This window comes from Notolepis coatsorum, assembly GCF_963971535.1.
Source record: "Notolepis coatsorum genome assembly, chromosome: 14".
NCBI classification, from domain to species: domain Eukaryota; kingdom Metazoa; phylum Chordata; class Actinopteri; order Aulopiformes; family Paralepididae; genus Notolepis; species Notolepis coatsorum.
Window position 1 is genome coordinate 28,659,825 of NC_140178.1, and position 250,000 is coordinate 28,909,824.

Sequence of the window (250,000 nt, forward strand, 5' to 3'; positions counted from 1 at the left end):
TCAAGGGGTACTTAAAACATTGCAGACCCTTTGAACACACTTTAACTTCAGTCAGGGGGTAAACGATTTAATCAGTAATGCCAGGGTAAATTAAGGAGTTCACTTTTTAACCTCTTAAAACTGCAGCCATATTTTCAGAAAATCTGCCTAAAAGTACTACATGCCCAAGTAAATGGAAGATTGCTCCACTTCTACTACAGATAAATGTTCATGTTCTTGGTATCTAGGAACATCTATGGACCTCAGGGAATGTATTCCCAGTGTCCGAAATATTGTCTGTTATTATGCTTGAGTAAATTGTAATGAAACAAAGGAGAATATAAATTATAATTTTTCTTTGACGGTGAATAACACCATGCTAACATTGAGCTTTGAGGAATTTCGTTCACTGAGCTCATTCAGCACCTTATTGAGATCAAGTGTACAGGAGATCTAAGCAAATTAATAAAGGGAGATGATTTATTGTAGATTTTGTAGATAAGGTACAACATTTTGCCATCCGGACACATTTGAAATATAATGCAAGTTGCATAATGTATTATGTAATATAGAATATCAGGCCTATAAATGACAAGTCATACATCTATGGATAGGGCCAAATCTCCTCTTTCCAAGGGCAGTGTTAAATCTGGATTTAGTAATTTCCTCGCGTGACTACTCGCCTTTTCCCGATGCAATTCCGAACGAATTCACATTATTCAGAGAAATAACACTTAAAATCATTGGTAAACAAAGGTAGTGCTGAAAATATACACTTTGACTGCTGTTTTGATAGGGTTAGGGTTAGGGATGCTCGATATTGGCTTTTTTACCGATACCGATATACCGATATTGTCCAACTCTTAATTTCCGATACCGATATCAAACGATACCGATATATGCAGGGTCCCCCCCCCCCCCCCCCCCCCCCAAAAAAAACGGAATAATTTCAGGTAATTAACATTACTTATTACATGGCATTTTAACATTCGCCGAAATGCTTGATTGTGATTGGTCAATAGCGTCAATTACTCGATAACGGACCTCTGCCGAGCAATAATGACCGCTGTTCGCAGCTGTAGCAATCAAGCCCACTGACACACACTGCATCAGTGCAGCCAATCAGACACACCTGCCGGCTGCCGGCGAAGCTGCCGGCGATGACAGCGCGGAGCGACAGAACAGAACTGCGTCTGCATTTGATCTCGTCTTGTCGATGGTGTAAAATGAATTAGGTATATTGTTAGTAAATTAGCCATGTAATAAGCGGGATAATGTATAGCCTATACTCTGTCATTGTCTCAAAATAATTGACCTTCACTGACGTTTAGAACACCTCTGCGAGGCGCCTCTGTATTCTAAAAAATTATTTTGTCGTGTAATTAACACAACATTATGCATACTTTGACAATAAATAAAATAATAATTTGTTCTTACTTGCTTGCCTGGGTAAATAAAGGTTAAATAAATGTAAAAAAAAAAATTGAAACCGATAACCATATTTTCCGATATCACATTTTTATGCCAATATCGGCCGATAATATCGGTAGGCCGATAATATCGGACATCCCTAGTTAGGGTCTTTACTATTGGCTACATTTGAAAAAGAAACAACATTAATTAATACGGTCTGTATTGATTGATTTATGATGAGGATGGCAGGTTAAGGGTAAATTCAGGTTTTTTTGTCCCTTAAATAATAATAATAATAATAATAATAATAATAATAATAATAATAATAATAATAATAATAATAATAATAATATAATAATAATAATAATAATAATAATAATAATAATAATAATAATAATAATAATAATAATAATAATAATAATAATAATAATATAATAATAATAATAATAATAATAATAATAATAATAATAATACATCTATTTTATATAGCGCTTTTCCAGGTGCTCAAAGACGCTTTACATGGGCAGGAGAGACAAACTATGGCAAAACAAAAAACAGAACAAAACAGAACAAAAATAATACATGACAAAAATAAAATAAAACCGACAGAATTAGAGGTCAAAAGCAAGATTGAAAAGGTGAGTTTTGAGGGCTGATTTAAAAGATGTCAGGGTGTTTGCATCACGGATATGGCTGGGGAGGGCATTCCAGAGGGAGGGGGCAGCAGCAGCAAAGGCCCTGTACTTACAGTAGTCCATGCACAATTCCACTTAATTTCTTTCTAATTTACATTCAATCTTACATATTGAATAAGGTTATTTTAAGGGTTTATTAAGGTGTAAAATTAAGGGACTGTTCCTTAGTGTGTGCGCAGTACATTGCCTTCACTTTGAATAACTTGCTTCACGGATGCTTACGGACAGTGTATGTAGAACAATAATAAACAAATCCTGCTACCTGTAAAAGAGCACTTGCTTGACGCGAAGGAGTGAAAGAGGAGCCGAGACATTTAATTCTCCAAGCACTTTGGCAAAGACTGAGAGTATAAGCACTGATTAACCACCACCTGATTGTACTTTCCCACAGAGATCCTGCCCTTATCACTCTTCCTTCTCCTGACACAGCTCTCACTCATTGTTCAGATCAATGACATCACCCGGTAAGCACACAAACACACACACACACACACACACAGACAACACACACACACAACACACACACACACACACACACACACACACACACACACACACAGCACGCACGCACGCACGCACGCACACACACACACACACACACACACCATTAGAGAATGACCTCAGATACACTGAAAAGACCATAAAAACCTGCCTGTGTTAAATCACAACCATCCCTGCATTCCTTACGCAACAGGTCACTTGATAGATTACAGACAGGCAGGCCCAGTGGATCCACAGGTGTTTTTGCCATTAATCAGGGAGATTGGGGCGTGTGTAGATGGAGCTGAGGTATTAAAAAAAAATAAAAAATAGCAATATATGATAACAATATTACACTGTCTTCGTAAATAGTTTGTGTATTTTTCAGCTAACAGAGAAAAGAGTCGATCGACTCCTGTCTTTCTGGTGAGCGTCTCTCTAGATGACAGCTTCTCTTCCTCTCATCCTCCGCAGGAAGGACATGGCCGACTACACATGCTTCCCTCAGCACTCTTACCAGCCCCTACCCACGCACACGCACACTAACAACCCACTGAGCTGCACCGTTGGCTCTCTGTGAGCTCTATATAATAGGCTGTTGAGCATAGCACAGGGATCGTGACCTTATTCTGGCATAAGTACAAATTAAACGAGAGTCAGGTTCAATGTTACTGGTGCGAACAGAGCAGGCTCAGCGGGTTAAAGGGATATTTCACTTTGGTAGAACTTAAGAAATCAGCAGCCTTACTGCTATCTAAGGTCATCTATTCTACAGGCAAGCTAGTGACCGCTGCTGACCCTGTTGTCTGCTGTCAACGCCACCGGTCCTCTCAGGTGTCAGGCCCCTCATTCACGTCCATTCATTTTGAGGACCATATCTAAATATCATACTTCTGAAGTATAAACAAACTATACAGCAATATTAGTATGTGTAATATATATTTCTGTGTCAAAGGTACTAGGTTTTTTTTTTTTTTTTAAGCTAATGTTGCCATTTTGTAAATGATCAGTATAGGAACTATTTCTCACTCGAGGTGTAGTTTGACCAGCTGTCAACGTTTAACAGAATGTTTACAATCTTTCTTCCAGCAAGGCAGCACGTAACCATGGGTGACCACTCCCCAAACATTCCATGCGAGGCAAAGATACAGACACAGCCACATGCTTTTATTTTTCAAAGGTCATCGAATGCCAAGGAAAACACATACCTTTGACTCGGAATTGTCTGTTTTATTGAAATCTGCACCGCAGTAGTTTGTTTATACTTCAGAAGTATGACATTTTAGACTGTCTCCAAAATGAATGGAAGTGAATGAGGAGCCTGAGAGGAGTGGTGGTGTTGATAGAGGTCGACAGGGACATCTGTGGTCGCTAGATTACTGGTAGAGGACTTTAGATAGAGGTAAGACTGCTGCTTTTTGACACTTTCTACTGAAGTGTAACATCACTTTAAAGAACAAACCATGTCCACGCAACATTAAATTCATCTCTCGACCTGCTGCCACTTGTCATCTCCTCTATCCACCGATGTAACAGGAATTTCTAGGAGATTAAAGGAACACGCCAACATTTTGGGAAATTAGCTTACCGTCTTCTCCAGAGAGAGACAAGAAGATAGATACCCTGCCCCCACACGTCCGACAGTCTGACTCACTATCATCATTCAAATTACAACTGAAAACCCATCTCTTCAAACTCGCATATTCACTATAACCTGTGTCATTGTCCTATACCTAGGGATGGGTACCGAATTAGGTACTTTTAAAGGTACCTACCGAATCACGTCGGTACTACCGAGTACCAATTCATGTGAGATCCGTCGGTGCCAGATTTCGGTACTGTAAAAAAAAATCTTTTTTTTAATAGTTTTCTTTATTTTTAACTTTTTTTTCTTCACATCAACGTTCACACGCACAATATACGCTTACCTAGGATTTGACTTGATTCAACAACAAAGCAGTCGGGGCAATGGCAAGCCGAAAACGGTCGAAAGTGTGGTTATTTGAAGTTTGGATTTTTTTTTTTACAACTGATGTAGGTAGATTACATTTTTAGAGACTAAAGTACCGAAAAAAGGTACCAACGGTACCCATCCCTACCTATACCCCCTGCTGTTTGTTTGTTTTGTTATTTTAACTTTCACTGTTTTATACTTCCTGTTGTTTATTTTGATTTTAACCTCGACTTTTAACTGCCATGCTGTGTTTTTTTCTTTATGATCTGTAAGGTGACCTTGGGTGTCATGAAAGGCGCCACCAAATAAAATGTATTATTATTATTAGTTTCTTCTCTGTGCGTTCAGTAGAAAAGGAAGCGGACATGGCCGGTTAGCCTTCGGGAGAGGAGCCTTTGGATTACAACGGGCCGGCTAGCTTATTAGCTGTCCGAGTGTCAAATAAGCCTCGCTCACGGCGGACCGTGAGAAAGCCGCGTAAAGGAAGTGCCATTAGTTATCGGTTCGTAGGTTGAGAGAGAGAAAGAGAGCCATATGTAATCATCCCTTTTATCATGACGGCTACTCGGTCGCACAAGGGACAGGGAAACTGGTTATCCAACAGCACAGAATGTCCACCAACCCCCCCCCCCCCCCCCTCCCTCCCTCCCTCCCTCCCTCCCTCCTTGAACAGTCTTTGCCAGGCATTGTTGGTATAATGCCTGCCGGTTTCTCCCGGGGCCCCCTGTTATTGGTTGTCTGGTCTGGTCTGGTCTGGTGTGACATTGATGTTGCTCTGTTTAAGCCGTACACAGTCTGTAATGAGAGCCACCGCGGGAAACTCCCATAAAGCTTAGGTTGGGAGTGTCTTCCTCTGCCTTAATGCTAAACAGGACTTGTTTGTGCATCATTTCTCCGCGGCCTCTAAAGGCCCTCGTTGCCCCGCGGTTCAGAAAGCAGCTCTGGATATAATCGCCCTGCGACGTTCCGCACACGAATCTGAACTCCTGCTCCTTGTTATTCGGATGTAAGGGCTGTGTAACCTTGGGAGACGAGATCAACTTTGTTTATTGTTATTTCAGTGGGGAGTACAAGTGTTCTCGCTATCTCTCGGGGTCTCTTCCTGACGGAGAGAGCCAGAGAAAACCTCTGCTACCACTGGTCCATTGTGGAGTTTGTCTGGAGTGTTTACACAGACCCTGTGTCCTGTTCCACCTGTTGCCCCGAGCTGAGAATTGTATTTCTATTCCTTGTAATTGTACACAAGGCCGGTTGGGAATAATGGACGTGAAACATCAGGATGTTATTTAGTACACTGCATGTGTATGTGTAAGTGCGGTAGGTGATGTGTGTGTGTGTGTGTGTGTGTGTGTGTGTGTGTGTGTGTGTGTGTGTGTGTGTGTGTGTGTGTGTGTGTGGTGTGTGTGTGTGTGTGGTGTGTGTGTGTGTGTTGTGTGTGTGAGAGAGAGAGTTGTGATGTCTACAGTATTCACGTGTGCACGTTCGCAAGGGGTGCAAATCAGGTCACGATAGAATTTTCTAGTTTTTATTAATTGAAATGTATCCATGCTACAGAGCTCTGATTATAGATGATTACAGATTATAGATAGATACATATTATTCTACACGGCTCGGTTTTGCTCAGAAAAACACAAAGACTATTACTAGACATAAACAATGAAAATAAACATTCTGCTAATATCGGTAGAGTAGCGCTACCACCGGTTGAACTGAGAAAAGACAATTGAAACCTAGAAAAGGAGAACCGCCAACACAGTTTCGAACACATGCAAATCCACACGCAAATCCACATGCGAGTCCACACACGATCCACACATAAATCCACACACAAATCCACACGCAAATCCACATGCGAGTCCACACACGATCCACACATAAATCCACACACAAATCCACACACAAGTCCACACACAAGTCCACACACAAATCCACACAAATCCACACGCAAGTCCACACACGAACACACACAAATCCACACACAAATCCACGCACAAATCCACACACAAATCCACACACGAGTCCACACGCAAATCCACACGCGAGTCCACACGCAAGTCCACACACGATCCACACACAAATCCACACACAATCCACACACAAATTCACACACGAGTCCACACACAAATCCACGTAAAAATCCATGCACGGTATCGACACGATGTCTTAGTGAGGTCGTTCCACCCCTGGTGCGCGAGGCGGAGGCTGAGCAGGCTCACCTTGGTCAGATAGTAGACAGACTGCTGGAAGGTGAACATGATGACCTCCTCCAGGACCGTCATGGCTTCCTCGCTGGCCGCCCGTGTGGACGACATCTCAGAGTCCATCAGGCCTACAGTAGCAACAGAGGCAACGCAGGCTTGAGTTGAAGACATGAAGGGCGGACTCACAACATTATTAAAAGATTTGCACCACCTCTCTATCTCATTTTTGCATGTTGTTGCATTTTGTACTTTAGTTTAGAGAGAGAGAGAGGAGAGAAAATACAAAGTACTGTTCAGTGTGAAAACATAGTCTGTCTCACTGGAGCAGAAGCTGAGTTTAGATTAGGGGCGACAGTGGCTCAGGAGGTAGAGCGGTCATCTGGAAAATCAGAAGGTTCCCGGTTTGATTCCGGCTCCTCCTCACGGCAGTGTTTCAAAGTGTCCTTGAGCAAGACACTTAACCCCTAACTGCTCCCAATGAGCAGACTGGCACCTTGCATGGTTGCCTGAATGTGTGAGTGAATGGGTGAATGTGAGGCGCAAGTTGTAAAGTGCTTTGGATTAAAGCGTTATATAAACGCAGTCCATTATACAGGAATCTAACTGGGATCAGCAAGTGACCTTGCCACGGCGGGGTGAAGATAAGACATCGGAGAGTGAACAACAGCAAACACGTGACAGAGATTGGAGCTACTGCTTGTCGTACTTTATTGACCCTTTCACTGCCACACGACAAAGGGTTAACCCTTTCACAAACACGCTACAGAAGGTTGACCCTTTCACTACCACACTACAGACGGTTAACCTTCTGTAGTGTGGTAGTGAAAGGGTGAAGGGTCACAAAGAATTTGGCTGAAGACGCACGTTCCAACAATACAACATTATTAGCATACCTCCACAAATGATGCAATACAACATATGATCATACCTCCACAAACTATGCAATACAACAGGTTATCCAACAGTTATAATGACAAACTATGAATGTACTATGAAAATCACGCCAAAATGAAACCTTCAGCTCCCTGTCTGTCTGTTGTCTGTCTGTCTGTCTGTCTGTCTGTCTGTCTGTCTGCCTGCCTGCCTGCCTGCCTGTCTGTCTGTCTGTCTGTCTGTCTGTCTGTCTGTCTGTCTGTCTGTCTGTCTGTCTGTCTGTCTGTCTGTCTGTCTGTCTGTCTGTCTGTCTGTCTGTCTGTCTGTCTGTCTGTCTGTCTGTCTGTCTGTCTGTCTATCTGTCTATCCATCTATCTAAACGCCACATACATTGTATTGTGTTAGGACCCCCTCGAAAACGAGATGCTACATCTCAAGGGGTTATTCCGAATAAAGAATTTCAATATACATTACATGTAATCCATAAGCGTGACAGCCTTGCTCCCGGTGCCTACCTTCCTCTTCCTCCTCCTGCCTCCAGGGCAGCAGCTGAGGGACCTCATGGTGAATGAAGTGCAGCAGCTCTATGGAGTTGGACATCCACAGCACCAGGGGCTGCAGACCTGGGATCAGCTCTTCCATGCTCAGAAGCTGCAGCTCCTCAGGCTCACGCTGCCCCTGCAGCTCCTCAGGCTCACGCTGCCCGTCACTGGAGCACCTGAAGGAGAGGCATGTAAATCAATTACCGTTTCACAGAGTCAGGTACGTATGAAAAGGTTATCATGACTGACAACAACATGGTGATTATAGGTGCGGGACGTTTTTTCTTTTATTCGATTTTAATATCCTAGTCAATGTCACAGAGCTGTATTTTGGCTGGAAAAGGCATATTGGGACTCGGAAAGTGCAGTACCGGCCAGATCCTGGTATTGGCGCTGTCTCGAGAATGCAGTTTCCCCTGTTGCACACTTGGTGTCACATTTGTTTCGCTCCGGGGCGGACTTTTTCTGTTAGTCTGAAGCGAGGGCTTCACCCGATCGCCTGGAATACTTTTTGCGATGCAGAATTCATTATGCTGTAAAGGAATATGGCATCAGCCAATGGACTATATGATCTAGCAGATGGCGATCACATAACTGGGAAATTCTTTTTGGAATCCAACCGGCCACAGGTAAGAGCGTCAATTTCAGCCTGATTGGGCCTTGTTCTCATAGCCATTCCCCTGATCAGCGTATGTTGTTGTAATAACGAATGCCGTTATTATCAATAATCAGAAATTACTCCCCCCCCCCCCCCCTTTCATGCATTCATGGTACCGATCATATGCATTTGGATTTTTAACTCTAGCTTGTGTAGGGCCGAAACACCAATCGATTTAACGTTATTAGCTTAGTGCCTTATAACTATCCTTGCAGGAATTATCCCAGACCATTCCGATATAACGCTCATATTCATCACGGTATAAAACTGTAACGTATTGATGAAAAAATAATTTCTTTATGGCATATTGAACGGAAGGTTCATACTGTCAATTGACAATGACAATGGATACATAGCTATAATATAAAATATAGATTTAGCTCTACAAACAACGTGACGCACAGTGAAAGGGTGTAATGAAAAGCTGGCGTCCTAGAGTGGGGCCTGTCTAATCTAATGGCCGGGAATGTGTGTTTTTTTTTTGTATCCACTTTTTCTCCCCATTTAAAAATTTTCTCCCATCCCAATTTCGTATATCCAATTCTTCCCTCCCCTGTCTTGAACGTTGCTAGACTATGCCTCCCACAGGTCGGTTGTAGTGAGAACAGAAGCCTTGCATCACGTGTCCCCTCCGGTACACGAGGAGGCAGCCTGTCGCATCTTTTCACCGCAGTAGCTCGAACTCTCAGTGGCGAGGAGTAACGCGTGGGAGGCTCACGCTGCCCCCGCTATTTCCTGCTTCCGCCGCACCGGCGTCACCAAACCGACCTGTAGGAGTCGCTGTCCACAACGTCAAATCCCCACCCACCGGCTTTCCCACCCTCTAACACTTGCCAATTGTGTTAGTATGAACGACCGGCCAGCCGGTAGCAACGCTGAGAGCTGGGCTCGAACCCAGCGTCTCCTGCGTTAGAGGCAAGCGCCTTGCCCACTGCGCCAATCAGCCGCCCAGGCCGGGAATGTGTTAAAGGCCCCATGAAATCAAAATAGATCTTTCAATTATTTTATCACATAATGTCTTGCACTGATTGTCATCTACAGTATACTGTCCCATTAATGACCAAAAGGTTGCTTTTTTTAGAGTTTCCTGGAAAACAATCAAAGAAAATGGCTTTTTGTACTATTAATTTAATACCACTCTGAAGGCTTGCTAGTTCCCGGCTGTATACTGTATGTACAGTATGCTACACTTTGCTAGCCTCATATCACATATCACAGCCAATTAACATAGACAGAAACAAACTTTTGATCTCCCGGGCGACGGTACGTCATGTAATTGTATTTTACTTACTCATTTTATATTGCCATATATTATTATAAACCAGCAGGGTTTATAACATCATGACCATAGAATATCACAAAGCTAAATGAAACCATGTGACGGCAGCCGTGACTTAACCCACTGGGTTTCACTTCCCTTCAAAGTTTTGCAAATCTTCACAAGCTCATGTCGATTTATACAGTTAAATGCAGTTTCTGACAGAACTGACATAGTTCATTAAATTTTATTTACCACAGTTTGCATGTGGATGAAAGGCCAAAACACATAGAAGAAATACCCACGTACGTGTGGACAATGCCTGAGAAACAGGAACTATGGTCATGAGTGACTGACTCACTCACTCACTCTTCCCATTCTATTCATATCTATGCTATACTATTAATATCCACTGAATGTGACTTGACCTACCTCAAACCCGCCCTCTTTTCTTGATCCTCCAATCACAACCGTTGAAAACGTTAAAGCTCAATATCTCCAAACTACCCTGAACGTAGATAGAGCCTTATAATTCCACGCTCACGCGGTGTCAAATATCATATGTCATAATGTCATCGCCAGCTGCAGCAGGTGCCACTGCTCCGCTCTCGGGTCACGCCAGAAGCGCTTGTGGCGGTCAGAGGGACTACTCACGTGTCTGGCTGGAGTGCTGCAAGTTCCTTTGTCTTCTCCTGAGAGGGAGGACAGAGAAAACATCCATTTCAAACCAGCGGCGGCGGCAAACGGTGGCCTATCTACAGTATGTGAGAAGTAGTATCGTTTACATTTTACATTTAGTCATTTAGCGGAAGTTCTGTACGACAAGTGAGCAGGAAGGGTACGACGCTTTCAGCCGAGTAACAATCTTCATCAAACAGTGCTGAAACTTGGGTGCTACGGTGTTGAGTGCATACTAGTAAAGACATATTAGTGTAGTAGGTAGGTAGTATATATTCTTTTAACTTTTTTACTGTATGAAGCACAATCTCAGGAGGCTCATACAGAACCAAGCATTTCACTGTAATGTACATGTACCTTATGTGACAAATAAAACAAAACTTGAACTTGAACTTGAACTATAGGCAAGGAAGATTATTTAGTGGAAAAGTGCATGATAGTAAAAGACAGTACAAAGGGTTTTTTGGGGACGTATCGACCTTCCAATAAACAGTTTCCAGGGTCAAGCTTGCTGCGTTAATTGGCCGAGGCTCTCGTCTTTTCAACCTGCCTCGGTGCTGTGTGCCTTGTTGTTTTAATAGATCCGAGTCATAAAGAAACTGTTTGGGGTATGTGTGCTCCTAGTATCTCTCACTGTCTAAAGCGGAACGTTTGGCCCTGGACATGAATACACATCACACGTGGCGTCAGACTTAACAAACAAATAGTGTTGAATACTTAAGAGTTAAGGCTTGTTTTATTTGTGAGCACAAAAAGGTGAACTGCTTGACCGGAGAGAGACAGAGAGCAAAGGTTTCACACTTACCCACATCACAAGTTGGATCTGGCTGGCTATTCGAAGCAGCAACTTTCTAAAGTGTGTCAGCTCGAACGTGGCAGCCGAGTGCTGGATGCAGAGGCTGAGCAGGAAGGCGGGGGTCAGCTTGGGTTCGTTCCCGTCGGGGTCCCCCATGCCCAGGATCTCCTGCAGCACTGTGTCCTCCTGCTCCAGCTCGTAGCACAGGGTGGCCTCCAAACCCTCCAGGTCCCTCCACCGGGCCGGCGTGGGTTTTCTGGGGGCCCTTTTTGTCGTCAGGGATAAACCGCATGATATACAAGAAGGTGACACCTTGGCGTCATAGTTTGGGCAGAGCCTGGTCATCCAGGGAGGGGCTTGGGGGGATCCAGAGGTGCTGGTGGGGTCCTTAAACATGAACAAGTAATGTTTCCCCAAGCCCACCAGGTCCCCGGGACTCAGCTCGACTTCCTCCTTCAAGAGGGAACCGTTCCTGGTGACGGGGGCACCGTGGAGGGGCTTCAGCATGGTCAGTGTCTGTTTGCCCTCCCCCGCGGAAGAGGAGGAGGTGGTAGAGTCCAAGCGTCGAACGCAGCAGTGTTGGGGCAAAACGTCGGGGGCATACAAGAGGATGTCAACCTTCAGTCTCTCCTCATCCTCCCCGTTACAGTGAGCACTGCAGCAGCCAAAGATAGTGGTGGTCCCACTCATCAGGTAGATGACGAAGTCCTGCGAGGAAGGAAAGGTAGAGCGGGAAGGGAGGGGCGGGGACAGGAAGGGGCGGGACAGGAAGGGGCGGGACAGGAAGGGGCGGGGAGAGGCATACCGTCACTGTCAGAATACAAGTACATATTGTAATGTGATGAGAAATCCTGGACATTTTGAAAGATATATCTCCAGGATTTAGTAATTGAGCCCAAATTTATAGGAAAAATGCTCTATTTATGTATCTTCTTGCTGAGTTTGGTTCCGCACACCCGTTTCAAATGACCAGTGGTGGAAAGTAACAAATTATTTTTACTACAATTTTGAGCTACTTGTACTTTATGTGAGTATTTTTATTTTAGGGATACTTTTACTCCACTACATTTCAAAGGAAATAATGTACTTTTTACTCCACTACATTTATCTGAACCCATCAGTTACTAGACTTACTTTGAAGAAAATGATTTTGCATAGAAAACGTGGCAAAGATGTATGAAGATTATATACTTTCACATTTGAAGCCTGTCAACTTCAAGGGGACGTAATCAGAGCAGCATAACTGGACCACACACACACCACTTTAACATAACCTTTAATCAGAGCAGCATAACTGGACCACATACTGTACCACTTTAACATAACCTTTAATCAGAGCAGCATAACTGGACCACATACTATACCACTTTAACATAACCTTTAATCAGAGCAGCATAACTGGACCACATACTACTTTAACATGTCCTTTAGAGGTCAATGGATCAAGGAAACTAGTTTGCTACTATTCAGTTAATTTTAGTGGTTCAAGACAGGGGCGAAGGCAGTATTGGGCCTAGGCAGCACTGGCTCGTCCAATCAGAAGGCTTCCTTTTTAATTAATATGTGGAGTCAAAGCAGGATCGTCCAATGAATAGCAGTCAATTAATACTGCTTCAATTATGTATCATTGACTATGTGACCAGTAAAAATAAAACAATTCTTGTTTCTTGCTTCTTGTTTACCATATGATGATGATAGGTCTGGTTTTTTGAGTGGCAGTGGCAGTGCATTCCAGATATGGAGCTGCCCCTCCCCTTTCATTCAACCTAACGTTACAAAAGCCTACAGTACCTCCCGCTAGCTAGCTGCTTTTAACTGTTTTAATCAAAACAAAGCAGTTTGCTTCTTCACAAAAATATATTGTGAGGAGCAAGAGGAAGTGAAGTTCAGGCTTCAGCCATTGGCACCAGTGGATAAAGGTAGGAGACCTACATGTTCATGGTATCCTCTCCAGTAGAGACTGACTGAGCCCTGTCATCCCCTGCTGTACCCATCAACGGTAAACTTGTCTAGATATCTTGCAAACTTGTCAAGTATGTAACTGTTATCAGTGTAGTATTATTATATTTTTTTACTGGAATGTTAGATTTTATAATGTGAATTTGTATATTTGTATACATTTTTTATTTATGTCTTTTGTTTTATTTTAATTCGTATTTTTTGTTGTATTTGTATTGTATTTGTTTTGTCCAGGACCCCAGGCAGACTAGAGGCTCTTTCATGTGTCTCTAATGGGGATCCTTTAATAAACGTAAACATAAACATAAACATAAACGTAATGTATCCATATGACAGATTATGTATGAGCGTGTGTGTGTGTGTGTGTGTGTGTGTGTGTGTGTGTGTGTGTGTGTGTGTGTGTGTGTGTGTGTGTGTGTGTGTAGTTATTGCTGTGCCAGGCTATGTGATGCTGTTGTGTCCAGCACTGGGCTGCACCAGCTATGCATATTCTCTCCTGAGTTAGGGTAATAATACGATGCACTCTTTAACTCAGGGGTGCCTAACCTTTTTTGAACCAAGATCTACTTTTTAATTTACCACCTAGCCGAGAGCTACCAGCCAAAATTGTATAATTGTAAGCCGTCATTTGAGACTTTATAAAAGCAGCATAATGAACACAAATCTGTCAGTGCCGAGTCCGACCTCATCTTAAATAACAAACAGCATTGCTTGTTGTAGTTAACAAGGAGAGGCAGAGTTGATTTAGCAAAAAAAAAAAAAAAAAAACATGTTTTTTTTTTTTTTTAATAATCAAATTTTATTAATCAAGATCTACTTGAAATCAGCCCGCGATCTACCTGTCGATCGCGATCGACTGGTTGGGCACCACTGCTTTAACTCATTCAGCGCCAGTCACGATGATAGTCGGGTTAACTCGCCATCAATTGAGCACCAGACCTGAGTATAGTCGGGTTTTAATCGTTATTTCTTTTATTAGCGATATCCATTCATTTTCATCCATCCAGCCTGATGTTATCGTTGGGAATGGGTCTGAGCTCGCAAAAGGGCAAATACCGCCGCCTACGCCTTCCAGCAGGTATTGCAGACCACTGGCAATGCTGTAGTTTCTTTTCTGGGATGATCCAAGCCATGCGGGCGGGGTTTAAATACTCAGGCGAGGTGGGCAGATACAACGATGCATTGGAACAGTAACCCCGCCCGCCCGTCATTGTGAAACGGTCGGTAATGTGGTACGGACCTCCACGAGCAGTATTTGGAATGGCGATCAGATAATTGGACTATTTCTTTTGCATTACATCAGATACAAGGTAAGAACACTATTATATAAATTTGATCGTTGATCTGATATTTATTTCTACCCCGATCGACACTGTCTCTGTGTGTGTATGTGTGGCTGTGTGCCGTTGGTGGCAGCAAATCTAGCGTTGATTTCAGGAAGATTCGATAATCAGGTGAAAAATTCCAATGTGTTTAGTGTATTCCACTAAAACGCTATTATCGCGTCTTTCTCTGGAATTACTCAGAAGTACCCAAACTATACTCGTATTCAAAACGGTATAAAACGGAAATGTACAGATGAAAAAACAATCCGTTTTGTACATGTCTCTTTCTCCGATTTTTCTGTTTTTCTCCCCGTCCCAATTTAGTCGTTGTGCCAATTCCCCTCCCCCTCCCCTACCTGGTTGTTGTGCGCATGTTCTCATACTGGTCAGTACAAGGGAACCCTGAAGTATCCGCACGCTTCCTCCGACACGTGCGGCGACAGCCAGTGGCTCTCTTCTCACCTGGCAGCGAGGGCTCTCATTGGTGAAGTGTAACGCGTGGGAGGTCACGCTGCCTTCCTCAAGTCCTGCCTCCGCTGAGCAGGCGCCCAGACCTGACCTGTAGGCGTCGCTGTCCACAACGCCAGTTTCCCACCCACGGCTTCCCTCCCCCTAACCCAGCCAAACGAGTTAGTATAGCGATCAGCCCAAGCCAAGGCAATGCTGACTCCGGGAGTCGAGACCGCAGCCTCTTGCATTGGTGATGAGCGCAATCTCCGCTACGCCACCTGACCGCCCATAGCTATAATTTAAGATATATTTTAAGCACTCGCAAATCTCGCAGTCCTCCCATTGACTTACAGCGGTGGCGCACTAGCGCCATCTCGCGGATTAAGCTCCGGCGCTGATTAATGTGTTATAAAAGGGGGCTGTTCGTTTTCTCTTTTGAGATATTATTTATATTAAAAAGGGGCATTTGTTTGGTCCACATTTGTCCTTTCTTGTAAGCCTAATGAAAGCATCATATACCTTTCCGTTCTAATGTGTACCGTAAGCCAATATTTGCTGGGTGAAAATTGGCCCGCCCACATTTATTTAACTCTGCCCCAAAATCCACAGCAACCGTGGCAATTTATGTATCATCTGGTAGCACGGGTTAAGCCAGTATTGAGGTGGTGATAAGCTGCCAACGCTGGACGAGCAGAAGTCTCATCATCTTTGTACTCGTTGCACGGCCACATCCTGTTGCCCAGAAACATTATATTGTATGTGTTTCCCCTCTGTTTCACTTTACTTCCTGTTGGCAAGCACATTGCCCAATCACGATGCCCAAAAAGCTGCCCTGTGTATTGCCACCCTTGTGTTAATGGTAAATGGTGCATTTATATAGCGTTTTTATCCAAATCGCTTTATAATTTTGTTCCTCACATTCACTCATTCACTCACACACAGACGGCGGAGGCAACCGTGCAAGGTGCCAACGGGAGCAATTAGGGGTCAAGTGTCTTGCTCAAGGACACTTCAACACGCTGCCCTGGGAGAAGCGGGAATCGAACCGGGAGCGAAAGCTTCCTATATTATGATGGTAACTTGACAAAGTGCTTCCAGGGATCAATCTCCAGGCAACACCCATTGCTGGCAGTGATGTGGCCAGGTAAGAATGGAAGGGCTTAAGCGTAAGACTTTGGTGAAGCCTGTGACCTTATGAACACCATTCTAAGACCATTACTGTGCACATGATACACTGTACTCGTCCCAGCTGGTGTGACAGCTGGTCAGAGGGGAGAAGAAGAGGCCTGGCAGGAGAGGTTACGTAAAGGGAGGCAGAGGCGCTGCTGGTGATAGCCCATACCAGTGGAGCGGCAACCAGGCAGGAATGACTGAGTACAGTAGCCAAAGGGTTGCTGGTTATATCCCTTGGACCCTTCAATGTAGGGCTGGGCGATAAAACGATAACGATAACTATCGCGATAAATTATTTCCTCGAAATAAACATGAAACGTGGTCGCAAAGTTTCGATATATAGATTTTCCAAGCTTGGATATGAGCACATGCACTAACAACCAATCAGTGAAGGAGATGGCCGATAGCGGAAGGAGACCCGGAAGGAGACGCGGAGGTAGGACTCAGTAAACAAGGCTGGCTAGGGCTAATTAGCTTGCACAGCGCTATTTTACAGTTTACCTGCCGAGTTGGTGTGTGTTTTGAATTCTGAGGGTAACTGTTATAGTAGTGTGGGGTATACGGTTTGATTGATTGATTGATTGAAAACTTTATTAACAGATTGCAGAATGGGTACAATACAGTACAGCTCAATACACACAATTGTTAAGGGGATGCAGACCAGAGAAAGACTTTCGTCTTGTTTACATCAGGGTCCCCCATTTTCAATTCATCAGGACATATATGACATACATGACATACAGATAGTCAGTACTGCTACATCTATACATTTATGACATACCAGATTTGCAAATACAGTACTGTTTGTGATACAGAAGGAGTCAAGAAAAGGGAGTATATACATTTGACGTAGAAACTGTACATTGGAGGAGGTAGGGTGGGGGGGGTTGGGTACACTGGGATATTGACAACCATACTGGGTAATCTACATTGGAGGTGGTTGGGGGGGGGGGGGGGGGGGGCACACTGTATAAACAAGCAAAACTGTACATTGAGGGGGGGGGGGGGGAGACACTGTACAAACAAACAAAATTGTACATTGGACTATTGACAAAACCATACTAGGTAAATGACTGTACATTGGAGGGGGTTGGGTTAGGATATTTACAGGGGCCAGTGTTGAATTGCAGTCTCCCGTAGGTGTCCCTTGAGAGAGGTTTTGAAAGTGGGTAGTGATCCACATTCCTTTACAGCTTTGGGTAGGGCGTTCCACATTGATGTGGCATAATTGCGAAACGTGTTTAGTCCCTTATTTGAGCCGAATCTGGGTTTAACATGATTTGTGGAGCTCCCTCTGGTGTTGTGATCGTGCATGGTATTCACTGACCTTTGGGAAGTATTTTGACATGTACATGGGTACCTTGGTCGTGTAGTGTATCTTGTAGACCAGGCCCATTGCAAGTTGCTGTACTCTGTCGTCTACTCTAAGCCATCCTAGGTTGTCAAAGTGGGCAGGGGTGAGGTGGGTTCTAGGAGTAAGGTCAAGCAGTAGTCTGACCAGTTTGTTTTGAGATGTTTGTAATTTTGTTTTTAGCGCCTTTGAGGTGCTTTGGTACCATGAGGTGCAAGCATAGTCGTAGTACCCCTGAATGGACGCCGTTGCAATGAATTGGGCGGAACAGAGTATTTTAGGGTCATTTTTAGTACATTGTCATGAGATACTCCGCTCGGAAACGAGGCTGGCTAGGGCTAATTAGCTTGCACGGCGCTATTTTACAGGTTACCTGCCTAGTTGGTGTGTGTTTTGAATTCTGAGGGTAACTGTTATAGTAGTGTGGGGTATACGGTGGACGTCGTTGCAATGAATTGGGCGGAACAGAGTATTTTAGGGTCATTTTTAGTACATTGTCATGAGATACTCCGCTTGCTTTGGCTAACTGCTAACGTGCGCGGACTGATGACGACATCAACTCAACTCTCGAGACATTCACAGAAGCAAAACAAGTCTATTAATAGCCCGTCCATCGGCGCCGGGCATAATAAGTTAATTAAACTTGACAGACATTATATCGACGATAATTATCGATATCGAGTTATATGAAAATAATTTTATAATTTTATCGCGATAACGTTTTTGGCCATATCGCCCAGCCCTACTTCAATGCCCAACGACACTGGGGGAATGCACATGAGCGACAGCCTCTAAGTGCCATGAGCTTTCCATGGATACCGGTATATGCTCTATAAGGAGGGGTTCTGAAAGTGACCTGATAACTAAATGCTATGAGACAATGCAAGGGGAAATTGGCTTATGTGTGTGTGTGTGTGTGTGTGTGTGTGTGTGTGTGTGTCTGTGTGCATGTGTGTAAATATAATATATATATATATATTCCATGAGAAGTATACAATACAATACAATTAAAATAACAGATACATTCTTGTTTAAAAAAAAAAGTTCACCCCTTTTCTAATCGTTAAAGGTACAACATTTTGTCATCTTATCATGTCATGTTATTCAAACTTGTCTTATTACTTTTCTGAAAATGGCTTTAATTCTGTCTGACACTGGGCACCTGTATCTGAATGAGATTTCATGTTGTATCTCAGACTCCAGCTCATTGTGTAATACTGTAATTTCAAGGCTCACAATCATGTTTCACCCCCAAGAAATTACTCTCCAATTAGGGCCTATAGACGATGTCACTGGAATTATGTTGCTATAGGCAACAGTTTCGACCCAAGTGTATTTCCTGTCAACGATGGCTCCTTTTAGAATGTTTGTGGTGTTTGTGTTTGTGGTGTTGAAATTGTCTATGTGTGAAAATGCAATTGGTGCACTTCCAGGTAAGATTCTCTTGCTTAACCCTTTCACTGACACTCTACTGTACCAAAGGGTTAGCCCTTTCACTGCCACATGACAAAGGGTTAACCCTTTCACTACCACACTACAGAAGGTTAACCCTTTCACTACCACACTACAGATGGTTAACCGTCTGTAGTGTGGTAGTGAAAGGGCTAACCTTCTGTAGTGTGGTAGTGAAAGCGTTAACCTTCTGTAGTGTGGTAGTGAAAGCGTTAATTATACTTAGTAAGGAGAGACTCACTGAGATAAGATTTCCGTGTGTAAATAAAACCAGAGGCTTCCATACTTTTCTTTAATTTTTTTTCCTTCTAATTTGACTTTCATACCTTCCCACACATTTATGGAATTTCCTGTTCAGTTTAAGACAAACAGATTTATAATCTCAGAAATAAATAAATAAGTACACAAATAAATACATTTTAAAATAATGTTTGCAGCACAATAAAATATGGAAAATGTGAAGGTATTGATAATGCTGTTCTTAACAGTGCTGTTGGCCGATTCTTTATCAATCTCTTTTTAGGAAGACGATTACTGCTAAAATAATATTCAAACAGTGACCTGTACTTGGGACTATAAACACCATTAGGTCCCAGCTTCTCCCCTGTGCAAACAGAATCAGCTACATCCAGGAAGAGCTGGTCTGGAAAGATACCGAAGGTAAACCTGTTAAGCCTTAATATCAAAAAGGCTCTCTGCTTGTGTTGCACGACCGTTTGTTATTCCAAATGGCCGCCTCCTTCCTCTTGACTCGGCTATCTGGGAGACACACTGTTGGACGGCGGAGTGGCTGAGGAAAGGCTGACCACAGGACTTAGCCTGCCATGGTGCTCCTGCATCCTGCCCACTCAGCAGAGCACAGAGAGGGAGAGAGAGAGAGAGAGAGAGAGAGAGAGAGAGAGAGAGAGAGAGAGAGAGAGAGAGAGAGAGAGAGAGAGAGAGAGGGAGATCAGAAAGAGAGCGAGAGATCAGTGGGAGAGAGGGAGATCAGAAAGAAGGAAAGAGAGACAGAGAGGTGAGAAAGGAAGAGAGGGAGAGAGTCTCTGGACTGATGGTGTTAGATGTATACAGTAGGAGACTCGTTCCATTCATCCGGACACACATCTTGTGCACAAAGAGATATGTAGGTGGTGTAGATTCCACCGGTGCGTCGTGTCTGTGCGAGCCTTCACTTGTTCACGCTCTAAAGAACAGTTTCTGTGTCGTTTCTCCTCCTCTGCCGTGTCTTTAATCAGGGGTTATCTCCCCTTTTCACCACAGGCCCCCGTGAGGTTCTCCGAGTGTGACTGTGAATAGTGAACAGATTGTTCCTTTATCCTTTCATTGGGGCCCGCTGACAGACGGCTTGTTCTCTCTCCGTGTAGGAACTCAGCCGCTGGCCAGTGGGTGAGTGACACCGGGTGTTCCGGGTGGCCCCTTCGGCCCGTGGAAGACACAGGGATCACCTGTCCCTATAACACAGCTCGGCGCTGCACTCCCAGCGGCCAGCCCTGGCTCTGAGCCCGTTCTAACTAGCCTCCCGCCTCCCTGGACTGTATAATAGCGCGCGGCGGCCAAAGCCCCACTCTGGGATTTTCTCCCCCTCTGGTTCTTGACTCAAGACGTTCACTCCAACACCCTCCTGTGCTGTGGAGTGCACTACAGTACTTGTTTACAACTTGGTGTCACACTGATTGTCACACTGTTTTTTTTTCTTCGTTTTTCTCCGCGCACCACATTGCCAAGACCTTGACTTCAAAGGACCGTACAGCCAAAGCAATTACAACTACTATCTGGCGAGAGATAAAGGCAGTGGGCGGTCGTGATATCTGGAACGAGGAGCAGCAGCGTTGCCTCTACCAGGCAAATCTTCCACTATACAAAATGACCATTTTACCTAACGTCCACCAAACTAGAACAGGAGAACTTCCAAAACAAACCCAGCTGTCTAAACACACAATCACGAACCATTCATTTAAAAGTCCCTCACCTTATCAGTTAATTAGTAATCCCACAGCAAACGAGTGCGTGGAATTCAATTCATCCTGGCCACCGTTAACCCTTTCACTACCACATACTACAGAAGGTTAACCCTTTACTATCACACTACAGACGGTTGGTTCCGTCTGTAGTGTGATAGTAAAGGGTAAACCTTCTGTAGTGTGGTAGTGAAAGAGCTAACCCTTTGTCGTGTGGCAGTGAAAGGGTGAACCTTCCGTATTGTCTCAGTGCAAGGGTTTAACCGTTTGGTAGTGCGGCAGTGAAAGGGTTAACGCCCCCCCGGCTCACCTGTCTGTGGCTGTAGCCCTGGAGCAGGAGGAAGTACGGGAAGTCAAAGGGCGGGTGGATGGAGTACTGGGTGGTGTGTCGTCACTGCTCTCCGTCTCCTCCTTCTCCATGCCCAGCCGGAGGACCTCCTTGTCGGCCTCGGCCTCCGGGTCCTCCCTGAGCGGGCCCTGCTGCGCCCCCCGGCCCCGGGTGGCCTCTTTCCCCATCGCCGACAGGTCCATCTCGCTCAGGCTCCTCCAGATGCCCAGCCCATCCACGTCCTCCCCGCTGCCGTCCACGAACAGCGAGGTCACTCTGGACCGGATCCTCTGGAGCTTCCTCGCCTGGGCATTCAGGCCTGGATGAAGAGGAGCGAGGAAGAGGGAGAGAGAGAGAGAGAGAGAGAGAGAGAGAGGGAGAGAGAGAGAGTGAGAGAGAGAGAGAGAGAGAGAGATAGAGAGAGATAAAGAGAGAGAGAGAGAGAGAGAGAGAGAGAGAGAGAGAGAGAGAGAGAGAGAGAGAGAGAGAGAGAGAAGAGAGAGAGAGAGAGAGAGTGACCGTGAGACATAATACTACAAAAATGTATTAACTAATTAATTGTTAGTGTTGTGCAGTAGTTCATGTGAAACTCGTTCAGCTAAACGCTAACCGCAAAGCAAACAATCACAAGGAAGTAAAACACTCCATCAGTGCATCACACGGACGGATCACATCATAACGGGGTCAGTGCGCTGGCACCTGTTCAAATCCAACATGGCCAGTGGAAAGAGAGGGAAACGTGGAAATGAGAGGCGGCCACCTCTATCCGACATCAACAGCCGCTCCGTCGCCCTGACGTAACATAAACACTATTCAGCTCATTTGGAGCCATTAAGCACCATGGAATGTCCAGAGAGCCCAGCTTCACACCCAGCTCTCCGCCACCCTTATCAGCTGTGGAAGTGGGGCGTTTCCCCCCCCCCCCCCCCCACATTGTTCAGCTACAGTGTGACAGGCCGGAGCTGCCTAAAGCCGCGGGTGCAAGGGGCAGTTCCCCAACGCCCCCCACCACACCCCCAGTCAGAGGGCAGCCAGAGGAGACAGAGGGGGGGGGGGGGGGGGGTGTGTGTGATAAAAACCCGGTGAGAGGACCATGAGAACCACAACAAACGTGTGCCAAAGTCAACAGGACCACACGGTTCTCCAGTGGTGCAGGAAGCGAGCTCTGGGAGAAAGAACAACAAAGCAGCCGGTGGACCCATCCTGGCAGCCACGGGGCCCGGTGGGAAGAGCTGACCGGTGGTCCACAGCAGGCTCCAGAGGGTCCTCCCGATGGGACCCTGTAATAAAACAAAGATAAGAGAGGGGGCCGCACTGACCTCTATCCCGCGCTGTAGCTTTTGTCTCCTCTTGACCTCTCACATGCCTGCCATCTCTCTCTCTCTCTCTCTCCTCTCTCTCTCTCTCTCTCTCTGGCTGGCGATAAGCTGGACAATGATGGCTATTACTCGGCCATAAGAGACAGGGGGGTAAAGGGGTCCCCATAGTCTGTGCGACCACTTCAGACACTGAGAGATTTCATATCCGGGTGTGAGGTCGTTGGGGTCGTTCTATCTTTCCGGGTTACATCACTTGAAATGGTTATTTTGTGACTATAGAACAGGCCGTGGGGTAAAAGCCTCGGTCCTCAAAGCCGGATGTGAAACGCACAGCGGAATGCACTGAGGTGCCGGTCAACAATCCAATGGTACCACAAGAAAGATACGGGGTGCGCATTCGTATCTCCCAAGGCCAAACTTTCATTAACCAGCATATTGCGTCTTTCTTAAAGCCTAGGTCTACCACGCGAGAAACCAAAACGTATATATCAGTCAGTCATATTACGACACGTGCGTACCTGCTGTGACCGTGTCTGTGTCCTTCGCACTTTGCTCTTCGATGCTCGACCTCTTCTGGATTTCAAAACGCCGGGCGAAGCCTTCTTTAGGTTTCCATAGCGACTGCAACATGAGGGGCTTCTCGCTGTCGCCCACCACCCGGAAGCACTCCCTCTTCCACTGGTTGTCCGCCCCCGTCTGGCCAATCACGTCGCACAGCACATACTCGTTTGCGTTTTCTTTTTCCAGGCAGTACCTATGCAAAAAAACAACAGAAATTCACTTAGGGCCAGATGGGCAGTACCTATGCAAAAAAACAACAGAAATTCACTTAGGGCCAGATGGTACAATCTCAGAGGGAAACAATGACATAACATGAATGAGGAACACATTAGTTTGAATCCAAAGGCCATCGATACATGACACACACACCAGAGTAAATAAATGGTACTATAAATGGTGCATTTATATAGCGCTTTACACTTTTTTATTCCTCACATTCACATCTGTGAGGATTTACCCTGCTAATGAACTGGGATCCACCAACATCTAACCGGCCCCCACTGCTTGCAGTAAAGAAAGTTTACCAGGCTTTTTATTTACCATTCAGGGATGTAGTGGAGGGTGTAGAGCCTCCAAAATTCTGTGTAAATGGTAAATTTATATAGCGCTTTTATCCAAAGCGGTTTACCTATTTATGCCTCACATTCACCCATTCACTCACGACATTCACACAACGGCGGAGGCGACCATGCAAGGTTGCCAACCCTGCTCATCAGGGAGCAATTAGGGTATCTTGCTCAAGGACACCTTCCAACACGATACCCGGAGGAGCGGGAATCGAACCGGGAATCTTCCGACTACCAAGGCGACCGCTCTACCTCCTGAGCCACTGTCCCCCAGGAGTGCCAGACTGGCTTTAGTTGAAGAAAGCTCTCACCTCTCCAGGGCCTCCTTGACCAGTTCCTTGGCGCTGGAGCGCGGTGGTTGGCCAGCACGCTCTTGTAGTTGGTCCCCTGACAGATATCGCTGCCGAAGATCTTCAGGATGCCAGGGGCTGACATCTGGCTGGACAGCTCGGCCGGGTCGTCCGGGCCTGGAGGGCCTCCCCGCATGGTGCTGTTGCCCGGGGCGGTGCCGTGTGCCGCCGTCCTGCAGGTTGGGGCTCCGGGTGAAGACCGTGGACAGCCGGTTGTTGTGTCGGCGGATCTCGGCTGCCGGACGCCCACGCTCTCTTCTGCCGAGCGGGTGGTGCTGTCCGAGTTGGTGGACCTGAGGGAGAGATAGGAGAGGGCAGCAGAGATGGAGGGAGAGAGAGAGAGAGAGAGAGAGAGAGAGAGAGAGAGAGAGAGAGAGAGAGAGAGAGAGAGAGAGAGAGAGAGAGAGAGAGAGAGAGAGAGAGAGAGAGGGAGACGTTATAACAGTCAAATGGACCATTTCTTCATTAAGAGTGGTGGAAGACAAGGCAGAATTATTTATGTAGCACATTTCATACGCCGATGCTATTTAAAGTGCTTTACACAAGGAATAAAACATACAAAATACAAGGAGATCATAAAGAGCATGTATGGCTGGCTACAGTTGATTGAGACATTTTGAGAGGTTTTTGCCATCCTGTTAGATCTGACTATGATCGATCAGACTTTTCATTACAGAATGTATGTATGGCGTACGTGGGGAATGAAATCACTTACTGTAAAGATCCATTGCTGGGTTTCCTCCCGAGTTTGGCAAGACGTTTCTTTGGAGAGCGGATCAGTAGCCCCACGGGAAAGTTTAGGGCTTGTTTAGGGCTGCTTCTCTCCTCCGAAATCATTTTGATTTAGGTTATTTGAACTCCAACAAAAACAATGAATAGTGTAGTAGATTTTTATGAAAAAGAATTTACGAAATTAAAAACACTACATGGTAATCCTATATAGCGACTAAAACGTGCTGTGGAAATTGTTTGGAGTTTTCAAAGCAAAAGTGATCGTCTCAAACCTGGACTAGCGGTATTCCACAAATTGGTTTTTGCCTGATGCAGCTGTCCATTTCCAATCCAACGCTGACTGTAGGACTATTGTGAATCAGGCTGTATGTGACGACTATCCGTGTAGATTACTGTGTAAGTGTGTATTCATCCATTGGACAAATATGTTTCAAAAAGTCGATTGGGCTACATTGTTTCCCAGTTTGAGAAAGCCAAATGAGCAGTGACGTTTCAAACGTTCATAAGTTGTCTTGCGCGAATAATATCCACATGTTCGGAAAAAACCCTTCAGATAGATCCATTTGAAATAGCACGTCTTTATCCGTTATTCGAAGCTCTTAGAAAACACCGCACTGACTGACCAATCCATTCTATGTCACTTGACCCGTTAGCTCTCGCTCGCATGATGAGCCGCACTTCAGCTGCCGAGACTATGAATGCAACCTGTTTGAAAAGTTGTGCTACTACTACACTGACGTCATTGCCCGTTGCGCGCTAGAGACTGCTGAGGGAGGAGGGATGGGGAGGTGCAACCATTTTCAGTTGAAATGAGGAGGCCTGTGCCATCATGTGATGTCTAATACTACTACTACTACTACTACTACTACTACTACTACTACTACTACTACTACTACTACTACTACTACTACTACTACTACTACTACTACTACTACTAGTACTACTACTACTACTACTACTACTACTACTACTACTACTACTACTACCAGGGCCGCCTGGGAGAAATGCGAGGCCCTGTGCGAGATTTAACGCGAGGCCCCCCCCCCCCCCCCAAGGTAAAAAAAAAAAAAAAAAAAAAAAAAAAATTATATATATATATATATATATTTTTTTTTTTTTTTTTTTTTTTTTATACAGTCAACATATTCTTAAATAATAGCGCTGCCCGAGGCGGGGCATGATACAGTCAACATATAGCAAAAGAGAGAGCGAGAGAGAGCTCCCGTTCTACAGTCAATATACAGTGTACAGAGAGAGAGAGAGAGAGACACATTGGAAAGAAATTGAAATGCTATTTGGCCCTAAACAGAGAGTACACAGTGGCAGAATACCCGAGCACTGTGACTGAAGATCCTTGAGCACAGCCTAGCCATCGAGAAAGGCCGCCATAGGCAGACTGTGTGTGTTAGAAAGAGAGAGAGAGAGAGAGAGAGAGAACATGTGTGTTTGTCATGTGTGTGTGTGTGTTAGAGAGAGACTATAGCATGTATGAGAGATTCAAAAGGACAAAGATCAACACTTAAATCCAACAAGAAGATGGTCAACAGAGAAACCAAAGCAGCAAGGAGCCAATGGCCGACATCAGCTAAATAGGCTAGCCAGGTACTGTGACACCAGGCCACGTGACACACACAACGTGGCTACACAAACGACCATTCACACACAGCACATGTCGTATCTCCAAATGTTGTGAAGTAGCATATGTTTTGCCTGGAAAAAAACATCGTTATTAACAAAACATTCGGGAGGGGAAGGAAGGAAGAGTGGGGTAATGTCATCATGACATTTTCATTAATCCAAGTTACCTGCACGATGAACGCTGGGCGAAAGGCCGCAAGGTCTCCACGTTGACGAAAGGCCTCTCGCTGGCGGGACAAAAAGAAGCTATGGCCACTGGCCAGAGCCTTGTCATGGTGCAGGCCCGACTACATCTTCTGTCAAAGGGCCTGCTATTCTCAAGGCTAACTGATAGCATCAAACGAACGTTCCCAGCTGACGCTAAACAGCTAACTGGCTAACAGTTAGCTCACACAGTTAGCTACTAGTAGTATTAGCTAGACCAGTTTGGCTCCAAGAGAGAAAGAGAGATAGGGTCAGGTGACTCAGATCCACGGCGGGTACATAATCATAAGTTGACTCACCATAACGCAGTATCAACGTGGAAGGATACTTTCTTGGCCCCACGGTGTAATTTCGGCGTATTGCTGCCTAACAGATTTATCTGCTCACAAGTTCTCTTCTCCTTCTTTTGAAAAGACATCCACTCGCCTCGCCTGGTTAGCTAACGCTAGTTAGCATTTAGCTAAGCTAGCTACTAGCCGACATGGCTATACCGAAAGGCTCCGGCCATTTGTCCCGCTAGCGAGAGGCCTTTCGTCAACGTTCCTTGGTTGGTGACCGACCGACTGATAATGACCGACCTCTTTCTTCGTCTTGGCTATTGGGCATAACTAAGCATAGTCAAAAGCTGCACGCGCGAAAATGTCAAACGCAGCCGACTCACGCTGCCACGCCGGCAACTACACTGTCTACACACGCTGTAAGTAAAACCACTCCCTTCGTTGAAACCAATGCTGCTGCAGAACCCCAGAGGCTGAGCTCCAATAGTGAGTATGTCTGCAGCTGCAGGACTGCAGACCCAGGAACAAGTCAGACACATTCTACAAACGTGTCTAATGTGAAATATATAAGCATATAAGCAAAACTAGATTTTAGGTCTGTGATGAAAAAGGGCCTCGCGGGAAGGGGGGCCTCGCAAAAAAAAAAAAAAAAAAAAAAAATAATAATAAAAAAAATTAATAAAAAATATTTTTTTTTTTTTTTTTTTTTTTTTTTTTTTTTTTGCGAGGCCCCCCTTCCCGCGAGGCCCTGTGCGACCGCACTGCTCGCACACCCCCTGAGGCGGCCCTGACTACTACTACTACTACTACATAGTAAATTTAGCAGAGTCAATTTTACTCAAACTGAGTCCATTTGAGCCCAAGTGAGTAAAATTGTACTCAGTTTGAGTAAAATTTACTCAGCGAAATGTACTGTGTACTACTACTACTACTACTACTACTACTACTACTACTACTACTACTACTACTACTACTACTACTACTACTACTACTACTACTAATAATAATAATATGTATTACTATTGTATTACATTATATTCTATTGTAATATAATATATGTATATCATATTAAATAATAATAAGATATGCATATAAAATATATTATATTAAATAATAATAGTTTCATCATAATCAAATTACAAAGTGTATACAATGCAAGGTGCCAACCTGCTCATTGTATGCGACATTTTACAAAAACATCTACATTGCAAACTGTGACCCCACTGCACAAACAGACACACATAGAATCTCTTTGTTCCACATTCACTCAACAAAGGTTAAGTAAGGTGGGCAAAATAAATCCAAAACATGAAAAAATTATATATATGTAGGGTTGTCACATTCATTATATTTCACCACCAGAGGGTCCTGTCTCCCATATTTTGGTATTTAAATGTCCAGAATTGGGGTCAGAGTTCACCTACATTGTCATCTTTGGAGTCAAACAGCTGAACTTGAGGTGAGAGGACTTTTTGTGTTTTTCATGTCCATTTGTAAATATTCCGCTCCTCAGTATTTTTCTTCTATGCTTTTACATAATTGGTTTATAATGAAACAATTATTACCCTTAAAAAGTGTGAAGGGATAGCTATAGTTTAGATTGTTGTTAGCTAGCTAACTAGTTGTTAGATGGCTGTTAGCCTTGATGCTATCAAGACATTCCAGTTGGGGTTGGTCGTCACATTTTCTTTGGGGTTGGTTGTCACGGAGTGCCCAGACCCTACATTTGGCATCACTGTAACAAGTGAATGAGTGTTCTTATATATATATATTTTTTTTTATATAGGATGGCCTAAAGATGTGTTCCTGTTTATGTTCATGTTAAGATGCATTAAGTTATGTATTTGTCAACTTGTCAATGCAATTAAACTTTCAAATTTAGTTCTGCCTTCTTGTCTTCTTTTTAAGATTTTTTTCCCATTAAAACACATGGTGACAACCAACCCCATCGTGTGTGACAACCATCCCCATGATGGAGTTGGTTGTCACAATGTGTCAGAGTGTTTTTGATAGGTGATTAACTCTTTGTTACAATACGTTGGAAAATGAGAGGGATACACATTTCAAGCCAACATCTTAAGCTTCAATTTAATGTAGGAATTACTATTGAAAGATGTTTTGATGATGAGTAATTCACACTAGAGTAAAAAGTGTGACAACGTCCCCCGGGTAGTGGTAGAAATGGGGTAGTGGCGGGGATTGAACCTGTTACCAGTGGTGGAAAGTACACATACCACTTTACAGTAACATAACCTTTAGAGGTCAATGGATCGAGGTTTGAATGCTCCCAAGCACTGAAATACACAAACGTCATATAGAATGTGTGTACTTTTACTTTAGATACTTAAGTACATTCAATAGCAAATACTTCTCTACTTTTTCTCAAGTAGAATTTGAATGGAGGACTTTTACTTTTACCAGAGTACTATTTGATCTGGGTATTTCTACTTTTACTATAAAGGAACGGACCGGTATATATAATAAAATATATTATGGGGAAAACATTTGATAAACATCACACATATCTAGGGGTCATGTGCAATCTGCTGTGCAATGCATTTGTACTGTTTCTGTATGAAATATGATAATATAGACCGACTAAGTGACAAGCCCGCCTCACTAACACTGAATATAAGAATCTATGTATCAAGCGCCCCATCTGGTGGCCAGAAAGTGGAAGGTCACACACATGGATGGCCGCACATACAGTTGTACACATACTGTAACAGTTACAGTACCCACTTTAGAATATTCAATAATCAAATTACACACTGTTTTATTTGTATAGATATATATCCATCTGAGATACATACAATTTCAAATGATTTATTTAAAGATAGGGACAATGCACATTAATATGTAAACATGGGGGACCCTGATGTAAACAAGACGAAAGTCTTTCTCTGGTCTGCATCCCCTTAACAATTGTATGTATTGAGCTGTACTGTACTGTACCCATTCTGCAATCTGTTAATAAAGTTTTTAATCAATCAATCAATCAATCAATGCCAGATTGTAGCTATAAACTAATTTCCATCTGTAGTCCCTTTGCAGGTTGATGTGAACACAAAACATGCAATACAAAGACAATGAACAATAAAGACAATAACCATGTACATAATCATGCAGTACAAAGACCACATGCTGGACAAAATAAACAACAAAAAAATAAACAAATGTACATAACCTTATTACAACAAAACTCTGACATGACAATACACATGAGGACTAATTGACTCACAAACAATTAACACTGTATGGTGACTGCTCTTAAAAATCTATGTGTATGTTATGTACAGTAGGCAATATTGCGTGTATGTATGTCTGTATGTATGTGTGTGTGTGTGTGTGTGTGTGTGTGTGTGTGTGTGTGTGTGCGTGCGTGCGTGAGAGGGTGTGTGCCTGCAAGTGTGTGTGTGTGTGTGTGTGTGTGTGTGTGTGTGTGTGTGTGTGTGTGTGTGTGTGTGTGTGTGTGTGTGTGTGTGTGTGTGTGTGTGTGTGTGTGTGTGTGTGTGTGTGTGTGTGTGTGTGTGTGTGTGTGTGTGTGTGTGTGTGTGTGTGTGTGTGTGTGTGTGTGTGTGTGTGTGTGTGTGTGTGTGTGTGTGTGTGTGTGTGTGTGTGTGTGTGTGTGTGTGTGTGTGTGTGTGCGTGCGTGCGTGCGTGCGTGCGTGCGTGCGTGCGTGCGTGCGTGCGTGCGTGCGTGCGTGCGTGCGTGCGTGCGTGCGTGCGTGCGTGCGTGCGTGCGTGCGTGCGTGTGTGTGTGTGTGGATACATATTTCAGCAGAGGGGTTCGAGTGCAGGGGCCAGCTCCTGGATTAGGTATAGGCTATATAGGGGGGTTCATGGTCTTGCTCAAGGATACTTCAGGGATATACATGTTTGGTTTTTTTTTAATGTTTTTTTTTCCGTGTCTTACATACAGGTGTATGCCCAGTCCATATGGGCTTACAAGACACATAAACAATAAGTATAATAGTATAATATAATATATAGTATAGTATAGTATAATAGTAGTGGCGGGGATTTAACCTGTTACCAGTGGTGGAATGTATTTTCACTGTTCTTAAGTATAATTTCGAGCTACTTATGTGAGTATTTTTTATTTTAGGGGACTTTATACTTTTACTCCACTACATTTAAAAGGAAATATTGTAATTTTTACTCCACTACATCTATTCTGAACCCATCAGTTACTAGTTACTTTGAAGAAAAAGATTTTGCATAGAAAACATGGCAAAAATTTATGAAGAGTATACTTTCACATTTGAAGCCTGTCAACTTCAAGATGACGTAATAAGCATCATAACTAGACCACATACCACTCGAACATAACCTTTACTGTAATCAGAGCAGCATAACTGGACCATTTACCACTTTAACATACCTTTTAAACAGAGCAGCATAACTGGACCATGTGCACTTTAACATAACGTTTAGTCAAAGCCGCATAACTGGAATCAAATCAAATCAAATCAAATCAAATGTATTTATAAGGCCCAACAACACACGTTAATGTCCCCATGGGCCGTACAGGTCTTCTTTAAACAAGTCAAGAAGAAAACATAACAATAAGTCAAGAACAGAACAAGGACACCATAAGGTCCAACAAATTTAAAATAAATGGAAATAAATGAAAGAATGCAAGCACTCCCAGACATACCCCACGCGAAGGTAAGGAAAAACTCACTAAAACATAACAATAGGTAAAAATGCTCCACAGGCAGTGTGGAGGAGAGAAACCTTAGAAGGGCCATTCAAGGGGGGATCTCCCTTCTTAGATGTCGGTGATAGTAGTGTTGCAGACTAACAGTTGGTAAGCATGCACTCAAGTGTGTAGTGAAACACAGATGAGTGCATGCAATAGCAACTGAACATTTTGAAAGATTTAAAGATAGAGCTGATAGCGATAGCAACACATACCACTTTATTAACATGATCTTTAGAGGTCAATTGATCGAGGTTTGAATGCTCCCAAGCTCTACAAACGTCATGTAGAATGTGTACTTTTCCTTTAGATACTTACGTACAATCAATAGCAAATACTTCTCAACTTTTTCTCAAGTAGAATTTGAATGGAGGACTTTTACTTTTACCAGAGTATACTATTTTATCTGGGTATTTCTACTTTTACTTAAGTAAAGGAACGGTGTACTTCTTCCACCACTGCCTTTTACCATGTGGTTACAGGGTGGTAATTCTACCCACTAGGCCTGTCTGCCCTACATTTCTTTTAATAAAACATGGGATTATAAAGGCAATCATATAAGGGTGCCATATGTTTGTCTCTCTGTCTCTCTGTCTCTCTCTCTCCTCTCTCTCTCTCTCGCACACACGCACGCACACATGTGCAATTGGATGACCTGGTTGCATCATTTGAAGCTAAGGTGTAGTGCTGGTATCTGTCTGCAGCAACGGATGTGAGTGAAGCACCACCTGCCGATGTGTGGTTTCCCCGAGGTGTCGGCGGAGATAAACATAAGACTCGCGAACCACGTACTGTATCTGCAGCAATCTGTCTGTAAGCGTGCACTTCATATGTGTCCCTTCGCAAGGCTGAGTGTTGTTATGAGTTCCAAAGCATTGGTGTAATACTCTGTGTTTGTTTTGTTATCTCATCTACTGTATATCATTTGTTAATCAATTAAGTTGAAATCAGTTATTTTCTCCAGAGTCAGACAAGATGATAATAATAATAATAATAATAATAATAATAATAATAATAATAATAATAATAATAATAATAATAATAATAATAATAATAATAATAATAATAATAATAATAATAATAATAATAATAATAATAATAATAATAATTTCTTAAATTTATATAGCACCTTTCAAGGAAGGTAGATACTATGTTTCCTCTCTGTGCGTTCAGTAGAAGGCTAGCCAGTTTAGCACAAATGAATGGAAGCGGATGCGGACCAGCTAGCTTTTCAGCGGGATAGCTTTCTCTATACTGAACCCACAGAGAGGAAGTTGGTATTTATCTTCTTGTCTGACTCTGGAGAAGACAGTAAGCGCATGTCCCATAATGTTGGCGTGTTCCTTTAAATGCCACAGGCTTAATGAAAAAGCCTCAGTAGCGCTCTTATCAAGCAAAAACAGTCGTTATAAGGAGTTTATACAGTTGTGTCTTCACTGTCTTCGCATTTAATCAAAGATTAATCTGCTTCCATCCGGCTCTGTTCCGGTCGTGATAAAGTATATCTCTTTAAGTTCATATAGCAGCAGCACTGACATTACTGCTAAACCTTTTACGAGTATCCTTCAGTAAAGCTATGGACAAACACCAGTCCTACACATTCTGCATCAGAACACAGAGTTTTCCAGGATTTTAGCAGCTTGGTGAATTGTCAGTTCTTGACTAATTCTTCAGATGAAGAACCATTGATCATTTTGAGTTTTGAAATGTACATATATCTTTTCTAACCTACTTAGCTAAAGACTTTTCTTATGTAATTCTGGGCCCCAGAAACATATTTATATGGTTCTTTGTGACAGTGAGCAAATGGTTTATATCTGTATTAGGTTTAAAGGGGACATACGATGGAAATGTATTTATGTTATGTATTGTCATAATTCATGCTTGCTTGCAGATCACCCTTGAAAAAGAGACCTCGGTCTCAATGGGTTTTTATTTCTGGTTAAATAAATGTTTGATTAAATGGGTTTTGCTTAGTCTTTGTACAGATTTGTCAATCTGAAATGTTTTTAAGGCACTAAAAGGTTGCATGTACTCCTTACCATTTGGCAAGGGTTTACAGTCTTCATATTAACAAACCTAAACAAGCTGTTCAGAAGTATTGCCCTTGGTGATATCATAAAGGGCATGCAAGCAATACATTTACTTTGATTAATACATTATGTGCTTTTTGGAGCCAGGAACATTTGTTTGTATCACATACAGTACTGTATTTGTAAATCTGGTATGTCATAAATGTATAGATGTAGCAGTACTGTCTATCTGTATGTCATGTATGTCATATATGTTGGTATATATGGTATGGTATGGTATGGTATATGTGTTATGGTTTGACACCGACCCCAAACGCAACGACACAAGAGAGTAGGATTCAGAGTTGCCAAAAACAGGGGCTTGTTTATTGAGACTAATTAAACAGCATAGAATAGGAAGAGTCTAAACAAGACAGGAATTCAAGCAAGGAGGAAATGTTCTGCTGCTCTGCAGCTTCTCCCGAGGTGGTAGTAGGGGGTAGCAGATGCTGACGTCTGAGCCGCTCTGCAGACTTCTCTCGGCAGAATCTCCGAGGTGATGCGGGACCGAGAGAGAGAGAGAGGGAGCGAGTCAACACAGGGTGCAGTGTTGTGGAAAATGTGTATACGAGGGTGGAGGTAGGAAAGGGGTTAGTCTTGACTAGTTTAATATAGGTCAACTAGCAGGGCTCAAAGACACTAGGGCGACAGTCTGGCTGATGTTCTTAAAACAGCCTCACGATATGATGGCGTATCCTGACCTTAAATTTACCCGCTCGCGATAGCAGAACTCTCACTTTTTGTGGATGGGTCCTGCTATCGGGAGGGGGAAAATTTAAGGTCAGGATACGCCGTCGTACAGTGCAAACCTAACGGAGAAACACTAACAAGAAAGGCCGGACAATGCATGCAACCATGTTCGGCCCAGCTTGCAGAACTAATAGCACTAACAGAAGCATGCATAATAGCTAAAGATCGCACGGTTAACATCTTTACAGACTCTGCGTATGCGCATGGCGTATGCCACCTATTCGCGGCCATTTGGAAGGCAAGAGGCTTTAAGAAATCGGACGGCTCACCGATCCTTCACCACAAGCAGGTTGTGGCGCTTATTCAGGCTGTAAAGTTGCCCAAAAGCATTGCTATCGTAAAGTGCCAGGCACACAGAAAAGACCTGTCCTTTGTGACGACGGGAAACAACGCGGCGGACGAGGCCGCGAAGGCGGCGGCTGCGGTGCCGTCCACGGCTGTTCTGATGTTTGCGGCCGAACTGACGACTGAGGTAACTGAGGATAATTTGAGTGATCTTCAGGACTCAGCCACGCAGGCCGAGAAACAGTCGTGGACGGAGAGGGGGGCTGTAAGGGGGGCAGATGGTCTGTGGAGGAGTCATAACGGTTTGATAGTCGCCTCCATCGATCTTCTGTCCTTAGTGATACCTGAGGCTCATGGTGTTGATCACTGTGGAAGAGCAGAGACCCTGAAACGAATCACGAAAATGGGATTTTGGTCCCCAAAGCTTCAGGCACAAATTGACGTTACACTAGCCAGGTGTTTAACATGCTTACAGGGCAATGTGCGCAAAGGAGTACCGACAGTGGCGGCTTACACACCCCTCCCTGAGGGACCATTCAGACATCTGATTATGGACTATACAGACATGATAACGTCAGTGCAGGGCAAACGATACCTCCTGGTAGTAGAGGACTGCTTTAGTCGCTGGATTGAGGCCATTCCATCTAAACACAAGAACGCGGACACAGTGATCAAGTTCCTGTGTCGCGAGGTCATTCCGAGATTTGGAATTCCCACGATATTACAAAGCGATAATGGCCGCGAGTTCATCGACAAGGTGGTTAAAGGGCTGATGCAGAAATTAGGTATAAGACAGCGCCTTTCCTGTGTCTATAGTCCCGGGTCGCAGGGGAAGGTGGAAAGGGCCAATCTGGTCATTAAAAACAAACTGTTGAAAATCTGTATGCAAACTAAGCTTAACTGGATTGATGCTTTGCCACTTGCTCTGATGGCTATTAGAAGCAGCGTAAACCGCCAAACACAGCTAACACCGCATGAAATGCTTACAGGCCGCAGCATGCCAGCACCGCCATTTAGACACCTGGCTAGGGGCCCGGCATTAGATATTTTTGAGCAAGATCTGGAAAAATATCTTCAGCAAGTGACTAAAATACATGAAGCTGTGTTTCGACAGGAGCAGAGAAAGGAGAGAAAGGGGGAGAAGGAGGCGGAGAAGGAAGCCACCAAACCGAGACTGATCCCTGGGGACTTGGTCTTCGTAAAGGTCCACAAGAGAAAGTGGTCATCACCCCGGAGAGAGGGCCCGTACGAGGTGATCCGATCGACTGGAACGGCAGTCCAAGTCAAGGGATCAGCGACCTGGTTCCACTTCAATCACTGCATAAAGGCCAGCGGCGATCTCTTGGGGGATACAATCGATCGCAGTTATGCAGAACCCGACATGGAGGGTCCGAGACGGCAACTGGAAGGTGCAGTGCCTGCTGATGCTCCCGCAGATGTTGGCAGCAGTGTGCGGACGGTCGGCCGGGCACAACGACGTCATTAAGAACCGTCACGGTCGACCCGTCCTTGAGGAGGACGGGTTTGAGTGGGTAGGAGTCCCACGGGGTCCCGCTCAGGCTCAAGTACCAGCAGACTTTCATGACCAGGCTCAGAATCAGGCGCCCCCTTTTCCCTCCATCGAGGAAGGGGGGGAGAAGATAAGACTACAACCAAACGGGGTGTTTCCCGTAGGACCGCAAGGGCATGTTTTTGATTTTGACCATTCCCCCGTTACAGGCGGGGATACTTACCATTATACTAACGAGCATCGGGTAGTGGGGGTAGATAGGAGAGTTGAGCCTGTCCCGAACCAATCACAGGGGACAGGGGTGAGGGGAAAAAGGGAGGTCAAGGACACTGAGTCGGAAGAGGTGGGGGGACAGGATATGTTCCAGAGGACAGCCGGAACGTTGAGGGACTCAGTGGGCTCACTCTGGGCCAGGTTGAGGGGTTTGCTTCCTTCCGGGGAACAAGATGGGGGCGACTATGACTATGACGAGGAAGACCCGGAGGCTGACCCGATGTATAGGGCGGCTTTAGGGAATGAGTGGTTTAAGTGGGTCCAGTACACGAGCGCGCAGAATCAGATAGAGGATTGTTATGTCTGCTCCAAGGCACGTCCGGATAGGCTGCTGGTGAAGGGCACGAAGTTCAGTTGGGCTCAGTGTGACAGGGACGCAGAGGCATGGGAGGGGCCCCATAATAGTCGCCCTTGGTGCGAGGCAGAGTGTTTGGGGTTTCTCGGCTCTAGTCGTTTTAAGGCGGCAGGAAACGTCACGGATTTCAAGGATGTCACTATGCGGGAACGGTGTAGGAAATTGGATGTACGTGTGCAGGGGGTAGCGACGGGGTTGCCAATACCCAGAGGTGTCAAACTATGGCTGACCAAGGATTTCGAGTGCTTGCAAAAGGAGGGGACCCGGGATGTAGGGGAGGTGGCAGAGGGGCGGTGCACTACTATTTGGAGCATCACGACTAACTGTACGAAAGAAGGAAAGTGTGGACACGGGGTCGTGTTAAAGGGAGTGGATACCAACCCACGGCCTGTAGCTTGCCCTTTTCATGTCCAGGATATGGCACTGGCGGACCAATACTGGCTCTGCGGCGGTAGGAGGTTGAGGAATACACTTCCTTTAGATTGGTCAGGTAGATGTGCCCGGGTTCAGGCGATCATGCCAATGGTGGTCCTACCATTATCAGTGACGGAAGGACCTTCTGAGTCTCCTATCTCTCGAACGAAGCGTAGCTACAAGGCAGACCCAAGGGTGTATCTGGACAGCATAGGACAGCCAAGGGGCATTCCAGCCGAGTTCATGGCTAAGAATGAGATTGCGGCAGGGTTTGAGTCTATTCTGCCATGGATATCGGTCAATAAGAACACCGGGTGGATCAACTATTTGTTTTACAATCAGCAGCGGTATCTCAATTACACAGAGGAGGCGTTGGATGCAATGGGGGACCAGATGCACGCGACCAGTACGGTGGCGTGGCAGAATAGACAGGCTCTGAACTGGTTAATGGCGGAGAAGGGTGGAGTCTGTTCCATGTTTGGACAGTACTGCTGCACATTCATTCCGACGAATGTGGGGCCAGGGGGAAAGTTCTCCGAGGCCATGGCTAAGCTGAAGGATTTGAGGGAGGAGTTGAGGGGGAATTCTGGCCGGAATGAAGAATGGTGGGGGAGTGGGGTGTTGGAAAGATTGGGACAGTGGGGAAGCATAGTGATGCAGACGGGGATATCCATCGGGGTGGCAGGGTTGATATTGGTTCTCCTTTTCTGTTGTGGTATGCCTCTCTTGGGTAGGCTGGTAACTTCACACGTAACGAGCCAAATGCTGATGGTGGGACAGAAAGAGATTGAGCCACAAATCGGGCCATATCCTCAGCTTTATGCTGCCTTAGAGGGAGACGAGGGGATAGAGGATTAGGGGTATGGTGAGGTAGGGACATTTTCTTTTTGTTGGTTCTTTCCTTTAAGAGTGACGGGGGATGGTCTGAGTGGTTTATTCCTTTAACTAGGAATTTTAGTCTGATTTTCTAATGATCCTTCGGCATAGAGATTGCAACCATTGGAAATCATTGCATTGTTTTTTATTTTTTTATTATTTTTTGTTTATTTTACTTGTGGTCCTGGTCAAACCGGAATGGGAAGGGGCATCGGCAGAGTGTCGGTTCTGAGCCTGAGGAAGCATTGAGAAGAAGTGGTCTGGGGATCGGTTCTGGGGACTGGAGGGACAAATGGGGGGCTAACGCAGTGGGCAAGATGGGCACCTCCCGTCGAAGATGGGGGGACACGTGGTGAGGTCGGTACCAGTGCCTCCCGTCCAGGCATGGGGACATGCTTCTACGGGGACTGGAGGTGTGGCGTGGTGGTTGCTGTATTGGCAAAATGTGACTTTTGGCAATACGGTGAGGAGACTATGGCGTGGGCATGGAAGGGGGGCTGAGCGATGGACACTGGGGCTCAATGTTATGGAAGAGACAATGTCATTTTTTTTTGGGGAGGGATGTTCTATGTTTAGTTCTGACGGTCAACTTCTCCTTTCCCTGATGAGAGTCGCGGTTTCCGGCCGGAACTGTGGCTCATTTGGTAAGCGGTGGAGGTTGGGGGGATTTGTCTGTCAGGTTAGGATTATAAATTGGGGTATTTTGTTGATGTTTTATTATTACTCTTGTTTGGAACGGTTTTGTGTTTTGGTAAGAACGGTAGTCGGCCTTTGTTGGTCCGTTAGGGGTCCAGTGAATGAAGTAAGGTTTCTGGTTTAGATTAGGCATTTAAACTTTTATTATATAATTGTGGTTTCTCGTTTAGTTAGACGTTCACATTTTCTTGGTTATATGATTTGGGTGGGACTAGGGATAGCCCCAAATGGGGGAATGTTGTGGAAAATGTGTATACGAGGGTGGAGGTAGGAATGTTGTGGAAAATGTGTATACGAGGGTGGAGGTAGGAAAGGGGTTAGTCTTGACTAGTTTAATATAGGTCAACTAGCAGGGCTCAAAGACACTAGGGCGACAGTCTGGCTGATGTTCTTAAAACAGCCTCAAGATAGCAGATGGACATTTCAGTACATCATATCGTGTGCTCTAATCTTGTGTCTTTTCTCTCTTACACACATACACAGCACACACACAGACACAGCACACACACACAGACACACACAGTCACACAGACACACACACACACACACACAGACACACACAGTCGCACAGACATACACACCGACACACACACACATTCCCTGTGTCACAATACACACATACAATACACACACGTCTGTACACAGACGCACACACACAGACACACACACACAATACACACATACAATACACACGTCTGTACACAGACGCACACACACACAGACACACACACACATACACACACACACACACAAACACACACACACACACACACATCTCACTCTCTCTTCGATGTTCTTAATGTTTTACATCATATCGTGTGTGGATATCATATCTTGCTTATCTCTCTTCATGTTCTCTCTCTCTCCGATGTTAAATCTACGTATCATCTTAATGTACGTCATGTCAGATCTGACATGATGTGATACGTCATGATATCTGTCATGGGGGGGCAGGACTGAGAGGGGATTTAGGGACAGGCAAAGGGATCCAGGACAGAGTGTTTTTGTTCAAGCTGTGGCGATCCTCTTTGACCCATAGCTCTTGCTGTTAAAGAACTTCTTTTCTTAAATAAATTACCTATTTGTTACAATTGGAAATATCGTCTCCTGCTGTGTTAAACAACCTTTCCACAACAGCAGGTAGAACGAGCAGGAGAACAGGAGAGGTGACTTGTACCCAAAAACAAAAGTTATCCAAGTGAACTAATCTTCGTGTAAACACACACAGTGAGCAATGTTCCAAAACACAATCCCAAGTGAAAAATATCTTCGGTGCAAAAATAGACACTGAGAGCGAAGTCCAAAATACAATCCAATGTGATAATATCTTCGGTGTGATAAACACACAGTGGGAGATGTTAGGTCAAAATATTATCCCAGTGAAACAATCAAAAAGGCAACCGCTGGGTGAGTGACTGTCTGATAAAAAGGTGGTAATCTTCAGTGTTATAAAAACACACGAAAACGGAATTGATCAAAGACAGTCATTAAAAACTCACCCAGGCGTTGTGCGTAAAGAGCGCTGGAACAGCAGCGGAGCGAGCGCGTCGCCACGGGAAAAAGGTGTCCAAGAGGAAGGCTTCTTGGATATCCTGGAGGTAAAGCACAGGGAACAACAGCAGCAGCAGGAACGGCGAATGCAAACAGAAAATATCAAAACGATCCAACAAAACTTGAGTGGGGAAACGGGGTATAAATAATACGGGATTGATTGATTGACAAGCAGTGACAGCTGGGGGATGTGATTGAAAAGCGTGTGGACGGGAGAGAACCAATCAACGACGTCTCTGGGAAGAAGCGTGTGAATGGGGGAATGAAATGATTAACAGAAACAAATGGAAAACAGAGCGAGGTGGTTTAAAGGAACAGAGCGAGTAGGTGAGCAAGGACAGAAACCTCACAGTACCCCCTCCTCCACGGGAGCCACCCGGCGACCAGGCCGACCCGGCTCGTCAGGATGGGCACGATGGAAGTCAGTGATCAAGCTGGGATCCACGATGAGCTGCCGGGAGACCCAGCTACGCTCCTCAGGACCGTACCCCTCCCAGTCCACCAGGTATTGGAACCCCCGGCCCCGCCGACGAACGCCCATCAACCGGCGGACCTGCCACTGGGGGTGACCATCCACCAACACGGGAGGCGGAGGATCAGGAGCTGGAGGCATAAGGGGACTGAGGGAGACGGGCTTAACCCGGGAGACATGGAACACGGGGTGGATGTGCATGGACGCAGGAAGTTTCAGGCGCAGGGCCGCCGGACTGAGTACCTTCAGGACCTCGAAAGGTCCGACGAAACGGGGGTTGAGTTTCTTGGCCGAGGACCGTAGCGGCAGGTCCTTTGCGGAGAGCCACACCCTCTGCCCAGGACGGTAAGTCGGCGCAGGAACCCGGCGCCGGTCGGCACCACGACAGGCGCGCTCAGATGTCCGGAGCAGCGCGGTCCTGGTGATCTCCCAAACTCGTCGGCAGCGGTCGAGGTGGACCTGCACGGAGGGAACTGCCACTTCCGCCTCCTGTGCGGGGAAAAGAGGGGGTTGGTAGCCCAGGGAAACCTCAAAGGGTGAGAGGCCGGTGGCGGAACTGACCATTGAATTGATGGAGTATTCAACCCAGGGAAGGAAACGGCTCCAGGATGCCGGTCTCTCGGCTGCCACACACCGAAGAGCAGACTCCACGCTCTGGTTCATCCTCTCCGTCTGCCCGTTAGTCTGGGGATGATAACCAGAGGAAAGACTGACCGTTGCCCCCAATCCCTTGCAAAAGGCCCGCCATACCTGGGAGGTGAACTGGGGCCCCCGGTCAGAGACGATGTCCTGGGGAAACCCATGAAGGCGGAACACGTGGTGAGTCAGGAGGTCCGCCGTCTTGGCCGCCGAGGGAAGCTTGGAAAGGGCCACGAGGTGAACCCCCTTGCTGAATCGATCCACCACGGTCAGAAGGCAGGTGTTCCCCTGGGAGGAGGGCAGACCTGTGACGAAGTCCAGCGCCACATGTGACCACGGACGGCTCGGAACGGGAAGTGGCTGCAAGAGCCCGGAGGGTGCCTGGTGAGAGGCCTTGCTGCGGGCACAGACCGCGCAGGCCAATACGAACTCCTTGACGTCGTTCCGCATGGTGGGCCACCAGAAACGACGAGCCAGGAAGGAGAACGTGCAATGGACGCCAGGGTGGCAGGCGAACCGGCTGGTGTGGCCCCAAAGCAGTACCCGGGACCGGGCAGAGTCGGGGACGAAGAGACGATGCATAGGGACGTTGCTAGGAGCACGCTGGAAGCGTAGGGCACGCCTAACCACACCCTCGATGCCCAAGGTGATGGCTCCAACCACTCGGGCCTCCGGGAGGATGGGAGTAGGGTCCTCAGAGGGTGGAGCCCCCTTGGAGTGTAACCGGGACAGGGAGTCGGCCTTCGTGTTGCGGGAACCGGGGCGGAAGGTCAGCGAGAAGTCGAACCGACTGAGGAAACTGGCCCATCTCGCCTGCCGACCGTTGAGGCGCCTGGAAGCGCGGATGAACGTCAGGTTCTTGTGGTCCGTCCAGATGGTAAAAGGCTCCTCGGCACCCTCTAGCCAATGATGCCACTCCTCCAACGCAGCCACGACCGCCAGCAGCTCCCGATTGCCGGTGTCGTAGTTCCTCTCGGCAGGGAGGAAGCGACGCGAGTAGAAGGCGCAAGGATGCACCTTCTGGTCCGAAAGAGAACGTTGGGATAGGACAGCGCCCAGGCCAGTATCCGAGGCATCCACCTCCACAATGAACTGTCTCTTGGGGTCAGGGTGGAGCAGGATAGGGGCGGAAGTGAACCTCTTCTTGAGGGAGCGGAACGCAGCGCATGCCGCTGGGGACCAGTCGAACGGCAGAGCGGGGGAGGTCAGCTTGGTAAGTGGCTCCGCCACTTGACTGTAGTTCCGGATGAACCTTCGGTAGAAGTTGGCGAACCCGAGGAAACTCTGTAACTCCTTCCGAGTGGTGGGTTCAGGCCAATCCTCCACAGCTTGGATCTTGCGAGGATCCGCTCGGGTCAAGCCCTTCTCAACGATGAAGCCCAGGTAGTCGACGGAGTCGGAGTGGAAACGGCACTTCTCCGCCTTGACGAAGAGCCGATTGTGGAGGAGGCGCTCCAGCACACGGCGGACATGCTGGATGTGTTCCTCGAGGGTCCTGGAGAAGATGAGAATGTCGTCCAGGTACACCACCACGAACACCTCCAGCATGTCACGAAGGACGTCGTTCATGAGTGCCTGGAATACCGCCCGGGGCGTTGGTGAGGCCGAACGGCATCACTAGGTACTCGTAGTGGCCCCTGGGGGTCTTGAAGGCGGTCTTCCATTCATCGCCCTCACGGATACGGACAAGATGGTAGGCACTCCGGAGGTCCAGCTTGGTGAAGAACGAGGCCTGGGTCAGTGGCTCGAAGGTGGAGCTCATGAGAGGTAGAGGGTACTTGTTCTTGATGGTGATCTCGTTGAGCTGACGATAGTCGATGCAGGGTCGCAGGTCCCCATCCTTCTTACCAACAAAGAAGAAACCGGCCGCCACCGGGGAGGAGGAAGGCCGAATGAGTCCTGCTTCCAATGACTCAGAGATGTAGAGATCCATCGCCTTCTTCTCCGGAACGGTCAGACTGTAGAGGCGGCTGCCGGGAAGGGGAGCCCCTTGGCGGAGGTCGATGGCGCAGTCATAGGGGCGGTGAGGTGGAAGGGCCTGAGCCCTGGATTTACTGAAAACCTCCAAGAGGTCGTGGTACTCGGGAGGTATGGACGAGAGGTCCGGAGGCAACTCACCAGCGGGCCTCCGGGGCGGGGGACAGGACGCCGCCTGCAGACACAGGGCGTGACAGGAGGAGCTCCAGCCCTTGATGGTACCGGAGGACCAGGCGATGTGGGGCTCGTGCAGCGCGAGCCAGGGCCTACCCAGGACCACCGGGACCAGGGGGGATTGGGTGATGAGGAACTGGATTCTCTCGACGTGGTTACCAGCGATGGTCAGCACGACTGGGCCGGTGCGTTGAGAGATGTCGGCCAGGCGGTGTTGGTCCAACGAGAAGATCTCCAAGGGCCTCACAAGGTCCTCAAGTGGAATGTTGGCTCGGGTAGCGAACTCGAAGTCGAGGAAATTCTCGTCTGCCCCAGAGTCGATGAGGGCCTCCACCGTGGCACGTTGGTCCCCCCAGGCCAGGGTGACGCTCATCAGATGGTCAGGTGGTGCGCGGCGCTGGGAATGGGAAAAACGGCTCACCAGGATCTCCCGGGGTCTCGGCGAGCCTGATCTTTTGGCCGGGTGGGGCAGTCGGCGATTCGGTGTCCCGCACCTCCGCAGTAGAGGCAGAGACCGGATCTGAGCCTTGCCTCACGCTCCGCCTGGCTCAGATGAGAGCGTCCCAGCTGCATGGGTTCCTCCTCGCGAACCGAACGGGGAGGCCTGCTACCACCAGTAGTGTTGAGGACAGGGCGTCCAGGAGTGACGTCATGCGTCCGGGGAATCCGGGGTACCTCAGGAGGTAACAGTCGGGTCCTCTCGCGCCTTCTCTCCAGGAGGCGTCCGTCGATGCGGATGACGAGGCTAAACAGGTCCTCGAGGGAGTCGGGCAACTCCCGGGTAGCGAGCTGGTCCCGGACTGCGTCACTGAGCTCCCTCAAGAAGGTTAGGCGAAGTGCAGGGTCGTTCCATCCACTCTCCACCGCCGCCAGTCGAAACTCCAGGACATAGTCCGTCACCCTGCCGCTCCCCTGTCGGAAAGTCCCCAACCGGGCTCCGGGGTCCAGACCTCGGGCTGGATGGTGGAACACTCTGCGGAGCTCCGCCACGAAGTCTGGATAGGAGAAAACAAAATCCGCATCCATTGCCCAGGAGGAAGTGACCCACTGGGCAGCATGGCCTGAAAGCAAGTTCGTCATATAAGCCACTTGGGACCCTCGAGCAGTAAAACGGCTTGGTTGATGACGGAAAACCAACTCACATTGCATGATGAATGTGGCACACTCCTCGGGATTGCCGTCGAACAGCCGTGGGACGGAGAGACGGGGTTCCCGAGGTGCGGGATCTGCTGGGGCTGCGGTGAATGCTCCTGAAGGATGTGAGGGAAGTAAAGCATTAACGGTGTCGCTCAGCGAGTGAAGCTGAGCGAGAATACCGGATTGTTGTCCCGCCAGAGCGGCCATTGACCCTTGAATAGGCAGGACCTGTTCCCTGAGATCCTGCACCGCAGCCGCAGCCCTCTCTAGTTGGTGACTGTGATCCCTGGTCAACTCGACTTGATTAGCAAGTGCGGTTCTGACCCTCTCTGTGTCGGCTGGAGTCGTCATTTTGGTTGGATCGTAATGTTATGGTTTGACACCGACCCCAAACGCAACGACACAAGAGAGTAGGATTCAGAGTTGCCAAAAACAGGGGCTTGTTTATTGAGACTAATTAAACAGCATAGAATAGGAAGAGTCTAAACAAGACAGGAATTCAAGCAAGGAGGAAATGTTCTGCTGCTCTGCAGCTTCTCCCGAGGTGGTAGTAGGGGGTAGCAGATGCTGACGTCTGAGCCGCTCTGCAGACTTCTCTCGGCAGAATCTCCGAGGTGATGCGGGACCGAGAGAGAGAGAGAGGGAGCGAGTCAACACAGGGTGCAGGTAGAACGAGCAGGAGAACAGGAGAGGTGACTTGTACCCAAAAACAAAAGTTATCCAAGTGAACTAATCTTCGTGTAAACACACACAGTGAGCAATGTTCCAAAACACAATCCCAAGTGAAAAATATCTTCGGTGCAAAAATAGACACTGAGAGCGAAGTCCAAAATACAATCCAATGTGATAATATCTTCGGTGTGATAAACACACAGTGGGAGATGTTAGGTCAAAATATTATCCCAGTGAAACAATCAAAAAGGCAACCGCTGGGTGAGTGACTGTCTGATAAAAAGGTGGTAATCTTCAGTGTTATAAAAACACACGAAAACGGAATTGATCAAAGACAGTCATTAAAAACTCACCCAGGCGTTGTGCGTAAAGAGCGCTGGAACAGCAGCGGAGCGAGCGCGTCGCCACGGGAAAAAGGTGTCCAAGAGGAAGGCTTCTTGGATATCCTGGAGGTAAAGCACAGGGAACAACAGCAGCAGCAGGAACGGCGAATGCAAACAGAAAATATCAAAACGATCCAACAAAACTTGAGTGGGGAAACGGGGTATAAATAATACGGGATTGATTGATTGACAAGCAGTGACAGCTGGGGGATGTGATTGAAAAGCGTGTGGACGGGAGAGAACCAATCAACGACGTCTCTGGGAAGAAGCGTGTGAATGGGGGAATGAAATGATTAACAGAAACAAATGGAAAACAGAGCGAGGTGGTTTAAAGGAACAGAGCGAGTAGGTGAGCAAGGACAGAAACCTCACAATATGTTATGATGAATTGAAAATGGGGGACCCTGATGTAAACAAGACGAAAGTCTTTCTCTGGTCTGCATCCCCTTAACAATTGTGTGTATTGAGCTGTACTGTATTGTACCCATTCTGCAATCTGTTAATACAAATTTCAATCAATCAATCAACACTGCCTCCCTTGTGTTCTATTGTGTTTTTACTATTGGGTGTGGGATAGCCAGGCAGGCAAGCAAATAATTATCAAAACATTTGGTGTGTTGCTTATTAAATACAAGGGAAGAGAGGGGCTGGAAAAGAAATGATTAAAAACAGATTTAGACTGGTTTCTTTGCAATAAATTAACAAACAAATTGAAGTTGTCAAATTTCCGAAAATATATATTATATGTCCCCTTTAAGGGAGCAGTGTAATAGACACACTTTTATGATAATTTACAAATGAATAAACCTGGACTTACTGTCTCAATATCTACAACAGGGTATGCTAAGTGCTGTTTAAACAATGTACTGTACATATACTTCAAAGCCCTAATCCAAACAGATTGATATGAATCAATATACATTATATAGATAAATAAATAAATATGATAACACAAGCCAACCCTTGTTAAAAGTCTGGGTTTAATAAGTTAGAGATGGATTGTAAATACTTGTTTTTATTCTCTCTAAATGCATAATAATTTACATGAGGTCCCCAGGAGGTCACATTGCCCCCTCATGAAAAAACATATTAATGAAGTAATAACAAAAAGAATGTTTTACTGTCAATCACAATACACACGACAAACACAATAATTAAAGCAAATCAGTGAATGAAATTGCAAGTCAGATTCCTAAGAGACACTAAATCAATTAAAATGTTAATTTAACTATGTGGGATTATCGTTCATTCATTCCTTCATTTATTTATATCACTCATATGATACCAAAATGTAGTGCTACCGCATATATTACTATAAGGCATGCAGGCATGGGGTTCTGGGTAATACATTCTATATATCTCAATCGACCTATATGGTCTTCAGTTGCTGTAACACCTTTGCAGCTTCCTACAATATTTATATCTGGACCTGTTATCTTCCATTTTATTTACACATGGTAATTCTCCTTTATGTCATCTTCTTTCTGAATGTGTTAGGCCTAACTTCAGTGAATAAATGGACAACAGGGTATAGCCTGGCTGCTAAAGCTACATACAGTATAAATAAACAACAAATATAGCCTACAAAAGCTGGAACTTAAAACACAAATTGAATGGAGTAACTATTGGAGCATCTTTTTCATTAAAAACAATAGATTTGAGGTCAAGCTAAATGTGTTAATGATGATGTTGATCGGTGGAGTCTTTTCTAAGCACAAGCCACGCTGTTCCTACTTGATGCAGCTAGTTAGTCAGAAAACCAAAGCAAAGTCAATGGGGACAAACCCCTGTCTGTATATAAGCTGACTGAAGCTCATTGCAATCTACTCCACAGTGCACACAAAGACAGGACTGGGAAAGGACTCTACCGATAAACATCATCATTGGTAAGTAATCAGAAGTATGCCTTTTAGGATATAGTTATTTATGTAGGACATTATGGTCAACGTGGGGTCCGGGGATCACCGTATAGAAATGGGGAATAGTGAGTTTTATTTCACAATTTATTTCAGTAAAAGTTTAGTCTAATGAGAGATTATACTGTATGTGTGACCCTTGTGATCATAGGTTTCACTCTCTCCAATGATACCTCCTCGACTATGGAATTCTGGACTTAATCAGTAACAACCAAAGGCTTCTCTTTTTTTTATCTACTTTTTCTCCCCATTTCTATTTTTCTCCTATCCCAATTTTGTATTATCCAATTCTACCCTCCCCTGTCTCAAACGTTGTTAGACCATGCCTCCCACTGGTCGGCTGCAATGTGGACGAAGCCTTGCATCACGTGTCCCCTCCGGTACACGAGGAGGCAGCCGTCGCATCTTTTCACCTGCACAGCGCGATCTCTCAGTGGCGAGGAGTAACGCGTGGGAGGCTCACGGCCTCACGCTGCCCCCGATACTTCCTGATTCTGCTGTACAGGCACACCAACCGACCTGTAGGAGTCGCCGTCCACAACGTCCGATCCCCACCCACCGGCTTTCCCACCCCCTAATACTGCCAATTGTATTAGTATGAACGACCAGCCAAGCCGGAAGCAACGCAGAGAGCTGGGCTCGAACCCAGCATCTCCTGCGTTAGTGGCGAGCGCCTTGCCCACTGCGCCACTTAGCCGCCCTTACCAAAGGCTTCTCTTGAAGTTCCCTCAGACATAATGGTATCAAATGGGGGCATAATGTGTATCAGTTCGGAAGAAGTCCTTAACCGATCGCCGTCGGTTGTGTGATAGTAAAGGGTTAACCTTCTGTCGCGTGGCAGTGAAAGGGTTAACCGGCTATTTAGGGACCTAGTGTTTCATTAGTAAAGCTTTGAACTTGTTTCGAATTTTGGAGCTGTTGATACACTTTTTTTTGGAGGGGTGTGTGTGTACAGTAAATGCTAAAAGAGTTCTAGTTTCACTGGAATTATGTTGCTAGGGAAGTTTGGTTTCAACCCATGTTTATTTCCTGTCAGTCATTGGTATTCATTAGCCAACATGGCAAAAGAAAGTAATCGTGTAATGTGTAAGTAAATGTTTAAATTGCATTTTATATTATATTTATGTATCCCTTCCCACTTTATCCAATCAGGAGAGAGAACCCTAGATTTTTTTTTTTTTTTTTTTTTTACTTATTTCAAGAAATCTTGCCAAGCCAAATTTACTTACTGCACTGCTTACATTTATTTCTTATTTTTGTCCTCTCTCCTGATTGGAACTGGATACCGAAGAAATATTGTATGTTTACTGCAGCGTGGTGGAGGGACTGGGAGACCCATTATGTTACTGACCAACTGACTGAACACTCTTATCAGTGATGATGCCTGTCTGTCAGAATGTAGAGCTACATGTGTGTAGACCACTGACCACTATCAGAGCTGCAGCCTGCGATAGAAAGTAAAAGAGGAAACTGGATCAGTTTGAAAGGGGGCGGGGTCTCGTGAGCTGCATCGTCAGCGTGCAGTAGAGCGAGGTTTACCAGCGTGTGTTCAGAATGATGCGAGATGATAAGCGCGGGTGCAGCGTCGGCACTTCTCCAGCGGTCCACCTGAAGTTCTCACAGTGACTCACGGCCGACCTGTTTCAAATATGATGCTGCAGTGCTGCTGACCGTGTCGAGGAAAGGGCCTGCCCTGGAATAGACTTGCCAGGAATTAGACATTTGTTTGGAAATTACAAGGTACGTTGTATAAAGTTGTATTGCCTAATACCGTTTAAACGTTAAGCCCGATGCAGTTTTATTCCATTTCAGAAAACGTCCACGACATTTTCTTTCCCTCTCTCTCACACGCGCGCGCACACACACACGCACACACACACTTGCAGGCACGCACCATCTCACGCACGCGCGCACACACACACGCGCGCGCACACACACACACACACACACACTTTCTGATCCCCTCTCTACCTTTCTTGTCACTTATATGAGCACACACTTCTGTGCCCAGTTGATATCAAGATTAGCCTACTACAAGTATTCAAGTCAAGAAAGATGTTAACATATCTGTAATACCAGTAGCCAGTTAGTTACATATATGTACTTCATGATACAAACGATGGATAATGTTGGAATCAGTCTCTGGCTAATATCCCTATGAGTTATGTAATTCAGAAATACTTTTGTCAGTCTGGTTTGTTCCTCATTGCTGCCAGTTTCAAGTTAAACTTTTCCAAAGTAGGAAGTGGTAAAAGGCTATTGCTGGAGATAGTGAGGATTCACAGCGGCAGTAATGTTCTTCATGAATCAATGAGTGGCTGTTAAAACAAACATCTGTATGGGTACAATGTTCAAAGCATATAGTGAAACATATGATCAGGTTCACTTGATGAGTTACAAAAAATCTGTTTTAATCATATTGGCTAGTATATTGGAACATTTACATTTAGTCATTTAGCTGATGCTTTTATCCAAAGCGACTTACAAGTTCTGTACAACAAGTCAGCAGGAAGGGCACAACTTTGGCATTAGGGTAAGTAACATTTTTCGTCAAACAGTGTCAAACTTGCGTGCTACAGACTTGAGTGCATACCAGTCGTTGATTTGGGATGTTGCTGGAGGAGACTCCATCAAAATTATTAGTTATATAAAATTCAGATATAGCCCTACAGGCTTTGGGATGTACATAATAGGCCTATAGGTGGCCCCATTGGGAATACCCCTAACCCTTAGTGTCTCTCAACCCATGGAATTTGGAATTTGACAATAACTCACAATCACAAATGGCACTAAATCACAAACCTATCACCGATTCTCATTTTTCTCTTCAGATCAGGTGATCAAAGTGTAGCATTGTTTCTCTCTGTGTGTACCACATTAACTAAGCCCAAAACAAATCTTCATTCTATACATTTTCTTTTCATTCGGTTGAATTTGGAATGATTGGAACACCAAGTAGTCAACAGTGTAGCCTCATTACAAATGTATTTTCTTGGCACATGGCTTCAGCAGGAAATCAGGGCCAGTCACTTGTGGTACCTGACGGATGCCCTTAGTGATTTTCCATTGGCTGTTATCTTCCATTTTATTTACACGTGGTAATTCTCTTCTATGTCTCTTGGGATAACTGGACACCATAGTGAGCTACCAACTACCAACCAAAACCCTTCCCTAGACCTTTGGAGTTGTTGATAAACCTTTTTTTGTATTTGTATTTTTTTTCATTAGGCCATTTGGAATGTTTGGAACACCAAGTAAGTAAGTAACAGTGTAGTCTCATTACAAATGTATTTTCTTGGCACATCGCTTCAGCAGGAAATCAGGGCCAGTCACTTGTACCCCAGCGGATGCCCTCCTATATTTTAGTAAATTCCCTACTTTTGAACGTGTCTATATAGACGGTTTCAAAGTGACAACAAGAACATTGTAAAAAGACCAAGGTTTATTTCCTGTTGCAATGTTTGCTAACGCAATAACGGACAGGAAATACACTTGGGTCTAAACTGTTCCCATAGCAACAACAGAATTCCAGTGGAACCGTTTATACATATGTCCTTATTTTTAACATTTTAGCTTCTGTAAAGGACGAGGAAAAAGTTAACATGCTTCTCTTATCTCTGCTGGTTCACCTGTCAAATAACTTCTACCTAACTACTCTGTTGACTTATGATCTAGTTCATGCTGTATAAAGATATTTTTTAAATGTTGCACAGCATCTGGGGAATTAATCTATTGCCACCATAAAAAAAGGGAACTTCTTGATCGAAAACAGAAAATCCCTTGCGTCATACCAACGTATACCGCCCTCTCTCTCTCACATTCAATTGTACTGTGTGATCCTCATGCCAAGACAGTTCATGGCATGTAAACACATCCCAGGTTTATTTTATTTATAGAGTTATAAGGGCTGTGTCCCCTCTCAGTCATTTAGTTGACTGATTGGTTGATGTGGTCTTAATCAATTGACGTTGGAGTGCCAATGCTTCGCAAAACTAAATACCACACCAACCGGCCTGATGGTGGTGCTATAATCAAAGCCATGACACATACACCTTTGACACGGACCTTTGTACCTCTACAGCTATCCTTGGTTCACAACTTTGCCAATAGGACCAGTGGGACCACCCATGTCTGTCATGTAGATTTTTCACCATTTTATTAGTATTCTTAAGCTTTTCACCCAGTCCTCACGAAACTCGTTTTGTGGTGTCGGAGACCGACGTTTTTAAAATGTGTACTTCAGAAAGCTGCTAGCTCAAACCATATAACCGGCCACACACACCCTATTGAGTTTTGCATCATAAACAAGAGGTGACATGTTACTTCTTGTGAACACTTTGTCTGATTTGCACCTGATACCTGAAACATGTGTTTGCTCTATGATCTTTATGTATTTATTTGTCAAAGGGACAATGCAAAAGTAAACATAGCAAGTTACAATAACAAGATAAAGATGGATTGCATGTAGGATTTCTAGCCAAGGCTAATTTGCAACCCCTGCCCCGGGTTAGGCTTTTCTACTTAAAAGTGGTCATTCATTACATATCATCATTACCAAAAGTACAGTAGTTAAAATGAGCACATAATTAATAGTGACATTCTTTACATGATCATCCAATTCTGAATGAATGAATGAATGAATGAAAACTTTATTTAACAGATTGCAGAATGGGTACAATACAGTACGGCTCAATACATACAATTGTTAAGGGGATGCAGACCTGAGAAAGACGTTTGTCTTGTTTCCATCAGGGTCCCCCATTTTCAATTCATATAGACATTTATGACATACACAACATACATGACATTTATGGCATAGGGACATATATGAAATTATGAAATTACGATAATTACATTGCATTACAGTCGTTTTTACATGTGTTGCGTATGTGTGCATGTGTGTGTGTTCCCTGATTCATGGCAATATATAATGTGTGTACATATTACATATCATGTCCATGTGTATGTATGAGTGCATGGTCAGTGGTCAGTGATCGCAGGTTTGGTTTTGTTTCAGCCAGACAGTGTTTCACCTTTTCATTGAATGTTTTCAGATTAGTCTGTGTTTTAATTTCAGTTGCTAGGGCATTCCAATGATATGATAGGGAGGAGATGTGCTACGTCATATTCTGCCACATGGTGCCACTAATCACAAATATCACATGATGGTAGAGACATGCAATGTTCCAAATGCAATCTTGAATCTGGCCACCAGTGAAGTCATCAGGGACATTGAATCCCTGTGTTAATTACAGATCAGTTAAATAATAAGGTAGCGGTCCATATAAAGATATTGCTATTTTTTCATCATTTCATGGAGCACACGTGGATTCAATGACTCAGTGATTCACAAGGATTCAATGTCCCCGATCACTAGTACCCATATTCAAACAGTAGGCCTACTCTGAATAACTGTCAAACTAAATTGATGTGTGGAAAACCGTTGTGGAGTTTTTGGATGTGTGTGTGAGACTATGTGAAAATGCTAAATGAATCAGCATTGTTTTTCAGTGAAGTGCCCCTTTTAAGTCCAATTGAGACTTTGTCACTGCATAATTATTCCGGTAGCCATTTCATATTGTTTGCAGCTCATCAAGAACTACAAGCTTGTATTTTCATACTGAAGGAGTTCTTTATAGTTAATATTTCGGGCATCACAATAATATGAACAAATACGCTCTAATTTTTAATGTGATGATCTCTCTCTTTGGATATCGCAGATGTTGACTAGTTCTATCTATCCTAAGTAATTCAACAAGTGTAGTGAAGTTTGTAAATCTTTATGGCGCCAGGGAGTCATTACAGTCCCTTGCACGCTTTATGATGGTACACTGACTAATATACTGATGTGGAATAATTTGAACAGATTATTCATGGAGGTGGACAACAGAGTCTCTGATTAAGGATAGAGTTCACTGACCGAATGACATTTTGCAACATGGAGAGACCTAGATTTCTATAGAATGGCAAGCTAACAAAGTATTTATACATGATCGTAGATAAAATAAGTAGATAATAATTATTGACGTACATAATACGAGTTATATATATATATATATATATATATATATATATATATATATATATATATATATATATATATATATATATATATATAATGTACAGAGAGATATGGTAAATGACCTAGATAGATATGATTGGGAATGAAGTAGAGATATGAGTGAAGGCTAATTGATTGATTGATTGAAAACTTTATTAACAGATTGCAGAATGGGTATAGTACAGTACAGCTCAATACATACAATTGTTAAGGGGATGCAGACCAGAGAAAGACTTTCATCTCGTTTACATCAGGGTCCCCCATTTTCAATTCATCATAACATATATGACATACATGACATACAGATAGACAGTACTTACATTTTATGACATACCAGATTTGCAAATACAGTACTGTTTGTGATACGAAAAGAGTCCAGAAAAGAGTGTATATACATTTGATGTAGAAACTGTACATTGGAGGAGGTTGGGTAGGTGGGGTGGGGTTGGGGGGACTGTACATTGGAGGTGGTTGGGTTTTACTTAAGTAAAAGTAAAGAAGTATTTATTTTGCCATTGAATGTACTTAAGTATCTAAAGTAAAAGTATGCATTCTACATGATGTTTGTGTATTCCAGTGCTTGGGAGCTCCATTGACCTCTAAATGATATGTGGTCCAGTTATGCTGCTCTGATTATGTCCTATTGAAGTTGACAGGCTTCAAATGTGAATAATCTTCATAAATCTTTGCCACGTTTTCTATGCAAAATATTTTTTCTTCAAAGTAACTAGTAGGCCTAACTGATTGGTTCAGATAAATGTGGAGTAAAAAGTACAATATTTCCTTTGAATTGTAGTGGAGTAAAAGTATAAAGTTCTCTAAAATAAAAATACTCACGTAAAGTACAAGTAGCTTGAAATTGTACTTACCGGTAAGTACAGTACTTGAGTAAAAATACTTACTACTACTTTGCACCACTGGTATATGATTGTGCATGTGTGTGTGATGGAAAGAGAGGGGTTGGGGGGGGGGGGGGGGGTAGTGTGTGAATGACGTAGATAGATATGAATGAAGGCTACAGTATGTGTGTCTGTTTGTGTGTGTGTTAGAGAGAGAGAGAGAGAGCGAGAGAAGCATGTTGGTAAATTTCATATACTGTGTGGAGTTTAATTGCAACATTCAAACCATTCAAATGCGCAGCACATCTGTGCAAACTTTGAGTAAACTTCATTCAACTGAAAAGGTCTTCTTCCGGCCTGTGCAACTTTGTCCAACACCGTCAGTGGAATGTATACAATGATGTCACAACCCTTCCTTGACCCTCTCCGTGCTCGTCCATTCAGTCTAGTCAAAGGGATCTCTTGTTGTTATCATGTGTTTTCTTAGTAAACTAATATGTGACCTATTACTGGAGGTCATGTTGACATTGAAAAGAGTGGATGTTTGCTTGTATGGACAAATGAACACTTCCTGCTTTTGGTCGAGATACAGTTGAAAAACAGACCTGGAGCTGAATGAAAGGACCTTGTGTCTGATATGAGGTCAACTTTGTGCTTGTAATTTAATTGGATTTCCTTTATTTGTGCATCATTCCGGCTGATCCCCTGATCAGTCATCGGTGAATTGCAATGTTATCTTATCGCTTCCCCCGCGTTCATATCTCCCTTGAATAAGAATGGCTCTGAGCGAGAAACTAGAAGGGCCCTCAGGGAGATGCCCACACACACACACGGCAAAACCTGCAAACGCTGCTGTCAGTTATGTACAACTACTATGAAAATATCTTATTAGCAGCGGTGGCCTGAAGTGGGTTTGTGACCAGAAGGTGGCCGGTTCGATCCCCCCGACCGGCAGGGAAGATCCTGGCGGGGAAGTGAATGCATAACTCTCTTCCGTCCCTCGATACAAACCCCTGCCCTTGAGCAAGGCACTTGCAAGGCAAAGTGTCAGACTGTGGTTGTACTGGGCAGCTCCCAGGTGTGAATGGAACTCTGTGAATGTGAAGCAGGGCACCGCTGAAAAAGAGCATCCGTGCTCAGAGAACCTACCCCCTGGGTAAATAAATAAATACATAATAATAATAATTGTTTTCATCATTGTCGGAAGCCAAAATCGTAATTGAAAATAAAATGTGATTATTTGCCCAGTCCTAGTCTCATCCCTAAAAGATCACATATGCTGTTATTAGCTCTCTAGTCTGCTGCAATGTGGTTTGCAACTGATTGAGGGTGAGTGTGTGAAATCGTGGGACAGCCTCTCCTACTGAACAGCACTTCATCACTATGGTGAGAAGGGTTCATTGATGAATCTGAAACATCAAAGATAATTGAATCATAAGGTTCAACTTCAGATGCTATTAAGAAATGTAATTCTAGGGTTTCATGTGTTTGACTTGCTCTCTTGATTGGGAAATGTGCCCCTAATGATGTGTTGCCTTCCAGGTTTGTATTTCATTTCAGATGACTTATTACCTGTTAACAACAATTGTCATTAGTCATGTAATTGATTGAATTACTCCCAACACAGTTGTAACTGAGGGGTACAATTCCCTGACTGTATTGTTAGATATGATATTTAATACCACTACCTCTTGTACTTTAACTTCTGGCCATCCAGTACATGATATAAGTATGATGAACACTTTCCCACCTGATGAAACGAATCCACACAAATGTACCAAATCGAAGGTTTAATATAGCAAAAGGTATATACAATGTTCACTTAATTACATTTATGATTTGAAATATGAAATATGCACTTTTATGGCAAATGAGTATTCGTAGGTAAATCAACATTGAATGTCCAATCTCTGGTTACGCAGGGAGTAAGTATACAACCTGGAATATTTAGGAAACGATAGCGATGGTACTTAAATGATTATAGCTGGATACACTAAGGGGGGGGGGGGGGGGTCCCGCTGGTTGTAAGACAGTAGGAGGGGGGGGGTTAGAGAATACAGCTGGACCCTCTGTGGACGGTAGCTGCCGGTCCACAACGGAGAGACGTGAGGCGACCTCACTGGTGTAGAGCGCCGTCTCACCTGGAGTCCTCTCCGGGGGGTAGTTCCAACACTCCGCAGTGTTGGCCTTTATCCATGGAATAATCAAAGCACCCAAAGCATAATCCAAGCCGTGGAAGGCTCGCCGTCGTCCGGGTAGAGTAATCCAATATACAGGTCCGGTCGCCCTGGCCCGGAGCTCCTCGGATGCAAGCACCACTAGGGGTCTGCCCAGCCTGGTTAAGCGTCCAGATAACGTCAGGAACGATGGGGGTACTGATAACTTTAGAACTCTAACCGAACGATGCACCATACATAAATAGACTATTATTAGCTTAATAGAATACGTCCAACTCGACGGTATAGTGCCAAACTATGACTATTCAACTATTAATCTACACAATATCTCAATGCCTATTCTGGGGCCAAGTAGGCCTTACTACACCACACGTGCGTCGTGGGGAGGCTTTGCGTCTGTCACTCTGTTGGAGGGTAAAGAACTGGACTAAAAGAAAGTTCTACTTTACTTGCGCCATATATATATGCGCTATGAACAAATAGTACCATTCGTATTTCGCCCGACATATTCCTGCGCGGAACCGGGGCTTGCCACGACATGTTGGGCGGCACGATTGAACTTGGACCTAGGGGTATGGCAACCTGGCGCCAGGTTCTCGTCCAATGGTAGAATGAAACTATTATGGGCTGTTTAGTAGACTAAAGGGATATTCAGTGCATATTGTACAAGGAATATACAGGGGATATCAAACGATATACAAATACAATTAAATATATATATATAAATAAATATATATATTCGGTTTAATCTGATCCTTCACAACAGCCGCCCCCTAATTAGTCCCACCTAATTAGCTAAGCAGAGACAGATTAACCGCACTGTCTACCACTCAAGGTCCGCTGTAAGGGTCAGTCAACTCACAAAGTCATGGGGTCATGGTCATCATCGATAGTATCTGGGAGTCGGGGCAGTTCTATGAGCCTCGCCACGGGACGTGTGTAAGTGCGCCCTTGGACGAGTACTTCAGCTGCTCGGCACCGGTGATCACTTTGCTTACGCGGCCAGCCGGCCACATAGCTCTGGGTAGTGACTGGTCAATAATCATGACGACTGTTCCTTCTGTCAAATTGTCTCTCTCTTTTACCCACTTCTGGCGGGTCTGTAGAGACGGTAGGTAGTGAAGTAGGAAGCTGCTCCAAAACTTGTCAGCTAGTACTTGGCTGTACCTCCACATTCTTCGGCCGTTCGCTTCTTCAGGCCTGTACATTGTCTGGGGTAGCGCGGGGTCCAGCCGCCCCATTAGGAGTGTGTTGGGGGTGACTGGGTCGACATCTGCTACATCACTGGAGACGTATTTCTTTATGATCAGCTCTGTGACCTTGTGTCGGCTGTTCAAGACGATCGGGTACTTAATGTCATCTGGTAGATCGGGGGCTCTCCGCAGGCGACCACCCACTCTGATGAGATTATGGGCGTCACTCTCTGGTGCCAGGTGAATCAGTCTGCTGTCTGATGGGACGGGGTTTCCTCCCTGTAGACAGTCTAGCTCATCGGGGAACGAGTCTCTCTGGGCTCGTTGTAGTAGAAGAAGTTCTGCTTCTTCGTAGTCAGCTGCTGACATGTCACTGGGGGACTGAATCTCTGGGTGGTGCCGCAGGAATGTTCTTTGCTGCGCACTCTCTAGGGTAATGCAGTCATCTATGTTGGGGTCTGTGGAGGCGACTGTGCTCAGTCCACAGAACATAGGTTTCTTGTTCTCAGCCTCCTCGTTACTTGCTTCCCGCGGGGTGGGCGTAGGCCAATCTCCTTCCGGGAGCTTGAGGAATGTTGCAACGGGTTAGGTCATCCAGAGACATTCCCCGGGTGATGACGTCAGCTGGGTTGTGTTTGGTGTCCACATACCGCCAGCTCGCTTCTTCTGTTAACTCTTGAATCTCGGTGACTCTGACTCCCACGAAGACTTTGTATCTGCATGAATCAGACTTGATCCATGTGAGTACTGTCGTGGAATCTGACCACAAGATTGTTCTGTGCACCGGAATGGTGAGTTCACGTTGGATTAACGTGGCTAGATGCGCTCCTGCGAGGGCTGCGCAGAGCTCTAGACGTGGGATAGATTGTTGCTTACGTGGGGCTATTCTTGAGCGGGCCAGGATGAAAGCAGTGTGTATCTTTCCTCCCTTCTCTTGGGCACGCAGGTAGGCCACCGATCCGTAGGCTACTTCGGAGGCGTCGCTGAAGACGTGTAGATCAATCTCGCATGTCTCTGGCCTCACTGTGGATGGGAAGTAGCTGCGGCGTATATTGACGCCTGGGAGTGAGCGGATTTCCGTCTCCCACTCTCTCCATGCTGAGGCAAGGTGCGCGGGCATTGGGCCGTCCCAGCCCTGGTCCTTGTCCCATAGTGCTCGTACAATCATCTTTGCCCTGGTGGTGTAAGGTAGAATACATCCCAACGGGTCATATTGTCTGGCGAGTGTTCTGTACACACTCCGTCTGGTGGTCGGTATCGCCGTCGACCTTCCCTGCTCTGGAGCCAAGGGTTCGTGTCTATAGTGGAGCGAGTCTGTTTTGAAGCGCCAGACTAGTCCTAGTGTCATTTCTTGGGCTTCTCCTGGGATTGTCGCCATCCAGGTCTCGCTGCTGGCAGCCTTGTCCGCGGAGGAGAGGCTGCGCAATACGTGCGGGTCACTGCTGGCCCACTGCCTGAGATCAAAGCCGCCTTTGATCAGGGAGGCGCGTAACTTGATTAGGAGAGCCTCGGCTTCTTCTTGAGTCGAAACGCTTTGTAAACAGTTGTCCACGTAGAAACTGTTCTTCACACTGTGTTGGACCTCTTCATCTGCTGCTGGGTCCTCTGTGACGTGTTTCTGTAGTGCAAATGTAGCACAGCACGGGCTGCATGTGGTTCCGAAGGGGAGTACTTCCCACTGGTAGATGGCTGGGTTCTCATCTCCGATCCTCTCTCTCCATAGGAACCGCAGCAGAGGCTTGTCCTCCTCTACTAGTCTCACCTGCAAGAACATCCCTTTGATATCCCCGCTGATAGCCACCTTGTCCTGGCGGAAGCGCAGTAACACGCCTAGTAGGGAGGGGCCGAGTGTGGGGCCGGGCAAGAGCTCTTTATTCAGATTTTGGGATCCGATCTGGTAGCTGCAGTTAAACACAATGCGATCCTTGCCGTTGTGATGGACCTTGTGATGCGGCACGTACCATGATTCGGTCGTCTGATCGGCCTCTTTAATGTCAATCTTTGTTACGTGTCCCGCTGTGATTAGCTTCTCAATCTCAGCGCGGTACACACTCTCTTGAGCGGGGTCTTTGGCTAGGCGCCGCTCCGTGTTCAATAGATAGCGCTCCGTGGCGTCTTTCTTTGCGTGAAAGGTGGGCATTCCCTCTCGCCTCAGGAGTGGAGTTGCGTATCTCATCACTCCGCCGACTGTGACTCTCTTTGTCCCCTGCTCGAGTAGGTTGATGGCGTAAATGTCTTCTTTAGAGCGAATATCTTTCTTTTCGTTCTTAAAGGGCATTGTCTCTAGGGTCCATAGCCTCTCGACATGCTGCAGGAGAGTGGTGTCTTCTTCTGTCGTTCTGGAGTGGAGGCAGCTAGTGGCTGCTGTTCGGTTGAGAGATTTAGCGAGGGGGCCTTGTAGGGTCCACCCTAGGCGGGTCTCGACTGCTGCAGGACAGCCTCGGGGGCCTGTATGGACCCGGTCAATCGGGACTATGAGTTCTGCATGGTCGGAGCCTATCAGCAGGGTCGGGGTAGCGCCGTCTATGAGCGGGATAGGTAATTGGCGCAGGTGCACATATTTATCCATCAACTTGGTGACAGGGTAGGTGTACTGCGATAGTCCTATTTCTTGGCTGGTGAAAGCATTTGTAATCTTGTACCGTCGCTCTGGCTGCCCGTTTGCTGCGATGGTGAAGGAGACATTCTTGCCCTTTATCGTCTTTAAATCTCTTCTTATTGTCCGAATCGCCATTTCGTTCTTGCTCCCCCGCAGTCCCAACTGGGCCGCAGCGGACGCGAGCAGAAGGGTCTTCTCTGACCCGTCATCAAGGACGGCGTAAGTGTCCATGACTTTATCTTGGTAGCTCAATGTCACACGGACTACCTTTAAGAGCACTTGGGCGCCGCTGCTGCTGGCGGGGTCAATGTACATGACACTTGCCTTGGTGCCGCTCCGTGGTGCAGGTGGAGGCTGTCTTCTGTTACTATCGTGTAGTATATCTAGATGGGCTCCATCGCACCGGCTGCACATTTTCTTTAGGCGGCATTCGGCTGCCATGTGGGGCCGCGCACATCGATAACAGCGCCGGTTGGACTTTATCCATTGACTCACTTCTTCTGCATTCATCTTTGTGAATAGGTCACATTGTGACAGCCAGTGTTCTTTCTCACAGTAGGGACACGCTATCTTCCACTTCTCTTTTCTCGAGGGGGTGCTGTGACTCTTACTGCTCGGTACTGACTCTGATTGGTGCATGACAGTCACCGATCTTCTTCCATCATTTATTCTCCTGGGTCCCTCTCTGGAGCTTGGCGTGCTCCGCCCAAATGTATCTAGTCGTAAGCTGCTGACTTCTCTCGCCAGGAAGTCGGCTAGATCAAGGAGGGATGGCTCGGGGCCGTTGGGATCCCGGTAATCTCTCTGCCGCCTAAAGCGCTCCTGTCTTGCGGGTGGCAGCTTCTCCAAAATCCTCTCGACGTTAGAGTTGGCGTATAGCTCATGCATGCCCTTCTCCCGTTGCGCTCCCAGCATCCCTACCAGGGACTGCACTTTGATTGACAGGTCGTCTAGTGAGCGATTGTCTGTGGCTGGGGGTAGGCGATCAATATGCCTTATCTCTTGGATTACGTAATCCCATATACGTCCATATCTCTGGTCCAGCGCCGCTAGGGCCGCTGTGTATGGTGTCGAAGAGGTGGCATAGGCTAGCGCTATATTGTGCGCTTGCGGTACTTTCAGGTGCTTCAGTAATATTGCATACTTGTGGTGTTCATCAGCGACATCCACCATCATTGTCTCTAAGCACATCCGGAGCTCCGTGTACTGTGCTCGACTCTCATAGGCGAAGTCTGGGAATGACGGCGGGGCAATGTATGACGCCGTGGATGGCTGATACATCGGCGAGCGTTGGGGGAGAGACCTCCTGGGCGAGTCCCCTCTTGCGCCTCGCTGTGGGCTGGTACTGACAGGGTACCATGGCCCGCTGGTCCAGGTGCTATTCCTCGGGGCTGGTCGTGCGTCGTGCTTACCCGTGAATAGAGTCGGGGGTCTGTAGCGCAGCGCCGCGGGGGTATAGCCTGGACTGTATGGGACCTCCTGGTCCGGTGGAGTACTGTGCTGTCGTCGGGCTTGGTTCTCCTCCTCTCCCTCTTCTTCCTCTATCAGATCTTCCAGATCCTGTAATCGTTTATTTAGCTTCTCCGCAGTGTATGCCGCTCCTTCCTTGTAGCTGGGTCTCGCTTGGACCGGTCTGTGAAGGGGGTCTGCGGGGGGTATAGGCTCGGTCTGTTGGTCAAGTTCAGGGTCGCTTGCTCGTTGAGGAGACGCTGCCCTTGACTGTTGTCTCGACGAGTTCCTTGAACCCCTGGCGGAGGGGGAGGGTGTTGCCTTGCGGATCAGCTGCTCCATTAGCTGCGCTTGTAACTTGTCGCGCTCGACTTCGCGCTTGGTGAGATCTGCTTCTCTTTGGGCACCGGCAGCGGCGCGCTGGGCGTCGGCCCGGTCTCTTGCCATATTCTCTTCTGTCTGGAGGCGTCTCATCTCCAGGCGTGTGCGCTGGTCTTCGCTCCGTTGTTGTGCTTGGAGTTGTTCGCGCTCGCTAAGCGCCTGTGCTTGGAGTCGATCGCGTTCGGTAGAGGCTGTCAGGCTGACGAGGAACGCCTGTTGTAGCATCCTCTCCGCTTCGCTGGGGGAAGGCGGTTGTGGAGGTGAGCCGCTCCTGCGTGAGCCGCTCCTGGGGGTACTCGTTGGGGAGTCCTGGAGCTCTATTTCCTCGGCGCTCTCCTCCTCTTCTTCCGTGCAGAGTTCTCTCTCTGTAGGGTTGTCTTCCTCCCGGGGCTGGTCGGGGACTACTTCTTGGGTAGTGGCGGGGGGTAAAGGCATGTCAGCTCCTTCCTGGTCCCCACCGTGAGCTTGGTCAGTTACATTAGGACCTACTAGGGCCTCTGTGGTCGGGGAAACCTGGTCGTTAAGGTCAGACATAATTTTACTTTCTACTTTTACCGCGTTTACCGTTTGTCGAAGGCTAGGTAGTTGACTGACAGTGTAAGCCTCTAAGTACTGAGGTGTCTGTCGTCTGCGCCGCGGGCGTTCTAGGTTAGGAGGATCGTTTCGTGGAGTGTTCATCATAGGCCATTTCAATATTAATAACACTATATTAATATTACACTAGTTACCCTCCGGCTCGAAGGACCAATTGTAACTGAGGGGTACAATTCCCTGACTGTATTGTTAGATATGATATTTAATACCACTACCTCTTGTACTTTAACTTCTGGCCATCCAGTACATGATATAAGTATGATGAACACTTTCCCACCTGATGAAACGAATCCACACAAATGTACCAAATCGAAGGTTTAATATAGCAAAAGGTATATACAACGTTCACTTAATTACATTTATGATTTGAAATATGAAATATGCACTTTTATGGCAAATGAGTATTCGTAGGTAAATCAACATTGAATGTCCAATCTCTGGTTACGCAGGGAGTAAGTATACAACCTGGAATATTTAGGAAACGATAGCGATGGTACTTAAATGATTATAGCTGGATACACTAAGGGGGGGGGGGGGGGTCCCGCTGGTTGTAAGACAGTAGGAGGGGGGGGGTTAGAGAAGCCGCTGGCGGTATCCCATCTGGCCGACGGTGTCTTGGGAGAATTCAAAGTCTTGAACACGGTGCCCACAGAACCTCGGTCCGCAGACGAATACAGCTGGACCCTCTGTGGACGGTAGCTGCCGGTCCACAACGGAGAGACGTGAGGCGACCTCACTGGTGTAGAGCGCCGTCTCACCTGGAGTCCTCTCCGGGGGGTAGTTCCAACACTCCGCAGTGTTGGCCTTTATCCATGGAATAATCAAAGCACCCAAAGCATAATCCAAGCCGTGGAAGGCTCGCCGTCGTCCGGGTAGAGTAATCCAATATACAGGTCCGGTCGCCCTGGCCCGGAGCTCCTCGGATGCAAGCACCACTAGGGGTCTGCCCAGCCTGGTTAAGCGTCCAGATAACGTCAGGAACGATGGGGGTACTGATAACTTTAGAACTCTAACCGAACGATGCACCATACATAAATAGACTATTATTAGCTTAATAGAATACGTCCAACTCGACGGTATAGTGCCAAACTATGACTATTCAACTATTAATCTACACGATATCTCAATGCCTATTCTGGGGCCAAGTAGGCCTTACTACACCACACGTGCGTCGTGGGGAGGCTTTGCGTCTGTCACTCTGTTGGAGGGTAAAGAACTGGACTAAAAGAAAGTTCTACTTTACTTGCGCCATATATATATGCGCTATGAACAAATAGTACCATTCGTATTTCGCCCGACATATTCCTGCGCGGAACCGGGGCTTGCCACGACATGTTGGGCGGCACGATTGAACTTGGACCTAGGGGTATGGCAACCTGGCGCCAGGTTCTCGTCCAATGGTAGAATGAAACTATTATGGGCTGTTTAGTAGACTAAAGGGATATTCAGTGCATATTGTACAAGGAATATACAGGGGATATCAAACGATATACAAATACAATTAAATATATATATATAAATAAATATATATATTCGGTTTAATCTGATCCTTCACAACACAGTAATGTAATGGGATATGCTAAGATTGTTGACAAACGAAAGAAACAATCATAATTTCTACTTCTCATCTCCATATCTTTTCTCCCATCCCCCAATTGTGTCGTTATGCCAATTCCCTCTTGGTCATTGCGTTACTCTACAGTCAGTGAGTCTACACGTCTCCTCCAATACACGTGGAGTGGCCAACAATGTACGCAGAGGTTCACGCTATCTCCCCCAAATCCCTTCCCTGCTGAACAGGCGCCCTGACCGACCAGTAGGAGTCACTGTTGTAATGACCAGGACTCATATAACACCCACCCACGAACACTGACAACTGTGTTCGTAGGGACAACTGACCAAGCCGGAGGTACCACTGCCACGACTTGAACCCTGGGCTCTGCGGTGGTAGCCAAGTGCTTAGACCTCGATGCCCCCGAGTCGATCTGTTTTTTTTTCTCCAAAAGTCAAGTTTGGAACGTCGATTTGGGGAGGAGGATGTTGTGTGGGGCGATGGGAGGGGCTTACACCTAAGCTTTAAAAGATTTAAACATTTGTCAATCATCCATATAAAAAAATATATATGTTGTTGTTATTATCATAATGTATATAATGGCATTCCTTGGGAAACATGTAATTGCATGACTTCACACATGGGTAAACATTAGCCTAGAGCCATATGAAATCCGTTTTATTATTTTCCAAATTCCATTTTATTTTTTCCCAAATTCCGTTTTTTCCGTTTTAATATTTCAGAATTCTGTATTTTGCTTTTTATGCTCATTTTACCATCAGAAATAGTGTCTAATAAGTGGGAATGAATAAATGTCTACAATTGAATATGATATAACAGTCCATTTAATGTTTTTAAGTGCTGCAACTCAGAAATACAGTTACATTTTACACAATACTTTTCAAATAATATTGTGACAAAATAAAAATACACATTTCAAGTGTAAACAATAGATACAGCTAGCTACTACTGACATTATCACAATGTCAGTAGCCTAGCTATATCTATTTTATTGTGATGAAATATAGTAATGCATAATTTAGGCACCTTTAGTTTAGTTTATTTCGTTTATAAAGGACAGTGTATAATGACAATCGTTTGCATTAAACAAATGGATTGCACCAGATTTAGCAAGAAGCTATCATTTCCATCTATAGTCCTATGTACTGTAAAACGTTTCATAGCTATTTAAGTTTATTTCGATTATAAAGGGCAGTGTATAATGACTCGTTTGCATTAAACAAATGGATGGGTGCACTAGATTTAGCAAGAAGCGATCATGTCCTAACGCTATTTAATCACAAATTGTGTCGCAAGTGTTTTTGTGGCTCCAGTCCACGGAACGTTGACAGAATTAGCAAAACACCTTATCGCCGGAGGCATAAAAGTCATTAGGATACTGCTCTGCTCTGAATTGGGGGCTTATTGGGGAATTTATTAGCTTCTTGACGATGTAAACACCAAAGCAGCGAGACGCTTGGGAGACTGCCTGTGTTGTGTGTAACCCGCTCTAGCGTCCGCCTCCCCGGTCGCGTGTGCACCAAGCGTTCCACCCAAAAACGGAATTTCAGTCCAGATTAGGCCAAATTCTGCAATATTCCACGTTTTGCAGTTGATTCCATTTTTATTGGTCAATTCCGCGATTCCGTCCGCGATTCCGTGAACGCGGATTTCATATGGCTCTACATTAGCCAATAATCTTCTTTGCCTAATGAAAGGTGGAAAAGCGTGTCGCTTGTCTCTCTCACACTCAATGTGTTAATGTTCCGCTTGACTACTTCTCATCGAGAAGTGTTTTAACACAGATTATACAACGGCATGCAAATATCTCGATTCTGATTGGCTGAAACAGTCAATTTACACGTATGTATCTGTCACAATTCCACGCTCTTGGTCCCAGGACCCGCCCACAACAACATACATCTGTGCTAATGAGGTGCCATCTGATGGACCCAGACTCTAAATATGAGCATACTGCACAGTCGTAGCTATTTATTGAGATGTAACAAACTCCACAACTTATCTCTCTCTCTTTCTCTTTCTCTTTCTCTTTCTCTTTCTCTTTCTCTTTCTCTTTCTCTTTCTCTTTCTCTTTCTCTTCTCTTCTCTCTCTCTCTCTCTCTCTCTCTCTCTCTCTCTCTCTCTCTCTCTCTCTCTCTCTCTCTCTCTCTCTCTCTCTCTCTCTCTCTCTCTCTTTTATTCTCATTGCATATGCTTGGGGTGGACCATCAGCTTCTCTTCTTCTACTAAACCTTTTCGCCGCATTGACCTGTCATCATGGAGGCCAGAGGAACGTACGATTTTACTGCAACATCAGATGCTGAGCTCAGCTTCAGAAGGGGTGACACTCTAAAGGTGAGTGTGTTCAATACAAAGGTTAAACAGGGGTGGAAAGTAACTTTTACACAAGTACTCTACACTCTTAACATTGTATATTGGAATTCACATTCATTTCACGACAAAATATATGCCGGAAATACACTGTACAATTTTTGAATTTACTGTAAATATGGTTCACAGAAAATGTATGTTGCAAATAGTTTATTCTGTAAATGTAGCATACAGTATAGTATGCAGATGTCATTACAATTAAATTAGCTGTTTTGGTTTGCAGTTAGATGCTTTATTTATCTTGTGCTGAATGTTGTGATACTAAATTAAGTAGGCCTAAACCATTTTATATCTTCATTGTGTACACAACTTCCTCATTACCTTTCACTATCACACTATAGAAGTTTTTTTTTTAATACTTTATTTCTCAGTTTACTAGACAAGAACAGACAAACAAAAAGGAGGAGACAGAACAAAAATAAACAGACATAACAAAACGAGAAGAAAAAAACTAAAAAGACTGCCAGACAGGAAAATAAAATAACAGTGTGACTTAACTCAAAGCATTAAAGTGTGTTGTATAGCCAGGTGTTACAAGGTGCAGGTCAAACATGATATACAGGGGTGAGTCTCTGCAGAATGCAGTTATTTGTCCTTCAGATAGTCAATGAATGGGCTCCATATGTCCAAAAACCTGTTGTGCTCTTTGGATCTGTAATAGCGGATCCTCTCCATCTGTATGATTGTGATAATTTCATTGAGCCATTTCTGGAAACACGGGGGTGTAGGTGATTTCCAATCGGTTAGAATAATTTTTTTTGCAGCTACCATGCCAAGCATTAGTGTCTGTTGTTCCTCCCTCGTGTACCTTAAGGCAGTCTCTGAACACCCAAAGAGTGCCAACTCTGGATCAGGGGGAATGTCCTTTCCATAGACCCTGGAAAACCACAGGAATATTTCACCCCAGAATTTTTGTAAATGAGGACAGAGCCAAAAGAGATGTGTTAAAGAGCCCTCTGCAACTTTACACCTGTCACATAATGGAGAAAGAGATGGATAAATTCTGTGTAGTTTGGTCTTTGAATAGTGGAGTCTATGGATGACTTTAAATTGAATCAATTTGTACCTAGCATTGATCGAGCAAGTTTGGATTCTAGTCAAACCTTCATTCCATATGTTCTCAGACACCTCTAGATTCAACTCAGTGGACCAGGCATCTCTCAGATGGTCAGTGGACACAGAGGTGGAAAACAGGGACATAAAGCGAGATATCAGGTGTCTGGAGTCTGGAGGGAGCTTCAGGAGATCATAGAATGGGCAATTCTCTGCATGGCATGGTTTCAAAATGTGGAATTTTTTCTTTGACATAGTGTCTGATTTGGAGATATCGAAAAAAGTGGGAGTTAGGGATGTTAAATTTTGTTTTCAGACTGTAGTGTGGTAGTGAAAGGGTTAAACTTCTGTAGTGTGGTAGTGAAAGGGTTAAACTTCTGTAGTGTGGTAGTGAAAGCGTTAACCCTTTGTAGTGTGGTAGTGAAAGGGGTTAACCTTCTGTAGTGTGGTAGTGAAAGGGTTAACCTTCTGTAGTGTGGTAGTGAAAGCGTTAACCCTTTGTAGTGTGGTAGTGAAAGGGGTTAACCTTCTGTAGTGTGGTAGTGAAAGGGTTAACCTTCTGTAGTGTGGTAGTGAAAGCGTTAACCCTTTGTAGTGTGGTAGTGAAAGGGGTTAACCTTCTGTAGTGTGGTAGTGAAAGGGTTAACCTTCTGTAGTGTGGTAGTGAAAGTGTTAACCCTTTGTAGTGTGGTAGTGAAAGGGGTTAACCTTCTGTAGTGTGGTAGTGAAAGGATTAACCTTCTGTAGTGTGGTAGTGAAAGTGTTAACCCTTTGTAGTGTGGTAGTGAACGTGTTAACCATTTGTAGTGTGGTAGTGAAAGGATTAACCTACTGTAATGTGGTAGTGAAAGGGTTATACACAAGCAATGACTTAAAACGTTTATTTCACTCTGAACGTTTTCAAAACTAAATTAAATTACAGTAATAGCAATCAAGATATCAATCCTGGAATGAAGCCATGATGAAGAATACTGGACAGTGAAATTAGTATTCATACATAAGGAAAACAATCCACAAAGAATTTATTGCATCGCCATGGAGCAAGTTGCACCCTTACTTACAATGCATTATGAATTGAAAATGGGGGACCCTCAAGACGAGAGACTTTCTCTGGTCTGCACCACCTTAACAATTGTGTGTATTGAGCCGTACTGTATTGTACCCATTCTGCAATAATCTGTTAATAAAACGTTCATTCAATCAATCAATCTGCACGGTGATTGATTGAATGAAAATTGTATTAACAGATTGCAGAATGGGTACAATACAGTACGGCTCAATACACACAATTGTTAAGGGGATGCAGACCAGAGAAAGACTTTCGTCTTGTTTACATCAGGGTCCCCCATTTTCAATTCATAATGCATTGTAAGTAAGGGTGCAACTTGCTCCGTGCAATCCATTCTTTGTGGATTTAGCCCCTTAAGGTGAGTCAAATCAAACAAACAAACAAATGAAAAGTTAACTTTCAACAGAAGGTTTCTGTAGCTGCAGCCTTGTCCTCGCTGTTTCCACAACTCTCTGGTAAACAGAAGGTTCCCGGTTCGATTCCAGCTCCTCCCAGCAGTGTGTCTTTGTGTCCTTGAGCAAGACACTGAACCCCTAACTGCTCTCGATGAGCAGGTTGGCACCTTGCATGGTTGCCTCCACCGTTGGTGTGTGAATGTGTGAATGAATGAGTGAATGTGAGGCATAACTTGTAAAGGGCTTTAGATAAAAGCGCTGTATAATTAAATACAGTCCATTTTCCATTTACCATTTTTTATTTTCCATTGTGCAACTGTGAGTGGAGACTTTCAACCCAATGGCGTTAAGATAATGGGCTACACAATTATAATTATTATTATTTAAACCCAGTTGTGATGCGGTGATCAGCTTGACTCTGCGGTGGGCGTGACGTGATTGCGTTACTGCGGTGATCGCGACAGCTCTGATGATCATTACCAAGTTTCCAGAAGCTTTTCAGTGCTACTGTCACAAGTGTATCATTGCTCGAGTAATGCACTACTTTGCTTGAAACATGAGAAAGCAAGTAAAGTATAGCTCAGTAGACTATAGTTCAAGTTTCAAGTTTTGTTTTATTTGTCACGTATAAAATACATTTACATTACAGTGAAATGCTTGGTTCTGTATGAGCCCCCTGATAATGTGCTTCATACAGTAAAAGAAAAAAGTTAAAAGAATAAAGTCCAAACACTATACAAAATATACAATATACAATATACAAACTAAAATACAACCTAAATAAGTACAAAATGCAAACAATGAGGTACAAAAATGCTAAATACAAAACGAGGTATGGATGTAGTGCAAATCTTTTTGTAATACATGGATAAAATATGGTGTAGTGTTAAAAGTGTTTAAAGTGTCTAAAGTGAATGTTAAGGGTGAGTGTTTGTTTGTTTGTTTGTTTGTTTAAGTGAATGTGTGCATGTGGATGTGTGTGCAATGAATGTAGATGGATGGTTAGTGTTACATTGAGTCCACATTGAGCATAGCTCAATTGAGCATAGTACATAGCTTTTCTATGCAAATGGCTCAGGTTTGAACCGTGACTATTGTCTCGTCAAATTCATAATAGAAAGAAAAAAACACTTTAATCAGAAATAAAATGCCACTTAATTAATGATGAGTAGCTACTTTCAAAATTTTTATCCAACTCACTTCCCAAATGAATTTGTGGCATGCCAAAACCAAAATTCCACTTATTTGGAATGTGTATTTGTTTATTTGTAGGTATTTTGGTTCACAACAATTTCTGTAGGCACAAAGCAAATGTAGGGCCCTATGAAATCCGTTTGATATTTTCCTGTTTTCGGATTCGAATTTTCCTGTTTTCGGATTTCTCTGTTTTTTATATTTTTTCCTTTTGGATTTAAGTTTAACTAAAAAAAACAATACAAAATTATTTTTATAACAGTACATCTGCCATACAACAGTGCCAGAGCAGTTCAATGCATTTTTGTATTCAGTTAAATGCAGTTCAACTGCCAGTGCAGTGCAATAACTAAATAATTATTAAATAATTATTAAATAATACAAAATAATAACTTGTTTAACTCAATGGACATCACAGCGTGTGTTACGATGGAGACAGGTAGGTTCCAGTTGTGGAGTAATAAGTAGAGGCAGATAAGGTTGTTTACTCGTTAACGGTGGTTCTCTTTATTGTAGAACGGTACACCTAGAGTAATAGCAACAGATAGTACACTGACGCAGGGCGTCTAGGAGAGAAGATAATAATGATAACAATAATGACCGCAACGTCCAGTGTCTGCAGTACCGCCGTGTACTCTGCGGGAGAATGTGAAGATCCGACAACTGGAAGTAGAGAGACAGGGGTTTAAGTACGACCACATTCCTGACATACTAAGCGTTCCAACGTGACAACCAATCAGGAGACCCAAACAATAAGTGACAGGGAGATAAGTGACAGAGAAGCCCAGTGACAGGTGTCAGAATGATGGGTGGTTCTCAGGCGTGCCAGAGAACCCAAGCGTTACAGTACCCTCCCCCGACGAACGGCACCTGACGTTTACCTAGGGGCCTCGGGATGCAGCCGCCGGAAATCATCGATCAGGCTGGGATCTAGGATATCCCTTTGAGGCACCCAAGAACGCTCTTCTACCCCGTACCCCTCCCAATCCACCAAGAACTGAAACCCCCTACCCCTCCGTCTACAACCCAGGATCCTCCGCACCGCGTAGACCGGTCGACCACCGATCAACCGAGGCGGAGGAACCGCGGGCAGAGGCGGGGACAAGGGCGATGAGAGGAATGGCTTCAACAGAGACACATGAAACGTCGGATGAATCCTCATCGAACTCGGAAGCCGCAACTTGTAAGCCACAGGGTTCACCCGACGAATCACTCTAAAGGGTCCTATGAAGCGAGGAGCCAGCTTCCTGGACTCCACCCGGAGAGGGAGATCACGGGCACCCGGCAACGTAACACCTCAAGACCCCCTCCAGATCCTGGTTGACGCGCTCCGTCTGCCCGTTCAACTGCGGGTGAAACCCAGACGAGAGGCTGACGGGAGGCGCAGAGGCTGGCGGAAAACGCCTTCCAGAACCTGGAGGCGAACTGAGGACCCCAGTCTGACACGATATCCACTGGGAGCCTGTGGACCCGAAAGACGTGCTGTACCACCAGATCAGCCGTCTCTCGGGCCGAGGGAAGCTTGGGAAGGGGAATGAAGTGAGCCGCCTTGGAGAAACGGTCCACCACCACCAAAATGGTAGTGAACCCATCTGACAAGGGCAGGCCCGAAATAAAATCCAGGGATATGTGCGACCAGGGACGTTTGGGAATAGAAAGCGGCCGGAGGAGACCCGCCGGCGCACGGCGAGAGGTCTTACTGCGCGCACACACCGGGCAGGCCGCCACAAAGGAACACGTATCCCCCTCCACTGTCGACCACCAGAACCTCCTACGGATAAACTCCAGGGTTCTAGTGACCCCAGGGTGGCCGGTGAGTGAAGAGGTATGTGCCCACTGCAGCAGGCGTGAGCGTCCAGCCTTGGGCACATACAGCCGTCCCGGAGGACCCCCACCAGGATCAGGCTCCCGTGCCAGAGCCGATCTTACCACCTTATCTATGCCCCAAGACACGGGTGCCAAAATCAAGGCCTGTGGAATAATGGGATGGGGGCTCTCCTCTCGACCCGGAGGATCAAATTGGCGCGACAACGCGTCAGGTTTAAAGTTTTTGGAACCGGGTCGATAGGAGATAGTAAATTGAAATCGAGTGAGGAATAACGCCCACCTGGCCTGGCGAGAATTAAGGCGTTTAGCCCCTTGGATGTAAGCCAAGTTCTTATGATCAGTCCAAACAATGAAGGGATGTGCTGCCCCCTCCAACCAATGTCTCCACTCCTCTAGTGCCAATTTGATTGCCAATAACTCCCGATTACCCACGTCGTAGTTACGCTCGGCCGAAGACAGTCGGCGAGAAAAAAAAGCACAAGGATGCACTTTACCGTCCTTTAAACATCTCTGAGAGATCACCCCCCCACCGCGATGTCAGAGGCATCCACCTCCACAATAAACGGAACCTCTGCATCGTGGCGGATCAGTACAGGGGCGGAGGTAAATCGACGTTTGAGGTCGCAGAAGGCCGACTCTGCCCTAGTCGACCATTCAAAGCCAGGGAGAGAGGACTTAGTGAGAGCTGTTAACGGATTGGCTAAGGTGCTAAAATTGCGGAAAAAAATGCCTGTAGAAATTTGCAAAGCCCAAACACCATTGTAACTCTTTGAGCGACGAAGGCCGTGGCCAGTCCAAGACTGCACTCACCTTGGCTGGATCCATGCGAAGATCGCCCTTCGTCAACACAAAGCCCAGGAAGGAAACAGTGTCAGTGTGAAATACACACTTCTCTGCCTTAACAAATAGTTGATGCTTGAGGAGACGGTCTAGCACCTCACGAACGTGCACTTGGTGATGCACCATATCGCGAGAAAAAATCAGGATGTCATCTAAGTAAACGAACACCGACACCCCAATTAAGTCCTGCAGCATGTCGTTGACCAGGGCTTGAAAGACTGCTGGAGCATTAGCTAAGCCAAAGGGCATGACTAAGTACTCATAATGCCCATTGGGCGTGTTAAATGCAGTCTTCCACTCGTCTCCTTCTCTAATCCTGACCAGATTGTATGCATTACGTAAGTCAAGTTTAGAGAAGACCTGTGCCCCCTGTAAGCACTCAAAGGCGGTGTCCATGAGAGGCAACGGGTAACGGTTCTTGATGGATACATCGTTCAACCCCCTATAATCAATGCACGGTCGCTGACCCCCATCCTTCTTTGCAACGAAAAAGAAGCCAGCGCCGGCAGGAGATGTGGAAGGACGTATATGCCCCGCGAGCAATGCCTCCTCAATGTAAGTGTTCATAGACACTGTCTCAGGGCGCGAGAGGGAGAACATACGCCCACGGGGCGGAGAGGTACCAGGTAGAAGATCAATGGGGCAGTCGTAAGATCTATGAGGCGGTAGTGCTTTAGCACGCGTTTTGCTAAAAACATCCGCCAGGTCCCAGTAGATCTCGGGTACACCCATTAAATCCGGATTAGTAGGGCTGTCAGCATCTGCAACGCTCCCCACCATCCTGGAGAGAAAAGAGGGAGAGAAAAGAGAAGAGGGGGGGGGGTGTGGGCAAACTCTCGCCGGGCCCCGACTCGATGTCGTTCCCCGTTGAGAGTTCGCCCGTAGACCAGTTAATCACGGGGTTGTGAAGAGCTAACCAGGGATGACCTAAGACCATGACGGAAATGGGAGAAACAAGCACGAAAAATTGCACCTCCTCCCACCCACCACCCTCCACCCGAATGTGCATAGGAGTAGTGCGGTAGGTGATGCTCCCACTGCCCAGCGGTCGGCCATCCAGGGCCTGGACAAGAACAGGTACCACCAGTTCCTCAAGAGGAATTCCCCATTCCTCCACCAGCCCCACATGGATAAAGTTACCCGCAGCCCCTGAGTCAATCAGAGCAACTGTGTTCTTGACGTCGTCGCTCCCCGTGTTGACAGTCACTGTAAAAATAGTGCGTGTATCAAGAAGATGTGAGGGTTTCTGCCCACCTGCCAGCGCCTCCTCAGGACATAGCGGGCTCCTCCTTTTCCCGAGAAGCCCCGACAGCTCCCGAAACGATGACCGGTGCGGCCGCACCGGAAGCAGCGTCCTTCTTCGACAAAGCGCCGTCGCTCCTCGTCCGTGAGCGACAGCGCCCCGAGCTGCATGGGTTCATCACCCAGTGGCTCACTCGTGTAGTGCAGAGAGCTGGCGACAACAGGAGAAGAAGGGACACGTACCTGAGCTTTTGTTCCTCGCTCACGTTCCCTCTCCCGATGTCGATTGTCCAAGCAAATGGCCATGGTGATGATCTCATCCAAGTGCTCCGGCAACTCACGTACGGAGAGCTCGTCCTTCATCCGTACGGAGAGCCCCTGAACAAACAAGACACAACAGGGAATCTCTGGCCAAGCTGCCTCCCGAGCCACGATCCTGAATTCAATGGCGTAATCTGTAACATTGCGGAGGCCCTGCCAGCAGGCGACTAGCCGCCCACCGGCCTCATAAATAGAAAATACTCTTCTCAACCCATTCTCCCATTCGGCTGTAGCCCAGGAAAGTGCTCGGCCAGAGAGGAGGGTGATGATGTATGCAACCTGGGAAATAGCAGAGGGGAATGACTGAGCATGGCTGCAATTGGAACACGAGTGAACACTGGGTGATGAATTCTCTGCATCCCTCCAGTGCTCCTGAGTAGCGGCCCGGCGGTGATAGCAGTGGCTCCCGGATCTCTTCCTGGATCCCGTGTGCCGCACGATCTCTCCTGCCGCCAACTGCCGCTCCCTCCGGTGACGCCTCAGTTGCCGCCGTCCTCGCCTCAGCCACCTCGGTACTGGCTCTCTGGGCCGCGGCCAACGCCGAAATGGCCGTCTCCTGGGAGGAAATGGTGAGTCCTCCCAGTCGAACCAGCTCGGCGCTGACCTGTTGTTGTCGCTCGGATACTTGCCCCAGCGCGGTCTCCAGTTTCCGTGCATCTCTCCGTATGACTCCATGGAACCGTTGATGGTTGGATCTTCTGTTACGACGGAGACAGGTAGGTTCCAGTTGTGGAGTAATAAGTAGAGGCAGAGAAGGTTGTTTACTCGTTAACGGTGGTTCTCTTTATTGTAGAACGGTACACCTAGAGTAATAGCAACATATAGTACACTGACGCAGGGCGTCTAGGAGAGAAGATAATAATGATAACAATAATGACAGCAACGTCCAGTGTCTGCAGTACCGCCGTGTACTCTGCAGGAGAATGTGAAGATCCGACAACTGGAAGTAGAGAGACAGGGGTTTAAGCGCATTCCTGACATACCAAGCGTTCCAACATGACAACCAATCAGGAGACCCAAACAATAAGTGACAAGTGACAGGGAGATAAGTGACAGAGAAGCCCAGTGGCAGGTGTCAGAATGATGGGTGGTTCTTAGGCGTGCCAGAGAACCCAAGCGTTACATGCGTGATGTGTTGTTAAAAGGCAGACGCTCTAAAATATAGGAATACGTGGCGCTGTTTGCAGGGCTATAACTATATTCTATATTATAGCTATGGATACAATACTATGGCCCATTTGACATCGACTATCTATCGTTCAATATGTGTTAAAGAAATAATTTTTTCATCCATACATTCATACATACCGTGGTGAATATGAATATAGTTTTAGAGTAATCCTGTCTAATCCCAGAAAACGACGCTATGCAGCAATACGTGCATTTCACTAAAAACTTGACGTTTCTTGCCTGTATACGCTACTATTTCGTTTTTTTATGCTTTGATCGTCATCAACGGAATACGTTACACAGTACATTACACACATACCCTCCGATCGCAATGAAGGAATTATTATATATATATATATATATATATATATATATATATATATATATATATATATATATATATATATAGCCCATACCTTGACTAGGATGTAACCCAAAAAGAATATTCCAATTATCTGATCGCCATTCCAAGTATTGATATCGATCGTGTCCATAACATAATCCACCAAAGAACATTAATCGGGAGTGTTTGATTCTTTTTTTGTATTTTTTTTTTTATAATTTTTTAAACAAACACATAAATATAACAACATAAAATTAGATATACAAGCATTAATTAACAGTGCACAACCAATGAAATCACCATTTAAATAAATGTATTATACAATATATACACCTAATACTTGCTAGCTAATACCCTACACACATATGCTCTTGCTCGCTCCCCCCCCCCCCCCCGGGCCCCCCCTTGGATAATCCATCCATTATCATTCGCTCCTAACCAGGCACTACAATTATATGTTAGCTTTTATTCTCTCCACCACTTCTAACCACATTGTAATTTTGGATTCACTGAGACCCAAAATTCTTGCTGTAGATATTTCTAGATAAATCACATCGAGATATGCACATTTTTTCCGGTTGAAACCATCGTGATGCTATCAGCTTTTTAGCCGCTGTGATACCAGATAAAACCAATCTCTTTAGCTGTATAGGTACTGCACACTCAAAAACATCATTCAACAGTAATACAGAGGGGTGTACAGGTATATTCAGAGTTAAGAGATTTGATAATTGCTGGGTCACTTCTTTCCAGAATATCTTAACTGGTGGGCAGTCCCAGTACATGTGCATAAATGTACCCTCATCCCCATTTGTACATAAGGAGCATTTGGAGTCTTGTTTAAGACCCATTCTGTTCAGTCTTATAGGAGTCAAGTATGTCCTATGAATATAGTTAAGATTGATTTGTTGATGGTCCGGGTTCCGTGACGCAAGTCGAACATTTGCCCAGGCTTCTTGCCAATCAAAATGTATTTCCAGGTCTGGTATATCCCTCCTCCAGACTGAGTCTAGGTGGAGGATTTCATACGAGGACGTTAGTAATTGATGATAAAAATCTGATACAAAACCTCTCGATGTCTCTCTTTCATAGAAGAATTTGTGGTATCTGTGGTGTACAATTGGTATCCTTAATGCTACACCATGAGCCTTCAAACATAACAATAACTGTGCGTAAAAATAATATGTGGAACTGGTGAGATTAAATTCTTTGTGTATTTGATTGTTTGATTCTTATAAATCCATGCGTTATAAGCGCTCGCCATGCCCGACTAGGAAAAGTTCGCCCGGACCTATTTCATCAATGCACACCCGAATACAGAGAGTTTCAAAGGATGTGCAAACACGCCGCAACCCACCAGGCGGCGGTATTGGACTTTTGAGATCTCAGAGCCATTCCCAATGATAGGGTTTTGTAGCCAACTTGAAGGCTCCCTGGATGGATAATGAAGGGAAATGTCGAATAAAAGAAATAACGACCAAAACCAGAGAAATCTCGGGTCTGGCGCCCAACCGCTGGCGAGTTAACCCGACTTTTCTCGGGTTTGGCCTCCATTGTGTTAAAGGTTCATGATTCTCCCCATCTCTGGCTGAGATCACCATTTGTGATACATGATGGTTAGGCCTTTGTTTTCCTCAGTGAGGGATTCTCTTTTGTCGGTCAGCAATGTTTTGTACTTGCTGAAGCTTCTCTCTGTATAATTATTTTGGCCATCCTCAGTAAATACTATCAAACTCCTCTGACCTCATCTGGTCTTTCCAAAGACCAGAGATGCGCGCGCACACACACACTGTCCAAATATCCAGTTCGTTTTTATACTGTAATATTTGGCTATGAGAGAGCGAGAGAGAGAGAGAGAGAGAGAGAGACAGAGACTCTCATTACGCACAACGCGAGTCTGACTATTACGGAGCGTGCGATGCATTCCGAGAGAGAGAGAAATACAGAGAGAAAGAGACAGACTCTCATTACGCGCAACGCAAGTCTGAATATTACGGAGCATGCACTGTGTTCCGAGAGAGAGAGAGAGAGAGAGAGAGAGAGAGAGAGAGAGAGACTCTCATTATGCGCAACCCAAGTCTGACTATTACGGAGCGCGCACTACGCTCCGAGAGAGAGAAAGAGAGAAAGAGACTCTAATTACGCGTGATGTGATTCTGACTATTACGGAGCACACACTGCGTTCCAAGAGAGAGAGAGAGAGAGAGAGAGAGAGAGAGAGAGAGAGAGAGAGAGAGAGAGAGAGAGAGAGAGACTCATTATGCGCGACGCAAGTCTGACTATTACGGAGCGCGTACTGCGTTCCGAGAGAGAGAAAGACTCTCATTATGCGCAACTCAAGTCTGACTATTACGGAGCGTGCACTTCGTTACGAGAGAGAGAGAAAGAGACAGACTCTCATTACGCGTGACGTGAGTCTGACTATTACGGAGCGCTGTCCCGGAATGGATTTGTTAGCTGTCATTTCTCTGTTTCCATAGACCGTGCTGTTTTAGAGTTGTAGTGAAGATTGATTTATATTAGTGCTGTCAGGCGATTAAAAAAATGTATCTAATTAATTACAGGATTTGTAATTAATTAATCTAATTAATCGCATTTTAATCGCATAACCATTTTATGCCTGATATTCTATATTCTATAATCATATTTCAAATTGCATGTGTCCAGATGGCAGAATTCAGTACTGTATCTACAAAACCTTCTGTTTAATCATCTTCCATCTATTAATTTGCTTAGATTTTTCAGGTCTGGTCAATTTGAGTATGGTGTTATTCACAGTCAAAGATTAAAAAAATGTATTGATATTCTCATTTGGTTCATTACAATTGACTCAAAATAAAGTTTTCATTCAATCAATCACCGCACAGATTGATTGATTGAATGAAAATGTTATTAACAGATTGCAGAATGGGTACAATACAGTACGGCTCAATACACACAATTGTTAAGGGGATGCAGACCAGAGAAAGACTTTCGTCTTGTTTACATCAGGGTCCCCCATTTTCAATTCATAATGAATTGTAAGTAAGGGTGCAACTTGCACTGTGCAATCCATTCTTTGTGGATCTAGCCCACAGTATTTCTGACACTGGGAATACATTCCCTGAGATTCATAGATGTCCCTAGAATCAGATACAGTACCAAGAACATGCAAATGGACCATATTAAAAGAAAGTCTGTAAATGTGTATTCTACATTCTTATGGAATGAATGAGATACAAAAAGAATTATATATAAAAAAAGATAATTATAATTATTTTTTTGTAATTAATTTAGAGTAAATTTTCATAACGCGATAATTTGCTGTGTAATTAATTAATCTAATTAACGCGATAAACTGACAGCCCTAATTTATATGAAAACCGATTTATGTATAATTTAAGCAAATTCCACCCGATAATTCAGAATTCCGTGTTAATATCTCAATTCCGTGAAATCATCCGTGATTCCGCGATCGCGGATTCCATAGGGCCCTACAAATGGAATGGAAATGTGAAATGTATTGCAGTTCACAGTAATGTATTGTCATGCAGTGAAACGACAAATTGCTGTAATGTTTTACTGTGAAACATGGGCTAAGAGTGTACTTTAGTACAATTTGGAGGTATATTTATTAAAATTATTTTGGGGGAATGTATACAGTAGGCCTACTTTTACTCCACAATTGTAAAGCAAATTTCTGTAACACCTGTAACTAGTACTAAGAGGGTTTTGTAGCCAACTTGAAGGAAAAGCAATCACAGCAACCATAAATTGACCAACAAACAACTCTTCCGGCTGATAAACTGATGAAGATGGAATGCTTCTTTGATTTCTGCAATGTTAGGACATGATGTTAAGTGGTATGAAATACTTGCTGGTAGTATAGTTGATGCAATGCCGTTAGCTAACTGAGTGAACCGGGAAACGAGGTCATGAGACCAACAAGTGTTAATCCACACCCTGGCCCACTGCTTAGTGACTACTGTACATCACTTTGGGACTAGTGTCAATCCATGCATTTCATGGTAACACTTTTTTATCTTGTGACTCTGTTTTCTGCCTGTCTGAAGCTTCAAGTCAAGTCAAGTGTTCCCCCTTGGGGAAATGCAGGTGTCATAGCAGCATGTGGAGGGGGGGGGGGGGGGGGGAAGTTCAAGTTCAAGTTCAAGTTTCTTTAATAGTTGTCATACAGAAGTACAGAATACTTTTATACAAAATGCTTCTTACTGTAATAATAATAATAGCACATAGAAGGGCTGTACCGAATGCTTCGAAGCTTCAAAGCTTCGATCATAATGTTGACATTCGAATTCTAAATCAACATTCGAATTATTTAATTTTTATAAATTATTTTAATTTTCTTTTTTATATATATATATTTTGTGTGTGTATTCATTCTGTTTAAACCAATGGGGGTTTTCTTCACAGTTTCAGATAAAGATTAGGCTACACTAATATTATAGTATTATACTATTATAGTATATGACTAGTCATAAAAATTTTAATAAAACATTTATCATAAATTATGTAGCCTATCTAATCAAGACGTCACCATCACTTTTGTACCAACTGTGCCCGTATTGGATTATTTACGTTGACGAAACTGATGAGTTATATTCATTAAAGATAGTTGATTTAATAAAAAATAAAAAATACTAATTTAATCAGATTAATCACTTTATTAAAATTGAGGATTTAGTTTGAGGATATTAAAACATTTTTAAAGATTATTTTTGATTAAGTCATAAAATATGACGACAGACATTCTAAGCTTCGTTCGAATACTTCAATAGAAGCTTTGAATGTTAAAAAATAACATTCGGTACAGCCCTATACATAGAACAAAGAACAAAGTAATAATAATAGTGATAATAACAGTAGTGAGCAGCAGTATTCAGGAGTAAAAGTATAAAGTTCCCTAAAATAAAATGCTCACGTAAAGTACAAGTAGCTCGGAATTGAACAAGTGAGTAACTGTTGTTGACCAATGCTAATGCTGTTTCCGTCTCAACCAGATTTTAGGTTCGCAGGATGAGTGGTGTAAGGCAGAGATGCAGGGACAGGAAGGATACGTACCACAGAACTACATTGAGAGGCAGACGCAGAGGTGAAAACTACTGGAACGTGTGTGTGTGTGTGTGTGTGTGTGTGTGTGTGTGTGTGTGTGTGTGTGTGTGTGCGTGCGTGTGCGTGCGTGCGTGCGTGCGTGCGTGTGTGTGTGTGTGTGTGTGTGTGTGTGTGTGTGTGTGTGTGTGTGTGTGTGGGTCTGTGTATGTGTCAGTGGGGAAGGTATACAACTGTACTGTCTTTCCAATGTCTGCTACTAAGGAGTCTAACTTGCCTGTATTACTATACACTATGCTAATATGTCAATACTACTATGCACACTATGGCACTCAAATCCGCCACTGTTTGACAAACAACGTTACTTACCCTTAGCTGCCAGAGTTGTAGCCTTCCTGCTGGATAAAAGCGTCAGCTAAATGACTCAATGACTCAATGTAAATGTAATTACATGAAGCTGTACAGTATGTCTGTGTGTGTCTCCAGCTGGTTCCAGGAGAACGCCACCCGAAGCACTGCGGAGGAGTTCCTGATGCCCAGGGATATGGGAGGTTTCATGATCAGAGGCTGCGAGAGCGCCCCGGGAAACTTCTCCATTTCTGTCAAGTATGTATGTGTGTGTGTGTGTGTGTGTGTGTGTGTGTGTGTGTGTGTGTGTGTGTGTGTGTGTGTGTGTGTGTGTGTGTGTGTGTGTGTGTGTGTGCAGGGGGCGAAACTAGAGGCCGCCACCCGCCATTGGCGCTCAGTTTTTACGTTTGGCGCCTCCCACTGAGAGGTCTGCCCGCCGTGTGGCGGGCAATGGTCATGTGAAAACCGAAAATCATGATCCAATTCTGAGTGGAGTTCTCACTCGCTGTCTCAGCACAGACAGGCAGCGCATTGCTGCGCCTGCCCCTCCCGCACCTGTTTCTGTATGCTGCTGCATGTAAACAGAGGCTATTGCCTCAGACAGTCACCGTGACATTAGTCTAGTCAGAGGGACCTCCGTGAACTAATGTTAGCTACTGTTACAAAATGACCCAGTCAACTATTCACTTTTAGTTTAATACATGAGGCATTGTGTAACGTTATCCAGCCGGCTAGCTACTGATAGTTCCCGACATCAACAACTGCTCCAGCAAGTGTCCAGTGCATAATACCTCCGTTGGCTAGGTAGCTCATATTAGCCCACGTTAGCTCACTAGTCACTACGAAATGTCGCAGTAAACTAAATAGTTCACTGAGACGTTGTCCCAACGCCATCCAGCAGTAGCTACCGATAGCTCCTGACATCAATGTCCTACAACATGCGTATTCGAGCCCCTGGTTTACATCGCATGAGGGCTGCTGACTAGGGTCCAGGTGCAGCGCAGGAGAATCCTTTCATGCTGAATGTAGGGTTTAGGGCCAGCTGCAGCGCCAGAGAATCCTTGCTGGAGCTGGAGGCCACTCGAGTATACACACAGACAGTGGAGCTGTTTGCAGACAGCGGGGTGGCGATGGCTCGCAGATAATACAACTACAAGTATGATTATATAATATATATATTTTATTTAAAAAAAAATTATATAAAAGAATATATATATATATATTACTAGTATTAGATAAATGTAATGGAGTAAAATTTAAGATATTTTAATTAAAGAAATTTAGGAATGTAGTCCCTTGGAATGGAAATACTCCAGCAAAGTACAAATACCTCAATATTAAGTACAGTACTTAAGTTAAACTACTTAGTTGCTTTCCACCTCCGGTCGTACCTAACTTAGCAAAGACTTCCTGCATGCTTCACATTCATAACATGGACACAATAATCTCTCTGCAGACACGAGTTTAACGTGCAGCACTTCAAAGTGAAGAAGGAAACCACAGGCCACTACTTCCTGTGGTCTGACAACACGTTTACATCCCTGAACAAGCTGGTGGAGTTCTACAAGATAAACTCCATCTCTATGCAACAGAAGATCTACCTCAATGAAGGCAGCAAGGAAAACAACTCCTCTGCACCCCAGCCGGTATTTCAACTGTTTGTTATTATATGGACACTTATATGAAGACCACTGAGGTTAAAAGAACACGCCAACATTATGGGAAATTTGCTTATCATCTTTTCCAGACAAGAAGATAGATACCAGTTTCCTCTCTGTGCGTTCAGTAGAAAGCTATCTGGCTGCACATTAGCCTAGCTTAGCACAATGAATGGAAGCGGACATGACCGGTTAGCCTTCGGGAGAGGTGTTAGTTGGACAATGCCTAGGCTAACCGGTCATGTCCGCTTCCATTCATTGTCCAAAATTATTCACACACACACACTGAAAAAAAAGGCATAGATTAGATTAGAAGATTGATCTTGTTAAAGGTGCTATAGATAACATTCAACCACTAGATGTCGCACTAGAGCACCATCATGTCATTTAATGTATCCAATGAGGTGCATTCCACGTGGGGGAATGGGAAGTAGGGAGGGGATACATGCATGCAACATGTAAACAACAACATTCATTTTGGACCCGCAAACATTCTTCATCAATAATTTTTTGGGGGGAATAACAATGCTTTTATTCTGCACCTTTCTAAAAGATCTGTGGATGTTTTTATAATTTTTTTTAATTAAATGTTGTTATAATTTGGAATTGTATCCATTGAAAGTGAAATCATTTGGCAAACACACAGGGCTCTAGATGTGTCATATTTTGAATAAGCCATAGTGTGTTAAACCTGTGGTGTGGTCAATGGTTTTTGAACAACAATCTGAATCACGCAAATGATCACATATATCAACGTATCCATAAGTATCTTCACTTCCTGCTTCGCCTATAACTGCCACGGTAAATATAATGCAATCTGTTTTCTCACAGTCGCCTTCTCAGTTGAAAAGGGTGAGCCTGCCGGAGTTGAGGGGCTATGCTAACGTGTCTGCAACAGCGCAGCGCAGAGCCTCAGACCAACCTTGCAGTCAGCTGGTAGGTACAACCGTTGACAGAATAGGCATAGGCAATATTGAGAAGAGGTCAATTTGTCCCCCTCAAAAGGTATAGCAAATATGAAAGACAACCCCCTCCCCAATACACAGACTTGGCTGACAGGAGGAGCATGTTCAGTGCTAAACTAACACTCCCAAGATGTAGCACTGAACGGCACAAGAAGTCCTTCATTCCGACAGCCATCAGACTTTACAATGCATCACTGTGCCTCACTGCATCACTGAGCACAGGGTGACAGTTACCATCTTCCTGGACTTTTCCTTTTAAAACAACATTGTTCAATATTACACTTACTGTACACTTACTGTAGATTTCTGTATATTTTTTACTGTATATTTTATATTAGAATGTATATACATAAGATACACCCTCATCCACCTCCACTGGCTCCCCATCAAATCCTGCATCACCTACAAAACCCTCCTGCTCACCTACAAATCCCTTCACGCTCTGGCACCTCAGTACCTCACTGACCTCCTCCACCCCTACACTCAGTCACGGTCCCTACAATCCACGGACACTGGAACCAGACTGCGGACCTTCGGGGACAGAGCTTTCAGTGTGGCAGCTCCCACCCTCTGGAACTCCCTCCCCGCAGAACTCCGCACCGCCCCAACTCTGGACTCATTCAAAAAAACTGCTCAAAACCCACCTCTTCAACTTGGCCTTTAACCCCTAATCTCTCACTTTATATGTTTATGTATATGTTGTGTCTGTCCACTGTCTGTTACTTTGTTATTCCCCCCCCCCCTATGTAAAGCGACCTTGGGTCTCTTGAAAGGCGCTATATGAAAATGAAGTTATTATTATTATTATTATTATAGGAAATGTGAATCCCGGACCGTATGTTATTATTATTATTTTATTCTTAGGCTTATTTTATTCTTTATTCTTAGGCAATTTTCTTTGTTATTCTTATTCGTGACTTTGTTTTGTCTACCTAAATGTTTACTGTGAGCGATTCGTAGTGCCAAATTTCCCTCGGGATGAGTAAAGTATTTCTATTCTATTCTATTCTAAAAGAAGTAAAACATTTTTTTACTGTAACTGTCTTGCACAATATGAGACCTGTAATTATTGTGATGTTTCTTCTTGACTCTGAACTCGGCAGAATCTGCACCTGGCTCCATGATAACAAACTATCACTATCACTACACCTGGGTAAAACAGAGTCCATTCTCTTTGGATCAAATAACAAACCCAGCAAGGCCAACGGCTTCTCTGTTACAGTGGGTGACAATTATTGTCACAAGGAAATATGAAATTACATACCTGGGTTCCGTCCTAGAGGCAAATATTTCATTTTACATATGGCAACCAATGTAATAAAAAAAGTCAACCAACGAACAAGATTCTTGTACCGGATCTCCTCTCTGGTAAACAAGAATACCCTGAAGACTCTAACAGGAGCACTCATTCAAGGGTACTACGACTATGCTTGCACCTCATGGTACCAAAGCACCTCAAAGGCACTAAAACAAGATTACAAACATCACAAAACAAACTGGTCTACTGCTTGACCTTACTCCTAAAACCCACCTCACCCCTGCCCATTTTGACAACCTAGGATGGCTTAGACGACAGAGTACAGCAACTTGCAATGGGCCTGGTCTACAAGATACACTACACCACTAAGGTACCCATGTACATGTCGAAATACTTCCCAAAGGTCAGTGAATACCACGACCACAACACCAGAGGGAGTTCCACAAATCATGTTCAACCCAGATTCGGCTCAAACAAGGGACTAAACACGTTTAGCAATTATGCCACAACAATGTGGAACGCCCTACCCACAGCCGTAAAATAATGTGAATCCCTACCCACCTTCAAAACCGCTCTAAAAAAGCACCTACGGGAGTCCGCAATTCGAAACTGGCCCTGGTAAATGTCCAAACCCCCACCCCAACCCCCCCAATGTATAGTTTCCTCCCCCTCAAATGTAGATATTCTCTTTTAGAAACTCTGTCTGTAAATAAACAGTACTGTATATTGGTATATCTTGTATGTCATAAATGTCTGGATGTAACAGTACTGTATATTATCTGTATGTCGTGTATGTCATAAATGTTATGAATTGAAAATGAGGGGACCCTGATGTAAACAAGACGAAAGTCTTTCGCTGGTCTGCATCCCCTTAGCAATTGTGTGTATTGAGCTGTACTGTATTGTACCCATTCTGCAATCTGTTAATAAAAATGTCAATCAATCAATCAATCAGACTTGTTTAAAGAAGACATGTCCGGCCCATGCGGGGACATTAACGTGTGTTGTTGGGCCTTACAAATACATTTGATTTGATTAAGAGTAATGTTTAATGTTAAATGTTTCTTGTGGTTTTCTTGATAAATTGACGCAGATAAGGCCCGCATTGGTGCATGAAAGTCCCCCCCCCCCCCCCCATGTTGAATCCAAACCTACGCCCTTGGTTGACACTTGACAGGAACATCTTCTACAGCACAAAGCCGTCCGTTTTAGTTTAGTTTAATTTAGTTAGGTTGACAAGAACCGTGCACAATTTAAAATTGCATGAGAGTTAGCTCCAAGCTAATGTGCAACAATATGGTACAATACAATATAATACAAAACAAGTAACTGATGTTACATCATGATCATTCGAAAACATTTAAAAGTGTGCACTTTAATCTGAAGTCTATATACCTGCTGCTCAGTGGCACTGAATTATAGCTGGTTACAGTTTAGAACAAGACACCCAGTAAATTCATGCTTTTTCCCCTTCCCTAGAGTAAAAGACCTGGTCTGGAGGAACGGGCCCAGGCGATCCGTGGCATCACAGGAAAAAGCAGTGCCGTTAGTTCTGTCTCTGCCTCCCGTCGAACAGCAGATACCACGCCTCAGGTTTGATTGATTGATTGATTGATTGATTGATTGATTGATTGATTGATTGAAAACTTTATTAACAGATTGCAGAATGGGTACAATACAGTACAGCTCAATACTAACAACTGCGAGAGTATGAAGACCAGAAAAATACTTTCGTCTTGTTTACATAAGAGTCCTCCATTTTCAATTCATCAAGACATTTATGACATACAAATACGGTACTGTGTAAGAAAAAGAGATCATAAAAAAATAGACATCCGAAGGGGAAGAAACTGTACATTGGAGGGGGTTGGGTGGGGGATTTTGATATTTACCGGGGCCTGTTTCTAATTGCAGCCACCCGTCGGCGTAGGTACTCTTTGAGAGCGGTTTTGAAGGAGGGTAGGGATTCACATTCCTTTGCTGCTGTGGGTAGGGTGTTCCACATTATTGTGGCATAATTGCTAAATGTGTTTAGTCCCTTGTTTGAGCCGAATCTAGGTTGAATGTGATTTGTGGAACTGACGACTGCCTAAAGGAAGGGTTGCTTGTTCTTTAACCATTTCATGTCACAAATGCTACTTTGCCATTGAAAGCTATAGATGGGTTCAACCTGACAACATACACATAGGGTCAGTCTATATAGTGAGGAGACGGAGCACTGGGGTTGTTTTGAACAGAGAAATCCACAATACTAAAGATGGCGGGAAGGGACGAAATGACTTGCTACGGAACAAACATATTCAGAGAAAATAATTAAATGTGATGAGAGAAGTGCATTCTCAGATTCAGAATCAGATTATTTTATTTTAAATGTACATACATTCAAGAAAATGTGAGATGCTTGTTTTTCCCAGCTCCTCAACCGTAGTAGATTTGTAAACATAATACACAATATATATTCTATCTATACAAACTATAAACTATGAACTAAAACTATAAACTAAACATAATACACAATGTATATTATATCTATAGAAACTATACAATACAAGGAATATGTTTTTATTTTATTTTATAAAAGATTTTTACAAGATCAAAAGAAACTGCAAATTAATTAAAAAGAAAAAGAAAAATGGTTCTACCGAGGTGAAATGTGAGTTTTAAAGATGTTTTAAATGCATCATTGGGTCTCATTCCCGAACTAATTTACGACCAAAAATGTCCTCTTATTCAGATTTCTGCCCATTTAAGACATATTAGGGCTGGGAGCGCGAGTCCCCAAATTTTCCTGAGATCAGATTTGAGCGTGGCTGAGAGCAGATTTAATAGTGCTGAGGAGCACTCTTATGATTGATTGACTAATTGAAAATTTTATTAACTTGACAGACTGTGTTCTCATAGTGATTCCTTCATGTTAACGTTACAGGCAGTGGCGGCCGGTGTGACCTACTTTTGGGTGGGCGCAGGGGGTAGGGGGAGGGGGGGGTGAAGGGGGGGGGGGGGGGGCATGTCACTGGCAGCGGACAGCTGACCAAGCGAACACTGACTCCCCACAAGCCACAACACTACCAAACCACCAACAACACACAATCAGTCAAATAAAGTACAGTCTAATTCACAACTTGAAACACAATATATAAATAGAAAAGTTAGAAACAAACTCGCTCCGTCTCCAAACACACACATTGATTGCCATCAATCAATATGATCACAGTCGCCAGCAACACGCACATCCCGAGATCTCTCTCTCTCTATCTCTCTCTCTCTCTCTCTCTCTCTCTCTCTCTCTCTCTCTCTCTCTCGCTCTCTCTCTCTCTCTCTCTCTCTCTCTCTCTCTCTCTCTCTCTCTCACACACACAGCGCGACGTGGAAATGTGAAATATAGCGTTACACAAGGAAAGTTCTGCAAAAGATCAGACCTAGTAGTATGTAGTATATTAACTTCAGTATGGGTACAGGGCTGTACAGCATATTTTGCATATTGTTAAACGAGCCAAGGCTAGCTATTAAACAAAGACTTACCACCATCACAAGAGTTGAATGGGGCGAGATATTCAGCTGCACAACCAGGCGTGTTGTTGACAGAACAAGCCATAATCCACTTCTTTTAAATCCACTCAAAAAAAGAAACTCCAGTAACGTTTACAGACAACCAGGCTTGTTGTTGTTGTTGCCATAATCCACTTCTTTTAAATCCACTCAAAAAGAAACCGTCGTTAGCTGCATCCAGCTACCAAAAGCAGATCGCAGTCACGTAAGGGCTACAAAATATCCGGACAGGAAGGACCCGGCTGTTAAAGGATCTCACTCCCACCTAGTGGTAGATCACTAAAAAACGCGCCCGCCTTCCATCATATTACATCATATTTCAACGCACAGTGCGTTACGCACTGATAGGCGAAATATATTTGCTTGACCTATTTAATTGACTGCGATGTACAGCGATGAAACCAGTGCACGCCCACTGTGTGTGCCCTGCGTCTCGCCCGGCCTGAGAGGTAGTTACTCTCTTTCAGACAGTGACTTCCTGTGAATGAAAACAATTATTTATATTTGATATATTAACGTTATATTTCTAGGGCTCTAAAATAAAAAATAAAAATAAAACATTTTCTTCTTCTCCTGCTCTTTACCAGGGCGGGCGGCGCCCCAGCGCCCCTAGTGGAGAAACCGCCACTGGCTACAGGCCTCCTTGGAATTAATTACTTAATCATAATTAAAATAAATATGACAATATTTGTACGATAAGAAATTACGCATTTAGGGGAGCTCCAGTAGCTCACCGCATATCTCGGCGCTATTTCTGCGTCGGGGAAAACCGTGCTCGTCACAGATCTGGGGGACACGAGTTCGATTCCCGGACCCGCCGTCATTTCTCAGAATGTCTTCCCCTGCTCTACATCCCGTTTCAACCTGTTTCTGTCGGTCATACTTGACCAGAAAAGCGATAAACGCTAAAAAAAATAAAGTAAAAAAAAAAATTACTCATTTGATGTCGGAAAATTAATAATATTGATTCATCTGATCACAGGGCAGCTGCTTAACCATATCTGAACCAGCTATTTTGGACAAATGTATAATTACTTTAATTACTCAGATATTCAAACACAATTATGCAATTATTGTGAAGTGATTGAAAATAATAATTATTTAATGCCTTCTGTGGAATTTGTATTTCTTATTTGTTACACATCTGTTTTAATGATTAATTATATACATTTGAAAGAATGCAGGTCAACATGCAATGTATCCCATTGATTGGTATACAATGGGACAGACCTTTGTTTGATTGATTGATTGAAAACTTTATTAACAGATTGCAGAATGGGTACAGTACAGTACAGCTCAATTACATACAATTGTTAAGGGGATGCAGACCAGAGAAAGACTTTCATCTTGTTTACATCAGGGTCCCCCATTTTCAATTCATCATAACATATATGACACACACGACATACAGATAGACAGTACTGCTACATCTATACATTTATGACATACCAGATTTGCAAATACAGTACTGTTTGTGATACAAAAAGAGTCCAGAAAAGAGAGTACATTTGACGTAGAAACTGTTGGAGGAGGTTGGGTAGGAGGGGTGGGTGGGGGACACTGTACAAGCACAACTGTACATTGGAATATTGACAAAACCATACTTGGTCATTTACTGTACATTGGAGGGGGTTGATATAGCTATAAACCTGCATTCCTTCGAATATATCATTAATCAATTAAACTTATATTGAAATACACCATATAGCCTATACACCAACACTGAAATGACAGTGGATAAATAAATAAATAAGAACTAAAGCTAATCGGTGGAAATAGACTGCATTAATATTCCATAACAAGTCTTGTGTGCGCCTACGTGTCTAATGAATGAACAGTATAGGCTTAATATATTCCAGTTACCTGTTTCATTAGGATCCAGCACTATACACATGCTCTGCCCCACGCACAGTACAAGCACAGTCCGCATGTATACAGACTGTACCTATACTGTACGTAGGGCAGAGCACACATACAGCATCTACCAAATCCTAATGAAACAAGTCATTAATGGAATAACAAGCCATACTGCGTTCATTCATTACGCCGTAGGCTATATATATTATATTTCATTAATTCATTCATATACAGTACTGCGCGCGCGCGTGTGTGTGTGTGCGCACGCGCTGCGGCAGGTGTACCGCTGTACTATATATGATGCCAATACATTAATCTAATCTAGTTTTGATGGGTCGCAAGACTCGCAAAGCACTTCCGCCATTCCATTTTCACACAGCTGCGTCACTAGTTGCCTTATAAGGAGCTCTGGAGGCGTTGTTTTGTATGCAAATGACCTGAATGGGAACGCGCTTTTGAGTTTAAGACAGAATCACATTCGCCAAGCAGGTACCAGATCTTGTCACAGGTGCGACCGTTTCAGCCACTTAAGACATATTACCAGCACGTTCGGGAGTGAACTTGTCATTGATTCTGTCTCAGGCTACGTTTAGACGGAGAGAGTCTGAACAGAAACCGCAAAAGTCGTCTTACGGTTTCACTTTTAATTTTGCGTTTAGACTATCGTTTTGGGATGGAATTCTCCGTGCAGACGAGGCTGTAACGACTCCAGACGACTGAGCCCCGCTGTCACACGATTGGCGCATATGTCACATGACGTGCTGTGAAGACCCGCCCTACTCTGCCTCTGATTCGCAGACAGTTTAGATGAGAGCGCAAAGGTTTACCGTTTCTAGGAATTCCACCCTGGAAGGTAGTCTCACTTTTTTGCGGTTTCACCCCGTAAAAACGCTGTTTCCGTATAAATGAAAGGCACATCCGAAAAAAAAAATTGCAGATTCACCTGCTAGCGTTTCCGTCTAAACGGGGCCTCAGTGGTTCCAAGATAAGTCTTCCAAAAGAACTCTTTGAACATTTTTGGAGAATGAGACCCATTGTCTCTGCCACAAGGCTGGGAATTCTGCCTTGAGTGGTTGCCACGGTAACTAAGGAACCATTGCATAGAAGCTGGTCTTTTTTTCTGTCACAAAACTGTCCTTTTTGACCAAATGTTTTGTCAGTAATTTACCAGTGACTTCAAATATGAAAGATAAACAATGCAGTGTTTGCTAATACTGTAGTAATAGCTGACAGGACATCAAGTTGGTTCCAAGCTGTTCCCTAGCAAGGCAATTCCACTGAAAATGTCTAGACCTTTTCAGGAATGTTCTGTTGCTATTCCGTTGCTATTCCATTGCTAGAGGAACAGACTTGGCCCCTGTTTATATCCTGTCATCAACCAATGAAACTATAAAATAATGAAGGGTCATCACGTCACTGTGTAGTGCGTGAACAACACACATTGGTGCCAAGTGTGGAAACCTTCAGTTCGACCAACACTGAGTTGAATGGGATCGCCATTTAAACATGGTTATTACCTTGGATGTCAGAATCATCTGGGGCGACAGTGGCTCGGGAGGTAGAGCAGTCGTCTGGTAATCCGGAGGTTCCCGGTTCGATTCCCGCTCCTCCCAGGCAGTGTATCAAATTGTCCTTGAGCAAGACACTTAACCCCTAATTGCTCCAGATGAGCAGGTTGGCACCGTGCATGCCGTCGGTGTGTGAATGTGTGAGTGAATGGGTAAAAGTGAGGAACTAATTGTAAAGTGCTTTGGATAAAAGCGCTATATAAATGCAGCCATTTACCATCTGCAATTTGTTGAATTGTTAACTAGCTAATGTTTGATATATTGGTTAATGTATATTTCCTCAGATAGCTTGTATATTTGAATACAGGCTTCAATGGAACTGGCACCAAGCAGAGCATAGAACACTGGTTTTCTGACGTGACGACCGTTTCCTTGTTAGCAACTATAACAAACATTGCAACAGGAAATACAATGGACCCCATTTAGAATGTTTATGTTGTCAAGTTAGAAACGGTCTATAAGATAGAATTCAGAGAAAACATTCCAGAAAAGTTACAACTGAAAGGGTTCATTTGGATCGAAATGGCTATTGCATGTCACCTCACTTTGTGTATGTGTGTGTGTGTGTGTGTGTGTGTGTGTGTGTGTGTGTGTGTGTGTGTTCAAGTTCAAGTTTTGTTTTATTTGTCACATATAAGGTGCATTACAGTGAAATGCTTTGTTCTGTATGAGCCCCCTGGTAATGTGCTTCATACAGTAAAAAAAAATAAAAGGAATAAAGTCCAAACACTATACAAAATATACAAAATATACAATATACAAACTAAAATACAAGATGAAGTACAAAATGCAAACAACGAGGTACAAAATGCTAACTTTTTGTAAATGCAAAAATGCAAACACGAGGTATGGATGTAGTGCAAATCTCTTTGTAATAAATTGATAAAAAATATGGTGTAGTGTTAAAAAATGTTTAAGTGTCTAAAGTGAAGTGTGTGTGTGTGTGTGTGTGTGTGTGTGTGTGTGTGTGTATGTGTGTGTGTGTGTGTGTGTGTGTGTGTGTGTGTGTGTGTGTGTGTGTGTGTGTGTGCCTGCACCACAGAGGGCAGCTAGCACGCAGGCCGTGGCAGTGTACGACTTCAACGCAGAGGAGGAAGATGAGCTGGGCTTCAGCGCCGGGGACGTCATCGATGTGCTGGATCGCTCGCATGCCTTGTGGTGGAGAGGCAGGGTGCGGGGCAACACCGGCCTCTTCCCTGCCAACTATACATCAGCGCTGTGAGAGAAGCGCCCCTAGGCAATGAGATGCGATGAGTCGTTAATACGTGTTTAGACTTATATGGATCTGCGGAAGAGAAATGTGGAAGAACAGAGAGCGACAGACTTGAAGAGCAGCCAGGCGACTTCAATCAAGGTCAAAATTGCGTGGGACTAATGATGCTTGAGATAATGTTCACACGTTTTTATTTTGGATTGAAAACCGTGCTTGACCGTATGTCTTGTGTTGTTCGTCGTGTTTAGTTTATGGTGTTTTAAGGAGCCGACTGAAGCAAAACCACAGGATTGTCCATTTATTTAAAAAACAGACGATATACGTACTGAGTCTGACATAAAAGAACGATAACAACATATACTATATTTTATATATATTTGTAGGTGTCTGTCAGTCTTAGGTATTTATTTACTAAATGTCCCATTGCCATACTGGTGTATTTGTTATAAGGTTTGTTCGATACAATAGTGCAGTGGTTCTCAAACTGCTGGTGGTACTTGAAAACATTTACAAAAAAGCACAATTTTTTTTTATTTTTTTTATATATTTTTTTGCAGTCAGGCCACTGAACTTAGAAGCAGGCCAGGCCAGTGTTTCTGGTTGCGGTGGCGCGATAGTTAGATAACCTAAGTGGGGAACAACCAGGAGATCACTGTGACAGAGCGTAATGCAGTCTAAACAGTCATAAATCTTTAATTCAACTTCAGCCCTGATCATAACTATTTTTTTTTGATTTTTTGTAATGTCAGATAAAAAATGAAATACTCCCACTTTTCCGAAAGTATTGGTGTTAAATCTGACATTACAAAAAATCCATCAAAATCTGTGTTGCTGCTAATCATTGACACATGCCTAGCCTGTAATAATCCCCCCCAGAAAAATTTACTTTGCATTTGATATATTGAAAATATTTTACTTTTTGTGTTTTTTTTAACAATAATTTGTGATGCCATCACACAAACTGGCATTTAAAGGGTAAAATTTCAAAAATTCCTGCACCAGAATGCAGGAAATTAAGTTTTTGTAACAAAATGATTGTGTGTGTGTGTGTGTGTGTGTGTGTGTGTGTGTGTGTGTGTGTGTGTGTGTGTGTGTGTGTGTGTGTGTGTGTGTGTGTGTGTGTGTGTGTGTGTGTGTGAGAGTGTGCGAGAGAGAGAATGATGGACAATTGCTTGCTGTGTGTGTGAGAGAGAGAGAGAGAGAGAATTAAGTACATTTTCTGAAATACAGTTGTTCTTAATTTTCTCACTTGCTATGTGAGAATGTTAGTTATTATGTTCTCAATGCCCCTTGCATTGTATGAGTTGTGTGGAAGAGTTTGCTAGTTCTAGTGCTATCCCTTTGTACATTGTGGCTGTGTCTGACAAAAGTTAACAATAAATAATGGTATTAGGAATACATTTGCCTCCTGCGTGAACTGTGCATAGCTGAATAGACTGTATTTTAACGCCGGTCATATGGTACTTGGAGAGCCAGCTACGTTCTCAGGTGGTACTTGGTGTAAAAAGTTTGAGAACCACTGCAATAGTGTATTTCTTCTTTTTTGTGTTACATTTTTTTTTACTGTCGGTCTTCATTATTTCAACAGTTTTATACAAGTTCTGATAATAAATCCTATATATTCATAACACATATCCATGCTTTACATTGACGTGTAATTGTATTCATTCATGGAAATAAAATGGTGTTGTTTTTTAATCCGTTGTCATGCTGAATGTGTCCATCATCTTAAGGTCTGTATAGCCTATCGGCTATCAAGTTCAAGTTTCAAGTTTTGTTTTATTTGTCGCGTAATGTACATTACAGTGAAATGCTTGATTCTGTATGAGCCCCCTGCGATTGTGCTTCATACAGTAAAAATTTAAAAGAACAAAGGTCAAACACCATACAAAATATACAATATACAAAACTAAAGTACAAAGTGAAGTACAAAATTCAAACAATAAAGTACAATCAAATCATTCTGCTTACTATTTCCAATTCCAACCATGGTCACAGAGAATTACACCTTCCAAGCTCCTCCCCGTCTCCACTCAAAAGAAGTTGAGCGTCATCATATCACCTGTTGTACCTCTCACCTGCACTGTACTGTACAGTAGCTGTGAACAGGTAAAGGTGTGTTCAAGACGGCGGGGCTTACCCGTTGACAAGAGAAGTAGCCTATACAGTAGCTGTTATGGCCGAGTCTCAGCTCGCGTGCATGGACGACGAGCACATCAACGAGAAGATCTCGGAATCCAAACCAGAGTTTTACTACAGCGAGGAGCAGCGCGCCGCGCTGGAGCAACTGCTGCGCAACGGCGACGGCGCGTTCAAGGTGCGCTTGAAGGAGGACAACGTTAAAGACTTTCTATCCGCCAGAGAAATTAAATTAATCCGTGATACTTTTCACGAATATGACACGTCGGACAGTGACTCTGACTCGGGAGAAAATGAAAAGTGTAAGGAGGAGTCCAGTGCGGATTCGGGGGTCCACTCGACATACTGGCCCCAGATGTCGGACACTGAGGTCCCCCCCCTGGACATTGGCTGGTCGGGCAGCAACGGGTTCTACAAAGGGGTCACACGGGTGTCCGTTTACACCCATCCGCCTAAGGATAATGGCCCACATATAAAGGAGGTGGTCAGGAGACTCATTCAAGAATCGAACAAGGTACAGTAAATGATCAATTCATGGAAAATTATTTCGATAAGGAACAGTCATCACTGCCACATATAGAGCAGTTTATTACAGCATATACAGTTCAACTTAACCACTGGCTAAGATTTATGCAATTTCATGAACATGTATTTGACCTACTTGGCCTGTACTGAGCCAGGTTATACTACAGGTTATACTGCTACCCGAGTACTATACTATCTGATGATGTCATGTGATGTCTAATTGTGAACAAGAGACAGTACCCCAAGGCTAAGTGCAACTATAGCTTACTTCCTGTAGGCTAATCATGCGTTTGATTTGAGAAAACAAGGACATAGGATTTTCTCAGTTCATTAGACATGGCTTTATAATTTGTTATGAGAACAATCAGATTGATTGATTGAATTGATTGAAAAGTGTATTAACAGATTGCAGAATGGGTACAGTACAGTACAGCTCAATACATACAATTGTTAAGGGGATGCAGACCAGAGAAAGACCTTTGTCTTGTTTACATCAGGGTCCCCCATTTTCAATTCATCATAACATATATGACACACACGACATACAGATAGACAGTACTGCTACATCTATACATTTATGACATACCAGATTTTCAAATACAGTACTGTTTGTGATAAGTGTCCAGAAAAAGAGTGTATATACATTTGACGTAGAAACTGTACATTGGGGGAGGTTGCGGGGGGGACTGTACATTGGAGGGGGGGGGGGGGTTGAGTAGGGGGTGGGTGGGGGACACTGTACACTGTACATTGGAATGCTGACAAAGCCATACTTGGTAATTTACTGTACAACTGGGTTAGGACATTTGTAGGGGCCAGTTTCGAATTGCAGTCTCCCGTAGGTGTTCTTTGAGAGTGTTCTTGAAAGTGGGTAGTGATTCACATTCCTTTACAGCTTTGGGTAGGGCATTCCACATTGATGTGGCATAATTGCTAAACGTGTTTAGTCCCTTGTTTGAGCCGAATCTGGGTTTAACATGATTTGTGGAGCTCCCTCTGGTGTTGTGATCGTGGTATTCACTGACCTTTGGGAAGTATTTTGACATGTACATGGGTACCTTGGTCGTGTAGTGTATCTTGTAGACCAGGCCCATTGCAAGTTGCTGTACTCTGTCGTCTACTCTAAGCCATCCTAGGTTGTCAAAGTGGGCAGGGGTGAGGTGGGTTCTAGGAGTCCGGTCAAGCAGTAGTCTGACTAGTTAGTTTTGAGATGTTTGTAATTTGGTTTTTAGTGCCTTTGAGGTGCTTTGGTACCATGAGGTGCAAGCATAGTAGTAGTACCCTTGAATGAGTGCTCCTGCCAGAGTCTTCAGGGTATTCTTGTTTACCAGAGAGGAGATCCGGTACAAGAATTGAGTTTGTTGGTTGACTTTTTTTATTACATTGGATGCCATTTTGTCACAGGAAAGATTAGCCTCTAGGATGGAACCCAGGTATGTAATTTCATCTTTCCTTGTGACAATATTGTCTCCCACTGTAACTGAGTAGCCGTCGGTCTTGCTGATCTGAAAGATCAGATATTTGTATTTCCTAGATAATACAGCAGCATAGTGCAGACTTCAAACTTCAAGTTAGTAAAACCAGTCCAGTGTATGTAAGATATATGCTTGGTAATTGAATACCTCTGCATCAAGAACAGTATCTGAAATTAAAAAAAATATTTAATAAAAAAAACTACTAAATCGACCTACTGTCTTTTACTATTAATTTATGCACAAGGAATCTACCTTGCCTATTCCAACCTACTATGCTAATATGTCTTTACTACTATGCACTCAAGACTGTAGCATTCAAGTTCAACACTATTTAACGAACAGTTACTTACCCTTAGTTAGCTGCCTGAGTTGTAACCTTCCTGCGTCAGCTAAATGACTAATTGTAAATGTACTGTAAAATGTAAGAAATAATCTCCTGCATCACAGCTTTCCCTTAATGGTTTTCATAGATTTGTTTTGTTTAAAAGCATCAGAATTTGATCAGGCGTAATATAGCCGATACTGATCAATTAAAATATGGCGTGATCGCCCGATACCGAACTTACTGATCCGACCGGGACATCCCTAATGGTGATGATAGATTGCAATTTTGCCCTCATTAAATCCAACATAAGGCTGTTTTGTAGCATATTATTATAAAAACATAAACAACCCCTACCTGAGGTTGCTTGTTGCTTTTGGATAAGCGGATTGCACTTTAACCCTTTCATTACTATAGAAGGTTAACCCTTTCACTAGCACACTACAGACGGTTAACTGTCTGTAGTGTGGTAGTGAAAGGGTTAACAGTCTGTAGTGGTAGTGAAAGTGTTAACCCGTTGTAGTGTGATCGTGAAAGGGTTAAACTCCAACTCAAAGCTTGTTCTAGGCTTATTTATTGTTTTCACCAGGGGGGGATATCTAAAAATATTGGGCCAACATACCACGCCCACTGAATATTACAGAGAATTTTGGAAACAGGGAAAGGGTTTTATATTCACTGTTCTAAAAATCTGCTGATATGGGAAAGATTCACAGGCACGTTTCAACAAGACGGAAGCATAGAAGGCTAACAGGACAGCTCATAATTACAGGTTCACATCAGGACTTGTAGCGGGAGGACAAAGGCTTGTTCAACCTTATTAAAAAGAAAATTCCCTTCTTCTCAGCACGTCATACGAAAACGTTATACATGTACACGACACGATTACATCTCTGAGGCTCCTTTGGTTGGCCTGCTAAATGGGCTACAGCATGCCATCCTGAATGTCAGGATGCTCCTCCCTGATTGGCTTGGCACATGTCACTGCATGGGCTGCTAGAGCCTAGCAGCAGCGTAAAGAGAGAGGTTTTGTCCTAACTGGCGGCAGAAACAGAGTTGCTCTATTTGAGCCGTTGGAAGATGGTAACACTATCTAGGCGAGACCAGGGCTCATGCAGACACCGCGTGACCGTGCTGGGCCACTGGTGTCTAACTATATATATAGTTAGATATCCTCTTCTCCTTTCATTCTTTTCTTTTTCCTTTATTTTCATTTGAATAAAATATATAGGCTAGTTTATAGCTTTATAAGTTATAACACATTGACATCAGTTTGTAAAGGTTATATAAATCGTCCCCTCTTGTCTTAGGTCTACAGTCGGTACAACAGCCTCCGACAGCTTAATGAACTCATCCTGTTCAAACTTGACAACATAAACGTTTCTAAAAATGGGCCCACTGTCGCAGTGTTTGTTAATATCAATAGCTGGCAGGAAATATGGAAAGGTTTATGCCGAGATTGTTTCCCTCAAGCTAAAGTAAACAAGTTGCCACATGCAACTTGTCAGGTGATGTTCTTTGAGAGACGGTATGTGTACACAATGCCGCTACCTATCCACACATCAGTACCTTGACATTTAAATAAACACACACACACACACATGTGCATTCACACCCACACACACGCACACACACACACACACATTGTGGAACCAGAAAATGACCCGATAGTGGATGGATTCTGAGAGTGAAACTGTCTAGGAGGAGGAGGAGACCAAAAATGGTGTACCATGTCAGATGTGTCCCTACAGGAGAAAGTCTTTGTTGTCGGTACACTCCATGTGTATTATTATTATTATTATTATTATTATTATTATTATTATTATTATTATTATTATTATTATTATTATTATTATTATTATTATTATTATTATTATTATTATTATTATTATTATTATTATTATTATTATTATTATTATTATTATTATTATTATAATTATTATTATAATAATAATAATTATTATTATTATTATTATTATTATTATTATTATTATTATTATTATTATTATTATTATTATTATTATTATTATTATTATTATTATTATTATTATTATTATTATTATTATTATTATTATTATTATTATTATTATTATTATTATTATTATTATTATTATTATTATCATCAATCGGTTGCCTGCGTAGACTCAACACCTATGGCAAGCCGTACCATCCTTGTTGGGGGGGTGTCGTTCCATTGTCATGTAGGCTCGTGAGACATGTATTTGTGATGTCAGCTTATATACAAATACTTTTTGAAGGAATGAGGAAATGCTCTTTCCTCATTCCTTCAAGAAATATTCATACTGTCAACCAAAGATTCATACCCTCTACCGAAAATTCATACCATCAACCGAAGATTCATAACCTCTACCAAGGGTTCATAGTCTCTACCAAAGATTCATACCCTTTACCAAAGATTCATACCCTCTACCAAAGATGCATATCCTCTACCAAAGATTCATACCCTCTACCAAAGATTCATACCCTCTACCAAAGATGCATATCCTCTACCAAAGATTCATACCCTCTACCAAAGATTCATACCCTCTACCAAAGATTCATATCCTCTATCAAAGATTCATACCCTCTACCAAATAATCATACCATCTACCAAAGATTCATATCCTCTATCAAAGATGCATACCCTCTCCTCTGACATACTATCCGCTCTACCTTTGAGTGACACCTTCTCTGCTCTCTCCACAGAGATGGCAACCTCCACCAACCTCCACCCTCCTTTCAGCCCTTGCAACCTCCTTCAACAAGCTCTGTCCCCTCGTTGAGAAACCTGCCCGCCGTTCCCCACCCAGTCCATGGCTGACAGATCCAGTGAGAGAACAAAGACAGGTCCTGAGAGCAGCTGAAAGGAAGTATAGAAAGTCACGCCTCACTGCTGACATCGACACATATCACAACCTCTTGTTAACATTCTCCAAAACCATCACTAATGCCAAAGCTTCTTTCTTCCACCATAGGATCGAGGCCTCTGCCAAGAATCTTCGCAAACTGCATGCTACCATGTCCTCCCTCCTCACTCCCCCCCCACCCCCCCCTCCCTCATCTTTCTCTGCCGAAGACTTTGCGATCTTCTTTGAGGAAAAAGTGGAGAACATCCGCAGCTCCTTCTCCCAACCCCCACCCATTCCAAATGCTGAATCGAGAACCTCATCCTTCACTCTGTCATCTTTCTCTCCCATTACAGAAGCAGAGACCCTGACACTGGTAACGTCGAACCGTCCGACTACTTGCCAGCTGGACCAGCTACCCTCCCCACTCCTCCAGACCATAGCACCAGACATCCTCCCATTCCTAACTGCAACCATCAACTCCTCACTCAACTCGGGGGTGGTCCCCACCTCCCTAAAACAAGCCAGAGTCACGCCGCTCATAAAAAAACCAACCCTGAACCCTACCATCATAGGCAACTACCGTCCTGTCTCTCTTCTCTCCTTCCTTTCTAAAACACTTGAACGTGCTGTATCCAACCAACTTACTGCTTATCTCTTACAGAATGACCTCCTAGACCCTAATCAGTCAGGCTTCAGGACTGGTCACTCCACAGAGACAGCCCTCATTGCGGTCACAGAGGCACTTCACTTAGCAAAAGCGAAAGGCCTCTCCTCTGTCCTGATTCTCCTAGATCTATCTGCAGCCTTCGACACAGTCAACCACCAGATCCTCCTTGCGGCCCTCGCAGGAATGGGAGTGGCTGGCTCTGCGCTGACATGGCTGTCATCATACCTCAATGACCGCTCCTACCAAGTGTCATGGAGAGGGACCCTGTCGGCCACCCGCCCCCTGCGGACGGGTGTCCCCCAGGGCTCGGTTTTAGGACCCCTTCTCTTCTCCCTCTACACTAAATCACTGGGTAACATTATCACGTCTCATGGCTTCTCCTACCATTGTTATGCCGACGATACTCAACTCTTCCTCTCCTTCCCTCCCTCAGATATCCACGTCTCTGAGCGGATCTCGGCCTGTCTGTCCGACATCTCCGCCTGGATGACGTCCAACCACCTCAAACTGAACCTAAGCAAAACAGAATTGCTCCACCTGCCGGCCAAATCCTCCCCCCTAACCGACCTTTCAATCACAGTCGAGAATGCAGCTGTGACTGCGTCCCCGACCGCCAAGAACCTTGGTGTTGTCCTCGACGACCAGTTGAACTTCTCTGCTCACATCGCAGCGACGACCAGAACCTGCCGATTCCTCCTGAGCAACGTCAGAAGGATCCGCCCCTTCCTGACAAAAGAAGCCACCCAACTCCTCGTCCAATCAACAGTCATCTCCCGCCTCGACTACTGCAATGCACTGCTTGCTGGCCTCCCGGCCACTGCCACTAAGCCTCTTCAACTCATTCAGAACGCAGCGGCCCGCCTGATCTCAAACCTACCGAAGTCGGCCCATGTCACCCCACTTCTTAGGGACCTGCACTGGCTCCCCATTGCTGCACGAATCCGCTTCAAGGCCCTCGACCTAGCATACCGTGCGGCAAAGGGAATCGCTCCCGCCTACCTCCGGTCAATGGTCTCTAACTACACACCCTCAAGACCCCTACGCTCTGCATCTTCTGGCCGCCTCAGACCTACTCCTATCCAAGCTCCGGGAGGGTCATCAAAGAGAAGTCGCCTATTCTCAGTCCTTGCCCCACAATGGTGGAATGAACTACCCACCCCAGTTAGGACAGCCGAATCACGTCCAATCTTTCGCCGTCGACTAAAGACGCACTTCTTCAACCATTATCTGAATTAAAAAAAAAACTATAAAAAAAAATATCTAACCCTAACTAACCGTACTGTCATGCACTTGTCCTAATAAACTAACCTACACTGTAGCACTCAACACTTTGATGAACATTGTTGCTCAGCTGATAGAGTTGTGCCCTTCCTGATGGCTTGTCGTACAGAACTTGTAAGTCGCTTTGGATAAAAGCGTCAGCTAAATGACTAAATGTTAATGTAAATGTAAATACCCTCTACCAAAGATTCATAACCTCTACCAAAGATTCATACCCTCTACCAAAGATGCACAACAACAATAGATCGCTAACGCTGTGGCGTCCTTGACGAAGACGGACAGGAGCACTTGGATTGGTCCCCTGGCGCGGCTCACGTTGACGCCTGTCTGCTCCCGGCTGCCCTTGGGGGGGAAGGACGACGGGATGGGTTAATCGCAGATACGAATCGCATTCATGCATCGCATGCGTGCCGAATGATGACCTCTGAGCAGGTCCTAAATTATTATTATTATACCCTCTATCAAAGATTCATATCCTTTACCACAGATTCATATCCTCTACCAAAGATTCATATCCTCTATCAAAGATTCATACCCTCTACCAAAGATTCATACCCTCTACCAAAGAGCACATTCTTTTTTGTTACAACAATTCATTTCAAGAAGCTACGCTGTATCGTCTTCCATTGTATATTTTATATACAATATACATAATAATATACATTTGGCTTGACTTGACTTGACTCCTGTTGATCCTAGGATGAGACTAGTGACTATATCCCCAAATGAAGACACGAAAGAAACCTTGGCTTAAATGATGAAAGAATTCATTTGAATCCTTAAATGATTCAGAACAAACGCTAACCGCCGGCGGTGTCTACACATGGGGCTGTTTGCCAGGAGGATTGGCAGAGGTAAGGTTGGCTCAGCACCAAACATCCCCCCTACATCGGCAGTGACTAAATAGTTAGAACCATATGATGGTAATAAAGAACACAGAGGGACAAAAAAAATCTGAAAATAAAATACTACTCTGAAAAACGGTCAACATGTCAATGTTTGTTTTGTATCATAAAACCCTAGTGTACTGAAGCTCAAACCTGTTGTGGTGTCATCAGGTGTAAAGTCTGAAATGGCTCGATAACATAAGTAGTAATAATCAGAGTAGTACATAATATGGTATGAATCTTTGGTAGAGGGTATGAATAGTGGATTGGCAGTATATTCTATCTGTAATAATAATAATAATAATAATAATAATAATAATAATAATAATAGTATATATGGTATACATACTACATAGTAGTAGTACACTGCGCCAGAGTAATTAAGAGTCAGCCAGTCCTCACAGTTCTCAAGTTCTACAGCCGTTAGTTCTCCAACTATTTGGCAGCAGCCCATGCCCCCGGTTGTGGAGCTACTGGCACGAAGGACTGGCCGAGGCAGTTTGTGATGTGTCGAGGGCTGAAAGGTGCTCCTCATCTTGCCTAGCTCCTCATAGAGGGGGTGGGAGGGACTTTCCAGTATAGCGTCCAGCTTGTTCCTCATCCTCCTAGAGTAGCTCATGTTCACAGATATTGATCATACTTTCCTAGGACTTAGAAATAACATCATGTGACATCGTACACCCGAAAGGGGTTAATAGATCATTTGTTAAAAAATGGAATCGGATCACATTGGCCCCTACAGTGTGACATCAGGTGGGTAATTCATCTGTTAACTCATTGACTGCCACACTCTTCTTCCCATCTTTACTCAATAGCGCCAGCGTTATTGACCATTTTAGCGATGTTTGCAGACCCATCGTGTGTTCTGTATTATAGCTATGGAGACAATAGTATGGCTCATTTGACAGGCATTGTTCATAGTCCATCACTGACTAACCAGTTAATTCCTACATACTGTAGTTTGAACACTATTACACGCTAAACATCACCCCTTTCTTTTTTCATAGATCGCGAGATATGACGCATTATAAGCAATATGCCCAAATCGTTCGGGTTGCTCGCCTGAAACCCCAAATACTTCAAAATAAAATGTATATACCATGTACATATGTCTTCACAAAATCATCATGGGGGGGGTTGTTGTAACTTAAAACTGCGATCGTTACCAAAAGCATGTTTTAGGTCCTTTAAAATATGACACTGTGATCGGTACAAAAACATGTAAAATAGACATAGAATAGACCTTACCTTAGCCAGAAGGTACTCCAAAAAGAATAATCCCCAGTGATCCCATCGCCATCGCGATTAGTTGTGTATATGTGTATACTCGTGTTTACGGGAAATAGGTTTGAGGCGATAAAATCTTCGAGCGATCGCTCTGTCGCTCTGTCCTCTGAGGGGGAGGAATTCTTGCAACACATTTTTTTTAAGTGTCCCCCACTAAACTATCCCAGTTCAAAAGGTAGGCGATACTGCCACCTGGCAGGATTCGATCATCATTGCGATTTTAACTTAGGCAGCGGTGCAAGGGAGATACAGGGAGGTCCGCGTGAGAATGGGGATCAGAGGAAAAAGATCAAAGGATCAAAACCAGAGTATACTCGGGTTTTGGCTCTCAACGGTTGGCGACGAAACCCGACAATACTCAGGTTTGGCGCAGAAAGAGTTAAAGGGGAAAAGGTTCCGGGGGAGGAAATGTACGTTACGAGGTTCTTGGGACGAGGCTAGACGATGGCGAGAAACCCCCCGGTGATCACCCGGAAGAACCAGTTCCTGCCGGAATGCCGGCCGTTATTTCCTCATAGATCTCCGAGGCGTTCTGATGTACATGAGTCATGAGTCATAATGATGGATGAGTAAAGTGGTAACGACAGGGTTTTTAACCATAATAATAACGGTGAGACTCGACGTCCACTATCTGATGAACGTCCATCGGTTTTTCTTTTCTCGCATTCATCCATTCATTCACACACCGATGGCGGAGGCGACCATGCAAGGTGCCAACCTGCACATCGGGAGCAATTAAGGGTTAAGTGTCTTGCTCAAGGACACTCAAGGACACGCTGCCCGGGAGGAGCAGGAATCTGACTACCAGACGACCGCTCTACCTCCTGACCCACTGTCGCCCCTATGTACAGAGCCTGCCTGTGTTTATCAATTAATTTGTGGCCCACTATGGCCCACTATGACAACTTCACCACACACACACACATCCTATACCTGACACAATAACAACACAGTTATTGCAATACAACGTTCACCAATGCTTACTAGTACAGTATGTGTAGGGAAATATGGTGGTTCACCCTCTGTATGGTTCCCGACTGTATAAGTACTGCTACGCTTTGCTCGCTTCATATCACAGCCGGGCAAATTACATGTAACATAGACTGAAATTAACAGTAGATCTCCCAGGCAACGGTATGCCATGTGATTTTATTTCACTTACTCAGACAGACAAGTTGGACCATTTCAACAACTTCAACAACAAATTAGAGGCCCGGATTTTATGTTTAGGTGATATAAAATGCTTCTGAATAAGTAAAAGGAAATTACATGAGACATGCGGGAGATACAGTATCAAGTTAATTTCAGTCTATGTTCATTTGTCCGGCTGTGATATGAAGCAAGCAAAGTATAGCGTTCATATGCAGCCGGGAACCAGCCAGGTTCATCCAGGTCGTGTGAATATTTTCCCTAATGGAGTTGCACTTCCGCGTTCGGTTTGCGCAATCTGATTGGCCACTGACGTTTCTGGTCATGTGACATGTGCGCCAATTGCATGACACCTGTTTCTGCGCCTATTTCCGCCTCGAACAGCCTGCAAACTACCTAACGCCTAGTTTATCACTGGTTAAGGTTAGGCGACTCTTTCGAAGTTGGTTAAGGTTAGAGTTTGGAATCAGGGCTGGTGGTCTATCGCCCTGCTCTAAGACAAACTCTAACCTTAACCAACTTCGAAAGAGTGCCTAAGCTTAACCGGTGATAGAAACAGGCGTCACACGATTGGCGCACATGTCGCATGACCAGAAACGTCAGTGGCCAATCAGATTGCGCAAACCGAACGCGGAAGTGCAACTCCATTAGGGAAAATATCCAGGTCTGCCACCACCACACATTGACCTATCTCAAACTCCGCCCTCCTTTCTTCATCCTCCAATCACAGCTGTTGCTTCCATTGGTTGGCTGAGGAAAGCAACAGTTGTGATTGGAGGATCAAGAAAAGAGGGGCAGGGTTTGAGATATGACATATCTCATCCATCTCATCCATCTCATGACATCCATCTCATCCTGCTGTCTCTTGAACCGTCTCTCTCCAGGTGGTGGCCATCGTCATGGACCTGCTGACGGACCTGCAGATCCTCCAGGACCTCCTGGATGCAGCGTCCAGGCGCGGGGTGGCCGTGTACGCCGTGCTAGAGGCGCGGGGCATACCCCACTTCCTGGATATGTGCAGCCGTCTGCAGATCAACGCAGCACAGCTACGGGTGAGACGGTAGCATAACACAACACAGCGGTCCATTACAGGGAGAATCAGATTAAAACCCCATTACGGGATTCGTTATTTATTTAATTTCATGCTAAATAGACTGCGTTTATATAGCGCTTTTATCCAAAGCACTTTACAAATTTAGTTTTTAATCAATCAATATGGGGTATATTATTCACATACATTGTTGAAGAGTTTGGTAGCTGGAAAATATGCTATTTGGAACCTATTTGGAACCAGTATTTACAAACATTGCCAGTGTAAACTAACCTTTTACAGCCTAAATATAAATAGTATGCAAATACAGTAGTGTTAGTCTCTCTCTCTCTCTCTCTCTCTCTCTCTCTCTCTCTCTCTCTCTCTCTCTCTCTCTCTCTCTCTCTCTCTCTCTCTCTCTCTCTCTCTCTCTCTCTCTCTCTCTCTCTCTCTCTCTCTCCCTCGTGTTTCTTTATTGGTGGTGGGTCTACTCATTTGTTGATGTTTGGATAATTGATTGGACCTTTAGACCTCTTCAAACTAATATCAATAACTGACCGGATATACACTTGGGCCCAAGCCGTTCCCCTAGCAACGCAGTTCCATTGAAAAAGGTCTACAAACACAAACAGCAGCTGAACAAGGACACGTTTAGAAGAGTGCCTCCACGGGTCGCTGGTTCAATTCCCACCGCAGCTACAGGGGCAGTGTCTGTGATTATGATCTGCGATTAAGGATGTCCTCTGTACCATGTAACAAACCCAGTACGAGGTTCTCTAAATATGAGCATGTTCAGTAAAAAGATCAGCACTAACTTTAAATTTTATTACCGTAAAAGATTTTAGTAAAAAAAAGACTTATTTCAAGAAATCTTGCCAAGCCAGATTTACTTACTGAACTGGCAGATTATTTTACTTGTTTCAAGGACAGCCGTTTTTTATTTCTTATTTTTGCCAGATAATTTTTGCAGTGTGGAGTTCTCTCTCCTGATTGGATAAAGTGAGAACAGGATACCAGAAAATGGAGAGCAGAGAGACTTGACTGACCAAACACTATATTATTTGAACACGTGGACCACTTATTTTAACAACAAAATACCACTTACAGCACCTTTTAATGTTAATACATTTCAGATAGCTTATCACCGGGCTTGTGAGATGTGGTTATTTGTCCATCAAGTGAATAGAAATCATAACACAAAGGCATGTTATTATTATATTTCCCTGTGAGTCGCAGTACCTGAAAGATAAAGTGCCCGCCTAGCTCCAGCATTCCTCTGGCCAGCTCCTTGTTATTCTAGCTCCATAGAGACACAGGACCTACCTGTATCCGGTGCATGCGAGGTTTGAAGCTCTGCCCCGCTTCACCGGGTCTGTAAGTGGAACGCTGGAATAGTGCTGTCAGCTGATAAGCTTCTTGAATGCCCTATTCAGAGTCCCGGGCTCTGTTACTGTTATTCCTTAGAAATGAATGTTCATGGATCCTGGAGAACAATCCTGAAGAATGTAACTCAATGCTTGTTCAGCCATTGAGGAACACGTTCCCCCAGACGCACCACAAATCACCTCGGCCAGGACTGACCTGGCCAGCGGCTTGAGAACTGGATAACCGGAGAACTTAGTTAGAACTGATGGATTTCTAATTACAGAACCCTTTCACAGACTCTGGCGCACTTTGCACAAGGACTCTCATATCATTCATTCATTTATTCACATCTTAAATCTAATTTGTATACCCACATTTATATTCATATATGCTAATCGGCAGTAATCTGTTTACTTACACCAGGGTATACAGTAGTTTTGCAAGTATTGCACAAAGTATTGTGCATTGCATAGAGTAGACTTAGGTTAGATATATATATATTTGTACATGTAGTTGACTTAGGATAGAATCTGTATATTATACCAGGGTGGGCAGTACATAGGCCCATAGTGATATTATCGATCGAGTATATATATATATGTCTCACCTGTCCAGCAGAGAGCACCTTTAACTTCATTTTTATATTTTGTATTATCTACTTTTTCTATTCCTTTTTTGATCCACTTTTGTTTTTCTCAGATTTTCTCCCATCCCAATTTTTTGTCGTTATGCCAATTCCCCCCTCCCCTTCCTGGTCGTTGCTCGCATGTGCCCCCCACTGGTCGGTCTAGGGAGTCCTGAAGTCTATCAGATGCTTCCTCCGTCACATAGGAGACAGCCAGCAACCTCTTTTCACCTGCCAGCGCAGACTCTCATTGGTGAAGTCTAACGCGTGGGAGGTCACACTACCTTCACCATATCCCTTCTTTGCTGTGCAGGCGCCCTGACCGACCTGTAGGAGTCGCTGTTTACAACAACCAGAATACCACCCCACCGGCTTCCCTCCCGCTGACTCTGCCAATTGAGTTAGTATGACGGCCGGCCAAGCCGGAGGCAACGCTGACAGCCGGATTCGATACCGGTGTCTCTTGCCCCACAATGGTGGAATGAACTACCCACCCCAGTTAGGACAGCCGAAACACGTCCAATCTTTCGCCGTCGACTAAAGACGCACTTCTTCAACCATTATCTGAATTAAAAAGAAAAAAAGAAAAGAAAATCTAACCCTAACTAACCTTACTGTCATGCACTTATCCTAATAAACTAACCTACACTGTAGCACTCAACACTTTGATGAACATTGTTGCTCAGCTGATAGAGTTGTGCCCTTCCTGATGGCTTGTCGTACAGAACTTGTAAGTCGCTTTGGATAAAAGCGTCAGCTAAATGACTAAATGTAAATGTAAATGTGTATGTCTTGCGTTGGTGACGAGCGTTTAGACCGCTGCGCCACCCAGCCGCCTCTACTTTTTCTATTCCTATAGTTTATTTCCATTACCCTGTCTGTACCTCCCCTCCCCCTCCCCTGTTGCTGGTTTGACTCCCATATTTAATAAAGATCCATTTTATCTTTCCTTCCTGCAAAGGATTAACGTCGTAATGTGTCCTACTGACGTGTCCGTTTCCGTGTTTACATCTCTCTCTCTTACATCTCTCTGCCCCTCTCTCTCACTCCACCCCCCCCCCCATCTCTCTCTATCTCTCACACACACACACGCGCACACACACACACACACACACACACACACACACACACACACACACACACACACACACACACACACACACACACACGCACACACACACACAGTGCTTGGTAAATAGACATGCCCAGCCTGTATGCTCAAGGGGTTTAGTTTTCAAGCTCCTCATTGGGTTTGGGATTTGCTTACCTTGAAAGTTGAATTTAGTTGTGGGCGGTAACACACCTCACACACCAGCGAGGCAGACATGGTACGACACAGTATACCTGATACTGTAGCCGGCTGTTGTTGACTCAGGCTTACAGTACATGTCATGTCATGTCATGTCATCCCAGGTCGGGTGTATGACTAAACGGGTGTCTCTTTACAGAACCTCCGTGTGCGGACGGTGAAAGGCTCAGGGCTGGCCCTGTCCTTCGGCAAGCTTCCCGGCTCTCTGTGTTCCAAGTATATGCTGGTAGACGGAGAGAAAGTCATGTTCGGGTCTTACAGGTGAGAATATCACACTGCACTGGGTATCACATGCTCACAGGAGTCTGAACTGTGGTGGACTTGAGCAGTAGATGTTCTAATGTGATCCTAACTCCAGTTGAATTGTCCACTCCAATCTACTCCAATCTACTCCACTCTACTCTACTCTACTCTACTCTACTCTACTCTACTCTACTCTACTCTACTCTACTCTACTCTACTCTACTCTACTCTACTCTACTCTACTCTACTCTACTCTACTCTACTCTACTCTACTCCACTCCACTCCACTCTACTGTACTCTACTCTACTCTAGTCCACTCTACTCTACTCCACTCTACTCTACTCTAGTCCACTCCACTCTACTGTACTCTACTCTACTCTAGTCCATTCTACTCTACTCCACTCTACTCTACTCTACTCTAGTCCACTCCAATCTAGTCCACTCCACTCTACTCCACTATAGTCCATTCTACTCTAGTCCACTCTAGTCCACTCCACTCTAGTCCACTCTAGTCTACTCCACTCTAGTCCATTCCACTATAGTCCACTCTACTCTAGTCTACTCCACTCTAGTCCATTCCACTCTAGTCCATTCTACTCTAGTCCATTCCACTCTAGTCCACTCTAGTCCACTCCACTCTAGTCCACTCTAGTCCACTCCACTCTAGTCCACTCTAGTCCACTCCACTCTAGTCCACTACTAGTACTACTAGTATTGGACTGGGTAAGAAGCTATCTAAATAAAAGACAACAATTTGTGACAATGAGAGATTATAAATCTGAATGTTTGGACATTGCTTGTGGTGTCCCCCAGGGGTCAGTGTTGGGTCCAAAACTGTTCATCTTGTACATTAACGAGATATGTAAAGTATCCAATATATTTAAATGTATTTTATTTGCGGATGACACTAATCTTTTTTTTTCTGGTGAGAATGTCCAGCAGCTTTTAGAGGTCATCACATCTGAAATGAAGAAATTGAAGGAATGGTTTGATAGAAACAAATTATCATTGAACTTGAGCAAAACTAAAATTATGTTGTTTGGAAACTGTAGATTGGATACTCAGGTACAAGTTAAAATAAATGATGTGATTATTGAAAGAGTTTATGAAAATAAATTCCTAGGTGTAATAATAGACCATAAAATCTGTTGGAAACCTCACATAAAACATGTCCAATCTAAACTCTCACGAAGCATTTCAGTCATGAGTAAAGTAAAGCACATCCTGGATAGAAAATCACTCTACATTCTCTACTGTTCACTAGTTTTACCATATTTAAATTACTGTGCTGAAGTCTGGGGAAACAATTATAAGTCTACACTACAACCACTTTTTATACTCCAAAAAAGGGCCATAAGGATAGTTCACATTGCAGGTTATCGTGATCACACTAACATATTGTTTCTGGAGTCAAAGACATTGAAGTTAAATGATCTTGTGGAATTTAAAACGGCACAATTAATGTATAAAGCAAAAAGTCATGCACTTCCAAGAAACATTCAAGAATTGTTCTTTGATAGGGAGGGGGGTTATAATCTGAGGGGAGAACACAATTTAAAGGTGCTAAACGTACGCACTACCATGAGAAAACACTGCATCTCAATATGTGGAGTGAAACTGTGGAACAGTCTTAATGTGGTGTTAAAGCAATGTCCAAACATGAGACAATTCAAACTGATGTATAAGGAAATTATGTTCACAAGGTACAGGGATGAAGAAGGGACTTGATATTCACAGGTGTTTACATTTTTATTTTGTTTCTATTTTATTTTATTTTATACATATATAGTTTTTGTTTTTTGTTTTGCATATATATATATATATATATATATTTTTTTTTCTTTTCTTTTCTTTTTTATGTTTAAAATAGTACACTCATTTGAGTAGTGGAAAAGGGGTAGGATTAAATAAGTGTATACTTCTTCCTACTCCTTTTCGAACATGCAGATTGAGTTGTTTTTCTTTTTTGTTATTGTTTGTTGTATTCATTGCATGTTCGAAATAAAGACTTCAAATAAAAAAAAAAAAAAAAAAAAAAGAGTCTACTCCACTCTAGTCCACTCTAGTCCATTCCACTCTAGTCCATTCTACTCTAGTCCATTCTACTCTAGTCTACTCCACTCTAGTCCACTCCACTCTAGTCCACTCTAGTCCATTCCACTCTAGTCCACTCTACTCTAGCCCACTCTAGTCTACTCCACTCTAGTCCATTCCACTCTAGTCCATTCTACTCCACTCTAGTCCACTCAAGTCCACCCCACTCTAGTCCACTCCACTCTAGTCCATTCTACTCTAGTCCACTCTAGTCCACTCTAGTCAATTCTACTCTAGTCCACTCCACTCTAGTCCACTCCAATCTAGTCCACTCCACTCTAGTCCATTCTACTCTAGTCCACTCCGATCTAGTCCACTCTAGTCTACTCCACTCTAGTCCACTCTAGTCCACTCTAGTCTACTCCACTCTAGTCTACTCCACTCCATTCCACTCTAGTCTACTCCACTCCATTCCACTCTAGTCTACTCCACTCTAGTCCACTCCACTCTAGTCCACTCCACTCTAGTCTACTCCACTCTAGTCCATTCTACTCCACTCTAGTCCACTCTAGTCAATTCTACTCTAGTCCACTCCACTCTAGTCCACTCCAATCTAGTCTACTCCACTCTAGTCCATTCTACTCTAGTCCACTCTAGTCCACTCTGATCTAGTCCACTCTAGTCTACTCCACTCTAGTCCACTCTAGTCTACTCCACTCTAGTCTACTCCACTCCATTCCACTCTAGTCTACTCCACTCTAGTCTACTCCACTCCACTCTAGTCTACTCCACTCTAGTCCACTCTAGTCCACTCCACTCTAGTCTACTCCACTCCACTCTAGTCCACTCCACTCTAGTCTACTCCACTCTAGTCCACTCTAGTCTACTCCACTCTAGTCCATTCCACTCTAGTCCATTCTACTCCACTCTAGTCCACTCAAGTCCACCCCACTCTAGTCCACTCCACTCTAGTCCATTCTACTCTAGTCCACTCCATTCCACTCTAGTCTACTCCACTCTAGTCTACTCCACTCTAGTCCACTCTAGTCCACTCCACTCTAGTCCACTCCACTCTAGTCTACTCCACTCCACTCCACTCTAGTCCACAACACTCTAGTCTACTCCACTCTAGTCCACTCTAGTCCACTCTAGTCCACTCCACTCTAGTCCACTCCACTCTAGTCTACTCCACTCCACTCCACTCCACTCTAGTCCACTCCACTCTAGTCTAATCCACTCTAGTCCACAACACTCTAGTCCACTCCACTCTAGTCCACAACACTCTAGTAACTAGGGGTGTAAAGGTACACGTATCCGTACCGAACCGTTTCAGTGTGTACTGTACCGTACCGAACGGCTGTGTACCGAACGAATACAACGGTATGTTAACCACTAACGACCGCCCACCGGGGGCTCTTTTTCCCCCGCAATATAATAAAATAATTATTATTTAAATGTTTTTACAAGTCGATTATTAATTTCATATAGAATATTCATTGACAGCCCTACAAGTACAATTAGTTACTGCACACTACATCACCCCTGAGTGGAACATGGAAAGCCAAACTTTCCCTCACTGTACTGAAAAACCGCACCGAACCTTGACTTCAAAACCGGGGTACGTACCGTACCGTGGTTTTTGTGTACCGTTACACCCCTGCTAGTAACTCATCATCTCTTTTATCTTACAACAAGATAACATTTTCCATCTGTTCACCTCACTCCAATCATCGCAGCAAAATGGGATTATAACATTTTCTTACATCGATGCAAAATATAGCGATATATCGCTTTATCAATCCACCCCCCCACCTCTAGTCCTCACATGACAAAAGTACAAGTCCAAGTACAAGTCCAAGTACAAGTTTACCAGGCTTAGGTCTCTCAGGGTGAAACTGGATTTCTAAATGTGGGTCTCGGCCTGAGAGGTTTTTAAGAACCCCTGTGGACAGCAGTTCAAGTTTAGTTCAAGTCTTAACAGCTGTAGTACTAATAAAGTGCTAATAAAGTGCTAATAAAGTGCTAATAAAGTGCTAATAAGGTGCTAATAGGTGCTTGTGTCTTGACTCTCTTCCAGCTTCACCTGGAGCTCCTCCCGGATGGACAGGAACACGATCACCGTGATGACGGGACAGGTGGTGGACTTTTTCGACACCGACTTCAGGGAGACATATGCCGTGTCGGAGCAGGTGAACCTGTACGAGGAGTTCAACGTCACCAAGCTGCCGCCGCCCGCGCCGGTCAAGAAGCCGCCCGAGCCGCCCCAGGCCCCGCCCCAGGCCCCGCCCGTCACCACCTCCCGCTTCCAAGTGTCTATCGGGGATTCCAGGCAGGTGGACATGAAGGTGCCTGCGCATAAATACCACAATCCTAAGTACTCGCTGGTGGTGGGGAACAGCTTGGCACGCACCGGTTCCCTGCAGGATCTGTCCACTCGGAAGGACCCGCTGGGCAACGGGCCGGATCAGAGGAACGGCTTGCCGAAAAGGTTACTCCACGCCAACAACACGGGCGCGGCGGGTGAGAAACCGGACGGGGTCGGCCCGCGGTCGCCGCTTCCGCCAGCCGTGGTGGAGGAAGATGAGGAGGAGGAGGAGGGGAAAGGAGGCGCGAAGAAGCCGCAGGCCCTCAGTGTAAAGAAACCACGTAGCTCCTTCAGGAACTTCCTGAAAGGCAGAGGAACCGATCAGACCCCCGAGGCCCGAGAGGAGCACACGGTCCCTCCGCAAAACCCCTCCCCCGCCTGCAAAGTCTCAGAGGCCAATGGCGTCGACGCGGGCGAGCTGGAGGACACGTTCGAGATAATAGAGAAACCGTCGCTGTTGAAATTCATGAGCAAGAAACCGGCAAAGCTCGTCCAAAGGAGCATGTCCCTGCAGACCCTCAACACGGCAGAGGACGACGGTACGTGTTCAAAATGTGTTCATCTCTCGCTTGTCCCTGCACTGTCGATTGCTCCTCTCTGTCTGGATTGCTAGTCTGTTGGCTAATCCACCTTTCATTCTTCTTCCCGACAACAGGGTTTAAGGGGCGTAAGCGTCATCAAAAGAAGAATTGCATTCAGTCTTGAGACGCACGGAGGAGGAGGAGGAGGAGGAGGAGGACGACGAGGAGGAGGAGGAGGAGGAGGACGAGGGTTTCAGCTGCAGTATAGAGAGTTGAAAAAGGAGGGCATTTCAAGAGAGATAGCCAGATGACCTCACGGTGTGGTGACACACACACACACACACACAGCAAAGCCTGGGCCCCAGTATCAGGTTACTACGCTGTATCTACTATATGTGACGTCCCTTAAGACTGAGTGCAGTGTGGCCAGTAGCTGTCCTACGGGGGTGGGTGTCACTGTTGTTTATCGTTACTGACGTGATGAGCTCGTATTGTTGTCTATCTGAACTAATGTGATGGCCTGCGCCGTTATATATATATATAAAATAATGTCCCTCTTCCATCTCAGTGTTGCAGACAATGCCAAAAAGGAGCCAAGATCTTATCTGTTAGTACTGTATGTATGCTAAACATCACAGATGCATCCACTGAGGGAGAAACATACTGTAGCCTATGTTATAGCATTATTTTTTATTATGCATCATCCCACATAATGGTGTGTTTTTTAATTATGTCCCGTTGGATTCCTTTGAGCCTACTGTTAGTAGTGGTGAAGACGAAAGGGTAGAGGAGACGGCCTGCATCGTCGAGCTTGGTGCCTGTATGTTATTCAGGTTGCTATGGGGACAGGAAAAGTGATCGGCGATGCTCTCACCCACAAGTATCAGCTTACCAAAAGGACCATTTGGTAACAGACTTAGAGTGTTGTGTATATAGGCTGTGAATAATGAACACAGTGTTGAGCGACCGCATAGTTGTACCGGCAACATAGAGGAACGCATCCTATATCTGTGTCGGGCACAGCATTGTCTGTATGTCTGGGTTTGTTTTGTTGGTCTATGGAGAGACTGTATTCTCCTCACTCTGAACATGAGGACTTGTTGTCTTGCACTTTGTTTTGCCTGTTTTTCTATTATTATTATTATTTGTTATTAAAACTTTGAAAGGAAATTTAAAAGAAATTAATAAAAGTGAAGTCTTCATTATTATTAGGCCTACCACACACATGATGCAAATGTAATCACAAGGCCACATGAAGTGCAAGAAAGTGTATATATTTATTTTATTTATTTATATATCAGATGTAAAAACAAAGGTGACACGGTACACCTCTTGTGCAAATGGAGCAAGCTGCTGTTATTCAACATGGTCTCATCGGGAAACGTAAATAAAGTAGTAATCGACCACAGGAAAGAACGGTACATGATGTAGCCATAGGTCATATATTTACTCATTGTTTTAGTAATATGTTTACATTTTGTATCGGCGAAAGTCCAAAACAAACGGCGCGACCAGGAGTTGAACCAACAATGATTGTGGTCACCGGGAAGTCCTCTCACCACTATGCTACGCCACCTACCCACCCTGATACAAACATAATAATAATATGAGAATGCTTTCAAATGCTCTCTGTCAATATATTACTTATGGCTATAATATAATGTACAATATGTACCTTTTTCCTGTGGTCGATTAGTAATTTATTTACATATCTTAAGTGAGCTCCGGCTGTAACGCTTGATGACGAATCTCTCCGTTCCATTACGTCCATACAGGCGAGCTCTGCTGCAAATGTACAGTCGAAGCAGTTTTGTCTTTCACGGGCGAGTGACAATCTGTGTTCTAACCCTCCCTTGTTTGAAGAGAGCACTGTGTTTTAGGATTCTATTTTGCAAAGGGCAAAAATATATTTGTACTGTTACAAATAGCTAATAGCACATAGGTGGCCAATGTGGATAAATGATGCACGATAGAAATGCTTGGTACAACAGTGTTGTGTAGAACTCGAGTCCTGGATTAATTTTCAGGACTCGTGACTCGACTTGGACTTGAGCACTGATGACTCGGACTTTGAAATGGTGACCGCTGTGTCATTTATGTTTTTTCTTTATTTCTTTTATTTTTTTTTTATCTTTTTCCCCCTCCTTCTTCCGATTTTTCTCCCATCCCACTGTTAGTCGTTATGCCAATTCCCAACCCCCTTCCTGGTTGTTGCGCACTTTCCCCTACTGTTGGTCCGAGAGGCCGGAGACTGTCACATGCTTTCCTCCGACGCATGTGCAGCCAGCCGGCAGCCAGCCTGGCAGCGCAGATTCTCACCGGGAGAGTGTAACGTGTGGAAGGCCGCACTACCTCTCTCCAGATCCTACCTTCGCTGAGCAGGCGCCCCGACCGAACTGTAGGGGTCGCTGTCCACAACGCCCAGGACCCACCCACGGCTCCCCTCCCCCTAACTCAGCCAAACGAGTTAGTATAGCGATCAGCCCGAGCCAAGGCAATGCTGACTCTCCGGGAGTCGAGACCGCAGCCTCTTGCATCGGTGACGAGCACAATCTCCGCTACGCCACCTGACCGCCCGTGTCATTTATGTTTAATGTAGACCTTTAAAAAAGAAAAAAGATGTATGTCAGCTCTTTGAATTCCAGAGTGGAGTGCAGTGGAGTGGACTCAACCTGGATGACTTGGACTATAGGGTAATGGGGAGTCGACTCGGACTCTGGCTCTTCTTTGGTGACTCGGGACTTGGACTCGGACTTGAACACTGGCGACTCGAGATTCAGTGACTCGACTGTCTACAACACGCAACATCACCATCACGGCAATATGTTCACTGACTTAAGCCTCTCACCTTGTAGAAGAAACCTTGTCCCTGACATAAACCAAGTCATGGACATCGCCATGGTCTAATTGAACTGCGTCGTGGCGAGTTTGGCACAGTGGCGCCTACAGTAGCTTCCCGCCTGATACGCGAATTCACCTAAAACATATTTTCATTGGCTTCCTATTGTGATTCTGGGTGAGGTAGAATACAATGCATAAACCTAATAATTTTACCTAATAATTTGCTATATGGCATGTCACTGTAGCATTATGCATTACGATTTAATGGATGAAAAGTAAGCAGTAAATGTATCTCATGTGCACGTGGGCTCTGTCTCTCTCTCATTTGCTTGCAACCCACTTTGATAATCACCACCTAGTACCCAGGAACTAATGTATACGTCCTGCTACATTCTCATGGGGGTTGTTAGAATATATGCGATGTTGAAACGGCCCCTGAATGTGGAACCACATCCCTGATCACATCTCTCTCTCTCTCTCTCTCTCTCTCTCTCTCTCTCTCTCTCTCGCTCTCTCTCTCTCTCTCTCTCTCTCTCTCTCTCTCTCTCTCTCTCTCTCTCTCTCTCTCTCTCTCTCTCTCTCTCTTCTCTCTCACACACTCCCTCATAAGCATACACCACAGGAAATGCTGTGCAGAGGAAGATATCTTGCTGATGTCACACGTTGCAGGTGCACCTCTTAATCTCACTATGACTTTTTATCAAATAATATTTCCCGGAATCCTCTGTACTTTTGTCATAACTCATCAACCCACATGGTATTTGCAACGTTTTAAGAAAAGAAGATGAAATATATATTTATACTGATGAGTAATGATATAAATATCTCTACGTGTATAGATCAAATATTTGCTTTATATTATATAAATAGGCTAGTTTAAACTTTTCATTTTCTGATGAGCAGTGTTATCCTTGGTATACATGCTGGTAGTATAGTAGTCTGGCGCCATCTGCTGGAGAAATGACATAACAGCCCATAGTTGTAAACTAAATTATTGTACAGGAAAAAATAAATAAAGATCTTCATTCTGCCATTAATATACAGTCATACAAAATTAAGTAATACAAAGTATTACCTCTTTGTATTTACAAAATACATGCTCAAAACAATTCATGATGGTTAATACAAACGAAATATACATGTACAGTGACTTATTTACAATGGACAATCTTCATTACAAATACGTTCCTCAACATTTTTATAAAATCGATTGTCTCTATCGGTGCCCCGTTGTCTGGTTCACTCGTTTTTACCGTGACACTGTCTGAGTAATGAGCAGCAGAAACAAGACGAACGTCTTTCTCAGGTCTGCATCCTCTTAACAATTGTATGTATTGAGCTGTACTGTACTGTACCCATTCTGCAATCTGTTAATAAACTTTTCAATCAATCAATCAATGTAGATCATGCTACTGTGAAAGGAAACAGACCGGTTTCAAAAACATTTCACTAGGAGTAGGAAGTGAAAAATGCTGAAGTAGAGTTCTATCATTTCCCTTTATTTATTTGTATGCATGAATCCATGCATAAAAAATATTAGATGTGAGAAATAATGTTGTCATCATTGAGAATGAGATTTCTCATAATTAATTAATCTATCTTGCATTAGTATTGCAGTGGTGGCTGTAGCCTATTCAAAACGCTTCCCTCTCAAATTAAAGGCTTTTCTGACCATTCCTTCTGCCAACTGAACTTTCTAAACAATTCCTGTCAGGGGTGGAGTGACAGTGAGGCGTAGTTCACTGTTGCATGCAGTGCAACTGGATTGGAAAAATATCGTAATATGGAGCCGATCGTGGCATATTTTAATTGATCGGTATCGGCTACTTTAAGCCTGATCAAATTCCGATCCTTTTTTGGTTAAAAGATCAATTAAAACCATTAAGGAAAAAGTGATGTAGACTATTCGTAATTTTTTTTTTACCAAGCTTATCTTACCTACAACTTTAATACACTATCAGATCAGGACTTGGTATCGGCAGATACTCAATATTAAATGACTCGGCCATCCCTAAGTGCAAGCAATATAATTTAGACCTATGTTTACACTGTGTATTGTATAAGATCCCAAATTGCACATAACATGTCTAACTCTGGTCTCCATGTGGGCTTTCTGGATGATCCTACCACATGGTGATTTCAGCAAAGCCCAGATAGATGCTATAAATAATCAATTAATATATTTCCCATAATTCCTCGTGTCTCAATCCACTGCGGCATTATTGTTGCTGATGATCTTCCTCTTGCGGGCGTTCACCATGTCATAAAACGGGTCCTTTGTGATGCTTGCTCTGAAGGGGAAGATTAAGATTCAGATTGGAATCAAAACAATAAAGAGCACAAACAATTTAAAATCACACTGACACATAACCTAGTCTCTGCAAGGTCTTAAAGGGGGACTTCACCTAAAAACAACACTGATTTATTTTGCACATAATCTCACACACAAAAACAGCTTTGCACACATTATTTTAGTTTGACAGTTATCGGGAATTAATGAGTTTGAATATGGCCACCAGTGATGTCATCGGAAACATTGAATCCTTGTGTTGCGTTGCGTTGATTACAGCTCAATGAAATGATATAGCAGTCCCTATAAGACAATGTATTGCTATTTTCATCTACTACTGTACATCATTTCATGGAGCTGTACTTCAATATCCCGATGACATCACTGATGGCCATATTCAAATAAATGTACTCTCAATAACTGTCAAACTAAATGAATGTGTGCAAAACTGTTTAGAGTTTTTGGATATGTGTGAGGGATTATGTGCAAAACAAATCTGCATAGTTTTTTTTTGGTGAAGTGCCCCTTTAACGTGGGTTTTTATTAACATTGGATTCAAGATCACTAAGATGAAGCTGGAAAAAATGTCAGCTCTGCAGTTAATGAGCCCGGTCATCTTTTCTTTACTCCTGAGGCAAGTGAGCTAATCCTCTCAGAACACGACTCATCAATGGAGGATTTGTTGTAATACCAGGCTTATTTTGTGCCTGTGAAGCCGACCCCCCTGTGTCCTCTCCTTTGGCGGGGGACCGTGTGTCTCTCTCTCTCTCTCTCACCTGATGGATGCTATCCACTCCTCCCGCTCCTCAGCCGTGGCGGCACTGAGTCTGTAGGCCTGGTGCTTCCCCTCCACAATCCTCCCCTTGCTCTCCATCTTGCAGGCTTTTATCTTCTGCCCTTTTGGACTGTATATCTCCAGACAATACTACACACACACACACACACGCACGCACACACACACACACACACACACACACACACACACACACACACACACACACACACACACACACACACACACACACACACACACACACACACACACACACACACACACACACACACACACACACACCATCATCATCATCATAACAGACATCTTGATAACAATTGTTTTAATAATAATATTACTGATAGGGCATACAGACCCTCATCTGCACCTTGATCACACTGCCTACTCAAGATTCAAGATTTTTATTCATCACATACATACCAGGGCAATGAGGGCATACAGTGAAATGCCGTTGGCCATGCCGCATTGCTTTTCTCTACTTGCTCATAATGTGTACATGCATAATTAATTATATTGCTTACACTGCCTATTGCAACTTTTCTACTGTGCTATAATTGTATTGCCTGTATTATGTATTCTACTATTACCCTGCCCATACCTGTACCTCCCCTCCCCCATGCTGCTATGATGCCTGAATTTCCCCAAGGGGATCAATAAAGGAATATCGGGGGTTGACAGTGGCTCAGGAGGTAGAGCAGTTGTCTGGTAATCTGGAGGTTCCCGGTTCGATTCCCACTCCTCCCGGGCAACATGTCAAAGTGTCCTTGAGCAAGACACCAAAAATAAAATAAAATAAAATAAGATAAGATAAGATAAGATATTCCTTTATTGAAATTCCGGGACCTGAACCCTAATTCCTCCCGATGAGCAGGTTGGCACCTTGCATGGTTGCCTCCGCAGTCAGTGTGTGAATGCGTGAGTAAATGTGTAAAATGTGAGGAACAAATTGTAAAGCGCTTTGGATAAAAGCAGTATATAAATGCACCATTTACCATTTGTATCTTATCTTAGCCATATGAGCCACATTTGTGGGCATATGGAAGCCACAACAATTGTGATTGGAGGATCAAGCAAAGAGGGCGGGGTTTGAGATATTACCAATTACCAAGTATTCCACGTGTGATATAATGGTCTTATGACTCATTACTCTGTATAGTACAGAGTATCCTTCTCAGAAGTAGAAATGAACATATACCATGTGGAGAAGTGCTGTGCCTGCTGACAAGTCAGTTCACAGAAACTCTAGGCACTTCCACGTAAACCATACGACCGATGAGACTGTTGGAAATGTCACTCTACTTTAACAATTGGCACGTGGCTTTGGATAAAAGCGTCAGCTAAATGCGCGTGAAGTGTAAATGTACCTGTTTGCCGGGTTCTGGCGTCTCCCTGACACACAGGTTCTCTAGAGGCACTATCCCTATGGGGTCTTTATCCTGACGAGAGATTGTAAGAAAAGAGAGAGAGCTTCGGGTTACAAAAGAACGCTTTGTCGTGTCCTTAATGTTTTTATAATCATTATTTACTTAAAGGTGCTATAGATCAAATCTTCATGTAGAGTAATCATTTAAAATAAATAAAAGAACATATCCGAAGAGCTTTTATAAAGGTGCGGAATGAAAGTATTGCTTTTCCCCAAAAAACATTATCGATTAATTAACTTATATATATTTTGGGATGGGAGAAAAATAGAAAATGGGAGAAAAAGTAGATAAAAAAAAAATATATATGGCAGCCGGCCATGCCTCCCACTGGCCGGCTGCAATGTGGACGAGGCAGCCGTCGCATCTTTTCACCTGCACAGCGCAATCTCTCAGCGGCGAGGGTCTGCGTGGGAGGGACACGCCGCCCCCGTTGCTTCCTGATTCTGCTGCGCAGGCGCACCAACCGACCTGTAGGAGTCGCTGTCCACAACGTCCGATCCCTACCCACCAGCTTTCCACCCCTAACACTGCCAATTGTGTTAGTATGAATGACCAGCCAAGCTCGGTAGCAATTCCGAGAGCTGGGCTCGGACCCAGCATCTCCTGCATTAGTGGTGAGCGCCTTGCCCACTGCGCCACTTAGCCGCCCCAATTAACTTATAGTTTGAAAGATTTTTGCGGGTCCATAATGAATGTTGTTGTTTACATGTTGCGTGCACGTATCCCCTCTCTACTTCCCATTTCCTGACGTGGAAAGCACCTGATTGGATAAATGATATGCTGGTGCTCTAATGCGACATCTAGTGGCTGAATGTTATCTATAGCACCTTTAAGCTCCCAAACAGAATGACACGCTCGTTACTGTACTTACTGTGGTGTACTTGAAGTAGTACAGGCAGCTGTCTGTCAAAATAAACCACCTTCTTTTCCAGGTTTTAACCTTGCCGCCTGGAGAGAGGAAAACTGAGATCAAACTCACAATATAAAAAGTCTCTAGGCGTGAAATCCAATTAGAACGGGAACAAGGCGATAAACAAACATGTTACAATTCTGGTCTCACCCATCTTGAGGAGCCAGCCTTCTCTGTCTGGCTTAAAAAACGTGTGCGTGAGGTCATTCCCATCATCCTCTGGGATTTTGAACGGCTCATTCTGAATACTCTCGTACAGTTTCTAGAGGAAAAAAGAGACGTATAAACAGTCAACATCCTCACGTAATCCTGTAAGTCCCTACATACCACCAAGGCCTTGAGGAGGGCTAGGAGGATCATCGCAGACTCCGCCCGCCCGGGTCACGACCTCTTCACCATGCTTCCCCACGGTAGGCGGCTACGGCTGCCCAAGGCCCTGAAAACCCGCCACAGACTCAGTGTCTTCCCCTCAGCACCTCGCCTAGTTAACGAGTCAGGTGTCCCCCTGCTCCACCCCCCCTCCCCCCCCTATGGGGAGCTGCTAGGGTCGGAATCTAAACTTTATTTTGCACTGCCAACAGATTAGCCATTGCACTTTATTGTCTCGTCTTGTCGTATCACTGTTTTGTCCTGTTTTTGCACAAATTGTACCTGTGAAAAAAGTTTACGCACTGTACTTGTCAATGCCGTATCACGTTCCTATGTGTTTTTGTAAACATAAATGGCGATTCAAGTTGATCTTAATCTGAATCTGAAGTCGCGACGCCGTGCGCTCACGGAGCAGATAGCGGCTTTACAGGGATCCCTCACCATGAGCAGCTCGCCGGGCAGATCTCCACCGCTGTCGATGCCGCGGTTCATGGTGACAAAGCGTTCCAGGTTCGGCTTGTCCTTGACGTTTGGGTTGTGGAGACTGGTGTTCAGCATGATGGTGGAAAAAGCCAGGATGTAGCAGGTGTCTGTGATACACACCAGCAACACACACCCACACACACACACACACACACACCACACACACACACACATGGGTGCCAGTGGTGGAAGAAGTACAGAGTTAAAGTAGAAATACACAGATAAATGAGACATTTTAAATGAGACACAAGTAAAAGTAAAAAAGTAGCAGTTTACATTAAAGGGGCACTTTAATTGAGCTGTAATTAACACAACAGAATGTCCCTGATGACATCACTGGTGGCCATAGTCAAACTCATGTATGTACTACATATAGTTTTGGTGGACTCGGTGCGGTTCTGGTGGTGAAGTTGCAACATTGTTGCATTCTTCATTTGGTTCGCCTGCGTTCACATAGCAATCTGTCAGGCGCATCGAACTATCTGAACAATGTCACGTGGTCGAAAAGGGCGCTCGTCTATTGGGCAGTGGAAATGTGTGTGTGGCTGCGAGCCTGTGTGTGCGCGCGCGTGTGTGTGTCTGTGTGTGGACTGCGAGCCCTCCAGATCAGCGGAGGCGAGTATTGACGTGGCATTGATCCATTGATCCAATGCTGTGCGCCTCGGTAATAATAATAAGCTGCGTTTTTTCTTCCTTCTTCCCAAGATGCACAGTTTTAGATAGATAGATATATAGATAGATATATAGATAGATAGATAGATAGATAGATAGATAGATAGATAGATAGATAGATAGATAGATAGATAGATAGATAGATAGATAGATAGATAGATAGATAGATAGATAGATAGATAGATAGATAGATAGATAGATAGATAGATAGATAGATAGATAGATAGATAGATAGATAGATAGATAGATAGATAGATAGATAGATAGATCACTCACTTATCATCCATTAAAGGTGCTATAGATACCAATTCTATGTAGAGTCATCTTTTTAGTAATACATTTTTTTTAGAAATGTGTGCAATAAAAATGATTGCTTTTCTCCCCCCAATTCTTCATTTTTTATTTTTTTTTGTTGCAGGTCCAAAATGAATGTTGTTGTTTACATGTTGCATGCATATCCCCTCTCTACTTCATATTCCCCCATGTGGAATGCACCTGATGACATGATGGTGCTCTAGTGCAACATCTAGTGGCTGAACATTATTCTATAGCATCTAGCAGATAGCAGATGATAGACGATAAAAATGTTGTTTAATTTGTAATAGAATACACAATTCTCCCCACATCCTCAGCAGATCCAAGAAATGTGTTTATTTGTATTTGTTTTGGTCTGATGTGTGGCTTGGAGTTGAGTGGGGATAACAGTATAATAAGTTAGTAAACTCCAACCCACACGTCAGATCAAAACAAAAAATCTAAACAAAGTGCAATACCAAGCAAGCAGGGCTCTTTTGCCCAGAGGTCGCTGTTTGACGGCATTACAGATTCTACCTTTAAACTATCACATTAGGATTGTGGAGCACTTTCCTAATATCTATAGTCTGGCAGCCTCTTCACTAGCTATCCCCTAAAATTCGATCCATAGTCTGAAACCTTTAATTGATATAGACTAAAAGACAAGGAAAAACGACATAATGGCAGTGTTGTACTTTACGTAAGGCATGCCGGAGAGGGCTTGTTGTACCTGTGGACTGGAAGACCCCCGGGTTGCAGTCACAGTAGCGTGTGGCGAAGGCCTCCATCATCCTGTCAATCTTCTGGGCCTCCCCGGGAAGACGGAAGCTCCACAGGAACTGCCTGCGGAACGAGAGCGACGCGGAAAGACATGGTCACGCACGTCATCCCGCGGGGAGTTCACAGCTTCACAGAGAGACTGAGAGGCGAGTCGTAAAACTGAAGTATACATTTTGTGTGACACTACATTCTGACTTTCTTCCTTAGGGCAGCAGTTCTCAACGTAGAGTTCCTCGAGGGAGGTCCAGGGGGTCCCCATAAAACGGGAATAACTACATTTCAGTACTTTGTTCGCTAGATGCAAGAGAGTTTTACAAGACTGACTCTTCGGATCATGGTTTTCGTTTTCTCCACTGTTGATTGATTGATTGATTGATGATCAAGACATTTATGACATACAAGACATATACTGTACACAATATACAGTACTGTTTAAGAGAAAGAGATCTTAAAATAAAAAATATATACATTCAAAGGGGAAGAAACTGTACATTGGAGGGGGTTGGGGGGGGGGGGGGGGGGGGGGTTTAGACATTTACCGGGGCCAGTTTCTAATTGCAGCCACCCGCCGTAGGTGGTCTTTGAGAGCGGTTTTGAAGGAGGGTAGGGATTCACATTATTTTACGGCTGTGGGTAGGGCGTTCCACATTGTTGTGGCATAATTGCGAAACGTGTTTAGTCCCTTGTTTGAGCCGAATCTGGGTTGAACATGATTTGTGGAACTCCCTCTGATGTTCTGGTCGTGGAATTCACTGACCTTTGGGAAGTATTTCGACATGTACATGGGTATCTTAGTGGTGTAGTCGTGTATCTTGTAGACCAGGCCCATTTTACCGCCTCAGCTACAGTATGGACAGCTAAAGAATTCTCGACTCAATCATATCTAACACGAGCAACATCTTCTCCGATGGGGGTCCCTGAGAGAGTTGGAGTACTGATGTGTATCCGTTTGGGGTTTCCTTGACACAATAGAGGCTGAGAAACCACTGTGCTGCTCTGGGCACAATGTTAGTGTAGAACCAACCTCAGCGCCTGCACCAGGTTCAGGTCAGAGAACTCATGCAGGTCTACGAAGGCCTTCAGGGTCTGAAGGTGCATCTCTTCCCTGCGTGCACAAAGAGAGCTCCTGTCAGTCACCGGAGGAGAGGTCTCCATTTCTTAATTGATCTATCTCAAGCACCGCCCTCTTTTATTTATCCTCCAACCACAGCTGTCGCCGTCCAAGGAAAGCGACAGTTGTGATTGGATGACCAAGGAAAGAAGAGGCTTGAGATTATTATCATTCATTCATTCATTCATTCATTCATTCATTCATTCATTCATTCATTCATTCATTCATTCATTCATTCATTCATTCATTCATTCATTCATCAAGTCATGAATAATAGGTTCTGGCAACTTCATCTGACGAAGATCCTGATTGGGATCGAAATGGTGTCAATATATTTTCTAATGAAATGATTGCAGGAGCATTACAAAAAGAGCTGTGAGTTGTCTACTCTTCATGGCCTTGAACCCTGTGTTTCCCAGTTTGGCTTGGCAATACGGAAAGGGGGTGTGTCAAGGTCATAATGATAGCAGTTGCAGCTATCCTTGTAATGATCAATAACATGATTATTATGTTATTGGACATTTTCTGTTAGGAATAACCCCTTGAGATGTACCATCTCATTTTCAAGGGGATCCTCAATGGCAATGATACAATATGAGCACAATTAGACAAAACTAAAATGACAATTAAATTATATGAAGTGTGACAAAAGAAATATATATATAAAATAATAAGACATACAAAATCAGGAAATCACACTCCAAGCAGAGCATGGAAATGGACCATTCATTCATAGATTATAGAAAAGGATTAATGGCAGTGATAGCATTAAGTAATAAAGTTATAACACGTAATTATACAAGTGTTATTATGGACATGTAACTGATCCTATAATAAGAAGACAGGGGAAAGATGATATGGATGGAATATTTACAGGTAGATTATTCCAACCAGAGGGAGCTTTAAACATAAAGAGACTGCAGGAACAGAGAAAAGAGCTGTATAGCGTGTCTCAATTGATACATAGAAGAGAAGGGCTCTGTATACTGTTTTAAATAATAATAATATGCTTCACAGCAGCAAAAAAGACACAAAAGTGCAGACATATACAAATCACATAGTTTTTCACATTAGGATCCAACATCCCAATAGGCCACCTGCTTATGATTTTATTCTATGGCGTAATAAATAGTGCAATAGTGCAGTGCAATAAAATAGTTAGTAGAATAGAATAGACAGAGTCAAATTATGCAATAGCGCAGTGCAATAAAATAGTTGTGAATGACTGTTTAACAGTTTTAAACCGTTTTACCCACTTTCTTCCCCGTTTGACGTCCACAGTTTAAAACCTGACAGTCTTCCTTCCTGTTTGATACCGTCTTTGACCCTTCGAACTTCCCTCTCAGGGCGCAGTTCCCTCTCTCAGGGCGCAGTTCCAGGCCTGGGTCCCCCACACAGTTTAAAAATAGTGAAAGTAATCAAAATGTATACGTTTGAAAATAAACTGGAGCCAATGTCGCTGTCTTCTCATGATGGGAAAGGACCAATTAAGAGTTTCATACATTGCACAATGATGAATTGTGAAAGGACAGCAAAAGGACAGCAAAAGGACACATCTGCATAGTCTATTATAATTATTATAGTCTATTATTGTATGTGTGTCAGTGATAATCAAACTGTAAACAAAGAGGCCTATTAAGATGTTAGATTCTAATTTGAAAAACGATGTGATTTAATGTTCTATGTCTTACCTTGACTTTGTGTATTTTGCTGCTATCAAAATTGTATGCTCATTTTATGCTTATTTTATGTCTTCACTTTATGCATTGCTCTTGATCTGCCAATTTTGTGCTCTTGTGTCTTTTTTACTGCTGGGAAGCTTGAGCTGCAATTATTGTATTATTATTATTATTATTATTATTATTATTATTATTATTATTATTATTATTATTATTATTATTATTATTATTATTATTATTATTATTATTATTATTATTATTATTATTATTATTATTATTGGTAAAGAACTCCAATGCTGAGGTTCATTTTCTTCACAATATAATTAATATGGTATTTGAATGAAAGTTCAGAGTCGAGCCGTATTGACATGTTTACCATCCTCATTGGTCCATTAACGTGTCATTCTCCTATACTGTACCTCTCTCCCAGGAAGTTCCCTATAGCCGTCTTGTGCAGTCCCTCCTCTTTATACAGGAACTCTGCCAGTGTGTCCGCGCTCCACTCCAGAAGGTCATTTTCGACCAGGTAATGGATACCCTGTTTCAAAATGGGAATGGTGAATTAAATACTGTATGGGGAGAACAAGTATTTGATACACTGCCAATTTTGCAGGTTTGCCCACTTACAAAGCATGTAGAGGTATGTAATTTGTATCATAGGTACACTTCAACTGTGAGAGATGGAATCTAAAACAAAAATCTAATTTGATTGATTGAAACTTTTATTAACAGATTGTAGAATGGGTAGAATACAGTAAGGCTCAATACACACAATTGTTAAGGGGATGCAGACCAGAGAAAGACTTTTCTCTTGTTTACACCAGGGTCCCCCATTTAAAATGCATAATGGATTGTAAGTAGGGTGCAACTAGCACCGTGCAATCCATTCTTTGTGGATCTAGCCCCTAGGCGGCGGGTGAGCTGGACATTAGGGTAGGCTATAGATGTGATGTGACTCGTGCGGACTGCGCAAAATGTTCCCTTTTTCTTTTTTGCTTGCATGCAAACGATGCTGTCCAGGTTCTGATTTGATACAATACACACACCCACGCCTACTAGGCTACTACAGCGAGCCCCACTCATTTCATATAGTGCAAATTAATTGTTCAAATGAAGGCATTCAATATGATTAACCATTGTCATACCTTAATGCAACAAAAAATAATGCGACGTTTCGCGCATCAATGATCTTTTCTGCTTTAAGTTTGTCTGTGAGATCACGTTCAATGTGAAGCGGACTCAGAGTTGACCGTCTCTCCTGGCGCATATTGTTGTTCTTCTTAGCCAGTTTCGGATGCGCGTGCCTCATTGAGAAAGGCTGTTCACAAGTTGCGGTGCCGACGGCAATGAAGGAAATGTTTTCCGTAATTTGGATCTCATCATGCTTTGAAAACAATGTACATAGTAGCTCTAAAAAGTTTCCACGGTTTGATTAACTCTGACTCAGTCTCATCATGCCCTCGGCCTCAGGTGATCCGTGTTATGCCCAGGCGGCATGTAACTTGGAATGGAGTTCCAGGTCTTGGCAGCTCTCACGGAGAGGGCTGATTTTCTAAATGTACTTGTCCTTAATGGAACAGCCAAGTCACCCGGTACAACAGTTCTGAACCCGAACGCGGAACTGCAAGTTTGTTGGTAAAAGAATACACGCGAACCTGGAGGTGAAAAATCGGAAAGTGGGGGTGGGGCTAGACCATGGAGGGTTTTGAAGACCAGACTGGCATCGGTTAGTTTGATGATGCGGCGTGATTGGTTACTGCCTGCAGTCTGGAATGTTAACGGCCACCACACCTACCCATTGACACCTTGGTTGGCCGACCCTTGCGTATTGTCACCACCGGGCTGCAGCAGCCCACACACATCGTAGCCTAGGCTGCCTATAATAATGCGCAGACTGGGGCTGCTCGTTTGGGTCGGCATTGCCTCCCCTGGCCTTATATACCCGACGCCTATGATCTAGCCCTAGGTGACAATATGTTACTAGGGGACAACATGTTACTAGGTGACAACAGACAACATAAGGTGACAACATGTTACTAGGTGACAACATGTTACTAGGTGACAACATGTTACTAGGTGACAACATGTTACTACAGTAGGTGACAGCATGTTACTAGGTGACAACATGTTACTAGGTGACAACATGTTACTAGGTGACAACAGACAACATGTTACTAGGTGACAACATGTTACTAGGTGACAACATGTTACTAGGTGACAATATGTTACTAGGTGACAACATGTTACTAGGTGACAATATGTTACTAGGTGACAACATGTTACTAGGTGACAACATGTTACTAGGTGACAATATGTTACTAGGTGACAACATGTTACTAGGTGACAATATGTTACTAGGTGACAACATGTTACTAGGTGACAACATGTTACTAGGTGACAATATGTTACTAGGTGATGTTACTAGGTGACAACATGTTACTAGGTGACAATATGTATAGGTGACAACATGTTACTAGGTGACAATATGTATAGGTGACAACATGTTACTAGGTGACAACATGTTACTAGGTGACAATATGTTACTAGGTGACAATATGTTACTAGGTGACAACATGTTACTAGGTGACAATATTTTCAAGATATCTCAAGATATGTCGTAGACAAACACACAGACACAGACAGACACACACACAGGTAATAATTCTGACCAACTCAAATAGAAAGAGGATGAGTGAAGTCAAACGAATAGCCTTTCACCTCTACTGTATATATCAATCATAAAGGTAAAGGTAAAAAACACACGATACCGTACCACCCACTGGTAACCGAGAACCTGTATCTTTTAATAAGTAGCACCTGTTGTCTAATCACATCGGTTCTAGTTAAAGTAACCATTAACGGTAGGTTATGTAGATAACCTAGTTATATTAGTATTGGCTGAGCGTTCCGCTCTGAGCCTTATGAGATATACTATCTCCTATGATACCTAATGTATCTCCCACGAACAAAAAATACATGCACCACACCTGTATGGGGCTCCGCCCCCATGGTGGCACCGCCCATATAGCAGTGACTCTGGTCACCACACATCCTTCCTCGCCAAAAAACCCGTCCCAGGAAAAGATTCCTCAAGAGGGAACTCAGGGCCGCGCAGAGCGGAACGCTCAGCCAATACTAATATAACTAGGTTATCTACATAACCTACCGTTATATGCCGTATTTGCTATCGCGTTCCGCTCTGAGCCTTATGAGATATGGGGAAGAGCGGACGCGAAGCCCGACAAATGTACCCCCTGAGGACCCGTAAGCCCACATCAAGGGGTGCGGGGAGCCCTGTCACCCCATCCTCCCTAATGAAGGGGGGGCGCAGTCAACTCCACCTGAATGCGAACAAGAGGGAAACTAGAACCCCTTGAACACACCGTACAGGCGGAACCACGTGTGACTCAACACACTGTGGCCCATACCCATACACTCCTGCTACCCGACCAAAGGACGGGAAGCAGGAAAGGCCACAGACCCCAGAACCGCCTGGGAGACAGAACCCCCGGTCATGTCCATGAGGAAAAACCTTACAAAGGAGCCCGGGGAGGACCATGAAGCTGCAGCACAGATGGCCTCCACCGAGGCCCCACCCAGGAGAGCGGCAGAGGCAGCCACCCCACGAGTGGAGTGCGCCCTGACGCCCCCAGGGGGATCCTGCCCAGCCAACGTGTAGCAGAGGGTAACACCCTCGCACAACCAACGGGACAGGCGCTGCTCCGACAGTGCCTTACCAGCACGAGCCCCACCGTAACAGACAAAAAGCTGGTCGGTAACCCTGAAATCCTGAGTACGGCTGAGGTAAATCCCCAAGCACGGACTGGACATGACAGGTGAAGGCCCGCATCTAACTCACTAGTGTGAGGAGGAGGACGAAACGCCTGAACCACAATATCCCGGGAGCGGAAGGAACTCCGGATATTCTTAGGCACGAAAGCAGGATTAGGTCGCAGAGTGACACCGCAATCGGTCCGAAAAGACAGGCACTCTGGACGTACCGAGAGAGCACAGAGCTCACCTACGCGTTTAGCGGAAGTGACAGCCAGAAGGAACGCGGTCTTGAAGGACAGCTGTCCCAACGGCGCCTGCTCGAGCGGCTCAAACGGGGCCAAGGACAACCGACCGAGGACCAATTGAAGATCCCAAGTCGGAGCCAAGGAGCGTTGCACCGGCTTAACGCGTCGAGCGCCAAGCAGGAAACGCTTCACAAGAGGGTGGCTGAACAAGACATCCCCTCAAACCCCTCATGATAGGAGGATATAGCTGCTGCATATACCCTCACCGTCGAAACCGACAGTCTATCAAGGAGAGACTGGAGGTAACTAAGGACAGCATCCAGGGGGCAGGAGACTGAGTCCCGGCCCCCCGCCTTACACCACACTTGGAACATACGTCATCTGCCCGCGTAAGCGGAGCGCAAAGCAGGAAACGCTTCACAAGAGGGTGGCTGAACAAGACATCCCCTCAAACCCCTCATGATAGGAGGATACAGCTGCTGCATATACCCTCACCGTCGAAGCCGACAGTCTATCAAGGAGAGACTGGAGGTAACTAAGGACAGCATCCAGGGGGCAGGAGACTGAGTCCCGGCCCCCCGCCTTACACCACACTTAGAACATACGTCATCTGCCCGCGTAAGCGCGACAGTGGAGGGAGCATGCGCATTCCAGATGGTAACACCATCAGGATCAAGAACCTGCGCCCCTCAACGTACCCGTCCCAACAACTGACCTAACAGATGTATGGGGAAGAATCCCTGGCGGCACGGCATCGGTCCCAGACCTGCCTGGCCATGTCCAGACACAATCCTCACCCGTCAGGATGAGGGCCGCCCCGCGACAGTACACCTGCACCCACATTCTCCCTGCCGGGGATGTGGGGAGCCCTCAGGCCGCGCAGATGGAGGACGCCCATAGCCAGCCGCCCGCCACCTGGTGCAGACAGGGGGAGCGTACTCCTCCCTGTCTGTCGATACACGACACTGACGTCGTATCGTCCGTCCTGATCAACACCATTTGTGGACCAGAAGGACCGCTTTCAACACCAACACATTGAACGTAGCGCAGACCGGGCAGCATGGTTTGCCAGCTGCCCCCTACTGCGTTGGCCCGACGCATCACCAGCGAGGGAGGCGTCGGTGAAAACGCGACGTGAGACAGCGCCGTAACCGTCCTAGGACGGAACCTCCCGAGCGTGTTGACAACACGCTCTGAGATGGATGCCCATAGCCCTCCAACCGTTGACTGGGAAGAGGAATACTCTACATCCAGTCTACAGCAACCCCAGGCTGGTAGAGACCTGCCTGGTACGAGACCTGACGATCCACCTTGACCGCGAAGGACCAGAACGTTATCAGGGCAGAACACTCCGTAACCCCGGACGACGCAGAGGCCCCAGTGTGGCCTCCACGCACTTGGTGAAGATGCGGGGAGCCAGAGAAAACCGAACGGCAGCCTCTGGTACTCATACGCTAACCCCGCAAAGGAAGCGTAGGTAAGCCCTAGGATGGAAGATCGGGGATGCGCATACGCATCCTACAGGTCTATGGAGGAGAACCAGACCCCCACCTGACAGTGTTCAACAGGTAGGAGACGATCCAAAAAATGCTGAACCTTCCCATGGGACAGGTCCAGCCTGGGTCTTACACCCCTCCCTCCCGACTTCTCGGGCAGAGAACACCGGGAGGAGAACGCCACGACGATGGCTTGCTTCGTCCACAGAGATTGGATCTCGTTGACCAGAGCTGTCACAGCTGGAGACCCCGACAATAGGGTCTGTACCAAACCTGAAAACGGGTGGGGTTGTGTAAACACAAGTCCCCGCCTCAGCGTTCTCTCCATCCACCTCGACATATGATACTGCCGTAGTCATATGTGACGACACTCCCAACGCACCCGCCATCACGTGGCGCAGGTCCGCTAAGAACTGTAGATAGTTGGCCCGGTCCCCCCGCTGTGCGTAGCCAAACCTGGAACCGTGCGAGGAGCGCGTTCCGTGTCGGAACACCTGACCCTGACACCACCCACGAGGCAATCGCACCCAAGGGGGAACCCCGACAGAAAGGGCCGGTCTGATACGGGGGGCTTCCGATGAAAAAAGCCCCCCCACTGAGCACCCCTCCAGAACATGCTGAAGGAGTTGTTCTGCAGCCGGACATGCAAGGTGTAAGGCCCCCATGGGTTCCTACACACCGTAGCCCTGCAGTGATATTACTACCACCCCAAATCATGTGAGCTGCGACCACGTGCCAATATTTCAGGAGTGGGAGGCACCAACATGATACCAGGCCTGGCGAAGGCGAGGCCGGGGAAGCCCGCACTGTGTGCCTCAAAAGGTTTCGAGCCCCCCTGCTGACAACACTTAAGTTGACAGACGTAACACCAGGCTCAACCAACACAGATCAAGGTGTGGGAGCCGCTTGACAGCACAACATTCTCACGGACAGACCCAGGCTCAGCCATAAACTGGGTGTCAGCCCCTGTCCCCATGAGAAGCGAAAAGGGGGGCCGCCCGCGCATCAACGAAGGCACGCGGCCCGCAGCCAAAGGAAACAATCAGAGCCCACTTCTTCCGCTGGTGTTGGGGAAGGGAGCGATCGGAGAGCGGGCTGCTCGCGGCAGGACGGTGACGGCTTGTTTGTTCAAGCCAAACCCATCCTACATGGCCGATCCCTCGGCCGCCAAGGCTGTCGGCCTTGTGGACACCTGTCGAATCGACGCCCAGGATACCTCTGGCGGGGGAAAAACATGGCCGCCTGTCGAGGGCCCCGTCATCGCCGCTGACGAGGCCGTGCTCTCTCTTCTTCTGGCTGCGCGGTGTGAGGCGGTGTAGGGCCTAGGACAATACCGCCCGCGCTCCAGCAGAAGACCAAAATCCCCTGCGGAGAGGGGAACCCTGAGCGGTTATAGCTTGCGGCTGGGTCAAAGCTAATAACGTCAACAACCTCGCGCGATGTGTCGACGTCGGCTGGCCCTCAAGGCCCCTCCACCAGACACCATTTTTCTAATAGAAAAAAACAGCAATTCGAACACAGTTCTAATCGTTGCCAATTCCATACCGTGGCGGTACAAGCCTTAACAGCCCACCAGCCACTCGCCAGGCCGACCCACCCATGGTGTCGGCCGGGCGGGGCATTGTTTCAATATATCAAAAACAAAGGACTGATGTTAACACGGAGCCACAGTGGTGATTGCAAACAGCACCCTCCACTGTGGTGTGCACCATGAAAGGGTTAAATGAATAAAAGAGCTAAACCACAAAATACTGTAGAATGAGCAAACCCATACACACAAAGTTAAGGGGAGACGGACCAGTCCCGCCTTCATTCAAAATATTCACAACAGGACACCAGCCCTAGTTTAGCCCATTTACCAAAAAAGGTAAACAAAGCCCCCCCCCCGCACTACTCCCCCAGTATACCGATTGACCGTCAGTATGAATGGTTGAGAAGAGAGAAAACTGTAGCAAGACAGACCTTCTCATAGCAGAGTGACAAAACGAAACAATAGCCCTCTACACAGGGCCGCCCCAGGAGGTGGGGGGCCTCGCGTCTAAAAACGCACAGGGCCTCACATTTCTCCCAGGCGGCCCTGCCCTTATACTACTGCAGCCTAGCGCCAGGCGATGTGGGACCCAAGACAACAATTGCCTGTGCACAGACACGCAACATGTTTACCATGTCGGCTGGACCCATAGCCCCACTACCCGACGCCAACCCAGATGGGAACACCGTTCAACAAACCCCGCCGGAACACAAGGTAAAATACCTGGCTAGGCAACCTAGCCACGGCCTACCCTGTTGTCAACCCATTTACCCGAAAAACGTAAATAGAACTCAGCAAAAAAACCCACAACAGCTACCGACTGACCTTCATTGATGAACCGGGCAAGAGGAGGGAGAGTGACAACATCTCACGGCGGAGACATTAAAACAGCATAGCAATTAGCAATAGTAATAGCATGCGGCATTAGCGATAGCATGTAGCATAGCATTAGATGTTTTAGCAGCACGCCCAAGACAGCTTGGAAACCGTTCCCTGCAGAGAACGTTCACCAAACCATCCTGCCCCCGGCGCCAACACACAACATGGTTGTGTTAACAAAACAAACCAGCATTACTAACACTAATACCCATGCCTGAAGACACAGGGCCTACCTGAGTACAAGCTGGCCCGACAGCCAGTCTTGTACAGCTGAACCTCGATGTGCTGTCATCAAACGAGGAACATCAACACAGGCCCGTCGTGTCGCCAAAAACATGCGTCGAAGATGCCAGGGGCCAGCAACCTCCGGTAAGCTTCCAACATTATGACTCTGATCTTTTCATCCTACTAGTTATCGTACGGTGCACGCATCCAAGTACGCTGGGACGAAAATAGAGGAAGGATGTGTGGTGACCAGAGTCACTGCTATATGGGCGGTGCCACCATGGGGGCGGAGCCCCATACAGGTGTGGTGCATGTATTTTTTGTTCGTGGGAGATACATTAGGTATCATAGGAGATAGTATATCTCATAAGGCTCAGAGCGGAACGCGATAGCAAATACGGCATATAACCCTTTCACTGCCGTACTACCAAAACGGTTAACCCTTTCACTGCGACAACTCACAGAGGGTTAACCCTTTCACTGCCACACGACAGCAGGTTAACGGCGACCGTCGGTTGTGTATCTCCACAGACCTGAGGCCAGCATGGTCCTCTATATGCGTGAGAAGCTTGTTTTATTTATAGAATTTTTCTTCAGAGGCGTTCAGAGAGGTGAGAACAGAAGTATAGGTCACGTGGTTTCTATAGTCAGAGTTTCTGTGTTTCTGACTCACTTGCAACAGGATGTGGCTCTCTCTCTATCTTTCTGTCTCTCTCTCTCTTTCTCTTTCTCTCTCTCTGATCTCTCGCTCTTTTTTTTCTCTCTCTGATCTCCCTCTCTCTCTCTATCTCTCTCTCTGATCTCTCTCTCTCTCTCTCCCTCTCTCTCTCCAATCCATCAGCCGCGGATAAAGTTGCACGATTCTATACTGTGTGTCTGTATAGAATCATCTATTATAATAATATACTACTAACTAAGTTGGCTTTGACATATAATATAATACTAACTTTTACTCTGTTGACTTTAACATTTAATATACTACTAACTATTACTCTGTTAACATTTAATATACTACTATTACTCTGTTGACTTTAACATTTAATATACTACTAACTATTACTCTGTTGGCTTTAACATTTAGAAATGGCATTACGTACTTTGAAAAGCTATATAGTCAAGTTAGACCGCGCTCACAAGTTCTCACACTGGGTGCTGTAATCCCATAAAGTTCAGTATATCAAAAAGCAGGGTAGCCGGACCAGCACTCACAGGTTCAATGTTTTTTAATGGCAGCCTGAATAAAAAGCAGACATTGTCCGAAACATGTCTGCTTTTTATTCAGGCTGCCATTAAAAAACATTGAACCTGTGAGTGCTGGTCCGGCTACCCTGCTTTTTGATATACTGTACTTTGAAAAGCACATTAGGACTTGTTTAGGACTCGAAACTCGACGTTTCAGACGTGTGACTTGCTTGAGACTTGCCTGTCTTGACTTGGGACTTGACTCTGGACTTAAAGGAACACGCCAACATTTTGGGAAATTAGCTTACCGTCTTCTCCAGAGAGAGACAAGAAGTTAGATACCAGTTTCCTCTCTGTGCGTTCAGTAGAAAGCTATATGGCTGCACGTTAGCCTAGCTTAGCACACTGAATGAAAGCGGATAGTGATGGGTAGCCTTCGGGAGAGGTGTTAGTTGGACAATGCCTAGGCTACCCGTCACTGTCCGCTTCCATTCATTGTGCTAAGCTAGGCTAACGTGCAGCCAGATAGCTTTCTACTGAACGCACAGAGAGGAAACTGGTATCTATCTTATTGTCTCTCTCTGGAGAAGACGATGAGCTAATTTCCCAAAATGTTGCCGTGTTCTTTTAAGTGTAAAGACTTGAGGGCATTGCACTCGTCACCAACGCAAGAGACACCGGGTTCGACTCCGGCTGTCGGCGTTACCTCCGGCTTCGGCCGGCCGTCATACTAACTCAATTGGCAGAGTTAGCAGGTGGAAGTCGATGGGTGGTAATCTGGACGTTGTGGACAGCGACTCCTACAGGTCGGTTGGGGGACGCCTGCACAGCAGAGACAGGAAAATGGTGTGGGTAGTGTGAGCCTCCCACACGTTACACCTCGCCAAATGAGAGTCCGCGCTGGCAGGTGAAAAGATGTGACAGGCTGTCTCCACATGTATCGGAGGGGACATGTGATGCAAGGCTTCTATCCTCCCTACAACCGGCCAGTGGGGGGCATATGCGAGCAACGTTCAAGACGGCAGGGGAGAATTGGCACGGCTAAATTGGGATGGGAGAAAAATAGAAAAAAGAGGAGAAAAAGTGGATACAAAAAAAAAAGACTTGAGACTTACTTATGGCTTGCAAAACAATGACTTGGTCCCACCTCTGTGTGTTATGTTACACTGTGCATGCTCGTCTCTAAGGTGTGCGCATGCTCGTCTCTAAGGTGTGTGCATGCTCGTCTCTAAGGTGTGTGCATGCTCGTCTCTAAGGTGTGTGCATGCTCGTCTCTAAGGTGTGTGCATGCTCGTCTCTAAGGTGTGTGCATGCTCGTCTCTAAGGTGTGTGCATGCTCGTCTCTAAGGTGTGCGCATGCTCGTCTCTAAGGTGTGCGCATGCTCGTCTCTAAGGTGTGTGCATGCTCGTCTCTAAGGTGTGGGCATGCTCGTCTCTAAGGTGTGCGCATGCTCGTCTCTAAGGTGTGGGCATGCTCGTCTCTAAGGTGTGTGCATGCTCGTCTCTAAGGTGTGCGCATGCTCGTCTCTAAGGTGTGTACATGCTCGTCTCTAAGGTGTGTGCATGCTCGTCTCTAAGGTGTGCGCATGCTCGTCTCTAAGGTGTGCGCATGCTCGTCTCTAAGGTGTGGGCATGCTCGTCTCTAAGGTGTGTGCATGCTCGTCTCTAAGGTGTGCGCATGCTCGTCTCTAAGGTGTGGGCATGCTCGTCTCTAAGGTGTGGGCATGCTCGTCTCTAAGGTGTGTGCATGCTCGTCTCTAAGGTGTGGGCATGCTCGTCTCTAAGGTGTGGGCATGCTCGTCTCTAAGGTGTGCGCATGCTCGTCTCTAAGGTGTGCGCATGCTCGTCTCTAAGGTGTGTGCATGCTCGTCTCTAAGGTGTGTGCATGCTCGTCTCTAAGGTGTGCGCATGCTCGTCTCTAAGGTGTGGGCATGCTCGTCTCTAAGGTGTGTGCATGCTTGTCTCTAAGGTGTGCGCATGCTCGTCTCTAAGGTGTGTGCATGCTTGTCTCTAAGGTGTGGGCATGCTTGTCTCTAAGGTGTGGGCATGCTTGTCTCTAAGGTGTGGGCATGCTCGTCTCTAAGGTGTGGGCATGCTCGTCTCTAAGGTGTGTGCATGCTCGTCTCTAAGGTGTGGGCATGCTCGTCTCTAAGGTGTGTGCATGCTCGTCTCTAAGGTGTGTGCATGCTTGTCTCTAAGGTGTGGGCATGCTTGTCTCTAAGGTGTGGGCATGCTTGTCTCTAAGGTGTGGGCATGCTCGTCTCTAAGGTGTGTGCATGCTCGTCTCTAAGGTGTGGGCATGCTCGTCTCTAAGGTGTGCGCATGCTCGTCTCTAAGGTGTGTGCATGCTTGTCTCTAAGGTGTGTGCATGCTCGTCTCTAAGGTGTGTGCATGCTTGTCTCTAAGGTGTGGGCATGCTTGTCTCTAAGGTGTGGGCATGCTTGTCTCTAAGGTGTGGGCATGCTTGTCTCTAAGGTGTGGGCATGCTTGTCTCTAAGGTGTGGGCATGCTTGTCTCTAAGGTGTGGGCATGCTTGTCTCTAAGGTGTGGGCATGCTTGCAATGAATAAAGTGTGCATGAAATAATAGGGGAAAGAAAACGTTAGGAACTTGTTACATTCACCCACACAAGGGCTGAGGACTCACACCCCTCTCTCTCTCTCTCTCTCTCTCTCTCTCTCTCACACACACACACACACACACACACTCTCCCAGCTCGCTCGCTCTCTCTCTCTCTCTCTCTCTCTCTCTCTCTCTCTCTCTCTCTCTCTCTCTCTCTCTCTCTCTCTCTGTAAGATTAATGTAAACGTTAATCTTGCGTTAAAAAGAATGGTGGCGTTAAAATAATTGTTAACTTTGACAGCCTTAAGTATAATACATGAGTAGTATAATAGTTGCTAGTTTTATCCTGGGTGTAACTGAGGGGTACAATTCCCTGACTGTATTACTAGATATGATACTTACTACCACTACCTTTGTACTTAATATTCGGCCACCCAGTACACGGCATAAATATATTATCATGAACACTCTCACGTAGATGAAACGGATCCAACACAAATGTACGAATTAGAAACAGGTCTTTATTTCCTACACAGCGATGGTGTGTAGAATAAACACTTAATCACTTAATTACATTTATGAATTGAAATAGTATGCACTTTTATGGCAAGGAGTATTCGTCGGTATATCAATAGATAATGTCCAATCTCTGAAGGCGCAGGTGGTAAATATACGACCTGGAATAGTTAAGGAATAACAGCAATGATACTTTAATGATTATAGGCTGGATACACTAGAGGGGGTTAATCCGGTCGCTTGTAAGCCGACAGGAGTAGGAGGGGGGGGGGGGTAGAATCCAGCTGCCTCGTCCGGCCAAGGGTATCCCAGGTGAACCCACTGTAGTGCCGTTCAATGCGCCGGCGATCCTTGGACCACAGATGAAAGCAGGTGGACTCTTTGTGGGCCGGCTCTCTCCGGTCCACGGGGGAGAGATGTGGAGAGACCTCGTCTTGCAGAGCGTCTCCTCACCTTGCGTCCTCTCCAGGGGGGGGGGTTCCAACACACGGTAGTGTCGGGGGTCTTTATCCATAGAATAATCAAAGTATCCAAAGCATAATCCGTGCCTGGGAAGGCGGGCTGTCGTCGGTAGAATAATCCGGTATACAGGTCCACTCGCTCGTCGGCTCTGGGGCTCCTCGGGTGCAGCTTCACATAGGGTCAACCACCCTGGGTAAGCAGCCAGTTCTCTGCCCGAAACGATGGGGTACTGACTACGGTAGTATTCTCACCGCACGAAGCACTATATATTAACAGACTATTATTAGCTTAATAGACTACGTCCAACTCGACGATATAGTGCCAAATATGACTATTCAAATATTAATATACACGATGTCTCAATACCGATGGTAGGCGAACTTGGCCTTACTCCCACACGTGGCGTCGCGGGGAGGCTTTACGTCTGTGACTCTATTGGAGGGTAAGAAACTGGACTGAAAAGAAAGTCCTACTTTAGTAGCGCAGTATATATACGCACTATGAACAAATAGTCCCATTAGTGGTGCGGTAGCCAAATTCCTACGCGGAACTAGGACTTGTTCGTACATGTCGAGCGGTACGTTTGAACTGGGTCTGAGGGGTATGGCAGCCTGGCACCAAGGTCTCGACCAATAGTAGAATGGAGACTATTATGGGATGTTCAGTAGGCTAGAATGGATATTCAATGCATATTGTACAAGGAATATACAAGGGATATCAGGGAATATTAGAGAATATACAAATACAATTAAATATATATATATAAATAAATATATATTAAACTAGATAGGACTCGTGCACATCTGGTTGGACCTGAGGAAGCGACAGCGAAACGCGTTGTGCAAACAATAAATAAGCAAAAACGAGTCCTGTGGAGTGTGCGGTCCCTTCTTTCCTTTGAAGGTTTTCTCCTTTTAGTTTAAATAAATATATATATTCGGTTTAATCTGGCCCTTCACAACAGCCACCCCCTGAATAGGTCCCAGACCTAATCAGTTAAACGGAGACAGATTAATCGCGTTGTCTATTTACACATAAGGGTTTGCTGTAGGGGTCAGTCAACTTCACAAAGTCATAGGGTTGTAGGGTCATGGTCATCATCGATTGTGTCTGGGAGTCGAGGCAGTTCTATGAGCCTTGCCACGGGACGGGTGTAAGTGCGACCCTGGACGAGCACTTCAGCTGCTCGGACCTTGCCGTCGGCACCGGTGATCACTTTGCTTACGCGGCCGGCCAGCCACACAGCTCTGGGCAGTGATTGATCAATAATCATGACGACTGTTCCTTCTGTCAAATTGTCTCTCTCCTTTACCCACTTCTGGCGGGTCTGTAGAGACGGTAGGTAGTGCAGTAGGAAACTGTTCCAAAACTTGTCGGCTAATACTTGGCTGTACCTCCACATTCGTCGGCCGTTCGCTTCTTCAGGCCGGTACATTGTCTGGGGTAATGTGGGATCTAGCCGCCCCATCAGGAGTGTGTTGGGGGTAACTGCGTAGGCGACCACCCACTCTGATGAGGGTATGAGCGTCGCTCTCGGGGGCCAGGTGAATTAATCTGCTGTCGGATGGGACGGGCTTTCCTCCCTGTAGACAGGCCAATTCATCGGGGAACGAGTCTCTCTGGGCTCGCTGCAGTAGAAGCAATTCTGCTTCCTCGTAGTTAGCTGCTGACATATCAGCGGGGGACTTGCACTCCGGGTGGTACCGCAGGAATGTTCTTTGTTGTGCACTCTCTATGGACGTGCAATCGTTTATGTTAGGGTCGGTGGAGGCTACGGTGCTCAATCCACAGAACACAGACTTCTTAATTTCCACCTCCTCTGGACTTGCTTCCCTCGGGATAGGCATGGGCCACTGTCCTTCCGGGAGTCTTAGGAATGCGGGGCCGTCACTGTAGACATTGCGACGGGTGAGGTCATCCAGGGGCATCCCCCGGGTGATGACGTCAGCTGGGTTCTGTTTTGTATCAACGTAGCGCCACGCTGTTTCTCCGGTTAACTCTTCGGTTAAGTCTTGAATCTCGGTGACTCTGACTCCCACGAAGACTTTGTACTTGCATGAGTCCGATTTGATCCAGGCGAGTACCGTCGTGGAATCTGACCACAGGATTGTTCTAGACACCGGTATGGTGAGCTCACGTTGGATGAGCGTGGCTAGGTGCGCTCCGGCTAGGGCTGCGCAGAGCTCTAGACGTGGGATAGATTGTTGCTTGCGTGGGGCTATTCTCGAGCGGGCGAGGACAAATGCTGTGTAGATCTCTCCCCCCTGGTCTTGGGCCCGCAAGTAGGCTACTGATCCGTATGCGACCTCTGAGGCGTCACTGAAGACGTGTAAGTCCATTTTACATGTCTCTGGCCTCACCGTGGGTGGGAAGTAGCTTCGGCGCATATTAACGCCTGGGAGTGAGTGGAGCTCCATCTCCCACTCTCTCCAGGTGGATGCAAGGTGTGCGGGAATGGGGTCGTCCCAGCCCTGGTCCTTGTCCCACAATGCTCGTACAATCATTTTTGCCCTGGTGGTGTACGGTAGAATACATCCTAGCGGGTCATATTGTCGGGCGAGTGTTGTGTACACACTCCGTCTGGTGGTCGGCGCCGCCGCCGGCCTTCCCTGCTCCGTAGTCAGGGGCTTGTGTCTGTAGTGAAGCGAATCTGTTTTGAATCGCCACACCAATCCCAGGGTCATCTCCTGGGCTTCTCCCGGGATTGTAGCCATCCAGGTCTCGCTGCTGGCTGCCTTGTCCTCGGAGGAGAGGCTGCGCAGTACTTGCGGATCGCTGCTGGCCCACTGCCTGAGATCAAAGCCGCCTTTGATCAATGAGGCGCGGAGTTTAATCAGGAGAGCCTCGGCTTCTTCCTGGGTTGAAAGGCTTTGTAGACAGTTGTCTACGTAGAAGCTGTTCTTTACGCTGTGTCGGACCTCTTCGTCCGCTGCTGGGTCCTCTGCTACATGTTTCTGTAGTGCAAATGTCGCACAGCAGGGGCTGCACGTCGTTCCGAAGGGGAGGACTTCCCATTGGTAGATGGCTGGGTGCTCATCTCCTGGCTTCTCTCTCCATAGGAACCGTAACAAGGGCTTGTCCGCCTCTACTAATCTCACCTGCAGGAACATTCCTTTAATGTCCCCGCTGATGGCCACCTTTTCCTGGCGGAAGCGGAGTAGAACGCCGAGTAGGGAGGGGCCGAGTGTGGGACCGGGCAGTAACTCTTTATTCAGATTTTGGGATCCGATCTGGTAGCTGCAGTGAAATACTATGCGGTCTTTACCGTTGTGATGGACCTTGTGGTGGGGCACGTACCACGATTCAGTGGTCTGGTCAGCCTCTTTAATGTCCATCTTTGTGACGTGTCCCGCTGTGATGAGCTTCTCAATCTCAGCGCGGTATACACTCTCTTGGGCGGGGTTCTTGGCTAAGCGCCGCTCCGTGTTCAGCAGGTACCGTTCTATGGCGTCTGTCTTGGCGTGGAAAGTAGGCATTCCTTCTCGCCGCAGGAGTGGCGTGGCGTATCTCAACACGCCGTTGACCGGGACTCTCTTGGTCCCTGTCTCGAGGAGGTGAATGGCGTAAATGTCATCTTTAGAGCGAATGTCTTTCTTTCCATTCTTAAAGGGCATTTGTTCCAAGCTCCATAGCCGCTCTACGTGTTGCAGGAGTGCGGTTTCTCCCTCTGTGACTCGGGAGTGGAGACATCTAGTGGCTGTACTTCGGTTGAGAGATTTGGCGAGCGGGCCTTGGAGAGTCCATCCCAAACGGGTCTCGACTGCTGCAGGACAGCCTCGGGGTCCGGTATGAACCCGGTCTATCGGGACAATGAGGTCTGCATGGTCGGAGCCTATCAACAGGGTCGGCATAGCATTGTCTATGAGCGGGATCGGTAACTTGCGCAGATGTGCATATTTCTCCATCAGCTTGGCGACGGGGTATGTGTACCGCGACAGTCCTATTTCTTGGCTGGTGAAAGCGTCTGCAATCTGGTACCGTCGCTCAGGCTGGCCGCTTGCTGCGATAGAGAATGAGACATTCTCGCCCTTTATCGTCTTCAAATCTCGTCTTATTGTCCGAATTGTCATTTGGGTTTCGCTTCCCCGCAGCCCTAGCTGGGCCGCAGCGGAGGCGAGCAGCAGGGTCTTCTCTGACCCGTCATCGAGGACGGCGTAAGTGTCCAGGACTTTATTCTGGTAGCTTAGTGTCACACGCACTACTTTTAGGAGTACTCGGGCTCCACTGCTGCTGGCGGGATCGATGTACATGACGCTCGCTTTGCGGCTGGATGGTGCAGGTGAAGGGCGCCGTCTGTTACTGTCGTGAAGTATGTCCAGATGGGCTCCATCGCACTTGGTGCACCTTTTCTTTAAGCGGCATTCGGCTGCCATGTGTGAGCGCGCACAGCGAAAACAGCGCTTGTTGGACTTTATCCATTGACCTGCTTCCTCCGCGTTCAGCTTGGGGAAGGAGTCACATTGCGCTAGCCAGTGTTCTTTCTCACAGTAGGGGCACACTATCTTCCACTTCTCCGTTCTGGAGGGGGTACTGTGGCTCCTGCTGCTCGGTACTGACTCCGATTGGTGCATCACAGTCACCGATCTTCTTCCATCATTTAGTCGTCTGGTTCCTTCTCTGGAGCCAGGGGTGCTCCGTCCGAATGTATCTAGCCGTAGGCTGCTGACTTCTCTCGCCAGGAAGTCTGCTAGATCGAGGAGGTTCGGTTCGGGGCCATTCGGGTCTCTGTGGTCCCTCTGCCGCCTAAAGCGCTCCTGACGAGCGGGCGGCAGCTTCTCCAGGATCCTTTCCACATTTGAGTTGGCGTAAAGTTCATACTTCCCCTTCTCTCTTTGCGCTCCCAACATCCCTACCAGGGACTGCACTCTGATGGACAGGTCGTCCAGTGCTCGATTGTCTATTGCTGGGGGTAAGCGGTCGATGTGTCGGATCTCCTGGATCACGTAATCCCATATGCGCCCATACCTCTGGTCCAATGCTACCAGCGCTGCTGTGTATGGGGTGGTGGAAGTCGCGTAGGCGAGCGCTATATTATGTGCGCGGGGCACCTTTAAGTGCTGCAGTAGGATGGCGTATTTGTGGCGTTCATCCAATACATCCACCAACATGGTCTCCAGACACATGCGGAGTTCTGTATACTGGGCCCGGTTCTCTTGGGTGAAGTCGGGTACCATAGGCGTGCCAATGTATGACGCTGACTGTGGATACATCGGCGAGCGTTGGGGGAGAGGCCTCCTAGGCGAGTCTCCTCCCGCTCCTTGGTATGGGCTGGTACCGGCAGTGTACCATGGCCCGCTTGTCCAGGTGCTGTTCCTCGGTGCGGGTCGTGCGTCGTGCTCACCCGTGTATAGAGTCGGGGGTCTGTAGCGCAGCTCCGCGGGAGTATAGCCTGGGCTGTACCGGACCTCCTGGTCCGGTAGAGTACTGTGCTGTCTTCGGGCGCGGTTCTCCTCCTCTTCCTCTTCGTCTTCAGTTAGGTCATCCAGTGCTTGTAGTCTCTGGTTTAGCCTCTCCACAGGATATGCTGCTCCTTCCCGGTTGCTAGGTCTCGCTTGGACCGGTGGGGGGAGGTGGTCTGTGGGGGGTATAGACCTCGTCTGTTGGTCAAGTTCAGGGTTGTTTACTCGGCTAGGGGATGCCGCCCTGGAGGTGTGTCTAGACGAGTTCCTGGAGCCTCTGGCGGAGGGAGAGGGTGTTGTCCGTCTGATCAGCTGTTCTATTAGTTGCGACTGCTGTCTGTCGCGCTCTGCGTCCCGTAGAGCACCAGCAGCTGCTCGCTGGCTGTCTGCTCGGTCTCGGGCCACATTCTCTTCCATCTGAATGCGTCTTATTTCCAGGCGTATGTGCTCTTCTTCGCTCCGTTGCTGTAGCTGCAATCGATCGCGTTCACCCTGGAGTCTATCGCGTTCAGTAGAGGCTTTCAGGCTGACGAGGAATGCCTGCTGTAGGGTCCTCTCTGCCTCGCTGGGAGAAGGCGGTTGTATAGGGGAGCCTTCCCTCGGGGTACTCCTTGCGGAGCCTTGGAGCTCTATCTCCACGGTGCTCTCCCCGTCTTCTTCCGTGCCGAGTTCTCTCTCGGTAGCGTTGTATTCCTCCCGGGACTCATCGGGGACTACTTCTTCAGTACTGGCGGGGTGTGAAGTCATGTCTGGTTCCCACTGGTCCCCACCGTGAACTTGGTCAGTTACATTAGAGCCCGTAGGGGCCTCTATGGTCGGGGTAGTCTGGGCGTTGGGGTTAGACATACTTTTACTTTCTAGTTTTACCGCGTTTACTGTTAGTAGAAGACTAGGTTGTTGACTGACAGCGTAAGCCTCTAAGTACTGAGGGAGCCGTCGTTCGCGCTGCAGGCGTTGGTTAGGAGGATCGTTTCGTGGAGTGTTCATCATAGGCCATTTCAATATTAATAACACTATATTAATATTACACTAATTACCCTCCGGCTCGAAGGACCAATTGTAACTGAGGGGTACAATTCCCTGACTGTATTACTAGATATGATACTTACTACCACTACCTTTGTACTTAATATTCGGCCACCCAGTACACGGCATAAATATATTATCATGAACACTCTCACGTAGATGAAACGGATCCAACACAAATGTACGAATTAGAAACAGGTCTTTATTTCCTACACAGCGATGGTGTGTAGAATAAACACTTAATCACTTAATTACATTTATGAATTGAAATAGTATGCACTTTTATGGCAAGGAGTATTCGTCGGTATATCAATAGATAATGTCCAATCTCTGAAGGCGCAGGTGGTAAATATACGACCTGGAATAGTTAAGGAATAACAGCAATGATACTTTAATGATTATAGGCTGGATACACTAGAGGGGGTTAATCCGGTCGCTTGTAAGCCGACAGGAGTAGGAGGGGGGGGGGGGTAGAATCCAGCTGCCTCGTCCGGCCAAGGGTATCCCAGGTGAACCCACTGTAGTGCCGTTCAATGCGCCGGCGATCCTTGGACCACAGATGAAAGCAGGTGGACTCTTTGTGGGCCGGCTCTCTCCGGTCCACGGGGGAGAGATGTGGAGAGACCTCGTCTTGCAGAGCGTCTCCTCACCTTGCGTCCTCTCCAGGGGGGGGGGTTCCAACACACGGTAGTGTCGGGGGTCTTTATCCATAGAATAATCAAAGTATCCAAAGCATAATCCGTGCCTGGGAAGGCGGGCTGTCGTCGGTAGAATAATCCGGTATACAGGTCCACTCGCTCGTCGGCTCTGGGGCTCCTCGGGTGCAGCTTCACATAGGGTCAACCACCCTGGGTAAGCAGCCAGTTCTCTGCCCGAAACGATGGGGTACTGACTACGGTAGTATTCTCACCGCACGAAGCACTATATATTAACAGACTATTATTAGCTTAATAGACTACGTCCAACTTGACGATATAGTGCCAAATATGACTATTCAAATATTAATATACACGATGTCTCAATACCGATGGTAGGCGAACTTGGCCTTACTCCCACACGTGGCGTCGCGGGGAGGCTTTACGTCTGTGACTCTATTGGAGGGTAAGAAACTGGACTGAAAAGAAAGTCCTACTTTAGTAGCGCAGTATATATACGCACTATGAACAAATAGTCCCATTAGTGGTGCGGTAGCCAAATTCCTACGCGGAACTAGGACTTGTTCGTACATGTCGAGCGGTACGTTTGAACTGGGTCTGAGGGGTATGGCAGCCTGGCACCAAGGTCTCGACCAATAGTAGAATGGAGACTATTATGGGATGTTCAGTAGGCTAGAATGGATATTCAATGCATATTGTACAAGGAATATACAAGGGATATCAGGGAATATTAGAGAATATACAAATACAATTAAATATATATATATAAATAAATATATATATTCTGTTTAATCTGGCCCTTCACAACACTGGGCATGTGTGTCACATCAAATGACGTCAAATCTCTAATTAATTATTAATGAGCTCACCTTTTTCGGGTCCATGTTGAATTTCTTTTTCCCACACAAGAACTGTTTGTTCCTCAAAACGTTTTTACTGAGGAGAGACCACAATTATAGGAGCAATTAGCTTTTCACAACATGGCACGTTCCCCATAATTGCCCTTATCATGGTAAAAAAGTATCATGGTAGTTTGATGGTATTTTTTGTTTTATCCATGGTACCAGCCATTGTATAAATCATTTATCATTGTACTGACTTTTCTTTGCCATATTACCACTTATACTTACCCCTTTCACTACCACACTACAAAAGGTTCTGTAGTGTGGTAGTGAAAGGGTTAACCCTTTGTAGTGTTGTAGTGAACGGGTTAACCTTCTGTAGTGTGGTAGTGAAAGGGTTAACCTTCTGTAATGTAGTAGTGAAAGCGTTAACCTTCTGTATTGTGGTAGTGAAAGGGTTGACCTTCTGTACTGTGGTAGTGAAAGGGTTAAATAATGGTATATATAATGACATTTAAACCATGATTCCTTTGGTCACTACCATGACGGATAGACCAAAGAATCATGATTGATGATTGGAAATACCGTGGTACTTTTTCGTAAGAGTAGTGAGGGCCATATACTGTAGCCGACAGCAGTGTCCAGCGTGTAACCGCTGACACATGGTGTGAGGTTGAGTCAATGTGGTTTGTGATGTCAGTAAGCCCTTAATACGTTTCATTCTGCTGACATACAAGAGGCTCACCACTTTAAGTCTGCAACTATATGCAGGAAACGCGAACACATAACCACACGCCTACACACGCAATTCCATAGTGTCTTCACAAACTAGCAGTACTGCGCAAGATGTCCCTTTGCAAGAACACGCTGTGACCAGGAGTGGAAAGATATATGACAGCATTTATCAATAGATTGAGTAGATTATGTGAGCCGTGTGGGAGGCTTATTAATGTAACCATGACGAGTGAAGGCATATTTCAGGCTGCGGAACATACACTCTGATAACTCATCTGGAAACATGGCTTTTTAATGTAAATATGACGAGTGAGGGCATGTTTCAGGCTGGATAACTTATTTGGAAACAATTTTAGTCTCAGTCAAGTAGATTATATCTGTGACTAAAATATCTTGAATGAGGAACCCCGGGACACAGTAACCTCAGTATATAGGAGTTCCAAGGTCAGTTCAGCATCTCAATAACTCATAAAGTGACTTGTAAACACACAGTAATCTACTTTGAGAGAGGCACATTTACCTGGGAGGTGAGAAAACTCCCAATCAAATTTGCATTATCCCGAAGAGCCAATCAGAGGTTTTTAAACAATAATCACATGACACGTAAAAATTGGTCTTATAGACATAAAAAAATAATAATAATAATACTTTTTTTTAAATGAAAGGTCTTACACTAGCAGAAAATGTAATAAAAAAAGCTGATAACAGAAAGCGGGTTTGAATAGTTAAATGAAGTATCACTTCTTTCTTGTATGGGAAGACTCAGTGTAGCCGTAGTAGAACTTTATATGTTCAAACTTACTTCTGCTCATCCAGCTCGGTGTCCTTGATCTCCATCATGACGTTTTCAATCTCCAACCTCAGCTTCTGCGAGCGGGAATTTTGCAACAGGGAAGTGACGTAAAACGTGGGACGAAATGACACATAGCTATATTGACACATACAGCTGAACGTCTATTCAAGTACAAAAAAGAAAAGGGGACCGACTATTTTAGAGGACATTTGTTGAATGGTTTTCTCTCTCTATTCAGGAGTGTATTACAGTATAAGCACTTTGTATAGCGCACACGAAGAGAGACCTTGAGACAACATTGATGATCACAGTTACCTGAATGTCATCTAACAGGTCACTCTTGTGAATCTTGATTGCTTCAATCTGCCTCCTCTCCATTGGGCTGAGCTTGTTGGGAGCTGTGGGGTGACAGCATTATCTTATTCAAACAGGATATTCAGCATTATGTGATGAAGAATGAATGAATGAATGATGACATTTATATATCGCTTTTTTTTCAAAGCACTCCCCACAATGTAGGGTGGAAATTGCCTCCTTCACCACCACTGGTAGAACCCAAACTTGGGCTATGCACTGTCGCACTCGCTTGTATTTAAATAGTTTTTTTTTTAATGTAAAAAAATATATTTGTTAAGTATTGTGTGATTTTGTGTGAAGGGCGGACTAGCAAATTAAGATTTTCATTGTACGGAAAACTGTCTGTTTAACTGTGCACATGACAATAAACAATCTTGAATCTTGAATCTCAATGGCTGCCATACACTGGCACCAGGCACACATCACACTACACAATGGCTGAACGGCTCAGGAGACAGGGATTGATATCAGCCAATTAAGGGGGGAGGGATGATTAGGTGGCCTTGATGTCAGAGACCTGATTGGGAATTTGACCAGGAACATCGGGGAACCCCCTACTCTTTGCAATAGGCGCTCTGGGTTCTTCAACAAACAAATTCAGTCAGGACCTTGGTATAACGTCTTATCCGAAGGATGGCACTCGCAGCTGTACGGTGTCCCTATCACCGTAACAGGGACATTGTTACTGACAAGTCCAGAGGACAGAGTGCCGCCCCCCCCACACACCCACCCAACCCCCTCCTAATGTACAGTTTCTTCCCCCTCAAATGTATATATTTTCTTCTAGGATCTCTGTTAAACAGTACTGTATATTTGTATATCTTGTATGTCATAAATGTAACAGTACTGTATATCTGTATGTCATGTATGTCAAAATTGTCATGATCTGTATATCTGTATGTTGTGTATGTCATAAATGTCATTATGAATAGAAAATGGGGGGCCCTGATGTTAACAAGACGAAAGTATTTCTCTGGTCTGCATTCCCTTAACAATTGTGTGTATTGAGACGTACTGTATTGTACCCAGTCTGCAATCTGTTAATAAAATGTTCAATCAATCAATCAAAGCCCTGCTGGACAACAACACCACTTTCCGACAACGGTCTTGACCGGGGCTCGAACCGGTGATCTTCGGATCATGAAACCAAGAAACCTATTAGTCACAAATTAAAAGGTTTCTTCAGTCTGAAAGATATTCAGATGTTGACAGTGGATCACCTTGACAACATGCTTAACACAGACACATTAGATTAGGTTTATTTGTCATTGCAATACAACAACAATAAAACTAAATGACGTTTGCATCTATTGTGCAAAGAAACAGTGAAGTGCATGCAGTAAATATGGAAGAATACCCTGTAAATATGGAAGTACAGTATTATTATATACAGTGGTACAAGTATGAATATACTATGGTTAATATAACCAATCTAGCCAGTGGTAGATATGAGTAGATATAGATATACAGTAGATAGATATAGATATATGTAAATACAGTGTGTACAGTGTTATTATACATTGTTATTATACAGTATTATATGGATAAACTATACTGTAGGTTGGATATCGGTAGTTTAATGGAAGTAGGTATAGGAATACAGTGAAAGACAGACAGTAGATACATGTGAGTTTTGAGTATACACAATAGAGTTCAGTTCTGGAGTAGATTGAGTAGGGGGTGGGGGGGTGGTATCCGGGCCGCCGGGCGGTGTGGGGGGTGGGGTGTTGTGGGGCCGTGACCGTGGTGCAGAGTTCAGCAAGTTGACGGCACTGACGGCTGAACACATGCTCACACATAACCCTGCTCATCCGTCAGTCAAAAATAACTACTTCTCTCTTTTTCTCTCCACTATGGCATAAGATAAGATATTCCTTTATTCGTCCCCTTGGGGAAATTCGGGCGTCATAGCAGCACAGGGGAGGGGGGAGGGGAAGTACATGTAGGCTATGGGCAGGATAATAGAAGAAATACATAAATATAGGAAATACAATTAAATCTGAATATAAATATATGAGAAAAATAAACAGTGTAAGCAATAAAATTGTATCAGAATATAAAATATGAGAAAATAAACAGTATAAACAAAGGTGCAGGTGAGGGTATGTATGCCCTATCGAGTATAGTATACATTGCAATAAATATAAGCAATAAAGAAAGAAAATGTAATCTGAGTAAAGTAAACAGTAGACACAAGGTTTAGGTGAGGGTCTGTAGTGTACCCTAGCTGGCATAGTTTAGAGTCAGACACACTTAGTGGTCAGGGGTCAGACATTCCTAATAGTTCTCAAATTCATGAATAGTACTGTAGCTGAGGCACAAGTTATGTTAGCTAAGGTGCCATCACTTATTTTAGTAGAGTGGATTTGCCACACAGTCAAATTGCAACACACACACTGTATTATAGTATTTCATGTTATTTCTTCTTAGTAGCTTATTGCATTATAATTGTTCTTCACATATGTTGGAACATCTGTCCATTATCACAAGGGGCCACTTAAACAGAGTGCTGACAGATAAAAGCATGGGTAACAGGAAGCATTAGTATATGTGGTTGTATATCACGGATAAAAAGAAAATCTTTCAGTGCAACAGAGATGTCAGAAATAAATATACAATAATTGTTGATGTCTAAATCTAGATTAATAACAGGTTAGGAACATCATTGTGTCTATTATTTTCCACTGGGAGGGAAAAGAGACAACCTGCTGGTTTTTCACAGTGGACTGTGGTAGAACACAATGGCATTTGTAGTAAACCCTTCACACCACACATGTGAGGCTATTGTAATACATGTCCCTACATCTCTGTATAACTACATCTATCTGACATCAAGCAACTTTTTTGGTTTGAGTACATCCCTTTCAATGAGTTCAACTGCAATGTAATAATGATATTGTTTATAATATATTGTATTATAATATAAATATTAGACCACTTACATTTCCCATGAAGGAAGCTGTCCTTTCTTCGGCTGCCCATGTTGTTGGTGCTGAGCGACTGAGGCTGCACAGGAAACATGTGTCAGAAGGAACGTGGGGCAGGCGTTGCAATAGTCTACTGTACATCCCTCTGACACGGAGCTGACATTGACCTGCCCTGCTGCCCAGAGGGACAGGCATGATCATCACTGTCATATTCCACGTGGTCATCCTGAAGACGGACGGATGTTCGCTGATGTATTGTAAGGCCCAAATTAAATTGACATTATCAACTTCAAAGGCCAGAATGTGGGACCTATAAACACATTTACTATCCAATAGCATTGTGAGGATGAACAACAGGACCCATTGACTATGTACATGTGCTCAAAAAATTTAAAATAAACATTTTATAGCTAAAAGAAAGCTAAAAGTGATGTTGTAATTTTGCAACCGAGGGTCTTACAGGAATTTATGCTGGGACAATCGTGAATTTGTTGTATGGAACTCTTACAAAGACAGTGTTACCACGTATACAACGATAACTGTAGTGGAACTAAAATGGTCGTGTGATGGAGTATGTTGCCATTTCACCTCCAGTGTACTGCTGGAAAGACAGAGTCCGATCAAATAGAATAAGTGTGTGTGTGTGTGTGTGTGTGTGTGTGTGTGTGTGTGTGTGTGTGTGTGTGTGTGTGTGTGTGTGTGTGTGTGTGTGTGTGTGTGTGTGTGTGTGTGTGTGTGTGTGTGTGTGTGTGTGTGTGTGTGTGTGTGGTGTGTGTGTGTGTTTATTTGTTTGTCATCTTACAGTATATGTAAGAGAAAGAGATATAGAGATGTTATAGAGATGTCATTTCATTTAAAACAGAGCATAAAAAGTTAAATGACAATAATCACCAGGCTAATAACCACTATGCCTGCATTGCAATGTCCAGGTCATCAAAACATCTATATTAAATTTAAACCAAGAATGTCATTGTTTATATCCATACCCTAACACAGTGCTTCTCAAACTTTTTCTGTCAGGCCCCCCTTTGGCGGACCAAAATATTTTGGGCCCCCCCCCCCCTCGCCCCAACAAAATAGTCATGAAATGGGCCATGTTTAAATTTATTGAAATAACACCAATATCGTGACCTTTCAAATTGGCCCTATATTTTGTTTTCAGAGCTGTCATGGATGAAAAGCCAGCTTCACACAGATACTGTATGTGGTGCTGAATGGTATCAACACCTTAACTGCTGCATCATGAGATACTTGGTGGGCCATGAGATGAGATACTTGGTACTCAGCACCACACTCTGAAACTAGCTCTCTAGGTGGTATCAGATGAGATTTCAAAGAGTTCTTCCAAGAGTTTGGATGGAGATGTGTCAGGAAGCTTTGTCTCAATGTTGTCTGTAAAGGTTTTTTCTATCCAGAGTAACTTGGTGATCCTTTTCTGTGTTTTATTAAATAATGATTTTCAGATTTTGAGAAATGGTATTTTCATGGAGAACAGTGCAGCTGCAACAGATAGCACTTTAGTGGTAATTTTCTGTAATAAAAAAAAAAAAAAAAATATATATATATAAATCCCTGTCATGCCTCTGCGCCCCCCCTGGGGGGCGCGCCCCCCACTTTGAGAAACACTGCCCTAACACATTGCCCTGATGTACAGAAAGTATCATTTTTAGGTCCCAAGGGACATTCATTTGTAAATATTTAGCCCCATCTAGTGTGCAGGTGTGACGGATCATACTGGGTCTGCGTTGTGTTTGATGTTAAATGAGAACTACCGTTCCTATGCGTCTGTTAACCCTGTTATGAGGAAGTGAGTTTAACTTACCAGCCCGCACTGCCACAGTCACCCGTCAACACACCTGTTTCAGTGACTGTGGCCATACCCACGGACTTCCCCGTTACACTCACCTCCCGAAACTCACGCCCCTCAGGACATCCGGGTCACGGCACCACTGTGACGGATCATACTGGGTCTGCGTTGTGTTTGATGTTAAATGAGAATGTCCCGAGGGGGAGTCGAACAGGGGGCTCCTGCGTCCGCAGGCGACGACACAGGCCGCTGCACTAAGAAGTGAATTCACTCCTAACTACCGTTCCTATGCGTCTGTTAACCCTGTTATGAGGAAGTGAGTTTAACTTACCAGCCCGCACTGCCACAGTCACCCGTCAACACACCTGTTTCAGTGACTGTGGCCATACCCACGGACTTCCCCGTTACACAGGGCACATGACTATATTGTGCAAACCAACCCTTATGCTTTGTAACTGTAGGCATATCATGTTGACAGCATACAGTAAACATTCTAAATAGACCCAAGTTTATTTTTATAAACTTATCCAGGTCCAAACTGTTCCAACATAATTCCAGTGAAACCGTGGCATAGCGTCATTGGAGTGGAGTCAATTAACTCTGCATTCATTTCACCACGTGCATCACTGGCTGCATTAACACCCCCGATGATGCAGCTGATATTTATAGTTATAAATTATCAATACAATGTTTTGTTGCATATGTCTCGGTTGTATAATCCGAGACATATTACAAAAAGATTTGCATTATCCATACCCGATTTTTGTATTTAAAAAATAAAAGTTTGCATTTGTACCTCATTGTTTACTTTTTGTACTTAGTTTTGTACTTTAGGTTGTACTTTAGTTTGTATATTGTATATTTTGTATAGTGTTTTGACTTTATTCTTTTAACTTTTTTACTGTAAGCACATTCTCAGGGGGCTCAGAACCAAGCATTTCACTGTAATGTACAGGTAGATGTACTTAAATATGTGACAAATAAAACGAAACTTGAAACTTGAAACTTGAAACTACATGGCGACACTTGGCGAGTGAACCTGCACGGTTGGTAATATTGAGGTGTCAGACAGTGGAGCCGTCACGAGGCCAGAGAGCACTTCCTGCTGTCAGAGAGAGACGAGAGAGTGTGAAGCTGGTCCTTGGAGGCGCACAGGCGCAGCAGGAGATAAGCGCGCAGCGGCAGGAACACATTTGGTAAATGACAAAGTGTCATCGGAGTTAGGAGGACAATGCAGGCCATCAAGTGTGTGGTGGTTGGCGATGGGTAAGTTTTGCACTGTAAACTAGATCTGTGTTCAGTTTCACTGTAGAGACTAAATTAGATGTTTCAGGCGTCAAGATCAGACTTGTATGTAATACAACTGTATGGCTTCAACACGCATTCCATGTGAAACTATGTGTAACCAAATCACACCATCGATGTAGGTTTTATAGGACTGGACTACTATACCCAACTGAAATGTAGGCTATTTACTGTGTACTCTGTTAGACTGGCTTGCCGATCTATAATCTATAATTATAATCGAGGTGGCGGCGGTAGGCCTAAGTATGCTGATGTGAACTGATTGGTCAATCGTGAGTGACTTTGGTCTTGATGCCCCGGTCAGGCCTCTGGTAGAAGCAGTTGCTGCGCTGTTGCGTTTATTGTGATGTGATCCAGACAAGACATACATGTTGCTATAGGCTATACAAATATATTTCTGTCATTAAAAATATGAACGCCATACAGTTATAAAAGCAGTTCGGTCTGTGTTTTTACGAGGAACATTAACATCAATGTACAGTTTCTACGTCAAATGTATATAGGCTACTCTCTTTTTTAGACTTCTTGTATCACAAACAGTACTGTATTTGTAAATCGGGTATGTCATAAATGTATTTATGTAGCCTATGTTATGATGAATTGAAAATGGGGGACCCTGATGTAAACAAGACGAAAGTCTTTCTCTGGTCTGCATCCCCTTAACAATTGTGTGTATTGAGCTGTACTGTATTGTACCCATTCTGCAATCTGTTAATAGTTTTCAATCAATCAATCAATCAATCAATCAATCAATCAATCAATCAATCAACATCAAATGTAGGCATTTGTTTCACGTTATTTCAGGGATTTGGGAGTGAAATGGTAAAACCTGAAATGCAGGAAATGGGTTTGTTAATGGTGACAAAATGAACACAAAATGGATGCTGATCTTTTATCGGCATATTTGGATTAGTGCCAGGACATAATTATGTATTAATACTGTATGGCTGGTGGGGATGATGTTCATAATGCACATAATAATAACCAATAACCCTTTTCTACAGTTGTGTTGACGCTGCATGAACTAAATTATTTGTACGCCTCTTCTTCACCCTTCCTCAATTTTCCTTTGAAACTAATGTGTAACAGATAAGTTCCTCATATGCTTATTTTACGCCAAACTTCAGTTCCTCTTAAATCGCTGCCGCATCAAACTGTCTCAACATCCGGGGCACGGGCCTTGACTCGGCTTTTATACTCTGCATTACTTCCTCGCAGTTATCAACCAACATCTACCGGAGATACTTTAATTGAAGATAACCTTGACAACATCTATTAAGCGTTTGACAGGGTTCTGTAAATGGCCGTTAGAAGTATATTCAAAGAACCCCCCATAGCTTCTGCAGCTGCCAAAATAATATCAGTTCAAGACCAGACGATAATCATTGCATTGAGATTAAGTGCTCTGGAGATTCTGCCAACAGCATAGCTAACTACAGTAATGACAATTAACAGAGGTAGTTGTGACAAATGTTGATTTGACATAATTTGACACATTGTGTTGTGAACCACCTCTGTCTGTATAGCTGCTGCTGCATATCGTTCATTTTCTTGACTACCCTTAGGGGCAAACACTAAAATGACTACACTTTCCACTGTAAAGTGCCAAATTGTATTTTTCAGAAATAGATCTGTGCGTGGGTGGTGGTGGTGAATGATGGTGATGTTGTTGTTGGTGGTGTGACATTGAAAATCAGCCGGGACCTTAAGTGCACACAGACTGTCCTTCTGCTGCTAACACTGTGTGGGCGTGACATAAAACAGCAGAAAGACTTCAGACATGAAGGCTGCACAATAGTGGAATGGAACAAATTGCCAGATCACATCACTAAAGAAAAAACTAAATCAAGTTTCAAAAGACAATTGAAAAGGCATCTAGAAACCCAAATATTGTAAGTTAATGACACAGCAGTGCACACATTTAGCACACACATGCACGCATTCACTCACGCACGCACGCACGCACACACACACACACACACACACACACACACACACACACACACACACACACACACACACACACACACACACACACACACACACACACACACACACACACACACACACACACACACACACACACACACACACAGAGATTGCGCTCGTCACCAATGCAAGAGGCTGCGGTCTCGACTCCCGGAGTCAGCATTGCCTTGGCTTGGGCTGATTTCTATACTAACTCATTTGGCTGGGTTAGGGGGAGGGAAGCCGTGGGTGGGAAACTGGCGTTGTGGACAGCGACGCCTACAGGTCAGGTCTGCTTGCTCAGCGGAGGCAGGACTTGATGAAGGCAGCGTGACCTCCCACGCGTTACGCTTCACCAATGAGAGCCCTCGCTGCCAGGTGAGAAGAGAGCCACTGGCTGTCGCTGCACGTGTCGGAGGAAGCATGCGGATACTTCAGGGTTCCCTTGTACCGACCAGTAGGAGAACATGCGCACAACAACCAGGTAGGGGAGGGGGGGAATTGGCACAACGACTAAAATTGGGATGGGGAGAAAACAGAGAAAAATCGGAGAAAGAGAGGATTAAAAAAAAAGGTCAATGCTTGAAGGAAAATCGACTTCGGAAATCAGTTTAAATTTTTTTATTTACTGTTATGTAAAAGTCTTGTCGAATGTAATGTTTTATGTTTTGTGTGGACTCCAGGAAGACTAGTTGTTGTCATGCAACAGCTAATGGGGATCCTAATAAACTCAACTCAATAGTGATTACGTTATTATGTTGGCAATATTAAATGAATGTTCTTGAAGTCTAGTATTACTGTTAGAAAGTTTTACGTTTGCAGATGTTACACACAGTCCCCCTTTCTTGTTGCTGAACCAAACTGAAACACAGGAAATCAAATCAGGAAGAAAAGCTCGCAACGCTTGCTCATATGGGACGTTTTTCGGATTTTTTGCAACTGGCACTTTGGCGACCCCTAGTGGCTTGGGTGTGCATATTTTACAATATATATATCGAATTGAAGGCTTATTTGTTGCCTGTCGATAGCGACAAAATCCGACAAAATCCGTTCAGCGGTTCTTGAGTTACATGCCGGTATTTGAGGCTTGTGCAAAGTACACGGTATTGCGCAAAATACCACTCCCGACTCAGGCTGCAGTAGTTCCGTCAATCTAGATCCGATCTCGAAAATGATTGTGGATCGTTGTAACCAATGAGTGTGGCTTTCCAATGATACCCCACATGGGGATTTAAATAAAAAAACAAAAAAACACAAAGAAACATGAAAACAGGAAGAGCAAAACAGCCGAATGAATTGAAGTCTATGAGAACACTGAGTTTTTCTTTCTTTTACCAAAATCACTCCTAATCACTCATTTCTGAATGGATCTTTATGAAATTTGGATATGTACTACATAATAGGGATGGGCGTGAGTACCCGTAGCTATGAAGAAAAAATATATATCGAAAAAAAAAAAAAAATGAATTCTTATTTGTTTTGTTTTTTTAAATATTTTTTACATATCTTTTCACATGTATGTGTAAGATTATAACTGTTTGTTGGTTTCCTTAAACATATACGTGAATGAACAAAAAGAAGTTTAAAACATTTTTAAAAATTCTAATTATATAAAAAAAATATTACATTTTCTTTTCTTTTCGAGTAATACACGATCAATCGAGTAGTATAGCATGCAATCAATCGATCTGGATTTGTCTTTAAAATGCCCATCCCTACTACATAAGGCTTCAGGCTATGGCTCCGTCTGGATTTGTAAGCCATACCACCTTCTGGGGAAATACTACCTCTGGACTACTAACTACTACAGAAAAACTTGAGTAACAAGTTTTTTTACAACTCAAGTTCAGACCTATGTAACTCTATTACTTTAGCACTAAAAGTGAATTTTTTTCTGGAATCGGAAACTTCAGAATGTCATCTTTCAGAAGAGTCCAGGCTCATGCATGTGCATGTGCTATAAGTATGTATGTTGTTTTGGTTTGCAAAAAAAGTATGCAGTCCTCAAGTTCAAGTAAAAAAATTGCCACTTTTCTGCCCGCTTGTTAAGATGTTCACTCCGAAAAGTAGTTTATCTAAGTGTACAACGTTTTCCATCCAAATCAGGTCTTTCGTCAGGTTATTCATTTTTTTGTAAATATGTTTTATTGATTTTCACCCCCCCCCCCCCAAAATCAAATCAAATACAAAAATAAGGTAATCGGGTACAAAATCAATTACATTGTCATTATGTTTGAAAAATTCAGATTTCCAATTCCCACCAACCTTTCCTCAAGTATAACAATGTCATCGTATTAGAAAAACAAACAATACATTAAATTAAATAAAAAGTTGCTGAAATAGGAGACTTATGGGCTCCACCCTATTCCTTATCAAGGAGTACTTATACGGAGTCATTAAAGACCAAAAATGGCCTCCATATACAATTTACAATTTAGTAATTTAGCTGGCGCTTTTATCCAAAGCACAGATTGTGAACAACATGTCACCAGGACGGGTACATCTCTAGCAGCTAAGGGTCAGTGGCATTGTTATAGAATCCTGTAGATACTGTATATTACCCTTAGCAGCTAGTATGATGTTATCACTAAGAGTGTGTCGATTTTTTCTAACTTTAAGAAATACATAACATCTTTGACCCAGTGAGAAAAGAACAGAGAAGTATGTTGTTTACATTTTAAAAGGATGAAATGTCTCGCAAGATTCTCAGGTTGTTCTATATTCTAAACTTTGTACACTTTAACACAATAACTGCCACCCAATATCAGTATCTTATAGCTCTACCGCCACGCTGTAAACGATGGGAGTCGCTCACCTTGTTTGCAGGGCTATAACTATTTAAATATTATAGCTATATCTGATATACTATGGCCCATTCGACATTGGGTATCTATCGTTCAAGATGTGGGAAAGTAATACTTTTTCCATTCATACATTGTCGTTTTATACCGTCGTGAATATAAGTATAGTTTTAGAGCGGCCTGGGGTATTTTCCTAGAACGCTATAGGCCCTGACGCATATTATACTTAATCCATTGGCATTTCGTCCCTATACACACTACAATAAAAAATTCAAATGCATATGATCGGTATATATTATGTTCCATCATGCATGAAGGAAATGGGGGGGGGGGGGTCGTTTATGATTAATTGATTGTCAATAACGGCTTTCTTTAGTGCATCAGCATATGTTGATCAGTTGGATTGCAATGAAAGAAATGGACAATCAAGCTGGAATTAACGTTAGATTGCTCTTACCTCCGGCCGATGATACTGCAGAAAAAATATTCCAATTATTTGATTGCCATCTGCTAGATCGTATGTCCATTTGGCCGACACCATAAACTCCAAAAGCATAATGATTCTTGCATCTCGAACGCGATTCAATGCACTCGACTGAGTCATACTTCCTGTAGAAAGTAAGTGCAACATCGGCCGAAATCCACCAGGCGGCGGTATCGGGCCGTTGCAATCGCAGACAGAGTACCAGAGTTTCCCAGAGTCTTGCTGGATGAATTATGAATGGAAATAGCAAATAAAAGAAATAACGATCACAATAACGAGTTGACTCATTGTTGGCGTTATTCGATTGGACGGCAATAACGAGTATATTCATTTTTGGCGCAGAACCAGTTAACACTTTCAGTGCCACCAGGGGGCGCACGACTTAGTGCTTGAATGCCACCATCGGCGCCAATGTTAACGTTAATATCGCCTAATCTATGTTTTAAATTATGGCTATGTGTCTAATCTGCCCGTCGCTTATCAAAGAATCATTTTCCAGTGAGTGCTGTCAAGGCAGATTGTTTTTTTTTTATCGCTTCATTTCCGTTTGAGAGCATTTTGAAAAGCACCCGTTTTGAGGTAAAAAACAGCCCATTCTGTGATAATCGATTTTTTTTTTTTTTTAACAATATATTTATTGGGTTTTAGTTTGCAAATTACAACATGTATATCAGCAGAGCAGTATTCAGCAAACATTTTCACCTCGTTCTCCCTCCCCTAACCCCACCCCACACAAAATAATAATTAACTTCAAGATTTCACATAGGAAGGATACAGATTTAAATAATAAAAAATAAAAAATAAACATAAATAAATAATAATACAACCAAAATGTTTTACACATTAAGTAAAGGGTGTTTCTTGTCGTTTTTACACAATAATAAGAGTTGTCCCACAGTACTCCCCCTAATCCTGTTCTTGTTGAAGCAAGTTCCCAACATTCGTATTATGCTTTAAGAAGTACACAAAAAAAAAATACAAAAAAAAAAAAAAAGTACACAAATGGTCCCCAGGCATTATCAAAAATGTTTTGTTTACGTCTAACAATATACACCATCTTTTCCATTGACATATTTGAAGCCATTTCTTTAATCCACATACCAATTCTTGGTCCATCAACATTTTTCCAATTAAGAGCTATTACACGTTTTGCTTGTAATATGCACATATCTATAAATCTAAACTCTTTGCGTTGTAGATGTGGGGTGGTAGGATATAAACCAAGAATAAAAAGCTTGGGATTCAATGGCAACTTCTTTGATCAAATTTGATCGATCAGATCAATAACATCTTGCCAGAAGGTTTTCACTTTCACACATTCCCATATGCAGTGGAACAGTGTCCCCCATCAGCCATTTATATTGTATACGTTTTAGGTTGCTACTGACTGTCTGACTCTGTGCCTCTTTACATGCCACGCTCCATTCTTCTAAAGATATTTCCTCCTCTATGTCTTCGTTCCATTTATTCAGTTTTGATTCAGATGATTCATCTGAACCAGATACAAATAAGTCGTATAGCATTGAAATTAGACCTTTACCATAACAGTGTCTAGTGACTGCTACCTCTAAGATGAAAATGTTCGGTATATCCAATGAATGGTTCTGAGATGATATAAAACTCCTTAGCTGAAGATATTTAAAAAAGTGATGTTTAGGAATATCATATTTTGTAGATATTTCCGCAAAGGACATGAATACTTCATCCTCCTCCCTGTATACGTCTTGCACTTTCCTTAACCCCTTTTCAGCCCATACTTTAAATCCACTATCGTTTTGCCCTGATTTAAAATTGGCATTGCCCCAAATAGGACTGAACCTGGATCGGGACGTATTTATATTCAAATATTTGAGTGTGTCAAACCACACATCTATCATGTTTAAAATAATGGGGTTGTCTGTATTTTTCTTCAGATATTTACAGTCTCCAGAATACAAATACAGGTGCAAGGGTAAGCTCGGTTTAACAGAGCAGGATTCTGAATGGATCCAAGCAGGGGGATTCTCCGATGAGAAGTAAAACATGATCGTCCGCAATTGTGCTGCCCAGTAATACCATTGGATATTTGGGCATTTCAGGCCTCCTCGGTCATATGGTAGGTAAAGTAGAGATAGACGTAATCTGGGGCGTTTGATAATCGACTTTTACTGGAATATTCCAGAACGTTGATATTTGTCGGCCTATTTATGAATCGTTTTCAAATAAACGCTAGATTATCAATAGTATACGTGCGCGCACGCACATTCGAGGCGCGCGCTGATAATAGCCGTTTTCATTTCCTCATGGATTTTACAGTGAAACCACTGGAGCACATCAGAAAAAAGCATCAAACTCATCAAAACGAGTCTGATTATCCTAACACTGATAACATCTGTGTATCTCTGTTATATGTCAGTTAGTAGGTAGGTGTGTAAACCTACCCACGTTGTATTGTTTTGTTTTGTTTTTGTTTTTTTGTTATTGTTTTGTTGTTTATATTATGTTTGTATCTGTGTTCAGGCTCCCTCCAAAAGCTTTAAATAGCTTCTTGGGAGACCTGGCACATGCACACAATTTGCGACATTGTTATCACATGAGGATACTCGCATGTAAAATGTATCATGTGTGTGTGTGAATAAATTCATTCATTCATTCATTCATTCATTCATTCATTCATTCATTCATTCATTCATTCATTCATTCATTCATTCATTCATTCAGAATGAACTCTGGTAACCCCGGCTGCATCAGTGGACTGGAAAATGTGGACTGGAATATTTTTTTTCCCCCATCCATTTTCATTGAGTCCATTCCAAAATCCCTGATGTCATCCGGGAGACGATAGGGGGCGCTTTTTTCACATCTGATCGCCGGCGGCCCTTGGGTAGGCTAGGGTAGGCTCGCGTGATGCAATATGATTTCAGATCGCTAAAAAAAATAAAATAAAAAAATTCCGAGAAATCTCGTGAGTGGCTTTCAACGTAACTATCGTAAACACGAGATTAGCCGTGAGTGGCACTCAAAGTGTTAAGGAACACGGCAACATTCTGGGAAATACGCTTATCATCTGAGTCAGACGAGAAGATAGATACCAATTCAATTTCCTCTGTGCGTAGAAAGCTATCCGACTGCAAGCTAACCTAGCTTAGCACAAATGAATGGAAGTGGATACGGACCAGCTAGCCTAACTGTTGGCCAAAAACACCTCTCCTGGAGTTTTAAGCTAGGCTAGTGTTCCTTATCCACCTCCATTAATTTGTGCTACGCTAGCTTGAAGCCGGCTAGCTTTCTACTGAACGCACATGCTGTAGAGGAAATTGGTATCTATCTTCTTGTCTGACTCTGGAGAACACGGTAAGCGCATAATGTTAGCGTGTTCCTTTAAGTTTGCAGATCTTACACACATCCCCCTTTCTTTGTTGCTGAGACAAACTGTGAAACACAGGAAATCAAATCAGGAAGAAAGGATTGCAATTTTTTTTTAATTTAAGTGTACAAAGTTTCAATCCAAATTGGGTCTTCGTCAGGTTATTCTATATTCAAAACATTATTCAGCAGTCCTTTTTCATCTGGAACTATGCTGTCCCCACATGTATGGGGCCTAAAAGAAAAAAAAATGTGGTCCCGGTTGCCGACCGACCCTGCCGATTTAGGTGCGACCCAATTTACTTTACAATAAAGTTTCATAAAAATCTTAGTCAAACCTTTAGTATTATGGATATTAAACATGCTGGCAGAGTACACGCATCCATGTTGTCGTGAACATTTTAATGAAATAAAGAAATTCCCTATCCATAGTCGCCGTGGGAATTTCTTTTACAAAAAATAATAAAATAAATTCCCTACCTACCCATGGCCTTAACTGACAACCAACAGGAACCAAACAATTGTTTCTTGTATGCCTGGTCCGAAGACTATGTCCTCCTCATATACTGGTAATGTTCTCAATCTATTTCAAGAGCTGATTGTATTAAACATATGTCCACATATAGAAATATCAACATCAATTTGATACTGTTGAGCTTTATGCAAATTCAAATTTTAGTTGGTCATACCTTACTTGCACATAGACACACACACACACACAACCAGCATCACCATTAGCATAGAGACAGCCCTATGCAGAGCTGGAGCTCACGAAGAGACAGGGAGGTACTTAAAGATTCATGGGGAAAGTTCCAAGATAGAAAGAAATGTGTCCCAGTTTCAGAGTCAGAAAACCACTGCATTCATGTCACTGCACCACAAGTCTCTTGCATCGTCTTCAAGGTGTTACGAGTTGGGTAGGTGTGTTGGACCCAGGTGCAGTGCAGAACGGATAGACGAGAGGCAGGTGTTGTTTCTTCTTATTCATTGTTTTGACATAGATGGCATACCCGCCGACAACGGCGCACAAACAAAAGTGGGAGAATGCTTGGTCTCCAAAAGAGGGAAAGTAAAGTGGAGAAATCTAGTCTCCAAAACGTTATTGTACAAAATCATAAACTGAGCTATATAGAGAAAATGGGAAAAGAAAGGGGAGAAAACGCTGTCTCCAAAACATATTTCTAAACGACATACGCTGGGCGACGGTGCTACATAAGCACACAAAACCGTTTATACATTCGATAAGGCAAGGCACGGCAAATACTATACATAACGAACTAATTTATCCTCCATGGCAGGAGCGATAAATGTTACTCACAACGGTGTACTCACAGGTAGGTTCAGTGATTAACTGACAGCCTGAATAGTAACAAAGAAGAGCATATAGCCAACCTAACTAGGCACACCAGGTATCAATGAAGGCAATCAGGACAGATAGACCGGTTAATTACCATCAGATAACACTAGGGCTTTTGCTCCCTGAGGAAATAGAGAGAGAGAGAGAGAGAGAGAGAGAGAGAGAGAGAGAGAGAGAGAGAGAGAGAGAGAGAGAGAGAGAGAGAGAGAGAGAGAGAGAGAGAGAGAGAGAGAGAGAGAGAGAGAGAGAGAGAGAGAGAGAGGGGGATAAAGAGAGATAGAGTAGAGACAGACAGGGAGAGGGGGGAGAGAGTGACATCTCCTTAGCAAATGACCTCAATACCTTCTATGCGAGGTTTGATGCTGGTAATAACAACACCAGCTCACAAGCCTCGGCAATGGGGGGGGGGGGGGTCGGCTGCTGATGGAGGCGCAGTGTTCAGGGTAACAGAGCATGAGGTGAGGCGGACCTTTAAAAAAGTGAATATCAGGAAGGCAGCAGGTCCAGACGGCATCCCCGGCCGCGTCCTAAAAGTCTGTGCCGACCAACTGGCCCCAGTATTCACTGACATATTTAACCTGTCCTTAGAACAGGCTGTCATCCCCACCTGCCTGAAGAAGTCCACTATTATCCCTGTACCCAAAAAATCCAAGCCTGCTTGCCTCAACGACTACCGCCCTGTAGCTCTCACCTCCATAGCCATGAAGTGCTTCGAGAAGCTAGTAAAGGGCTACATCTGCTCCTCCCTCCCCATCAACATGGACCCCCTGCAATTTGCATACCGCCCCAACAGGTCCACGGAGGACGCCATATCCCATGTGCTGCACACAGCAGCATCACACCTGGACAAGAGGCAGGGGAACTATGTGAGAATGCTATTCATCGACTACAGCTCGGCATTCAATACCATAGTCCCCTCCATACTCATAGCCAAGCTCAGGGACCTGGGCTTGGGCTATGACCTCTGCCAGTGGGTCTTGGACTTCCTGACTGGCAGACCCCAGGTGGTGAGAGCAGGCAACTGCACCTCCTCATCCATCACCCTCAACATAGGGGCCCCCCAGGGCTGTGTTCTGAGTCCCCTCCTCTACTCCCTGTACACACACGACTGTGTGGCTCAGCGGAGTAGCAATACAATCGTCAAATTTGCTGACGACACAGTGGTGGTGGGCCTGATCTCTGCCAACGACGAGAGGGCCTACCTGGAAGAGGTCAAGGTCCTGGCGGGATGGTGCCAGGAAAACAGCCTCTCCCTGAACGTCAGCAAAACAAAGGAGATGATTGTGGACTTCAGGAGGTCGGGGGTCAAGGACTACAGCCCCCTCAGCATCGACGGGGCACCGGTTGAGAGAGTCAACAGCTTTAAGTACCTCGGAGCCTACATATCCGAGGACTTGACATGGACCACACACATTAACAGTGTTGTGAAGAAGGCACGACAACGCCTCTACTTCCTCAGGCGCCTAAGGAAGTTCCAAGTCAGCCAGAAGATCCTTAAGAACTTCTACTCATGTACAATAGAGAGCATCTTGACCGGCAACATCACCTCCTGGTTTGGGAATAGCACTGCACAAGACCAAAGCAGACTACAAAGAGTGACACGTTCAGCCGAACGCACAATTGGAGGGGGGCTCCCCACCCTCCAGAACATTTACTACAAGCGTTGCAAGGGCAAGGCTAAGAGAATCATTAAAGACTCCAGTCACCCGAACAACTGCCTCTTTGAACTGCTGCGGTCAGGCAAGCGATACAGGAGTCTCAAGGCGAGCACAGAAAGACTCAGAAGAAGCTTCTATCCCCAGGCCATCAGGCTGCTAAACGAACAATGAATGAACACTACACAACAACAACCACCAAACGCACATAGCACACACATCCACACGCACACACTCACTTTAAACAAACACACTGTAGCACCCACTCCACACACTTATAGCACACACCCACTTTAAACAAACACACTGTAGCACCCACTCCCCACACTTTATATTTATGGATGAAGGATTGCACTACAACTCGTACACCTTACTGTAAATTGTACCTAAAATTGTACCTCATCCCATTTCTGCTTTGCACTAGATAGTACTGTACATTAGTACACTGCATAGTATTGTGTATTGTATATTATATGGTAACTCAGAACATTGTACATATGTCTATACCGAACACTGTGACCTCATTTTCTTCTTCTAAATTCATGCTATATTATGTTATTATGTTATTTGATACTATCTTGTCTAGCACAGTCTCTGGAGCGTAACAGTAAGAAGCATTTTGTATGAAAGTATTCTGTACTTCTGTATGACAACTATTAAAGAACTTGAACTTGAACTTGAACTTGAGATAGAGTAGAGACAGACAGGGAGAGGGGGGAGAGAGATAGTAGACAGACAGGGAGAGAGAGAGAGTAGAGACAGACAGGGAGAGAGAGAGAGTAGAGACAGACGGAGAGAGAGAGAGAGAGAGAGAGAGAGAGAGAGAGAGAGAGAGAGAGAGAGAGAGAGAGAGAGAGAGAGAGAGAGAGAGAGAGAGAGAGAGAGAGAGAGAGAGAGAGAGAGGGAGAAGAGACAGACAGGGAGAGAGAGAGTAGAGACAGACAGGGAAAGAGAGTAGAGACAGATAGGGAGAGAGAGTAGAGACAGACAGAGAAAGAGAGTAGAGACAGACAGGGAGAGAGAGAGTGGAGACACAGAGAGAGAGAGAGAGACCACAGGCTTGCGGAGCAGGTGGACAGTGGGAAGTATGGGCACTGGGGCTTCTTCTAGTTTGACTCAGAGCAGTCAGTGACGCCAACAGCATGTGTGTGTGAGTCACAGCAGCAAGGATAGAAACAGTACTGTACACTCTGACTCTTTGACACTGTTGACACTTTGACACTTTGACACTCTTGACACTCTTGACACTTTGACATACTTGACACTCTGACACCCTTGACACTTTGACACTCTTGGCCCCTCTCCGATTACCCACAAGAATCAATCTCTTTATTTTGTACTGAATGAGGAGAATTTCTTCTTCGATTTTCTTATTATTATTGCTGAATTAAAGGTAAGTGGTATTTCTTGTTAAAATATGTGTTAAATAGCTCTACGTTCCGACAGCCATCACCGATATAGAGTGTCTGGTCAGTAACATGGGTCTCCCAGTCACTCCGCTCTGCAGTAAACACAAAATACATTTTCTGGTATCCCGTTCCCACTTTATCAGGAGAGAGAACCCTAGATATTTTTACTTATTTCAAGAAATCTTGCCAAGCCAAATTTGCTTACTGCACTGTTAGATTATTTTACTTGTTTCAAGGACACATTTGCTATTTTTTATTTTTGTCAGACCATTTTTGCAGTGTGGAGTTCTCTCTCCTGATTGGATGAAGTGGGAACGGGATACCAGAAATTTGTATTTTGTGTTTACTGCAGAGCGGAGGGACAGGGACTCAGGGAGACCCATTTTTCTGACCAGACACTCTATATCAGTGATGGCTGTCGGAGTGTAGAGCTTTCTATCTTCCCATGTAGACCAACAAAAGAATACTACCTACAGCACCTTTAATAGAAATGGATGGTGAGGATGATCATTCATTTTTGAAGTCTGTCAAGAGAATATGTATAGCTATAGCCCTAGGTGCCACTTTCCACCCTTTCTCTAAAACACTCCCTGTTGGAATCAAAAGACAGAGCCTCGACCCAGCATTCCTCTCCTCCTGCCTGTACACGCACATCTGTCGCTCTCTGGAATTTCTCTTCCCAACTCCCAATTCCATTCTGCCGCTCTAAACATGTGTTTTCGAATCATGGAATGGAATTACAGAGAAAAGCTTTTCTTATTTGCTCTTATCACAATTTATGGATGGAATTCAGATTCTTTAAGATAATCTTTCACATTGTGACAATGCACATAGGCAGTGGTGGAAGAAGTACACAGTTTACTTTCACTTTACTTAAGTAAAAGTAGAAATACCCAGATAAATGAGTACTCTGGTAAAATTCCCCCATTCAAATTATACTTAAGTAAAAGTAGAGAACAAAGTATTTGCTATTTGCTATATACTTAAGTATCTAAAGTAAAAGTACGTATTCTACATGACATCTGTGTATTCCAGTGCTTGGGAGCGTTCAATCCAATTACCTCTAAACTAAAGGTTATGTTATAGTGGTATGTGGTCCAGTTATGCTGCTCTGATTAAAGGTTATGTTATAGTGGTATGTGGTCCAGTTATGCTGCTCTGATTAAAGGTTATGACAGTGGCTCAGGAGGTAGAGCAGTCGTCTGGTAATCCAGAAGTTCCCTGTTCGATTCCCGCTCCTCCCGGGCAGCGTGTTGAAGTGTCCTTGCATGGTCGCCTCCGCCATCGGTGTGTGAGTGAATGGGTCAAATGTGAGGAACAAATTGTAAAGTGCACTGCATATATATATAGGGCACTATATAAATGCACCATTTACCATTTAATAGGTAGGGGGGTGCATTAGTTAATTAGCCGGTTATATCTGCGATCTCATGCTTTTCAACCCAGCCTGAGTCTCTTGTTTGCTTCCTAACTATGGGCACATGCACCGCTAAAGGCCACGGCGTAGGCGTAGGGCATCCTGCATGGTTAGTTGTTAGTTGGTTGTGGTGGAACCGGAGAGAGGTTAATCATGCGCATGGTCAAATCTTCATGGTTGATGTAAATTTATTGTTAAAACATTACTAATTAAATACAATTCAGATCAGGAGTTCAGGAGAGTCTTGACTTTCTCTGACCAGGAGAAGGGCCAGTGAGTTCGACTCTTAAGATTTCTGGGAGAAAGGGGGGCGGGGGGACGGGGGGGGGGTCAGGTGAGGGGAGAGGTAGGTGTAACTTCCACACGGTTCAAGACAACTCCTTGGCCAAACACAAAGGAATTATTTTAGTCTGTTTCATCACAGTGGGCTTGATGTGGGTTATATAGGGTTCTACCGGTTATTAATAACAATCAGTGGGCTTAATGTGGGTTATATAGGGTTCTACCGGTTATTAATAAATCAAGAGGCTGATAAGCCAATATCTGGGGCCGATATTCAGTCGCAGTAGAAGTTTTGTGTTCGTGCTGCCTTTCAATGAACATAATGGTTAATTAACCTGTTCCACACGATGTGAAAATCCGCATAAAATATATACCTAGGTAAATGGAATATTGCTCCACTTCTACAAGGGCTATTTGCATATTCTTGGTATCTAGGTACATCTATGGACCTCAGGGAATGTATTCACAGTGTCAGAAATATTGTGTCTATTACTAGGCTTGCTTAAATTGTGATGAAACAAAGGAGAATATGAATTATGATTTTTCTTTGCATCTTTGACAGTGAATAACACCATGATAATAATGACCTAACTTAAAAAACCTGACCTCGTTCAGTACCCTCTTGAGATCATGTGTACAAAAAATCTAAGGAAATTAATAAAAGGAAGATGATAAAACCGAAGGTTCTGTAGATACAGTACTGAATTCTCCCATCCGGACCAATGCAATTTGAAATATTATTATAGAATATAGAATAGATGCTTATACATTACCTTATTATAGCCAATTCTCACATTTATATATATATATACATATATTATCTTTCAAATGCCCGAGTTCAATTTGGATTTAGTATCACCAGGCGTGCATAAGAACAGATAATGATATCTACTGTAATCGACTGTACTTTTTTTATTTTCCCCACAGTGCAACCGTTTTGAAACTAATTTCAGATCTAATTGTTCCTACATGCTAACAATAGGGAGGAGAAACTAACTGTGTTTCAATATTTGTCAAAAACTTTACCTTTTGTGGCTTATTATCGCGAATAATAACAGTTATTGACATATTCATAATTCAACTCTGAACTTTGAACCCCCATAGAACTTGAAGGGAAATGTAGTTCAGAAAAATTCCAATGCTGGTCGACAGCCATGCATGTCCTCTACGAAATGGCCGCAAAAAGACTACAATTCCCATGGTTCATTTTTTTTTCAAGCTTAGAATTGATCGAAAAACGAAAACTTAAAACTATCTTTTAACACATTTAACCTATTTCTAAACTAACGTATTGACGATAATATACATTCTACATGCTTTTGTGACATGTTAGTGATGTTAATACTTGAAAACGTTTGATTTTAAAATCGCAATTTTTTTGCATCACTCTGAAAAATATGGATCTATGTGTGTGTGTGTGTGTGTGTGTGTGTGTGTGTGTGTGTGTGTGTGTGTGTGTGTGTGTGTGTGTGTGTGTGTGTGTGTGAGATATATAGAGAGAGAGGGGGGGCTTTGGTAGACTATTGCATTGGTCCATTCATTGAAGATGAACGCAATGCGACATCCTTTACTAGGCTCACCCACCAACAGTGCAGGTGCTGAACTGCTGATCCGAATGTATAGGTAAAAACCATATTATGCGTTTTCATCAATAAAAAATGGCAAAAAAAAAATCCGCTCGCGCGCTTACGCACGCTCGCATTCACTGGGGGCCTACAAATACATTCTTTCATGGGGCCCAAAATCTGGAGCTACACCCCTGTCGGTACCGACCCTGGGGGGTGGAACAGGCATACTGTTTTAACTTGTAAAACATCGAAGTATAAATATAAAAGACATGTAAATAAGTAATTCCACAAAACATTCAAATACATTGATAAGTTAGATAAGTGCATGGAATGCATTCAGGCATAATGCATTAACTTGAAGGAAATTGAATGACAACTTTAGCTTGTAATCAGATATTTGTGATGATTCCATTTTTTAAAAGCTTGCCCTTAACCCTTTCACTGCCACACGACAGAAGGTTAACCCTTTACTATCACACAACCGACGGTTAACCGGCTGTCGTGTGGCAGCGAAAGGGTTAACCTTCTGTGAATTGTCGCATTGAAAGGGTTAACCGTTTTGGTAGCGCGGCAGTGAAAGGGTTAACATTACCCTAAATAAACATGGCGTTAGCAAAAATGTAGCCATTATTGCTAACCTTTGGATATAAAATATTGGCATTTTTTTCCTCATCAAAATACTGCTAAACTTTGAAGCATTACTTAGCCCCTTTCCTGGTAAGCTAGCATGAAAATGGATTCCTTGTGGTCTCATATATGGTACAGCTATTTTCACTGTAGTCCGCTAGAACCTGTTGTTGGATTATCGGGTCCTCAGCCAGTAATCTCTTCTGCTGTGATGTCTGCGTTGTGTTTATATCTTACTCATCGTACTGACTGATACCCTCTCTCTCCCCGGTGATGCATTCGACTCAGAAGAATTAACGACACACTGGAAACATGATACCTTTCCTTGATGTTGCTGTTTATTCCATAAACATAGCCTCTGTACCAGATGGAAAACAGTTCTGAAAGGTCTTTGACTGCTATTGAATTCCTTAATTCTACCGTCTCTCCTGCTATCCGTCCGATGGTGGTTGAGGCCTAGTGGTTAGCCAAAAAGCCTTCCCTGTTAGCCAAAGCTCGCTACCTCGAGGCTAAGGAGAGGGGGGATGGGAGGCCCCTCCCACCACCCTCCAGCTATTGCTCTGTCTCTCTGTCAACGTCTATACGCGTCAGCTTCGTTTCCTAGTCTGAGTCAAACCGGAAGAGCTCCCATCTATAAGGTATAGTCCCTAGCGACGGCTGATAGCCCATAGCAACCACGTCTCTATGTCTCCTGTCACCTCTGACCCACTCTTTCTCTATCTCTCCCCATAGCAACGGCCTAGCTGACTGTTGATATTAACACCTCGGCCAATGACCTTGGCTCTATCTCTAGCACCCTGCCTGCTGCTCTCCCACCGTCTAACTTGGAAACACACCCACTGGCTGCCTCCGCTTTTAAGATCTATAGATCCGTCAGGGTAGATGCTGTCATCTACAGATATTTACATTATGTACACATTGATCTCACACTGTGAAGGATGGTAATGCCGACGTGCTGATTCAAATCAGCAAATTCAATATTGACCGTTACCGATATTTTTTTAAATGGCCAATATCGGCAAGCCGATCCCTACCTCGAGGGTTAAATAATCTTTTACTTATTTTATTCCAGAATGTATGTTTGTTAAGTGCAAATAACAATAAACAAATAAACTCTCACTCTGTGCCACAGTAGGCCTACATGTCGTGCCACGCGGTCAAGTACACAGAGAAGGGTCTTGGGTAGATGTGTGTAATGTCATGTATGACTCAGTGCGCTCTTGCAGCAAGGAAAACTGATTTCTCAATCTGTGTTTCAGGGCTGTCGGAAAGACATGTCTGCTCATCAGCTACACAACCAACGCCTTCCCTGGAGAATACATCCCCACTGTGTGAGTGTTGTTGTTCCAAACCTGCCGACACACACTCAACAGAACATGGCCTCACTTGTGACAATCATGCCTGGTTGGGAAAAACAATAATAAATAATGCTGTCTGTCTCTGGGGAGTTCTAGTGCTGAATCAGTACGCACACACACACATTTATTATTAAACTGAGTCAGTATATTATACACACATGGTTATTATTTGCCTGAATCAATACATACTCGCACACGGTTATTATTTGCCTGAATCAGTACACACATGGTTATTATCTACCTGAATCAGTACACAGATATACAGTTATTATTAATCTGAATACGCCATAGCCCATGTGCTGCACACAGCAGCATCACACCTGGACAAGAGGCAGGGAAACTATTCATCGACTACAGCTCAGCATTCAATACCATAGTCCCCTCCAAACTCATAGCCAAGCTCAGGGACCTGGACCTCTGCCAGTGGGTCTTTGACTTCCTGACGGGCAGACCCCAGGTGGTGAGAGTAGGCAACTGCACCTCCTCATCCATCACTCTCAACATAGGGGCCCCCCAGGGCTGTGTCCTGAGTCCCCTTCTCTACTGTGGCACAGCGGAACAACAACACAATCATCAAATTGGCTGACGACACAGTGGGCCTGATCTCTGCAAACGACAAGAGGGCCTACCTGGAGGAGGTTAAGGTTCTAGCGGGATGGTGTCAAGAGAACTGCCTCTCCCTGAACGTCAGCAAAACAAAGGAGATGATTGTGGACTTTAGGATGTCGGGGGTCAGATACTACAGCGCCCTCAGCATCGATGGGGCACTGGTTGAGAGAGTGAACAGTTTTAAGTACCTCGGAGTCCACATATCCGAGGACTTGACATGGACCACACACATTGACAGTGTTATCAAGAATTCACGACAACGCCTCTACTTCCTTAGGCGCTTAACACTTTGAGTGCCAGCCACGGCATAATTCGTTATTTCATGCCAACCGCTGAGTGCCAGAAACGAGATATGCCGTTTTTTAATCGTTATTTTTTTTATTAGCGATTTCCATTCATATTTCATCAATCTAGCCTCACGTTACCACTGGCACTCTCTCTGAGCTCGAATTGGGAAAATACCGCCCCCTATCGTCTCTCCGGATGGTACTGCACCCCATTGGATTAGACTGAATGAAATGGATGGGAAAAAAATAGTCCGGATTCCACATTTTACTTGTCAGGCATGTAATACGAGCCGATCCCATTCATTGCCCACCACTAGAACAGCATGGAATATATGTTTCCAGTACCCAGCATTGGATCAATAAACACGATCGATATTTGGAATGGCGATCAGGAATTGGAATAATATTTTTGGAGAACATCTGATCTGAGGTAAGGAATCTATTTTACCAGTATTGGGATAATCAGAGCTGTTTTCACCTATATATCAACGTGTCCCATATGTGTGTGTGTGGCTGTGAGTGTGTGTAGCTGATCAGGAAATAAGAGAATCGATTTTTCAGCCCGCTTCTATAGCGTGCATAAGTACACATATACTATCGATAATATAGCGTTTATTTGAAAACTATTCATAAATAGGCAGAAAAATTACAACGTTTGTGTATTACAGTAAAGCGCGATTCCTGCAGAATAATTTTTTTCTTCTGAAAGTTTAAAAAAACTAGCGTTTTTCAAAATGGTATAAAACGGAAATGAACCGATTAAAAAACAATCCGTTTCGACAATGTTGACTGCAAACAAGTCATTGATAAGCGACGGCCGTATTAGACACATAGCCATAATTTAAGATATAGTTTATGCGTTCACAAATGCGAGTGCTCTGTCATTGAATAGAGCGTCGGCACTCAACGGGGTAAATAGGACACGGAGGCCGGCACTCAAAGTGTTAAGGAAGTTCAACGTGAGTCAGAAGATCCTCAAGAACTTCTACTCATGCACAATAGAGAGCATCCTGACTGGCAATATCACCTCCTGGTTTGGGAATAGCACTGCACAAGACCGCAGCAGACTACAGAGAGTGGCCCGTTCAGCCGAACGCACAATTGGAGGGGGGCTTCCCACTCTCCAAGGCATTTACAACAAGCGGTGCATAGGCAAGGCTAAGAGAATAATCAAAGACTCCAGCCACCCAAACAACTGCCTCTTTGAACTGCTGCGGTCAGGCAAGAGATACCGGAGTCTCATGGCAAGCACAGAGAGACTCAGAAGGAGCTTCTATCCCCAGGCCATCAGGATGCTCAATGAACAATGATTGCTCAATGAACAATGATTGAACAATGAACAATAACAGGCCATCAACACACCCACAGCACACACACTCACTTTAAATAAACAACACACTGTAGCACCCACTTTATCACACTTTACACTTTACACTTTACACTTTATATTTATATTATTGGTAAGGGAACTGCACATCTCTCATTCCTTATTCCGTATTGCACCTCACCACCACAACGGTGGCACCACAAGCTAAGCTATACCTCACCATTTTTGTACCAGATGTACATACTGTATATAGAGGTATACTGAACAATTGTTGTTTACACTTGTGTTTACTTGACTTCTTGACTTTCTATTTTTTACTTATTATACTTATTTATACTATCTTATTATTATCTAGCACACTCTCAGGAGCGAAACAGAAAGAAACATTTCATGCAAAGTATTCTGTATTTCTGTATGACAAATAATAAAGAAACTTGAAACTTGAACTTGAAACTACACACACGTCATTATTTACCTGAATCAGTATGCACACACACCATTATTATTTACCTGAATCAGTACACTACACACACACCATTATTATTTACCTGAATCATTACACACACACACACACACACACACACACACACACACACACACACACACACACACACACACACACACACACACACACACACACACACACACACACACACACACACACACACACACACACACACACACACACCATTATTATTTACCTGAATCAGTACACACACATTATTATTTACCTGAATCAGTACACACACACCATTATTATTTACCAAAAAATCCAAGCCTGCTTGCCTCAACGACTACCGCCCTGTAGCTCTCACCTCCATAGCCATGAAGTGCTTTGAGAAGCTAGTAAAGGGCTACATCTGCTCCTCCCTCCCCATCAACATGGACCCCCTGCAATTTGCATACCGCCCCAACAGGTCCACGGAGGACGCCATAGCCCATGTGCTGCACACAGCAGCATCACACCTGGACAAGAGGCAGGGGAACTATGTGAGAATGCTATTCATCGACTACAGCTCGGCATTCAATACCATAGTCCCCTCCATACTCATAGCCAAGCTCAGGGACCTGGGCTTGGGCTATGACCTCTGCCAGTGGGTCTTGGACTTCCTGACTGGCAGACCCCAGGTGGTGAGAGCAGGCAACTGCACCTCCTCATCCATCACCCTCAACATAGGGGCCCCCCAGGGCTGTGTTCTGAGTCCCCTCCTCTACTCCCTGTACACACACGACTGTGTGGCTCAGCGGAGTAGCAATACAATCATCAAATTTGCTGACGACACAGTGGTGGTGGGCCTGATCTCTGCCAACGACGAGAGGGCCTACCTGGAAGAGGTCAAGGTCCTGGCGGGATGGTGCCAGGAAAACAGCCTCTCCCTGAACGTCAGCAAAACAAAGGAGATGATTGTGGACTTCAGGAGGTCGGGGGTCAAGGACTACAGCCCCCTCAGCATCGACGGGGCACCGGTTGAGAGAGTCAACAGCTTTAAGTACCTCGGAGCCTACATATCCGAGGACTTGACATGGACCACACACATTGACAGTGTTGTGAAGAAGGCACGACAACGCCTCTACTTCCTCAGGCGCCTAAGGAAGTTCCAAGTCAGTCAGAAGATCCTTAAGAACTTCTACTCATGTACAATAGAGAGCATCTTGACCGGCAACATCACCTCCTGGTTTGGGAATAGCACTGCACAAGACCGAAGCAGACTACAAAGAGTGACACGTTCAGCCGAACGCACAATTGGAGGGGGGCTCCCCACCCTCCAGAACATTTACTACAAGCGTTGCAAGGGCAAGGCTAAGAGAATCATTAAAGACTCCAGTCACCCGAACAACTGCCTCTTTGAACTGCTGCGGTCAGGCAAGCGATACCGGAGTCTCAAGGCGAGCACAGAAAGACTCAGAAGAAGCTTCTATCCCCAGGCCATCAGGCTGCTAAACGAACAATGAATGAACACTACACAACAACAACCACCAAACGCACATAGCACACACATCCACACGCACACACTCACTTTAAACAAACACACTGTAGCACCCACTCCACACACTTTATAGCACACACTCACTTTAAACAAACACACTGTAGCACCCACTCCCCACACTTTATATTTATTGATGAAGGATTGCACTACAACTCGTACACCTTACTGTAAATTGTACCTAAAATTGTACCTCATGCCATTTCTGCTTTGCACTAGATAGTACTGTACATTAGTACACTGCATAGTATTGTATATTATATGGTAACTCAGAACATTGTACATATGTCTATACCGAACACTGTGACCTCATTTTTCTTCTTCTAAATTACATGCTATATTATGTTATTTGATACTATCTTGTCTAGCACAGTCTCTGGAGCGTAACAGTAAGAAGCATTTTGTATGAAAGTATTCTGTACTTCTGTATGACAACTATTAAAGAACTTACCTGAATCAGTTAGGGATGGGTGTGAGTAATCGATTAATCGATTACTCGTAGCTATGAGAAAAATCTATCTTAAATTATAAAAAAAAATTATGGGAAAAAATATTTAAAAAAAATTCTTAATTTTTTTTTATATATGTTTCACATGTATGTGTAAGATTATAACTGTTTGTTGGTTTCCTTAAACATATACGTGAATGAACAATTAAAAAAGATTTAAAAAAATTATAAAAAATTGTAATACACGATCACTCGAGTATAGCATACGATCAATCGATCTGGATTCTTCTTAAAAATGCCCATCCCTAGAATCAGTACACACACCATTATTATTTACCTGAATCAGTACACACACCGTTATTGTTTACCTGAATCAGTACACACACGCTGTTATTATTTACCTGAATCAGTACACACACGCCAAATAGAGGGTTTCACTGGAATTCTGTTGCTATGGGAACAGCTTAGACCCAAGTGTATTTCCTGTCAGTTATTGCATAAGCAAACATTGCAACATGAAATACATTTGGTTCCATTTAGAATGTCTAGGTTGTCAAGTTGAAACCATCTATAGCCAAGAAATATTGATCATAGACCAGTGACCAGATCATGTGCATTATACAGGAGACATTAGACTGGAAAACCTAAATAGTATTTTGTAACATTACATGTCAAGAGAAATTACAATATTATTTTGTTCATGTTTGTTAAAGAGGCACTTTATTTAGCATATATAATCTCACACACATCCAAAACCCCTAAACCGTTTGCACATATTTGACAGTTATTGAGAGTAAATTAGTTTAAATAGGGCCACCACCAGTGATTGAATCCTTGTGTTATGTTCAAAGCAGTCCCTATAAGGTATTTTATCATCTACATAAATTCATGGAGCTGTAATTAACACAACACAAGAAATCACTGGTGGCCATAATTCAAACTAATTTACTCTAAATGACTGTCAAACTAAATTAATGTGTGCAATACTTTTGGATGTGTGTGAGATCATGTGCAAAATAAATCAGCATTGTTTTTTTGGATGAAGTACCTCTTTGAGATTCAAAATGTTGTCCAATAATTGGTTTACCCGCATGATCACATCGCTCATAAAGTGTGGTTTATTTGTCAGTGGGCAAAGTGAAACAAAACTGAACCAATGGGGAACAACTGCAACAAAAGTAACAATTTATGTTCCGGGCTTTCAATCAAGTGTGAACGTCTGGGGCTTTTTCTCTCATGTTCTAACTCTTCATTTTTTGTTTTGCTTGCAGGTTTGACAACTATTCAGCCAATGTAATGGTGGACAGTAAGCCAGTCAACCTGGGGCTTTGGGATACAGCAGGACAGGAGGACTATGATCGACTCAGACCACTTTCTTATCCCCAGACGGTAAAACATCTTGTATCTCTCTGTATCTCTCTCTCTCTCTCTCTCTCTCTCTCGCTCTCTCGCTCTTTCTCACACACACACAGGCACACACACACATGAATAATTTATTCTTGACCATATAAATTACAAATCAATGTTTCCTCCAGGATGGCTGTGCCCTGCCAGGAGGTCTCTATGCTCCATGCAAGTAGCTATATACAGTACATATTTGTGCGCAGTAACAAGCAGGGGTCTGTCTAGCTTAAATATGAGGTGTCTCAAGACAGGTGTCTCCTCCATGCTAACCTCCTCTTCATCACCAGTAACTAACCTCTTCATCATCACCAGTAACTAACCTCTTCATCACCAGTAATTAACCTCATCTTCATCATCACAACTAACCTCTTCATCACCAGTAACTAACCTCCTCTTCATCACCAGTAACTAACCTCCTCTTCATCACCAGTAACTAACCTCTTCATCACCAGTAACTAACCTCTTCATCACCAGTAACTAACCTCTTCATCACCAGTAACTAACCTCCTCTTCATCACCAGTAACTAACCTCATCTTCATCATCACCAGTAACTAACCTCTTCATCACCAGTAATTAACCTCCTCTTCATCATCACAACTAACCTCTTCATCACCAGTAACTAACCTCCTCTTCATCACCAGTAACTAACCTCCTCTTCATCACCAGTAACTAACCTCTTCATCACCAGTAACTAACCTCCTCTTCGCCACCAGTAACTAACCTCTTCATCACCAGTAACTAACCTCCTCTTCGTCACCAGTAACTAACCTCCTCTTCGTCACCAGTAACTAACCTCCTCTTCATCACCAGTAACTAACCTCTTCATCACCAGTAACTAACCTCCTCTTCATCACCAGTAACTAACCTCCTCTTCATCACCAGTAACTAACCTCTTCTTCATCACCAGTAACTAACCTCTTCATCACCAGTAACTAACCTCTTCATCACCAGTAACTAACCTCCTCTTCATCACCAGTAACTAACCTCCTCTTCATCACCAGTAACTAACCTCTTCATCACCAGTAACTAACCTCCTCTTCATCACCAGTAACTAACCTCCTCTTCATCACCAGTAACTAACCTCTTCATCACCAGTAACTAACCTCCTCTTCATCACCAGTAACTAACCTCTTCATCACCAGTAACTAACCTCCTCTTCATCACCAGTAACTAACCTCCTCTTCATCACCAGTAACTAACCTCTTCATCACCAGTAATTAACCTCCTCTTCATCACCAGTAACTAACCTCTTCATCACCAGTAACTAACCTCTTCATCACCAGTAACTAACCTCCTCTTCATCACCAGTAACTAACCTCTTCATCACCAGTAACTAACCTCCTCTTCATCACCAGTAACTAACCTCCTCTTCATCACCAGTAACTAACCTCCTCTTCATCACCAGTAACTAACCTCTTCATCACCAGTAACTAACCTCTTCATCACCAGTAACTAACCTCCTCTTCATCACCAGTAACTAACCTCCTCTTCATCACCCGTAACTAACCTCTTCATCACCAGTAACTAACCTCCTCATCACCAGTAATTAACCTCCTCTTCATCACCAGTAACTAACCTCCTCTTCATCACCAGTAACTAACCTCTTCATCACCAGTAACTAACCTCCTCTTCATCACCAGTAACTAACCTCCTCTTCATCACCAGTAACTAACCTCCTCATCACCAGTAATTAACCTCCTCTTCATCACCAGTAACTAACCTCCTCTTCATCACCAGTAACTAACCTCTTCATCACCAGTAACTAACCTCCTCTTCATCACCAGTAACTAACCTCCTCTTCATCACCAGTAACTAACCTCCTCTTCATCACCAGTAACTAACCTCTTCATCACCAGTAACTAACCTCCTCTTCATCACCAGTAACTAACCTCCTCTTCATCACCAGTAACTAACCTCCTCTTCATCACCAGTAACTAACCTCTTCATCACCAGTAACTAACCGCCTCTTCATCACCAGTAACTAACCTCTTCATCACCAGTAACTAACCGCCTCTTCATCACCCGTAACTAACCTCTTCATCACCAGTAACTAACCTCTTCATCACCAGTAACTAACCTCCTCTTCATCACCAGTAACTAACCTCCTCTTCATCACCAGTAACTAACCTCCTCTTCTTCATCACCAGTAACTAACCTCCTCTTCATCACCAGTAACTAACCTCCTCTTCATCACCAGTAACTAACCTCCTCCTCTTCATCACCAGTAACTAACCTCCTCATCATCATCATCACCCAGAGAGGAAGTAAACTAATCGGTGCTACCTATACTCGTATTATTTTCCCGTAACATATTTAATAAATAATATTATATTATTGTTCCCCCCATCTTATCTAGTCTCTTTTACAAATAAGAACAGAACATTTGTTTAAAAAAAAGTTTAATAATTACATTTCACAGCGTCTGTGCAGCCTTGTTTATTCACTGTGTCCATGGAAACGACCATGGACGCGTAAGGTTTGACGTTCTTACCTAGAAAAGTTATAGCACTAATAGTCCGTTTACTTTTCTGAGAACTCCACCACTGCATAGAACTCATAAATGTTCAGACAAGCTTAATTTGTGTTCATCAGTGATACTCTGTAAACACCCAATTCAACGGTATAGCCACATTTTCTGATTTGGTTGCGGGGACGTCTGGATTTGGTAGAAATGTTTGCTCTCTTGGCCAGAGGCGTTCAGCAGGCTGTGGCGTACAGTACGGGGCGTAGAGTCAGCTCTGCGTAGGAGTGGGTGTACAGTAGGGCGTTGCTGAAGGAGCTCTGCTTGGAAAGTTTGGACACAAAAGCATTTCAAACGAAAGTGCGTCACGCTTACAAGGCCACAAAAAATTATTCACCTCTCAGTTGCAATTTACAGTTAGCGTGTGCTAGGGCTGACCCCTATTAGTCGAATAGTCGACTAATCGGTCGAAAGGAGCACACACACACACACAGACACACACACACACACACACACACACACACACACACACACACACACACACACACACACACACACACACACACACACACACACACACACACACACACACACACACACACACACACACACACACTATATTTGTATTCACAATTGTTTGTATGGATCCTCCCCATACATAGATACCTCTCCTCTTGACTACCTGTCTGTCTGTCTGTTTGTCCTCAGGATGTGTTCCTCATCTGTTTCTCTCTGGTGAGCCCGGCATCCTTCGAGAACGTCAGAGCCAAGGTCAGTGGACGCTGTGTTGACTTGATTGAGTGTATTCATGTATATCGTCCTGGTGCCCCCCCCCCCCCCCCCGCTCCTCGTCCAGCACTCAACTAGTCCTGGATAATATAACGTCTGCGCGCTATCGGATTATCTTGCCAATTTGCATCTGGCTAACTCACTTTCTGGAACGCAGATGCAGGATTGATTTTAAAAGCATGGATTGAATCATCCAGGATATAGCTGCAGCACTCGCGTCTCGGCGTAAAAACAAAACCATGATGAACAGTCGTATGATTGGCTGACGGAGGAGGTATGGCAAGAACCTGCGAAGCGGGGAAAAGCCTGCCCACTTCCTCTCGGGTGGCCCTGGCATCGGTGGAAGCACACAAGGAACGAAAGCAATCCATACGGTGAAATATAAAACTGCCAAAGCACCTTGACGACAAGGTTTGTCCGAGGGAAGCGACAGTTGTGATTGGAGGATCAAGAAAAGAGGGCAGGGCTTGGGATAGGTCGATTGCACCACATGTACCTTTTTTCGTTATGGTAGGATCATTATCAGTGCGTTGCTCCGACAGGTAAGAGTTTATGTATGTACGCCTACCAGGGATGGGAATTGATAGGACTTTATCGATTCCCTTATCGATTCCTGATCAATTTATAATTTAAATAAATAAATTGGAAATGCAACAGAACTAAGCTGGTTAGAATAACAACATGCAACTTGACATTTCTGATTGTCATTTATTGTTGAGCCCCCATGTCAGAAAAATACAAAAACTGTAAAAAATAAAACATTAACTATAGCCTACACTTAAATAAAATAATGTATTTGAGATTCTCTTAAAATGTATTTATTTTTGTATTCTTAAACTAATTTAATCTATTGAATAATGACCTGTTGAATGTAACTACAGTTCAATATCTTAAACTAATTTAATCTATTGAACCGTAGTTGCATTCAACAGGTCGTTATTCCTCTGACTTCTCTGTCTCACACACACACACACACACACACACACACACACACACACACACACACACACACACACACACACACACACACACACACACACACACACACACACACACACACACACACACACACACACACACACACACACACACACACACACACACACACACACACACACACACACACACACACACACACACACACACACACACACACACACACACACACACACACACACACACACACACACACACACACACACACACACACACACACACACACACACACACACACACAGAGCTCCCTTCCCGGGCCCCTGTCCTGTAAGGTATTGGCTTGTGTTGCTACACGGACACATTTGTATGTTGCACGGTACTGCCTGGCTTACCGACTAGTAAACAAACACTCCGTCTCTTATTATATGTGAACTAAAGAGTACAAGGTTTACACAACAGCCCCCACCCGCTTTTTTATTGTATTTGTACCTGTACTATCCGCTGTCAGCTGTTTATCTCTCTCTCTGTGAGCTTGATTAACTAGCGTTAGCTCACGTTAGCTAGCGCTAGCTCCACGGCTAATCTTAGGTTATCCTGAACTAAATCAATGACTAGGTTCTAAAGCATTAGAGTAGTTTTCACTGCACATAGAAGCAGCCAAACAGCGGGAGCATTTCGGGAGCATATGACCAAAACCCAGGCAATTTCGAGGCTTTAAGGAATCAAATAGTCTGCCATGTCTGTAACCTAAGATTAGCCGCAGAGCTAGTGTTAGCTCACGTTAGCTATCGCTAGCTCCGCGGCTAATCTTAGGTTATCCTGAACTAAATCAATGACTAGGTTCTAAAGCATTAGAGTCGTTTTCACTGCACATAGAAGCAGCCAAACAGCGGGAGCATTTCAGGAGTATATGACCAAAACCCAGGCAATTTCGAGGCTTTAAGGAATCAAATAGTCTGCCATGGCTACATGCGTGACGCTAACGTTATGCACAACTAAAACCTGGCAGCGATAAGGGAATCGATAGTCACGGAGGCACGCGATTCCAGGAAACGGATAATTAGGAACGGTTTTCGATTCCCATCCCTAACGCCTACTGTAGCCATATAGATCCAATCATTTCCCTCATTAAATAATACAATAATGTATTTTAAGAATTAACCAAAGGATCTTAGCCATTTCTCAATAAATTTTGCCTTATTCTAAAAGCGTCCCTGATTATAATTGTGATTTGATCTTTTGGCACTTGTCTAACCACGGAGCAGACATGGAAAATTAGTTTGTGGATGGGGTAGGATCGAATTAGCCTGATAATCAGACGGAATTGCATCGCAAAGTAATTTCAAAGTAAGTGGGACTAGCAATTGGCGAGGATCCAGGCAAGGAACAAATCTAATCCAGTAATTAAACCTTTTTGCAGGTTTGAGTTTAAGGAGTTGTTGCTCTGGTAACAGGTTAGGTTAAAATGTACAGTAAGCTTGCTTCAAGGAACTGACAATCCCAGGCCAGGTTTATGTCAAACTGTCAACAATCTTATCCAGCTAACTCAGGTGTTTACATTCGAGGAACAGGGCCCTTGTCAAACACACACACACACACACACACACACACACACACACACACACACACACACACACACACACACACACACACACACACACACACACACACACACACACACACACACACACCTACACGCACACACACACACACACTCACATAACACACAAACACACGTCACACACACACACACACACACACACACACACACACACACACACACACACACACACACACACACACACACACACACACACACACACATACACAGTTCCACTACAGTTATTATCACTCTGTGTGTATACGTGGTAACACTGTTTTTGTAAGGGTTTCATACAACACGTTCATAATTGGCCCATAAAATGTTTTGTGTTGTGTTAAAGTGGTGTGTGGTCCAGTTATGCTGCTCTGATTAAAGGTTATGTTAGAGTGGTATGTGGTCCTGTTATGCTGCTTTGGTCCTCTTTCAAATGTGAAAGTCTATAATCTTCATACATTTTTGCCATGTTTTCTATGCAAAACCTGTTTTCTTCAAAGCAATTAGTAACTGATTTGGTTCAGATAAATGTAGTGGAGTAAAAAGTACATTATTTCCTTTGAAATGTAGTGGAGTAAATTGAAAATACTCAGGTAAAGTACAAGTAGCTCGAAATTGTACTTTCGACCACTGACCAAGGTTTGTGTTGAGTCCTTCTGGAAGAATACAAGTTCTATGTATTCATGGTCTTCTTCCTGTTATCTTCCTGCAAGTAAATCGATCTTCATAGTTGAGGGTTATATTTCTGATCTGTGAATAGGGTTGCTTGGATGAGTTGCCCTTCCAGCTGAATTCCATTCTGTCAGTAAGCCCACGCTGATCAGTTCAACACCTATGACTCATGTGGCTCTACTGATGTATGGCACGTGACATCACACTGAATGCTTAGAATTCAGAGTTGAAGTATCATGTGTCCTTGAATGTATCGTACAGCTCATGCTGTATTTTCTGTCATTTTCTTTGAACTAACCTTGTTTTCACATCCTGGAAAATGGAAAAAGTTGTACACAAAACAAAGCGTAATTAAAATCAAATCAAATGTATTTGTTAAGGCCCGACAACACGCGTTAATGTCCCCATGGGCCGGACACGTCTTCTTTAAACAAGTCAAGAAGAAACATCAAAATAAATCAAGAACAAAACAAAAAACACCATGAAATCCAAAATAAATTTGGTCGTTGCCATCCTACAACAGAGTGAAGTCAACAGAGTAAACCAAACTGTTTATAATAATAATAAATTGTATTTGTAGTGCACTTTTCGTTCACTAGGATCCCAAAGTGCTACAGGGTTAAAACATAGTTAAAAAAATATTATTAATAATAATAAAATAAAATACAAAATAAAAATAAAACATGGGCCACCGTTTTTAAAAGTTGCATAAAGATGGCTGGTTGGCTGAACGGTTTGACTGGATGGGGGGGGGGCATGGTCAAAGCATGTCACTGAGAATTGGGGGCATATCGGGGATAAGTTAAACACTTACAAAGTATTCCCAGAATGTGGTGAGAAAAGAGGTGTCTTCGTGAGTTTGAACAGAGCGGAGGGTCAAAAGTAGGGATGGGTACCGAATTAGGTACTTTTAAAGGTACCTACCGAATCACATCGGTACTACCGAGTACCGATTCACGTGAGATCCGTCTGTGTCAGATTTCGGTACTGTAAAAAAATAAAAAATAAAAATAATAGAAAATGTATTTCTTCTTTTTTCTTTTTTTCTTTTTTAACTTTTTTTTTCACATCAACGTTCACACGCACAATATACGCTTACCTAGGATTTGACTTGATTCAACAACAAAGCAGTCGGGGCAATGGCAAGCTGAAAACGGTCGAAAGTGTGGTTATTTGAAGTTTGGATTTTTTTTTACAACTGAGGTAGGTAGATTACATTTTTTGAGACTAAAGTACCGAAAAAAGGTACCGTTGGGTACCGGTATCGATTCACAGGTACCGGTACCGTATCGGTTCAAATGTGAATGGTACCCATCCTAGTCAAAAGAAAATGAGATTGATGAGTGCGTTGCTCTTTCCTCCTCCGCGTGCCATAAATCAGTCAAAGCGAGTGTAATTGGATCCAAAGTGGACTTGGGGTGCCTGTTCTGGTTCTAGACCCGCACAGCAGAAAGCATGAGCGCATCAGCTGTAGCAGAAATCGCAGGTGCACAAACTAAGATTGAGGAGAGAGACGATTGGGCTTGCTATTGGCAATTATTGAGAGCCCAGCATTAATCCATTCCAATTTGTGTCTTTCAGGAAGATCCTGCTTGCACAAACAAGTTTACTGAGGCTTTTGATTCGTGATTAGCTTCAAACAATGGCAGTCTCGCTTACCCCGGTCCTGAATGCAAACGCTTCACACTCAAATGAAACTTTTGTCCCTCTTCGGTAACATTCTTCCTGGAACCCCATTATATTCTTCCCTCGCCATATTTCGATTCAGTCGCCATAGTAACAGAATATCCATATGCAAATGGCTGCCCTGATAGATTAGAGAGCTGACAAATGGAAGATCTATTTAAAGAGTGAGGCAAGGTAGCAGTAAGCAGAAAGTCTGTGGCAGGATGCATATTGTTCCATCATAGGCGTATACAGTACAGTGGTAGTCACTGTAGGGGCCATTATGCATAGTTATGCTTTAAATAGTACCACTGAAAATAAAGGTATTGCAGCATTTTCTTTCTCAAAGGAGTTTGATTAAATAAATGTGTCCAAAATTCACGTGATTTGCCTATAAATATTGTGATTTATCCGTGGGCCGTTTCACCTTCAGTTTTGCCGAAGTTGTAATCAAATCAAATAAAACTATTTGTAAGGCCCGACAACACACGTTAATGTCCCCATGGGCCGATGGGGTCTGGGGTAATGAGTCTGACCTCCGTTCATTGACGGGCAGTTAGCTTGTTAGACTATATATCTATATCTGTACATATCCCTTACCTATCACTGTACATATTAATACTACAACTCTGTACATACTCAGTAGTACTAATTTGTATATTTTGTTCCCAGTTTGATCACCTGTACATTGTATACATTGTACATTGTACTATTGCGCATCACTGTTACATTTGTACTCTGGTTGGATGCCAAACCTCTTTTCATTGTATTGTACTTGTACTGTATGATAATAATACATTAATCTAATCAAATCTTTTCCATGGATATTTCTTTGCTGCTCTTGACTGTTTGTTGTAGCTGCACAGTCTTTTCTTTACCGTTTATCTATATTTACACCAAACCGACCAGACAAACCAGACGTTACCCAAACATTTTCTTTTAGCAGGAATTGGCGCATTTACGCTACATGTATAACCGATGAGGGAGCCTGTCACTGGATGACAGGTGATCTCACCCGTGGCGTGATCAGCCACCTCGTATCGGATCTAGGATGTGTAAAAGTGCCCTTGCAGAGTAGAGTAGCGGTCAGTATACGGGACAGTCGGCGACCCTCCTTGTGCACATTCTGGAAGAACACGTGAAGTGACACACGATTTACAGGGACCCCTTTTCTCTCCTACTGTGCTCTATAGCGACAAATTCATCAACTAGTGATCAACGACTCCACTGGGTACTCCTTTAACACATTCTGCGCCATGCCCGAGTATAGTCGGGTTATCTCGCCAGTGGTTGAGCGCCATACCCGAGTATAGTCGGGTTTTGATCCTTTGATCTTTTTCCTCCGATCCCTGTTCTAAATCACCATCCGGATCATTCTAGCTGTCCCTGGCTTGTTTGTATACGTTGGAATTGCAATGCCGATCGAATATCACCAGGTGGCAGTATTGCCTACCTTTGAACTGGAATGGCTTGGCGTGGATACACGTTTTCCTTTTTTTTTTTTTTTTGTAAGGGCTCCACCTCCTGCTTGAACAGAGATTCACATCGATCGCCTCGAAATTCTGTTGCCGAAGCATATTTACCATCGAAAACTGTATAGACATACACTGGTAATCACAATGGCGATGCGATCACTTGGAATTATTCTTTTTGGAATACCTTCTGGCTAAGGTAAGGTATATTCTATGTCTATTTTACCGAACCTGAAACAGGTTTTTCTAACGATCACAGTTTTGTGTTTTACCGGACGTAAAACGTGCTCAACAAACACGATCACGGTTTTGAGTTAAACCCATGGTATATACCTTTTGATTTGGGAGTATTTGGGGTTTCAGGGGATCAACCAGAACGGTTTGGGCTTATTGCACATACCGCGTTTTATCTCGCAATCTATGGAAAAAGACTGGATTATCTTGGAAATGCACAATGTTTAGCGTGTAATAAACTACAAACTACAGTGTGTAGAAACAAACTATTTTTTTCCATGTTGGACTACAAGTAGTGTCTGTCAAATGAGCCACACCATTGTCTCCACAGCTATAATACAGAACACACCGTGAAAATTACCATTTTAAGATGGCCTTGAAGCGGCAGAGATGGAGACAGCTTATGGTGCTGAATGAGTTAAGGCGCGACAGCCTAGGCTAGGTGAATAGGCAAAACAAATATTTTAATATATATCACTATGAAACCTTCCCAGTTTGTTTACATAACAACTAAGAAAAAATGAAATGCACGTTTTCTGAGATTTTATGTTTATGCAAAATAGGCGTTACCTAATTAAATATGCACTCATTAGCATATATCGCCAGGAACAGAATCACCAACATTGGATGATGCCAGATTCAACGGCAGATTTTTTGGTATACATGTACTATAAATCAGGCTATGAATGATATATGAACAAATCCCTCTGTAAAAAGAAGCAGGGTATAGATAGGAAGAAATGTGGAAAGTATGGTGTGTGTGTGTGTGTAGGTGCTAGGGAAATGGATATTTCATCTCTACGTGTAAGGAAAACGCATAAAAACTCATTTTTGGGAAAACACTCTCAAAGTTCTGTATTGTAATTGTGATTTATGGACACAATCCGACAAAATGAAGTAAAATAAACAACTAAGTGTGTGTTTTCGATATTTTGATATATATGTTTTCAACTAGTTTGAAATAAGACATATACATTTTTTTTTATCAACCAAAATTTTTATATTTGCCTATTCACCTAGGCTGGCTTGCCTTAACATGGACACACTGACTTACAGTTTACTGTGAGCTGGTTTCATTGACCAGTGTAGCAACAGTGCAGAGATATTCCATTCAGAAGTTTCACAGAGAGGTGATATGGTCCTCACTTTGACCAGCAAAATGTAAAAACTAAGTCTACATTGTCCTCATTCCATTAAACTATTAAACATTTTACAAATAGCACCTTTAATATACTTCAGAAATAATTTAGTTAGAAATCAGACTTGATGACGTAAAAAATATCTCATGATACGATAAACAATAAATATCTGTAGCCTATATTGCCCAGTCGTCCTTATCGTCCTTGTGGGTGTGTTCTAAATACCCTATACTATACAGTTTAACAGTTAAACCCTTGTGCTTTTTCTTCCTTTGATGCTTCCTACACCTGGAATGCCCTCCAACTCTTTTGCTGCATTTAAAAGTATGATCTCTGGGGGCGGTCAGGTGGCGTAGCGGAGATTGTGCTCGTCACCAATGCAAGAGGCTGCGGTCTCGACTCCCGGAGAGTCAGCATTGCCTTGGCTCGGGCTGATCGCTATACTAACTCGTTTGGCTGAGTTAGGGGGAGGGGAGCCGTGGGTGGGTCCTGGGCGTTGTGGACAGCGACCCCTACAGTTCGGTCGGGGCGCCTGCTCAGCAAGGGTAGGATCTGGAGAGAGGTAGTGCGACCTTCCACACTCTCCCGGTGAGAATCTGCGCGGCCAGGCTGGCTGCCGGCTGGCTGCACATGCGTCGGAGGAAAAGCATGTGACAGTCTCCGGCCTCTCGGACCAACAGTAGGGGAAAGTGCGCAACAACCATGAAGGGGGTTGGGAATTGGCATAACGACTAACAGTGGATGGGAGAAAAATCGGAAAAAAAGAAGGAGGGGGAAAAAGATAATATAAAAAAAAAAGTATGATCTCTGACCACTGTGTGTTGACTTGTAACTGTCTTTGCTGATGCCTATATGTATGCATTTACTGATAAACTATGTCTTGTTTTGTAAGCTCGTCGTCACTGTAAATTAGGATAACATTATTGTCTTACGAGTTGAAATAAAGGTTTAAAATGTAATTAAATATTGAGCCAACTGTATTAAAACAAAACGTTTTGATTTTGGCTTTATTGCAATGTTATTGAGACTGTATATTGAGACTAGTTCCAACCTTTTGTTTGACACTCAAGGTTTGGATGGTTGGAAGATGGCAGGTGGATCATCTTACATTGTATGCTGCAATATTGCATAACCGCGATTTAACAAAAACAAGGCTCTCTTTCCACCATTGCCAGACAGCATGTATTAGTTCTTATTATTAGTTGAAATTGAATTATTATTATTATTTCGTCAGATAATTATCTAATCAAATTCTCCGTGCCAGTCTGTGTTTTGGCAGTGTTTCTGTTTGTGTGATGAGTCATGAATATCCCAGTCTAGACTTACTGTTGATGAATTGACTGCATCATCTCTGTTGAGCCTCCAATTAATTTACTGGTAACAGAGGAGTTTTTTTTTTAAGGCCAGATGGATACAAGAACCTTGAAGGTAAACAGGAACATGTTTTTCAGTTAGCTTCTCAAATTGATTGACCTGAAATGTAATTGAATTCAACCTAACCTGAATGATGTTTTTGAGTGTGCAGTACATCCACAGCTAAAGAGATTGGTTTTATCGGGTATCACAGTGGCTAAAAAGCTGATAGCATCACGATGGTTCCAACCGGAAAAAATGTGCCGAAAGGTCTGGATTATTACATATCTCGATGTGATTTATCAAGAAATATCTACAGCAAGAATTTTGGGTCTCAATGAATCTAAAATGACAATGTGGTTAGAAGTGGTGGAGAAAATAAAAGCTAGCATATAATGGTAGTGTCTGGTTAGGAGCGAGGGATAATGGATGGATTATCCAATGGGGGGTCCGGGAGGGGGGGGGGGGGGGGGGTACGAGCTAGAGCATATGTGTGTAGGGTATTAGATAGCAGGTATTGGGGGTATATCCTGTATAAGACATTTAACTATATGGTGATTTCATTGGATGTGCACTGTTAATAATGCTTGTATATCTTATCGTGTGTTGTCATGTTTGTTTATATGTTTGTTTAAAAAATAATAAAAAAATTAAATACAAAAAAAATAACCTTGAAGGTAAACAGGAACATGTTTTTCAGTTAGCTTCTCAAATTGATTGACCTGAAATGTAATTGAATTCAACCTAACCTGAAGCCTATGAAATGGCTGTCACTGACTTTATTCACTGTGTGTGTATGTGTTTGTTTGTGTGCACCCTTCAGTGGTACCCAGAGGTACGGCACCACTGCCCCTCCACCCCAATCATTCTGGTGGGAACCAAACTGGATCTGAGGGATGAGAAGGAGGCCATCGAGAAGTTGAAGGAGAGGAAGCTAGCTCCCATCACCTACCCTCAGGGTCTGGCACTGGCTAAGGATATAGGTAAGCTCCCATCACCTACCCTCAGGGTCTGATACTGGCCAAGGAGATAGGTAGGCTCCCATCACCTACCCTCAGGTTCTAGCACTGGCTAAGGAGATAGGTAGGCTCCCATCACCTACCCTCAGGGTCTGGCACTGGCCAAGGAGATAGGTAGGCTCCCATCACCTACCCTCAGGTTCTGGCACTGGCTAAGGAGATAGGTAGGCTACTAGACTTTCAAAAGCTAGAACTACTCTGTTAATTACATGTGTTATTCATGCTAGCAAGGGCCTTCACTTCCCCTTGCAGGCTGAAACCTGCACCTTGACCCATAGAAATAATACAAGATTTTTTTTTTTTTTTTTTAATCTTTTCCCCCCTCCATTTTCCTCCGATTTTCTCCCATCCCAATGTTAGTCGTATGCCAATTCCCAGTCCCCTTCCTGGTCGCTGCGCACTTACCCCCCACAGTCAGATCATCTGGGAGAGTGGAGGCTATCACGTGCTTCCTCCGACACACGTCCAGCCAATCAACCGCTTCTTTTCACCTGGCAGCGCGGATCCTCCCCGAGAGGGCGTAGCGTGTGGAAGGATCACACTATCCCACTCAGGTCCTATCCGCGCTTAGCAGGCGCCCCGACCGAACTGTAGGAGTCGCTGTTTACAACGACCCGGACCCACCCCGCCAGCTTCTCCCACCCTCTAATACAGCCAATTGTATTAGTGTGAACGGCCAGCCAAGCTGGTGACAACCCCGGAGCTGTGAGCTGGATTCGAACAGGCGAATCCAGCTCACAGCTCCGGGGTTGGTGACTAACGCAATCTCCGCTACGCCACCTAACCGCCAATACAAGACTTTTCAAAGGTAGAAGTGACATTCATAACATTCTTTTTTTATGGTGCAGGGATGCCATTGCCTGGAAATGACAAGTCCTCGTAGGCATAGTGAATTCTCGCATGCAGCAGATCAACTCTGAATACTGTATAGGCCTACCTCTTGAGAAAAGGTCAAAAGACTGGAAACACTGACAATAAAGGAAGGTTGACCTTCCACAAAACACACAAAACCTTGACAATAATGTATGGTCCATGTGTGCTGGATCTTACTTCTCTATAAGGCTACTAGACATAACATTAAAGGAACACGCCAACATTCTGGGAAATGCGCTTACTGTCTTCTTCAGAGTCAGACAAGAAGATAGATACCAATTTCCTCTCAGTGTGTTTAGTAGAAAGCTAGCATAGCTTAGCACAAATGGAATGGATACAGACCAACTAGCCTACAGTAGCTGTTGGCCAAAAACACCTCTCCCAGAGGTTTAAGCTAGGCTAATGATCCGTGTCAGCTTCCATTCATTTGTGGTCCATATCTGCTTCCATTAAAGAAAAGGTGCTAGCCTGCATTCGGATAGCTTTCTACTGAGAGCTGCACATCCACAACACAGGCATCAGAAATAGGCATCTTATCTTTGGCAAGAGGAGAAAACTCAAAGCATAGCATGCAGGGGTCTGCAGATCTGGAACGAGCTCGACAAGAGTCTGAAACTGTCAAAATCCTTCACAAACTTCAAAAAATCACTGAAAGAGGAACTGCTTAAATCATATCTCTAAATAGAATCCATACTTAGGTAAATTAATTGTCTGCATTTATGTATCTATGTTGTATGTTTGTTAGTAGGTAGGTGTGTAAGCCTACCCACGTTGTATGTTTTTGTTTTTGTTTAAATAGCTTCTTGGGAGACCTGGCACATGCACACAATTTCGTCGATGTTGTTTTCACATGAAGATATGTAATATATTGTGTGTGTGTGTGTGTGTGTGTGTGTGTGTGTGTGTGCGTGTGTGTGTGTGTGTGTGTGTGTGTGTGTGTGTGTGTGTGTGTGTGTGTGTGTGTGTGTGTGTGTGTGTGTGTGTGTGTGTGTGTGTGTGTGTGTGTGAGAATAAATTCATTCATTCATTAGAGGAAATTAGTAGCTACTGTATCTTCTTGTCTGACTCTGGAGAAGACGGCAAGTGCGTTTCCCATAATGTTGGCATGTGCCTTTAACAAACAAACAAAAGCACACACATCCAGACCAAAGGGAAGGCCTTAGAGCTTAGACCATTTACATTTACATTGCTCACAACAAATATCCCCCACTGCACACTGATTACCACCATGGGTGCTGTTAAATAATGTTCAACTTCATAACATCAATTGAAAAGTCTTTCATTTGAAAACAATAAAATTATGACGTCTCAGGGCGTTGGTCATCTGGTCTCCAACCAGCCCAGCTCTCGGCATTGCTACCAGCTTGGCTGGTCGTTCATACTAATACAATTGGCAGTATTAGGGGGTGGGAAGCTGGTGGGTGGGAATCTGGTGTTGTGGACAGTGACGCCTACAGGTCAGGTCTCGGCGCTCGCTCAGCGAGGGCAGGACTTGGTGGAGATAGCGTGCCCTCCCACGCGTCACACTTCACCAATGAGAGTCCTCGCTGCTAAGTGAAAAGACGTCACTGGCAGTCGCTGCACGCATCGGAGGAAGCGTACGGTCGGCTTCGGGACGCCCTTGTACCGACTCGTAGGAGAACATGCATACAGCAGCCAGGTAGGGGAGGGGGGGGAATTGGCACGGCGACTAAATTAGACGGGGAGAAAAACAGAAAATCGGAGAAAGAGGGGGGAAAAATTATAATAATAATAATAATAATAATAATAATAGCCATACATTCTCCCAGTCCCTCCGCTCTGCAGTAAACACAGAATCCATTTTCTGGTATCCCGTTTTGACTTTATCCAATCAGGAGAGAGAACTCCACACTGCAAAAATGGTCTGACAAAAATAAGAAATAAAAACTCATTTTAAGCAAATGTTTCCTTGAAACAAGTAAACTAATCTACCAGTGCAGTAAGCAAATTTAGCTTGGCAAGATTTATTGAAATAAATAATAATATAGGGTTCTCTCTCCTGATTGGGTAAAGTGGGAAGATACCAGACATGTATTTTGTGATTACTGCAGAGTGGAGGGACTGGGAGACCCATGTTACTGGCTGGGAGACCCATGTTACTATAGCTATTTAACTAAACAAAGTACAGCAACTTTAATACAACACATGACCAATCACCAAATATGCAGTAGAAATAGTTTGACGTTTTCTTTTAGTTTCAAGACTTTGTCATGAATACATGGTCTGAATGAGTCACTCTCTCCAGGAAAAAATGTTTTGTTGTAAAAAATACCAAGTATCCCTTCAACTGATAATTTCGTCATAATTCCAACTGGTCTGTCCGCCACATGTCCATATCAGGCTGTGCCATATCGGCCCACACTCATGGTGTCAAACAGGCTGGGGGAAGGCGGGTGTCACATTTGGGCTGTTGTCTGTTGTTTTAGTTTTTCTCAGCCAGCCAGCGTGCTTCGTAGAGTGATCGTTTCTGTGCCCGCTGCCAAATCTTTTCATAGATTTGAATGAATGATTATGGACCAAGAACAGCTGTTGCTGTGTAGCACAGAAGGTTTGAGATTGAATAAGATGGGAAATACGGTAAACATGTGCTAAAAAGACGGACGTTGTCGAGACCTGGATCTGTATCTGATTCATCTGAAAACGTGTATTCAAGAGCTTTTGGGGGGTACTGAATTTGTGCACAGGAAGTCAAAAGTTCAAGGCGGGAGGTCTCGTCCACCTAGCGCACATTTCCAGCTGAAAAACGCTGGCAGTGAGCCGGTAGTGCTGGGATGAAGCGCATCTTGTAGCGAGATGACAGAGAGAAAGAAATCTAGCGACAGCCATCTTTTTATCGTATTTTACTGCCGCGGTTTTGCACATATAGCATATTTTAATACACTTTATTGTATATTAATTATATATATAGTTATTGCCTGACACCACAGTTCGCCCTTTGCTTTTTATTAGCTTTTTATTACTGTATTCGTGTAGTTATTAGTGTATTTGTGCCCTCATACTGCTCCTGTCTCTTGTGGGCAGGCAGGCAGGCAACTCCGGTGTCAGGTTACAAACAGAGTGGTAGATATGATTGGCTGTGATTGGTTGTCTGAAAATGTGCTCAGCGCATCGCTCTGAAAAGTTCAGAAAGTTTCAACTTTAAACGCTGGGTGCGGCCGCACAAAAAAGCTGAAAAGCGCTGAAAAAAGAACCCAACTGCAGCGCATTTCCTATAGGCGGCAGCATGCGGCCGCATACGCTCCCTCCCCATTGGGATCAATTGACAAAAGACGCTTGCGCCCAGAAATATGCGGCAATTTGTGCACAGGAAGTCAAAAGTTCGAGGCGGGAGGTCTTACCCTCCATTTCCTGTTTATGTCACAGTGAATTATCACAGATATTAATTCTTTAGTTCTGCATGTAAAATACTACTACCGTTACTTGAGAAAACTGGTGTGTGATGTCATAAATTACACGTGGATAATAGAGATAAAAGTTATTTTATTTATCCTTTATTTATCCAGGAATGTCCCATTGAGATACAAGATCTCTTCTTCCAGGGAGTCCTGACCAACACAGCACACAACAAGTTTCAACATAAAACAGGTTATAAAAGAGATAAGAGTTTCCTTTCTCTGAGAGATTTCCTTTTTTAATCCACGTTTTTGGGTAGTACATTGTTTCTACTATGTCCCTGCACACCAGACACACGGCCAGGTAGAATCTGTTGGATTTTAATATGTCATGAGCTATAGGCTAACTTGCAGCCAGATAGCTTTCTACTGAAGACACAGAGAGGACATTGGTATCATGTGTCCGGCACGCAGGGGCATGCTAGAAACAATGCACTACCCAGAAACTCCATGGATTAAAAAGAATAGGGAAAAACGTACAGTATATCTCACGAAAAATGGTAAGAGCATTTCCCATACATGTCGGTGTGTTCATTTTAGTGTTGTAGTACTCGAGTCCTGGACTGATTTTAAGGACTCGTGACTCAACTTGAACTTGAGCACTGACTGCATTCGGACTCGGAAGGTGCAGACGAGGACTCAGACTTGTTAATTGATAAATACTTTTTATTTTTTTATAAAGTTATTTATTTTTATTTCCTTTTGTAATAGGCCCTAGTCATTTGGCATACGATATTGATGGCTAGTGCATTTGTTTGGCTATTGTGTCACAAAGTAAATAAACTCCCTTTGAAATGGTGACCGCTGTGTCATTTATGTTTAATGTAGAGTAGACCTTTTTAAATTTTTTCTTGTATTTAATTTTTTTATTATTTTTTAAACAAACATATAAACAAACATGACAACACACGATAAGATATACAAGCATTAATTAACAGTGCATATCCAATGAAATCACCATTTAGTTAATACAGGATATACCCCTAATACCTGTTATCTAGTACCCTACACACATATGCTCTAGCTCATACCCCCCCCTCCCGGACCCCCCATTGGATAATCCATCCTTTATAACTTGTTCCTACCAGACACTACCTTTATATGCTAGCTTTTATTCTCTCCATCACTTCTAACCACATTGTCATTTTGGATTCATTGACCTTTTTTTATTTGTATGTCAGCTCTTTGACTGCCAGAGTGGAATGGACTCAACCTTGATGACTTGGTCTCGGACTCGTACTAGGGTAATGAGGACTCGACTCAGGCTCTTCTTTGGTGACTCGGACTTGGACTCGGACTCGAACACTGGGGACTCGAGACTCGACTCGGACTTGAGATTTAATGACTCGACTACAACACTGGCTGTAACAGAATATGGAAGTGACAATGAAGCTTTTTACAAGCTGTTTAGTGTATACATCTTCATATCCAAAATACAAATATCCCTATGTACATGAATAAACCCAATATTCTAAAAACAATGTGTTTCCCATGCTTAGATGCACTTTTGAAAGCAAAAAAAGCTACTTAAATCATCTGACCGACTGCTTCAGTATCAAAGTGAGAGATACTACAATGAACCATAATAATTTAGTCTGAAGTGTGAAAAATGTACCTTTAATAATGTACTACAAGAATCTCAAGTATGAGACGGTTCAATAGACAAGGTCAAGTAGTCCTTGTTTACCAACCTGAGGCTCAGCACTCTGAAGAACAGACACACTAATTGTACGTGAATTCAATGAGCGTGTGTGTGTGTGTGTTTACATCCATGTTGTCTATCCATTCAGGCTCTGTAAAGTACTTGGAATGCTCTGCCCTGACCCAGCGAGGACTGAAGACGGTATTTGATGAGGCCATCAGAGCGGTGCTGTGCCCCCAACCCCCTAAGCCGAAGCCGAGACACTGTAAGCTGATATGAAGCGTCCCGGGGGGAAGAAGAAGAAGAAAGGCTGTGTGCTGATATGAGGCGTCCCGGGGAGAATTGTCGGAACACACCGGAAGGGCTCAGGGATCACACGGAAAACTGGCATTTCACATTAAAAACTTTTCACTTTTTTTCTTTTTTAATTTTTAATTTTTACGTATATGTGCCTTGTAGTACAGAATGTCTTATAGTTTAGGTTCTGGTATGTCCTGGTATGGTATTATATGATGAATTGAAAATGGGGGACCCTGATGTAAACAAGACTAAAGTCTTTCTCTGGTCTGCATCCCCTTAACAATTGTGTGTATTGAGCTGTACTGTATTGTACCCATTCTGCAAGCTGTTAATACAATTTTCAATCAATCAATCCTACATTTTCATTTAAATAATTTAAAAGACACAAGGTTGCTAGGTTCAGATGTGTATTGCATGCTGTACTTGTATAATTGCGTAAATATTTGTGAATTTATCTTTTAGAATTACAAATTGAAAAGCTTTTTGAAGAGTTTTATTACTGCCCCAATACCCTGTAAAAAAATATATACTATACGTATATTGTCATTTTCTCTTTTATGTATAGAGGGTTTTCACTGTGGAATAGAAATTTGATAGACATGAGAATTAAGTGCCGAGTAGAAATCCCTATCGCTTCAGGTCTATATGCCACATGTAACAGACATGTAACCTTAGAGATGTCACTCATTAGTTTTTATGGGATAAACAATGTGTCCTGATCTCTGTCCAAACAGTGTTTTAATTTCACCCTGCAGGGACTGGGGGAGTTGACCGTATTCACATGGCCGGCCATTGTGCTCGTATGTCACTCTCAGGATGGGATTCCTTTCCACCCTGTTCCCACCCAGAGACAGAGTGGATTCCCATCCTGAGCGTGACATAAGAGCAAAATGGCCGGCGTGTGAATATGGTCAATCGAGAGCTTTTTCGAGTGAGTTATCACCAACACAGAAAAAGATGAAGGGTTTTATACGTGTTTCAGAATTATCTCCAGTGTTTGATCCTTCTGGTGGTAAGAAGTCTCACAGCAAGCTTAGCATCTTTCAATCAATGGTTTGTTACAAAGCTGGAAATCACTGAAAACATATGGATAAAGCCAGAACGGAATCAGCTCACATAGGTTACACATTAATAATAATAATAAACTTTATTTGTATAGCACCTTTCATACAAGAATTGCAGCCCAAAATTAGCACAAAGTTGGCATAAATATAGACAAGCATAGAATGAGCAGAGAGTTGACAATAAAAGCAATGCATAAAGTGCAGACTTTGGATAAAATAGACAAAATAAAATAGTGCAGGGCAATAGAATAGCTGTCATTTACTGTACAATAATCATAGTGAGGATGTAATGAGTGGCAGAGTGTATTAAAAGGCTACGGTGATGTTTTAGCTTACTTTTGAAAGGCAGGCTTACTGCTCCCCCTCCCACCTTAGAGCGGGCATGGGTTCCATTCTTTCCAACGGGAGGTGCAGTGGTTTTGACCGTGTTTCTTTCTGCAACACTAATATGTAATATCTAACCTAGCTGTAACCAATTTTTACATCGGTCCAGGGCGCATCCAGGTAATTTTTTTTATAAAATAGACAGGACAATGGAGACAGGGAACCAAGCAGACGAACAGACAAGAGAACATAAGAACATCTCAGACACACAACACAACAGCAACGTAACTCAATGATCTTATAGAGGGAAAATGGAGGTTTTAATTAAGGTCTGTAAGGTGTTGGCAGGCAGACTTAATGTTAAAAGGGAGCTTATTCCACACTGTCGGCGCCATCACTGCAAAGGCCCGGAAAACCTTTGTCACTAGTTTGGCCTTGATGTCTGAGAAGAACTGATTTTCAAAATGAACGTTGGATTTTTATATCTGATGCTGATGTAGGCTATCTTTTGGAGCGGTGGTACAAAAAAGATATATTTCTTTTTTAAGCATTCGAATTTTGGTTTGTGTTACACGTTGACAGCCCGGGAGAGGTGCGTCCCTGTGGCCCTGGGCTGTATTAATGACCCGCCTCTGTCTCCGTCACGGAGGAGAGTGTCAGTGAATTCATATTCATATGTGGCATTTCAGTAATGCAAGCAGGCGCGATTCATAGAGTCCTAACGACACAACTGTCACTGAAAGATAAATACCAAGACCCCAGCGAACGCATGCACTCTCGTTCACAAGCGCTCTCGCACATAGACGCACACTAAACCATCAGACATAATAGCGTTCATTCGTGTAGCGTTTTGGTTGGTAGAGATGTTGATGTCTCTAGTCTATGCTCCAGACACAAGGAGCCATGTGAGTGATTACGTGCCGTCAGCCCACCGCAGGCCGAGCGTGGTAGAGGTTGTTTCATTGTAGCCTATGTGTGAATGACTACGTGTCCTGTGGGTCTGGTGGGGGCCCAGCTCTGGCCCGTCATACGTTGTCCCCCATAGAGAGGCCCAGAGAGTCTCCCTGCCGCCAGGTATAGAGGAGTGACTTCAATCACACACGCCTGTCAGGGACATCAAAGACGTAGTGCACCCCTGAGCTGCGTCAACACTTTAACATGGAACCGGAGATGCAGTGGAAACATCGCAAGTCGGCCGAGTGGCCTAGTGGTGAGAGGGACAGGCCCCACCCCTAACCAGAAGGTCACAGGTTTGATCCCTGCAAATGGTAAAACCGACGGTGGAGGCGACCATGCAAGGTGCCAACCTGCTCATCTGGAGCAATTAGGGGTTAAGTGTCTTGTTCAAGGACACTCTGACACGCTTCCCGGGAGGAGCGGGAATTGAACCGGGAACCTCCGGATTACCAGACGACTGCTCTACCACCTGAGCCACTGTCCCCCATGCGACTGCGACAGCCAATGTGTTGTATTCCTGGTGGTTTATGGGGCCCGTTTCAAGATCAAATAATTTGCACATAAGGTCGGAAAGATGCAGTAGCCACTGTGCCAAACTCAGTCAGGAGCATGGTTTCTTCTACAAGGTGAAATACTTTGTCAGTAAATATCTTTCTATGTTGATAATGTGTCTTTTCAAGCATTTCCACCTCGCATCAGTTATGCACATTGGCACAGACATTTGCTTCATCGATCCAATGTGCGTTTGCCTTGTCAATCCAGGGCCCTGTTAGCGAGTGGGGCCCATTTCAGTTGAAACGGGTGAAACATAGCTAAGGCCCCCTATGTCCCCGGTCTAAGCGTCCTTGAGCCAAGACACTGAGCCTCTACCTACTCCAGTGGTGCCAGAGATTGTCTGGCCTCGACCGCTCTGGTGGAACGCGTATGTGTACAAATGTCTCTCAGGGGTGACACGTGAACGGTGTACCTATACCTATAACAGTTAACCCTTCTGCCCCCTTAGCGACTATTTTGTGTTTTTTGCCTATATGTATTTGTGTTTCTGTGTACAACGATGGCTGTGTTGATTATTATGTCATGAAATTGGGTCAGATTGGTCATCTTTGATATATATTCAATATATAAAAGGATCATCATTAGAATACCTCTAAAACAAAAGTTATACACTTTAGCCTGGCAAAAACCTTGGTGTTTTTTTTCTTCCCATTAGGGTTAGGGTGAGGGTTAGGGTTAGGGTTACCCAGACAGAAAGATTAGGAGAAGGTCAAATCTCATCCCTGTGCCCGTGCCCACCCCAACACTTGCTCAACAGTCCCCTAACCTAACCCTAACCCCAATCCTAACCCTAACCCTAACCCCAACCCTAACCCTAACCCTAACCATAACCCTACAAACGGAAATATTTGAAATCTTTGATAGATATGTTGAGTTAGGTTCATAGTGGTATTCATAAAAAAAGAACGAAATATTACAAATTAAGTTTTTTATGATCTTGAACGTGATGCAATCTTTTCATGCACTAAGGTGACAACTCTGCTAAATCGTTAGGGGGGCATAAGGCGTTAGGGGAATACCATGAATTCTAAGTCACGTCACTGAGTCGATTTTACAGTTTGGCAGAGACAACATGATTATTCCATCCATCTCAGACACAGTCTTGCAAAAGGCATGTCAGCAGGCGTATAAATCCTCATCTTTGAGCAAGACATGGGGGGGGGGGGGGGGGGGGGGTTTGGACTTTATGAAGGTTATCCCCTGGTGCTTTTCTCAAAGAGGCTGCCAGCAAAGGTCAATGAGAAGTGGATATCATCACCTCATATTGCAGCCTGAGGAAAGACAAAAAGACAAATCAGCTCTGCGTCGAAGAGCGAGCTCATTACACACACTACAGCCACTGGGTAGGTGTAATTAAAGGGGAGAATCCACTCTAAAATGTCATTATTTTATTGATCACATTATTTCTATAATACTATACAGCTCCGTTTGGATTTGTGAATATGAGCAAGGAAAACCAGAGACTGAAAAAACAGAGAGAAAACTGTAGTGATGATGTCATTGAGAGACATAGACGGTGATTGGTGGAACAGCTCCTATAGGGTACTCTGACAGTAACCATGGTGATTTTACTGGGATAGGGGTAAGAGAATGTATTCGGAGCTATTCAATTCATGTAATAGTTCCAAGCTCAAATTCTATGAGCCCACAGTCGGTCACCGATTCGCTGTCAACGGGCCGACTCCGAAATGTGTGATGACATCACAAATTCATGTCTCTCGACGCTCTGATTTCTCAGCTTAGATAGATAGTTGTCTATGTTAATAGACTAAACTGCCCCGAGATCACTGCTATAGCACTATGTAAATCCTGTTTTAGGGTGTATGTTTGTACAGGTTCCTGCAGTAAACTCACAGACTGAGACGTTACCAGGATGAGTCCACTGAGATATTCCCTCTGCCTCTGGATCCCCCACTGCTGCCAGTCAATTAGAAACATTTTCCATATCTAAGACACAGGATTCAAGAAATTTAATACAGCCTCACATATAAAGCAATGCACTAACAAATTAGTGCAGGGCGCGTTTTAAAACATAATAATCAATTCTAATAATAATAACGTGCCATGCATTATGAAATTATATTTGGCATCCTTCAATGTCTTAAATATATGGAGATGTTAAGTGTGCAAACACTTCTCATTATCACTAAGGAGATTATGCAGTGTGTGTGTGTGAGTGAGAGATTCAACAGTCAAAGGATTTCACAGGCATCTCCGATCTTCAAGTCAATGTGTGGTGGCATTTCCATGCATTTATACCTGTGTAGATACGGAATTGCCTGGCAGGGGCACAGGCCTCTCCACTGTGTATTCAGCCTCTGAAGGCGGCTGCCTGAAGAGGAGAGGTTGTATACTCCATCAGCCAGCTGTCGACATGGCAACCCTTTCACTACCACACTACCAAAGGGTTAACCCTTTCACTGCGACAATACAGAAGGTTACCCCTTTCACTGCTAGCAAAGGGTTAACCCTTTCACTGTGACAATGCAGAAGGTTAACCCTTTCACTACCACACTAACCGTATGTAGTGTGGTTGTGAAAGGGTTAACCCTTTGGTAGTGTGGTAGTGAAAGGGTTACCCGTCTGTAGTGTGAAAGGGTTAAAGGGGCATCTGCTCCCTGGGTCTTTAATTTTCAGAAAGTGACAGAACGGCCGAGCACATCGAACAAGCGACCGTCAAGGATGAATACAAATAAACGTCTTTGAAGTCTCTTACTCCACTTCGTGTCCACAAAGGTCTGAGCGCTAGACACGCCTGGATTACTGCCCCGGGGGAAATGCCCTGGGGGCCCCAGACCACCAAAGGTCCAGGAAGACATTACATTTACATTTTGTCATTTAGCTGACGCTTTTATCCAAAGCGACTTACAAGTTCTGTACGACAAGTCATCAGGAAGGGCACAACTCTATCAGCTGAGTAACAATGTTCATCAAAGTGAGTGCTACAGTGTAGGTTAGTATATTAGGACATGTGCATAACAGTAAGGTTAGTTTAGTTTTTTTCATTTCAGATAATGGTTGAAGAAGTGTCTTTAGTCGACGGCGAAAGATTGGACGGGTTTCGGCTGTCCTAACTGGGGTGGGAAGTTTGTTCCACCATTGTGGGGCAAGGACTGAGAATAGGCGGCTTCTCTTTGAAGACCACGACTGGTATATTATGTGTATATTATTTCAAATGTCCCCGTGCAAGCATGATTTTAATGAAAGGGGCCCCCGGCACATTGTTTAAAGTATAGGGTCCCAATTTGGTCACATATCCTTTACCAAAAGGCCCTAGAAGTGAGTATTACAGAGCTGTATTAAAAAATAAAAGATTGTATGTCCCCCCCTTAGTTATGTCGGTCCCCTGAGGGACAGGGGGGCCCATAAGGCTTCCTTGCCCAGAGGCCCCCAAGTGGCATAATCCAACTGGTGGTAAAGCTAATACCAGTATATAATAAAGCCGGTCTGTATCCTATGTATCATTACTATGAGCCTATACTATCCTGTCCTACTCTTTTCAATGTCTGATTCCTCTCAGACAAGATAGCCATTGTCTATGGGGATGTTGGCTAGTGTCATATGAATTGACCAATTACGTCTTGAATTGAATATCAAGCCCCGCCTACTTCCAGGTGGACAACACTGAAAGGGCGATATACAATTTCTGAGAGGCCGATATTTAACGAAAGGACAATATCGGCCCAATATATTAGAGAACCGAAGTCATGAATCCCCAAGCAAGCCTGCGTCAACGGATAGACCCCCACTAAACTAAATTGCTTCCCCATTAGAACTGACAAGGAAATGGCAACGTCAGCTCTATGTGATTATTATATTCACTTTTCAAATGTCCTGTTCCTGCTTCTTCAACACACAACACACAGATGTTTGCCATTTATAGCTATGTTTGTCCTAATGATAAAGAAAGGCAAGCGGATATATGTGGGAACCACTCGTGACCTCTATATGACACCGGGTCCAGTCCCACGGTATACAAAGACCTCCCTGTTGGTATAGCCACTGTAACGTATACAATATAGTACAGTACATAAATACACCAATATAAGCCCAGTGAAATTATATTCTGCTGACTGAATATGTCCAGTGGAGTCAACAATCGTAACTGGATGTAATCTGAATCTGTAATACAAATTGAATCTACATCGGGCAATTAAAATGACACACGCACACTGTTGAGACATACTGTAGGGTGGTCATGATTCAGTTGTCATGGCAATGTTAACCCTTTCAGGTGAACAATCTCACATATGAACATTCTTTATATTGATGATATCACAATGGCCACTGATCATTGAAAGCTATGGTAAATGGACTGCATTTATATAGCGCTTCCTTTTATCCAAAGCACTTTACAATTTGTTCCTCACATTTTACCGATTCACTCACACATTCACACACCGACAGCGGAGGGAACCATGCAAGGTTCCAACCTGCTCATCGGGAGCAGTTAAGGGGGTGTTGCTCAAGGACACTTCGACACACTGCCCGGGAGGAGAGGGAATCGAACCGGGAACCTCTGGATTACCAGGCGATATCACAGAAGTGATATTCCGTTTGGCCCTGCCCCCTGGTTTTTTATCCATAATAATAACACATAGGAGCTTTTGAACCAGTGGGCAGGGCCAAATGGAATGTCTGGTAGAATTCAAAGATGGAATTCTGAGAAGAAAAAAAGTACACTTCAAAGGGTTAATGAAGGCTATGGATTCCCTGAGAGAAAGGGAGAGAGAGAGAAAGGGAGAGCGAGAGAGAGAGAGAGAGAGAGAGAGAGAGAGAGAGAGAGAGAGAGAGAGAGAGAGAGAGAGAGAGAGAGAGAGAGAGAGAGAGAGACAGTGAAACAAGCGCAAATTCGCCACTCCCATTGCCCTTTCAGCCAGCAATATGTCAATCGCACTGAATTGACACACCTCAATTTTGGTCATGCTGCATTTGGGGGGGGGGGGGGGGGGGGGGGGGGCCCGGGGGGGACAACCCTGGGAACAGGAATTAGATGGTGTTTGTTCATAAACTACAACTTTATGACAAAATAGTCATTACCTCTTAGTTTTAGGTCACTTGGAGATTCATGAGTTAATATTAAATGACCAGGTAGGGAAATGAGGAAATATCATGGAGCTGACTGGGGAAATAGGCCTGAAAACGCATCAAACTTAACTTTTCACAATGGTGTGAATGCTCAATGGTGGTCAGTGTTGGAAAGTAGCTGCTTGACTTAACATGCACCAACAAAACAAACTTTTCAAACTAAATGTAAGCGTTTCATCAATTCTCTGTCTGTGTTTTCCCCAACAGTAAGCATGGCCATGAAAAAAAGCCAAAATACCAGAATGTGCTGATCTGATGTATTGACATGGACACATACAGTCACACTTGACCTTTTTTCAGCCTCCTAGTCCTAGGGTGAAACCATTTGGCCGTTAGAGGGTGGGCACTGGGGACCAACCAACCAACGGAGTGACCTATAGAGCCACTGGTCGCACCTAAAAAGGGTTGCTTGTTAGGGCTGGGTAAGAACTGCATGCTTCCCAACGAGGGGGCGTGCCGAACATTCTACCTCACGCACCTGAGAGTGGTTGGCATTCACCTCGTCGGGAGACTACAAGTACTGCCGACTGCCTTCCACTCATTGCCAGGTCGTTCCATTGCTACCATCTACCGCTGCGTCTCTGGGGTGAGACGTCGTGCCATCTACTGCTCTACTCTCTCTCTCCGTGGGCCTCGTTCCTGGTGTGAGACATCATCATCGCTCTCTATGCTTCCACGGGAGGATTCCATTATGTTCTCACTCCTTTTTCGTGGGTCCTGTTTGCTGAGTTGTCCGTCGGCAGTGTTCTGTGGTGTGAGGCATCGTCACCGCTCTCTATGCTTCCACGGGAGGATGCCTATGTTCTCACTCCTTTTTCATGGACCCCTGTTTGCTGTGTTGCCCGTCGGCAAGTGTTCTGGTTAGTCTGAACAGGACCAGACTCAGAACTTTCATTTAATTCATGGAATCTAGAGGATTCACCTGTGTGTTTTTGTTCTCCCTTAAAGGGACAGTGCCGCTTTTTGTTGTCATAATAAATTACGCCCAGGTTTTGGCTAACTCTCATACCTGTTTTGTGTTGTGCTATTGGGGTGCAATACAAACCGTAACAGTACGACCTGGCCATGAGTGGAAGGCAGTCGGCAGTACTTGTAGTCTCCCGACGAGCTGAATGTCAACCACTCTCAGGTGAGTGAGGTAGAATGTTCGGCACGCCCCCTTGTTGGGAAGCATGCAGTTCTTACCTAGCCCTCACAGTACCCCCCCCCCTCCACGGGAGCCACCTGGCGACCAGCCAGGCCCGTAGGGGTGGGAACACTGAAAAAAAATCAGAGAGGCTCCAGGGAAACTGACCCTGCTAGCCCCACTTTACGTGTAGCTTCCCCAGCTAGCATGGCCTCCACTTTGTGTGTAGCTACCCTCATAGATATATATAGAACACTAGATAGCTTAAGGCGGAGTCACCAGCGTCACTGAACCGCCGCCATCTTGGGAGGGTCAGCCTTGAGTGAGAGTGAGTGAGCTGCACAGACAAAAATACTCATAACTCGCTGAAATATTGACGGATTTACAAACGGGTTGGTTTGCTATAAACATCAAAGATGTAGTTATGATACTGCATACTTAAAAAAAATTAAAGATGTTTTTTTTTACAAACCGCTTGAATCATAGCCACGTTAATAATGCTTGTAATGAACCAACCCGTTTGTAAATCCGTCAATATTTCAGCGAGTTATGAGTATTTTTGTCTGTGCAGCTCACTCACTCTCACTCAAGGCTGACCCTCCCAAGATGGCGGCGGTTCAGTGACGTCGCTCTCCATTGGCCGGCAGCACGGGCAAGCTATCTAGTGTTCTATATATATCTATGGCTACCCTGTTCCCCACTGCTAGGACTGCCCCTTCAGCTAGCAAGGTCAGTTTTCCTGGAGCCGCCCTGTCGGCTAATCCCTTGTTCCCCACTGCTAGGACTGCCCCTTCAGCTATCAGGGTCAGTTTCCCTGGAGCCTCTCTGATTTCTTTTCCAGCGTTCCCACCCCTACGGGCCTGGCTGGTCGCCAGGTGGCTCCCGTGGAGGGGGGGTGGGGGGGGGGGGGGTAGGCTTACTGTGCAAATCCAAGGAGGTGCAAATCCAGAGCCTGCAGAATAATGAGGACCCTCACCACCCAAACAACAGCCTGTTCAAGCTGCTGCGGTCAGGCAAGCGCCTCCGCATATACACAGCAAGAACAGAGAGACTAAGGCTCAGCTTCTTCCCTCAGGCCATCAAAACACTACTGAACACTGATCTCTCCACACACAAGCACACATGAACACACACATACACACACACAACACAACATTCTGCACTCGCTCACACACAAACGCACCATAGGTCACTTTAAACACACAAGAAAGCGACACTTTAAAGAAGGGAAAAAAGGACACTTTAAGAAAATAACTTTTGTGATTATTGCATAGTATAGTTAGTAACAGCAAGTATAGCATAGAGACATAGAAGTAAAAACTGTATCATTGTATAGTAGTGTATAGGACACAGTGCCTTTAAGTGATTTATTAACATGTCTATTTTATCATGTCTATTCTACTTATTTTATTAATATTTACTATTATTACTAGTGCTGTCAGGCGATACATTTTTTTTATCTAATTAATTACAGGATTTGTAATTAATTAATCTAATTAATCACATTTTAATCGCATAACCATTTTAGGCCTGATATTCTATATTCTATAATCATATTTCAAATTGCATGTGTCCGGATGGCATGTACTGTATCTACAAAACCTTGTGTTTAATCAGCTTCCCTTTATTCATTTGCTTAGATTTTTCAGGTCTGGTAAATTTTAGCATGGTGTTATTCACAGTCAAAGATTAAAATTATTTTTATTGATATTCTCATTTGGTTCATTACAATTTACTCAAGCCTAGTAACAGACACAGTATTTCTGACACTGGGAATACATTCCCTGAGATCCATAGATGTCCCTAGAATCAGATACCAAGAACATGCAAATGGACAATTTAAAAAAGAAGTCTGTAAATGTTTATTCTATGTTCTTATGGAATGAATGAGATAAAACAATATATATATTAAAAAGAAAATATTTGTTTTAATAATACATTTTGCGTTAATTTTCATAACGCGATAATTAGCTGTGTAATTAATTAATCTAATTAACGCGATAAACTGACAGCCCTAATTATTACTATTGTATTTTTGCACAATCATAGCGGGCATGGCCAACCGCATTTCACTGTATGCCCTGGTATGTATGTGATGAATAAACTCTTGAATCTTGAAAAGCTCCTGACTTTATACTTGATGTACTTGATGACATCACAAGTTTGATTCTTACTTTCCTGGTGTCTGACTTTGGGTTAGGGTTAGTTCATATTCACAAATATTGAACCATATTCCCATTTAATGTCACAGTCACTGCCTGGCTACTCCCTTTCTCTCTCTCTCTTTTTTTATTTTATTTTATTTTATTTTATTAGATTTTTGTCCCACATACAGTACTTAGATATCTCTCTCTCTTTGTGGATGATTTGATTAAAGTAAATCAACTGATATCGGACGGGTTGGTCATAAATGATACTTTTGTGTCTGTGATGCCGCTCACAACACCGGCAAAAAAGGTGACGTTGGCAAATGTCCCCCCGTTGGTGGGCGACAATCTTATATTGAGGGAACTCGCCAGGTTTGGGAAAATTGTATCTCCCTTAAAGAAGATGTCTTCGGGGTTTAAAGCACCTGAATTACAGCATGTGGTTTCTCACAGAAGGCAGACGTTCATTATAATGAACAAACGTGATGACGAGTTGGATCTTAATTTTAAAGTAATAATAGACGGGTTTGAGTATATTATTTATGTGACGACACAAAACATGCAATGTTTTGGTTGTGGAAGGGAGGGGCATCAAAGACTAGTGTGCCCTGGGGAGGGGCCAAGCAGGGGGGCAAATGGGGAGGATTACAGAGGTGGCAAGTGGACCTGTTGAAATACAAGGGACAGTTGTTGGGGATGAAAATGAGGGGGGGGGGGTCGTGGTGGGAAGGATTACAGAGGTGGCAAGTGGACCTGTTGAAATACAAGGGACAGGTGTTGGGGATGAAAATGAGGGGGGAGGGGGTCGTGGTGGGAAGGATTACAGAAGAGGGGAGTGATACTGGGGTGGCGGTAGCTGTTGAGGGTACAGGGTCAAAGGACTCAGTTGAGGGGGTCAGGGTGGAGGAAGTAGAGGATATTGACATGGAAGAGGGGGACGACGGGATGAAGGTTGTTAGGCAGAAGAGGAAGATTGAAGTAGTTGGGTTGTCCAGCTCTCAAGCTAAGAAGACAGGTGTGACGGAAGAACTCAGCAGTACACAGAGTACACAAGAAAGTACATGGGCAGGGATGTGTATTGATGATGATGAGGAATATGAGAGTGATGCTTCTGCAACTTCAGAAAATGAGGGCTATTCATTGAGGTCAATGAAAATGTTTTTACAGATGACAAAAAACAGGAAAGGGGTGGAGATAACTCATTTCTTTCCAGATAAGGAGTTGTTTATTTTGGCAGCAAGGAAACATATGAGGTTTCAAGGAGATGGTCATTTTGTTGACACAGAGATATACAGGATGAGAAATATTGTGCAGAAGGTACTGCGGGACCTCAGTAAGGTGGAGGACGGAGTGGAATCGGTGTAGTTTTTTTTTGTTTTTTGTTTTTTTAGTTTTTTTTGTTTTAACTTTTTATTTCTAAATGAGTTTTTTTATTGACGGGACTGGTGTGTTGTCACTTAGGGCTGGACATTTCAAGGTGTCCTGCTACCGGGGCCAGGAGGCTGAGCCGTTTTTTGATCATCTCATGTACTCTTATACATTTGTGGAACTTTGTAAAGACTGGGATTATGGAGGATTCAGAGACAGGAGCGGAGCGTATCGTTTTAATGCCCGATGGGAAGGCCACGCCATACTCCTTCAGCAAACATTTCATCAGAGTCGTCATGGGGGATGTTGTCTCTGCCGTCTTTTTATGTTACCGGTACCGTTACCTTGATAAAGGGTTGGAAGGTATGACTGTGGGGCTCGACACGTTCTACGCCGGAATAAACTGTTTCCAGATTCAGCCTCGGAAGATGATGGTAAAGCGGACTTTGCTGGTTAATTTCTACCCTATGTTCGGAATGGGTTTCATCAGGGCTTGGAGCTCTCGAATCAGTCTGCTCGATGGGAAGTCACTGGGGGCTGCCAGTCTCCGCACGGGGGAGTGGGAGGTGATGTTGGAGCGGCATCTGAACCAGGAAGGTAAAGGCGGCCTCGGACGGGGTGGCGAGGGTAACAAACTGTCTAATGAGGATGTCGGTCCAGAGTGCATCTCGGTCCCCCTGCTCTGTTTTCGGCCCCTGACATCATCGATGCCATGTGATATACAACTCACCATTGTTACACTCTACCGCCCTCCAGGTACACTCGATCACTTCACAGATGAGCTGGACATGCTTCTTAGCTCCTTACCGGAAGATGGTACCCCTCTCCTTCTATTGGGCGACTTCAACCTGCCTGACTCATCTCAGTCAGTCATAGTAGTCTCCCTCCTACAATCGTTTGACCTGACTCCCACTGCCATGCCTCCCACCCACAAAGCAGGCAACTCCTTGGATCTCATATTTTCCCGTAACTCCAGCATCATTAACACCACGGTAACTCCCCTACATGTATCTGACCATTCCTTCATATCCTTCTCACTAACTCTCATGCTTAACCGAAAGGTCTTCACCCCAACTCAAACAGTCTCACTCAGACGCAACCTGCCCTCCCTATCCCCCTCCACCCTCTCCTCTGACATACTATCCGCTCTACCTTTGAGTGACACCTTCTCTGCTCTCTCCACAGAGATGGCAACCTCCACCCTCCTTTCAGCCCTTGCAACCTCCTTCAACAAGCTCTGTCCCCTCGTTGAGAAACCTGCCCGCCGTTCCCCACCCAGTCCATGGCTGACAGATCCAGTGAGAGAACAAAGACAGGTCCTGAGAGCAGCTGAAAGGAAGTATAGAAAGTCACGCCTCACTGCTGACATCGACACATATCACAACCTCTTGTTAACATTCTCCAAAACCATCACTAATGCCAAAGCTTCTTTCTTCCACCATAGGATCGAGGCCTCTGCCAAGAATCTTCGCAAACTGCATGCTACCATGTCCTCCCTCCTCACTCCCCCCCCCACCCCCCCCTCCCTCATCTTTCTCTGCCGAAGACTTTGCGATCTTCTTTGAGGAAAAAGTGGAGAACATCCGCAGCTCCTTCTCCCAACCCCCACCCATTCCAAATGCTGAATCGAGAACCTCATCCTTCACTCTGTCATCTTTCTCTCCCATTACAGAAGCAGAGACCCTGACACTGGTAACGTCGAACCGTCCGACTACTTGCCAGCTGGACCAGCTACCCTCCCCACTCCTCCAGACCATAGCACCAGACATCCTCCCATTCCTAACTGCAACCATCAACTCCTCACTCAACTCGGGGGTGGTCCCCACCTCCCTAAAACAAGCCAGAGTCACGCCGCTCATAAAAAAAACCAACCCTGAACTCTACCGTCATAGGCAACTACCGTCCTGTCTCTCTTCTCTCCTTCCTTTCTAAAACACTTGAACGTGCTGTATCCAACCAACTTACTGCTTATCTCTTACAGAATGACCTCCTAGACCCTAATCAGTCAGGCTTCAGGACTGGTCACTCCACAGAGACAGCCCTCATTGCGGTCACAGAGGCACTTCACTTAGCAAAAGCGAAAGGCCTCTCCTCTGTCCTGATTCTCCTAGATCTATCTGCAGCCTTCGACACAGTCAACCACCAGATCCTCCTTGCGGCCCTCGCAGGAATGGGAGTGGCTGGCTCTGCGCTGACATGGCTGTCATCATACCTCAATGACCGCTCCTACCAAGTGTCATGGAGAGGGACCCTGTCGGCCACCCGCCCCCTGCGGACGGGTGTCCCCCAGGGCTCAGTTTTAGGACCCCTTCTCTTCTCCCTCTACACTAAATCACTGGGTAACATTATCACGTCTCATGGCTTCTCCTACCATTGTTATGCCGACGATACTCAACTCTTCCTCTCCTTCCCTCCCTCAGATATCCACGTCTCTGAGCGGATCTCGGCCTGTCTGTCCGACATCTCCGCCTGGATGACGTCCAACCACCTCAAACTGAACCTAAGCAAAACAGAATTGTTCCACCTTCCGGCCAAATCCTCCCCCCTAACCGACCTTTCAATCACAGTCGAGAATGCAGCTGTGACTGCGTCCCCGACCGCCAAGAACCTTGGTGTTGTCCTCAACGACCAGTTGAACTTCTCTGCTCACATCGCAGCGACGACCAGAACCTGCCGATTCCTCCTGAGCAACGTCAGAAGGATCCGCCCCTTCCTGACAAAAGAAGCCACCCAACTCCTCGTCCAATCAACAGTCATCTCCCGCCTCGACTACTGCAATGCACTGCTCGCTGGCCTCCCGGCCACTGCCACTAAGCCTCTTCAACTCATTCAGAACGCAGCGGCCCGCCTGATCTCAAACCTACCGAAGTCGGCCCATGTCACCCCACTTCTTAGGGACCTGCACTGGCTCCCCATTGCTGCACGAATCCGCTTCAAGGCCCTCGACCTAGCATACCGTGCGGCAAAGGGAACCGCTCCCGCCTACCTCCGGTCAATGGTCTCTAACTACACACCCTCAAGACCCCTACGCTCTGCATCTTCTGGCCGCCTCAGACCTACTCCTATCCAAGCTCCGGGTGGGTCATCAAAGAGAAGTCGCCTATTCTCAGTCCTTGCCCCACAATGGTGGAATGAACTACCCACCCCAGTTAGGACAGCCGAATCACGTCCAATCTTTCGCCGTCGACTAAAGACGCACTTCTTCAACCATTATCTGAATTTAAAAAAAAAACTATAAAAAAAAAATCTAACCCTAACTAACCGTACTGTCATGCACTTGTCCTAATAAACTAACCTACACTGTAGCACTCAACACTTTGATGAACATTGTTGCTCAGCTGATAGAGTTGTGCCCTTCCTGATGGCTTGTCGTACAGAACTTGTAAGTCGCTTTGGATAAAAGCGTCAGCTAAATGACTAAATGTAAATGTAAATGTAGGAGCATACATGATAAGGCTGAAGGAGGAAGGTCAGCTGACGAGGCGGCCCTGTTTATCCACGGGATAGGCTTTGACTGGAGTCTGTCGGACACGCACAAAGGCCTGTTGTGTTGTACCACACGGGGAAAGGTGAAGCTAGATACGCTCTTCTCAGGACTACGGTTTCTACAGTGCCTCTCCGGTGTCTCGCTCTCTGATGCACCCAGAACTTTAGATCATTTAGAGTATTTTTTTTTCCCATGGGGGAAATTTTCAAATGACGATTTGGTTCGTTTTCAGCGTCGTTGTCCCTAATTTGTTTTTTTTGGTTTGTTTTGTTTTTTTGTGTTTTGTTTGTTTTGTTTTGTTTTGTGTTTTTGTTGTTTGTTTTTGTTTTGTTTTTTGTTGAGTTGTAGAGTATTTTAATTTTTGAACGGTTTTGTTGTATCAATTGTGTTTTTAGTAAAAAATTAAGTTTTTTATAAAATCTCTCTCTCTCTCTCTCTCTCTCTCTCTCTCTCTCTCTCTCTCTCTCTCTCTCTCTCGTTAGTCAGGTATGGAGTGCAGGTGTACTGCTGTCAGCGGAGCAGCTGATTGACGTCTGTGGGCCGATTACGTCAGTGATATACTCCCGCCTCAGATGTCATGATGCTGCCAGATCATAACTTCGTGTTAGTCGTGTTATTCTGCTCTCGTATAGTTATTTAATCCGTTGTTCTCTGACCATGCCTAACCCTTTGTTGTCCTCCCTTTCCCTGCAGTCCTATTCCTGGCTCTTCACCCTGATCTCTGGCTCTGGATAAACGTGTTCTGACCTCCGCTTGCCTTTTCACGGAACGGGGCTTTGACCCCTGCCTGGCTGAATACCCTGTAACCCGTGTACCGACCCCTGCCTGTCTGACTATACCCTGCCCCGCACACGCTCCCTGGACTGTACGAGAGACCTGTTACGTTATCGCCCCCTGCCTGTCAGACTGCCCTGTTCCGCACACGCCCCCTGGACTGTACGAGAGACCTGTTACGTTATCGACCCCTGCCTGTCAGACTGCCCTGTTCCGCACACGCCCCCTGGACTGTACGAGAGACCTGTTACGTTAACGACCCCTGCCTGTCAGACTGCCCTGTTCCGCACACGCCCCCTGGACTGTACGAGAGACCTGTTACGTTAACGACCCCTGCCTGTCAGACTGCCCTGTTCCGCACACGCCCCCTGGACTGTACGAGAGACCTGTTACGTTAACGAACCCTGCCTGTCAGACTGCCCTGTTCCGCACACGCCCCCTGGATTGTACGAGTGTCTCCATCGTGTAAATCGACCTCTGATACCTTTCGTTACTGTTTTAAATATACCCATACCGGGTTTTAACAAGACCTGCATGTCTGCCGTTTCTCTTTGTCTGCATATTGGGTTCAATACGCCTAGTCGTGACATTTAAGGTGAATGTTTAAGCTATTCCTTCAGTTTCTCAGTAGGACCTTTGGGGGTTTCTGCAATGAGAAATGTAAAGTTAATAACAGTGAGGTCTCATTCTCCAACATTTTCCAAAGACTTCTCTTAGGGCAACCATCTTGGAACCGACTGAGACAGAATCTACGACAAGTTCACTCTGATTCCCCAACGCGTGGGGAAGATGTCTTAAGTGGCTCAAACGATCACAGCTGGGATGCCGGCAATGAGGAATGTCACCATTCAGAAACATGAACGTGCGTCCCCGTCTAGGTCATTTGCATACAAACAACGCCTCCGACGCTCCTTATAAAGACAGGCTCTGTGCCGTGTGCAAATGAAATCGCAAAAAGTCAATAGTTAGACACACCTGTCCAGCTCATTAGAATGCAACTGATGATGCAGCCGTGTGAAAATGGCGGCCGCTATGCGGAAGCGCTTTGCGACCGATCAAAATGAGATTAGAATGATTAATGTATTGTCATCATCATATATATAATACAGCTCGTGGTGCACCTGCCGCAGCTTGCGCACACACACACGCGCGCACGCAGTACTGTATAGTCTACGTGCGTAATGAATGAATGCAGTATAGGCTTATATTATTCTAATGACTTGTTTTATTAGGAGAGCACAGATACTGCGCTGCCCGTAGTACAGTCCACCATGCAGTCCGCTGATGGTACGCCCGACTCTGGCGGCCTTATGTGTACTGTACTTACTGTATGTATAGGGCAGAGCATAATTATATAGTATCTACTAAATCCTAATGAAACAAGTAATTAGAATAATATAAGCCCACTGTTCATTCATTGCATGTAAGCTATACAGTGTGCGTGTGTGTGGCACACACAACAAGACTTATGGAATATTAACGCAGTCTATTTCCACACGATTAGCTTTAGTTCTTATTTATTTATCCACTGGCATTTGTAGTGTTGGTGTAGTAGGCTACATAGTGTATTTCAATATCTGTTTTATTGATTAATGATATATTTGAAAGAATGCAGGTTATAGCTAAAACAAATGTCTGTCCCATTGTACCAATCAATGGGATATATTGCATGTTGGCTATATCCTGTATTCTTTCAAATGTATAATTAATTAATAAAACAGATATGTAACAAATAAGAAATACAAATGCCACAGAAGGCATTAAATAATTATTATTTTCAATCATTTCACAATAATTGCATAATTGTGTATGAATATGAGTAATTAAGTAATTATACATTTGTCCAAAATAGCTGGTTCAGATATGGTTAATCCAGCTGCCCTGTGATCAGATCAATCCATACTATTTATTTTTCCGACATCAAATGCGTAATTTTTTTATCGTACAAATATTGTCATTTTTATTTAAATTATGATTAATTAATTAATTCCAAGGAGGCCTGTAGGGTTGACATGAAGGAATCACTATGATTCCTCAGGGAGCACACCATGCCAAGTTAAGTGTGCTCCTCAGCACTCCTAAATCCTGCTCTCAGCCACGGCCGAATCCAAGTTTAGGGACGGTTGGGCCCTAAGATGTCTCAAATGGCCCTGAGAGCAAATTTCTTGTCGTAAGTCCGTTGGAAAATGAGACCCAGTGACTGTGACTTCATGCAGAGGCTCTGGCTTAGGTCCTGGGCCCAGCAGGTAATCCATCCCTGCATGGTCACATGTAATATGCTGTCTTAACATTTAATACAATAAATAATGAGTTTATTATTATTATCATTATTATTATCATTATTATCATTATTATTATTATTATTATTATTATATTATTATTATTATTATTATTATTATTATTATTATTATTATTATTATTATTATTATTATTATTATTATTATTATTATTATTATTATTATTATTATTATTATTATTATTATTATTATTATTATTATTATTATTATTATTATTATTATTATTATTATTATTATTATTATTATTATTATTATTATTATTATTATTATTATTATTATTATTATTATTATTATTATTATTATTATTATTATTATTATTATTATTATTATTATTATTATTATTATTATTATTATTATTATTATTATTATTATTATTATTATTATTATTATTATTGTTATTGTTATTGTTATTGTTATTGTTATTATTATTATTATTATTATTATTATTATTATTATTATTATTATTATTATTATTATTATTATTATTATTATTATTATTATTATTATTATTATTATTATTATTATTATTATTATTATTATTATTATTATTATTATTATTATTATTATTATTATTATTATTATTATTATTATTATTATTATTATTATTATTATTATTATTATAGCATAGCCTACCTATTGTGGTTTGATTATGGGTCCCCTACTGGTTGTGCTGAAACTCCCAGAACATAGCCTATAGATCTCAAATGACTTGAATCTGGAACTAGAAATTAGGTGAAAAACTAAAAGATGATTATCTTTTGAATTATATAATTTCCCTACATTGTGATCAAGTTCAACATTAGTCTAAAAGATAGGCCTATAGCCTACTTCTTCCACTGTACATAGGTCTGCCAAAAAAGTAGGGCCCTCAGGACAAACAGGTTATGAGTTTAAAACTATTTCCAAGTGCTAAAAGTTGTTTTTATTTTGGCCAAACTATTGGCAAATAAATTATAACAATAATTATTATAGTGGCGGCTGGGTGGCGCAGCGGACATTGCGCTCGTCACCAACGCATGAGACACCGGGTTCGACTCCGGCTGTCGGCGTTGCCTCCGGCTTGGGCCAGCCGTCATACTAACTCAATTGGCAGAGTTAGCGGGTGGAAGTCGATGGGTGGTAGTCTGGTCGTTGTGAACAGCGACGCTTACAGGTCGGTTGGGGGACGCCTGCACAGCAGAGACAGGAAATGGCGGGGGTAGTGTGAGCCTCCCACACGTTACACCTCACCAATGAGAGTCCGCGCTGGCAGGTGAAAAGATGTGACAGGCTGCCTCCTCGTGTATCGGAGGGGACACGTGATGCAAGGCTTCTATCCTCCCTACAACCGGCCAGTGGGGGGCATATGCGAGCAACGTTCAAAGACAGGGGAGGGGAGCATTGGCACAGTGGAATTGGGATGGGAGAAAAATAGAAAGAGGAGAAAAAAAGTGGATAAAAAAAATTTATAATAATTATTATAGTCTACCAGGACAACAATACACATTTTTAAATATTCACAACCTATTGCACTCAACACTTTGTTGAACATTGTTACTCAGCTGAGAGTTGTGCCCTTCCTGACTTTACAGAACTTGTAAGTCGCTTTGGATAAAAGCGTCAGCTAAATGACTAAATGTAATGTAAATGTAATGCTAAGATAAGATAAGATACGATAAGATAAGATATTTGGGATAGAAGAGCTTTCATTAGATAATAATAATGATAAATAAACTAGCGCCGATAGTGTAATTACCACCACTAATTCCCTTTGGGGCTTTCGTAACAGCCTGCATTACAATTAACAAACACCGCAAGTGGCCAAAGAAATGCACCTGCACACTGCACACTGCACACACACACACGGTATAGGTTACGATGCTACGATTTATTTGAACACCTCCTCCCACTTGACTCCCTGGGGCGGCTGTGAGCTGGAGATCCGTTACCTGGTTACAAGCAAGAGATTGTGCGACGAGTAATGTTATGTTGCTGGCTCTCAGTGCGCCATTCAGACCCGGACTGGATGCAGGTGGAAAAGTGTGACAGCGCATAGGAGTGAAATAGACCGAATCGCTCGAGGTCTGTGTGAAACACGTCTGTGTTCAGAAGAAACCAGTGAGGTGTGGTGTAAGGTTTCATGTTCGAATCGAACCCACAGAGTTTATTCCCATGACGCGCGCAATTTAATAAATATATTGTAATATCTGGACAAGGCTGAAAGATCAACGCTGGAGAAAGTAGCCTGAAGGGTAAGTTTGAGGAAACAGTCTTTATTTATAAATGGTATCAAGTCCGAACTCAGTTAATTCTATATTATATACTTTTCTTTAGTTGTACATTTACATTTCATCATGCAATTTCCCACTGGCGAAAATAATTAAATTAAATAGTTAATTTAATGCAATAACCTTTTGTGGGCTATATCGACCTTTGATTACCTTTTTTTGCTGGCTATATTCAAACAATTGGGACAATATCATAAGATTGCACTTATTAGGGGGGTGCGCGTGCGTTATGCGTATTCCCACACAAGTGTGCCATGTAATTTCTGCAGACTTTCCAGACTGCACGTATTCCCACACAAGTGTGCCATGTAATTTCTGCAGACTTTCCAGACTGCAGGCAGCAACCGGTGTACCTTACTAATTAAACATAAACTGCCAATACCATGGAAACATTTTGGAAGAAGAGAGAGAGAGAGAGAGAGAGAGAGAGAGAGAGAGAGAGAGAGAGAGAGAGAGAGAGAGAGAGAGAGAGAGAGAGAGAGAGAGAGAGAGAGAGAGAGAGAGAGAGAGAGAGATACAGCTATAATGCAGGGCTGACTGGATTATTTTCTCTACACGAGATGTGTATAGGCAATTAACCTTCCGTGGTTGTCGGATAATGTTTCTCTCCGTCGGAGTGCGCAGTATAGGGCTGTATATCTGCAGCTCTTCACAGCCTAATTGGCCCCTTTACTCAAGTCTTAACTGGGTCTTTTGAACGAAAGCCATTGGCGACAGAGTCTGGTTTTTAAATGAGTGATTTGATCATTGCGTGGATGATCAAATGTTTTGGTGTGGCAGTGGCACTGTGTGCACGCATACGTGTTTATAAAACTAGGTGAGTTTGGTGCATGGTGAGCTATAGGCTGAATACATTGTGGGATCAAATGGTAAAATGGCTGTTCTTGACAAAAATCTCCCACTGATGTGTGAGTTCACTTTTTGAAAGAAATCCTGCATTTTAATGTTGTTGTGGCTGAACATGTATAGGAGTTTTAATTATTATCTTATGGTCAGATGAGTTTTAATGATTCTCTTATGGTCAAGTCAAGTCAAGTCAAGTCAAGAGTTTTAATTGTCACGGCATACAGGTATACAATGAAATGCGGGTGGTCTTGCCCGCAACGATGTGCAATACAGTGGTACAACATAATATAATAGAATCAAAAAATGAAAAAAAAATGAAAAAATGAAAAAATGAAAAATGATCAGATGGTCAGATGATATATGGAAATTATACATATATAATTAATCTCTAAATAGGGGGGAAATATAACCAACTGCTCTACTGTAACAATAGTAGTATATCTATCCATAAAGTGAGATCAGCAGACAGACCCACACGCACACACCCTTCTGTCTCCAGATGTTGGAAGCCCATCAGTCTTTCTAGACTCAGAGCAATGCCACGTTAAAGCGTATACGCCCATTTCCAGAATTCATATGTTATTCCTATGGTCTAAGATGGTCCAAACATGTTAGTGAACATAAAGAACCCTCTCCCAAATCCCCAAACGAGAGTGCTAAAACCCACAAGTGTGATGTAACCAGGTATAAAGTCTAAAGCTGCTCCACATATGAATTATAAGGACCGGCCGGCACGTTCACACACCGGGAATAATTGGTTCGGAACATGAAAAATCGGTGCTCAGTGTTCTCTTAGAGGGCCGAACTAAAGCCTCTGTCGTGTTCCGAACCAATTATTCCCGGTGTGAACGCGCCGGGCGGTTCGAGAATACGTTCGGGAACCGGCTTTGAAAGGCAATCAGTCGTCTATACGAACATAATTGGCAGGTGGGAAGCCAGGGCGGGTATTAGTCCATGGCCATTGCTATAGTGACTCCTACTGGTCTACTACTGGGGGAGATGGCGTGAACCTCTGCATGTGTTACAGTACGCTCTCCCAGTCGAACTCGTAGCTGTTAGGTGAAAAGAAGAGGCTGGTGACTCATTCTCGATACATTCTCCCCAGACCGACAGTTGGGCAGCACAATGACCAGGAAGGGAATTGGCTTGGCGATAAAATTATATGGGATATGGGAGCAAAGTACAAAGGCAAAAGAAAGTCAGTGTGTCTCACTCCTCTGTCCATATGGACATTTAGCTCTCAGCCCATGAGACGAGTCTATATCATAGTCATAGTTTTATATGTGGACACAAGGGACACATTTTCCCTACCAAGAAAATTGCAGTGAAATCTGTAGTTTTAGTATTATAATTAACTCATTGACCGCCATGCTGTTTCCTTATCTCTACTCAATGGTGCCAGCGTTATTGACCATTTTAGCGATGTTTGCGGACTCATCGTGTGTTCTGTATTATAGCTATGGAGACAATAGTATGGCTCATTTGACAGGCATTGTTCATAGTCCATCACTAACTAACCAGTTCATTTTTTGTTTTTTTTTTATTATTATCTTTTTCCCCCTTCTTTTTTCCATTTTTCTCCCATCCCAATGTTAGTCGTTATGCCAATTCCCCTTCCTGGTCGTTGCGCACTCTACCCAGACCAGGCTGCAGAAACAAATTAGTGGGGGGGCATAAAATGTTCTCGGGGGGGCACAATGGTTTTTCAACACAGGTTCCCTTTTATACGTTTCAGCTGGGACAGCGGCGCTGTGGCTTGCTTGGCGCTGCCCACAGTGCTGAACTAAACAGCAGAGAGGCAATTGAAAAATCTAATTTCTCTCTATCTTAAGAACTTTCACTTATACAAAAACAGACTGAACGGATATATATAACAGACCTGCTGGGGCAGCGGACTGAGAGCAGGGGACACAAACAGGCTGGATAAGATGGTCAAGAAGGCCAGTAGCGTGGTTGGGGTGGAGCTGGACTCTAGCGAGGGTGGCGGAGAGGAGGAACCTTGCTAAGCTCCAGGCCATCAGGGAAAACCCCTCCCACCCACTATACACAGACTTGGCTGACAGGAGGAGCATGTTATAGGCTCACACTACCTAAATGCAGCACTGAACGGCACAGGAAGTCCTTCATTCCGACAGCCATCAGACTATACAATGCATCACTGTGCCTCACTGCATCACTGAGCACAGAGTGACAGTTACCATCTTCCTGGACTCTTACTTTTTAAACAGCACTGTGCAATATTACACCTACTGTAGACTTCAGTATATTTTTACTGTATTTATTTACTGTATCTTTTATTCTATTTTTATTCTATTTCATTTTATTCTATTCTTAGGCCATTTGTTTTGTTATTCATATTTGTGACTTGTTCTGTCTAAATGTTTAATGTTGAGTGATTTGCAGTGTTAAATTTCCCTCAGGATAATACATTTCTATTCTATTCTATTCTATATCTTTGAAAAGTCTCCATTTATTCAACACTTCTGAATTCACTGACAAACTGAACTGACAAAAATAAGGTGCATAAAAAAGCAAACAAAATTTCTCCACAGGCTACTCACCATCATAAGTAGAGAGGCAAGCAGTGTTTGGGGACATAGTGAAATCTTCTTAAAACACTGTCCCTCCACTCATTCCTGAACTTTTTTGTTAAGTCCTTCTCAAATGCCAACTGAATTAAATTGGCCTTAGTTGCGTCGATGAAGCATACTAAGGCGATGTTCTGTAAAGACGTTCTTGAGGGTAGAAAACGAATTCTCACAGAGTGCCGTGCTACCTTCAGTAGTGTTGTTGTTGTCATCAGTGGCCACTAGGGCTGTCCCCGACTAAGGATTTGGATAGTTGACTTTGATTGAAAAAAAAATAATAATAATAAATAATTTTTATTTTTTATTTTTTTTACCAGGGTGGGCACAGCTGACTCAGTGGGCGGGCCCGGCCCCCTAATGCCCGCCCATTGCGCCGGGACTGACTCTACCCCCTACCGTCGGTCTGGGAGAGCGGAGACTATCACAATCACATGCTTCCTCCGACACATGTGTAGCCAGCCCACTGCTTCTTTTCACCTGGCAGCGCGGACTCTCACTGGGAGAGTGTAACGTGTGGAAGGTCACACTACCTCTCCCAGATCCTTACCTTGCTGTGCAGGCGCCCCGACCTAACTGTAGGAGTCGCTGTTTACAACGACCAGGACCCACCCATGGCGGCTTCCCACCGCTAACACTGCCAATTGTGTTAGTATGGACGGTCGGCCAAGCCGGAGGCACCACAGCCGGATTCGATTCCACTGGCTCTGTGGTGGTAGACAGACGTGTAGTCCGCTGCGCTACCCGGCCGCGCCCTTTCCAAAATAATCCAGTATTTTTTCATAGATCGCGAGATATGACGCGTTATATGCATTATGCCCAAATCGTTCAGGTTGCTCGCCTGAAACTCCAAATACTTCCAAATCAAAGGTATATACCACATATTCACAAAATCATCAAGGGGGGGTGTTTTAACTCGAAACTGCGATCGTTACCAAAAGCATGTTTTAGGTCCGGTAAAATACGAAACTGTGATCGGTACAGAAGCATGTTTTAGGTAAAAAAAATACCAGCAGGTTACCTAAGATAGACCTTACCTCAGTCAGAAGGTATTCCAAAATGAATAAATTGCAGTCGTCCCATGGCGATCGCCATTACTCGTGTATATTGGGCATGGCTACCATACGGGAAAGAATAGGTCTGATGGACTTAATCTCCTACCGATTGCTATGTGCTGATCGACTCCGAGGCGGAAGCAGCCGGAGGTAACTCAGTACTGGAAGACAACTGATGTCCCCAGTTCAAAAGGTAGGCGATACTGCCACCTGGCGGGATTCGATCGTCATTGCAATTCCAACATAGGCAGCTGTGCCAGGGAGCTCGCCTCCGAGCAAGTGTTTAGAACGGGCATCAAAGTAAAAAAAATATCAAATTATCCAAAAACAAGTATACTCGTTGGCGTTCAAGCGTTGGCAATGAAACACGAGTATAGTAGTTTTTGGCGCAGAAAGAGTTAATGACATTGTGGTCTAGCAAAACAGAGCCTTTTTATCTGTTGCGAAAGTGTATAGGTTGACAGCTGCATCAAGAACCCACCAGCAAGCTATATCCTATTTTTTTTTATCAACACTTTTTCCCCCCTCCTTTTTCTGTAATTTTTCTCCCCATCCCAATTTACCTCTCGTGCCAATTCTCCCTCCCCGGTCCTGATCGTTGCTCGCATATGCCCCCCACTGGCCGGTTGTAGGGAGGATAGAAGCCTTGCATCACATGTCCCCTCCGATACATGTGGAGGCAGCCTGTCACATCTTTTCACCTGCCAGCGCGGACTCTCATTTGGCGAGGAGTAACGTGTAGGAGGCTCACACTGCCCCCGCCATTTTCCTGACTTTGCTGTGCAGGCGCCCCAACTGACCTGTAGGACTCGCTGTTCACAACGACCAGACTACCATCCTTCGACTTCCCACCCACTAACTCTGCCAATTGAGTTAGTATGCGGCCGGACCAAGCCGGAGGCAACGCCAACAGCCGGATTTGAACCCGGTGACTCTTGCGTTGGTGACGAGTGCAATGTCCGCTGCGCCACCCAGCCGCCCTAGCAAGCTATCATGAATGAATGAATGAATGAAAACTTTATTTAACAGATTGCAGAATGGGTACAATACAGTACGGCTCATTACATACAATTGTTAAGGGGATGCAGATCTGAGAAAGACGTTTGTCTTGTTTCCATCAGGGTCCCCCATTTTCAATTCATATAGACATTTATGACATACACAACATACATGACATTTATGGCATAGGGACATATAGGTATTTAGTACTGATACATTTGTGACATAGGCGGTATTCAAATATACAGTACTGTTACCCCTAGATCCTGACAGAGTATATACATATGATGGGGAGGGGACTGTACATTAGGAGGGGGTGGGTGGGTGGGAGGGAAATATACATACGGCGGGGAGGGAATATATACATGCGGTGGGGAGGAGACTGTCTATTAGGAGGTGGTGGGGGTTTTGGGCATTTACGGTGGCCAGTTTCGAATTGCAGCCTCCCGTAGGTGCTCTTTAAGGGCGGTTTTGAATGTGGGCAGGGATTCACATTCCTTTACAGCTTTGGGTAGGGCGTTCCACATTGTTGTGGCATAATTGCGAAACGTGTTTAGTCCCTTGTTTGAGCCGAATCTGGGTTTAACATGATTTGTTGAGCTTCCTCTGGTGTAGTGGTTGTGGTATTCACTGACCTTTGGGAAGTATTTTGACATGTACATGGGCACCCCGGTCGTATAGTGTATCTTGTAGACCAGGCCCATTGCAACTTGCTGTACTCTGTCGTCTACTCTAAGCCATCCTAGGTTGGAAGTTGGACATCATATTATCTGCAATATCCAAACAACAACCTGGACATGACCATATAGAAAAGTCATAGGCACACATGTAAGCTTTCATTTCATCTGTAAAATATTTTTCTTTTGGTAAGGTTTTCTGGATCCAATTTGCTATCAGTTTGTATGCAGCAAGTGCACACGTAGGCCAAATGCATCAGTTCGGGAGGTTCATTCAAGAAACAGGATCATCTGATGCTCGTTGTAACTCAAATTAGCTAAAAAAATATAATGATGTGTCCCTACCAAAGCTCCAATCAAACCTACGCCCATGGGTCTAACCTTACTCAAACAGAGGACCTTGAGGAGGATCAAAGATTCCCCTGTAATGAAATAAAAGCAGAGATGAGTGTTGGATACCAGCCTCTCAGAACACTGACATGGTGTATTAAGTCCATCTGGTTCCAGTGCTGTGGAGCATTCTGACTCACGGGGCCCCAGGCAGAGACAGAGGGAGAGAGAAAGAGAGAGAGAGAGAGACAAGCAGCAGCACCCACAGACTAATGGAGTTCCTGCATTCTTTTTTGGAGATTTGGTTCAAATTAATGGCATATACTGTACATCATCAAACATTTGCATACTGGCTCATCAGTCCCTTGTTTGTTGTAAACACAGGGCTGGCTGAGACCTCACTCATGTGCAGAATGACACGAGACACATGGCACCTGTGAGTCACCACGTGTCAAAGCTGTCAGTGAGTGAGTGAGTGAGTGAGTGAGTGAGTGAGTGAGTGAGTGAGTGAGTGAGTGAGTGAGTGAGTGAGTGAGTGAGTGAGTGAGTGAGTGAGTGAGTGGCATTGCCGGGTCATAGAGGTGCTTTACATCTAAAGACAGACAGAACCTCCCTTTTTTAAATTTTTTTTTATCTTTATTTATCTCAAACAACCATAAACACACAAATCGCCAATCGAATTCTGCCAACAACGAGTATACTCGTTGTATAGTATAGTATACTCGTTATTGGATCGTTATTTCTTTTATTCGCTATTTACATTCATAATTCATCCTGCTGTGCTGTGGATATGTGTGGCACTCTGTCTAAGACCGCAACGGTCCGATACCGCCGCCTGGTGGTATGCGGCCGATGTTGCACTTACTCTCTGAAGGAAGTTGGACTCTGTCCGTCACTGAAAGTCATCCGGGCGGGGTTTTTCTTGTAACGTGGATCAAGATCCTCACTCGATCGCATTGAATCATCAATCCGACTCCGGATTCATTATACTGTGGGGAGTTATGGCGTGGGCCAAATGGACATACGATCTAGCAGATGGCAATCAAATAATTGGAATATTCTTTTTGCAGTCTCATCGGCCACAGGTACGAGCAATCTAACGTTAATTTCAGCTTGATTGTGCCTTGTTCTCACAGCCATCGCTCTGATCAACGTATGCTGTTGTACTAACAAATGGCGTTATTGACAATCAATTAATCATAAACGACCCCCCCCCTTTCATGCATGCATGATGGAACATAATATACCGATCATATGCATTTGAATTTTTAATTGTAGTGTGTATAGGGACGAAATGCCAATGGATTAAGTATAATATGTGTCGTGGGTCATTACTAGCCTTCCAGAAATGACCCCAGACCACTCTAAAAACGTATATTCACCACGGTATAAAACGATAACGTATGGATGGAAAAAATATTCCTTTTCACAATCTTGAACGATAGATACACAATGTCAAATGGGCCATAGTATTGCATATATAGCTATTATATTTAAATAGTTATAGCCCTGCAAACAAGGTGAGCGACTCCCACCGTTTACAGTGCTGGCGTCAGCTGCTAAGGATGAGGCAAATCCCCGGCGGTCAATGTGTTAAAAAAGAAAATAATAATAAAATAAAATACAAATTAAATCAAATATATCTTCCTAGACATGTAAGCTATAATCAACATAGCTCAAGACAAATGGTTTTGTTCGAGAAGGGACAGAAAGAAGCAAAGCTTATCTGGTCCTGCCCCTCCTTACAATATCATATTAGTATGTAATAAGTTATTTATCAATATAAATAAATAATATACCTATCCACTACAGCAAAAGATAAATAATTACAAAAATACTAGTTCACGTTATTTTCAAGCTCCTCTAACTTATACTTGTCCAAGAATTCTTGTTTATATCTGCATTTTAAAAACATTTCAATTAGGGATGCTCGATATTGGCTTTTTTACCGATACCGATATACCGATATTGTCCAACTCTTAATTTCCGATACGGATATCAACCGATATCACATTTTAATGCCGATATCGGCCGATAATATCGGACATCATTTCTATAGAAATGTAAAAAAATATATATACAATTTTTTTTTCTTTTTTTGAAAACCGATACCGATATTTTCCGATATCACATTTTAATGCCGATATCGGCCGATAATATCAGTAAGCCGATAATATCGGACATCCCTAATTTCAATAGTATTACTTGTTTTTATTGCTACATCAAGGCCATTCCAAATGGATACCCCACAAACTGAGATGCACTTGCTTTTGAGAGTTGTACCCTCTTAGATTATAACCCCCATCTCTGCCCATGCAATTTGTTTGTATGTTGCCAAGGACTATATTTTGTGTTACTTTAAACATTAATTGTGCAGTTTTGATCCTGTTAACCTGCAATGAGTCTCCTGGCCATTTTCGTTTTTGAGGACTGCATACTTTTTTTGCAAACCAAAACAACATACTTTATACTTATACTTACAGTAAGATGACCTTCTGAAGTTTCTGATTCCAGAAAGAAATTCAGTTTTAGTGCTAATGTAATAGAGTTACAGAGGTCTGAACTTGAGTTGTAAAAAAACTTGTTACTCAAGTTCTTCTGTAGTAGTTAGTAGTCCAGAGGTAGTATTTCCCCAGAAGGTGGTATATTATATATAATATATATATTCCCTCTCAATCATTACTTAAAACAACGTATAGATTTACAAACATAATCCCTCTCAATCATCACGTAAAACAATGTATAGACTCATACAAACATAATCCCTCTCAATCACCACTTAAAACAATGTATAGACTCATACAAACATAATCCCTCTCAATCACCATTTAAAACAATGTATAGACTCATACAAACATAATCCCTCTCAATCATCATTTAAAACAATGTATAGACTCATACAAACACAATCCCTCTCAATCATCACTTAGTTAACACAATGTATAGACCCATACAAACATAATCCCTCTCAATCATCACTTAGTTAACACAATGTATAGACTCATACAAATATAATCCCTCTCAATCATCACTTAGTTAACACAATGTATAGACTCATACAAACATAATCCCTCTCAATCACTTAAAACAATGTATAGACTCATACAAACAACAATACATTAACTCAATCAGCGCCAGAGGGCGCTGTGTACTGTGTGGTAAGAAGGCCAACGCTTTAAAGTATACGAATACATGGCAGTGTTTGCAGGGCTCAAACTATATTATATATCATAGCAATGGATATAATACTATTTCCCATTTGACATCGAGTATCTATCGTTCAATTTGTGGAAAAAAAAAATGCATCCATACATTCCCGTTTAATACCATGGTGAATATGAGTATAGTTCTAGAGTAATCCTGTCTAATCCCAGAAAACTACGCTATGCAGCAATACGTGCATTTCACTAAAAACCGTGCCGTTTCTCGCCTGTATACACTACTATTTCGAAATCAACGCTATATTATCGGTATTATGTTTCAACATGAATACATGAAAGGGTGGGGGGGGGTCGTTTTTCTGCTTTGATCGTCACCAACGGAATACGTTACACACACACATTACACATATACACTCGGATCGCAGTGAAGGAATTATTGGATCAACGCAAGATTGATACCATATAGCCCTTACCTTGACTAGGATGTACTCCAAAAAGAATATTCCAATTATCTGATCGCCATTCCAAGTATTGATATTCCCAATGATAACACAGGCTCCCTCGATGGATTATGAATGGGAATATCGAATAAAAGAAATAACGATAGAAAACCCGACTTTTCTCGGGTTTGGTGCTCAAACGTTGGCAAGTTAACCTGACTTTATTCGTGAGTCGTGTCCAATGAGTTAAACAATGTATTGATTGATTGATTGATTGATTGAAAAGTTTATTAACAGATTGCAGAATGGGTACAGTACAGTACAGCTCAATACATATGTGACGGATCATATTGGTCTGCGTTGTGTTGATGTTAAATGTTAATGTCCCGAGGGGGAGTCGAACAGGGGGCTCCCGCGCCGCGGGCGACGACACAGGCCGCTGCACTAAGAAGTGAATTCACTCCTAACTACCGTACCTATGCGTCTGTTAACCCTGTTATGAGGAAGTGAGTTTAACTTACCAGCCCGCAATGCCACAGTCACTCGTCAACACCCCTGTTTCCGTGACTGTGGACATACCCACAGGCTTCCCCGTTACACATACAATTGTTAAGGGGATGCAGACCAGAGAAAGACTTTTGTCTTGTTTACATCAGGGTCCCCCATTTTCAATTCATCATATGACACACACGACATACAGATAGACAGTACTGCTACATCTATACATTTATGACATACCAGATTTGCAAATACAGTACTGTTTGTGATACAAAAAAATCAGAAAAAGAGTGTATATACATTTGACATAGAAAATGTACATTGGAGGAGGTTGGGTAGGTGGGGTGGGGTTGGGTGGGGCTGTACATTGGAGGTGGGGGGGGGGGGGGTGGGTAGGGGGACACACACTGTACACTGTACATTGGAATACTGACATACATTTGACATAGAAACTGTACATTGGAGGAGGTTGGGTAGGTGGGGTGGGGTTGGGTGGGGCTGTACATTGGAGGTGGGGGGGGGGGGGGGTTGGGTAGGGGGGGGGGGGCACTGTACATTGGAATACTGACAAAGCCATACTTGGTATTTACTGTACATCTGGGTTAGAACATTTGTAGGGGCCAGTTTCGAATTGCGAATTGTAGGTGTTCTTTGAGAGTGTTTTTGAAAGTGGGTAGTGATTCACATTCCTTTACAGCTTTGGGTAGGGCGTTCCACATTGATGTGGCATAATTGCGAAACGTGTTTAGTCCCTTGTTTGAGCCGAATCTGGGTTTCACATGATTTGTGGAGCTCCCTCTGGTGTTGTGATCGTGGTATTCACTGACCTTTGGGAAGTATTTTGACATGTACATGGGTACCTTGGTCGTGTAGTGTATCGTAGTGTATGTAGTGTATAGACTCATACAAACACAATCCCCCTCAATCATCACTTAACACAATGTATAGACTCATACAAACAACAATACAAACAACAATGTATAGACTCATACAAACACAATCCCTCTCAATCATAATTTAAAACAGTGTATAGACTCATACAAACACAATCCCTCTCAATCATCACTTAAGTCATTGACTGCCACGCTGGGAACGGGATATGACTATGTGCTGCCAAGCATTAAACCTATGGAGTCGCTCACCTTGTTTGCTATGGATGCAATACTATGGCCCATTTGGCATCGAGTATCTATCGTTCAAAAATTTCCATCCATACATTCCCGTTTTATACCGTGGTGAATATAAGTATGGTTTTAGAGAGGTTTAGGGTAATTCCTGGGAGGCTAGTAATAGGCCGCGACGCATATTATACTTAATCCATTGGCATTTCGTCCCTATACACCAGGGGTCAGTAACCTTTTTGACATGGAGTGCCTATTTGAAATATAGTTGTAACTAGTGTGCCTCAACAATATTCCATGCATCGTAATTTTTTTCCCCTCATAATCAGGTATTTTCTTATGATAATTTTTACATTATTACATCATTATTGTTATTGTTATTATTAACAATATTATTATGATGGTTGTATCAACCCTAAATCTGAGTTGGGGGGGGGGGGGGGGGGGGGGGGGGAATGCAATGCAGACAAACGGCTGCATACAGTGCGACCATTTCACTCACATTTGCCCATTCATTTTTGGACACATCACACACCATCAGTGTGTGTACTGTACGTGTGCTGTCATAGCTCCACTTACAGACCTAATGGAGAACACCAGGATGTGAATGGAGGGTGAATGTGAGGTATATCGTGTAAATAAGTTTTGATTGATCGATTGAAAAAAAAAGAATAAGTTACCAGAACTTAAAAATATTGAGTTCAGTTACTGTGCATTAAGGTTTTCAGTTTTCAATCCATAATAAGTTAACAGAAAAATAAGTACACAACCACATTATTTCAACCTAATAAAACTATGTTTATTGTCATTGTTTTAAGAACACAAGTTGACTTGGTAATACTCACATTTGAGTAAAAAAAATGGCTTTTAACATGTGCAATGTTCAATGAAATAGAAAAATTAATAATACAATTTGTTGATTAATCCCACTGGTCACAATGGTGACCGTAATAATGTTTTTGTTATAAGGCTCTGAAAATGTTACTGAATGATGTAGCAATGTATTTCCAGTTAAATTGAAATAATAAACAAATAAAGGGTCTCAATTAAATATGTGGTAGTAAAAAGAACTTGTGGGAGGATTTCAACAAGATAAATGCGACAACAGTGCAAAATATTGCACTATAATATTTCAAAAAAAATTATAATATATATATATATTTTTTTAATGCTGCCCCCTGTGCCTATGAAAATACCCCCGCGTGCCTGTGCAGGCACGCATGCCTAGGGTTGCCTACCCCTGCTATACACGCTACAATTAAAAATTCAAATGCATATAATCTGTATATTATTGACCATTATGAATGCATGAAAGGGGGGGGGGGGGGTAGTTTCTGATTAATTTATTGTCAATAACGGCATTCGTTAGTACAACAGCATATGCTGATCAGGGCGATGGCTATGAAAAAAATGCACAATCAAGCTGAAATTGACGTTAAATTGCTCTTACCTGTGGCCGGTGAGATTCCAAAAAGAATATTCCAATTATTTGATTGCCATCTGGTAGAACGTATGTCCATTTGGGCCACGACATAACCCACCACAGCATAATGAATCGGGGGTCCCGAAAACTATTCAATGTGATCGGGTAAAGCCCTCGGTCCAGTTTACTAGAAAAGTCCGCCCAGAGGAATTTCATCGACACACAGCCCCATACACAGAGTCTCAAAGGGAGTGCAACATTGGCCGCATACCACCAGGCGGCGGTATTGGACTTTTGCGATCTGAGACTCATTGCCTATGGTTACACAGGCTCCCTGGATGGATAACGATTGGAAATAGCGAATAAAAGAAATAACGATCAAATAACGAGTATACTCGTTGTTGGCGTCCAACGATTGACGGCCAATAACGAGTATACTCGTCGTTGGCGGGGAATGAGTTAAGACCCACTACAGTGTGTGGTGGTGTGTTTATCTGCAGAGACCCCTGCCTCTGTCCTTCTTTCTATGTTGCTGCTCGGGACATTTCTGGGCATCAACCTTTGGGCAGCGACTGCATGTTATATATTGACTTATTGTATTGTATTGTACATTATGTACATATTACAAATACGTACATATATTACATACTGTATTCAGTGTTTCAAAAAGAAAATGGTGTCTCATTCGCTTGTCAACTTTCTCTTTTTCTACCCAAAGTCAAACCTATATGTTTCTAACAACATTTTTTGTTGCAACTGCAAGATTGGTATGATGTTGCTAGATCTTAAGTCATATCTGATCTGCAATGCCTAGTTTTATCAGGCAATGTCAAATTATGACGTTTCCATGTATTGCTTTGGTGGTGCTCTAGTAGCATCTAGAGGCTTAAACTAGGCTGAGACTAATAGGTCTTAAATTGTGTGACTTTGTTTCTGTAAGCTCTGACTTTGTTTCCGTAAGCTCTGACTTTGTTTCTGTAAGCTAGTTACCATAACAACATGTAATCTCACTTGAATCTCACATGCTCACTTGAATACAGTACATTCACATTTATATGTAGGCTAAACCAGACTAGCCCACAGTCCAACTGGAATTGGGCATAGTTTACTTAATAATTTCTTCATATTTTAGTATTATGTTTCCCCATACACCAAGTCAATGTGTTTTTAATGAGGTAAGCTAATCTTCCATACTGTATGGTCTGCACAAGCCTCAATCTATTTAATTAAATGAACAAAGATAACATATAAGGGAGTTTGCTTTGTGGTATGAGCACATATGACATAAATATCAGCCAGGGTGCGAACCATGGGGGAACTGGGGGAGCCATGGCTCCCCTATATGAGACATCAGCCCCCCTGAAAACATGATTTGTGAATTTTTGGGGGGTCGCTAAAATACTGACAATAAATGCTATTTTTGCCATGCATTTCTCATCTTTCTGTAATTTTCTGTATCGTCAGCATCGTGTATAATAATAAAATTAGGCTATTTTGAGGTATGATTAATGATTTGCGCACTAATTCACCATAATAGACAATAGCATAAATCTATGGGGTTGCGGCACTGCAGATATACCCTACTCGTAATATATGGCAACATGCATGCTATTCTTGCGTTTACCATTCGGAGCGTGGCGGCACTGCAGCCTGCAGGCACAAATAAAAAAAAAAATACAGGTATTCAGGATAATGTCGAAAGTCAAACGAAATATCAAAGAAGTAAGCCTTCTAACCAATTTTGGTTTTACAAAGAAGGCGAAGCAGCCTGCTGCAGGGACTATACTTCTGTGACATGCAGATTTTGAGAATTGGGCAGATCTTCACCATCAGGTGGGTGGCGATAATGTTGCATTTGCCTACTATAATAATGTTAGACTCGATGTGTTTATCGTGGACTTGTTGTTCGGTATTGGTTCATCCGTGTGTTTATGTGTAAAAGGACTGTTGTGTGTGAATTTTAGTGTTGGATCAGAGGGGTTAATCTGAGCATGTGTATTTCAATATGTGCGTCTTCATCATGCATGCAGACCTGTGTGGTGTACTGTGGACTATGTGTGGTTCTGTAACGTTACTCATACCTATAGCCTATGGGCTTGCATCCACCTACCGCATATTTTCAGCTGAAAAATGCTGGCGGAGCGCTTGCGGCGAGAAAAAAATACTTTTTATCGTATTTTACTGCCTCGGTTTTGCACATATAGCATATTTTAATACACTTTATTGTATATTAATTATATATATATAGTTATTGCCTGACACCACAGTTCGCCCTTTGCTTTTTATTAGCTTTTTATTAGTGTATTCGTGTAGTTATTAGTGTATTTGTGCTTTGTCGCGAATCGCAATGACCACCAACCAGCAGACGCTTCCCCTCACTAGCCAGGCAGGCAACTCCGGTGTCAGGTTACAATCACGAGTGCCACGGTAAATATGATTGGCTGTGATCGGTTGTCTGAAAATATGTCAGCAAGCGTAAAGTCCTCCCTGTGAGGCACGCGCAGCCCCCCCCCCCCCCCCCCCCCAAAGAAAAAGAATTAGCTCCCCCGAAGACCATGGTATGGTTCGCACACTGATCACCACCATATATGACATAAGTGACAGCACATAATGTAACATAACACATTAAAAAGCATTATCTTAGGACATCGATAATGGACATTAAGTGTGAGAAAGTGCTGAAATTCAGATCATATCATCAGAGCTTGTTGCTTAATGCTTTGCAAGAAGGTTCACTCCCTTTACAAGGGTGACATTCAAAAGAAAGCAAATGTGATATGCTATGCAAACAACTACAGCAATGTCACACTCTGATCTTGGTTTTCACATAAGGATTATGTACAGACAGGTATGTACAGACAGATGTGGATAGATACATACGGTAGGAATAAATATATATATGGTATATACAGCATTATTGTACATATGCATATGTGTTATATGCAGGTGTATAAGTAGGTATATAGAAGGATTATATGCAGGTATATTCAGAAAAAAAAATATATATACAGTATATATGTGGTAAATATAAATATATAAATATATATATATATAATAGTATGTTTATGTTTATGTTTATTTAGGATCCCCATTAGCTTTTGCACTAGGCAAAAGCTATTCTTCCTTGGGTCCGGCAGACACAAATGTACAACAACATTCAATACACTACATCATCACCAACATCAACATCAATACATTACATCATCATCAACATCAGTTAGAATGATATTGTACAAAATATCCACCAGCAAAAAGCATTCAAATAAAATAACTAAAATAACTAAAATCAAACAAATAGTGCTTCCTGAGCAGCACTCACCGCCATCAACTTAAACACAACCAACAGTCAGCTGGTTTACACCTCTATGCCATAATGGCTCAGTGCATGCTCGCCAGCAGATGGCACTTTAACTTCCTCTTGAAGGTAGCCTTGGATTCTATTTCGACTAAGTAGCTTGGCAATGAGTTCCATTCCATGATAGCTCTGTAAGTCACAGAAGATTTTAGTAGATTTGTTCTCGGTTTAGGTGCCATTAGATGGCCTGACGTAGCTTGTCTAGTCATATGGTCATGTTCTTCTCTTATGTACGACGAGAGGGCCTACCTGGAAGAGGTCAAGGTCCTGGCGGGATGGTGCCAGGAAAACAGCCTCTCCCTGAACGTCAGCAAAACAAAGGAGATGATTGTGGACTTCAGGAGGTCGGGGGTCAAGGACTACAGCCCCCTCAGCATCGACGGGGCACCGGTTGAGAGAGTGAACAGCTTTAAGTACCTCGGAGCCTACATATCCGAGGACTTGACATGGACCACACACATTGACAGTGTTGTGAAGAAGGCACGACAACGCCTCTACTTCCTCAGGCGCCTAAGGAAGTTCCAAGTCAGTCAGAAGATCCTTAAGAACTTCTACTCATGTACAATAGAGAGCATCCTGACTGGCAACATCACCTCCTGGTTTGGGAATAGCACTGCACAAGACCGAAGCAGACTACAAAGAGTGACACGTTCAGCCGAACGCACAATTGGAGGGGGGCTCCCCACCCTCCAGAACATTTACAACAAGCGGTGCAGGGGCAAGGCTAAGAGAATCATTAAGGACTCCAAACAACTGCCTCTTTGAACTGCTGCGGTCAGGCAAGCGATACCGGAGTCTCAAGGCGAGCACAGAAAGACTCAGAAGAAGCTTCTATCCCCAGGCCATCAGGCTGCTCAACGAACAATGAACACTACACAACAACCATCAAACGCACATAGCACACACATCCACACGCACACACTCACTTTAAACAAACACACTGTAGCACCCACTCCCCACACTTTATATTTATTGATAAAGGATTGCACTACAACTCGTACACCTTACTGTAAATTGTACCTAAATTGTACTGAAGTGGATTCCCAAGCTGTCCTGTTCTGCTCTGATCAGTAACCGGGTTGGTGGTACTCTGCGTTGTGATTCAATACCTTTAAAGCTCTGGGAATCACTTCTCTTCAAACTAAGCGGTGCAGGCAGAAGGAATTTAGGAGGAAGAAGGTTATATAGCAGCTTTTTAATCAAAGTTTTAAGAGTGTATACAAATTACAATAAGAAAATGCTATAGTTGTGATCACAAACACTATGCCGTGAGTGATACAACTAGACTAATATTACAGTATAAAGAATGATAGTTGATAAGTTGTTGATGGTCTTTGTTGTCTTGGCTGACAAAACAAAGCAGTCTGTTTTCCCTCCAAAAAGTCCTTTGTCCTTCTGCTGCCTTGGTTGAGATGGGTGAGATGGTAGGTGAGGTCTTGTCCTGTCGGTTGGTTGTTTCAGAGTCCCTCTTTCCCCCCATCACCCCCATCTTATAGCCAAGGCCCAGTGTCTCGGAGTTGATGACATCATCACATTATTTCCTCCAATCACAGGACTGCTAAGCTGGTATTTGAAAAATAGGGGTTTGGCTTAATAGCCCAACCCCCTTCACATAACTGCAAAAAGAGGCTGTCCTTACAGTCAACAATATATACTGTCCTTAAACATTGCATCATTTTCATTTCCATTTATCTATATTTGAATTACAATTGCCCACATAAACACAGATATATTTCTTTATCACTAAGTCTGTTGACTTTAATCATTCTTTTAGAATAGAATATAACTGAATAACAGATTAAATTAGAACTGGATAGAAGAGAATAGATCAGAATATAAAACCATCAATTAATCAAATTGAACATAAATGAAAACAGAACAGGCACATTAACTAATTACCTAATTTAAGTATGACCAAACCTAATTATATTTTACTTGTTTGGAGCTTAAATTAAGGATTTCAATAGTGATCTTCTCTGTGTGTGTGTGTGTGGATGTGTATGTGAAAATGTGTGTGTGTGAGTGTGTGTGTGTGTGTGTGACTGTGTGTGTGTGAGTGTGTGAGTGTGTGTGTGTCTGTGTGTGTGACTATGTGTGTGTGTGTGTGTCTATGTGTGTGTGTAATCAGACCTTTGATGGTCACATGTAGCCATCAATATGTGACCTAATCATTGTCTTTTGGCAGACCAGTTGGGCCTTTGATGTCTCCTAAAAGGAGACACATGTTCCTGCCCTTTGTTCTTACCCACCCCCTAAAGGGAAGTAAGTATTACCCCAGCTGCCACTATATGCAAATGCCCTCCTGGAGAGACCACAAGGTCTTAGTGACACAATATGAACTATAATTAAGGGCCAAGTATTTCTACACATTAGTTAATCATGAGATCTATGTTGGGAATTTACCACAGTTCCTCATCCCATTTCTGCTTTGCACTATATAGTATTGTATATTAGTACACTGCATAGTATTGTATATTATATGGTAACTCAGTTACGTCTATTCTGCATCGAACATTGTACATATGTCTATACTGAACACTGTGACCTCTTTTTCTACTTCTAATTTACATGCTATACTATGTTATTTGATACTTATCTTGTCTAGCACAGTCTCTGGAGCGTAACAGTAAGAAGCATTTTGTATAAAAGTATTCTGTACTTCTGTATGACAACTATTAAAGAAACTTGAAACTTGAAACTTGTAAACTATAATGATCATAAAAATACTGTGGTTTTTTGACAACTTGAACATTTCTGAGAAAAGTAATGAGACGGGATTGCAGACGTTTCTCAACCGGAAACCATGATAATTGTCTGTGCATAACTCCAATGTTAGTGCGCTTTGAACAGTGGAGAGCTAGCCTTGCAGCCTTTTTTTGAGCTATTTGTAGTTTCTGTATATGTGTTTTTGCTGCTGATGACCATATTACAGGACATTACTCAAGATGTGACAAAACCAGAGCCTGGATGACTTCTTTCAAAGTGGTTGGTGTTAAATACTTTGTGCATTTTCTTGTCACAGCTATGCTCCTTCCTATTTTTGTTATGATACTGTCAATTTGCTTTGTCCACTTTAAACCTGAATCAAGAACCATGCCAAGCAACTTAGCCTCTTTTACCTGTTCCACTGGCTGACCAGCCAGAGTCAGGCTTAATTGTGGATCGCTGCTTAATATGTGCTTGGATCCGAACACCATTGCTTTTGTTTTTGCAATGTTGAGTACCAGTTTGTTATTGTTGACCCAGTCTGTTATGGCTTTAAGCTCTATTCCAAGTATATTGTTTAACTCACTACATGTTGATGCTGTACTGTACATTGTCGAATCGTCAGCATACATGATTACACTAGATTTATTTAATACATAAGGGAGGTCGTTTGTGAATATTGCGTATAGCAAAGGCCCAAGCGAACATCCCTGTGGGACCCCACACTGCAACACCTTACTTTCAGAAAAGCTCCCATTGAAAAAGACTCGCTGGCTTCTCCTAGTCAGGTAGGTCTCCATCCAACACATAGCAACAGAGCCAAAGCCATAGCATTTGAGTTTGTTCAGCAGCAGACTATGATCGATCACATCGAAAGCTGCGCTAAAGTCTAACATCACAGCTCCAACAAGCCTTCTATCATCCATGCTCTTAAACCATTCGTCGGTCATTTGGGCAAGTGCTGTGCTTGTAGAGTGACCATCTCTATATGCATGTTGGTAGTTCGTTATCAGACTATTACTTGAAAAGTAGTTTTGAATTTGGGTGTATACAATTTTTTCTATTATTTTACTTAACACTGGGAGGAGACTTATGGGTTGACTATTGGCACCAGCGAAGGTTTTTCTTTTGTCCTTAGGTAATGGGATAACCTTGGCTTCCTTCCAGATCTCAGGGCACACACCTTGCTCTAAACATTTATTGAAGATGTGACTTAATGGCTTAGATATGTATTTGGCAGTCATTTATGTAATAGTAATAGTACAAGATAAACAAAATACTTTGTCTTTCAACCAAGGCGCAATAGAAACAAGTGGCAAGGGAGAAACATTCTGTAACTCTTGGTAAAGAACATTGGGTCCCGTGCAGTCAGGTTCTATGGATCCACACTGTGCGAAATGACCGGTGGTGTTTTTCACCATGCCTGAATGATGAGGCTTGAGTGAGAGCTCGGCACCGGCTGTCAAGACATTCTGACCTTTGTGACGGATGCTAAGCCCGACCGTTGGAGCAAGCTTTTGAGAGTGAAGTGGATTCCCAGGCTGTTTTGGTTCTGCTCTGCTTCAGAACCTGTTGGTTAGTACTCTCGGCGTTGTGTCTCAATACTTTAAAGCTGGGAATCACTTCTCTTCAAACTGACTGAGCAGGCAGAAAGGCAGCAGGAATTAAGGAGGAAAGATAGTTTAACAGTTGTTTAATCAAAGTCTGAGAGTGTATACAAATTACAATAAGAAGATGCTATGGTTGTTGATCACAAACACTATGCCGTAAGATGATAACAACCAGACTAATATCACAGTATAAAGATAAATTGTTGCTGGTCTTTGTTGTCCTGGCTGACAAAACAAAGCAGTCTGTTTTCAATATAAAGATAAATTGTTGCTGGTCTTTGTGTTGTCCTGGCTGACAAAACAAAGCAGTCTGTTTTCCCTCCAAAAGTCCTTTTGTTCTCGTTCTGCCTTGGCCTCCTTGGGTGAGATGGTGGAGATGGTGAGAGAGGTCTTGTCCTGTGTGGGTTTGGTTGGTTCCAGAGTGTTCTTCGGTTGTTTCCTTGAGTCCCCTCCTCCCACCATCACACCCATTATTATAGCCCAGGCCGTGTCTCGGAGTTGATGACATCATCACATTAGTTCCTCCAATCACAGGACTGCTTAAGCTGGCATTTGAAAATAGGGGTTTGGCTTATAGGCCAAACTCTCACATTACTAACAGAGAATATTTTCCCTATAAAATTACTTAAACATTACCTGACTTGTTAATACTTTGATGAATCAAAGTTTATATTGATTACCTAAACACAGATATATTTCTTTATTACTAAGTCTGTTTGACTTTCAGAACATATATCTAACAAATCTAATCTTTCTGTTAGCTTAATAGAATACATTTTAATACCATTTAGAACATTGCTTAACAGATTGCAGAATGTGTAACAATCAATTAATCATACTGAACATTAATTGAAAATAGCACAGACACATTAACTAATTGTAGACATTTTAGTATGACCAAACACTAATTATATTTTAACTTACTTATTAACAATATACTAGGAAATAGTTAGTTTGGAGATCTCCTGTGTGTGTGTGTGTGTGTGTGTGAATGTGTGTGAATGTGTGTGTGACTATGTGTGGGTATGTGAGTGTCTGTGTGTCTCTGTGTGTGTCTCTGTGTGTGTCTCTGTGTGTGTCTCTGTGTGTGTGAGTGTGTGTGAGTGTGTGTGTGTGGATGTGTATTCGAAAAAGTGTGTGTGTGTGGATCTCTGTGTGTCTGTCTGTGTCCCCAAGCCGTAAGCAGCTGATAACACTTCTTTGATGTAACAGTTGTTTCACTGTGTGTGTGTGTGGATGTGTATGTGTGTGTGTGAGTATGTGAGTGTCTGTGTGTGTGTGTGTGTGGATGTGTATGTGAAAATGTGTGTGACAGGATACTCCAGCGAGATAACATGTCCAAGTGACCTTTTGTCTTTGTTTGATCTTCCCCCTAAAGGGAGTAGTCTTACCCCAGCTGCCACTATGCCATTGTCACCCCAGGAGGGCATTTGCACAATCAGTTTATGTAACCACACACAGACAATCTATGACTTATTGTTTTGAGGCCCAAATATTTCTACACATTTAGTTAATCATGAGTCTATGTTTGGGAATTTACTACAGATCCCCACTCGGATAGTTTACCTATCCTTAATATGTCAAACATAGATATCAATCTCTACACACTACTATCTAGATAACACTTAAGACATTTTAAATCATATTAGGATAAAATATATATCTGATTTGTCACACTCAGATCCTAAAATTCAAATTAGCCATTTCAGTTTTTGTGATCATGTGCAGTCTTTAATACTTGTTCTCGTACCAAGATCAATAGAGCATTTGAGGAGGGGGGTCCATGTTTTTTAGATTTGACCCTGCCTCCTCTTTATTGCTCAGAGCTGGTGCAATATCACGACTGCTGGGTGCAACTCAGAAAGCAAATTGCCTTTCTTATTACACCCCATCCTTTGTCAAGCACATCTTGACTCGTGGAGATCCTCTCTTAGGGGGTAGAGCCCCCTGCTGTAGTATCTTCTATTCTTCACAGCGATGGGGAGGTCGTTGCTGGCTGCTCGACCCCTTCGCTGGTTGACCCTCGGATCAGTGGAAGAGGTTTGTGTCTCCTCCCCTCCGCCTGGTCGTCGATAGGGGCGATAGCAGCTCCCCCCCTTCGCTTGTTGACCCCCTGGTCAATAGTTGAGGCCTTGTTTCTGTTGACAGCCGGAGTTGTTGCTGAGGCCTAGCTGCCTGTCTCCTCGTTGGTTGTCTGTCGTTTCCCTCTGAAGCCTCAAGACTCGGTCACTGCGTTGGCCAAGACTCTCCCGGCCCGAGATGTAGGCGTCTCCTGGTTCTCCGCAGTGTTGTGGTTCCCCATGGAACCGCTGGGTAGACACTAGCCAGTGTCCTGGATCAACGGTACCGATGGAGTCCTCGGTCTTCCTTGTACCACTCTCTGATGACTGTGGATCCCCCAATCTCCCCTCCGTATCCTGTAGTGAATATATCGCTCCGGGGCACAGTGGGGATCACTTCTACCACAACAATTGATTGAGAATCCATAATTTTCCATCCCTCAGACTCTCTTTACTGGTCTGAGCTTTTGACAACTTTCTTTTCCAAATCATTTATCTATATATTTCATGGCTTCTAGATCATTAAATTTCAAAATTCTGAAAAATTCACATGGCTCTCATTATATTATGCTGTCAAAACAGTATACTCTCCACCTCTCGATGTGAAATACACATGAAAACATCGTTACCGTCTTCCTCTGGTTTCGGACAGCTGCATCCCGGACCGGACAGCACTGACATCCATTCTCCCAGTAACCTGTGTGTATGGCAACAATCACAGTCCGCCTTAAACACACATCTTTCACATCACAAGCCAATCATCAATTGCACATGTTCACACCCTACACAAGACTAATTTGGCCAATAGCGACCAAATCTATTGAGCTTCATTAATGTACAGAGAATCATGCTCCCCAACACTATTACCAACCACGACACACCCCCAGCCCCTAAAACTGGGTATTCAAATGGGCGGAGAACAAAAATCCATAACTAGCTCATGTTCCTTCACTTTGTTCCCAGTCCATCTTACAGACACATACTACCCCGTCCTGATGTGTCGAGATCACTCCCAGCTTGCCAGGTATCCTAAGAAAGAAAGAAAACAGAAAACAAAACACAAAGAAAATGCTGCCAAATCAATAAATGAAAAAATAAACCAAACTTGTGAGCTTTCTAGCTCATTTTTAACTAAGAAATAAAAAGGGAAATCAAATGAATAAACGAAATGTACACTCCCGGCCTAAGTCAGGAATTGCTCATATCACACTAGAAAAGAGAAGTAAAAATAAAAGTAAACAAACACCTATCCTATTGCTCATAACTGTTAATATGCTTCTATCAATACTATAAAATACTAGAAACAACTATGAGTCTTTTCAATTTCTTAATCATACAGTCCACCTCTTGATCAATCTGAATGTTGACCGAGCATGGATAATTTACTGATCACTAGCTGTTTAACATAATTTGACCTCTTGTTAGTCTGATTAGTTCATGCATTTGTCAGTCACCCATACATCCGTTTTTAGTAACTTTCATTCATAATCTAATTAGGAGCATATTTTATCATTCAATATATCCCACCTCTACCCTAGTCAGTTGCATATATTTTTATTCTGCCGGTGGCCTCTGCAGACATGACCTTTGAAAATGACCTTTCACTCCACAGCCCCAACAACACTGGCGGTCTCCCCCGGGTTGTGGGACCCGGTGGGTCAGTTGCCTGTGACCGGATGACCCTGGGGTCATCGGGCCCAGTACATGTCCTGGTGGTATGCCATCATCGCCATGGTTCCCTGGAGCCTGTTCGGAGGAGAAAGCCACATACCTATTTGGTCCAGTCACAGTTCCTTGAGAGGGGCCCGTGGTTGGGAGGGGCCCGTCACCTGTTCCTGCAAAAATACGCCCTGTTGGGGATATATGGTCCTGCTCTGCACAGTTCCGAGCAATGTGTCCGAGGGTCCCACACGTCCAACAGTGCACCTGCCGCACACGGTAGCCAATCGGATTCCTGCCTTTGCCTACACCTTTTCCTCGTGGTTGCCACCTCGTGGGTGGTCCTATTGGGGTTTGTTGTTGTCCCGGCACGGGTTGTGGCCCCAACTGGGCCTGTCTCTGGCCACCTGGTTCTCCAGAGGGAGAGGGAGAGAGGCGATTGGAACCTGTCTCCCCTCCGGGCTGTGTGGGCTGGAGTAGGCCTTGGAGATAGTCCACTACCCGTCTAGCCTCGGCTAGGTGATCTTCGAGAGGGAGGCACGTCTGTAACTGGCAGTCATCTGCAACGGACACTTCAGCGTGGAATACAGCTGTCTCTGGGTCGCTTGCTGCAACGACTCCCTGTGGCGGAGTAAAAGACATTATTTCCAGTCCCTCCGTCTCACTGGACACTAGAAGGGAGTCGATCAAATTCCAGTCAATCAAGTCAACGTCCAATTCGGTCAATGTAATGTCTGCAGAGGTTATCGGCATTATCTTGATTTGGGTACGCATTCTACACCGGCCTCCTTTAACTACAAGGTTCTGTAATGGCCTGAATATTTTTGGCCATCTCTTCGTCACTTTTATTGTGACATCTCCAGTCGTTGAAATAGACAGATTGTCTACCCTTTCTATGGTCAGTGCATCTAACCCTCCGGTTGCTCCTATCTGTGTATTTTCCATTCTCACCTTTCTCCAATCACTCGTAACGTCACCGTTTGGAAAGCAAGTTTCTCTGTATTCAAACTATTTTTACCAAACTTGAGTTAATTTCACTCACACTTCTATATTGGTGTAAACAGGAATTGATAATCTCGGTCTTGTGATACTATACCCCCTGACTGTCAACAGTCTCTTCGATTTCCCTGTTGGGGTTCGGAATTGTCAGCGCCGGCCATCCGTCCTGGAGCAGCTGTGAAAAGAGAGAAGCAAAAAATACACTTAATTATCAGTGACATTTGCCATTCACAATCCATCATTTGTCTTTAAGCATGGAATGTCGGGCATCTCCTAGACTATGATCATATGAGAGCATTTGTGCAATTTTCGTTTTTGATTTATTAATGACACCGCCTTAATCTTTTTTCCAGTTGTCTCCATTGGAAACCCAGATTCTCAATCCTGTTGTCAAGATCCTCCTTATTACCACTCCGGGGAACTTATTTTCCATCAGCTGTTTCCTGAGATGGTGGTCAACCAGAAAGTTGTTATTTACAGCCTATCATTTCTAAACATCTGTATCGG

The 250,000-nt window shown here is 43.9% G+C and overlaps 5 protein-coding genes and 1 pseudogene across 7 annotated transcripts in view; 4 read left to right on the forward strand and 2 right to left on the reverse strand.

Moving 5' to 3' along the window:
• Positions 1 to 25,696, reverse strand: part of LOC311241225 (ras-associating and dilute domain-containing protein-like) — a 54,354-nt pseudogene extending 28,658 nt beyond the window's left edge. The window contains exons 1-8 of the transcript XR_014621105.1: positions 25,035 to 25,696; positions 24,281 to 24,612; positions 23,361 to 23,596; positions 21,506 to 21,842; positions 11,537 to 12,235; positions 10,708 to 10,745; positions 8,111 to 8,313; positions 6,738 to 6,850 (exon numbers count right to left, since the gene is read on the reverse strand). The product of XR_014621105.1 is annotated as a ras-associating and dilute domain-containing protein-like (transcript). The remainder of the gene's footprint in view (positions 1 to 6,737; positions 6,851 to 8,110; positions 8,314 to 10,707; positions 10,746 to 11,536; positions 12,236 to 21,505; positions 21,843 to 23,360; positions 23,597 to 24,280; positions 24,613 to 25,034) is intronic.
• Positions 25,697 to 49,630: 23,934 nt separating this feature from the next.
• grap2a (GRB2 related adaptor protein 2a) lies at positions 49,631 to 95,744 on the forward strand. Of its 2 annotated transcripts, XM_084328463.1 has the most exons (9): positions 49,638 to 49,768; positions 51,257 to 51,286; positions 67,106 to 67,228; positions 81,716 to 81,807; positions 82,251 to 82,370; positions 83,569 to 83,758; positions 84,602 to 84,706; positions 87,473 to 87,586; positions 94,010 to 95,744. In XM_084328463.1, the coding sequence occupies exons 3-9, from the start codon at positions 67,151 to 67,153 to the stop codon at positions 94,187 to 94,189; spliced, it is 879 nt and encodes a 292-aa protein (XP_084184589.1). In that variant the 5' UTR covers positions 49,638 to 49,768; positions 51,257 to 51,286; positions 67,106 to 67,150; the 3' UTR covers positions 94,190 to 95,744. The 2 variants fall into 2 exon arrangements, with proteins under 2 accessions (XP_084184588.1, XP_084184589.1); XM_084328462.1 differs by lacking the exon at positions 51,257 to 51,286 and having other exon boundaries at positions 49,631 to 49,768.
• Positions 95,745 to 96,294: 550 nt separating this feature from the next.
• On the forward strand, positions 96,295 to 117,435 carry fam83fa (family with sequence similarity 83 member Fa). Its single transcript, XM_084329804.1, has 5 exons — positions 96,295 to 96,833; positions 107,646 to 107,813; positions 111,230 to 111,351; positions 115,446 to 116,272; positions 116,389 to 117,435. The coding sequence occupies exons 1-5, from the start codon at positions 96,357 to 96,359 to the stop codon at positions 116,436 to 116,438; spliced, it is 1,644 nt and encodes a 547-aa protein (XP_084185930.1). The 5' UTR covers positions 96,295 to 96,356; the 3' UTR covers positions 116,439 to 117,435.
• Positions 117,436 to 121,078: 3,643 nt separating this feature from the next.
• cyth4a (cytohesin 4a) lies at positions 121,079 to 155,600 on the reverse strand (the record flags this gene model as incomplete). The annotated part of the gene is made up of 13 exons (XM_084328497.1): positions 121,079 to 121,386; positions 122,162 to 122,310; positions 123,543 to 123,614; positions 124,474 to 124,550; positions 124,663 to 124,774; positions 125,323 to 125,471; positions 127,061 to 127,173; positions 128,135 to 128,215; positions 130,320 to 130,438; positions 150,722 to 150,788; positions 152,232 to 152,296; positions 152,538 to 152,620; positions 155,522 to 155,600. The coding sequence occupies 13 exons, from the start codon at positions 155,598 to 155,600 to the stop codon at positions 121,299 to 121,301; spliced, it is 1,254 nt and encodes a 417-aa protein (XP_084184623.1). The 3' UTR covers positions 121,079 to 121,298.
• Positions 155,601 to 158,419: 2,819 nt separating this feature from the next.
• Positions 158,420 to 203,235, forward strand: rac2 (Rac family small GTPase 2). Its single transcript, XM_084329761.1, has 6 exons — positions 158,420 to 158,579; positions 176,791 to 176,862; positions 182,817 to 182,934; positions 186,120 to 186,182; positions 196,092 to 196,251; positions 202,364 to 203,235. The coding sequence occupies exons 1-6, from the start codon at positions 158,545 to 158,547 to the stop codon at positions 202,492 to 202,494; spliced, it is 579 nt and encodes a 192-aa protein (XP_084185887.1). The 5' UTR covers positions 158,420 to 158,544; the 3' UTR covers positions 202,495 to 203,235.
• A 20,578-nt stretch (positions 203,236 to 223,813) lies between these two features.
• The window catches only part of LOC311241246 (somatostatin receptor 3), a 52,812-nt gene continuing 26,625 nt past the window's right edge, over positions 223,814 to 250,000 (forward strand). Inside the window, exon 1 of the mRNA XM_084330006.1 lies at positions 223,814 to 223,933. The gene's annotated coding sequence lies outside the window, so the exon portion shown is untranslated. The remainder of the gene's footprint in view (positions 223,934 to 250,000) is intronic.

Coding starts and splice junctions, on each gene's coding strand:
- rac2 (XM_084329761.1), top strand. CDS start 158,545: ATGCAGGCCATCAAGTGTGTGGTGGTTGGCGATGG. Junction 158,580..176,790: donor TGTGTGGTGGTTGGCGATGG/GTAAGTTTTGCA, acceptor TCTGTGTTTCAG/GGCTGTCGGAAAGACATGTC. Junction 182,935..186,119: donor CACTTTCTTATCCCCAGACG/GTAAAACATCTT, acceptor GTTTGTCCTCAG/GATGTGTTCCTCATCTGTTT.
- grap2a (XM_084328462.1), top strand. CDS start 67,151: ATGGAGGCCAGAGGAACGTACGATTTTACTGCAACATCAGATGCTGAG. Junction 83,759..84,601: donor ACTCCTCTGCACCCCAGCCG/GTATTTCAACTG, acceptor GTTTTCTCACAG/TCGCCTTCTCAGTTGAAAAG. Junction 84,707..87,472: donor ACCAACCTTGCAGTCAGCTG/GTAGGTACAACC, acceptor CCCCTTCCCTAG/AGTAAAAGACCTGGTCTGGA.
- fam83fa (XM_084329804.1), top strand. CDS start 96,357: ATGGCCGAGTCTCAGCTCGCGTGCATGGACGACGAGCACATCAACGAG. Junction 96,834..107,645: donor TCATTCAAGAATCGAACAAG/GTACAGTAAATG, acceptor GTCTCTCTCCAG/GTGGTGGCCATCGTCATGGA. Junction 111,352..115,445: donor GTCATGTTCGGGTCTTACAG/GTGAGAATATCA, acceptor ACTCTCTTCCAG/CTTCACCTGGAGCTCCTCCC.